Source organism: Panthera leo, chromosome C1 (assembly GCF_018350215.1).
Source record: "Panthera leo isolate Ple1 chromosome C1, P.leo_Ple1_pat1.1, whole genome shotgun sequence".
NCBI classification, from domain to species: Eukaryota; Metazoa; Chordata; class Mammalia; order Carnivora; family Felidae; genus Panthera; species Panthera leo.
The window spans coordinates 41,608,736-41,826,708 of NC_056686.1; the positions used below are offsets into that span (position 1 = coordinate 41,608,736).

The window sequence follows — 217,973 nt, forward strand, 5'->3', positions numbered from 1 at the left end:
AAGACAGCTTAGTCCAGTTTAATATTCTCTGAGCTGTATTCTGTGTAGAGACTGGTTGTGGGGACACAGAGATGAATCAAACACTGAACCTGGCTCACAGGGCTCAAAATCTCATAGGAGAGACATACAGGTAAACAGAGACTGACAGTGTAGTGATGAAGACTTACAAATTGAGAAGCACAAAGATTATTGGGAGCATCAGAGAGGTTTTGTGCCTTCTTTTAAACAAACTTTTATACAGTATCTACTTATACACAAATATAATATTCATTCATTCCTCTTTCCTCCATCCTTTCCTTCTTTTCATTCATTGCACATATATTTTATTTTTTTAAATGTTTATATATCTATTTTTTAGAGAGAGTGTGAGCAGGGGACGGGCAGAGACAGAGGAAGACAGAGGGAATCCCAAGCAGGCTCCGCACTGTCAGCACAGAGCCTGACATCATGACCTGAGCCCAAATCAAGAGTCAGATGCTTAACCAACTGAGCCACCAAGGCACCCCTGCACATATAATTTGTTGAGCATATACCTTAGACCATAGTGGGTGGCAGTGGAGTTGGAGAAGAGAAAAATTCAATAAAAGCAAGAAGTAGAATTTATCAGGCTCAACAACCAATTGTCCAGGACAGAAACAAGAGTTAAGGATCCCTCCTTTGCCATTGACAAAGCCAGGAAATGGGTATCTTTTTGGCCTGATTTCTCCCCAGTTTTATTGAGGTATAATTGACAAGTAAAAGAACTGAATTTTTTTTAAGTTTATTATTATTTTTTTAGTAATCTCTACACCAACCATGGGGCTTGAACTCAGGATACTGAGCTCAAGAGTTGCATGCCCTTCTAACTGAGCTGGCCAGGTGCCCCAAGGCCTTAATTTTTAAGAACAAATTTTAAAGGGCAAAGAAAATTTTGATTGGGGTGCTACAGCTTTAACTCATGTGGAGAAACTATTTTTAGAATACTGGCTTTCTATAGGATATGGCACAAAAATGAAAGCGGAAAGGTCTACCAGGTTACAAATAAAGAGGTATTTTAGAGTCACTGTATAGTTGTGGAAATCAAAACAAAATTGAGAGTGGGGTAACTAAAGCAATTGATGGCAGGTAAAAGATTAAAATTAGCAGAAGAGGGGAAAACAGATGACAGATATTTCAGGAGCAGAGAGCACACTGGGTAGGAAGAGTTGAATGACAGAATGAAATTATAGATGAAAGGATTTATAGTAGATTACTATGATCTGGGAGGTGGTAGTGATGATAAAGACAGTCTCTTTCAGCAACATAGAAGGGGAGAAAGTGTGAAGCAAGAGGAAACTGGTCCTGGGAACAAATGAATCATCTTCAAGCAGTAGCTACACCCTGGGTAGCATGATTATTCATAAACAAATGCAGATTTCCTGTGGTGGTAGTGAACCAAGCTTGGAAAGCAGTACTAATGTTGGGTTGCCAAACTAATCTAAATGAAAGGGCCCATTTCTCTAGATTGAAAATTTTTAGCAACAGTAACTTACTCTTACAGCATTTTCTGAATATTGTAGAAAGGACTATTAGGGGCATCAGAAGGGAGAATGAAGGAATTTCAGGGTATACTTCCAGCTTTCCCTTAGGTAGATGTATTTCACATGTAAAATGGTGGTAGTATAGTACTTAATTCAGAGTTGTTATGAGGATGAATCATAGTTTCCCTCGGAGCCCCAGTTTCTCTTTTTATAAAAAGGGGATAGTGATTTTTTTTTTTTTTTTTTTTTGTAATGTGACTCAGAAGTAGGTGGTGAAGGCACGCTCAGGATTGTACAATAACAGGAACAGCTTTCATTGATTGGAAGAGAGCTGTAAGGTCATATTTTCTCTAAGGTGGCTGCTCAATTATTATTTGAAAGTTCCCAGAGACCTTATATAATGTTCTCATTAAGATTTATTATTATTAGGACATAACCTAAGGTAAGGTGAGATTGCCTTATAATTTTTATATACAGAAAATATACTAGTTTTATGCTAACATCTGCTATGCAATAGAATGTTATAGCATCCAGTGTATTAAACTCTATTTTTCCACAGTAGAGTTATGTTATATAAATCCATTAGGGAAATTTTACCCAGACCAGGGATGATAAAGAACAATGCATCCATTTTTTTTTTTCTTTTCTGATGCACTCATCTTTTGATAGGAATATATTTACATACAGAGATTAAGAGAGAAAGAACACAGATGAGAACAATCTTGAATCTAAGAAAGACTGAAAGGGTGTTTTGGAACCAACAATAATTGGAACTAACATTTATTGAGTATCTTCTCTAGGCCAGTTCTTTCACATAAATTATCTCCAGTTTTCACAACAAGCAGCAAGGCAGGCATTAGAAAACCCAGGTTCGGAAATATTATGTAACTTGCCCAGGGTCATAAAGCTAACCATGACAGAGGTGGAATTGGTAGGATCAGGAACAGTCCACCACCAAAGTCCCTGTTCATTCTACTATAGCACTCTATGATAAAATAATGTACTGTTATTTGGGAAATTTGGGACCAGAGGTTTTGAAGAATTTCTTTCCCTACTTATTTCCCTTCTAACGGTCTTTTTGTTTCTATTGTTTTTGGTTCTGAGGCTTGCATTCTAGAGCTTGAATGGGATCGAATATGGGGTATATGTAAACAATGATTCCACAGTCCCCGCTCAGTAACAATTTCCTTCCTTCAGAGCCTTACCTGGGATTTGGCAGGGGTTGGGATGAAAGAGTAGAGGTAGAGGTGGGGGAGGGGGTTCGTTAGAAAAGATGGATGGTTTTTTCTTACCTTTAAGTTGTTTATGAATTTCAGGACAACCCGTTGACTATTCTCTTGCTCGGCATATTATTTTTTTCTAATTTTGGGGGCGGTTTGGGATTAAGGATTTAGTATCTGTAGGACATTTCTGTAACGATCAGCACAGTAAATCCAAAAAAAGTTAAGGTCAAAGACAATTCCTTCATCTGTTTTGCGAAAGGAGTGTGTGTGTGTGTGTATGTGTGTGTAAAAGGTTGGTTCTGGGTCGCTCTTGTTACACCCAGACACACTGAAGGGATTAGAAGAGATCCCTCTTGAATCATGAGAGATGAAAACGAGCATATTCCCTCACCTCCTGCTCTCAGGTGAACGTCCGAGCGACAGAAACGTTCACGTACCTTCTGGAGAGAAGGAAAAGGTGCAAAGGCGCTCAGGGCCTGAGGGCTGGGAGTGGGGCGGGGGCTCGCCACGGTCGGTGGGGATCGAGGGGCTTCTGCCTCTAAGGAGGAATCGTCGGGGGCGGGCCGGGGACCGAGGGCAGCGCAGCGAGCGCTAGGCCCCCGCCATCCCCAGGCCGCGCTCCCCCGCGTTCCCTGCGGCTCGTGCCCGGGCGGCCGCCGCAGTCCCGGCGCCGTAGCCGGGCGTGGGGTCCAGGGGGCGCTGTGGCCCAGCGGCGCCGGCGGCAGGAGCGGCCACGGCGACGCTGGAGGCTTCGCCGAGGATCCCCGCCTGCAGCACCTCGGTCGTCCCGCCGCAGCCTTGAGCCCCCGGCCCGGTTCAGCGGCGCTCCTCCGGGATCCGCGTGGCTGCGGCGGTCCCGGAGCCCGATGCGGCTCGGCGGGCGCTGGGCCTTAGCAGCAGCGGTGACCACAGCCCTTTCAGGAGCGGGAGGCTTCGCAGCGGCGCTTGGGGCCGCGCCGGTGCCCTCCGGAGGAGGCTGTCGGCTTAGGGACGACCCCCTCGGCCATGCTGAGGCGGCGGCGGCCACTGCTCGAGGTGAGTGTGGCGCGGCGCGGTCCCGGGCTCGCTGGCCTTCCGCCACGGGGAAGGGCCCTGGCAGCAGCCTTCGGGCCGGGCGGACGGGGCGTCCTGCCGCTGCGGCCCCCTCCCCCACCCCGCGGCTCTGGGCCCTCAACCCTTCTCCGCGTCCCCCGGGAGGCGCGTGGGGGTGAGTAGGCCCCGCGCCGCCGGGAAGCTCTCGCCTGGCCTCGGTTCCTGCGCGGCCCGGTGTGTGTGGAGCGGCACTGCTGGCGGGGGCACTGGCACCTTTCGGGTTGGCCCCGGACCCGGGCCGAGCGCAGCCTCTTACCCCGGGCCCGGCACGTACATCCAGGAGGGAGGCAGAGGACGCCTGTTTGCAAACAGCCTCCGCTTTTCCGCGCCCCGGTAGCGAGTCCCGCAGAGTCCCGGGGGGAGGGGTGGGAGGGCTGGTGAGAATTGGAGTGCGGAAAGTGCGGGGCCCTGAGAGCCCTTGGTACTCCCGAGTGTCATTCACGGATCTGACTGGGTTGAAAACAACCGTTTGCGCTTTATTTGAGCTGAAATTTCATCACCTGCAGGTAGCTCATCCCTGCCGCTTCTATTACATTTTGCCCCTGAGAGTGGTCTGCCTTAGAGAAAGCCCTATCCTAGCTTTGCGCTAAGTTTCCTACATAAATACAATTACAAAAATATCTTTTTGGTTTTTAAACAAGGGTCTGTTCCCCTTCTCCCCAATAAAAGAGTGTAAATATCTTAATACCTCAGTTCTAGGTTTAAAAATGTTACACCTAAATAGATCCATAGACTGGATGACAAGAGAATTTTAAAAAGTCGTGCTATCTTAGTAACAGATACTGATGGAAATGGAACATATTCTAAATTTTAGAAGTTAAGTAATTTGCTCGGTATTAATGTGAAAAAAAGGAAGTGATGATTACAGTTTGATAACTTAAGTCAGGTGTTTGGGGTGTTTATGGTTTATGATCGATCAATATGATTACAGGTTTTTCTTGTTTTCCTATTATGTATATGAAGGTTGTAGGATTAATAAGTACTTCTGAAACTTTCATAATCATGAATAAAATAAATATGCTTATTGTAGGAAATTCGGAAAGTACAGGATCGTACCGTGTCAACTCTCAATAAATATTTAATAGTGAGGGAAAAGTCACCCATTATCTTACAGTTAGTACATTTTGATGGTCATTTATAGTTTTAAATGGGCTTGTATTGGCGACTTTAAAATTATCGATTTATGATTAATTTAATTATTAATTATTCAAGTTATTACTATTTAGTTATTATTATTTCTACCAGGTTAGTTAACTGTTTGATTTTACTGTTTAACACCCAGTCATTTGTTTAAGACCTATAAAAATGTTTTACTAAATTACATTGCAGTCATAGTTGAATTCATCAATTTAAACAGAATAACATGGGTAACTGTCTAAAAGACCCCTGATTTACCTCCTGTGCAGCATGGGAAGCTCCTGAAGTCTAGGGAGGTTTGGTGTAGTAAACACTTTTGAGGACCTGTTCTGTTAGTTAGATGTGCTGGCCTTGGATTGTTTCTGTTAAGGTTTTGCTTAAATGTTTATAACTGTAAAAACTTGGCCTGATTAAAAAAAAAATTGCCGGGGGGGGGGTAGTTTAAGTTTCAAAAAGTCTAGTTCAGTTCTCAATGTGTTTCTAAAGATTATCAACATTACAATCAGCTGAGAGTGCTTATTAAAGTATGCAGATTCCTGGTCCCTTGAATCACAATTTCTAGGGATGATGGTAGTCCAGGGATATTTATTTTTATCAAGCTCCCCAATTCTTAGTCCTACTAAAGTTTGAGAATCACTGATATAATAAGTTAAAGCTTAACTAACCTTGCCAAGGCTAATGACAGTATCTGTTTTCTAGCAAAGCTATCAGTGTTAAGCAGCATTACAATCATTCCTCATAGCAACAGATAATGTTGTTACAATATTAGAAAGGAAAATGATATTTCAAGGGATAGTGATTCAATTAACATATATTGAGAGATTTTTCTGGTAGATGTGGTGTTATAGAAGGATACCTAGCCACTTACGTTGGCATTTAATCTCTCCTTGGACTTTGAAGACATTGTCTATAAGATGCAGATAGTTATTATACTTACCTTGCAAGGCTTTTAGAGTAAATTCATCTGAAAAAGTTTTGTAATTTGTAGAATATCTTTATAAAATTTTAGCTATTAATATTAAGTGCCAGGTCCTATCTTTGATGTTCTAAGAAACACAAAAATGACCATGGTCACTGCTAGCAACTAGCCAACTTTGGAAGCAGAACATGTTTAACTGTTACAAGGCAGGATCAAACAGGAGTTGTAATTGAGTATAACATGCTAGCTCTCTCTTTAAGGCTTCTAATGTTTAATCCAATATCTTGTCCTTTAAGAATATTAATATTCTTAATATTATATTCTTATTCTTATATTAATATATAAGAATATAATATTAAGAACTTTAATAATTTTTATATATGGTGATTGCCTTTTCTTTTAATTCCTGATTCAGTGTTTTATTCTGTAAGGAGAAAATTGTATATTTTGCCTGGTAACCAGTAGTTGTAGATTAACTCCCTTAGAAAGAATGAATGAAGATGATCCTATTTTTTTTCTTCTGTTACTAAGCTACTGGTGTTCATCCCATTCAGTAAACTTTTATTTGGCACCTGTTATGTGCTGGCCACAGAAGAGTTGCAAGGCACAAAGCTTGTTTAAGAGCTAATTGCCTGGATTTTAACTTAAAATCTTATGTTCCTAAAGGGATGGTGTGTGGGTCCCACGGGGAGAGGGGTGTATTATGCTTGTCAATTGCATGATGTGGTGCAGAGTATGGAGTCACATGTGGGCAGGAATCCTTACTGCAACTCTGAGTGGTGTGACATTTAGATCCTGAGTTTCTTCTTGTGTGGTAATAATTGGAGTAATAGTATCCATCACAGGGAGGTAGAACTGGTTCCATGAGATAAAAATAATAAAAAGCAATTAGCTCAGCGTCTGTCTCATAGAAGGTATCCAATAAATGTTCACATCCATTCCTCTTTTTGGGAAAAACAAAAACAAAAATTAGGCTTTGGAATTTCTATGTGAGTTAAAACATGGTAGCCTTAATTTTTTTAAAGAATGAGTCTACGTTTGGAATTCTTAAAAATTTTTGATAGAGGGGCGCCTGGGTGGCTCAGTCGTTAAGCGTCCGACTTCGGCTCAGGTCATGATCTCGCGGTCCGTGAGTTCGAGCCCCGCGTTGGGCTCTGTGCTGACAGCTCAGAGCCTGGAGCCTGTTTCAGATTCTGTGTCTCCCTCTGTCTCTGACCCTCCCCTGTTCATGCTCTCTCTCTCTCTGTCTCAAAAATAAATAAATGTTAAAAAAAAAAAAATTAAAAAAAATTTTTTTGACAGAAAACAATTTTGATCTTAATTATACATATTTCTCCTTTCATTTTTACTGAATAAATGAGCTATTCTCTTTGTATAGAGTACGCTTGTTACATTATCTGAGTTTTATTCATTTTCCATTATTTTCAGAGTTTTACATGATTTTTTATTTTACTTGTGTGTGTAGCTGCATTGCACTATATAGAGCAACATTCTTAGTATATAATCATCAACGAAAGATAAATGGTGACAGTTATTGAATAGAAATAGTTCATATACTTCGTTTTCAACAAATGATATCACTTAATTAAACTTACATTATTTAAAAACTGAATAATCTTCAAAACATAGGCTTTTCCTTATAAACTGTAGTAGATTAGATCTAGATTTTTATAACCTGTCAGATATGGGATCTAGTCTTTTCTAATAACCTGCAGGACCCTGGACACATTTCTTATATGCCTCAATTATTCTTCTATAAAATGAAGCTGATAATACCCATTTTACAGAATTATTGTGAGGATTAAATGATATAAGGTATAAATCAGAACTGTAATTTAGTTCTATGAATCTTGGCAAATCATTGTTACCCTGAAAGTGGAAAATATACTTCTTGTTTATTTCTGTTTGAAAGATCACTATTTATATAGTTTACAACCAGGAAATAAAGTCAGTATGATCAATTTGAATTATGAATAAGACTGCTAAATTAAGGAGAAACCAGGGTGTCAGTAGAGTTAGTATTTTATTTTATTTTTAAAATTTATTTATTTATTCTGAGAGAGCACATGGGTAGGGGTAGAGAGAGAGAGGGAGAGAGACTTCCAAGCAGGCTCTGCAGTGCAGAGCCTAGTGTGGGGCTCGAACTCACGTATCATAAGATCACCACCTGAGCGGAGATCAAGAGTCAGACGCTTCACCACTGAGCCACCCAGATGCGCATTTTATGCATTTTAATGGCATAGTTAGTGGAATGCTTTATGCTTTATAAATAAATGTTATTTAATAAAACAATTTGAAAATACTGTTTATAAAAGTATTTCCTATTTTACATATTAAGTGGTACCTAATTTTTTTTTCTTTTGAATTATTATAAATAGCTCATTTCCAGAGCTGAACTATTGGAAAAATGAGGACAGTATATAATGTTTTGTACTTATGAAATATTTTCTTGATAGCCTTTAATAAAATAAGGTAAAGATGAGGAAATCTCTGGACATGTTGATATCAAGAAAAAGTTGTTGAATTCATATTGGGCAAGGGAGAAGGAGAACTTAATTCATGTTGATGAGTATCTTGAGGCATTTGGATTTTATATTATAGAACTATTTGTAAAAATATTAAATTTTTTTCTGTAAATTATCTTTTAGTTGAAAATTCTTACACTCGTTTTTTAAGCTTAAAAAATGCTTTTGTGGTCCAAGGCTTTGGACTATAATAGTTTCTTTAATTGATAATTCTGTAGTGACTTACCTTTTTTCTGATTATTTATCATAATATATGCTTGAGGATATGTGACTTAATATTTATAATGGTAGTTATGTTGCATTTTTTTAAAATACAGAAGTAGTGAATTCATGCCCTAGGTTTTAAGGATTAATTAAATTTAAATGAAAATGTAGTGCCTTTTGAGGGAAGGAGTCTTAAGAAGTAAGACCTAAGGAAATGGTAAAATTAGTCTAGAATTTTTCACCAATTAGGAAAAGTTTGGGTATATTCAGTCCTGGGTTCTTCTGGCTGTTTGAAATAATATTAACTTTAGAGAAATAATACTAAGTTTAAGATACAAAGTGAAGAATATATATATTTCAATTAAATTTAAAATATTAGGCAAGACACTTTTTTTTAATAGCAGCCTTATTGACATATAATTGAAATACTATACAATCAACCCATTTAAAGTGTACAGTTCAATGCTGTTAGTATATTTGGCATTATGCAGATATCACCATTATGTAATTTTAGACGTTTTTATCACCTCAGAAAGAAATCACTCCCCATTTCCTCCCAATCTACCCAGCCCTTGGCAACCACTAATGTACTTTCTGCCCATATGGATTTATATTTCATATAAATGGAATCATAGGATATGTGACTGGTTTCTTTCCTTTAGCATAATGTTTTCAGGGTTTGTCCATGTAGCGTGTATCAGTACTTCATTTCTTTATGCTACTGAATAGTATTCCATTATATGGATATACCACATTTTATTTATCCAACTTCATCAGTTTGGGTTATTTTTTTCTTTTGGCTGTTATGAATAATATTGCTATGAACATTTCATGTGCAAATGTTTGTCTTTCTCTTGGGTATATACCTAGGGTTGTATTGCCAGAGTCAAAAGATAACTCTTTGTTCAAACCTTTTTGAGGAACCCCACCAATTTACATTCCCACCAGAAGTGTAGGAGGGTTCCAGTTTCTGCACATCCTCACCAACCCTTGTTATTATCTGTCTCTTTGATTAGAGCCATCCTAGTGGGTGTGGAGTGGTAAGTTAAGTCTCTATTTGAGGATTGTAACTTTCATTTACAGTCATTAGGTAAATTGTTCAAGTTTTTACTTGCAGATACATTGCCAGATTCTTTGAGGATAAGGAGTCTTTTTGGCTTGAGGATAAAAGCTGTGAACTTTCTAGTTTTCTGTTTAGTAAATACTGAACTTGATGGAACTGGTTAACCACTTTGGGTGGTAGTGGGGACAGTGGTATGGGGACTTCCAACTGAAAGGTTGTCTTCTAAGAATATTTCTTAACAAAAAGCAGTTGTAAATCTTATGTTTAGCTTTCCTTTCACTGCTAAAATGTTTCTAAAAAGATAGAGTCCAATAGCGTATTTACCCATTAACATTTCTAAGCACTCCGGTCTGATTTTTAGGATTGCCATTACCTCTCCATGATATATAATTCTATATAAATACAGTTTAGTTATTGTCCCCCTCCCTCTGAGATTTTATTTTTAAGTAATCTCTACATCCAACGTGGGGCTCGAACTTACAACCCCAAGTTCAAGAGTTGCATGCTCCATGGGCAGAGCCAGCCAGGCACCCCTATTCTTTATTCTTGTACGTAGTATGGTCCTCTATTGTCTGTTCACATGAAAGATATTAAAGCTTTTTTATGAGATTTTGTAGGACATAGTTCAAAGTCAGCAATAATGACTTGCTAACATTTTTAAAAATTTTTTCAAACTAGTTAGGAAATACTGCAGGGAGCTATTGTTTGAGCAAACAAAGTGCAAGTTTTGGACCTTCATTCTACATACAGTGGATTTCCCACAGTATTTTCCCACTTGATTAGGATCGCTTTTAGGTCCTTTAATGCTGACTTTTATGGTTAAGCATCTGACTTCAGCTCAGGTCATGATCTCATGGTTCATGGGTTCGAGCCCCACATTGAGCTCTGGGCTGACAGCTCAGAGCTTGGAGCCTGCTTTGGATTCTATCTCCCTCTCTCTCTGCCCCTCCCCCTCTTGTGCTCTGTCTTTCTCTTTCTCTCTCTCAAAAATAAATATTAACATAAAAAGATTACATATTATAATATAATTAATTAACATATAATATTATGATATTTTAAAAACAAAATATTAAATATAAAAATAAAAATAAACATTAAAATAACACCAGCATTCTTCACAGAGCTAGAACAAATAGTCCTAAAATTTGTATGGAACCAGAAAAGACCCTGAATAGCCAAAGCAATCTTGAAAAAGAAAACCAAAGGTGAAGGTATCACAATCCTGGACTTCAAGATGTATTACAAAGCTGTCACCATCAAGACAATATGGTACTGGCACAAAAATAGACACTTAGATCAATGGAACAGAATAGAGAACTCAGAAGTGGACCCATAAACATATGGCCAACTAATCTTTGACAAAACAGGAAAGAATATCCAATGAAATAAAGACAGTCTCTTCAGCAAATGGTGTTGGGAAAACTGGACAGCGACATACAGAAGAATGAACTTGGGCCGCTTCTTACACTGTACACAAAAATACACTCAAAATGGATAAAAGACCTAAATGTAAAACAGGAAGCCACCAAAATCTTAGAGGAGAAAGCAGGCAACAACCTCTTTGACCTCAGCCGCAGCAACTTCTTACTCAACACATCTCCAGAGACATTTTGCTCATAGGCAAAAATGAACTGCATCGAGATAAAAAGCTTCTGCACAGCAAAGGAAGCAATCAGCAAAACTAAAAGGCAACCAACGGAATGGGAGAAGATATTTGCAAATGACTTATCAGATAAAGGGTTAATATCCAAAATGTATAAAGAATTTATCAAACTCAACATCCAAAAAACAAATAATCCAGTGAAGAAATGGGCAGAAGACATGAATAGACACTGTTCCAAAGATGACGTCCAGATGGCTAAGAGACACATGAAAAAATGCTCAATATTACTCATCATTGGGGAAATACAAATCAAAACCACAATGAGATACCACCTCACACCTGTCAGAATGGCTAAATTAACAACTCAGGCAACAACAGATGTTGGCAAGGATGTGGAGAACAGGGAACTCTTGCACTGCTGGTGGGAATGCAAACTGGTGCAGACACTCTGGAAAATGGTATGGAGGTTCCTCAAAAAATTAAAAATAGAACTACCCTACAGCCCAGTAATTGCACTACTAGGTATTTATACAAAGGATACAGGTATGCTGTTTCAAAGGGGCACATGCACCCCAATGTTTATAGCAGCACTATCAACAATAGCCAAAGTGTGGAAAGAGCCCAAATGTCCATTGACAGATGAATGGATAAAGAAGACGTGGTATGTGTGTGTGTGTGTGTGTGTATATACACACACACACACACACGTATATATATATACACACACACAAAATGCAGTATTGCTTGGCAGTCAGAAAGAGTGAAATCTTGCCATTTGCAACAACATGGATGGAACTAGAGTGTATTATGCTAAGTGAAATTAGAGAAAGACAGATGTCTTATGACTTTACTTGTATGTGGAATTTAAGATACAAAACAGATGAGTATAGGGGAAGGGAAGCAAAAGTAATATAAAAACAGGGAGGGGGACAAACCATAAGAGACTCTTAAATACAGAGAACAAACTGAGGATTGCTGGAGGGGTTGTGGGTGGAGGGTTGGCTCAGTGGGCAAGGGACATTGAGGAAGACAGTTGTTGGGATGAGCACTGGGTATTATATGTAGGGGATGAATCACTGGATTCTACTCCTGAAATCATTATTGCACTGTATGCTAACTAACCAGGATGTAAATTAAAAAATAAAAATAAATGATAAATAAACATTAAAAGAATTTAATGCTGACTTTCAAGTTAGTGAGCTGAAAGGCCTCCACTGGTTTGTTTTACAGTCTTTTGTTTTGTAATGTTTATCTTAGAGAGACAGAGCACAAGCGGAGGAGGGACAGAGAGAGGGGGACACAATCCCAAGTAGGCTGCAGGCTCTGAGCTGTCAGCCTGATGCAGGGCTCCAACCCACGAACCGTGAGATCATGGTTGGACACTTAACAGACCGACTAAACCTCCCAGGCGCCCCATTTAGTTTTTTTGAATGTCATAATTTCTATATAAAACTACAAAAAGCAACAGATCTGGAGCCTTTTAGGTAGGATTAATGAAGAGGTATGCGTTTCTGTTTGTAATATGGTTCTTTTTTTTTTAAGGTGTTTTTCTTTTTCTTTTTCTTTTTTTTTTTTAAGATTTTAAGCAGCCTCTACAACCAACATGGTGTAATCTTTACACCCATTGTGGGGCTTGAACTCACAACCCTAAGATCAAGAGTTGCATGCTCCACTGATTGAGCCAGTCCACGTGCCCCTGTAGGATGGTTCTTTTCTAACCTTTCATGGTTACAGTTTGGTAGTTCATCTGCCAAACTTTTATGTTTTTGTTATTATATCTAAGCAGAGCACAGCCTATCTCAAAATTCTCCTCACTAAAATAAAGAGCAAGCAGTATCAAAATTTTGTGAAAACATTCTGTCAGGGCTTATGTAAATTTTAGTCTCCATTTTTCATTTTCAGTTGATCCAGAGAAATAACTCCTAAAAAGCAATTGAAGCCAAACACTGCCGGTTTGAGAAAAACCTTAAAATTTCAGAATACATCATCTAAATCTTTTAGTGATTCTGGTGATGTAATAACTGCCCATAGGTTTTTTGTTTTTGTTTTTAATTAGTAGCTGAAGTAAACTGTTTTTGAAATTATGAGATCAACTCTTGGAAGTTTTTGCTCAACGTCTAAACAACAAGGTTGAACTCCGGGAGGAAGATGCGATCGCAGCTACAGTGGAGCTCTGGGCTCCTGCTCCTGACTCACCACTGTTTGCTCTTGCCGAAGAACAAGTCTGTCAGGAAGCCACACTGCAACCATGTCTTTTAAAAACACTGAGAAGATACCTGTGGAATTGGAGGTGGTGATTCAATGAATTAGAATTACTCTAACCAGCCACAATTTGAAAAGTCTTTGGAGAAGGTATGTGCTGACTTGATCAGAGAGGCACAAAGGAAAAGAATCGTGAAAGGACCGGTTCAGATGCCCACTAAGACTCTGAGAATCACTATAAGAAATACTTCCTTGTGGTGAAGGTTCTAAGAAGTGGGATTGTTTGAAGATGAGGATCCACAGGTGACTCATTGGTTTGCTCAGTCCTTCTGAGATTTTTTTTACCCCCCCCCCCACCAAGTTTATGTATTTATTTTGAGAGAGAGCAAGGGAGGACCTGAGAGAGAGAGAGAGAGCGCACGAGAGAGAATTCCAAGCAGGTTCTGTGCTGTCAGCACAGAGCCTCAGGTGGGGTTTGTTCTCACCAACCATGAGACAGGTTGAGCCAAACCAAGAGCCAAAATCAAAAGTAGGAACTCAACTGACTGAGCCACCCAGGTGCCCAGTTCTGAGATTGTTAAACAAATTACTTTCATCAGTATTGAGCCAGGAGTCAATGTCGAAGTCACTATTACAGATGCTTAAATCAGCCTTTTTAATAAATTGATTATCAGTTGTTAGAAATAAAGGTTGAGATTTTTTTTTTTTGATTCTTTAACGTGGCACAGCCCTTCATGATTTGGTTCCAACTTCGTTGTTCCTCACTTGTTTCTGCATGCCCCACTATCCAGTCCTTTAAAGATTCCAGGTTTATGGAGTTTTTCTTAATTTCTTTTACCTTATATTACTTGTATAATATAAAAACTTTATAGACCACTGTGTGCCATCTTTCTGCTAGGTGTTTCATGTATGTCATTTCTAATTCTTAAAATGACCCTATAATATTCATAGTGTCATGCATGTTTTATAGCTGAGGGAACTGTGGCATGGGGATTTTTATTGACTTTCCTAAGCCCACATCCATGATTCAAACCATATATCTCTGACTACAGAGTCCACTCTTTTTCATCATGTGAACCTCTCCATGTATTCTGTATTTGTTTATCTTAAGATTTTTCATAGCGCTTTAGGAAGTATTTATTATTAGCAGAGCTCAACTCTAGTTGATGGACTTTGGTGGTATTTGCCTTTGAAGTATACTATTGGCATGTAGCATTTTGTGTAAGAAAAAGATGTGTATGTGCATATATTTTAGGAATTTCAGCTTTCATATATGTATTTTTGAAGTAGTTAAATGCCTGCTTTGCTGTTAGAAAAATATAATAACTGATCTCTGGGCCTCATTTCTCTGATCTGAAAATGAGTGGTGGGCTAGATGTTAATGCCCCTTCCACATTTAATATTCTATTCAAGTTTCTAAAGAACTGAATGAAAAGATGGCATACGGACAGCTCCAGGCAATGATGACAGTATCAGTAATGAAGAACCAGAATAGGGGACAATGAGGTATGGGTGGTGGTTAAGGAAAACAGGAGAATTAAGACTAAGGGATTGTAATTTCCATAAAAGTTTCCCCTGTACTAAGTAAAGAGAATATATTTCTAAATGAAAACATAGAAACTCTGGGAATTAGCTGGCTGAGTAGTTTGTAACTGATGCCTCCTCCTCCCTACCTGTTACCCCCATTCTTCTGTCCTTTCTTGTGATGGTGTATAATGTGTTTGAGAAAAATGCACCTAGAGCTGTGTTATATGAAAATAACCAGGTCATCAGTAGCACACTTGAAATAATTATAGCTTTCATATTGTTCATAAAGTGAGAATTCAGTAATTAAAATGTGAACCCATTATTGTAGATCTTCAGAGTTTGTTGATAAAGCAAAGGAGGGCATATTTTGCATTCAAAAAGGATGAAATACCTCTTAGTGACAAAACTTTTATATACCCTTTCTACCCTCAAGGTATTAGAGATGCTTATATTGACATATAGACGGGTGATGGTTTGACTAGGTGGAAAATTGTTAACCAGCATAGAAAATTGTCATTCGTTTCCTTGTTAGCTTCTGGAGACCTTAGATCAGTGAATTTTGAGTTTGGGACTAAATCATCCTAGGCCAGGAGCAAGGAAATGTCCTTTAGTTAGAGAAGTTTGTTTTTTTCAGCATACTATAGCCCTCAGATAGAGATTTATAAATACACTTTAGTATTTTTAAAAACTTAGAAGTAAAAGTAAAGAAACTGGTTTAACTTTCTTCAGCAGTATATTACCCAACTTATTGGCTGGGGACCTTTTTTTTGCACATAATACTTAGTAGTACATCTTTTACTGATCTAGGTTAACTTTTATCTGTTTTATAAAGCCTCACTCTCAAAATATCCATGACTATTTCAACCCTCAGGTGATAGGCCCTGATTACTTCCTGAAGGACCTCATTCTATTGTTCATGACTGATAATTATTACAAAAAAATCTTTTGTATTTGGCCAAATGTTGTTTTTCTTTAATATCTATCGTTTCATTGTTTTGCTTCCTAAAATTGTACAAAATAAATAATTATTCTCATCTTAATATCTGAAGATGCCTTGGCTAGCATAGAGATTAAAAGCCCAGGGTTTGGAGTCAGATTGCCTGAGTACAGATTTTAGTTCTACTGCTTTTACTGTGTGATCTTTTCTTGTCTGTAAAATGGGAATAGCCATAATACTTTAATGGGTTAAATGACATGATTCGTAAAAGAGCTGATTATGTAGTGTGTTGGCTTGGTTCCTTGGAAAGTAGATATTGAGATGGAGTTAGTGCAAGAGATTTTATGGGGAGTAGATAATAGAATGCCTGTGAAAGGAAAGGGAGCGCAAGCTGAATTGACCTACAAGAGTCTCAGTCTTTGATGCAGATCTTAAAAAAAAACAAACAAAAACACACCAACAAAAAAAAACCAACACAAAAAACTCAGCCAATCCAACGGGGAGCTCCAGAGCAAAAATCACCTGTTAGAGGAGTCCTGCATTGGGAAGAAATGGCCAGGTTCTAGTACACCTACCATGTTGTTACTGGCTAGGAGCTGCCCAGGAGGAGTATGGCCTCAACTGGAAAGCTGAGATGAATTCTGAACATGCTGCATCTGGAGGCTGTTAATTAACAGTACTCCTTGCATCTGATTGCAAGTCCTTCTTTCCTCCCTTCCTCCCTCCCTCCCTCCCTTCCTCCCTTCCTTCCTTCCTTCCTTCCTTCCTTCATTTCTTCCTTCCTTCCTTCCTTCCTTCCTTCCTTCCTTCATTTCTTCCTTCCTTCCTTCATTTCTTCCTTCCTCTGTTCCCCTCCTCCCTTACATGCAAGTTCTTTCTTCAAGGGAGATCCAAGTGATTGCCACAAGTCCATTTCTTGTGCTGCAGGATCTAGGTCTCCAAACATTTTCTGAGAGTAGTTCTTTCAGGGGTCCATGGACTTCTCCTTTTTTTAAGGATTTTATTTTTAAATAATCTCTATACCCAATGTGGTACTCAAGCTCACAACTCTGAGGTCAGGAGTTGCATGTTCCACCAACCGGAGCCAGCCAGGCACCCTGGACTTCTCTTCTTGATGGGGAAGTTCAAACAAGTAGGTTTGTGAGACAGGTTTCAGTCCCCATCTGTGTACCTGGTCTCAGGGCCACAGTGGTTCTCATGGTCTCTTCCACCATTCAGTCTAAATTCCTCTTGACATTAGCTATAATTTTTGTTGGTCTTGATGGTTTACCTAGACCCACCCGTCATTTTTGAGGGATCACAGTCACAATTGGGCAGGGGAGTATCAAGTGGTACCCATGTGGGTCATCTGAGTTCCACACATACTCCTTGTTGTTCCCATTATGTAACAGCATACCTGCTTCCTTCTGAGGATGAAGGTTAATTTATCCTGCCATGATAGTGATTCCTTTTCTTGCCTCTTGGTCCAGGGGCACAAAGAGTCGCAAATGCACTGGCTCCAGCTATAATTTATAGCTCAGTATGATCCTTGACATGTATCCTGGCAAAAGTATGCCCAGGATCTCTAACAAGATGGAAAGCACAAAGTCCGCTAGTAGATCACTAGAAATTTTGGTAAGTGGAGGCCATTTCTCCTTCTACCTTTTGGTTCTCAGACCCATGTGTTCTTTCTACTAGGAGCATAGCTCTGAATCAGTGCATATACTGCATCCTTGTCTCTGAGCTGGTATATCATCTGTGTCTTCAGTAGGCCATTTTAGTACTCTATAAGGCTGGATGATTTTGTATGGTGCTGTTATGTGATAAGACCACTAGAGCCCCTGGTTATGGGCCCATTGCCACAATTCCTTCACTGTGAATTCATTCCCTTGGTTGGACGCTATGTTATATGGGACTCCATGTCTGTGGATCAGGTACTCTGTAAGCCCTTCTCTAGTGGTGTGGCTGGGGGTCTGTGGACAGAAAAGAAGAACCCATACCTGGAATAAGTATCTATTGAATGCCTGTGGGGATCAACTGCTGGCCTTTCCAAGATGGAAGGAATACGATGTGGTGTGTGGTTGATGAGCTTGAGGCACAGTGCTATATTGGGGGCTCAGTGTTTGTCTCTGTTACTCATAGGTTGGATGTTCAGAGGGGCTGGTAGACTGATTGGGCCTTGGTAAATGGGAGTTCAGCCTTCCTTTGCTTCTTTCTGCCACACTGGTTCCTTTATTCATATCCCCATCATGCCATTTCCTGGGTGGCTAATGTCAACTCTCTGAGTCATTTTGTTTATTTGGTTATTCAGTGTCTCTTCTATATTGGATGCTTTCTGGGGGACATTAACACGTGAAAAGAATTTTCACACTTTATGCACTCCCATATGTGCATTCATTTGCCTCCACCCATAACTTCTTGTAATAATTGTATAGACTTTTTCCTTGAAGGGCTCTGACCAGTTAGCCAATCCATTTGCAATTGCCTATGAGTCTGTATATATTCTCAACTCTGGCTACTTTTTTTTTCATACACAAAGTTCATGACTAAGTACATCACTTGAAACTCTATCTTTAGGAAGATTTTCCCTTTCCACTCTCAAGGTCAGCCCTAAGTATGGCTATAATGAAGCTGTTTTTTTTTTTTTTTTTTTTTTTCCAGCTTGCATTCACATACTGAGCCATTTATAAGCTATTTATAAGCCAAACTTTGGCTTTTATCTCTTCCTTAAGTTGGTTTTATAGGATCACCCAAACAGCTATAGATGTGAACTGAGGAAAGGATGCTAGTACAATTTTGGTAGGTGTCAGGGAAGTTTTGTGCCCTTTGGTTCTATGGGGTTTGAATTTTTTTTTTTTTTTTTTTTTTAGGGATATTGAGAGTGTGAGTAGGGGAGAAGAGCAGAGGGAGAGAGAGAGAGAATCCTAAGCAGTCTCCATGCTCAGTGCAGAGCCTGACATGGGGCTCAGTCCCACAATCCTGGGATGGTGACCTGAGGTTAAATCAAGAATCAGGTGTTCAACAAACTGAGCCACTCAGGTGCCCCGGGTTTGATTTTTGATGTACCATTTCCATCTCATAATGGATTGCTTCTGAGCTCACTTGACTTTATAACTTGGAGAGTCTGTTGAATGCAGCTCCTTATGGGCAGTTCTGGATGTATAGTGTCCAGTGGTCAAGTGATCTCTTTCCAGAGCCCAGTAGCACACCAAGAGCTGTTTTTGTAATAGCATGACTCTCTTGCAGACCTTTAGGTTCCTGCATTGTGATTCTCCCACTAAGGCTTGCTATAAACTCTACTGCAACTTTTCCCAACATTTATACCTCCAACAGGATGGGGACTGCTTGCACTACAACCTCGACCTGATGCAGAGTTGTTTTCCCCACTCAAAGCTGGCAGTGAGCTTTTCATATCATTCAGTATGTGGATTACCATAATATTCCTATGTATAGAATGTGTTGCCTCTAGAATCTGAAGAAGCCTATTAAAAGTTATGGTTCCTTTTTTTGTAGTGGGAGATGCAAGATGCAGTAATTTGTTTCTTGCTTTGGAGGGGATGGGATGGCATGACCCTGACTGCTGAACTCCTAAAACTTCACTGAAGTGGTAGAACCTCAGATATTTGTAGTTTTTCTCCTGCCCTTTGGAGCACATGTATCTTACCATGTATTTCAGCCTGCTAGTCATCTCTTGTTCATCTTGCATGATCAGCATGATTAAATGGATCAATGTGCCATTCTGAGGCCAGTTCTCTTCAGAGTTTATTATGATAGAGTAAGAGAATTAATATAGCCCTGAGATAAAACTGAACTTATACTGTTGCTTATTCCACGTGAATGGGACTGTTTCTGATTGGGATAGAAAAGAACTCATTTGCCAAATCAGTAGCTGTATGCCATATACCTGAGGCTATATTTATCTGTTAGAGCAAACATACTATATCCAGTATGGGTGGCTGTGGTCATGGCTACTACTTGGTTGAGCTTGTGGTAGTCTCTAATCATTTTCTAGGATCCATCTGGTTCCTGCAGAGGCACTGAACAAACATATGAACAACATATGAAAGGGACCATGAATCTTGCATCTTTGAGATCCTAAGGGTGGCACTAGTCTCTGCCATCCGCTATACAATACTGTTTTTGATTTACTATTCTGGCCAAGGGTTGGGGAGACATTTAGATATTTTCAGGTTTCGTTTGGCCTTTTCCTCAATGGTAGTTCTTATTTCAGAGGCCAAGGACCCAGGGTGGACATTACCCCAACTTCCAAGGATGCCAATCTCATTGTTATATTCAGGACCTGGGAAAATGACCTATGGACCAAAGTGGACTTTGGCCAGAACTCCATTTTTTGCTAGTTCCTATATTTTTCCTGTAACAGAGCAATAATGATGTTCTAGGTGTCTAGATATCAACATCAACTCAGACTCTGTGACCAGTAGTTTTTTAAATGTCCGGATTTTTTCATTTTCCCACTATATAGTCACCTGAATAAATAGGCATAGGTTTCATTGGAGAAGGACTTGGGGGAATCATTTATTATCATATACATATATATATATATATACACACACACACACACACATATATATATATATATATATATATATATATATATATATATAATGTTCCTGTGTATTATATCTATATAATATTAGATATCTATATAATAGAGTATATCTATCTATATAATATAATCTATCTATATTATCATCTTTATGTATATAATATAGATAATATATATATAATCAATTATATATATGTATAACCTATATTTATATAGATATATATCTATATATATTTATAAATTATATTTATAAATTATGTATTTATAAATTATATCTATATATAGATATTAATGATTACATAGGATAATGATATATATAAATGATAAGTGATAAATATATACAATGTTCCTGTGTATTATATCTATATAATATTAGATATCTATATAATGTAGTATATCTATATAATATAGATAATATATCTATTTATCTATCTATCTATCTATCTATATATATATATATATAATGTTCCTGTGTATTATATCTATATAATACATATGTTGCAGGGTCCTTACTCCTAGGGAACCAGCCATCTCTTTAAGCTGGTCGGTCTGGATCTGAAAACTGGATCAAGTACAGGAATTAGGCAAGGGATAGTAGTATTTTAATGAGGCAACCACTCTCAGCCTTGTGTTTATATGATCTTGCTTTATTTTGTTGTATATTAAGCAGCACTGTTGACTGCCTATTTTGCTTTAATGACACTGTGTTCTGTTAACTATCTTCACAGCTCCCTGTGGGTCAAGGTTTATTGGCTGTTTTCCATCTTGCCAGTTATGATGATAACTGTGGTCCACTGCCTTCTGTTTTTGTTTGTTTTAGAGAGAGTACGCGCACACTCTTTCCAAGAGAGAGGGACATAGAGGTAGAGAGAGAGAATCTTAAGCAGGTTCCATGCTCAGCACAGAACCTGATGTGGGGGCTTGATCCCATGCCCTTGAGATCATGACCTGAACTAAAATCAAGTGTCGGATGCTCAACCTACTGAGCCACCCAGGCGCCCTCACTAGCTTCTGGTTTTAAGTGCCACCACCAGGTTGCTGTTGCTTTGGAGCCTCATTATCCCAATTGCCATCAATGAGCAAAACTGTGACGGTGTATACTTTAGAGGAGAACCACTACTTCTTTGTGATGCTGGTGTCTCTCTCACCAGTATATTCCTGATAGTCTTGGTGAATAGAGTGTCTCATGCACCCTCTTATGGAATGTAATCTTCTGGTAGGTCTTTTGGCCTCACATAATATATTCAGTCTAGCATACCCACTTTCCTGAGCCTTTTACTCCTGTGCTCCACCCTCTGCTGTGTTAATTCAGGCATTTCAGTTTCACTCAATGTGGACCATTTTTTCCAGGCTTTTAGGAGTCACTGTAGCAGTGAATTTATGCCAAACCCTAGATTCTTCCCCTATCCTGAGATGGTGTCCCCACCTCCAAACTTTACCTTATAAGTCTAATATTCTGGTCTCCTTGATTAAGTACCCTTAAAATCCAGCACTGTGTTCTCCTTGATCCTGCTGGTATATGTTGGCTAATTCTTTCAGTAACTTTGGGCTGTTGTCTCTTTTCTCCCTTATCAGGCTCAAGATATCATTGGCAGGGTTAACATTAGTTATTATCATGGAAACCAGGAGTGGAGGTGGGGGGTACCTCCTGAGAGGGAACCTTTGTTGCCTTGCAGGTAGGAGGCCTCAGAAGTGTGTTCCTGTGGAGTGGAAAGTACTAATGTCATCTTTGCAGATTCTGAGAGTTCAGAGGAGTCTGGAGAATCAAAATCTCTGGGGGCAACCATTTTTTAAATTAATTAATTAATTTTTACTTTTTAAAGTTTATTTATTTATTTTGAGAGAGAAAGAAACAGAGCACACCAGCAGGGGAGGGGTAGAGAGAGAAGGAGAGAGAAAATCCAAGCAGGCTTTGCACTGACAGTGCACGTGAGGCTCGAACCCATGAATCATGAGAAACCTGACCTGAAATCAAGAGTCAGCCGCTTAACTGACTGAGCCACCCAGGTACCTCTGGGGCAACCATTTTGGATGTCCCTCTCCCATCTATCATGCTTCCATGTTTTCCAAACCAGGACCCAGACCTTCGCATAACAAACCTGCCCCCGGCTAAGTTTAGTCATCTTTGAAGCATTGCATTAGCTATCCTGAATTTGTCTTTATCTTTTGGAACTCTCTTGTTGTAGATGATAAGGACCTCTTTTCAGCTACCAGGGAACCCTTTGGCTTTGACACTTAGTTTCTAATTGTTTATTAGTTTCTCTCTGTAGGGAGTAAGTGCAGTATAACAGCTAGCCACTTCCATTTGTGCTTACATGCATTGTTCTCACACATTTCAAAAATCAGAATCTTTATACCGGAATGTTCTTCTTTGGGAATAGTCTCCTAAGAAAGTTTTAGCATTTTTTCCTAAGAAAATTTTAGCATTGAGGCTACCAGCTTGTGCCAGGGACTGTCCATATTTCCATAATAAAAAAAAAGGAATCCAAAAAATAAATTAAGAATAAGCCAATGTTAGACGGTAATAACAATATTAAGTAGTACTGGACTCTTCTTATTTTTCATTAGGAGCTATGGGCCTCTTGTTTTTAGTTATATGCATATAATTAAAAAACATATCAAGCTTAATGGTGAAACACTAAACAATTCCCATTAACGTCAGAAATAAATTGTTCATTATCACCACTTATGGAAGAATTAATGATATGATTAGACAAGAAAAGAATAAAAGACCTCACTGGGGGAAAAAGAAAAGACAAGCAATTTGATGAAGGAGCCCCATTGATCTCCTTTGACTCAGCATTAGAGAAATAAAAGTCTCACTGGAAAGATTGTGGGAGCCCTGAACAGTCTGCTCAGGTGGGTGTTGTGTGTGTGCCTATGTGTTTACATACATGTGCATGCATAAAAGGAAACGAATCAGTTGAAACCTGGAAAATTTTTGATAGAGTTAGGTCGATGAGGTCCACAGGAATCGCTATTGAGAGTAAGTAAAGGAGAGATGCAAGGTGAATTCATGGGGTTGTATATCCATAGTGATCTTCTGGCCACTCACTTCAATCTGAGGACTTACTCTTCCATATGATGCTGTTGAGGCTCTGCTGCTAATACTACCACATTGGTCTAGAACCCTATGGATTCTTCCAACAGAAAAGCTTAACAGTTCAGGTTCAGTTCAGGGGTTAGTAGTCAGCATGTTCTAGAACACAGCAGGATGATTGAGATTATGAGTTACTGAAGGGACAGACATATAAATAAGATTAAGTTAAAAAATGTTTTTTAATGTTTATTTTTTGAGAGTGAGAGTGAGAGAGAGAGAGTGTGAGCAGGGGAGGGGCAGAGAGGGAGACACTGAATCCAAAGCAGGCTCCAGGCTCTGAGCTGTCAGCACAAAGCCCCATGCGGGGCTCGAACCCACCAACTGTGAGATCATGACCTGAGCCGAAAGTCTGGACACTCAACTGACTGAGCCACTCAGGCACCCCTAAATAAGATTAAGTTTAAATGTCTTCTAGGATGTGCGATCAATTATTGAAGGGTTAGAAGCATATTTTATATTACATTTCTTCTTTGAACCTCCTTCTGTTACTTTAGTTTTCTTTCTTACTCCCTCTTTTTTTTTTGAAGTCAAGATAATATCCACAGAAAAATTGGCTAGTTGAGTTCAAATATTAAGTGACTGTGCAGGTGCTTTCTTGAGACAGGCATCACACTTTAGTATGCTGCAGACATGGCTTATTGGTACTTCTCATTTTGTCATGCAGAATATTAAAAAGACATTTACTCAGGAATTAAAATTTGACAAAGTTAATTTTTATTGCTTTGTTGACCAATTGAAACTGGCATTTTTTAAAACTGAAGAGTGTGTGGCTGTGAAGAATATGACCACTAGTACAGTTTGGTGTTGTTGCCTTGATTCATGCAAAGGTGCAAGCATTTCTACATTCCTTTGCTTTTGCAGTGTGCAAATATGTATATCATGCAGATGTCAACACAATGAAAAAAACATACTAAGAAGTTATGTTTTAGTGTTATTAAAATAGTTTAAAAAATTGAGATATAATTAATACATTATACTATATTAATTTCATATGTACAACATAATGATTTCAATATATGTATAAAAATAATTCTGACCTCATACTTCCTAGACTTTTGAGGATCCCTAGGAGTCCGGGGCCACACTTTGAGAACTCATCCATTTTGTGCTTGGATGCTTTCAAGCAGCCTGAACTTTTAACCTTATAAAATTACCTACCTGGTTTTTAAACTTCCATAAATGCAACAACCTGGTTAGGTAAACTCCACTGAATGTTTAGCTGACTTAATCGTTAAAAAATGTTTTAATAGTATAGTGCACCTGTTCTTATTTTTAGTCTGAATATTTTACTGCTTACTCATACATACCCTGGTGACTTAAAAAAAATAGTTTTAAGGTTAACATTCCATACTTTTTTACTTTGAACAAATCTCTTTAAATTAAAAAAGCATAGCAGTTGATCTTTGACATTTAAATTCTGTGAGATTCTTGCAACAAAAATCTTTGTTTTGACTAGCTCCTTTGGGAAACAGTAAATAAATTTAGGGTTGGTGGAATATTTTCAGCAGACTCTTGAAAGCAATTAGAAGTTTAATAGCATTGTAGTATTATGTACATTTGTCTTATCATCCAGTAGTTTCTGTGTGAAATTTGGGGCTGCCTTTGGAGTGAGGTGGGACTGATTTCATTTAGTGTAGTCCATTATTAAAATTCCTTATAAGTGAAATTTGAAAATAGAAATAAGTTTGTGTTACAGATTAAATTCCTTAATAGCAAATTCTTGATGGATAATCAAGATTCTTTTAGTATATTAAAATTTTATTGTATTGATTTTTGCTGAAATAATTGGCATTGGCCAGCCTTAATCTGATCCCTTTCATAAACCCCTCCTGCTTATCTAGTGTTCTCCTCCTTAATTTGCTTTGTCCTTGGTATTCCCTCTGCTTGGAACTCTCTTCCCCTAGATATTTTTAGAGTTGTTTCCTGACATTTAGGTTTTGACATAAATGTCACCTTCTCAGTGGGATTTTCTCTGACTGCCCTCTCTAAAATTATAACCTTTCTTGGGGTTCCTGGGTGGCTCAGTCGGTTGGGCATCCAACCTTGGCTCAGGTCGTTATCTCATGGTTTCTGAGTTTGAGCCCCGCGTAGGGCTCTGTGCTGACAGTTGAGAGCCTGGAGCCTGCTTCGGATTCTGTGTCTTCCTCTTTCTCTGCCCCTCTCCTGCTCACACTCTGTGTAGCTCTCTCTCTCTCTCAAAAATGAATAAAAATTAAAAAAAATAAAATTATAACCTTTCTTTTCCTTTAAAAATTTTTCTCCTTGGCATTTATCATCTTGTATGTCACATATTTTACATGGTTTTGTTGTTTATTATCCATTTCTATCCATTAGAATGTAAGCTCCAAGAAGGCCAAGATTTTGCCTGTGTGCTTGCCAAGACTTAGACTTGTGCTGAGAACAAAACAGGTGCTCAGATATTGGTGAGATAAATATTTATATCCTATTATAAGTATGAATTCTGTAGAGGTTATTTATTTATTTTTAAAAAATTTTTATAATGTTTATTTATTTTTGAGAGACAGAGACAGAGTGTGAGCAGGCAAGGGGCAGAGAGAGAGAGAGACACAGAATCAGAAGCAGGCTCCGGGCTTTGAGCTGTCAGCACAGAGCCTGATGCTGGGCTCGAACTCACGAACCATGAGATCATGACCTGAGCTAAAGTCAGACACTTAACCAACTGAGCCACCCAGGCGCCCCGAGGTTTTTTATTATAATTATGTTTGTTATGAGATTTTACCCCAAATCTTGCTCTTATGAAGTCTTTCATCCTAGCTCCCTGTCTTCTTCTTCTCAATTTGTTCTTGGCCTTATAGTAAGCTCAAATATATATTCATTGAATGGATTTGTCAATCAGGAAAGCTCAGTTTTTTTTTCCTGCAGAAACATACTTTTGTTTTATGATATAACAATTGTATACATTGAAACAGCCTAGGATTAGTTTCGATTTTTATAGATAAAAGATTCATTTCCCCTTCTTTTTTCCCCAACTCCTACCTCTCTCCTTTTTAAATTTTTTTTTATTTTTTCAAAATGTTTATTTTTGAGATAGAGCATGGGCAGGGGAGCAGCAGAGAGAGAGGGAGACACAGGATCTGAGGCAGGCTTCAGGCTCTGAACTGTCAGCACAGAGCCCACAGGGAGGCTTGAACTCAGGAGCTGAGATCATGACCTGAGCAAAGTCAGACACTAAATGGACTGAGCCACCCAGGCGCCCCTACCTCTCTCTTAATACTCATTTCAAAGTATTCAAAATACTCTTTTCCATGGTGCCTTCTCAGCTTATTTTAAGCTGCAATGATTTTTGTTTCCTCTGAGTTTTTATAACAGTTATATTTGTACATCTGTCCATTTTAATATTCTGTAATTTTTTTAAAATTCTGACTTGTACTTTATATTGTTATTTAACTTTTCGAGAGTATATGTCTTTCTCATCATTTACTACATATCAGTAAGCTTTTTTTTTTTGGAGAGTGAGTGAGAGCAATCACAAGCAGGGTTGGGGCAGAGAGAGAGGGAGAGAGAGAATCCCAATCAGGCTCCCTGCTGTCAGTGCAGAGTGTCAGTTCAAGTGGGGCTCGAACTCATGGAACTGTGAGATCATGACCTGAGTGGACATCAGTTAGACGCTCAACCGACTGAACCACATAGCCTGCCCCCCCCCCAACCTTTTAAAGTTTGTTTATTTATTTTGAGAGACAGAGAGCAGGGGAGAGGCAGGGAGAGAGAAAGAATCGCAAGCGGGCTTAACACTGTCAGTGCAGAGCCTGACTTGGGGCTTGAACCCATGAACTGCAAGATCATGACCCCAGCAGAAACCAAGAGTTGGATGCTTAACTGACTGAGGCACCCAGGTGCCCCCTAATCAATAAGTTTTTGAGAAAGGATAGTTATATTTCTTAGTAGGGCCCTGTAAAGTATTTAATTCATTCATTTATTCATTTAGCAACAATTATTGACATTTCACTCTGGCAAGACTGTGCCTAAGTGCTGGTGATAGAAAAAGGAATAAGACATTCTTGCCATCAGGAAATTAAAGGACTTTTGGGAAAGGGGATCATGTGAATAAGTAAATGCACCAGATTTAGTGAGGATTATCAGTTCTACCAAGAGTTTACTGAAGAGATGATGCTTGTTTACTGAAGAACTTACTGAAGAGATTGATAATTAGCAGGAGTTTTCCATGAAGATAATAAGGAGAGGGATATCTTAAAGGAAAGTCTGGGCAAAAATATGTGGAAGTATGTGGAGCAACATGTCATATTTGGGGAACTGCAAATAGTGTGGCATGGTAGTTTTGTAGGTTGAAAAGGATGAGGCCAGCAGCTGAGGTAGAAACCTAGGTATGAGGCCAGATGAAGAAAAGCTTCATATACTATTTAAAGGAGCTACATTTTTTAAGTGGGGCCTGAGGAACCAGTGAAGAGTTTAAAATAGTAGACCAATTGGTCCATATTTGAGCTTTTAGAATAAGCTCAGTGTCAGTGTAACAGATGGATTGGAGGTGGGCCAGAATGGAGACAGGTATACCATTTGGGAAACCATTGAATAAATCTAAGCCAGAGATCACAGTATGAATTAGGGTTATAATATCTGGAGTAAAGAAGAAAGAATGGATGTGAGAAGTAATTAACAGAATTGTTGACATTGATTGGACATACTTTATGAAGAGAATGGTTCCTAGGTGTCTGGCCATGGATTATTGAATGTATGGTGAAAGCTTTATTTAGAGAGGGAATACAGAAAAGATAATAGGTTTTAAGAAGAAATAGTTAAAGTCATGAGAGTGGATGAGACCATCCAGTGAAAATGAGTGAAGAGAGAAGAGGTCTGAGAACATGTATGGATAAAAATCATATTTAAGAGACACACAGGGGGAAAGCCCACAAAAGAAGACAGAGAAGGCAAAGGCAGAGGAGGAAAATCAGTAGAAAGTATCAAGTTTTAAAGAAGAGAGGGAGGAGAGTTTTAAAAAGGAGTGATCAGCTGTGTTGGTTCCAGTGAGGATTTAAAGATCTATTGGGCTTGGCAGTTAGAGTCTGATGAACTTGATGAGTTTCAGTGGATTGAAAATGTGAGTATAGATCCATAGATTTTTTTTTTTTTTAAGAACTTGGCTGTGAAGGGAAGGCAAAAGGTAATAACTTAAAGAGAATGTAGAGTTGAAGGAGAAGGGTTAATATTAAAAGATTAAAAGATAGCTCATACTAAAAGATACCTGAAGGTATTTATAGGCCATGAGAGGGAGAAGTTGTAAAGACAGGATATAAGCACTCAGTGTATATTGGAATATAGACCGATTTCAAAATTAATTTAATGTGTGTGTTGGGAAATAATCTCCAGTTGAGCATACTAATTATAAATGTTTGGGATATATTCTTGTAACTTGTTAGAACAACAACCATACCTGAAATGGCAAGACCTTCAGCCAGGTGGAAATTAAGTCTGAGATGATTGCCCACTACCTGGGCAAGTTCTCCATCACCTACAAGCCTGTGAAGCACAGCAGGCCTGGCATTGGGGCCACTCACCACTCACTCCTCCTGCTTTATCCCTCTGAAGTAGTCTGTTCAGCCAATAAAGGCACAGACTTCTCTAAAAAACAAGCAAACAACAAACAAAAACCAATAACGACCAACCAACAGATAGAACATTTAAAGTCAATTTTATTTACCTATTTATTTATTTATTAAGAAAAAAAATTTTTAATGTTTATTTTTGAGAGACAGGGCGTGAGTGGGGGAGGGGCAGAGAGAGAGGGAGACACAGAATCCAAAGCAGGCTCCAGGCTCCATGCTGTCAGTACAGAGCCTGATGCGGGGCTGGAACCCATGAGCCGTGAGATCATGACCCAAGCCGAAGTTGGATTCAACTGACTGAGTCCCCAGATGCCCCTCAAAGTCAATTTTAGAAGTCATAGAGTACTCAGAGATCTTATAAACTAGTCCTTTCATTGGATAGATTAGTGTATTGAGACATATTTTGGTACTTTGGTCATTTAAGTTATTAATTTTATTTATCTAAAATTATTATTTTTTTAATGTTTATTTTTGAGTGAGGAGAGACAGAGTGTGAGCAGGAGAGGGAGAGAGAGAGCGGGAGACACAGAATCTCAAGCAGGCTCTAGGCTCCAAGCTGTCAGCACAGGGCCCAACACGGGACTTGAACCCAGAGGTGTGAGATCATGACTTGAGCCAAAGTCAGAGACTCCATGAACTGAGCCACCCAGGTGCCCCATATCTACAATTATTTAAATCAAGAAGGTTAGGGGTCCTGGGTGGCTCAGTTCGTTGGGTGTCTGACTTTGGCTTAGGTCATGATACCACAGTTTGTGGGTTTGAGCCCTGCATGGGGCCCTTTGCTGACAGCTTGGAGCCTGGAATGTGCTTTGGATTCTGTGTCTCCCTCTTTCTCTGCTCCTCCCCTGCTCACACTCTGTCTCTCTCCCTCTCTCAAAAATAAAATAAAAATATTAAAAAAACAAACAAACAGGGGTGCCTGGGTGGCTCAGTCGGTTGAGCATTCAACTTCGGCTCAGGTCATGACCTCACGGTTTGTGGGTTTGAGCCCCGCATCAGGCTCTGTGCTGACAGCTCAGAGCCTGGAGCCTGCTTTGGATTCTGTGTCTCCCTCGCTCTCTGCCCCTCCCCTGCTTGTACTCTGTCTCTCTCTCTCTCAAATAAACAAACATTAAAAAAAATTTTTAAAAACAAACAAGGTTATATACTTGAATTTCCTTTTTCAAGACCAATCTTTGTTACACATATGCTTGTTTACGTAAAATACATTCAATTTTTAAGACATTTTATTTATTTTTTAAAGTTTATTTATTTTGAGAGAGAGACTGTGTGTGAGAGTGGGGAAAGGGCAGAGAAAGAGAGAATCTCAAGCAGTCTCCAAATTTAACACGGAGCCTGACGTGGGGCTTGCGCCCACAAACTGTGAGATCATGACCTGAACCGAAACCAAGAGTTAGACGCTTAACTGACTGAGCCACCCAGACACCCCTTAAGACATTTTACTTACTTATGTAACTTTTAAAAATAGCATCAATAAAAGACTAGTCTGTATCAGTCAACATGAGAAGCCTAAATGTAATGGCTCAGGCAGCAAACTCATTTCTTAGATTCCACATTCACCTCAGGTACTGTCTTGATTTTTCTTATTTCCTCTCAGTTAAATGGTGTGTGTCGGGGTGCCTGGCTGGCTCAGTTGGGAGAGCATGCAGTTCTTGATCTTGGGGTCTTGAGTTTGAGCCCCATGTTGGGTATGGAGATGACATACATACATACACACACACACACACACACACACACACACACACCTACCTACACAAATTAACTTAAAAAAAATCAAATGCTGTATCTCTTAGCACCCACCTGTCATGCATTATATTGTATTGTTTGTCCCTCCCTGCATTGGGCTGGAAGTTTCTTATTTTCAGAGCTCTTAGCACAGCTCTTGAGCATATATAATAGGTGATTAGTAAATATATGTTTGAATAGATACATGCTTGAATGAATTCATAGACTGGTCAAAAAGATAGACTTTCCTTCTGTTCATGCATAAATTTACAAGTGCCCAAGGGAAGGAATTTCCTATATCTACAAGTGTAACATTCTTGCCCTGGATGAGTTTCAACAGTCTTTGAATTTATGAGCTTTATTTTCGGTATTTAGGTGTATTTCCCTTCCGTTACTTTGAAGTATCACAATTGTGCATTTTTTGAGTTGTTTGCCGTTAGCCCCTGACTTTATTTCATTGGATGTTTTGAAGATACAATTGATGTAAACCAGTGTCTTCCTTACCATTTATGAATTGTCTTTGATTGTGAAGATTGACCAGAAAATATGTTTGAGTTTTTGAATTGTGAACATACTTCCAGAATTCCCTTATTGTTAGGTGTGTTCCCTTTTCTGTTGTTATTCTTTCAATTTTGTCTTCAATACAAGCTTGTCAGAGCTTTTCCTTTTACAAGAATAATTTTTATAAGATATTTAAAGTAGGGGTGGAGTGGGGATGCAGACAGGACATCATGATGTTTTATAAATTCATGTAACTGTCAGGTAATCTGATGTATGGAATGTACCTTTACCCCTGGAATGTACCTTTTTAGCTGGCAACTTTAGGTTACTTCATGGTTCTATTTGTCTTTTTGGTGTTTCTTTAATGACAAGTGTGGATGCCTTCCTAGCATGGTATTCTTAGTATAGTTTGCTTAGGGTATGTTAGAGAAGGCATTACTTTGCCTAAATATTATTTGTAGTATTTCAAAAATAACATTAAGCAGGTCAACATGACATTTTTGTGACTTACTACTTAGAAAGCTTTAAGGAAAATAATTTTGAAGTCAGCCTTTTCAATTTTTTGTCTTGCACAAAAACAAATTCTTAACTGCCCAGGAAGATTATCACTGTTAATGATCCTTTAGATTTAAAGAGCTATTAATGTTTGGTATAAAATAATTGATAAAAAGCTTTACAAATCCAATGACATACTACTTTTTGTTGTTGAAGGAAACAAACCTTCATATCTGTTTCCCCAGTGTAGCACCTCACGCCACACCCATCCCAGGTTTATGTTTTTTTTCAGACTGTTTGATATTTTAATCGTCTCCTTGACCAGGTTTTTCATTTGGGGAGGTAATAATTATATACTACAGAGTGCTTTTTCTTTTGATTTTCATAGCGATCAAATCAGGGTTAGGGCAGATATTTTTCTTATCCCCAGTTTGGAGGAGGAAAAAAATAGGTAAAAAGAAGTTAGCAACTTTTGTATAGTCACACCATGCTAAAAGATGGTAAATTCCTGTGGAAAGCCTAATTTTGACAAAAATGTCAATGCTTAATGTAGGTTCTTCTTATGAAACCGCAAGCTTGGGAAATGTTCAGGAATGTCTGAAATTCTGTTGCTTAGCTCTATTGGGCAATTATAGAGTATTAGTCCCTGATTAACAAACCAAACAAGTAAAATATGCCATTTATTGAGCTGGAAGTCCTAATACAGAGTTTTGCTAAACACTATAAACTCCTTTGTTGAAAATAACTCCTGGAGCGCCTGGATGGTTTAGCAGGTTAAGCCTCTGTCCCTTGATTTTGTCTCTGGTCATGATCTTGTGGCTCATGGGATTGAGCCCTGTGTTGGGCTCTGTGCTGACAGTGTGGCGCCTGCTTGGGATTCTCTCTCTCTCTCTGAAAATAAATAAACTTAGAAAAAAAAAGCTGAAGAAACTAAGCAATTTTATTATAGTTGGCGTTTGACAAATATTTTGAAAAATATGATATCATTGAAAAATAATAGTTTTATTACCCTTAAAATGAATTTGTTTCCAGAAGTTTGGTTGCTAAATTTTCTATTTTATAATAAAGTTGAAGATTCATGGGCATCTGGGTGGCTCAGTTGGTTAAGCTGCTGACTTTGGCTCAGGTTATTATCTCACAGTTCTTTTTTTTTTTTTTTTTTTTTTTAATGTTTTATTATTTATTTTTGAGACAGAGAGAGACAGAGCATGAACGGGGGAGGGTCAGAGAGAGAGGGAGACACAGAATCTGAAGCAGGCTCCAGGCTCTGAGCTGTCAGCACAGAGCCCGACGTGGGGCTCGAACCCACAGACCATGAGATCATGACCTGAGCTGAAGTCGGACTCTCAACCGACTGAGCCACCCAGGCGCCCCATATTATCTCACAGTTCTTGAGTTCAGGTCCTGCGTCAGGCTCTGTGCTGACAGCTTAGAGCCTGGAGCCTGCTTCAGATTCTGTGTCTCCCTCTCTCTGTTCCTCCCCTGCTCATGCTTTGTCCTCTCTCTCTCTCAAAAATAAATAAACATTAAAAAAAAAGGAAATATTTAAAAGTTGAAGATTCATGACAATGGTTTTTATAAGGTAGATTGACAGACATGGTCAAGCATGCATATTAAGTTCAGGCAGATTAGAAATAATAGTTTTTTCTAGTTTTAATTCATTAAAAAATAGCTTTATTGGCGGCCGGAAAAAAAAAAATAAAAAAAAAATAGCTTTATTGAGATATAATGCGCATTTTATAAAATTCACCTGCTTAAAATGTATTGTGATTTTTAGTATATTCAGTACAGTATCGCCACTAATTGTATTATTATTATTTTAAATGTTTATTTATTTTTTGTGTGAGAGAGAGGGCAAGACAGGGAGGGGCAGAGAGAGGGAGAGAGAAATCCCAAGCAGGCTCTGTGCTGTCAGTGCAGAGCCCGATGTGGGCTTGAACTCAGGAACTGTGAGGTCATGACCTAAGTTGAAACCAAGAGTTGGACCCTTAACCGACTGAGCCACCAAGGCCCTACCACTATCTAATTTTAAAACATTTTCATCACCCCCCTAAAAAACACCCATTCCCATTACTAGACACTTCCTGCTTCCTTTCATCATCTTTCCTCAGCCCCTGGCAACCATTAATCTATCTTCTGTCTGTATGGAATTGTTTATTCTGGACATTTCATATAAATGACATCTGGCTTCTTTCACTTAGCAAAATATTTTCAAGGTTCATCCATATTGTAATATATATTAGTACTTCATTTCTTTTTATTACTAAATGATATACCATATTTTATTTATCCATTCTTTCGTTAGTGGACATTTGGGTTGTTTCCGCTTTTTAGTCACTGTAAATAATGCTGCTTTGAACATATGTGTACACATTTTTGTATAGACATAATCTCTTGAGTATTTACCTAGGAATGAAATTGCTGGGTCATATGATATCTCTATATTCACCTTTTTTTGAGGAACTGCCAACCTGTTTTTGCAAAACGGTGCACTATTTTACCTTCCCATCAGGAATGTGTGAGGATTCCAATTTTTTCACATCCTATCCATCACTTGATATTGCTTGTCTTTCTGATTCTAGCCATCATAGTGGTTGTGAAGTGATATCTTATCAGGGTGTTGATTTGCATTTCACTGATGCTAATGAGCATTTTTTCAGGTGCTTATTGACTTTTTGCATATTTACTTTGGTGAAATGCCTTTCAAATTCTTTGTCCATTTTTAAATTAGGTTATTTGTCTCTTTTTATTATTTTATTTTAATTCCAGTATAGTTAACATTTTTAAAATTATTATTTGCCTTTTTATTTGAGTTGCAGGAGTTTTTGGTTTTGGGTTTTTTTTGTTTGTTTGTGAGTTTTTTTTTTTAATTTTTAATGTTTATTTTTGAGAGAGACAAGAGTGTGAGCAGGGGAGGGGCAGAGAGAGAGGGAGACACAGAATCTGAAGCAGGCTCCAGGCTCCGAGCTGTCATCATGGAGCCTGATGTGGGGCTCAAACCCACCAACCACGAGATCATGACCTGAGCCGAAGTTGGACGCTCAACCGACTAAGCCACCCAGATGCCCCATAGTTGCGGGAGTTCTTGAATATATCCTATATGATTTTATACATTTTATAAGTCTCTTATCAGCTACCGTTTGCAAATATTTTCTCCCATTCTGTAGGTCTTTTCACTTTCATGAAGGTATCCTTTGAAACAGAAAAATTTTTAATTTTTTAAAGATTTTGTTTTTAAGTAATCTCTACACCCAGTGTGGGGCTTGAACTTAAAACCCAGAGATCAAGAGTCACATGCTTCACTGACTGAGCCAGCCAGGCGCCACTAAAAGTTTGAAATTTTGATGAAGATTAATCTAGTTTTTTTTCATCCCTTGTTTTTTTGATGTCTTAAGAAATTACTGCTTAATCTAAAGTCAAGAAGATTTGCTCTTGTGTTTTCTTTTAAAACTTTTAGCTCTTACATTTAGGTTTAGGGTTTGTTATAGGTGGCATTTATCAGGTTGTGGAAGTTCTCTTATATCCCTAGTTTGTTGGGTGTTTTTCTTTTTCTTTTTTTTTTTTTTTGTAAAAGGGTGTTGGATTTTGTCAGATGCTGTATTTGTCAGATGTGTCTATTGAGATTATGTAGTTTTTTTCCTTTCACTAATATATTACATTGATTTTCATGTGTTGAACCCACCTTGCAGGTATGGAATAAATCTCACTTATTCATACTATGTAATTCTTTTTATATGTTGCTGGATTTGGTTTGCTGGTATTTTGTTGAAGAGTTTTCATGTATGTTCATAAAGGATATTGGTCTGTAGTTTTCTTAGGATGTCTTTGATTTCGTATCCGGGTAATATTGGCCTCATAGAATGAATGGGGAAGTGTTCTTTTTTTTTTTTCATTTTTGTGAAAGATTGGCATTAATTTCCTCTTTGCATATTTGGTAGAAGCCACTGGTGAAACCACCTAGGTTTGGATAGGATGTTTAAAAATTAATGATTCTATCTCTTACTTATAGGTCTGTTCATAGTTGCTGTTTCTTTTTGAGTCAGTTTTGGTAGTTTATTTCTAAGAATTTGTCCATTTCATCTAGCTTGTCTAATTTGTTGGTATGCGGTTATTCATAGTATTGTCATTTTTTGTTTCCATTAATAATGTCCCCACTTACATTTCTGATTTTAGTAATTTGAATCTTCTCTCTTTTCTTGGTCAGTCTAGCTAAATAACAGTTTGTCAATTTTTATAATCTTTTCAAAGAACCACCTTCTGGTTTTGTTGTTTTCTCTAATTTGTTTTCATTCTAATCTTCATTATTTCTTTCTCCTTGCTTTGGGCTTAGCTTGCTCCTTTTTTTTTTTTTCCTAGTTTTTTTTTTTTTTTTTTTCTTTAAGTTTATTTTGAGAGGAAAAACACAAGTGGGGGAGGGGTGGAGAGAGGGAGAGAGAATCCCAAGCAGGCTCCAAGCTATCAGGGCAGAGCTTGAACCCTGGAATCATGAAATCATGACATGGGCTGAGATCAGGAATCAGGCACTTAACTAACCGAGGCACCCAGGGGCCCCTTTTTTCTAGTTTCTTACAGTGGAAAGTTAGATTATAATTTGAAATTTTGCTTTCAAAAAATGTGTAGGTGTTTAAAACTATAAGTTTCCTTTGAAGCATTGTCTTTACAATATCCTTAAAGTTTTGATACGTTGTGTTTGCTTCCTTTTTAAAAAAATATTTTAAGTAATCTCTATACCCAACGTGGGGTTCAAGTTTAACACCCCTGATGAAGAGTCACATGCCTCTACCAACTGAGCCCAGGTGCTGACATTCTTAATCGTCTCAAAGTATTTTCTAATTTTTCTTGTGATTTATTACTTGGTTATTTAGTATATTGTTTAATTTGTACATATTTTTGAATTTCTCAAATTTCCCTCTGTTAGTGGTTTCTAATTTCATTCCGCTGTAAGAGTTCAATCCTTTTAAATTATTTTATTGAGAGTTGTTTTATGGCTTAACATAAAACCTGAGAAGGATGTGAATCCTCCTGCTGTTGGATGGAATGTTTTGTAAATATCTGCTAGGTCTAGATGACTTTACAGTGTTGTTCATGTTTTTTTCTTGCTAATCTTCTCCTTAGTTTTATCCATTATTGAAATTGGAATATTGGGGCGCCTGGGTGGCTCAGTTGGTTAAGTGTCTGATTTTGGCTCAGGTCATGATCTCACAGTTCATGTGTTTGAACGCTGCATCAGGCTCTGTGCTGACAGCTCAGAGCCTGGAGCCTGCTTCGGATTCTGTGTCTCCCTCTCTTTCTTTGCCCCTTCCCTGCTCGTGCTCTGTCTCTCTCTCTCTCTCTCAAAAATAAACACTAAAAAAAAAGTGGAGTATTGAAGCCTATAAATATTATTGTTAAATTGTCTTTTTGTTCATTTCTGTCATTTTATGCTTTATGTATTTTGGCGCTCTGTTGTCACATACTTTAGCTTTTTATTTATTTATTTTTTTTTAATTTTATTTTTTAAGTAATCTCTACATCCAACATGGGGCTTGAACTCACAATCCTGAGATCAAGAGTTGCATGCTCCCTACATACATTAGCTTTAATTCTGAGGCATAGTATGGATTGGATTCTAGGGATGTGAACACTATTGATAACTAAATAAAACATTATCCTTATCTTATATTCTATGACCAATATATGGAATTTGTTTGATACAGTTTTGATGCTTAAGTGATTTTGAATAATAATAAATTATTATGTCTAGATAATATAAAGAAGCACTTGTCTCTGAGAAGACTTTTTTCACTGGGGCAGTGGTTCATTATAAAGGTTTATGTGCATGTGAGTCACGTGAACTATAGCTGTTTCAAGATGGCTAAGAGAAAGTATTTAAATAATGACTTTGCCAATATATTAATATTTATTGAGATTAAAAGGCAGTGATATTAAAATGTTCCTTGACATAGAATGATTTGGGTTAGTACCCATTATTATTAAACTATTAACAGTGTCTACCTTTTATACAGCCAACCTCTAAATCATATCTGACTTAGAAAGAAACAAATAGAAAAGTATCCATTATATTATATTCTATGGAGTTTTTAAAATGTTTTTTTAATGTTTGTTTTATTTTTGAGAGAGAGAGACAGAGCATGAGCAGGGGAGGGGCAGAAAGAGAGGGAGGCACAGAATCCGAAGCAAGCTCCAGGCTCTGTGGGGCTCGAACTCACAAGCTGTGAGATCATGACCTGACCTGAAGTCAATGCTTAACCGAGCCACCCAGGCTCCCCATCTACGGATATTATTTATTTTATTTATTTTATTTTTATTTATTTACATTTTTCTAATTTTTTTTAATGTTTATTTTTGAGAGAGAGAGAAAGAGAGTGAGAGAGAGAGAGAGAGCACGAGCGGGGAAGGAACACAGAGAGAGGGAGACCCAGAATTCGAAGCAGGCTCCAGGCTCTAGGCTCCAGGTTCTGAGTTGTTAGCACAGAGCCAGACACGGGGCTTGAACCCATGAACCATGAGATCATGACCTGAGCCAAAGTCAGACGCTTAACCAGCTGAGCTACCTAGGCACCCCTATTTTTTACATTTTTCTTAATTTTTATTATTTTTTTTGAGAGAGAAAGAGAGCGTGCAAGTGGGGGAGGGGCAGAGAGAGGGAGGGAGGGAGGGAGGGAGGGAGGGAGGGAGAAAGAAAGAAAGAATCTGAAGCAGGCTCCAGGCTCCAAGCTGTCAGCACAGAGCCCGATGTGGGGCTTGAACTCTTGAACTGTGAGGTAATGTCCTGAGCCTAAGTCAGACACTCAACCAACTGAACCACCCAGGCACCCCTATTATTTCTTTTTTTAAGATTTTATTTTATTCTTATTTATTTACTTTTTTAACATTTGTTTATTTTTGAGAGAGAGTGAGGGAGGGACAGAAAGAGGGGGACAGAAGATCTGAAGTGGGCTCTGCAGTGACAGCAGAGACCCCGTTTCGGGGCTCAAACTCACAAACTGTGAAATCATGACCTGAGCTAAAGTTGGATGCTTAACTGACTGAGCCATTCAGGTGCCCTTAAAGATTTTATTTTTAAGTAATCTCTACACCCAACATGGGTCTTGAACTCACAACCCTGAGATCAAGAGTTGCATGTTCCATAGACTGAGCCAGCCAGGTGCCCTGATATGATTTCTTTTTAATCCTCCTAGCAACCTTTTGCCGTCAACAGTGGTGCTCTCACTTTACAGATGAGCAGATTGAAACTCAGACATTTATTACTTTGACTAAAGTCACTGGTGTTTTTTTCTTTTTTTTTCATTTTCTATCATTTTTCTAGTCTTTCAACAAATAACATAAAGCTCTGGAGATGTAGACATGACCCAGACAGATGTGATCTTTGCTTTCAGGAAGTGAATTGTCTGGTGGAATCCGTTTACTGAGGTTTTGAGCCATATTTCATATGGTAGTGACATATATTTATAAAATATTTCTGTGTTATCTAATTTTATAATTTTTATTTTGCAGTCTTGTAATGTAGATGCATTAGATATTATCGAAGATATCTTCATCTGAAAACTGAGGAAACTTGAGACTTAGGGATATTAAGGTCCTACAGTTAGTAAATGGCTGGGCTAGTACTCAAACCCAGGTCATCTGACTAAGGATCCTGCAGTTCTTCCATTATACCACACTGTCTCATTGTTTCACACGAAACTACAAGCCTAGATCACCAAGAGTGATATTCTAGAAAGTAACCAGTCTAGTAACACTTTGCAAAACAGAGCTCTATTGGACAGAGTGTGTGGGAAGAGAAATCAGGAGACCCAAACAGCTGTTGTCTAGAGTGCTGAAGTGGACTGATTCTTAAATAATGCAGGGAGAAAAAATGCTTCGGAGAGATAACAAAAACAAGAGAAATATTGCACAGATGTGGTCAAGCAACACCTAAATGGGCTCAGGACACAATAACTTGCCTGGGGCATTTTTTTCCCCTAAAACAAAGACTTGAAACAGCGATTTAGTACGAAGAGACTCAAACAACACTGGACTGTGTACAGAGCTATCCACAGCTACAAATCAGAGTGTAATCTTTATATGAGGAAGGGATTGCTTCTTTTACATGGATTACCTCAGTTACTTTCATACAGGTACAGAGATAGTGATCTAGTCGGTAAAACCATTTGAATGCCTCTGTATAAGAGTACTGTTAGGCATTGTGGGAGTGATACCAGTGTCAAATATGACACCATCCTTGCCCAGAAGGTGCTTGTAACCTAGTAAGGAGATTTTGCATTCATTCAAACAATACTTGTTCATCTAGAGTCTGTTATGTGCCAGACCCTGTATCAGGTGCTTAGGAGACAAAAGTGGTAAGATAGAAATTGCCCCTTAGCCTTTAGCATACACTTCTCATTGCTTGTATTTCTTTACTTCCTTCCCCTAAGTGTAAGCAATTAGAAACCTTTGAAAGTGGAGAATAGGATCTGAAATTCTCTTACCAAAACAGCAGTCAGTACTGTTATTCTTATGATTTGGCCACAAATAAAACCCAGTAACCCATTTGTCAGAGGTTAGGTGTCATACTAAAAAATATTTGCATCATATTTACTGGTCAAATCATTCAGAAAAGTACAAACATCCCAACAGAAATGGACAAAGGATATCAACAAGAGATAACAGAGTAGGAAATAAAAAAGGAAAAATATATGTCAGTCTTACTAGTAATCAGAAAAATGATCATTAAATAATAAAATACTGTTTTTACCTCTCATTGGCAAAAGTAAAAGTTGATAATAACAAATTTAAGTAGTCACAATAAGAAAACTTTATTGAGTACTTTTTCTATGGCACACACAGCAGTCTTCACAACAATCCTGTGAGGTAGGTGCTATTATTGCTGTTTAAGAAAAAAATGTTTGTTTGTTTATTTATTTATTTATTTATTTAGAGAGAGCACATAGAGGAGGGGCAGAGAGAGAGGGAGAAACAGAATCCCAAGCAGGCTCTGCACTGATAGTGTGGGGCTTGATCTTATCACCTGCAAGGTCATGACCTGAGCCCAAATCAGGGTCTGATGCTTAACTGATGGAGCCATCCAGGCACCCCTATTATTACTGCTTTACTGATAACGAACTTGAGGCATAAGGATAGAGTAACTTGCCCAAGATCAGACATCTGGTACTTGTTGAGCCAAAATTTGAAATCGGGCAATTTGTTTCTAGGGCCTTCACTTTTTTTTTTTTTTTTAAATTTAGAGAGATTGCGTGTGCGTGAGTGGGGGAGAGGGGCAGAGGAAGAGAGAGAGAATCCCAAGCAGGCTCCACGCCCAGTGAGGAGCCCGACATGGGGCTCAATCTCACAGTCGTGAGATCATGACCTGAGCTGAAATCAAGAGTTGGACGCCCAACTGACTGAGCCATGCAGGCACCCCGTTAATGTGTATCTTAAAAAAAAAACAAAACATGTGTATGAGGAGGCATGTACACAGGTATTTGTGGCAGCATTCTTGGTAATTATGGAAAAATAGGGGAAAGTGTAAGTGCTTTTACTACTATAAATAGTTATATATAGTTAGAAATATAAGTATAAATAAATAAAATATGATATAAGTATATTTTAGAATTCTATTGTGCACAGTCAAAATAAACAAAGTAGTTGATCTGGAAAGATATTTAGGATGTATTATTGAATGAGAAAAGCAAGTTACAGAACTTTTCTTACCAGCATAGATTCTAGATGATGAAGAGTAAAACAAGCAAAAAGAAAAAAGAAAAATAAGAAATAGAGAAAACATGGGTGAATATTTTTATTATATTGGAATGAGGGAGGCTTTTCTTTTCTTTTTTTTTTTTTAAATGTTTATTTATTTTTGAGACAGAGAGAGACAGAGCATGAACGGGGGAGGGTCACAGAGAGAGGGGACACAGAATCTGAAGCAGGCTCCAGGCTCTGAGCTGTCAGCACAGAGCACGACCCGGGGCTCGAACTCACAGACCGTGAGATCATGACCTGAGCCGAAGTTGGAAGCTCAACCGACTGAGCCACCCAGGCGCCCCGAGGGAGGCTTTTCTAAGCATGATATGGATTGTAGAATCCATAAAGAAGATTGATGAATTTGACTACACAAAAATGGAAGATTTCCACATAGAAAAAAAGAACAAACATTAAGATTCTAAACATGACACATATAAAGCATTTATAGGCAAGTTGTAGAAAGGCCGATAAACATAAAAGATATAAATAGATGTTCAGCTTTTACTCATAATTAAAAATAGAAATTAGAAAATCACATCCCATTTCCTACTTGTGGGATTGGCAAAGATAATACTCAGTACTGATGAGAATATATAGAAAAAATTTTACATACTCTTGGAGGAAATATAAACAGCATGTTTGGTGTAAGTTTTGACAGTTTTTATTAAAATTTAAAATGTATAGTACCTTTGTCTCATGCCACTTTTAGGAATTTGTTGTATGTTAAAGTGTAAAGATACGTGTATAAAGATAATCATTATATTGTGTATAGATATAAAAATATGGAAACAATCTAGATGTCCCCTGATACTTTTGAGAATTAAATTAAAAAAATTTTTTTTTTCAACGTTTTTTATTTATTTTTGGGACAGAGAGAGACAGAGCATGAACGGGGGAGGGGCAGAGAGAGAGGGAGACACAGAATCTGAAGAAGGCTTCAGGCTCCGAGCCATCAGCCCAGAGACCGACGCGGGGCTCGAACTCACAGACCGCGAGATCGTGACCTGGCTGAAGTCGGACGCTTAACCGACTGCGCCACCCAGGCGCCCCGAGAATTAAATTTTAATATATTCATCTAATGAAATGCTCTTTAGCTGTTTAAAGAGACTATGGCAATTCTAGAGGTACATGCATGCCTCATTTCACACTGTTCTGTATAGTGTTAATTGATTATAATGCTGTGTTAAATAATGTGTATTAATATAACAGTCGACATATATTTAAAAAATCTGTTATAGTAACTTGTTGATCTGTATCTCTTCTGCTCTGAGTACTATTATCTGCAGTGGGAGCATTCATAAATTAAGACATACTGTAATCTAGTATTTATATATTATTAAACCAGAGTTTCTTTTTCTAGCAAAACAGTGAGAACAACTTTTGACTCATGGAAGCATTTCTACATTGCCTTTACTCCTGAATGGTAAAGAGAAGTGAAGGAGTAATGTAGTTTCCAAATATGTACATACTCAATAATTAAGAGTCTGGGATATGAAACCGGATTGCCTGAGTTCTAATCCTGGCTCTGCCACTCTGTGACTTTGTGCAAGTTACTAAACTTCTTTTTGCCTCTATTTCCTCATTATTCATTCAGTAAATATTTGAGTGCTTACCATATGCCAGACACTATTTGAATTCCAGTGGTATAACAAGGAGGATTAAGACAAAATCTGTGGCCTCTTGTAGTATATGTACATTGTGGAGGGTTTAATTCCATACCTACTATTTAGGTTTTTAAGGGGATTAAGGGTTTAATACCTATAAAACACTTGGCAGCAGTGTCTGGTACATAGTAAGTGGACAATAGATACTATTATTATTTTCCCCCTCTCCAAAAAATGGACACACAGGGTGTTGATTATTAACTGTTTTATGGAAGTTTTGTATTAAATTCAACAACATTAAAGGATGTATATAAGAATCTGTTTCACTATATTCTTACCTTTGTTCACATTCTGAGTGAACACCTCCTACACTCTCAGTCACTGAGCTCTAACTTGGCAGATTGTATTGTACACTATTGGCTGATGAACCTTACCATACCATGTTGCAAAAGCTCTTATCTAATGAGTGTTCTTCCACCTTATTTTGAGTGTGCTAGATGTTGAAAGTGCAAAGTTTATAGGGGTTCCTTTAAGGAATCTTGGTTGAAGTGGTAGAGAAATCAAGAGGGTAGAGATAATAACAGATTATTAAGATTGGTAAATTGAAGGTCATCATAAATATCAGTGAAGCCTGGGAGGATTGACCAGTGAGTGCATAGCGTTTAGTAGGAGAAATTACATGTTGTATTTGTATTTATTAGTGAATTTATAAAATTTCAGCGTGTATATAGAAGAATATTTAATACTTGCTAAGTGTTTGGTGAAGAAGATTGTCATGTAATCTGTCCTCATATCAGCTGATGGTTACAATGTTACAAAAATAATTATAGAGTTATAGGAGAGCTATGCATAAAACATATGCTGAGGGGTCAAAGGAGCTCTTCCTTGAGGAATGAACATTAATCTTAGACCTGAAAGTTGGTGAGTTTGTATTAGCCAGAAGGAGAGAGGCATAAGAAATGAGTGGGAAACAACAAACCAAGGTAGGGAAACAGCATGGATAAAGGACCACTGGTGGGAAACGATATGATACTCATGAGGAACAGTAGGTGTGGATGTAGAGAAGTAAATAGAAGGGAAAATGGCCAAAGAATGAGCTGAGGAGTTAGGCAGGGATTAAATTATTCAGGACCTTGTAAAGTCATAGTAAGGAGTTTCGGTATTATTTTAAGTGCAATGGAAAACAATGGAAGAGTTTCAAGATGAAGAATCATCTGGGGGGTGCCTTGGTGGCTCAGTCGGTTAAACGCTTGACTCTTTGTTTCAGCTTGAGTTGTGGATCTCATGATTCATGGATTCAAGCCCCATGTTGGGCTTCATGCTGATGGTATGGAGCCTGCTTGGGATTCTCTCTCTCTCTCTCTCTCTCTCTCTCTCTCTCTCTCTCTCTGCACCTCCCCTGCTCATGCTCTCTTTCTCTCAAAATAGATAAATAAATGATTATCTGATAGTAATACCTTTAAAAAAATCATTTGATTAAATCTTTTTTAGATGGAAGTGTAATTGATATATAACAAATTAGTTTCAGATGTACAACATGATAATTTGGTATTTGTACATATTGTGAAATGATCACAATTAGTTAACATCTATTACCATATATAGATAGTAAAATGTGTTTTTGTGATGAGAACTCTTAAGATCTACTTTCTTAACAACTTTCAGATGTACCATACAGTATTATTAACACTAATCACCATGCTGTACATACATTACATCCCCTTGACTTACTTATTTTATAACCAGAATTGTACCATTTGCCGCCCTTCACCCATTTCACCCATATCATCCCCCACCCCTTCCACTGGCAGCTGCCAGTCTGTTCTCGGTATCTACCAGCTTGGATTTTTCTTTTGTTTTTAAATTCCACATCTAAGTGAGATCATGTGGTATTTGTCTTTCTCTGTCTTAATTCACTTACTGTAATGTCCTCAGGGTCCATCCATGTTGTCACAAATGGCAAGATTTCATTCTTTTTTATTGTTGAATAGTATTCCATTGTAAATACGTACCATATCTTCTTTATTCAGCTATTGATGGACACTTTGGTGGTTTTCATGCTCTGATGAACATGGGTGCAGATATCTTTTTAAATTGGATTTTTCATTTTCTTCAGATAAATACCCAGAAGTGGAATTGCTGGGTCATATAGCAATTCCCATTTTTTTTAATGCTTATTTATTTATTTTGAGAGAGAGGGACAGAGAGAGAGAGAATCCCAAGCAGTCTCTGTGCCATCAGCCCAGAGACCATTGTGGGCCTCAGTCTCGTAAATCATGAGATCTTGACCTGAGCCGAAACCAAGAGTCGGATATCTAACTGACTGAGCCACCCAGGTGCCCCTACAATTCTATTTTTTTTATTGAAGTATAATTGACATACACTGTATCAGTTTTAGGTATACAACATGATTCAGTATTTGTTATTCTGGAAAAGGATCACTACAATCAATCTAGGTAACATCTGTCACCCTATTTAGTGACAGAATTTTTTTTCTTGTGATCATAACTTTTTTCTTATGCGATTTACTCTTTTAGCAATTTTAAAAATATGCAGTTACAATATTATTATTATTTTTTTAGTAGGCTCCACACACAGTGCAGAGCCCAACACAGGACTTGAACTCACAACCCTGAGATCAAGACCTGAGCTGAAATCCAGTCGGATGCTTAACTGAGCCACACAAGTGCCTCTGCAATTACAGTGTTACTAACTATAGTCATCATGATGTTTGTTTGTTTATTTTGTAACAGGAAGTTTGTATCTTTTGATTGTCTTCACCCATGTGCACACCTCCTATACCCCTGCCTATGGCAACCACCAGTCTGTCTGTGAGCTTTGTTTGTTTCAGATTCTACATATGAAGAAAATCTTACAGTATTTGTTATTGTTTGATTTAGTTAACTTTGCATAATGTCCTTAAGTTCCATTCATGTTGTTACAAATGACAAGATTCCATTTTTTTTATGGCTGAATAATACTCCGACACACACACACACCAATTTTCTTTATTCATCCATTGATGGTTACTTAGGTTGTTCCCGGTATTATTTAACTTAAAAAAAACTTTTTTTAATGTTTAATTTTTGAGAGAGAGAGAGAGAGAGAAAGAGAGAGTGAGTTAGTTGGGTGGGGGAGGGGGCAAAGAAAGAGGTTGAGAGAGAGAATCCCAAGCAGGCTCTGCATTGTCAGCACAGAGCCTGATGGGGGGCTCTATCCCATGAACTGCAAGATCATGACGTGAGCCAAAACCAGGAGTTGGATGTTTAACTATTTGAGCCATCCAGGTGCCCCTCCTGGTGCTTTTAATTTTTTGAAGAATCTCCATACTGTTTTCCATAGTGGCTGCACCAATTAACATTCCCACCAACAGTGCACTAGGAACCCTTTTCCTCCACATTCTTGCCGGCACTTATTATTTCTTTTTTTGTAATAGCCATTCTAACAAGTGTGAGATGATATATCAGTGTGGTTTTGATTTGCATTTCCCTGATGATTGGTGATGTTGAGCACCTTTTCATGTACCTGTTGGCCATCTGTTGTCTTCTTTGGAAAAATGACTGTTCAGATCTTTTGCCCGTTTATAATTGGATTGTTTGGTTTTTTGCCATTGAGTTGTATGAATTCTTTATATGTTTTGGATATTAATCCCTTACTGGATATATGATTTGCAAATATTTTCTCCCATTCAATAGGTTGCTTTTCATTTCATGGATGGTTTTCTTTGCTGTATGGAAGTTTTTTAATTTGATCTAGTCCCACTTGTTTGTTTTTGCTTTTGGAGTCAAATTCAACAAATCACCTCCAAGACCAGTGTCTTGGAGGTTACTGCCTCTGTTTTCTTGTAGGAGTTTTATGGTTTCAGGTGTTATGTTCAAGTCTTTAATCCATGGTGAGTTTATCTGGTGTCTGGTTTCATTCTTTTGCGTGTGACTGTCCAGCTTTCCCAGCACCTGTTACTGAAGAGACTGCCTTTTCTCCACTGTATATTCATGGTTCCTTTGTTATAATTTAATTGACCAAATATTCTCTATTTTATTGATCATTGCGTCTGTTTTCATGCAAGTGCCATACTGTTTTGATGACTATAGGTTTGTAATACAGTTTGAAATCTGGGAGTGTGGTGCCTCCAGCTTTGTTCTTCTTTCTCAAGAGTGCTTTGGCTGTTTGCGGTCTTTTGTGGTTCCATACAAATAAATTCTTTGTTCTAGGTCTGTGAAAAATGTCATTGGAATTTTGATGGAGATTGCATTGAATCTGTAGATTGCTTTGGGGAGTATGGACATTTTAGCAATATTAATTCTTCCAACTCTTGAACACCATATATCTTTCCATTTATTTGTGTTGTCTTCAGTTTCTTTCATTTGTGTCTTACAGTTTTCAGAGTACAGATCTTTTGCCTCCTTGGTTAAGTTTATTCTTGGGTATTTTTTTTTAAGTTTGTTTATTTTTGAGAGAGAGAGAGACAGACAGACAGACAGACAGACAGAGACAGAATCTGAAGTAGGCTCCAGGCTCCAAGCTGACTGCACAGAGCCCGATGTGGGGCTCGAACTCATGAACTATGAGATCATGACCTAAGCTGAAGTCAGATTCTCAACTGACTGAGCCACCCAGGTGCCCCTGTTCTTAGTTATTTTATTCTTTTTGATGCAGTTATAAATGGGATTGTTTAATTCCTCTTTCTGATAGATTTTTTTTAAGTTTATTTATTTGGAGAGAGAGCGAGTGTGCTCACACGCGCACGCCAGTGGGGAGGGGCAGAGAGAGAGAGAATCCCAAGCAGGCTCTGAACTAATAGTGCAGAGTCTGATGCAGGGCTCGAACCCATAAACCATGAGATCATGACCTGAGCTGAAACCAAGAGTAGGACAACCAACTGAACCATCCAGGTGCCCCAGGATTGTTATTAGTATATAGAAATGGAAACTGATTTCTGTATGTTTATTTTGTATTCTGTGATACAGAATTCAATTATTTACTGAGTTCAGTTATTCTAACAGTTTTTTGGTGGAGTCTTTATGGTTTTCTATATGTAGTATAATGTCATTTGCAAATAGTGACAGTTTTACTTCTTCTTTTCCAATTTGATACCTTTCATTTCTTGATTAATTTCTGTAGCTAGGACTACCAGTAAACACTGTGTTGAATAAAGCATTGAAAGTGAGCATCCTTGTCTTGTTCTTGATCTAAAAGCTTTTAGCTTTTTGTCTAAGATCAAGATAAGCATGATGTTAGCTGTGGGTTTGTCATATATGGCTTTTATTACGTGGAGGTATGTTCCTTCTATACCCACTGTGTTGAGTTTTTGTCATAAATGAGTTTTTGTCATAAATGTGTATCACATATTTTGCCTAATATAAGTAACTGTTACTCCAGTTTCTTTTGGTTTTCATTTGCCTGGTATATCTTTTTCCATCCCTTTACTTTTACTGTGTGTGTCTTTACATCTGAAGTGAGTCTCTTGTAGGCAATGTATAGATGGGTCTTCTTTTTTAATCCACCCTATGTCTTTTGATTGGAGCATTTAGTCGATTCACATTTAGAGTAATTATTGGTAGGTATGTATTTATTGCCATTTTGTTCATTGTTTTCTGGTTGTTTTTGTAGTTTTTCTTCGTTCCTTTCTTATTCTCTAGGTCTTCTCCCTTGTTGGTTTATGGTTTTCTTTAGTGTTATGTTGGTGTTCCTTTGTTTTTTTCTTTCCTGTTTTTTTTTTTTTTTTTTGTATCTCTTGCTGGGTTTTGTTATCTATATATAGATATATAAGATTCGTATATATCTACATAAATATACAGCAGTCTATTTTCAGCTGATAGTCACTAAAGTTTGAATGCATTCTAAAAGTACTACAGTTTTGGGGCGCCTGGGTGGCTCAGTCGGTTAAGCGTCCGACTTCGGCTCAGGTCACGATCTCGCGGTATGTGAGTTCGAGCCCCGCATTGGGCTCTGTGCTGACTGCTCAGAGCCTGGAGCCTGTTTCAGATTCTGTGTCTCCCTCTCTCTCTGACCCTCCCCCGTTCATGCTCTGTCTATCTCTGTCTCAAAAATAAATAAACGTTAAAAAAAATTAAAAAAAAAAATAAAAGCACTACAGTTTTACTCCTCTCTCATTTTGAGTTTTTGTTATCATATTTTGCATCTGTTTATTTTGCACATCCCTTAACTACTTATTATAGTTATAGTTGATTTTACTATTTTTATCTTTTAATCTTCATACTGGATTTTTATTTAAAAAAATTTTTAAAGTGAGATCTATGCCCCACTTGTAGTTTGAACTCAACACCTCAAGATCAAGAGTTGCATGCTTTACCAATTGAGCCAGGTAGGCACTCCCATACTAGCTTTTTAAGTGGCTGCTCAAGTTCCTTCACTTTTTATTTGCTTTCACCAGTGAGATTTCTTTCATAAGTTTTCTTATTTCTAGTTATGGCTTTTTCTTTTTGCTTAAAGAAGATAATTTCACATTTTTTGTACACTGATTTAGTGGTGATGATCTCCATCAGTGTTTGCTTGTCTGGGAAACTCTTTATCCCTCCTTCAATTCTGAATGATAATCTTGCTGGGTAGAATATTCTTGGTTGTAAGTTTGTTGGGAGGTTTGTGATTGATGATTCAGTCTCCTTACTAGTGATTTGTCTACTCTTTGTTTTTTTTTAAAAATTCATTAAAAAGTTTACATATTTATTTTGAGAGATAGAGATAGTGGGATTGGGAGTGGGGGAGGGGCAGAGAGAGAGAGGGAGAGGCAGAGAGAGAATCCCTAGCAGGCTTCATGCTGCCAGCCTAAAGTCCTATGTGGGGCTCAAACTCATGAAACCACAAGATCATGACCTGACCTAAACCAGGCGTCAGATGCTTAACCAACTGAGCCACCCAAGTGCCCCAATCTGCTCTATTTTTCATGATTCAGTCTTAGAAGGTTATATGTTTCTGGAAATTTATCTTGTTTTTCTAGGTTGTCCAATTTGTTGGTTGTCCAATATGATTGTTCATAGTCTCTTCTTTTTATTTTATTTTATATTATTTTATTTTATTTTAATTTTATTTCAATTCAGTTTATTTCATTTCATTATTATTTTTAATTTACATCCAAGTTAGTTAGCATATAGTGCAACAATGATTTCAGGAGTAGATTCCTTAATGCCCTTTACCCATCCCCCCTCCCACAACCCCTCCAGTAACCCTCTGTTTGTTCTCAGTATTTAAGAATCTCTTCTGTTTTCACTCCTTGTTTTTATATTATTTTTGCTTCCCTTCCCTTGTGTTCATCTGTTCTGTGTCTTAAAGTCCTCATATGAGTGAAGTCATCCGATATTTGTCTTTCTCTGACTAATTTCGCTTAGCATAATACCCTCAAGTTCCATCCATGTCGTTGCAAATGGCAAGATCTCATTCTTTTTGATTGCTGAGTAATACTTCATTGTGTATATATACCACATCTTCTTATCCATTCATCTTCATCCATCAATGGACATCTGGGCTCTTTCCATACATTGGCTATTGTTGATAGTGCTGCTATAAACATTGGGGTGCATGTGCCCCTTTGAAACAGTATACCTGTACCCTTTGGATAAATACCTAGTAGTCCAATTGCTGGGTCGTAGGGTAGTTCTATTTTTAATTTTTATGGAACTTCCATACTGTTTTCCAGTGGCTGTACCAGTTTGCATTCCCACCAGCAATGCAAAAGAGATCCTCTCTCTCCACATCCTCACCAACATCTGTTGTTGCCTGAGTTGTTAATGTTAGCCATTCTGAGAGGTTTGAGGTAGTACCTCATTGTGGTTTTGATTTGTATTTTCCTGATGATGAGTGATGTTTTCATGTGTGAATTGGCCATCTGGATGTCTTCTTTGGAGAAGTGTCTGTTCATGTCTTTTGCCCATTTCTTCACTAGGTTATTTGTTTTTTGAGTGTTGAGTTTGATAAGTTCTTTATAGGTTTTGGATACTAACCCTTTATTTGAGATGTTATTTGCAAATATCTTCTCCCATTCTGTCAGTTGCCTTTTAGTTTTGCTGATTGTTTCCTTCACTGTGCAGAAGCGTTTTATTTTGATGAGGTCCCAATAGTTCATTTTTGCTTTTGTTTCCCTTGCCTCTGGAGACATGTTGAGTAAGAAGTTGCTGCAGCCAAGATCAAAGAAGTTTTTGCCTGCTTTCTCCTGGAGGATTTTGATGGCTTCCTGTCTTACATTTAGGACTTTCATCCATTTTGAGTTTATTTTTGTGTATGGTGTAAGAAAGTGGTCCAGGTTCATTCTTCTGCATGTCGCTGTCCAGTTTTCCTAGCACCACTTGCTGAAGAGATTGCCTTTATTCCATTGGATATTCTTTCCTGCTTTGTCAAAGATTAGTTGGCCATACGTTTGTGGGTCTATTTCTGGTTTATCTATTCTGTTCTATTGATCTAAGTGTCTGTTCTTGTGCCAGTACCATACTGTTTTGATGATTATAGCTTTGTAGTACAGGTTGAAGTGTGGGATTGTGGTGCCTCCAGCTTTGGTTTTCTTTTTCAAGACTGCTTTGGCTGCTCAGGGTCTTTTCTGGTTCCATACGAATTTTAGGATTGTTTGTTGTAGCTCTGTGAAGAATGCTGGTGTTACTTTGATAGGGATTGCATTGACTATAGATTGCATAGGGTAGTATTGACATTTTAACAATATTTGTTCTTCCTGTCCAGGAGCATGGAATATTTTTCCATTTTTTTGTCTTCTTCAATTTCTTTCCTAAGCTTTCTGTAGTTTTCAGTGTATAGATTTGTCACCTCTTTGGTTAGATTTATTCCTAGGTATTTTATGGTTTTTGGTACAATTGTAAATGGGATTGATTCCTTGATTTCTCTTTCTGTTGCTTCATTATTGGTGTATAGGAATGCAATTGATTTCTGTACATTGATTTTATTTCCTGCAGCTTTGCTGATTTCATGGATGAGTTCTAGCAGTTTTTTGGTGGAGCCTTTTGGGTTTTCCATGTGGAATATCATGTCATCTGTGAAGAGTGAAAGTTTGACCTCCTCCTGGCTGATTTGGATGCCTTTTATTTCTTTGTGTTGTCTGATTGTTGAGGCTAAGACTTCCAATACTATTGAATAACTGGTGAGAGTGGACATCCCTGTCTTGTCCCTGACCTTGGGGGGAAAGCTCTCAGTTTTTCCCCATTGAGGATGATATTAGCGTTGGGTCTTTCATACATGGTTTTTCTGATCTCGAGGTACGATCCTTCTATCCCTACTTTTTAAAGAGTTTTTATGAAGAAATGATGCTGTATTTTGTCAAACACTTTCTCTGCATCTATTGTGAGGATCATATGGTTCTTGTCCTTTCTTTTATTGATGTGAAGAGTCACATTGATTGTTTTGCAGATACTGAACCAGCCCTGCATCCCAGGTACAAATCCCACTTGGTTGTGGTGAATATTTTTTAATGTATTGTTGGATCCAGTTGGCTAATATCTTGTTGAAGATTTTCACATCCATGTTCATCAGGGAAATTGGTCTATAGTTTTCCTTTTTAGTAGGGTTTTTGTCTGGTTTTGGAATCAAGGTAATTCTCGCTTCGGAGAAAGAGTTTGGGAAAGTTTTCCTTCCTTTTCTGTTTTTTGGAAGAGCTTCAAGAGAATAGGTGTTAACTTTTCCTTAAATGTTTTACAGTATTCCCCTGGAAAGCCATCTGGCCCTGGACTCTTGTTTTTTGGGAGATTTTTGATTACTAATTCGATTTCTTTACTGGTTATTGGTCTGTTCAAGTTTTGTTTCTCCCTGTTTCAGTTTTCGTAGTTTATATGTTTCTAGGAATTTGTCCATTTCTCCCAGATTGCCCATTTTATTGGCGTATAATTGCTCATAATATTCTCTTATTGTTTGTATTTCTGCTGTGTCTGTTGTGATCTCTCTTCTTTCATTCTTGTTTTATTTATTTGGGTTCTTTCCCTTTTTTTTGATCAAACTGGCTAGGGGTTTATCAATTTTGTTAATTCTTTCAACGAACTGCTTCTAGTTTCATTGCTCTGTTCTGTTGCTTTTTTGGTTTTGATAACATTGATTTTCGCTCTAATCTTTATTATTTCCTGTCTTCTGCTGGTTTTGGGTTTTATTTGCTGTTCTTTTTCCAGATCTTTAAGGTGTAAGGTTAGGTCGTATATCTGAGACCTTTCTTCCTTCTTTAGGAAGGCCTGAGTTGCTATATACTTTCTTCTTAGGACCGCCTTTGCTGCGTCCCAGAGATTTTGGCTGTGGTGTTATCATTTTCATTGGCTTCCATGTACTTTTTAATTTCCTCTTTAACTTCTTGGTTAGCCCATTCATTCTTTAGTAGGATGTTTTTTACTCTCCAAGTATTTGCTATATTTCCAAATTTTTTCTTGTGGTTGATTTCAAGTTTCATAGTGTTGTGGTCTGAAAATTCGCATGGTATGATCTTGATTTTTTTGTACTTCTTGAGGGCTGATTTGTGTGCCAGTATGTGATGTATTCTAGAGAACGTTCCATGTGCACTGGAGAAGAATGTATATTCTGCTGCTTTAGGCTGAAATGTTCTGAATATATCTGTTAAGTCCATCTGTTCCAATGTGTTATTCAAAGCCATTGTTTCCTTGTTGATTTTCTGTTTAGATGATATGTCTATTGTTGTAAGTGGGGTGTTGAAGTCCCTTATTGTTATGGTATTATTATCAATGAGTTTCTTTATGGTTGTGGTTAATTGATTTATATACTTTGGATTTGGGTGCTTACACATTTGGCACATAAATGTTTGCAATTGTTAGGTCTTCTTGGTGGGTAGACCCCTTAATTATGATATCATGCCCTTCTTCATCTCTTGTTACAGTCTTTATTTTAAAGTCTAGATTGTCTGATATAAGTATGGCTATTCTGGCTTTTTTTTTGTCGGCCATTGGCATGATAGATGGTTCTCCATCCCCTTACTTTGAATCTGAAGGTGTCTTTAGGTCTAAAGTGGGTCTCTTGTAAACAGCATATAGATGGATCTTGTTTTCTTATCCATTCTGTTATCCTATGTCTTTTGATTGGAGCATTTAGTCCATTGACGTTTAGAGTGAATACTGAAAGATACGAATTTATTGCCATCATGTTTCTTGGAGAGTTGGAGTGTCTGGTGGTGTTCTCTGGTCCTTTCTAGTCTTTGTTGCTTTTGGTATTTTTTTTCCTTTTTCTTTTCTTTTCTTGTCTTGTCTTTTTCTTTTTCTTTTTCTTTTTCCTCTTCTTTTCTTTTTCTCTTTTCTTTTCTTTTGTCTTTTCTCCCATCAGAGAGTCCCCATTAAAATGTCTTGCAGGGCTGGTTTAGTGGTCACAAACTCGTTTAATTTTTGTCTGGGAAACTTTTAATGTCTCCTTCTATATTGAATGTCAGCCTTGCTGGATAAGGAATTCTTGGCTGCATATTTTTCCAGTTCAGCACATTGAATATATCCTGGCACTCTTTTCTGGCCTGCCAAGTTTCTGTGGATAGGTCTGCTGCAAACATGATCTGTCTTCCCTTGTAGGTTAAGGATTTTTGTTCCCTTGCTGCTTTCATGATTCTTTCCTTGCCAGAGTATTTTGTGAATTTGATGATATGCCTTGTTGATGGGTGGTGTTTGATGAATCTAATGGGAGTCCTTTGTGCTTCCTGAATTTTGATGTTGGTGTCTTTCCCCAGATTAGGAAAGTGTTCTGCTATGATTTGGTCACATGAACCTTCTACCCCTTTTCTCTCTCTTCCTCTCTGGGACCCCTATGATTCTGATGTTGTTCCTTTTTAATGAGTCACTGATTTCTTTAATTCTTAAATCATGCTCTTTTGTCTGAGTCTTCCTCTTTTTGTCTACTTTGTTATTCTCTGTAAGTTTGTCCTCCTTATCGCTGATTCACTGCTCTGCTTCATCTATTCTAGCTGCTATAGCATCTATTTGAGATTGCAGCTCAGTTACAGCAATTTTTATTTCATCTTGACTAGCTTTTACTTCTTTTATGTCTGCAAAAAGGGATTCTAATCTATTTTTGACCCCAGTTATATTTTTATTATCGTGATTCTAAATTCTGGTCCAGACATCTTGCTTGTATTTGTGTTGGTAAAGTCCCTGGCTGTCGTTTCTTCCTGTTCTTTCTTTTGGGGTGAATTTGTTTCGCCATTTTGAAGGAAATAAAGGAATTAATGAGGTAAAAAATAAATTAAAATTAAACAAAAAATCAAAATTAAAAAATTGAAAACAACACACACACACAAACGCAAATCAAATAAATGATGTTAGATCCTAGGTGTGTTTTGGTGTGGGTGTTGAAAGGGGCTTGATAGATTACAGAAAAACGGGGGGGGGGGGGAAGGAAAATGTTTGCATATTTGAAAAAATGAATACAGTGAAATAGAATAAAATGAAATGATGGAAGTAAAATAGAATTTGAAAAATTTACAAAAAAATAAAAATATGGTAGGAAAAAATTAAAAATATTTTCAATAAAAATTGAAAGTATAAACTCTTCTCTTTCTGTATTCAAGAAAAAGACAAGAAATGAAAAAAAAAATTGAATAGATGGACCAGTGAACAGACTGAAATACGATGGAAATTATATCGTTTTCCCTAGAAGTCAAAGTATGAAGCACTTTATAGTCCATAAACTAGGCAGGGAAACTTGTGGTGTTCCTGAAGAGCGAGTTTGGCCCACTTTGGCAGGGCTTAGTTTAACAGCTCCATTCTCCACTGGATGGCGCTGCTTAGCTTACTGGGGTGGATTGTTGTGGCGCTTGTAGGTGTGTATACACATGGTTGAGATGGGTGAAAATGGTGTCCTCCAACTACTCAGTCTTTAGTATCGGAACTCTCTTCTGTCCGATCTGCAATCATGCACCCATTCTTTGTCTCCAGCTTCCATCCAATCCCTGCTTTTATACTGTCTGTGACCAAGCCCCAGGTGGCATCTGCCTCCTGAGTTTTATCTCAGATGGGGTTGTTTTTCTGACCCTTTACTTATGAGGGACTGTGGCTTTGACCCATTCTGCTTCTCTGTGACATGGTCTCACCGAGCAGTGGCCAGGTGCCGGCTGCACCTGGGAACGTTCATGGGACCATGCTGCTGCTGATGCCCAGAGACTGCGGATGCCCAGAAAAACTCATGTGATCGTGTAGCAGCAGCGTTTCAGTGCTTATGGTAAATCACAACACACATCTGGCACCAGGCTTCATCCTTAACGACCATGTTCCAGCACCAGCGAATGTGGTTGTTCTCTGGGGTCCACTGGGGCCTTTGCCTGTGGCTGGGGGGGGAGGCGGGGAACACAGCCTCTACCAAATTTCCTCCCAGCAGGGGAACTGCCTCTTCCTGTGTGTCCTGAGGACCCCTGGACTTTACTCTGCTCCTGGGGATTCGCCCTTCTCACCAGAGCATTGCCTGGTATCTAGCTGCAGAGTTTTAGACTCTGTACTCCCCCTGTTTATAGAGTCTTAATGGAATTTAAACCCCCTCCTTTCTTTCTCCCTTTTTAGTTCAGTCCCTGTGGCTGTTCCCACTTTCTCTCTAGCTGCTTTTGGGGGTGTGCTTTTCCCGTACTCTTCCCCCCCCCCCCCACAGTCTCCATCCTCTTTCCACAAGCAAACACAGCTCCCTGCCCTCCACGACCCCTCTCCCCCAGTTCACCTTTCTGCACTGTGTACCTGCTGAGTTCTGTAGTTTAGGTTGTGCAGATTGTTGTGTTAATCCTCAAATCAGTTTTCTAGGTGTGCAGGATAGTTTAGTGTTGATTTGGCTGTATTTCATGGATGCAAGACAAAAATTTCCATGCTGTTCTGCCATCTTGGCTCCTCCCCCCCTCTCTTTTTTTTTCCCTCTGCTCACTATAAAGGTTTTATTTTATTTTTTTTAATTTTTTGACTATTTTGTTTTTATTATTATTTTTTTTAATATGAAATTTATTGTCAAATTGGTTTCCATACAACACCCAGTGCTCATCCCAAAAGATGGGGATCCTCAATACCCATCACCCACCCTCCCCCCCTCACCCCATCAACCCTCAGTTTGTTCTCAGTTTTTTTTAAAAATTTTTTTTTAACGTTTATTTATTTTTGAGACAGAGAGAGACAGAGCATGAATGGGGGAGGGGCAGAGAGAGAGGGAGACACAGAATCGGAAGCAGGCTCCAGGCTCTGAGCCATCGGCCCAGAGCCCGACGCGGGGCTCGAACTCACGGACTATGAGATTGTGACCTGAGCTGAAGTCGGACGCTTAACCGACTGAGCCACACAGTCGCCCCATTCTCAGTTTTTAAGAGTCTCTTATGCTTTGGCTCTCTCCCACTCTAACCTCTTTTTTTTTTTCCTTCCTCTCCCCCATGGACTTCTGTTAAGTTTCTCAGGATCCACATAAGACTGAAAACATATGGTATCTGTCTTTCTCTGTATGGCTTATTTCACTTAGCATAACTCTCCAGTTCCATAAAGGCCATATTTCATTCTTTCTCATTGCCACGTAGTATTCCATTATGTATATAAACCACAATTTCCTTATCCATTTGTCAGTTGATGGACATTTAGGCTCTTTCCACAATTTGGCTATTGTTGAGAGTGCTACTATAAACATTGGAGTGCAACTGCTCCTATGCATCAATACTCCTGTATCCCTTGGGTAAATTCCTAGCAGTGTTACTGCTGGGTCATAGGGTAGGTCTATTTTTAATTTTTTGAGGAACCTCCACACTGTTTTCCAGAGTGGCTGCACCAGTTTGCATTCCCACCAACAGTTCAAGAGGGTTCCCGTTTCTCCACAACCTCTCCAGCATCTATAGTCTCCTGATTTGTTCATTTTGGCCACTCTGACTGGCGTGAGGTGATATCTGAGTGTGGTTTTGATTTGTATTTCCCTGATGAGGAGCGACGTTGAACATCTTTTCATGTGCCTGTTGGCCATCCAGATGTCTTCTTTAGAGAACTGTCTATTCATGTTTTCTGCCCATTTCTTCACTGGGTTATTTGTTTTTCGGGTGTGGAGTTTGGTGAGCTCTTTATAGATTTTGGATACTAGCCCTTTGTCTGAAATGTCATTTGCAAATATCTTTTCCCATTCCATTGGTTGCCTTTTAGTTTTGTTGATTATTTCCTTTGCTGTGCAGGAGCTTTTTTATCTTGATGAGATCCCAATAATTCATTTTTGCTTTTAATTCCCTTGCCTTTGGGGATGTGTCAAGTAAGAAATTACTGCGGCTGAGGTCAAAGAGGTTTTTTCCTGCTTTCTCCCCTAGGGTTTTGATGGTTTCCTGTCTCACATTCAGGTCCTTTATCCATTTTGTTTGTTTTTGTGAATGGTGTAAGAAAGTGGTCTCGTTTCATTCTTCTGCATGTTGCTGTCCAGTTCTCCCAGCACCATTTGTTAAAGAGACTGTCTTTTTTCCATTGGATATTCTTTCCTGCTTTGTCAAAGATTAGTTGTCCATACTTTGGTGGGTCTAGTTCTGAGGTTTCTATTCTATTCCATTGGTCTGTGTGTCTGTGTTTGTGCCAATACCATGCTGTCTTGATGATGACAGCTTTGTAGTAGAGGCTAAAGTCTGGGATTGTGATGCCTCCTGCTTTGGTCTTCTTCTTCAAAATTACTTTGGCTATTTGGGGCCTTTTGTGGTTCCATACAGATTTTAGGATTGCTTGTTCTAGCTTCGAGAAGAATGCTGGTGCAATTTTAATTGGGATTGCATTGAATGTGTAGATAGCTTTGGGTAGTATTGACATTTTGACAATATTTATTCTTCCAATCCATGAGCAGGGAATGTTTTTCCTTTTCTTTATATCGTCTTCAATTTCCTTCATAAGCTTTCTATAGTTTTCAGTATACAGATCTTTTACATCTTTGGTTAGATTTATCCCTAGGTATTTTATGCTTCTTGGTGCAATTGTGAATGGGATCAGTTTCTTTATTTGTCTTTCTGTTGCTTCACCATTAGTGTATAAGAATGCAACTGATTTTTGTACATTGATTTTGTATCTTGTGACTTTGCTGAATTCATGTATCAGTTCTAGCAGACTTTTGGTGGAGTCTATCGGATTTTCCATGTATAATATCATGTCATCTGGAAAAACTGAAAGCTTAACTTCATCTTTGCCAATTTTGATGCCTTTGATTTCCTTTTGTTGTCTGATTGCTGATGCTAGCACTTCCAACACTATGTTAAACAACAGCGGTGAGAGTGGACATCCCTGTTGTGTTCCTGATCTCAGGGAGAAAGCTCTCAGTTTTTCCCCGTTGAGGATGATATTAGCTGTGGGCTTCATAAATGGCTTTTATGATGTTTAAGTGTGTTCCTTCTATCCCGACTTTCTCGAGGGTTTTTTATTAAGAAAGGATGCTGAATTTTGTCAAGTGCTTTTTCTGCATCAATTGACAGGATCATATGGTTCTTATCTTTTCTTTTATTAATGTGAAGTATCACATTGATTGATTTGCGAATGTTGAACCAGCCCTGCATCCCAGGAATGAATCCCACCTGGTCATGGTGAATAATTCTTTTTATATGCTGTTGAATTCAATTTGCTAGTATCTTACTGAGAATTTTTGCATCCATACTCATCAGGGATATTGGCCTGTAGTTCTCTTTTTTTACTGGGTCTCTGTCTGGTTTAGGAATCAAAGTAATACTGGCTTCATAGAATGAGTCTGGAAGTTTTCCTTCCCTTTCTATTTTTTGGAATAGCTTGAGAAGGATAGGTATTATCTCTGCCTTGAACGTCTGGTAGAACTCCCCTGAGAAGCCATCTGGTCCTGGACTCTTATTTGTTGGGAAGTTTTTGATAACTGATTCAATTTCTTCACTGGTTATGGGTCTGTTCAAGCTTTCTATTTCCTCCTGATTGAGTTTTGGAAGTGTGTGGGTGTTTAGGAATTTGTCCATTTCTTCAGGTTGTTGGCATATAATTTTTCATAGTATCCCCTGATAATTGCTTGTATTTCTGAGGGATTGGTTGTAATCATTCCATTTTCATTCGTGATTTTATCTATTTGGGTCATCTCCCTTTTCTTTTTGAGAAGCCTAGCTAGAGATTTATCAGTTTTGTTTATTTTTTCAAGAAACCAACTCTTGGTGTCATTGATCTGCTGTACAGTTTTTTTAGATCCTATATTGTTATTTCTGCTCTACTCTTTATTATTTCTCTTCTTTTGCTGCGCTTTGGGTGTCTTTGCTGTTCTGCTTCTATTTCCTTTAGGTGTGCTGTTAGATTTTGTATTTGGGATTTTTCTTGTTTCTTGAGATAGGCCTGGATTGCAATGTATTTTCCTCTCCTCTCAGGACTGCCGTCGCTGCATCCCAAAGCGTTTGGATTGTTGTATTTTCATTTTCACTTGTTTCCATATATTTTTTAATTTCTTTTCTAATTGCCTGGTTGACCAATTCATTCTTTAGTAGAGTGTTCTTTAACCTCCATGCTTTTGGAGGTTTTCCAGACTTTTTCCTGTGTTTGATTTCAAGCTTCATAGCATTGTGATCTGAAAGTATGCATGGTATGATCTCAATTCTTGTATACTTATGAAGGGCTGTTTTGTGACCCAGGGTGTGATGTATCTTGGAGAAGGTTCCATGTGCACTCGAGAAGAAAGTATATTCTGTTGCTTTGGGATGCAGAGTTCTAAATATATCTGTCAAGTCTATCTGATCCTATGTATCATTCACGGCCCTTGTTTCTTTATTGATCCTGTGTCTAGATGATCTATCCATTGTTGTAAGTGGAGTATTAAAGTCCTCTGCAATTACCACATTCTTAATAAGATTGCTTATGTTTTTGAGTAATTGTTTTATATATTTGGGGACCCCCATATTCAGCGCATAGACATTTATAATTGTTAGCTCTTCCTGATGGATAGACCCTGTAATTATTATATAATGCCCTTCTTCATCTCTTGTTACAGCCTTTAATTTAAAGTCTAGTTTGTCTGATATAAGTATGGCTACTCCAGCTTTCTTTGACTTCCAGTAGCATGGTAGATAATTCTCCATCCCCTCACTTTCAATCTGAAGGTGTCCTCAGGTCTAAAATGAGTCTCTTGTAGACAGCAAATAGATGGGTCTTGTTTTTTTTATCCATTCTGATACCCTGTGTCTTTTGGTTGAAGCATTTAGTCCATTTACATTCAGTGTTATTATAGAAAGATATGGGTTTAGCGTCATTGTGATATCTGCAGGTTTCATGCTTGTAGTGATGTCTCTGGTACTTTGTCTCACAGGATCCCCCTTAGGATCTCTTGTAGGGCTGGTTCAGTGGTGATGAATTCCTTCAGTTTTTGTTTGTTTAGGAAGACCTTTATCTCTTCTTCTATTCTAAATAACAGACTTGCTGGATAAAGGATTCTTGGCTGCATATTTTTTCTGTTCATCACATTGAAGATTTCCTGCCATTCCTTCCTGGCCTGCCAAGTTTCAGTAGAGAGATCGGTCACGAGTCTTATTGGTCTCCCTTTATATGTTAGAGCATGTTTATCCCTAGCTGCTCTCAGAATTTTCTCTTTATCCTTGTGTTTTGCCAGTTTCATTATGATATGTTGTGCAGAAGATCGATTCAAGTTATGTTTGAAGGGAGTTCTCTGTGCCTCTTGGATTTCAGTGCCTTTTTCCTTCCCCAGATCAGGGAAGTTCTCAGCTATGATTTCTTCAAGTACACCTTCAGCACCTTTCTCTCTCTCTTCCTCCTCTGGAATCCCAATTATGCGTATGTTATTGCATTTTATCGCATCACTTAGTTCTCCAATTCTCCCCTCATACTCCTGGATTTTTTTATCTTTTCAGCTTCCTCTTTTTCCATAATTTTATCTTCTAATTCACCTATTCTCTCCTCTGCCTCTTCAGTCCGAGCTGTGTTCACCTCCATTTTATTTTGCAGCTCATTTATAGCATTTTTTTTAGCTCCTCCTGATTGTTTTAGTCCCTTGATCTCTGTAGCAATAGATTCTCTGCTGTCCTCTATACTTTTTTTCAAGCCCAGCGATTAATTTTATGACTATTACTCTAAATTTATTTTCTGTTATATTGTTTAAATCGTTTTTGATCAGTTCGTTAGCTGTCACTACTTCCTGGAGTTTCTTTTGAGGAGAATTCTTCCGTTTTGTCATTTTGGATAGTCCTTGGAGTGGCGCGGAACTGGAGGGCTCTTCCTCTGTACTGTCTGGAGTAACTTGCATTGGTGGGCGGGGCCCCAGTCAGACCTGATGTCAGCCCCCAGCCCACCGCTGGGGCCACAGTCAGACTGGTGTGTACCTTATCTTCCCCTCTCCCAGAGGCAGGACTCAGTGTGGAGTGGTGTGGCTCATGTCTGTGCTACTTGCATACTGCCAGCCTTGTGGTGCTGCTTCTATGGGATCTGGCGTATTAGCTGGGGTGGATCTGCAAGGTGCACAGGGGCAGGAGGGGCAGACTCAGCTCGCTTTGCCTTTGGTGGTCTGCTTCGGGAGGTCCCTGCGGCACCGTGAGGGAGGCAGACCCTCAGAGGGATGGATCCACAGAGCACAGCGTTGGGTATTTGTGCAGTGCAAGCAAGTTCTGTGACGGTAACTGGTTCCCTTCAGGATTTTGGCTGGGGGATGGGCGAGGGAGATGGTGCTGGCGAGAACTTTGTTCCCTGCCAAGCTGAGCTCTGTCCTCTGGGGCTCAACAACTCTCCCTCCTGTTGTCCTCTAGCCCTCTCGCTCTCGGAGTAGAGCTGTTGACTTATAACATTCCAGATGTCAAGTCCCACTGGCTGTCAGAACTCATGCAGTCTGGCAGCCCTCTGCTTTTGCAAGCCAGACTCGGGGGCTCTGCCTTGCACGGCGGGCTGCCCCTCCACTGCCCCGGCTCCCTCCTGCCAGTCCGTGTAGCACGCACCGCCTCTCTGCCCTTCCTACCCTCTTCCGTGGGCCTCTTGTCTATGCTTGGCTCCAGAGAATCCGTTCTGCTAGTGTTCTGGCAGTTTTCTGGGTTATTTAGGCAGATGTGGGTGGAATCTAAGTGATCAGCAGGACGTGGTGAGCCCAGCGTCCTCCTACGCTGCCGTCTTCCCTGCTCCTCCCCTCTCTCTTTTTTAACATTTCTTTATTTTTGAGAGATAGAGACAGTGTGATTGGGGGAGGGGCAGAGAGAGAGGGAGACACAGAATCTGAAACAGGCTCCAGGCTCTGAGCTGTCAGCACAGAGCTCAATGCAGGGCTTGAGCCCACCAGCTGTGAGATTTTGCTGGGTATAATATTCTTGGTTGTAAATTTGTTGGGAGGTTTTGATTGGTGATTCAGTCTCCTTACTAGTAATTAGTCTACTCTATTTTTTAAATTTTTAAATTTTAAAAATTTTTACATTTATTTATTTTTGAGAGACAGAGAGAGAGCACAAGTGGGGGTGGGCAGAGAGAGAAGGCGACACAGAATCTGACGCAGGCTCCAGGCTCTGAGCTGTCAGCACAGAGCCCAATGCGGGGCTTGAACTCATGAACCACGAGATCATGACCTGAGCTGAAGTCAGATGCTCAACCGACTGAGCCACCCAGGTGTTCCTAGTCTACTCTATTTTTAAAAAAATTTTTAGAAAGTTTACTTATTATGTGAGGTGAAGTCATACGCTTAACTGACTGAGCCACCTAGGTGCTCCTAGTGTTGATAGTTTCTTATAATCATTTTTATTTTTGTGGTTTTGATTGTACTGTTTTTTCTTTCATATTTGATTTTATTTATTTGAGTCCTCTTTTTTTTTTTTTTTTTTTTTTTTTTGGTTAGTCTAGCTTAAGGTTTGTTAATTTTCTTTATCTTTAAAGCACCAACTTTAATTTCATTGATCACTTTGAATTTTTTTAGTCTCCATTTATTTCTGTTCTGATCTTTTTTATTTCATTCATTCTACAAACTTTGGTCTTATTTTTCTTCTTTTTCTTCTTCCATGAATTGTAAAGTTCGATTGTTTATTGAAATTTTTGTTATTTCTTGAGCTAGGCCTGTATCCCTATGAACTTCCCTCTTAGTAATGCTTTTGCTGCCCCTGTAAACTATATTGTGTTTCATTTGTTTCAAAGTTTTAAAAATTTCTCTTTTCATTTCCTTGCTGACCCTTGTTTATTTCTTTTGAAAGATTACCTTAACTGCTGAGTAGAGAATGGATTGGGAGAGGAGGTAGCAAAAATAGTTTTAGGGGGCGCCTGGGTGGCTCAGTCGGTTAAGCGGCCGACTTTGGCTCAGGTCATGATCTTGTGGTCTGTGAGTTCGAGCCCCACGTCGGGCTCTGTGCTGACAGCTCAGAGCCTGGACCCTGTTTCCGATTCTGTCTCCCTCTCTCTGACCCTCCCCTGTTCATGCTCTGTCTCTCCCTGTCTCAAAAATAAATAAAACGTTAAAAAAAAATTAAAAAAAAATAGTTTTAGAAGATCATTGAAAAGATTAATTCAGTAATCCAGATGTGGGATAATAGGGACTCAGTAGTGATTATGGATAGAGTAAACGGATTTTCATCAATTTTAAGTGATGGTTGAATGTTGATTGTGAGCATGATGGAGAGGGAGGGATAGAGAATGACTGTATTGTGAACAACTGGGTAGATGATGATATAAGCAATGGAGAAGAAACAGCATTGATAAGTATCATAGTAGATATGCTTATTGAGTTTGAGATATCTATGAGACACAGAGACATGAATAGATACTTGTATATGTAGGTTTGGAACCCAGAAAAGAGGTTTGAAGTGGATAAAAGGAAAGTGGGACTTGTTACCAGATGGTGTTAAGACAATGGTAGTAGATAGAATCCCCTTAAAAGAGAATATAAATTGAGGGGCGTCTGGGTGGCTCACTCGGTTAAGTGTCCAACTCTTGATTTCAGCTCACGTCTTGAACTCGGGGTTGTGAGTTCAAGCCCCACATTGGGCTCTGTGCTCGGTGTGAAGCCTACTTAAAAAATATATATGTGTATGCATATTCTTGGTTTACATACATATATATGGTATATTATACATATATACAGTGTATTATGTATGTATGTATATTGAGAAAAAAAGAGGACTAAGTACAGAACTCTGAGGAATTTCAACATTTAGGATTGTGTAGAGGGAGAGGAGTCAGGAATGAAGTTGAGAGGGAGGAGTCAATGAAATAGGAAAAAATCAGAGTTTTCAATGGCAAATAAGTTACGGATTTTTATAAAGGATGGAGATGTGATTCACTATAATTAATTGAATGTTGATAACATGGGGAAAGAAGCCAGAAAAGAATGGGGTATGAGTGGGAGGGAAGAGACATTAAGAGTACATAGTTCTTTTGAGATTACATTCTTTTTGGATTTGAAGAATTCACCATTTGAACGTTGAGGTGGAGTGAAATATCCAGTGGAGAAGTAATGTATTTCAGATCGGTGAAGCTGTGGCCCTGAGATTTGAATGAGAGGTAAGGGTTAGAGAAATCTGAGTCATTCGTATGGAGATGGTAGATGAAGACTTCAGAAAAAAAGGGAGCCAAAGATAGAAATGGTAGAGACCTACAGTCTCTTTGGATTGTCATTAAATAATATCATGGTATTCATAATTAGAATAAATAATATGAGCATGGGCTTGTTTCATCCAACTTAGTTCTGAGCTTTGGCTGAGATAGTGCATGTTTTGTTCTTAAATTTGACGTTGTTAAAAGCAAGTTATAGTACTCTAAATGCTCACAAAGAGTTGTCAAAACAAGAGCATACATGGTATCTAGTTTTACCACAAGTATTAAGATAAAATTTTAAGAACCTACCAATTTGGCTAATTTTCCAGTAGTTGGTATTTTGCAAAATATATTACTTGTAGTGACAGTATTAGTAGTGAGTCATCCAGTGTTACATATATTCTTATTATTACTCTTGGTTCATACAAATGGTGATACACACTTTGTCAGTCTGCTACCTACAGTGATCCAAAAGATAAGACCTTCCTCCCAGTGAATTTGTCTTTTGTTTATTACCTACTTGTAGATTATAGAATATCTGAGTTAGTATCTGATTTTGGAAATTTTCGGTATGCAGTTAAGGTTGAAACTATGATTTTCATATTGTCTCAATTTATATCAAACTATTTGGTATATATTTGTTAATACTCTTGTTGCAAGTTAAAATTTGCTTAAGAAAAAAAGAGTTATAGAAATATATCAGGATATTTCACAGAATCTAAAGGTAGGTATTGCAGCTGTATCTCTCAGGAATAGTGTAGAAGGGTCTAATTAATTTAGCTTAGATCAGGAGTGCACACCTGGTTAGTAAACTAGTCAGGTTAATAAGTTTTCCTGGAACATGGTATTTAATCTTGTAATAAAAATTTACATGTCTGCATGGGGTGAGAGGCAGGCAAGTCTAGAATTCTGTTGGCCAAGATAATCGAAAAGATACGTACTGTCTAGAAAGTCAAGGTATGGGGCACCTTGGTAGCTGAGCCGTTTGAGTGTCCAACTCTTGATTTTGGCTCAAGTCAGGATCCCAGGGTCATGGGATCAAGCCCTGCTGTCAGACTTCACACTGAGCTGAAGCCTGCTTAAGATTGTCTCATCCTCCCTCTGTTCCTCTCCCCACTCATGTGCTTGCGCTCTCTTTCTCTCACACACACACACTCTCTCTCTAAAGTAAAATAAAATAAAACAAATAAATAGAAAGTCAAGGTATGGACTTGGGCTAATATAGAGTTAATTAACGGTTCCAGTCATGGAACAAAAATCTATGTGCTACTTTAGCAATGTTGTATATCTTAATAGTTTCTGCCCTATATCATGTATACACAAATTCATGTATATGGTCTTGAGTCTTATTACTGCAGACATGAAAATTGTTCATGTTCCTTGTTTTAGTGCCAATCTCAAATCAGTTGCTGTTTTAGGGTTTCAGTGCATATGTATATTTGGTACATCTGTTACCATCACATTTCCCAATATTTTTTAAACTGTGCTTTTTTGTTTAGTGTGTACCAGATGAAAACAACCACCTGGTTCTAATAGCTCTTGACTGAGAATTCAATGTTTGTGAAAGATGCCAGATTGATATCCTGGAAATTGAAGCCTTGTGTGAATGTGGAGTAGCAACAATGTCAGCTCCCCGAACCTGCCCTCTTAATGTACTTTGGTCTGATCTTCAAGAATAAAGCTCTTCTCAAAGATTATCTCATTTCTTTTTTCTTTCACTGTGAGGGTGTTGATATTCAATGGGCTTTTTAAGGATCAAATATACTTAGGCTCTTCAGAAAGTTTAACTGTGAGGCTACTTTTTTGTTCCTGTATTTCTTTTCATTGTTCACACTTGAGTTGATCACTTAAGATCAGTGGCCCTGATGGATTATAATTGTAGAAACAAACCAGCCTGCTGGTTGGTGTTATGGTTCAAATCATACTCTTCCTTTCTCTTATAATTCTTGCACACAGATAGCTTTTCGATGATGAATAATAGCTACCATTTATTGAGCACTTGTATATCAGATGTAAGATGAGATAAATAGGCATGTTATATGAAGTCATTCTTCATCATTAAAACTGTCCTGCAATGGATAGCTGTTAAGTGCTAGAGCATGAATTTGAACCTGGATTTGCCAGAGTTCTGCGTAAATGGTGTCTCACCAAACTCTATTGACTACTCATAAAAAATGTTTTTGAATTAAACATCCGAGGAGCAAGTCTATTATATTTTGGTAATGGTTGTCTTAAAATTCTAGTTCCCTGAAACCAAGAGTACACTGTATACAATGTATGTTAGCTAACTTGACAATAAATTATATTAAAAAAAATAACAAGGAATTAAATTCCAGTTCCAGTTTTGCTCGACATTCCATGGTTGTATTCATAGATACTCTTGAATTGCACTTTTTCTTTTAAAAAAAGGTAAAAGTCATCAGGGGTGCCTGGATGGCTCAGTTGGTTAAATGTCTGATTCCTGATTTTGGCTCAGGCCATCATCTCGCCATTTATGGGTTCAGGCCCCACTTTCTTGCTCTGCGGTGGCAGCACAGAGACTGCTTGGGATTCTCTGTCTCCTCTCTCTCTCTGCCCCTCCCCCACCCAAGCTCTCTCTCTAGACTCTCTCTCTCTCTCTCTCAAAATAAATAAATAAAATTAAAGTTAAAAAAAGGTAAGTCATCGAACTAATGGGAGCCGTCTGAAGAGTTGAGATCATGGGTAGAAAGCCTTGATAAAACATGGTTTAAAGTTTGAACTGTTCTTCAATATGCAAATTCATAATTTTATGTTAGCGTTAACAGGTTTTCAAATAAGTACATAAGAGCTTAGCAGTCTAAGCACAGCTCTGGGTTGCTTTGTGTGGAAAAATTTTCTAGGTGGAAGTGCTTTGAAAGTTAGTCCTTTAGTTATTTTATTTTGCATCTGAGTATTTAGTGAACACTTACTGTGTGCCAATTATTGTGCTATATATTATGAATACAGTGATAAATAAGACAGAAGCAGTCCCAATCCTGAGAAACAGGAGGCTGGAAGGGAGAGAGAAACAGTTTTTTAAAAATTTTTTTTTAATGTTTATTTATTTTTGAGACTGAGACAGAGCACGAATGGGGGACGGTCAGAGAGAGGGAGACACAGAATCCGAAACAGGCTCCAGGCTCTGAGCTGTCAGCACAGAGCCCAACGCAGGGCTTGAACTCCCGGACCGCGAGATCATGACCTGAGCCGATGTCGGCCGCTTAAACTGACTGAGCCACCCAGGCGCCCCAAAACAGTTTAAAAAAAATTCATAATTCAGTTGATAAGGTGCTATGATAGAGGAAGTAAAAGCTATACAAGAAAGAAGGGACATGGGGCACCTGGGTGGCTTAGTTTAAGTGTCCCACTTCAGCTCAGGTCATGATCTCACAGTTCATGGGTTCAAGCCCCGCATCCGTTACAGCTCAGAGCCTGGGGTCTGCTTTGGATTCTGTATTTCCCTCTCTCTCTCTGCCCTCCCTCTGCTCATGCTCTCTCAGTCTTTCTCAAAAATAATAATAAACATTAAAAAAGAAAGGACACCTATTTGAGGCTTGGATCAGAAGGTTTTTTTTTTTGAGAGAGAGAGAGAGAAAGTGCACGCATGTGTACACTCATGCAAGTTGGGGAGGGCTAGAAGAAGAGGGAGAGAGAGAATCTCAAGCAGGCTCCATGCCCAGCATGGAGCCAGATGTGGGGCTCGATCTTACCACTTCACCACCATGAGATCATGACCTGAGTTGAAATCAAGAGTCAGTTGCTCAGCTGACTGAGCCACCCAGTCACCCCCAGAAGGGTTTCATAGAAAATTTAATGTGTAGGGTAGGATAAGGAGGATAAGTAAGAATTAGTAAAGTAACAGTGGAAGGGGCAGAGTATTCTAGGCCTAAATGTATGAAGGTCTATTTTGTTATGTTTTGTTTTAATAACAGCTTTACTGAGATATAAATATTTGACATACCTATCACAAGATTCATTCTTTTAAAGTATACATTCAGTGGTTTTCAGTATATTCGCAGAGTTGTGTAACTATCACCACTGTCCAATTCCAGAACATTTTTATCACACTGAAAAGAATCCCTGTACCCATTAGAGGTAACTCTCTATTCTCTACTCTCCCTAGCTTCTGGCAACCACTAGTCTACTTCCTGTCTCTAAGAATTTGCCTGTTCTGGACATTGCATATAAATAGAGCCATATAGTATGCGGTCTTTTGTGACTGACTTCCTTTCACTTAGCATAATGTCTTCAAGGTTCATCTATATTGTAGCATGTATTAGTAGAAAGTCTGTTTGGAGGCATGGAGATGGGCAAGATTAAGAAGTAAAAGTTCAGTTGATTAGAATGACCAGTGCATAGAGTAAGAACCTGAGAATGAAGAGAAGTTGTCATACTAAAGAGGTAAGCAGAAACCAACTCAAACAGAACTATGTTTTAGAGATATGGACTTTAAGGGCAGTCGGAACCATTGAGTGGTGTTAAGTACAAAAATAATATAATCAGATTTGTGTTTTGCATTTGCATAGAGAACAGGCTAGATGGACACAAAACAGGGGGCAGGGAGAATAGTTAGGATTCTAAAAAAATCTGGGCAACAGAAAGATGTCAGTGATATGGAATATGCCAGTGGAAATGGAGAGAAGTGTATGGATTTGAAAGGTTTAAAAGGCAGTATTGGTAAAACTTTGTGTTAGATTGAATGTAGAGGTAGAAGGAGAGGAGAAGTAGTATCTAGAATGGCATTCAAGGCTTTGAGTTTGTCACCTGGGTGGATATGATTCATAGACTCATTAAGGAGCTGGCTACCTAGATAGGTTTCAGGGTGCTGATCTGTAAGGAGTTCTAAAATGGCACTGGAAAGTTGATGAGATGAAAAATGTGTTTACCAGAACACTTGGTAGAATGTTATATATCCTTTAGAGGAAAACTTTAATAAGCTTCTTTGGAAGAAGGTAAGATCCCCTCCCTCACCTAGCTTCTTGCTTGAATAATTAGGTATTTCCCAAACTATACTCTCAGAAGCTCAAAGGCTGTTTTATTTAGTGGTATATGCAAATTTAGAGTCAGCTAAATAGTTGAGTAGAGAAGAGGCTATCAATGGATCTTCTTTTTTCCCTGTCCTTTTTATGGTTCTTGCCCTTTCCCTTAGAATATTTATATAAGATTGGGTTGAAGAGTATCAAAGTACTAACTTATTACATGTGTCTATTGCTATGTAATAAATTACACCAAAACTCATGGGTTTGAGCCCCACATCTGCTGCAATGTCTCTCTCTCTTTCCCCTGCCTCTCTGCTTCTTCCCCACTATGCTTTCTCTCTCAAATAAATAAACTTAAAAATTAAAAAAATATATTAAAAAATAAAGTTACACCAAAACATAGTGGCTTAAAACAATAATTTAACAAAATCGTCAAGGAGAAAGCAGGCAAAAACCTCTTTGATCTTGGCTGCAGCAACTTCTTACTCAACATGTCTCCAGAGGCAAGGGAAACAAAAGCAAAAATGAACTATTGGGACCTCATCAAAATAAAAAGCTTCTGCACATCAAGGAAACAGTCAGCAAAACTAAAAGGCAACTGACCAAATGGGAGAAGATATTTGCAAATGACGTATCAGATAAAGGGTTAGTATCCAAAATCTGTAAAGAACTTATCAAACTCAACACCCAAAAAACAAATAATCCAGCGAAGAAATGGGCAAAAGACATGAACAGATACTTCTCCAAAGAAGATATCCAGATGGACAACCGACACATGAGAAAATGCTCAACATCACTCATCATCAGAGAAATACAAATCAAAACCACAATGAGATACCACCTCAAACCTATCAGAATGGCTAACATTAACAACTCAGGCAACAGCAGATGTTGGCAAGGATGCGGAGAAAGAGTATCTCTTTTGCACTGCTGGTGGGAATGCAAGCTGGTGCAGCCACTCTGGAACATAGTATGGAGTCTCCTCAAAATATTAAAAATAGAACTACCCTATAACCCAGCAATTGCACTACTAGGTATTTATCCACAGGATACAGGTATGCTGTTTTGAAGGGACACATGAACCCCAATGTTTATAACAGCACTTTCAACAATAGCCAAAGTATGGAAAGAGCCCAAATGTCCATCGGTGGATGAATGGATAAAGAAGATGTGGGATGTGTGTGTGTGTGTGTGTGTATATGGAGTATTATACATATATATATGGAGTATTATATATATATATACACACATATATATACATATATACATATATAATATATACACATATACACATATACATGTGTATATATAGTATATACATATGTAAATGGAATATTATACATATATATGTATATATAATATATAGTGTGTGTGTGTATATATATGTATATATAATGGAGTATTACTCGGCAATCAAAAAGAATGAAATCTTGCCATTTGCAACTATGTGGATGGATCTAGAGTGTACTTTGCTAAGTGAAATTAGAGAAAGACAAATATCATAATGACTTCACTCATATGTGGAATTTAAGATACAAAACACATAAACATAAGGGAAGGGAAGCAAAAATAATATAAAAACAGGGAAGAGGACAAAACATAAGAGACTCTTAAATATGGAGAACAAACAGAGGATCATTGGAGGGGTTGTGGGAGGGGGGATGGGCTAAATGGGTAAGGGGCATTAAGGAATCTACTCCTGAAATCACTATTGCACTTTATGGTAACTAATTTGGATGTAAATTAAAAAAATAAAAAAATAAAATACAATAAACAATAATTATTATCTCTTTTGCTTCTGGGGATTGGCTGGGATCAGCTGGGTGGTACTCAGGGTTTTCATGAAGTTGTAGTCAGACAGTGGCTGGGGCTTGCCTGAGGTGTTTGCTCCTCTTGAGGCTTGTTCATATATGTAAAGGTTCATGGGCAAAATCATCTACATGTGGCCTTTCCATGTGGTCTCTCTGGTATGATAGCTGGATTCCACGAGTGAGTATCCCAAAAAGACCAGGCAGAAACTGTGTTTTTGTGACCTAGCTTTGGAAGTTTTGCTCTGTTAGTTAAGGTAGTCATGAAGGTCTGCCCATGTTTAGAAGAAGGGAACATAGATTTCACCACTCCTGTAAGAAGATCATGTGGGATGGGAGATAATGTAGCAGCTGTCTTTGCAAATACAATCTGCCACACCTAATTTGAGAGTCTTGGATAGGGAACAAAGAAAATTACTTTGGAAAATTGAATGCAATTTTGTACATACTGAGTTCAACTCCTTGTCAGACTTACTGGTGGAAATGTTAAAAAGTTTGGTTACTAAGCAGATACTGAATTTGTTCTATGGTAAATAGTATTAATCAGAGCCAAGATAGGAAACACTATTTAAATGAGAACACTTTCTAGTTTATCCTTGTTTTCTTCTTCTATTTTAACCTGTGGCCAGGATTTTGGGAATGACAGTCTTTTCCCTATTTAATGGTGGTTTGACATAATGATTTTTTGACTTTAGGTTCATTCTAAAGCAATACACATTTAGTAGAAACCATACTTCAGATTTTGAATTTTGATTCCTTCCCAGGCTTGTAATATGTGGTATGATATTCTCTTGGGATGCTGGGCAGCAGCAGTGAGCCATGGCTCCCAGTCAGCCATGTGATCGCAAGGATAATGAGCCAGTACACTTACAACCATTCTGTACCTATTCAACCATTCTGTTTTTCACTTTCAGTACAGTATTCACTGAGTTACATGAGTTATTCAACACTTTTTTATAAAATAGGATTTGTGTTAGATGATTCTGCCCACCTGTAGGCTAATGTAAGTGTTCTGAGCATTTTTAAAGTAGGCTAGGCTAAACAGTGATGTTCAGTAGGTTAGGTGTATTAAATGTGTTTTTGACCTAATGATCTGTTCAACTTATGTTTAGTTTATTGGGACATAATCCCATTGTAAGTTGAGAAAGATCTGTATTACCTTCATACATCTCTTCTGTTATAAACATGTCCATACAAGGGCTTCCTATAAATCGCTTGCATTTTAAAAAATGTTTATTTATTTTGAGAGAATGTGAGCTGGGGAAGGAGGAGCAAGAGAGAGAGAGAGAATCCTAAGCAGGCTCTGCACTGTCAGCACAGAGCCTGATGTGGGGCTTGATCCCATGAACCGTGAGATCATGACCTGAGCCAAAATCAAGAGTCAGGCGCTTAACTGACTGAGCCACCCAGGCATCCCAATCGCTTGCATTTATTTATTTATTTGTTTGTTTATTTATTTATAAATGTTTATTCATTTTTTGAGAGAAAGAGAGAGCATGAGCAGGGGAGGGACAGAGAGAGAGAAAGGGAGACACAGAATCTGAACCAGGCTCCAGGTTCTGAGTTGTCAGCACAGAGCCTGATGTGGGGCTTGAACCCACCAACCATGAGATCATGACCTGAGCCGAAGTCTGATGCTTAACTGACTGAGCCACCCAGGCACCCCTGCATTTTTATATTTTAAACATCAGTTTTATTCCTGTCATTTTCCTTATAGGTTTATTTTTTTTAAACTTAGTTTTTAAATTTTCAGTGATTCTTCTTTCTCTCTTTTCCCATATATAATTAAAATTTAATCCCAGAAAAGTAATCGTCCAAAATCCTTGTTTTTTCCTATCCTGTTCCATTTTCAGTTTTCATAGTCAAAGGTAAAAATTTAAGTAGCATGGGTCTTAGTAATTGAAATTCATGTATCTTCAATTCTCTTTTCTATTATTAACAAATAATAAATAGGGGCACCTGGGTGGCTCAGTCAGTTGAGCCTGACTCTTGATTACAGGTTAGGTCATAATCTCACTGTACCTGAGATCCAGCCCCATGTCGGGCTCTGTGCTGACAACGTGGAACCTGCTTGGGATTCTCTCTCTCTCTCTCTCTCTCTCTCTCTCTCTGTCTCTGTCTCTGCCCCTCCCTTGCTCTCTCTCGCTCACTCTCTCTCAAAATAAATAAATAAATGTTTAAAAAAACAGAAATAATAAACATTCATTCCATGAAAAATTAGGGCTACAGAAGATTGAAAAAAATGTAAATCACCCGAACACTACCAAGAGTTTTTGTATTATATTTTAGTGTATATTTCTTAAGACTTTAAGGTTTTGGGACACCTGGCTGGCTCAGTCAGTAGAGCACATGACTACTCTTGATCTCAGGGTTGTGGGTTTGAGCCCTATGTTGGGTGTGGAGGTTACTTAAAAATAAAATCTTAAAAGAGACTTAAAAACTTTCCCGAAACATGGGGAATTTATAAAATTTGTACATTGGGGTGCCTGGGTGGCTCAGTCAGTTAAGTTGGTTAATTAAATAAATAAATAATTAATTAAAATAAATAAATAAATAAAATTTGTACCATTAAAATGGCTGCTTTCAATTGACATTTAGATTTTTTCCCCAATATTTAACTATTTTAAACACCAGTCTAACAGTTAACTTAGTTTATATCTTTTCTCTTTATCTAATTATTTCCTTGAGGTAAATCTCTGGAATGTAATTGTTATGTCAAAGGGCCTGTGTTTATATAGTAATGATCAAATTTCCCAGTTATTGCACCTGGCTTGCTCAGTTGGTGGAACATGCGACTCGTGATCTCCAGGTCATGAGTTCAGGCCCCATGTTGGGTGTGGAGCCTACTTAAAAAAAAAAAAAATTCCCAATTATTTAAATCCTTGTCACTTTTTTTTTCCTCTTCCAGTGGAGAATTTCTCTGTTTTTGTTTGTCTCTTGCATTTACTTACTGTCTCTTTTTCCCACAGTACACACATCCATAAATATTTATTAGGTAGGAAGAAGTCTTCATCATGAGATTGATTACTTAAATATGGACTTCATCAGTCTCAGTGAAGACAGTCCTTGTTCTCAATGGACTGACAGTTCATTGGGGGAGGTAGACGGGCATACTGACAATGTAAATTAATTTGGTAAGTGCTGCCATTAGTAGAGAGCATGCATGACACGAGCATAGGGTGACTCTTCCAAAACAGGCTACAGAGAATCAGGGAAGGCTTCCCAGGTTGAGTTGAGAGTGAGTTTGAGTTGAACCTTGTGGTAACGCAAATTAGCTAGGCAAAGAAGAGTGGCAAAAGTGTCTCAGTATGGGCATAGAGCATGCAGTGAGAGAGAAGTATGATAAAGCGTCTCACCAGAAATTGGGTATTTTTGTATGATTGGAGCTTAGGGAAGTAGTGGAGAACAGTTTGGAAAAGAAGCAGAGACCAAGTTCTGAAGGGATCTATATGCCATGCTAAAAAACCACACTTCATTCTTAGGGGAAGGAGTAAGGGGATTTATTCATTAGCTAGAAAAGCACAGTCAATCTGGGTAGTAGTTGTGACAAATGAAGACCCATCACTGACATCCAGATGTGTCTATTAAGTAGGTGACATAGGAAGGGGATAAGGTGAGAACTGATGAGGGCCTAAAATAAGGCAGTTGTAGAAATAGAAGGAGGTAGATGTAATTAAGAGCTTTTTATTTGGAATCCTTGCCATGGGAGGTGTGTTATATGCTATACTTAATTAAATCATCCTGGATATTTTGAATACCTGCTATATGACAAGCACTGTGCTGGGGTCTTGGGATAAAAGTATGAATAAAAGAGTTTCCTGCCTTGAGTGGCTTATTGTTATGTAGAGTGCAGCAGATTGCAAAGAGAGAAATTACCATGTAATGTAAAACATGTTGTAGGTGTAAGTACGTTATGAGAGCATAGAGAACTAAGCAATTATTAATTTCATATTAGGAGGTGACATTGAGCAGAATCTTGAAGTTCTGAAGTTTTTTTCCTGCATATCTTGAACTGTATTTAAGGCATTTTATATTGTATTTTATGTGGTATATCCATCCACTTACAAAACTTCTTTTGTTCCTTCCAAAAAGCAATTACATAATGCCAAAAGACAGTGAAAAGTCTTCTACCATAAAGTGTTCATTCTGGTAAAAAAGTACTAGATAACCGTTTCTTATCTGGAAAGCATAACTGGTTGCTTGTCTATTTATCTTTCCCTTTGTTTTTCTTAACTATTTCTTAGTTTGTTAGGACATTGGCAACTTTTAAGGCTACTTTTGAGAAAGAATACAATATTGTATTCCATTATATGTCAGTTCTCAAAGATAAGAATAAAGACTTGTGGCTAAATAGGAAGGATTGGCCCCCACCCCACCCCTTATTTTTTGTCTTCCTAAAACTGCACTGAAATGATAGGAAGAAACAACAGAAAAGGAAAACAACAGTGGATGGGAGCTTTCAGTGAATGAAAAAAGTAAAGAAAGGTCTTAGAACTGAAGAAGCAATAAATTGTAGATGTGATTGAGAAGCAAGTCTACACCCGCACAGAACCTTAGAGAAACTTATGGAAGTTCTAGGGATCTCTGAAGGCTTAGGTGAGGTGTGGTGCTGAAAACAGAAATTGGTTGGTAGTCTGTGCAAGAAGTGGTTAGTTATGCTGGTATTCTGTCCTAATTATGTAGCTAAGTAACGTTATCCTTGTCCTGCAGGAGACAAAAAGTTTATTTTCTGGAAGAATTGAATTATGAAAGCTTTGCATTAAGAAATCCCAGACATATCAAAAGGTAGGAATAGGTGCAGGGTTGAAAGTAGGTTGACTAAGGGAAATGTAATGTGAAGTCATAAATGTAAACTTGAGAACAGTCTCCATCTTGTGTGAGTTTCCTCTAGACACATTTAAGCTCCCTAGGGGAACACAGGGAGTTAGACAGTTGGATTTAACCAGACTTGAGGCTTTGCCAGCCGAGGCTAAAGGTCAAAAGAATAAAACTCTAGAAGAACAACCTGTGATGTTTGAGATAGCTACATAATATTATTTGGACTTGCCTCACACATGACAATAGATACAGACATACAGGATTTAACTTGGAGTCTATAGAGTTAATTTTATTTGTTTAAAAAAATCTTCAGTTAGGTAGATATTAGAGGAGAGGATCTTACTTTTGCCTCATTCATTTTGACTTTGGTACTTCTACTTGTATAATCCTTTCCTACTTCTGATGTGATTTAGTTCTTTGATAGATGTAAGCCTGGTTCTTAGCATCAACAGCACTTCTCATTTAGAATTTTAACAAATACATATTTTTTTTCAAGTTTTCAAGATAGGAAAATTTCTGTCCCTTCCTTCCTTCCTTCCTTCCTTCCTTCCTTCCTTCCTTCCTTCCCTCCCAAATTTATTTATTTATTTAGAGAGAGAGTGGGGGAGGGGCAGAGAGAGAGAGGGAGAGAGAAAATCCAAAGCATGCTCCCCATTGCCAGTGTAGAGCCTGACATGGAGCTTGAACTCACGAACTGTGAGATTCTGACCTGAGCTGAAATCAAGAGTTAGATGCTTAATCAACTGAGCCACCCAGATGACCCTCACCAGAGATTTTCATTCTCTCTCTCTATATATATATTTTTTTTAATGTTTATTTTTATTTTTGACAGAGAGAGAGAGAGAGAGAGAGAGAGAGAGAGAGAGAGCATGAGCAGGGGAGGGGCAGAGAGAGAGGGAGACACAGAATCCGAAGCAGCCTCCAGGCTCTGAGCTGTCAGCACAAAGCTGGACGCAGGGCTCGAACTCACAGACCGCGAGATCATGACCTGAGCTGAAGTTGGACACTCAACCAACTGAGCCACCCAGGCGCCCCCATTCTATATTTTTTATTGGTTTCTGGAAACTTGAGTTTTCTGCTTTTTAAAAATTCTCTTATTTTTTAATAAGTACATTATTTTTACATCAGATAATGGAATTGCATTTACAATAATGCCAGAAAAATTTCTTTTAGTGCATATTATCTTTAAAATTAAGCGATGTTCATTAGATCATCTCTAAGATGCTTTCCTGTTCTGAAATGCTATGATTATATGTTTGATATTTTATATGGGTAATATGAGATTCTTAATTTTATTTGGATTACAATTACCAATCTTGTTCAAGACTAAATTAGGCTCCTAAAGATTTTCAAATCTTCTCTAAACAGCTACAGAAGTATTTAAATTGGACTACTGTAACTTCATGGATATTGTCATATATTCAGAAGAAGGAAATAACATTTGAGGAAGCTTTGAAAGCTTTGTCTTTTGCATACCACTAGTAGTAAGGATAATGTTGGGCTAATAGATCCATTGCTTCTAAACAATGGAGGAAGACTAGAATCCTAAGAGACTCCATTTGGAGGAAAACAGTTGTTTTGCAATAAAAATCTCAACAGGAAGCCTCTGAATCTCAATTTAAGAAATCTGTATGTACAGAAAAAAAAAAAAGACATTCTAGTGAAGCAGCAGTTTTGCTAGCTTTGGATTCTCGGAGGGCTTATTGTAATACAAAATAATTGGTATTTTTATGAATTAACAGAGTTAAAACCATTGGGTAGAAAGTGCCTGCCTCTGAGGTTTTATTTTGTATTATCCACTGAAAATAAAAAAATATTCAAAAATTCTTAACTGTTTATGCAGCGTTTAACCTTTGGCCTTCTTAGACAGTAAAATGTGTCTGCTGCATTTCATAGTGGCCAGGTCTTTGAATCTGAAGATGTAATTTATTATTTAAGCCCCATAGCTTTCATTTGTCTGGCTGTGATAGGTTTATATGAAGAAAATTAGGGCTTATTGCTTTAGCAAATATAATGAGCAATGTGTTTTGTTTTTTTTTTTTTTCTTTAGGATCAAATAGGGCATACTGAATCAGCAGGACTAGCTGGTGGTGCAGCAAGCATCATGAGTAAGCACAGGGAAGTCTGTCCCTTATCACGTGTGTAAGGGGAAAAAGGTAAGAAAACCAATGTTCTATTTCTGTTAGAGATTGAACTTAAGAAAACAGCTAAATCTACAGAAAATAATGCTCATGTATATATGCTGCTTGCTTCATTTATAACATTGCCTCTTGTTAAATCAGGAGTATAGTTTTAAAAAAAGATTTGACTTAAATCCAGAGGAAGGGTATTTTAAAATTACTGTTGAATTATGTCAAAATTCTAATTTTTCTGCCAGTGCTTGGCTTTTTCCTTTTAGAGTCAGCTTCTACTTTGAGCATAAAAAGGTAATTTCAGCATGAAAAAGAACACGGATTTGAGCAATATTGTTGGTAGAAAAAAAAATAGTGATATATCTATCCAATTAATTTTATTTCTATTTCTTAGTCATCATGTAAGAGCAAAGCAATTAAAGCTAATTTTGGGGCAGGGAAGCAAATATAGATTTAATTACATTATTTTATTTTGTATTTTTAGACTAATTGTGAAGAGCAATAATTTCCAGCAGAAAATTGGAAGTATTCCACTAATTTTTGTAGAGCAGGAATCATTGATTTTTTTTTCCTGACTAGGAATCATGTTTGATTTCTTTTAGGTCATACAATTACTTAAGGGGCTGGAAATGGTAAGGAGGGTTGAGGATGTGTGGGTAAGATGAATTTCAGAAACTGATTATACCATTCACTAATGGCATGTTGCATACTCTGGCTGAGTTTAATTTTCCATGTAAGCTTTAAGAATAGAGGCATGAGTCTGACAGTGTGTGATAGCAGAGTGAGCTCCTTTTCAGTTGAGAGTGGAGTAGAGAGGCCCTTAGTTGTTAGTGCCTTCCTCATCAAAACTTCTGGGCCTACAGTTGGAAGGGTATTTCTTATACCCTAGCCACCTCATGTAGAGGCATAAGAAGGGGGTGCTGGTTTTTGCTTTTACTGGGCAAGATCTTATTCTTCAGGCATTACCTCTTTAGGAAGTTTTCAACCTACTGAAAAAATTATCAACAATAATAAAAAATAATCAGTGGTAATCAATTATTAGAATATTTGTCACAGTAGCCTACCCTACCTCCCAAATACATCCCTGCCTCAGTCTGATTTAGCTTCACCTCTTCTTTGGCTCCATAGCCCTCAGGGCATATATCAATTAGTACGATGTTTTATATTTTAAGTTTATTCATCCATCTCCTCTATGAAACATTAGGCACCTTTAGGTCAAGGACATTGTCTTATTTTTTTTTTAAGTTTTATTTATTTAGGTAATCTGCACATCCAACGTGGGTTTCAAACTCATGAGTCCAAGGTCAAGAGTCATATGTTCCTCCAACTGAGCCAGCCAGGTGCCCTAAGGACATTGTCTTATTTGTCATTATAATCTAATGACAAGGACAGTGCCTGATACTCCATAATGTTTGGTGCATAGATGTACTCATGTTCATTTTAATTAGTATATGGCATAAAGAGGAAGTACCAGTGAAGGAAACAAAAGGAGCAATCAGATTAGTGCTATAAAAGTGGAACCCCCTAAGGTTGATTCAAGAGAATGTCCAAAAGGACTATGGTCAATAGAATAAAAAAGAAGAGGTCCAGAAGCACAATGCCAAACAAAGAGGTCCTCAGGAAGAAAATGTACAAAATTAAGTAGTTCTATTTCTTTTCTTTTCTTTTTTTAAAAAAAGGTTTCTTGATGTTTATTTATTTATGAGAGAGACAGAGCATGGGCAGGGGGAGGGGCCGAGAGAGAGGGAAACACAGAATCCAAGGCAGGCTCCAGGCTCCGAGCTGTCAGCACAGAGCCCGACGTGGGGCTCGACCTCATGAACCATGAGATCACGACCTGAGCCGAAGTCAGATGCTTAACTGACTGAGCCAGTCATGTGCCCCTATTTCTTTCTTGAGATATACATGTATAATATTTAGTGACTTCTATTTTGAATAAGACATGGATGCTTTTATAAGAAGGCAGGTAAAGAATCCTGACGTAGGGGTGCCTGGCTGGCTCAGTTGGTGGAGCATGGGACTCTTGATCTCAGGGTTGTGAGTTCAAGCCCCACATTGGGAGTGGAGCCTCCTTAAAAAATAAAAAAAGAATCCTAACTTCAGATTTGTTATTTATTTTTTAAATGTTTATTTATTTTTAAGAGACAGAGACAGAATACAAGTGGGGGAGGGGCGGAGAGAGAGGGAGGGAGACACAGAAACTGAAGCAGGCTCCAGGCTCTGAGCTGTCAGCACAGAGCCCATTGCGGGGCTCGAACTCACAAACCGCGACATTGTGACCTGAGCCAAATTGGACGCTTAACTGACTGAGCCACCCAGGTGCTCCAGGGTTTAAATCCTCTGGGATACCCAGCTTATGCAGTGAGAAGACTGCCCCTCTCCCAAGCCCTCAGGAGACCACAGGGTTTTCTTTGGAAGATGAAACTAAAGATGCTCAAGACTTGAGGACACTAAACATAACTGACGAGGGATCGGGAACCATACATAGTGAAAGCAGGAGGGTTAAGAGAAATCCTTTATACTGAAAAGTGAGACCCTTCCCCCTCACTCCTTCCTTTACTTTTCTTTCAGAAGGTAATTGCCTAGTATTATATCTCTCTGTACCCCCTTGTAGGAAAGTATATGAGCCTTCTCTAAAGTCTAAAGAAAAGACCCCTCTATACTGACATTTAGAGGTCTCCCAGTGAAGTAACTATGTTCCCACCTGATCACCATGCAGTGGAAGCCTCCTGGTTGAGAAGCCAGACATGCAGAGCTTCCAGTTGGCTTTAGTACTTCATTTATTCAATAAATAGGCATTTGGGGAGAGCCTCCAAGGGGAAAGAGAACAAAACACAAAAGTACAAAAGAGGAACTTGGAGGAAAATAATACAGGAAATAGAAGAAAGTTTGAGGAAAAAAGCCCAACAAACTGTAGGTAATTAGTAATTGCACCAGAGAAGTTAAGAAAAGAGATAAGAAAAGAAGTTATATGCATGAAATAAGATGACGTAAAAATCATTAGAAAAAGAAAGTGCTCTGGAAATTAAAAATATGATAGACACTTCTGGTGTATTTAAAAAATTTTATAAACTATCTTAAGCTTATAGAAAAGTCACCTACAAAGAACTTTTTTTTTCTCTGAACCGTTTCAGAATAAGTTGCTAGTGCATGATCTTTGAAACTGTGTTTCTAGCAAAGAAGGACATTCTCCTACATAACCACAATATATTAATCAAAATCAGCAAATTAACATTGATCCATTACCACCAACTAATTCTTAGATCTTATTCAGGTATTGCCAGATGTACAAATAATGTCCTCTGTATCAAAAGGATCTAGTTTAGAGTCATGTGTTGCAGTCATGTCTCTGTAGTCTCCTTCTGTTTGGAACATTTCTGCAGTCTTTGACTTTTTTGACTTTGACACTTTTGAAGATTGCAGACCAGTTATTTTGTAGGATGTTCTTCAGTTTTGGTTTGTCTGATGTTTCCTTATGACTAAATTCAGGTTATGCAGTTTTGTGGGAATATCACAGAGTGGTGCTGTTTTTGTTTTTAAATTAACGCATTTTATTTTTTTAAGAGCAGTTTTAGGTTCTGGTGCCTGAGTGGCTCAGTTGTTAAGCATCTGACTTCAGCTCAGGTCATGATCTCACGGTTCGTGAGTTCAAGTCCTCCCACATCAGATGCGCTCGAGTTTTCGAGTGAGTCCCGCTTCTCTCTGTTTCTCTCTACCCCTGGGGGATTCTCTCTCTCTCTCTCTCTCTCTCTCTCTCTCTCTCTGTCTCTCACTTTCTCTGCCCTCTTCTCACTTGCACCCCCCCCTCAAAAAAAATGTAGCAGTTTTAGTTTCATAGCAAAATTGAGCAGAAATTAAAGGGAGTCCCCACCCCTATCTAGCCTCCCCCAGTATTGACATTGCTGTGTCCTTTTTCACTGCAGCCTATCAGAGAGCACAGATTTCCATTTGTCCCATTACTGATGATGCTTACTTTGATAGCTGTGTAAGGTGATGTCTGTCAGGCTTTGCCTCTGAAGTTACTCTTTTTTTCTTTGGTAATTAGTAAATATTTTTGTAGAGAGGAACTTTGAAGCAATGTAAATATCCCCTTCCTCATCACACTTGGGATTCATTTATTCATATTGCAAGGATTCATGGTTCTCTTTTTTATTCAGTGGGTTGTAATCCATTGCTATCATTATTTATTTTGATTCTCTGATTTAGCCTGTGGGAACTCCTTCAGGCTGGTTTCTGTGTCCTTTTGACATGTCTCCATTCTTGGAGTACATGTTTGCTTTCCAGCATGCAAGATATTCAAGGCTCTTTTTTTTTTTTTAATTGAAATATAATCACATACCATAAAATGCACTCTTTTAAAGAATATGTAGTCCAGGAGTTTTTATATATTTATAGAGTTATGTAGTCATCATCACTGTCTAGTTCCAAAACATTTTTATAATCCCAAAAAGAAATCTCGTATCCATTAGTAATCAGTTCCTGTTTCTCTCCAGTTCCCCCCAGCACCTGACAGTCACTAATTAATTTTCTATTTCTTTGGATTTGTCTATTCTGGACAATCCATACAAAAGGAATCATACAGTATATAGCTTTTTGTGTCTCCTTCTTTCAGTTACCTTAATATTTCCAAAATTCTTTCATGTTGTAGCATATAGCAGCAGTACACCATCTATTTTAATTGTCCTATAATATCCCATTTTGTTGATATACCATACCACACTTTATTTATCCATTTATAAGTTGATATATATTTGGGTTGTTTCCACCTTTTGGCTTTTATGAATGATGCTGTGAGTATTCATGAATGAGTTTTTGTGTGACTGTATTTCCATTTCTCTTGGGCATAAACCTAGGAGTGGACTAGCTATGCCATGAGGTGTAACTTTTTGAGGAACTGCCAAACTATTTCCCAAAGTTGTGACATCATTTTACTTTCTTTCTAGCAATGTGTGAGAATTCATATTTCCCTATATCCTCATCAGAGCTCTTGTATTTTTTCTACTCCAGCTCTGGAATCAGCCATTTCTCCATAGAACCCTGCTTCCTTTTAGTGGATAACAATACTTAGATACCAAATCTGGTGCTAGGTACATGCTCATTGCTACTTGGATTAGAGATGGAGATTTGCTGCTCTAAGATCCTCTCTGCAGAGAGCTAAAGCAAGTGCACACACACACACACACACACCATTTACATCTATATCTATTGCTATAAGTGTCTATGTTTATTGAGGTCTATGAGTTCATACTGATATCTCGAATTCCAAACCAACACTGCAGGGTTCTTTCTGGCCTTCACTTTGTGTGCATTTTAACTCCCTTCTCTAATAGTGAGAAACCTTGCCCTGGTTGCTCTTCATGTAGTCAGTTATTTGATCTGTCTCTGCATGTAACCAGTCTCCTATCACTGTCTCCTTCCCCTGACCCTTCTTATCCTGCTCAGGCTCTGACCTGCCACTCTGGATTGTGCTCTTACATCTCCTCCTTACCTCTCCTGCATGTGGTCTCTTCTTACTCACTTGGGCTCTGACTCCCCATCCCCTTCATGTAGATGCCTTCCTCGCCTCTCTTGGGTTCTGATACCCCACCTGGGCTGTCCTTCTGCATAGACAGCTTTCTTACACTGTTGGGTCTCTGACATCTTATGTTGGGCCACCCCAACACAAGGACATCTACTTTACTATACTTGGGTTCTGACTCCCCCTTACACAGATGCTCTCTTCATCCTGCTCCTATGTCTGTTGAATTTTTAATAACTTTTTCTCTTTCATTTTTATTTTTTTCCAGCTTTTTATTTTGTAGTAATTATAGATTCACATGAAATTGTAAGAATAGTATAGAGTCCCAGTGTACCCTTCATTTACCCGGTTTTTCTCATTGCTTACATATTATACATAATTATAGAAAACATAAACTAGGAAATTGACACTTGATTTTCCATTCATCAGTTGATAGGTATCTGGTTATTCCCACCTTTTGGCTGTTGTGAATAAAGCTGCTGTGAGCATATTCATGAATGTGTGTCCCTCTCATTTGTCCCATGTAGGTTTGTGTAACCACCATTGCAGTTGAAGATACAGCATGATTCTGTCACCACAGAGATCTCCCTTGTGCTACCCCTTTATAGTCACATGCACCCTCCTCTCCCCACTATCCCATTATTTCATGACTTTTAAAAATTAAAAACATTATTACAGGTCACAATAAAAGCTGAGTAACCATGGAGATAAACCATGTTACATTCATTTATAGAAAGATTTAATATCATTCTCAATCCTGAGTGAGGGGCAGGTTAGGAATTCTAATTTCTGAAAGGTGATTTTATTGGTGTGCTCTTCCATCCTGTTCCGTTGCTCAGTCTTGGAGCCACCTGGGATAGTTTTTTCCGCCAGCTCCCAGCTTTATTCAGAGAGCCCAGTCTGGCCCCTTACACTGTAGAAACTTCTTTAAGTTTGCAGCCAATAATTCCCATCTTCCCTGCTAACTTTTGATCCTAGGCCTGAAGGTTGCTGCCTAGTTTTGCGACCCCTTCAGTTCTCACTCATTGCTGTGGCTTGGTTTCTTTTTGGTTTATGGATTTGTGTATTTCCCTTTCTTGCTTTTGAATTTGGCTGTATAAACTATTTTAAGATAATCTATTTTTCTAGAATTTCTATATTCATAGTGGGAAGGAATACTTCCTACCACCAGCTCAGTATACTCTTTTTTTTCTTTTGAGAAATTTCAAGCCTAAAGAAAAGTGAAAAGATAATATAAAGACCCATATATCCTTCACCTAGATTCATCAATTTTTACCATTTTGCTTCTTTTTTTTTTTTTTTTTTTAAGTAGGCTTCATGCCCAGCACGGAGCCCAACATAGGGCTTGAGTCCACAACCCTGAGATCAAGAGTTGGATGCTCAGCCAGCTGAGCCACCCAGGCGCCTCTTGTTTCTTTTTTGAACACCTCTCCTCCTCTCTCCCTCCTTTCACTCTCTTCCTCTTTTTCCCCTCCTCCCCTACACTCATACACACATTCACATACTTTTCTTTTTCTGAATCATTTGAAAGTTAAATATAGATATTACAACACTTCTTCCCTAAATAATTCAGCAGACATCTCCTAAGAGTAAGGACATTCTCCTACAAAATCAAAATGTCGTTATCACAGCTAAGAAAATGGTTATTAATTTATCGTATCACCTGATACATAGTCCAAATTTCCTGGATTGTCTCCTACGTGGGATTTTTTGCTGTGTATGTGTATATGTATTTTCTTGATTTAGGATCCAGCCAGTGTTCGTGCATGGAATTTGGTTATTAAATCTCTTAAGTCTTTTTAAATTTGGAATGATGTTTTTGTAACATTGAACCTTTTGGAAAGTTCGGAACAGTTGTCTTATAGAATGCCTCACATTCTAGATTTGTCAAATCGTTTCTTCATGATTCAATTCAGGTTAAACATTTTTGGCAAGAATACTATGTTCTTAATGTTTTAAACTTCTCATTGCATCATATCAAGAGGTACATCATGGCAGCTTGTTTTAGTACATGTGCTGCCAAAGCGAGCACCATCATGGCAGCTTGTTAAACTCTTGGTAACCCTAAATTTGATCATTTGGTTTAGGTAGTGATTATCATATCTTCTTACTGTAAACATATTTTCTCCTTTGTGATTAATAATCTGTGGATTAATACTTTGAGGCACTGTGAATATTTTCTTTCCTAGTAACCATTTACCTAAGGGCTTTAGGATTTAGGATTTAGGATTTTAGGATTTTTGATGCTGGCCTGCAACAGTAATTATCATTGGAGTTTAGTACAGCTTCTTGATCAGCTGTTTGCACAGGAGTCCCCCTCCTTATCCATGGGGGATACATTCCAAGATCCCCTGTGGTACCTAAAACCATAGATACTACCAAAACCTATATATACTGTGTTTTCCTGTACATACATACCTATGATAAAGTTTAATTTATAAATTAGGTAAAGTGAGAGACTAACAGCAATAACTAATAATAAAATGAACAATTATAACAATATACTATAATAAAGGTTTGTGAAAGTGCTATAGTGCTTCCCATTACTTAAAAGTATATGTAGGACCTTTGTCAGACTGGCATTCCAAGGCTTGCATGATATGATGCCTGTCTGCTTCTCCAACTATGTCCTAATGTTAACTATATGAATAAATTCTTGCTCCAGTTTCCCTGATCCCTCAATAATTGCCTATCCTTAGGTCACTCCTTGTATGTCTCTGCCTGTTTTAAATTTTACTTCTGCATCTTGCCATCTGAAATATTCATTAAAATTGTATCCACCTTTCTAGGCCCAGCTCAAATCCATAAATAATGCCTTTTTTGACCATTCAAATGGTGATCCTGCCCATTTCTTGAACTTTTATAATACTTATTCTGTAACACTTATCTGTTAATTTGATCTGACAAAGTAATCAAGTAGTACTTTGGGTCTCTTATACTGTTATTATTAAAATCATTTATTATTATATTACTTTTCTTTTTTTGTATTGTTTACCATTAAGTTATAAGCTTCTCAATGTTAAGGATGATGTCTGAGACTTGAAATGATTACAATACCTTGCATACAGGAGATACACAATAAATATGTTGGATCCCATTATTTATTAATATTTTATATATAGTGACTATGAAATGCTGAGTATTGTAGGAATATGTTAAATGTGCTAGATTGTATGTTGTGAGAAATTTAATTCATGCTCTTATCATTGGATAGTTTAAATGTTCAGTCTTTATCAGAATAAAATGGCATAATATGAAAATTATTTTCAACTATAAATCATGAGACACAAAAGATAGGTAAGAAAAACTATGTAGCCTATTTGTCTACTTAAACTTATTTAACAGGAGCCAATCAATAAATAAAAGTTGACTGAATGAATAATCATGCGGAAATGATTGAATAAACCCATTTAATCCCCTGAGCTTTTTTTTTAATTGGTAAAATGAAAGAAATAATATTGATGCTTTTTTATGCCTCAGAGAGGAAACACTAGAAATCAAAGAAAATTCACCACTTTTTATATTTAACTTAAAATTTGTAATAACAGGATATTACATTCTTGATTTTCCCTCTTCTTCATGTTTTCCTTACTTAGAATTTTCAGGGGAATTGTAAAATTATCTCCCCTCCCATCTGCCTTTCTATATACCAATAAGAAGCCAAGTAAAATTTTCAGTTTGAAAAGAACATTTTGAGAAATTAAGGAGATAAGCATGGGGATTATGATAATAGAGGGGAAAATGGGCTAATATTTATTTAACAACTACTGTGTGCTCTTGACATTCTGTTAAGTGGGTGATACACCTAGTATATGTGCTCACAGGATGCTTTTTAATCAATTAACACCAAGAAAGACTAAGAAATTGTACTTGAAAAGAAGAGGTTTAAAAAGAGTAACCAAGGGGCACCTGATTGGCTCAGTTGGTAGAGCATCTGAGTCTTAATCTCTGGGTTATGAGTTCGAGCCCCATGTTGGGTACAGAGATTATTTTTTAAAAAACCTACTAGAGAGAATAACCAAGTCAGAATTATCATTAACATTTTAGAACTAATGTCCCTTATCCCCATGCTTGCTTGAACTTTATCATTTTCCATTTGGGAATAGGTTTTTTTTTTTTTAAGTTTTATTTATGGGGGTGCCTGGGTGGCTCATTTGGTTACATGTCCAACTCTTGCTTTTGGACCAAGAGTTCATAATTTCACGGTTCATGAGATTGAGCCCTGTGCTTGGGATTCTCTGTCTCTCTCTCCCACTCTGTCCCTGCCCCGCTCATGCACACATGTCTGTCTGTCTGTCTGTCTGTCTCTCTCTCTCTCTCTCTCAAAATAAGTAAACTTTAAAAAAATAAAATAATGGGCACCTGGGTGGCTCGGTTGGTTAAGTGTCTGACTTCAGCTCAGGTTATGATCTCACAGTTCATGGGTTTGAGCCCCATATCAGGCTCTGTGCTGACAGCTCAGAGCCTGAAGCCTGCTTTGGATTTTGTGTCTCCATCTCTTTGCTCCTCCCCTGCTCGCCCCCTGTCTCTCTCTCTCTCTCTCTCTCTCTCTCAAAAATAAACATTAAATAAAAAAAGAAGAAATAAAATAAAACTTTTCTTTTTAAATAGAAATGTAGTTTTATCTCAAAGAAGTGATTCCTCTCTCAACATCTGGAATTTATCTTTTGAAACATATCGTATTCAAATGCACCAAGTCTGTCTCCTGCAGTTACATTTTGATAATTGTTAGCTTACAGGTTTCTAGACTTTATTAGCTTAAAGATCTTAGAATACCTCTAGTGGGATGATAGGTTTTATACTTTAAATGGTCTGAATAGATTTATAAGAGATTTTATCCTTGTATACTTAAGATTACTTTTTATTCTGATAAAGACTGAGCATTTAAACTGTCCAATGGTAAGAGCATAAATGAAATTTCTTACCACATACAATCTAGCACATTTAACATATACCTACAATACTCAGCATTTCATAGTCACTATATATAAAATATTAATAAATAACTGGATCCAACATCTTAAGTATACAAGGATACTTGTTATATAAAAATTATAAATATTTTTATTAATCTATATTCTTTTCACTTTTTTCGCAATTATATGAGATATAATTGACATATAACATTGTATTAGTTTATGCTGTATAACATAATGATTTGATATATATATATATGTGTGTGTGTGTGTGTGTGTGTATATATATATATGTATATATATATATACACACACACACACACACACACATATATATATATATATGTATATATATATATATATATATATATATATATATATATATATATATGAAGTTGTGGTGTTTGTATTTTTATTTTTAAAATAAATACCTAATAGAGGAATTGCTGAATCATATGGCAGTTATATTTTTAATTTTTTGAGGAACCTCCATACTCTTTTTCATACAGTTTGCATTGCCATCAACAGTGCACAAGGGTCCCCTTTTCTCTGCATCCTTACCAACTCTTGTTATTTCTTGTCTCTTTGATATTAGCCATTCTAACAGGTGTGATTTGATTGTGGTTTTCATTTGTATTTCTCTGATGATTCATTGTGTTGAGCATCTTTTCATGTGTCTGTTGGCCATCTGTGTGTCTTCTTTGAAAAGTGTCTACTCATCTTGTGCCCACTTTTAATTGGGTTGTTTGGGTTTTTTGCCATCAGGTTGTTTGAGTTCTGAATATATTTTGGATATTAACCCCTTATTGGACATACAGTTTACAAATATTTTCTCCTATTCAGTAGGTTGCTTTTCATTTTGTTGATGGTTTCCACTACTGTGCAGAAGTTTTTTACTTTGATGTAGTTCCACCTGTTTATTTTTGCTTTTCTTGCCTTTGCTTTTGGAGTCAAATCCAAAATATCATCTCCAAGACCAATGTCAAGGAGCTTAACTGCCTGTGTTTTCTTGTAGGAAGTTTATGGTTTCAGCTCTTATGTTCAAGACTTTAATCCATGTTGAGTTGAATTGATCTTTTTTTTTAATGTTTATTTATTTTTGAGATAGGGCAGAGGCAGATACAGAACCCGAAGCAGGGTCTAGGCTCTGAGCTGTTAGCACAGAACCTGACACAGGGCTCGAACACATGAGCCGTGAGATTATGACCTGTGCCAAAGTCGGACGCTTAACTGACTGAGCCACCCAGGCGCTTGTTGAAATGATCTCTATATATGGTTTCATTCTTTTGCATGTGCCTGTCCAGCTTTCCCAGCACCATTTATTGAAGAGACTATCCTTTCTTCATTGTATATTCCTGGCTCTTTTGTCATAAATTAATTGACCATATATGTGTGGTTTTATTTCTGGGCTCTCTTTCCTGTTTCATTGATTTATGTGTCTGTTTTTATGCCAACACCATACTGTTTTGATTACTATAGCTTTGTAATATAATTTAAAATCAGGTATTATGAAGGCTCTAGCTTTGTTTTTTTTCCAAGATTGCTTCAGCTATTCAGGGTCTTTTGTGGATTCAAACAAATTGCTGGATGAGTGTGTTTGTGTGTGTGTGTGTGTGTGTGTGTGTGTGTATGTATGTATGTATATATGAGAAATGCCATTGGAATTTTGATAGAGATTGCATTGAATCTATAGTATGGACATCTTAACAATATTAATTTTTCCAATCCATGAGCCTCAGAATATCTTTCCATCTGTTTGTGTCTTCTGATTATTTCATCTGTGTCTTCAGAGTACAGATTTTTCACCTCCTTGGTTAAATTTATTCCTAGAAATTTTATTCTTTTTGATGTAATTGTAAATGATACTGTTTGCTTAATTTCTCTTTCTGATTATTTGGGGTTAGTGTATAGAAACCCAACTAAATTTGTGTGTTGACTTAAAAATTTTTTTTTAAAAATTTTAAGTAACTCTACATATGGGGCTTGAACTCATGACCCAGAGAATAAGAGTTGCATACTCTCCCTACCTACTGTGCCAGCCAGTAGGCACAGTGTTGACTTTTTAATCTTGCAAAGTTAATGAATTCATTTATTCTAACAGGTTTTTTTGTGTGGAGTGTTAGAGTGTTCTGTATAGAATATGATGTCAGCTTCAAGTACAGACAGTTTCGCTTCTTCTTTTCTGATTCAGATACTTTTTGTTTTGTTTTCTTCCTAATTGCTCTGGCTAGAAATTCCAGTATTATGTTGAATACAAGTGGTGAGAGTGAGCATCCCCCTTGTCTTGTTCTTGATCTTAAAGGAAAGGCTTTCTTTCAGGTTTTCATTGCTGAGTATGATGTCCACTCTGGGCTTGTCATAGATGGCTTTTATTAGGTGTGTTCTTACTCTGCCCACTTGATTGACTTGATTGAGGGTTTTTATCACAATTGGGTATTGAATTTTGCCAAATGTTTTTTCTGCATCTATTGAGATGATCATATGATTTACCCTTCATTTTGTAATGTGGTGTATTACATTGATTCACAGATATTGGACCATCCTTGTGTCCCAGAGTAAATTCCACTTGATCATGGCATATGGTCTTTTTAATGTATTATTGTATCTGGTTTGCTAATACTTTGTTTTAGAATTTTTGTATATATATTCATCAGGGATACTGTAATTTTCCTTTCTTTTTTTTTAATTAAAAAAAAATTTTTTTTTAACGTTTATTTATTTTTGAGACAGAGAGAGACAGAGCATGAACTGGGGAGGGGCAGAGAGAGAGGGAGACACAGAATCGGAAGCAGGTTCCAGGCTCTGAGCTGTCAGCACAGAGCCCGACGCGGGGCTCGAACTCACGGACCGTGAGATCATGACCTGAGCCGAAGTCAGACGCCCAACCGACCAAGCCACCCCGGCGCCCCCCTTTTTTTTTTTAATTTTTAAAAAATATTTATTTATTTTTGAGAGACAGAGTACAAGTGGGGAAGGGGCAGAGAGAGAAGGAGACACAGAATCCTAAGCAGGCTCCAGGCTCCAGGCTCCGAGCTGTCAGCACAGAGCCCGATATGGGGCTCGAACTCATGAACTGCGAGATCATGACCTGAGCCGAAGTCAGACGCTTAACTGACTGAGCCACCCAGGCACCCCTGTAATTTTCCTTTCTTGTAGTGTCCTTATCTGGTTTTGGTATCAGGGTAATGCTGGCTTTGTAAAATGAATTTAGAAGTGTTCCCCCCATCTTCTGTTGTTTGGAAGAGTTTGGGAAGCATTGGTATTAATCCTTTTTTTAATGTTTGGTAGAATTCATCAGTAAAGCCAACTGATCCTGGACTTTTCTTTGTTGGGTGATTTTTAATTACTGATTCAATCTCCTTATTAATAATTGGTCTTCAGATTTTCTGTTTCTTCATGATTCACTCTTGGTAGGTTATATTCATCTAGGACTTTATCTAGTTCCTTCAGGTTTTCCAATTTGTGGGTGTATAATTGTTCATAACAGTTTCATGATCATTTATATTTGTTATCAGTTGTAATGTCTATAAATTATATTTTAGTAATTGAAAGTATAATACAAATTTGATCTACTTTCTAGAAAGTTTAAACAAGTCTCTTAAGTGGTGTTTCCTCACCGATGGAGAATTACTTCCAAGCAGAAGCTTACAACCTGGACAAGGTATTAGATGAATTTGAACAAAACGAAGGTGAGAATTTACTTTGGTGAATCTGTTTGAATATATTTATGATATGGAGAATGGGGGATTTTAAGAGTATGTAACACTTAAAAAAAATAAAACTGGGTAAAGTGACTTAATGATAATAGTATTATATTTTAATACCCAGAGGAGGAACGAACATTTTTGAGCACTATGTGCCAGATACTATGCTAACGCATTTATATGGACTGTATTATTTAATCTTTAATATAATCCCATGAAAGTAGATTTTATCTATATTTTACAGATGAGAGGCACAGAGAGATTAAGCAACTTCCCCAAAGTTAGTTTGCTGATAAGTGGCAGGATAATAAGTATCCAGGCAGTATGATATTAGAGCCTAAACTCTCTTTATACAACCAATTTATGATCAAGAAAAGCTTTAGAATGTGTGATTGTATTTCTAAACTAAGAAAAATAACTTATTGCCTATTGATTGACCAAAAAAGTAAAGATACATTTTAAACTAATTTTAAAAGATTTATATTTTTAAGTTACTGCCAAAATGGTTAAATAAACTGTCAGCTTAAGATTCACTTCGTTTAGGGAAAACTTTTCTTTAAATTTCCCTCTGAGTATGACTTGAATGGATAAGCCATAATTAAATCTCTTTTACCTCACCTTCCTTCCTTGGTGTTCTCTGTTTCTAAGGGGAAATGGCATGTAACAAGTTTACAATTTGGTATATTTCCATCTGAACTCCATGATTTTAGTAATGATCTCCAAACCTTTACTATATCCAGTGATTCAGGTTGTTCTTTGATAGTAGTTGGGAAGAGAGATTAGTTTTAACTTTACTGCTTTGGGTCTATGATAGAGCAAACCTTAAAAAGAATATGGGATTATGGGGGTTAGGAAAGAAAAGGGAGAAGGAATGATACATGGAATAGCGTGCTCTTCTCATATTTTACTGTTGATGACCTGAAGCTACTCCATAGCCATAGGATTCATGTAAATGTAAAAATTAATAATTTGAGATTTTATTGGATCTAGATGGGTTTTATACATACCAAGGCAGAAGGTGTGTTTTCCTCTCTGTTTCAATCATTTATACAAATAATTTCTCAATCCTTTCTTTGGTTTGGCCCTCTGTGTATCACAGTTATTTGTCATAAGATATCTACACAGGTGCTACACCTAATCACATGAATAATATACTTCTAGAATACCATTGACTCTCATAAAACTGTTAGTTCATTACATGATTCTCTTTGTGACTAACGTAGATTCTAGTAGGGTATTTTGTATATAGTTGATTTTGAATACATTTTCATTGAATCAGTAAAAATTGTCTTTTAGTTCAAAAATACAGCATTTGCTTATAAAAAATAACTCCCTAGAAGGAGAAGAACTTCAGAAGCCACATTCTTGTTTGGAACTATGTTGTTTATTTGTTTTGAGCTATTTTTTTTTAATTTTAGAATTTTTTAAATTAAAAAAAATTGTAAAATTAAAAAACTTTTTTTACATTTTTTTCATGTTTGTTTATTTTTGAGAGAGAGAGAGAGAGAGACAGAGCACAAGCAGGGGAAGGACAGAGAGAAAGGGAGACACAGATCCAAAGCAGGCTCCGGCTCCAAGCTATCAGCACAGAGCCCGATGCGGGGCTTGAACTCATGAACTGTGAGACCTGTGCCAAAGTCAGATGCTTAACTGACTGAGACACCCAGGAGCCCCCAAAATTTAAAGTTGCATTAAAACTACAATGTGTAGCCTGGTGTCTTTCAAAGTATATTTTAAATAGAGTGATTTTTCATTTTGTGTTAATTTCCTTCTTTAAATGAAAAATATAGCACACATGGATGGTGATGACACTAGATAATTAACAGTATGCCCACGTGGTAGGTGGTCGAATAATGAAATTTTAATAACTGATCATTCTTGTTTGAATATTAAATATTCTTGTAAGAAGCAGTAATTCTTTTTTATTTCCATGAACTATCTTGGAAATAATGATTTCTTTTTTTAAAGGAAGCATATGTTACTAAATCTCAAGTCTCTGCTAGCCTACATTTGGTCAACTCAGGATTTAACACTCAGAGGATTCAGGACCATTCTCCACATATTCTGCCTTTCCAATCTGCCCTTTCTAGCTGCTTTTTACTATTTCCTTACACTAATTCTTTTTCAACCCAAACTGATTTTCTTCTTATTGCTCTCTCAGATTGTTGTGTTTGAGGCTATACTTGTTTCCCCTTATGAATGACCTCTTTTCCAAACTGACATGTAATACAGGAATAGTCTTAATAATATTTTTTTGTTCCTAGCTAAAAATTAGAAACTCCATGTTCTAGAAATATTCTCTTTTTAGATATCCTAGGAATATTTTATTTTCAGAGTATTTGCAAATGTAGTTGATTAACTGAGTCCTAGCTTTTCCAGTGTCACCAGCAAACTTATTGTAATTATTTTTTCAGATGAAACAGTTTCTCCTATTTTATTGGATACCAAGTGGAATAAGATTCTAGATTCCCCTTCTCACCGACTATCATTTAACCCTGCATTGGCCAGTGTGAATGAACCTGCAGTTTCTAATGAGTCACAGCCACAATTGAAAGTCTTCTCTCTGGCTCATTCAGCTTCTCTGACCACAGAGGGAGAGGACCATTGTGCAAATGGACAGGAGTATCCTCTGAATCCAGAGATTAACACAATGTGGATTGATGAAAATGCCGTTGCAGAAGATCAGTTAATTAAAAGGAACTGTAATCGAGATGATCAACGCAGTGCTGTCGAAGTGGGAGAAAAAAAATGTGGAAATCTAGCTTGTCTGCCAGATGAGAAGAATGTTCTTGTTGTAGCCGTCATGCATAATTGTGATAAGAGGACATTACAGAGCGATTTGCAGGATTGTAATAATTACAATAGTCAGTCCCTCATGGATGCTTTTAGCTGTTCACTGGATGACGAAAGCAGACAAACTGATCAATTTAGTTTTAGTATAAATGGGTCCACTGGAAAAGATATGAATTCAGAGAAACAAATGGATCTGTTGAATAGACCAAGTGCAGTGGGGGATTCTGTTAAACATATGTGTACTACTTCATCTGATAATCTAGCCAGTGTCTGTTCCCCCTCACAATTAAAGGATGATGAAAATGTAGGTAGAGATCCCTCCATGTCTGTGATTACAAGTTTAACAATTGATTCAGTAATCTCATCCCAGGGAACAGATGAAGAAGGTTCTGCTGCTAAAAAGCAAGAGAACTATATACCAGATGAGGTTCTCACTTGCAAAACCAGTTCTGCTAGGACAGATCTAGGGAGTCCAAACTCCTTTTCCCATCTGAGTGAGGGGATTTTGATGACAAAAGAGCCAGCAGAGGAGAGAACAACCGAAGAATCCATCAGACCTGGTTTACCTTTGCTTCCCAAAACAGACATGCCTAATGGGTCTGGAAGGGATGATAACTGTGAACAGTTTTCAGATTGCCTTGTGTCCAGTGAAGTTAGAGCTGATGAAAAGGAAGGTTGTGGACATGAAGAAATACTTGACACTACAGAACTTCTTAATATGACAGAGCATTTCTCTGATTCTCAGGAGATGACTAATTGGAAATTGACTAAGCTAAATGATATGAATGACAGCCAAATAAATAAAGAAAATGAGAAGTTTCTGCAGATGAATCAGCCTGAGGACATTTACAGTGATAATGGAGGAGAGTGTGATAGAATGGCTGAAGCAGGTCTAGATTTAAAAGGAACTTGCATGAATGAAAGTGAAGGATGCGATTTCTCCACTATGGATACACCAGCTGCAAATTCTGTATCTAATTGTGATTCCTATGGAATGCAGAGCCCAGTTGTTTGTTTTGTTCCAAAGACTTTACCCTCCAAAGAAGATTCAGTAACAGAAGAAAAGGAAATAGAAGAGAGCAAATCAGAATGCTACTCAAATATTTATGAACAGAGAGGAAATGAAGCCACAGAAGGGAGTGGTCTACTTTTAAACAGCACTGGTGACCTAATGAAGAAAAATTATTTACACAGTTTCTGTAGCCAAGTTCCATCAGTGCTTGGGCAATCTTCACCTAAGATAGTAGCAAACCTGCAGTCTATCAGTGTTCCTTTTGGTGGTGCAAGACCCAAGCAACCTTCTAATCTTAAACTTCAAATTCCAAAGCCATTGTCTGACCACTTACAAAATGACCTTCCTACAAATAGTGGAAATAATATTAAAAACAAAAATGATGTTCTTGGAAAAGCAAAATTAGGGGAAAATTCAGCAACCAATGTATGCAATTCCTCTTTGGGAAACATCACTATTGCTGATACAAATGGGGAACATTTAGAAAGCTACGAGTCTGGGATATCCAGTAGACCGTGCCTTGCATTAGCTCCAGAAAGCCCAGATAATGATCTCAGAGCTGATCAGTTTGGAATTTCTGCCAGGAAGCCATTTACTACTCTGGGTGAGGTGGCTCCTGTGTGGGTACCAGATTCTCAGGCTCCAAATTGCATGAAATGTGAAGCCAGGTTCACATTCACCAAAAGGAGGCATCATTGCAGAGCATGTGGGAAGGTAAGTTGTGTGTGTTTCAGGTCACAAATGTGGCATGCCTATTTTATTAAGCTCAATTAGAAATTAATAAAGACAATATAAGGTGAACATACTTCTGGTTGAGATGACATTATAAATAGCCTGGAACACCCAGTTCTAGTAAATTTCTAAATAAAAAATGACCTCATTGAATCTTAGTATTTATATAATTTTTTTGGTTGCCAAGATTTAAGCTGAATCACTTTTCGTGAACAGATGAGAATTGAGGAAGTGTTAACTTTGTGGTTTCTATATTGATAGATACTTGGTTAATGGAATAGTTTGAAATAAGGAAGTTATTTTTTTGGTTTAAGAAATACTTGTAGTTAACTTCATATTTTTTTAATTTGTGAAAAATTGAGTATTACACTTAAAATCCATCCTAGTTTTTGTTACAGGATTTTGGCCACTCTACTAGACATTCTGGAACTTTTTATACACATATACACATATTTTTGTCTTTTTCCCCCTTTAACTTTGATACAAAATAGAGTTGAGGGCTGCAGATCCTATGACAAGGTTGTAAGAATACTTGATATTCCTTAGGTCTCCCTAAGTTTCCTCGCTGTAACATATCAACTTACTGATTTGTCTTTTTAACAAGAGCTATGAACTAGGAGGAAGGGATTTTATATTTTTAAAAAGACTGCGAAGTTTGGTGTCAGGTATGGATTCCAATTTCAGCTTTGTTATTTTTTAACTATACTTTATTAAGCTTTAGTTTTATAAAAACTAAAGAAAAGATTAGTAATTTTCATTTGGCTTTATGAAGATTAAATGAGATTACAGATGTAATAGTAAGTGCTCAGTAATTAATCTCTACTTCCCTTCTTGCATGATTTATTGGTCTGTTTGTGTTAATTAGGATGCTTTCACCTTCAAGGAACGGGGTATCTGACTCTTTGTGATTTAGATAAAATAGCATTTCATGTAACAGGAAGCCTGAAGATAGAGACTCACTTATGTCTGGGCGTAGAGTGAGGATCTCTAAAGTTTCCTTGGTCTTCCACTCATGATCTCAAGAGAGTGGCATAGCTGTAAGCATCAAGTTCAACCTGGCAGCTTCTCAAGTACAGGGAAATTGGGGTCAAATGAGCCTATTCTTGCTGCAGTCTCATCAAGGAGGAAAGAATCCCTGGCAACTTTTTTCAGTTTATTGGTCAGGTCTAGACCACAGGTGCAATTTTATACCAATTATTGATAAAGGGGAACAGAATTGATTGGCTAAGATGAATCATGATTCATCCTCTGGGGCTGAGCCCAATGTTGCCTGAACACAAGTGGGATTCTGTTAATACGGAGAAGGAAGAGAATGTTTCCTGGCTGGGCAGTCAGAAAGGGTACAAAAGAACAAAATGATGAGGAGCAGAAAGAAGTTAAAGCTGTGATTGGGCTGCTGGTCTCTGATTATTAAAATTTGAAGAAAATAGTTTGTTTAATTCTTAAATATCTTGTAGTCTGAAATAAACTCAGTAGCCTGAACAATCAGTTTTCTATTAAGGAATTAGAGTTGTCATTTTTATGTAGCTCTGTGTGTCGCTTACTCTGTAGAATGCTTTCTGAAAATTTTGCTTTCTTGAGCAAATAATAATGTTCCAGACCAGCATATCCAGATGTAATGAGTAAATAGGTAACTCAGGTGTATTTAGAAAGGAAATGGTGGCAAAATGTTCACAAATTGAAAAATTAGATGGAAGTTTTGCTGAGTGGCATTTATGAATTTAGGAATTCACGTGGATTATGGATTCATATTCTGGTTTTTTTCCTTTTTATCTCCAGTTACATCAGAGATGTTCTAGGGATTGGTGAGAAATGTTTGTAAAAATCCTTGAACTTCTTGGAAGAAAAGGACTTATAAACAATTGTATACTTTTTCTAGCTACTAATGAGATTATACTGGGGAAATAGCTAGAAAAATACCCCAAACAATGTGATTTTGTAAAATATTGTTCGCTGCTGAAAAAAGAAATTTAGTTTGCATACCCGGTAATTTCTCTACTTAATACCTATAGCTTAATACTCTTTGCTCTTATGAGGATATATTAAGCATCTAATATATGAAAGGTTCTGGGCTAGATATTGGAGATGCAGAGATACAAAAATTGCAATATATGACTTCATTGACCTCAAGGAGTTTGTAATCAAGGGCGCTGATTTCAGTAAGTTGAGAGAGGACTATTTGGATTTCCCGGAGTTTAAAAAAATTCTAAAAGAAATTGTGAACCACTGATCTGAGTAGACAGACAAACAGACCATTCTACAACAAAGTATATACATTGTGTTAAAAGCCAATTATATATGCCTTATATTTGTTCTCATTAATCCTCATTATATCCGTGTAGAATGGGTTGTTAATTTTTCCCTATTTGATAAAGAAGCAGAGGCTCAGAATGGTCAAGGAATATGCCTAGGATCTCATAGCTTGAATATTGCAAGAGCCCTGGTACCCTTTCTTTCAGTCATATCACTTCCAGCATGTCTCTTCATTTATACTAGTGGTATGAAGGAAATAATCTAGGATCATTGAGGGATAAGAGCTGAATTTTTCTAAGAATGGCAGAGGGAGTCAGGAAAGTCATGTTACAAAATGACTATTTTGAGAGGGCGATGTAAAAAAGTAGGTATAATTTATGGGCAAGGTTCTAAAGTGTGTGAGATAAATGAGATCACATCAGAGTACAGGTGGAAAAGTACAGGTGGGAAAAGGGAAATAAATTCACAAAAGAATGGGACAAGATAAAAATACACATGATAGAAGGAGTTAATAGAACATTGTAGGAAATTATTTAGCATAGTTTAAAGCTTAAGTTCTTTTTTTTTAATTAAAAAAATTTTTTTTGAATGTTTATTTATATTTTGAGAGAGACAGAGACAGAATGTGAGCTAGGGAGGGCAGAGAGAGAGGGAGACACAGAATCCGAAGCAGGCTCCAGGCTCTGAGCTGTTAGCACAGAGCCCAATGCGGGGCTTGAACTCATGAACCACGAGATCATGACCTGAGCCCAAGTCGGACGCTTAACTGACTGAGCCACCTAGGTACCCCTATTTTTAAAAAAAATTTTAAATTCTTTTTTAAATGTTTATTCATTTTTGAGAGAGAGAAGGAGAGACAGAACACGAGCAGGGGAGGGGCAGAGAGAGAGAAGGAGACACAGAAACCAGAAGCAGGCTCCAGGCTTCGAGCTGTCAACACAGAGCCCCACGTGGGGCCCGAACTCACAAACTGTGAGATCATGATCTGAGCTGAAGTTCGGACACTTAAGTGACTGAGCCACCCAAGCACCCCTATATTCAATTCTTGATAAGCAGTAGAGTTGTTATAACATTCATCTTGGTTAAATGTAATTAAGTAAAATATAAAATAATTAAACTAGAATTTATGAAAGTGTTAAAATATTGCAGTTTATTTCTGTATTGCTGTAATGGAGATCTGGATTCCAGTCTTCATTATTAATTGGAAAAGTATGTCACACTCTAAGATGCTCAGCAAATGTGAGTTTTATGATTTCACACATTAATTTAGACAATTGCTCCATATAGCAGTATAATCCCTACTTCTCCTGTATGATAGATGATAAATTATAGAGTAGAAAGAATACAGAGAACTCTTTCCCCAAAAGGTGCCCTTTAAATTCAAATTATCACCATTATTATAAACTCATATTCATTTCCTGTGGAAATCACTGACTCCAGCAAATAGTGGTTATTCGTCCTCTGTCAAGCTCCATTTCCCATTAATGTTTTGACTTTGACTTCAAAGGCCTAAGAAAACATTGAGTTCTATAGTAAAGGAAAGGGGCGCCTGGGTGGCTAGGTCGGTTAAGCGTCCGACTTCAGCTCAGGTCATGATCTCACTGTCCGTGAGTTCGAGCCCCACGTCGGGCTCTGTGCTGACAGCTCAGAGCCTGGAACCTGTTTCAGATTCTGTGTTTCCCTCTCTCTCTGCCCCTCCCCTGTTCATGCTCTGTCTCTCTCTGTCTCAAAAATAAATAAACATTTAAAAAAAAAAGAGTAAAGGAAAGAGGAGTTTTTAAAGTGAAGAAGAATTTCTAAAAGAAAAAAAAGCTGTTTATCTTCTGTTTGGTCATTTTCAAGGCTTTGTCACACTTTATCATTTATCATCACTGATGTGTCCAATTATTATTTATTTGGTGCCAGCTGGTTAATGACTGCTCTATTTACTATTTAACAGAAGCAGGCGTAAAAATATTTTTTAAAAGTATAACTGTTTAACTGGCAATTATTACCTGGATATTTTGTATTTGTTTGAGATGATGTGAAAGAAGAAAATAGAGTAACATTAAAAAAAATTTTTTTTTGATGTTTATACATTTTTGAGAGAGAGAGACATGGAGTGTGAGCAGGGGAGGGGCAGAGAGGGAGGGAGGGAGACACAGAATCTGAAGCAGGCTCTAGGCTTTGACCTGTCAGCACAGAACCCAATGTGCGGCTGGAACTCATGAGCCCTGGGATCATGACCTGAGCCATGTCGAACGTTTAACTGACTGAGCCACCCAGGCGCCCCTAGAATAACATTTTGAATACTTCTACTTTATGCTAGGCTTATCTAGTTTAATATTACAATTCTCTGAGATGTAATTACAGGTGAGAAAAATGCACCTCAGAAAGGTTAAGTAATTTGCCTAAATCCTCAGAGTTTGACAATGAGAGTGCGTTGATTTTAAGACAAATCTGTCGGACTCCAAAGCCTGATGCTCTACCACACTGGATACAGCAGCAAAATTTATGTGTACTTGAATTGCTTACTAGAAATATAAGTCATTGTCTTTGAGTTAACTTAGTTTGGGGCAGGAGTAAAGGACTGGGAATTTAAGTATTTGAATTTATAAGGAAGACAAAAATTCTGAGTGATTGGTACTATCAGGTGATGGTAGAGTAGCAGGATTTTAGGATTTTACCTACCAGGTCTTGACCTACAAAATAGAAAAAGAACAATACGGGCACCAAGTCATTGGACGAGGAGGAGGGTGGCAGTATTATATACCATTCAAATTTACTCACAATTATTTTTTTCATTGTAATTGACTTTAAAAGTATAACTTGAGTAGACAGTTTTTTATTGCATTAGTGATTTGAATAGATGGAACAGAGAAGAGAACTGTAAGGTAGATAATGTGGAAAAGAGTACTGGAATGAGTATGAAAGAGCTGTGGGCTTCTGTTTCCTCTTCTGTAAAAGGAGGAGATTGCATAGACTTTATTTCTGTTTCCTTGCAGCTCTGAAAGAGCTTATATGAATTTCTGTGGTTAAAAAAAATAGAAAAGGAAATGGAAAGATTGTTCTAGCATTGATTTATCTCTGTAAAATTATTACTAAATACTGATTAGCTAAGGTCACTATGTGGGAAGAGTCCATCATTAAACATTTTGAAGCGTACTGTGCTGAAAGTGTGTTTTCTGGAAGTCATCTCTGTTAGACTGGAATGCTATTTGTCAAAGTGTCAGTTACGTGTGCTACAGTGAGCATTTTTTTTTTTTTTGCAATTACTGTTTCCTTTTTGATTCATTTCTCATACTAATTTCTTCAAGATCCCTTTAGGGACATGTGATCTTTATCACTTACAGTTTTAAAAAAAAAATAGCTTGATGACATGTCTAATGTCAAAGTGACATATTGAAAAATGATCTAGATTAATTTTTAATATAGTTCTAAAAAGCTTCCCCGTTTCAGACACTTGGGATTAGGGATTATGGATACTTAACATATATTGAGTATTTACAAATGTAATTATAAAGCATTTTATATAATTTTATATTTGTATATTATATAAATATTTTGTAAGTTTATATAATTTGTATAATACATATGTTTATGTATAAAATGGCAAATACAGTCAATATCTAGCTTTGCTTTTAATTTGAATATGTAATCAGTAATGTCAGGAGTAATTTTATTTTTTAAAGTTTATTTATTTTGAGAGACAGAGAGAGAGCATGTGAGTAGGGGAGGAGCAGAGAAAAGGAGAGAGAGGGAGAATCCCAAGCAGGCTTTGCACTGGCAGTGGGGCTCAAACCCATAAGCTGGAGATCACGACCTGAGCCGAAATCAAGAGTCAGATGCCAACTGAGCCACCCAGGCACCCTGTGGAGTAATTTTATCTATAAAGATATGTAACAGAATTATATAATATTTTGATATTTATGTCATTATACCATATTTTTAGTTTAAGTGAAAATATACTTTAAAGAATTAAAATATCATTTAAAATAACTATTCAAATTTAATACTGAATAAAACCATTTTTAAAAATAATTTTTTAGAAGTTAACAATTACACTCACCTGAAATATTAGGGAAGAGTTACAATGTTATGATTCTATCTGGGGTAAAAGAATATTATTCCAGAGTATGAAAAAATTTGATGTTGTTTATTTAAAAAATTTTTTTTTAATGTTTTTATTTATTTTTGAGACAGAGAGAGACGGAGCATGAGTAGGGGAGGGGCAGAGAGAGAGGGAGACATAGAATCTGAAGCAGGGTCCAGGCTCCGAGCTGTCAGCACAGAGCCCGACGTGGGGCTCGAAGTCACAGACTGTGAGATCATGATCTGAGCTGAAGTCCGACGCTCAACCGACTGAGCCACCCAGGCGCCCAGTGTTGCTTATTTTTTAATCATAGGAAAATCATTTTTCAGTATATAACCTAAGATGACAAGATACACAAAATCATGTCTGTTTATGCTGTCACTCTGTTATTTTATGCTCTGAATTTGGTCAAGGAATCTTGACAGAATTGAAGATTTTCAACTTTGTTTACTGTAAATAGAGGTTACAGAAATGTTAAATATTTGTAAATGAATGTTATATTGTAAAAGGCAGCTAAATAAGAGAATCTTTCCCTTGTCACCTTGTTATGTGCCAGTGTTAAAGTACATGTTGATCATTTCAAGCATGTAAGACTCTCTTTATAACAGTGTCTCTCTGTATAATGCCATGAAAAGAAGTCACAGAAACTGTCTTCAAGTAAGACCTTTTTAATTGAATGACTAGTGCCTGTTGCATGCAAGTTATGACAAACTTGCCTGATACCAAATTTGATTATATCCTATGTAATGTTTTAGCAGGATTCCAAGGGCATTTGTCAATATTGACTTCATCCAGGTGTTACAAGAGTTTTCATTCTGAGAGCTCTAGGATGTGCCGTGTGCTTTGTCATCTCTACAAGGGCAGAAATTTCTTTTATTTCATATTAGATTTACTTTACCTATTTTGGAACCCAGGCATCAATAATCCTATTCCTCAGTTCATGGCACACTTTTTAAAATGTTTTAATCCCAACGTAGTTAAAATACAGTGTATTTTAATATTACTTTAAAATAAAAAAAAAATAAAATAAAATAATATTGGGGTGCCTGGGTAGCTCAGTCAGTTGAGCATCTGACTTTTGATTTTGGCTCAGCTCATGGTCTCATGGTTTGTGAGATGGAGCCCCGTGTTGGACTCTGTGCTGATGGTATAGAGCCTGCTTGGGATTCTCTCTCTTTCCCTTTCTCTCTGCCCCTCCCCCCATCTCTCTCTCTCTTTCTCTCAGCATGAATAAATAAACCTTAAAAAAAAAAGTAATATTTATGATGACAATCTTCTGTCTACTTCTACATATCCCTAGTCCCTAGTTTGGCTTACTAGACATACCCACTTAAAAAAACAAATAGACAGGGGCACCTGGGTGGCTCAGTTAGTTGAGTGTCCAGCTCTTAATTTTGGCTCAGGTCATGATCTCGCGATTTGTGAGATCAAGCCCTGCACTGGGCTCTGTGCTAGCAATGCAGATCCTGTTGGGATTTTCTCTCTCCCTCTCTCTCTTCCCCTCCCCTGCTCTTTGCACTCTCCCTCTCTCAAAATGAATAAACTTAAAAAAAAACGACCAACAACAACAAAACCCAAATAGACTATTTTTTTAGAGCAGAAAAATTGAACAGAAAGTACAGAATTCTCACATACCTGTAGTTGACCCCATTATTAGCATCTTGCCACTAGTGTAGTACATTTGTTAAAATTGATGAACCAATGTCAATACATTGTTATTAACTAAAGTCCTATAAAAGAAATATATGCTGTGGTTTACTTTAGGTTTCACTCTTTGTGTTGTACAGTTCTGTGGGTTTTGATAAATGCATAATATGTGTCCTATTATAGTATCCTATAGAGTAATTATACTATCCTAAAAATCCCTTGTGCCCCACTTGTGCGTGCCTTCCTTCCTGCCATCGGAACTGCCAGCAATCACTGATCTGGGTTTTGTTTTTTTTTTAATTTTATTTTTTAATGTTTATTTATTTTTGAGAGAGACAGAGACAGAGTGCGAGCAGGGGAGGGGCAGAGAGAGAGAGGGAGACACAGAGTCTGAAGCAGGCTCAAGGCTCTAAGCTGTCAGCATAGAGCCTGACACGGGGCTTGAACCCACGAATCTCAAGATCATGGCCTGAGCCAAAATTGGAATCTTAACTGACTGAGCCACCCAGGCATCCCTCATTGATCTTTTTACTGTTCCTGTTGCCTTTTCCAGAATGTCTTATAATTGGGATCATACAGTCATGTAACCTTTTCAGACTGGCTTCTTTCACTTAGTAATATGCATTTACATTTCCTCCATGTCTTTTTATTTTATTTTTATTTTTTTTCCAATATATGAAATTATTGTCAAATTGGTTTCCATACAACAGCCAGTGCTCATCCCAAAAGGTGCCCTCCTCAATACCCATCACCCACCCTCCCCTCCCTCCCACCCCCCATCAACCCTCAGCTTGTTCTCAGTTTTTAACAGTCTCTTATGCTTTTCCTCCATGTCTTTTTTAAAAAATCGAGGTATAATTGACGTACAACATGGTGTTAGTTTCAGGTGTATAAGATAATGATTCAATATTTGCATGTATTGTGAAATGATCACCACTGTAAGTCGTTAATATCTGTTCCCATACATAGTTACAATTTTTTGGATGAGAAATTTTTTTAAAGTTTATTTATTTATTTTGAGAGAGAGAACCTGTGTGCATGAACAAGGGAGGGGCAGAGAGAGAGGGAGAGAGAGAGAATCCCAAGCTGGCTCTGCACTGTCAGCATGGAGCCAGATGTTGGGCTCAAACCCATGAACGATGAGATCATGACCTGAGCCAAAATCAAGAGCCAGACACTTAGTGGACTGAGCCACCCAGGTACCCCTAAACATTTTTTTAAAATATAATTTATTGTCAAGGTGGCTAACATACAGTATATAGAGTGTGCTCTTCATTTTGGGGTAGAGTCCTGTGGTTTATCGCTTACATACAACACCCAGTGCTCATCCCAGCAGGTGCCCTCCTCAGTGCCCATTACCCATTCATTTTCCCTTCTCCCGCACCAGCAGTTTGTTCTCTGTATTTAATAGTCTCTTATGGTTTGCCTCCCTCTTTCTCTGTAACTATTTTTTTCCCCTTCCTTTCACACATGGTCTTCTGTTAAGTTTCTCAAGTTCTACATATGAGTGAAAACATACGATATCTTTCTCTGACTGACTTATTTTGCTTAGCCTAATACCCTCCAGTTCCATCCACGTTGTTGCAAATCGCAAGATTTCATTCTTTTTTATTGCTGAGTAGTATTCCATTGCATATATATACCACATCTTCTTTATCCATTCATCAATTGACATTTGGAGAGAGTGTTAACCAGGGAGGGTGCAGAGGGAGAGAGAGAGAATCTTAAGCAGGTTCCATGCTCAGTGCAGATCTTGACAATCCTGTTGATCCCAAACCCTGGGATCATGACCTGAGCTGAAATCAAGAGTTAGACATTTAACTGACAGCACCCCCAGGTACCCCAGAAATATTTTATTTATTTATTTTTAGATTTTTAAAAAATGTTTATTTTTGAGAGAGAGAAAGACACAGTGCAAACGGGGACAGGCAGAGAGAGAGACACACACACACACAGAATCTGAAGCAGACTCCAGGCTCTGAGCTGTTGGCACAGAGCCCAACACAGGGCTTGAACTCATGAACCATGAGATCATGACCTGAGCCAAAGTTGGACGCTTAACCAACTAAGCCAGCTAGGCACCCCACCCCAGAAATATTTTAAATTATTCACGTGTTTCTCTTATTTAAGGACAATTCAACCCAAAACAAGTTTATTTTCCTGATTTCATATTTACTTACCTATTGATGGAAACCAACACATAGAACAGTAAGAAATGGCTACTTTAAAAATAGAATATTCCTTGGTAATTCAGTTTTCCTCATACTCTGCCTAAAAACTTGTCTTATTATTCACATTGTGATTTGAACCATTCCAGCATGGTAAAACAGGAAAAACTTTTGGATTAAACTTGGTTTCTAACGAAGTTAGGGCAATATTTTCCATTCACATTCTCCAAAATTGTGTTGGCTGAAAGTCTACCTCACCCATGTCATAGCATTTGTCACACAGTACTGTCTCTGTCATTCTCATTGGACTATAAGGATCGTGTTATTGATTCTGATTTATCTTTTATTCCCAGCATTTAGGCCCCACAGTACCTGTCACTTACAAATTGTTCAACAAACGTCTGTTAATGAATGAATAAGTGAGTGCCAGATCATTAATTTACTTAAATATTGTGTGCTTGTTATTTGTCTGTTACTATGCTGGGTGCTGAATTTACACTAATGACATTATGATTCCTACCCTTATGTAAAGATTAGTGGGAATAACCAAAAGCAAACAAATGTGTAATTACAAATTGTGATAAGGACTATGAAGGAAATGAACAAGGAGGGATAATATAAAAGATGGAGGGGGAAGGGGATCTGGGAAGTCCTCTGAAAAATGACAGTTTATTTTTTATTCTTTATGTTTATTCATTTTTGAGAGAGAGACAGAGGGTGAGCAGGGGACGGGCAGAGAGGGAGACACAGAATCCGAAGTAGGCTCCAGACTCTGAGCTGTCAGCACAGAGCCCAGTGCAGGGCTCATACTCGTGAACTGTGAGACCATGACCTGAGCCGATGTCAGACACTTAACCAACTGAGCCACCCAGGAGCCCCAAGAAATGACCGTTTAGATGACACATGACAGTTGAGGAGTCAGCCATTCAAAGTACAGAGAGAAAAGAATGCTTCAGGAAGAGAGAACAGCATGGGCCAAGGTAGGAAGGCACCTATACAAGAAATTGAAAGGAATCCAGTATGGTTAAAATATAGTAAGGGAAGAGTCCCATAAAAAGAGTGTGGAGAGTAAGTCAGGGAATAGCTCATGTAGCGTTCTGCAGGTCATATGAAGAATACAGTGAGAAGCCATGGGAATGGATAAGCTTACCTAGGGAAGAGTTTACAGAGGGAAGAAAAGGGGCCCAGGGTGAGCCATTGAGGTCAAGCAGAGGAGGAAGACCTAATACAAGTGACAGAGAATGCATGGCCAGAGAGTTAGGCAGAAAACCAAGAAAATGTGGTGTCTTGAAACTCAAAAGAAGAATAGTTTGGCAGAGGAGGGGGTTATCACCTATATAAAGTGCTGATGGGAGGTAAATAAGATATGGACAGGAAAGGGACCAATGGACTTGTCTGCATCAGACTCTGATAAAAGCAGACTTGGTAGAGCTGTGGATACAGAAGCCAGAATGGGTTGAAAATGGGGAATGGGTTGAATATGGAATGAGAAGTAAGGAAGTGGAGATGGTTTTTTCAAGAAGTTTTGCTGTGAGGGAGAACAGAAAAAAAAAATTGGAACACTTACTAGATGAAGATGGTGGTTATAGATGAATTTTTTTAAAGGATAGGAAATATTTACTGTTGTATTTAATGTAATGAATGATTCTATAGACAGGTTGTTTTAGAAGAAAAGGGATCAGAGGAAGAGAAAAATCCTTGAGAAGGCCAAATGGATAAGATTTATGACATATTTAGGGTTTGGTCTTCAACAGGAGAGAGGAAGAGAAGATGGGGACAGATGAAGATAGGTTTATGGATTTATTGGTGAGAGCATGAAAAAAATTTATATCTGCTTGGCTCATACTTCATATAGAAAATATAAACATTGGGGCACCCGAGTGGCTCAGTAGGTTAATCATCTGACTTTTGGTTTCAACTTAGGTCATGATCTCGTGGTTCATGGGTTCAAGCCCCACATCAGGCTCTGTACTGACAGTGCAAAACTTGCTTGGGATTCTCTCTCTCTCTCTCTCCCTCTCTCTCTGTGTCTCTCCCCTGCTCAGGCTGTCTCTGTCTCTCTCAAAAATAAATAAACTTAAAAAACAAGAAAATATAAACACAGAGAGAGACGAAATAGGGATAGATGATGAGGGTTTGAGAGGGGAGAGGTAGTTACCTTGGAGTGGGAAAGTAAAACCTAGTTAGAGAATTGAAATTTTGATAGCCTTGTGAAACTAGGTATCAAATTTTCAGTCATTTTATGCTAGTATAGTCCTGACTTCATGGGATAAGGTCAGTATTTGGAGACATTGTGAACTTGTTGCATTATCTTTGCAATACAAGCAATTATTGGAGAAGCAACAAAAGTTCTATAGGGCTAGTCTTGCCATCTGTCTATCCATTTCCATTTTATTTGTTCTTTCATTGAAGCATTTAGCAAGCATATACTTAATGCTTAGTGTACTATTTTTAACCAAAGAGATGAAAGAAAAAAGCAGAATGGCTGGGCTACTCTATTTAAACATACCACTCATGTTTCCATAGATCACAGAACTTAAATATGTGAAATAAATAACAATTACAAAGCTGCAAATGCTTTGTGGTGGGAAGCAGATAGATGATGATGATGGTGGTGGTAGTGGTGGTGAGGATAATGAGATGGCTAATATTTATTGAGTGTTTACTGTGTGCCAGGCACTTTTCTAAATGCTACTTACAGTATCTTATTTAATATGTATAACACCCTAGGGGCACCTAGGTGTCTCAATTGGTTAAGTGTCTGACTCTTGATTTTGGCTCAGGTCATGATCTTCCGGTTCATGGGTTCAAGCCCCACATCTGGCTCTGCACTGACAGCATGAAGCCTGCTTGGGGCTCTCTCTCTCCCTCTCTCTCTGCCCCTCCCTACCTCAAAGTAAATAAATAAACTTAAAACACACACACACACCCTACGAAGTAGCTAGTGTTATAATCCACATTTTATAAGTGATGAAATTGCCCTACAAAAATTGAGTAACTTGTTGGGAATCACACAGCCAGTAAGTGGAGTTAGGATTCAAACTTAGGCTCTTTGACTTACAGAGCCCACACTCCAAAGCAGTATGCAGTGGTTTTAGAGGGTCTGGGGGGCGGAGGAGGAGGGAGAACCGAATAAGGGAGTCATAAAGTTGAGGTCCTTAAGTTAGTAAGGGCCGCTTTAGGAGCATGTGGACTTATGACGGCAAAGCTCCTAGGCAGCCAGATAAGAGGGAAACAGAAGGTAGATAAACGTTTGTTTAGTACATACTCTGTAATTTGTGTATCATTTTCCTAGTAAACCCATGTGAAAAGTGTGTTTTTACTACTTTCCGGTTGAAGAAACTGAGATAGTAGAACTACGAACCAATCAGTGCTTTCTTAGCTATATAACACATGGTCTTTTCCTTTAAATATAGTTGAAAGGATAAAAATGAAATAATTCAATAGGTTTTATGGTGGTTTTTTATATTGTTTCCTCAACATTTCTTAGAGGAATGTCTGTATTTATACCATGTTTTCAAAGCAAATATATTTATTTCAAAAAGAAAGTTGGAAAATATCTGGTACTTCTTATATTAGATGGCAATTTCTTATTTTAAATAAAATTATATGTTAAATACTCACAATTTACTTTTAAATAACTTGAGTTACAGTCAGTTTGTTTAACATTTGAGAATTTTGGTAGTGAATATAGAACAACCTTCATAGAACCCTGAGTAACAAGCACATTAAGATAACCTGTTGGTTTGGGGGTGCCTGGATGGCTCAGTTGGTTGAACATCTGACTCTTGATTTTGGCTCAGGTCATAATTTCATGGTTCCTGGGATCGAGCCCAATTTCGGGCTACGTGCTGACAGCGTGAAGCCTGCTTGTTGCTTGGGATTCTCTCTCTGTCCCTCCCCCCTCTTGCACTTACTGCTCTCTCACCCTCAAAAATATTTTTTAATCTTTTTTTAAAAAAGATAATATGTTGGTTTATAACTTCAGAGATCAATTTTCTCAAGGTTTATTTTGTCATCTGGTGTTAAAACATGACAACTGGTTGTGCTCCTTGGGAAGCAGAGAAGTAGTAATTTCTCACACTGAGAAAGTTTGTTGAAATATGTGAAGAGCATTTTAAAGAGCAAAAGGATCAATATTTCTCAACACCTAGATTTAGAATAACTCACAGCCATTAACTAGCTTCCTCATGCTCTCAGGCAAGGTACTTTGATCATCCGTAGGATGAAGGTGATAATACATACTAACGATCTGTTGGGAGTGCCAGGGTGGCTCAGTTGGTTAAGCGTCTGGCTCTTGGTTTCGGCTCAAGTTATGATCTCACAGTTCATGGGATCGAGCCCTGCATTGGGCTCTGTGCTGACAGTGCAGAGCCTGCTTGGGATTCTCTCCTTTTCTCTGTCCCTCCACTGCTGTGTGCTCTCTCTCTCTCTCTCTCTCAAAATAAGTAAATAAACTTAAAAAAATCTGTTGAATGAATTATCAGTTTTAAAAGTAATAAATAATGTTACCTAACACTGTATGTAGTAGATTATCATTAAATTGTAACTTCTTATTTTAATTATGTCTTTATGGAAAATTGGCTGTAGTGTTTGGTTTTTTTTAAGTAGGCTCCATGCCCAGCGTGGAGCCTATTGTGGGGTTTGAACTCATGACCCTGAAATCAAGGCCTGAGCTGAAATGAAGAGTCAGTTGCTTAATCAACTGAGCCACCCACGTGCCCTGGCTGTAGTTTCTTTATGAAGTATTTTTTTGTTGTTGAGTTGTAGAGTTCTCTATATATTCTGGGCATCGATCCTTTATCACATATCTGATTTGGAAATATTTTCTTTATAAGTTCTTTTTACTCTGTTGGTAGTGCCTTTGATGCAACAAAGTTTTAAATTTTGATGTTCAACCTGTTTGTTGTTGTTGTTGTTGTTGCTGCTGCTGTCTGTGCCTTTTGTGTCATATCCAAAAAATCATTGCCAAACCAAATGTCATGATCTTTCCCCCTATACTTTCTTCTAAGAGTTTTATAATTTTAGCCCTTGCATGTAGGTTTTTGATCCACTTTGAGTTAATTTTTGTATATGGTGTAAGGATCCAGTTTCATTCTTTTGAATGTAGATATCCAGTTTCTTCAGCACCATTTGTTCAAAACACTATCCTTTGCCCATTGAACTGTCTTGGCACCCAAGTCAAAATCATTTGACTGTATATATATGTGAGATTGTATTTCTGGGCTCACTGTTTTATTCCATTGTTCTTGATGTCTGTGTTTATACTAATATCACACTGTTTTGGTTACTGTAGCTTTATAGTAAATTTTGAAACCATGAAGTGAGAATCTTCCAACTTTGTTCTTCTTTGTTAAGATCATTTGACTATTTTGGAGATTCCATATGATACACTATATGTTAACTAACTTGGATTTAAATTTAAAAAAATATTCCATATGAATTTAAGGATGGATTTTTCTATTTCTGTGAAGATTGTTACGACAGAGATAACATTGAATCTGTAGATAATTTTAGGTAGTAGGGACATCTTAACAATAATGTTTTCCAATTCATGAATTGTCTTTCAGTGTATTTATATCTTTTTTAAAAATTTTTATTTATTTTTGAGACAGAGAGACAGAGCATGAGTGAGGGAGGGACAGAGAAAGAGGGAGACACAGAATTTGAAGCAGGCTCCAGGCTCTGAGCTGTCAGCACAGAGCCCGATGCAGGGCTTTGGAACTCATCAACGGCGAGATCATGACCTGAACCGAAGTCAGACGTTCAACCGACTGAGCCATCCAGGCGCCCTGTATCTTCTTTGAATTTTTTTTCAGCATTCTTTTGTTATTTTCAGTGCATAAGGCTCTTACCTCCTTGGTTAGGTTCATTTCTAAGTATTTTATTTTTACTTATTTTTAATTTTTTTTTAACATTCAGTTTTGAGAGACAGAGAGTGTGAATGGGGGAGGGGCAGAGAGAGAGGGGAGACACAGAATCCCAAGCAGGCTCCAGGCTCTGAGCTGTCAGCACAGAGCCGGACACAGGGCTTGAACTCATGGACCATGAGATTGTTACCTGAGCCGAAGTTGGATGCTTAACCGACTGAGCCACCCAGGTGCCCCAATTTCTAAATATTTTATTCTTTTTTTAAATTTTTTTTTTTTTTCTTCAACGTTTTTTTATTTATTTTTGGGACAGAGAGAGACAGAGCATGAACGGGGGAGGGGCAGAGAGAGAGGGAGACACAGAATCGGAAACAGGCTCCAGGCTCCGAGCCATCAGCCCAGAGCCTGACGCGGGGCTCGAACTCACGGACCGCGAGATCGTGACCTGGCTGAAGTCGGACGCTTAACCGACTGCGCCACCCAGGCGCCCCTAAATATTTTATTCTTGATGCTATTGTAAATGAAATCATTTTCTTAATTTCATTTTCAACTTGTTCATTATTAGTGTATAGAAATACAAATGATTTTTGTGGGTTGACTTTACATCCTGCAAGTTTGCTGAATGTATTAGTTTTTACAATTTTGTGTGTGGAATCTTTAGTGTTTTTTACATATATGATCGTGCCATCTGTGAACAGAGGTAATTTTCTTCATTTCCAATCTGAATGCCTGTTTGTTTACCTTTTCTAATTGCTCTGGCTAAACTCCAAATACTAAGCTTGAATATAAGTGTCAAAATTGTACATCCTTGTATTTTTCCTATCTTAGAGGAAAAGCTTTTAGTCTTTCACCGTTGCATATGATATTAGCTGTGAGTTTTTTAAATGTGGCCTTTTATGTTGAGGTAGTTTCCTTCTATTCTTAGTGTGTTGCATGTTTTTATCACATAAAGATGTTAGATTTTGTTAGTGCTTTTTCTGTATCATTGATCATGTGGATTTCTTTCCATTCTATTAATGTGGTATATTACATGATTTTTCCATGTTGAACGATCCTTGCATCCTTGATCATAATCCTTTTAATGTACTGTTAAATTTGGTTTGCCAGTAGTTTATTGAGTATTTTTTGCATCAATGTTCATAAAGGATATTGGTCTATAATTTTTTTTGTATTGCCTTGTTTGGCTTTGGTATTAGGGTAATGCTGGCTTCATAAAATGAGTTAGGGAGTGTTCCTTCCTTTTCAGCTTTTTGGAAGAGTTTGAGAAGGATTGGTGTTGTTTAAATGTTTGGTAACATTTACCAATCAAGGCCGTTTTATTTGGAGCGTTTCTTTGTTGAAAGGTTTTTGATTACTGATTCAGTCTCCTTACTAGTTATAGATATATTTGGATTTGCTATTTCTCCCTGATTCAGTTATGGCAGGTTTTATATTTGTAGGAATTTGTCCATTCATCTAGGTTGGTGGCAGTTTTTGTTTTTTGTTTTTGTTTTTTAATTAATTTCTGCACCCAATGTGATGCTCGAACTCATGATCCCAAGATCAAGAGTTGCATGCTCTACCAACTGAGCCAGTCAGATACCCTGGCCACAATTTTCTTTAAGCCAGAAGATAATTATTTGAAAAAGGTAGAGTAGGATATTCAGTCTTAAATCAGTGCTTCCTTTGACAGAACAAATCAGAAGTTGGTTGTTGGTTACAGAATGTCAGCTAACAAAAGTGTCTTCTGTTAAAACCATCACATTTTCATTATATAAATAGGCAAAGGAGAGGCTTAAGTGGATGAGTAATCACTAGAGAAATATTTAAATTTATTAGCTATTAAAAAGGTAGGAATTTTATACCTATGTAGTGAAAAATAGAAAATGTTGATAATACTCATTGCAATTTGATGTTAAGTTGAAATCAGCATTTTTAGACATTTAAAATACCATATATATCAATTCTTAGAGCCAATAATTCCTTCTTTGGAAGATAATTCCTAAAGAACAAGAGCTATAAAACAAAAAGATGTTCATTTTAGTGTTACTTTATTTTTTACTTGTTTATTTAAAAAAAATTTTTTTTTTAACGTTTATTTATTTTTGAGACAGAGAGAGACAGCATGAACGGGGGAGGGGCAGAGAGAGAGGGAGACACAGAACCGGAAGCAGGCTCCAGGCTCTGGGCCATCAGCCCAGGGCCCGACGCGGGGCTCGAACTCACGGACGGTGAGATCGTGACCTGTGCTGAAGTCGGACGCTTAACCGACTGAGCCACCCAGGCGCCCCTTGTTTATTTTTTAAATTTATTTTTTATTTTTTAGAGAGAGACACCAGGGGAGAGGAGCTGGGGGGGGGGGGGAGAGAGAGAGAGAGAGAGAGAGAGAGAGAGAGAATGAATACATCTTAAGCAGGCTCCAGTGTCAGCATGGAGCCCAGTGTGGGACTCAGTCCCATGAATGTGAGATCATGACCTGGGCCAAAATCAAGTGTCGGATGCTCAAATGACTGAGCCACTCAGGCACCCCTAGTGTTACTTTAAATAGCAAGCACATTAGAAATAATTTCTGTCCAAAGCTGGATAATGATAAGTTAAATATGATATATACATTTGACTCAGCCATTATATATAATTATGATAATGGGGCACCTGAGTGGCTCAGTCAATTAAGTGTGCAACTCTTGATTTCACCTCAGCTCATGATACTACAGTTATGGGTTTGAGCCCATGTCAGGCTCTGTGCTGAGTGTGGAGCCTGCTTGGGACTCTTTCTCTCTCTCTCTCTCTCTCTCAAAAAAAGATATTAAAAATATAATATGATAAAGCAGTATGGCAAATGCCTATGATGATCTATGAATAAAATAAAATGCAAACTCATAGTTTTGCTTTGTTTATAATTACAAAAGTTATTCTTAGGCATAAAAACATGTGTACATAAAGGGAACATGTAAAATTGAAAACATAATTTTAATTGGTGGAATTCTGGGTAATTCTCTTTTTCCTTTTTAATTCCTACAGGGGTTCTTAATATTGGTTCAATTAAAAATAATTCAGGGTCTATGAAATAGTCTTCCCAGGAGAAGTCATATTCAAATCTGATCAATTTCTAGATCTAGCAATCAATTTATAGGAAATACAGAGACAAATGCATTAAACATCACCATCTAAGAAGGCAGTCAGTGAAATCCATATTGTGGGAAAGTATAGGACAAATGACTCAGTTTTTTCAATAAGGTATTTTTGAAGGAGAACCTATATAATAAAAGAGACTTGAGACATTCACTAATCATAGTATAAAGACCTCTTTGATTTCTGCTTCAAGCATAACATTAAAAAGCTAAACAAAATTAAAAGTTATACAATAATAATACAGCACTGGATATAAGAGAAGAAAGATCTAAAGTCAATCGTCTAGACTTCCACCTTAGTAAACTAGAATACAATGCGAGATGTTCATAATGGCAGAGGCTAGTAATGTGTGGGGACAGGGGTATATGGAATGCCCTATAACTTCTGCTTAATTTTGTTGTGAACCTAAAACTACTCTAAAAAATAGTCTATTAAAAATTTGTCTACTAAAAATGTTAACATTATTCAGATATTTGTTATTAAGAAATTATTAATATTTTAAGATGTGATAATGGTACTGTTCTGTTAAAATAGTCCCTGTGTTTCAGAGATTTATACTGAAATATTTGAAGATGAAATGATATTTGGGGTGCCTAGCTGGCTCAGTTGGTAGAGCATGGGACTCTTGATCTCAGGATTGTGAATTCAAGCCCCAGGTTGAGTGTGGAGCCTACATAAAGGTATTAAAAAAAAAAGTGAAATGGGATCTGAGATTTATTTTTAAATGATTAAATAAGGGAGAAGTAGGTGAGGATTAACTTTAATAATTGTTTCACCTGAGCACTGGCAATTAAGGGTTTGTTATGCTGTTATGTCTACTTTTATATGATTGAAAATTTCTGTACTAAAAAGTTTTAAAAATGCAGAATGGCCAGAATATGGTTTAAAAAGAAGGGATATGTTTTGGGGTGCCTGGGTGGTCCAGTGGTTAACTGTCTGACTTTGGCTCAGGTGATGATCTCACAGTTCATGGGTTTTAGCCCCTCTTTGGGCTCTGTGCTGACAGTTCAGAGCCTGGAGCCTGCTTTGGATTCTGTGTCTCCTCCTCTCTCTCTGCCCGTCCCCTGCTTGTACTCTGTTTCTCTTTGTCTCTCAAAAAATGAATAAAACATTAAAAAGAAAAAGGGGGAATATGGTTTAATTGCTTGCCTTTTACAGGTTAGCACTTATAAACCTATACGTAAAACTTAACACACAATGTGTGTTATTTAAAAGATAGCAGGATAGGGGCGCCTGGGTGGCTCAGTCGGTTGGGCGGCCGACTTCGGCTCAGGTCATGATCTCACGGTCTGTGAGTTCGAGCCCCGTGTCGGGCTCTGTGCTGACAGCTCAGAGCTTGGAGCCTGTTTCAGATTCTGTGTCTCCCTCTCTCTGCCCCTCCCCTGTTCATGCTCTGTCTCTCTCTGTCTCAAAAATAAATAAACGTTAAAAAAATTTTTTAAAGATAACAGGATATATAAAAAATTTATAGTATATATATATATATATCCTATATATATATATTAAAGTATATATATATATCCTATATATAGTGTATATATATATATATACTATATATATACTATATATATATACTATATATACTATATATATATACTATATATATACTATATATATATATATATATACTATATATATATACTATATATATACTATATATATATATATACTATATATATATACTATATATATACTATATATAGTATATATATATATAGTATATATATATATATATATATATATATACTATATATATATATACTTAAAGCTTATTTATTTACTTTGAGAGAGACCAAGACAGCATGAGTAGGGGAGGGGCAGAGAGAGAAGGAGAGAGGGAGAATCCCAAGTAGGCTCCCAGCTGCCAGCGCAGAGTCCAACACGGGCTTGAACTCACAAAACTGTGAAATCATGACCAGAGCCAAAACCAAGAGTTTTGACCGAGCCACTCAGGCACCCCTAATTTATAATATGTTAAAAGAAATGAGTCTGGTGGCTCCAAACACATTTAAGATTTTATGTTGCATTTATTTTCTTATAATTCTGGTGTTGTATCTGTTTGTATAGCCTTGGTTAGAAATAAAGTTGCAAGGTTAAATTAGAGACCTTTTGTAGCCTTTCCTGTGATATACTCTTAAAATGCCTAATAATTATTTTTGTTTTCAGTTAATAATAGTTAAGTTGGAACAGGTGTTTGGATAGAGGCAGAGTTGTAATCTGAACTGCTGTAGCTCTTACTGCACTGGTTTTGGTATTTGCTAATAAGCAAGGATATAGTACTCTTCTGTACTTGAGAATTTTTACAAGCTCTTCTGTACTTGAGAATTGGTCTTTATGAATAGGTGGATATTGGTCAGTCACAGGCACTTTCCTGTTTTTTGTTTTTGCAAGGCAGTTATTTTTGTCATAAATATAGTGCTTTTTGAAGACCTGGCATATCACATTTTTCACTTTGTAATTTGGGGACGAAATAAGTGAACACTGATGATTTGAATTTTTAAGAATTGTAAAGGACCTTTATTCACACTGTAAGGGGGTATAAATAGGCACAAATGGTACTTGAGGATAAAGCTTATTCATAAATTTGCAGTAAGGTTTGTCTGTGGAAAGCCATGAGTGGGAAGTTTGAAAAGAAAAGGAAAGGGAAATAAGAAAGGCACCATCATTCACTCAGTCCCTATTATGTACTTCATTTTACAGGTATTATCTCATTTTATCTTCATAAAAGCCTTATAAGGAGAATATTAACATTTCATTTTTACATAATGAGGAAAAAGTGAGGCTCACAGAGTTCAAATTATTCTCAAAGTCGTTTGGCTAGTGAATGAATGATAAAGCTGAGATTGGAATCCAAAAGTGCCATATTAAAGAAAATTACATGTAAACACACAAATGGTTAGAGAAAAACAAATACCATATGATCTGTCTTATATGTAGACCCTAAAAATAAAAGAAAACCAAAAACCCCCAAACCCTAAGCTCATAGTTAGAACAGATGAGTGGTTGTCTGAGGCAGGGAAAGAGTGAGGGTAAGTGGAGGGTAAAATGGCAAAATGGCTGAAGAGAGTCAGAAGGTACTGACTCCAGGTATAAAATAAGTAAGTCGTGGGGATGTAATACACAGCATGTCAACTATAGTTAATAATACTGTATTGCATATTTGAAATTTGCTAAGAGAGTAAATCTTAAAAGTTGTCATAACAAGAAAAATTCTGTAACTAGACTTTATTGTGATCATTTTGCAATATATAAATACTGAGTCATTCTGTTGTACAGCTGAAACTTACATAATTAGTTTCAGTTTTACCTCAGTTAAAAAAAATTCGTTAAACGCTACATTGCAAAGAATAAACCTTAATATATATAAACAACAAAATAAAGGAACTGACCTCAGTTGATGTCACTGTCATTAATAAACAGCTTAAAATGTGTTTGTCATTGTTGAAGATGTAAATTTGAGTTGTGTATGATATTGCCCTTCCCAGATAAGGCCACATTAATGTTTCTTTCTCATATACTCATTTGTGCAATGATTTTTTTATAATCAAGGAAGCAATAAACATTTGGCAAGTACCTATTTTATTTCAGGTACTGTGATACCAGTATTGAAATACTTTAGTCCTTTACTCCATGAAGTTTACATCCTAGTTCAGGAAAATGGAGCATAAGTTGAATAAATGCAGTAGATTGCAGTAGATTGTGTTAGTTGTGATAATAAAAGTATATGGCATGATACTTTGGTAGTAAAGTTTGTATGTGCAAATATGTAATTCTGTATTTCTAGAACTGACTTTTTGACTCTGAGCCTCTAGCTCAGAGAACTGGAGAAGGTACTTAGATGACGCTTGGAATGTGGCGTGGGATATTTTTGTTACAGTGATTGGGGTTGCTGCTGGTGTTTAATAATCTGGGACGTCCTGTGTTAAACGTCCTGTGTTAATCAGAATGGTGCTGTGAAGAATTGGCCACGCTAAATGCCAAGGATGCCCTTGTTGAGAAACACTGACTAACCTGACTCATGGCAAACAACTTCATCTTGGTCTTTTCAGGCAAATTGAGTGTTACCCGGTAATTTTAAATCCAGGATTATTAACCTATTCTCAGTTGGTTCAAATCTCTTAGATTCTGCCTATCTTTTCTAGGGCACTAATTCTAATGACCTGTGAAGCTTGTTACAGGATAGTCTTTGTCTTTTTGAGAACAAGAGCCAGCATTCCCAGGTCAATCTTCTATTTTATGTTGTGGTATACTGTCTGTGTCAGTCATAGGCACTGTCAGGTGGTGGTTTTGTGGTGTATGTTACATTTGATCCCATGTAGTTCTCTGGCATGGGTGATCCCACAGAAATGCCTCTCTTTGCCTGACTCCTATTTTCTTGCCATTCTAGGTAGTTTCTTGGCAAATCATCCACTTTTCTAACTAACTTCTGTGCCTTTCTTGAATTCCCTTGGAAACAAAAGATCCCCCCTCCACACTATATTGTTGGCATATTGGGAAGGATGGGTAAGATTCCTCTGTTTAACTGCATAATGCTGCCCCCTAGCTTGCTTTTAAAAAAAAGATATCTTTGTTTTTTGTTTTTTTGGAGTTTTTTTTCAATTCTCACTTGAGATTTTTTTATCCGGAGCAAGTCATTTACTTTGGAAAGTCCCCAACTATGTTAGTTTGCTAGGACTGTCATAACAGAGTACCACTAACTGGTGGTTTAAACAATAAAAATTTATTGTGTCACAATTCCAGAGGCTAGAAGTCTGAGATTGAGGTGGTGACAGGGTTGGTTCCTTCTGAAGGTTGTAATGGAAGATCTATTCCATGTCTTTCTCCTTGGCTTGTAGATGGCCATCTTATGTAAACATGGTATTCTCCCACATGCTATGTCCAAATTTTCCCTTTTATTAGGTTACCAGTCATATTGGATTAGGAGCTCTCACCTTAATGACCTCATTTTAATTTGATTACCTCCATAAAGACCCTATTTCCAAATGAGTCATATTCTGAAGTATTAAGGATTAAGACTTAAATATATGTATTTGAGGGAGACACAGTTCAACCTGGAACACCAACTAATACTCCTTTTAATTCTATTTTCTTTTTAGAATACAGAAAAGGCTCTACTCAAAATATCCCAGTCCAACACGTAAAAAAATTATATAAAAGTGAAAAGAGAGGGGGGAAAAAGCCCTATTTCAATCCAATTCTTATCCTCCAACTTGACTATTTTACTTTACTTTTCCATGTGAGTAACTACATATAGAACTCTCTGATTCTTTTTCCAGGCTAACAGCATTCCATTTAATGGTCATACTGCAGTTTAATTATTCCTCTACTGATGAACATTTGGGTTGTTGATAACTTTTGACTATTATGACAGTACAGAGCTAATTCTTGTATACATCTCATTGCACATTTGGATTTTCTTTTTGTAGGATAATCTTTCAAATTGAATGTGCTAAGTCAAAGGGAATGAACAGTTAAAATTTTAAGATACCGCTAAATTAATCTACCAATTTATACTACCACCAGGAGGATTTGAGAGAAAGTTCCTCTTTTCTGTTTACCCTCACCACCATTGGATACCAGTTTTTAAAAATTATTTGTACAATAGAAAAAGAAAATCTCATTCTTTTAATTTTTATTTTGTTACAATTGATACTTACTATATCTTTACTTATTAGACTTTTACATAAAATTTACCTAAAATTTACCTGTGTGAGTTCTTTGCTTACTTTCTTTAGAGGTTTTTGTATTTTTCTTTTTAGTTCATTGAAGGTTTTTATATGTTATGGATCTTAGCCCTTTGTTCATTATGTGTAACAAATATTTTATCTAGTCTGTTATTTTATTCTTTTTGATGTCACTGTACATGGAGGGTTTTTGTAATTTCCTTTTCTGATTGTTCATTTTTAGTGTATAGAAAGAAATGCTAACTGATATTTGTGTGTTGACTTTGTATCTTGCAGATTCACTGAATTCATTTCTAAGTTTTAATTTTTTTTAATGGTTTTTATGTGTGGAATATTTAGGGTTTTCTGTATATAACTTAATATCATCTGCAAACAAAGATAATTTTACTTCAGTTTAGATGCCTTTTATTTCTTTTTCTTGCCTGATATTGTGGCTAGAAACTCAGTATCTATGTTAGGTAGAAGAGGTGAAAACAGGCATCATTGCCTTTTCTAATCTTTGAGAAAAAGCTTTCAGTCTTTCATCATTGTATGATGTTTGCTATGGATTTTTTTGTTTTTTTTGTTTTGTTTTGTTTTTAATTTTTTTTCAATATATGAAATTTATTGTCAAGTTGGTTTCCATACAACACCCAGTGCTCATCCCAAAAGGTGCCCTCCTCAATACCCATCACCCACCCTCCCCTCCCCCCCCCCCCCCCCCAACCCCCATCAACCCTCAGTTTGTTCTCAGTTTTTAAGAGTCTCTTATGTTTTGGCTCTCTCCCACTCTAACCTCTTTTTTTTTTTCCTACCCCTCCCCCATGGGTTTCTGTTAAGTTTCTCAGGATCCACATAAGAGTGAAACCATATGGTATCTGTCTTTCTCTGTATGGCTTATTTCACTTAGCAGCACACTCTCCAGTTCTATCCACGTTGCTACAAAGGGCCATATTTCGTTCTTTCTCATTGCCCTGTAGTCCTCCATTGTGTATATAAACCACAATTTCTTTATCCATTCATCAGTTGATGGACATTTAGGCTCTTTCCATCATTTGGCTATTGTTGAGAGTGCTGCTATAAACATTGGGGTACAAGTGCCCCTGTGCATCAGTACTCCTGTATCCCTTGGGTAAATTCCTAGCAGTGCTATTGCTGGGTCATAGGGTAGGTCTATTTTTAATTTTCTGAGGAACCTCCACACTGTTTTCCAGAGCGGCTGCACCAATTTGCATTCCCACCAACAGTGCAAGAGGGTTCCCGTTTCTCCACATCCTCGCCAGCATCTATAGTCTCCTGATTTGTTCATTTTGGCCACTCTGACTGGCGTGAGGTGATATCTGAGTGTGGTTTTGATTTGTATTTCCCTGATGAGGAGCGACATTGAGCATCTTTTCATGTGCCTGTTGGCCATCTGGGTGTCTTCTTTAGAGAAGTGTCTATTCATGTTTTCTGCCCATTTCTTCACTGGATTATTTGTTTTTCGGGTGTGGAGTTTGGTGAGCTCTTTATAGATTTTCGATACTAGCCCTTTGTCCGAAATGTCATTTGCAAATATTTTTTCCCATTCCGTTGGTTGCCTTTTAGTTTTGTTGGTTGTTTCCTTTGCTGTGCAGAAGCTTTTTATCTTCATAAGGTCCCAGTAATTCATTTTTGCTTTTAATTCCCTTGCCTTTGGGGATGTGTCGAGTAAGAGATTGCTACGCCTGAGGTCAGAGAGGTCTTTTCCTGCTTTCTCCTCTAGGGTTTTGATGGTTTCCTGTCTCACATTCAGGTCCTTTATCCATTTTGAGTTTATTTTTGTGAATGGTGTGAGAAAGTGGTCTAGTTTCAACCTTCTGCATGTTGCTGTCCGGTTCTCCCAGCACCATTTGTTAAAGAGACTGTCTTTTTTCCATTGGATGTTCTTTCCTGCTTTGTCAAAGATGAGTTGGCCATACGTTTGTGGGTCTAGTTCTGGGGTTTCTATTCTATTCCATTGGTCTATGTGTCTGTTTTTGTGCCAATACCATGCTGTCTTGATGATGACAGCTTTGTAGTAGAGGCTAAAGTCTGGGATTGTGATGCCTCCTGCTTTGGTCTTCTTCTTCAAAATTACTTTGGCTATTCGGGGCCTTTTGTGGTTCCATATGAATTTTAGGATTGCTTGTTCTAGTTTCGAGAAGAATGCTGGTGCAATTTTGATTGGGATTGCATTGAATGTGTAGATAGCTTTGGGTAGTATTGACATTTTGACAATATTTATTCTTCCAATCCATTAGCAAGGAATGTCTTTCCATTTCTTTATGTCTTCTTCAATTACCTTCATAAGCTTTCTATAGTTTTCAGCATACAGATCTTTTACATCTTTGGTTAGATTTATTGCTATGGATTTTTTTGTATATGGCTTTTATTATGTTGTGGTAGTTTCCTTCTATTTCTAGTTTTTTGACTGTTTTTATTATGTTTTATGTTGATTATGTTTTTATTATGAAAGCGTGTTGAATTTTGTCAGATGCTTTTTCTGCTTTGGGATGATTATGTGGGTTTATTTCTTTCATTCTGCTAATGTGTATTAGACTGAGTTCTGTATGTTGAATAATTCCAAATCCATTATTTTTTCCCTACACTGTAGCTATATCTTCCCCTTTGATTAAAACATTTAAGTGGTTTCCCACTGCTCTAATTAAAAAACCAAAATTAAGCATCCAACTTTGACTCAGGTCATGATCTCACAGTCTGTGAGTTCGAGCCCCGCGTCAGGCTCTGTGCTGAGAGCTCGGAGCCTGGAGCCTGCTTTGGATTCTGTGTCTCCCTCTCTCTGACCCTCCCCCGTTCATGCTCTGTCTTTCTCTGTCTCCAAAATAAGTAAATATTTAAAAAAAATTTAAAAAACCCAAATTATTAATACAACCTGTACAAACTTTGCTTGGTCTGCCTTCTTTTTTTTTAATTGAAGTATAACTAATATACAGTGTTATTTTTATTTGTATAATGTATTTTTATCTGTATAATTCTGTACATTACTCTTAATGACTGTATTCTCTCTATACTCTACTTTTCATCTCTGTGACTTATTTATTTTATAACTGGAAGTTTGTATCTCTTAATCCCCTTTACCTATTTCACCCATCCCCCTACTCACCTCCCCTCTGGCAGCCACCAGTTCTCTGTATGTAAGAGTCTGGGTTTTTTTGTTTCTTTGTTCATTTGTTTCATTTCTTAGATTCCACACATGAGTGGAAACATATATTTGTCTTGTCTGGCCTCAGCTTATTCTATGCCTCCCTTAATCTAAGGGCCTTTAGCCATATTAACTATTTTTAGTTCCTTGATGGAGCCATGCTTTCTTCCCCTAATGGGACCTACTTTCTGTTTCCTCTGCTTATTGTCTCTTTTGTGCATAGGAAACTTTTACCTCATATTTTATCTATGTCATTTCCTAAATAAAACCTTTCTTGACCCTGTCAATCTAGGTAAGGCCTAGATTACATCTTATTTTACTATGTACTTCTTTTGAAGCAAGTAATTTTCTATTCACTTGTGTAATTATTTAATTTTAGATAATAACCTCTGTAGACTATGAATTTCATGAAGGCAGGGGCCATATCTATTTTGTTCACTGCTACACCTAATAGGGTAGTCTGCTGCTCAGCACATAGTTAGGGCTCAAATATTTGTAGCATAAATGAGTGAATGATGGTTTCTTGGATTTACCTCTTGATTAGAAAGGTTATTGAAAGTTTTCAAGAAGATTGACATAATTAGATTTACTGTTTTAGAAAGTTCTGTCATTTACTGTTTGTTGAAAGATGAATTGGAAAGACACATCTGAAGATTAGGAGGACAGATAATTGATTGTGATCATCTTCTAGGCCTCAGATAGTAGGGGCCTGAATAAAGGCAGCAGCAGTAATGATGGAGAGGGAGAGATTAAGAGGGAGAACCAACAGGATTTAGCAATTGATGAGATATAGTCATGGTGAGGAAAAAGGAAAAGTCAGGTCTCAAAATGAAATACCATATATGAATTAGTATGAAGCAGTATTACATAGTAGTTAAGAACAGAGCCTTTGAAGACTTAGTATGTAACTTACTAGCTGTACAGCTGAATGATTTTGCTTAACATTTGTTTATTCAACTCTGTTGATTGTAAGTGACTGAATTCATAGAGGTTAAATGAAATAGTATATGTAAAGTGCTTGTATTCATACAGTTTGCTGTGGACTTGAACAAGTCATTTAACCATCCAAACTCAAGTTTCTTCTGATAGAAATAATCTATTTCCTGTACTCTGTTTGTTGCAGAGTTACTTTGAGAATGGAAAGCCTCTGAAAACTGTAAATTGTTAATCATGGTAGCTAGATATATTAATCATACCTAGTAAGAGAGGCGATGATCTCTGTCACTTTGTCTTTAGTCTGACCTCATCTCTTGATTCATCTTTGTAAGATGGATACTTCTTGACTATAAAAACTGGATTAGTAGAATTTACTGGGAACAGCTTTCTGCCCATATGAAGCTCTCTGTGATAAATGACTGATGACTTCTCAAGAAAATAAATCTTAACAGGGAGCTGAGGAGATTCTTGTTGTCTAATGTGGAAGGGACAAGAAAGTAAAATTGTCAAGAACCAACCCTGGAAGGTGGAAATAAGGTGCTGGAAATTGGCCTCATGAATTTTTGATTGTCTGCGGGCTGTGCTTATTTTTTTTTAAGTCTATTTATTTATTTTGGAGAGGGAGTTCATGTACCCACAAGCAGGGAGGAGGCAGAGAGAGAAAGAGAGAAAATCCCAAGCAATCTCCATGTTGCCAGTGCAGAGCTCGACATGGGAGCTGTGAATCGTGAGATGGTAATCAGAGCTGAAATCAAGAGCTCGGCACTCAACTGACTGAGCCAACCAGGCATCCCAAGGGCTGTGCCTATTTTTATGATTGAGTTGTATATTTTGAGCTTTCCTAGCTTTCCTAGCAAACCAGTAAAAAGAGCTGGTATTATTATTATTCCATCTATAAGATGAATAAAAATCAGAAGTTCAAACTTGGAATTCCCAATGTTTGTTTATTTCACCCTGCTATATTGCCTTTCCAAACAAAGATAGCAGATGTAGTTAGTTATCTTTAAATGCCCATGTTATGTGATATTGTGTATAGGAATTTTGCCTAAGGGCAAGTCATTTTTTTTTTCTCCTGCTGTGTATTTGTTGTGTGATCTTGGGTAAGGTTTTTATTTTCAGCCAGACTTTTACTTTCCTTATTGCTGACAGACGTGTCATCTCACTCTTGCTTTTGAATTGAATCTTGGGGCCCAGCTTCCTCAACTGCATTTTTCTTTGAAGTTTTTAGTGTTGTAGTAATATGGTTTCCTGTCAGTGTTGGTGAATATTGGTTTGCTCTCTTTGTACTGTTACCCTAAATAAATTTAGTATGTTCTTATTCCTACAGGTTTTCTGTGCTTCCTGCTGTAGCCTGAAATGTAAACTGTTATACATGGATAGAAAGGAAGCTAGAGTATGTGTAATCTGCCATTCAGTGCTAATGAATGGTAAGTATTAAAACAGGTTGAATTCACAGTTACCAAGACAGAACAAGAGAATTCCTATGAAAAGACTACTGTTTTTTCCTGCCTTTCTCTATAAGTTGTTCACCTTCTCAAAAGTCACAACTTTAACTAAAAATATGGAACAAATTTCCATGTTTTGAGAATATTGTAGCATTTCAGAATCCCTGTGCCTAACTTAATAAACAAATGTTAAAGTCAGGTAAGTTTTGCAGGAAGAATGGAGGTTCTGGTGGAAATCTGGTGCTGTGTGGCTTTAATGCTCCTGTGGAATGACTGGAGTGGGATGGGGGTGGGAAGCAATTGACCACTCAGATGATGAAATATTAAAATTGGACTGAGGTTTTCATTTCAAGGGAAGCTGTCTATTTCTAGGAAATACCTTAATAACTTAAAGTGTATTCTTATTAACAACTTGGTTGTCACTCATCTTGTTAAAAATAAATTATTTAGCGTTTCAGATCAAGTAGAGGAGTTCATTTTTCTGTCAGAAATCTCCTTAATACTATTTAGATTTGTTATAAGAATATTGGTTTTGAATTTAGTTATATGGTAAAAGAACATGGCCCGGAGAAGGTAAATATAGCTTGTCCAGTGTTCATCTTTTGTGGGACTGGAAATGAATCCAAGGGCATTTTAGTTTAGAATTACAAAAAAAAAAAAAAAGTATTTTTGTAAAGAGATACAAGAAAATTAATCAGGCTATAGTATTTTCTCTGTATGTCTTTGTACAGTTGCCAGAAGAATTACGAATAAAATTTTGAACTTGGACAAAAGTTGATGCCTGTGCCAGGGTAGCGTGCCTCCTGGAGGCGGGAATCTATCTGCTCAAGACCCCTCCTGCTCTGTCTGTCTGCGTTGCTCATAGTGATGTTTTCCTGTTGCTGGCTTATTAACTACTGCATGTCAGTTAATCTGATCTGTTCTGATCTCCTGTGATCCACCCAATTTCCTCCCATTTCTGAATTCTTACAATTTTGATCAAAATATTAATTCATTCTCTCTACTCTTAAGGGTCAATTTTTAGATGGTAGTTACTTCACTCAGTTGTTCAATTGATGATTTTTATTCCTGCTTTCATTTTCAGACATATATCCACAGAAAAGAGCATGCTGCTTAATTATAGTACCCAGTACCTCTTTTATTTGATGAGGTCTTTCAACTTGATAGCTTCTTTTTTTTTTTTTTTTAACTTGGCATATCCAAAGATGAAGGAAATGGCAGAGGATTCATATGGAATACTTATTTTTATTAAGCCAAGGATGCCCTTACCAGGGAATCCTAAAGTAATCTACTTTTTCTGGTTTTTCCAGCAGTCTTTCCTCTCGCATGGCTTAGCGAAGTCTTTTTCTGAATATTTAATTTGATGCTTTTCAGTGTTCCCTATCCCTTTTTCCCTTTCTCCTTTTCTCTTCCTCCCCTCTTTCTGCCAATGCTTTCAAAGGAACTTAGCTATTGTTTTTAGCCTTGTCCTGAAGTTTGGAGGCAATAAGTATTCATGATCTTATGGATCATTCTTTGATATTGAATGAGAGTTTTAAAAAAGATGCTTTAAAAAATTGGGTGTTTTCCATTCCTGAGCATGTGGTATTACCTGAACCTAGAAGATAAAATTTGGTATCTTTCATTTCTGTAGCTCCTTTCATCTTATTTACTTTAAAGACAATAGTTGATATGTCAATATTTAGTAAAATTATAGAGTATACAGAATCTTAACACACTTGTAATCATTCATATTGGTTGATGGCACTTGTATGATATTGGCACATTTTCATGTTCAGATGGGTCCTATGCTTTTGAGACACACCAAAGATGTAAATTGGTTGTTTTCGCTGGATACTTTTACACGAGGTAATGATTACACAATAGCAGAATTCACAAAAATGTTGAGATGTGTTCTCTTCAGCGTTAGCTTTTAGAATTTTTCAAGTGAAATTTTTACCTCAACTAAGAAGAGCCTAAAAGTCTGTAAATGAAACAAAAATATCATACAATGGAATTATGCTATTTTAGGCCCAATTTTGATTTTTGAAGAACTTTATAAAATGTGTTGAATGTTAAACCCGCCCCCCCACCCCCAAATATCTAAATTTCCATCCCAGCTGCAAATCCTTAGTAAGTTTGATGTTTCACTCCCTCTTAAGGGAATGTATGGTCTCCTTTAAAGAAGCCAGGGGCCTAGTCTTTAATCTCAGACTGATCTGCTATTAGTCTGTACCAGAACTATCACATAATTCTTATTTGTTGCTTCCAAGTAGTTTACTTAACTAAATGGTCTCCTTTATTGAATAAAATAACCTATCTCCTTAATACTTTCACTAGTTGGAAGAGAGAGTAGTACTATGAGTGTTAATGAGGAAGAGCTACATTATTTATCCAATATTGAGGAGGTCTTGATGTCCATATTTTGCAATCCATTCACATTGATTGTCTGTATTTGCTTTAGCTCAAGCCTGGGAGAACATGATGAGTGCCTCAAGCCAGAGCCCTAACCCTAACAATCCTGCTGAATACTGTTCTACTATCCCTCCCTTGCAGCAAGCTCAGGCCTCAGGAGCCCTGAGCTCTCCACCTCCCACTGTGATGGTACCTGTGGGAGTTTTAAAGCACCCTGGAGCAGAAGGTAGGGAATCATGTGCTCTTCTCTCTCCTTTTCCTCACCAAGTTCCTCTGAAAAGGTGCTGATGTGATTTTACAGCACAAGTCTTTAAAACACTGTAGATAAGTCCCTTTGGGTGGTTATTAAAGTGGAAGGAACAAGGTGAGAAATGTGTCAAGACTATTTCTGGGCAAGTAAAGAATAATACTGTGTTACCTGATATTTTGGAGGCACCTCCAAAAATATGCCAATACTCTCTCCAACTTAAGAATGGAGTGATTACACTGCTTCTACTTGAAAAGAGATACAGAATTTGAAGTTGGCCTGTAAAATCCTAGCTTCAGGCCTACCTTAATGTTCTTTGTAGGAGTTTATGAAAATGGAGAGTTCTTTCTTTGGAGCAGCCCGTTTTAGTGTTGCATTTTGAAAGCCCATTGCCATTTTCTCTTTTCATTTTTAATCTATCCAAATAAGAATATGAACATATTGTTAGGTACATAGACTTTTATAAAATCCAGAACTTTCTGATTATATCATATGATAGAAAATTATGGGCTCAACTTATTTTAGTTTATTTATATCTTTATGATTATGATATTGTCAGGTGAAAGATACTTTGTAAGTTCAGGAAATTATCAGTAGTAAAACTAACAGTTATGTATTTCCTTAAAATGGTCTTGTCAGGAAGTTTCCCTTGATAATTAAAATCAATCTTCTTTCATTAATTTTATGTTTTTTTGTCTAGTAATATTCCCTTTCCCTTGCTAAATAGCCCTCCTCCCCTTTTGAAGATCAGAGACTTCTACTGACGTTATCATGTTCTTCCCCATTTTCCCCTCTTCAGATCATCCCTTAGTCATACTCCTTGTATTTTTATGAGTTCAGGCTTTCTTTCTTAAAATCTTTACTCTCTTTACTTCATTTGTCATTTTTGTTGTTCTTCCCTAGTCTCTCTTTGTTTTGGCTGTTTGGAATTGATTTCTGGAATTGGATTTAAAGAGATCATTTCATCGGACTTAGTTTTCCAGCTTTTCCCCTATCGCAGACCACTTTTGCACTGCCAGATCAGTCTTTTTTCATCTTCCGTTACTCTTTAGCCAGAGATCTGGTCAGTTTGCTTCCCAATTCTCTTACATATCTGTGCTAACTCTTCCTTTATTAGTAAATAATTCTTCAACATTCTTCAGGGCATCTTTTGCCCTTTAAAAATACCATATCACTTTTCCAGATATTTAATTCCCATGGAAACCTCATACTTTTAGGAGATGTGGACATCTATTGCTAGATATTTTTTCCCTGTGATTAATTTATTTCCTAGGCACTTAAAACACCTTTCTTAGTTTCTCTGTCAGTGATATGGAACAGAATAAGTGACATAATTATAAGTGTACTTACAAACTCTTAATATTTTAAAGCAAAGTATTTTAAATCTTTATGTTTAAGTTATAGAAATAAAGAATATATTTAAACTCGTATTTTATTAATTTATAACCACTTTTATACACAGTTACAGTTCTTATATTTATAATTATAAGATGCTAAATAGTGACTTCTTTGTACTTCTGGAAATGGTGACCTTCTCTTCTTTCATGTTAGAAACGCTACCAATATCACAGTGATGCCTGTTTTATTTTTCTGGCTCCTCAAGTGGCTCAGCCCAGAGAGCAGAGGCGAGTTTGGTTTGCTGATGGGATCTTGCCTAATGGAGAAGTTGCTGATGCAGCCAAATTAACAGTGAATGGAACTTCCTCTGCAGGAACCTTGGCTGTCTCACATGACCCAGTTAAACCAGTAACTACCAGTCCTCTACCGGCAGAGGTAAGAAAACAAAACGGCATCTAAAAGTGAGTACTTAGTTTACTCAGCATTGTGCTGCTTCTGTCTTGCTATTTTCTAAGTTGAGTGACCTTTCTGTGGAAGCCTATAGGTTTCAGGTACAGCTTAGGATGTATGTGTGTGGTTCGGGAGTAAAGTAAATGTGGCAAAATCAGTTCTTGTTTGCTATGTATTTGGAAGGTTTTTTTCAGGGAAAGATTCTCATGAAGGTTGTTCTCAGTGAGCTCAGGCTACTGCTGTAGTTAGAGCTAATGCAGAGGGAATCCTGCTCCCTTTGTACATTGATTTTCGAACAATGTTTCACAGGTTCTGTGGTGACCTTTTGGGAGTACCATGATGAGGAAGGGCCAGGCCATATAAAGGTGGCCGAGGAGTCCCTCTATTCCTTTCTTTTCAACCAAGCATCTCTACTTTCTTCTGTTCTACTTTTTGGTTCCCATGTAAGATTTTTAACGATTTTATTTTTAAGTAATCTCTACAACCAATGTGGGGCTTGAACTCACAACCCCAGGATCAAGAGTTGCATGCTTTACCAACTGAGACAGCCAAGAGCCCCTGATAGGTTTTTAGAAGATAAATTCTGTTTGAATGCAAGAGGAAGCTCTAGTGAATGACTGTTACAAGGAAACAAGATTCAGCTCATTTTGCAAAATTAAACCAAGTTAGTTATTTTATTTTTGTCTCTTACATTATTCAACACTCTTTTTTAATACTTATCTGATAAAAAAATACTTACCTGATAAACTAGAAGAATTTCATTTTAAGATTAATAATTCTTTTATTTTACCAGATAAGTATTGAGATAATAGTTATCTTTAGGGCCAGACTAGAATATATTTTTCTCATCTTTATGGCCTAGTAGAGTGTGTGGCACTTAATAGGTACTCCGTGAATGAAATAAATTCCTTTTCACAGGTGGTATGTAAGTAGAGGCCAAATGACCACTTTCTATGATATTAAAAGGTGGTTTTATGCATCATTTCCTGTACTAGACTTTAAAATCAGGTAATAATGGTTTGCCAATAAAATTTTCCAAATTTCCTCTTACATGATGTATTGAGAACATTGCAAAATTTTTAACAAAAACCCACTAAAAACTGATAGCATCCTAAATTATAGATAGCATAGATAAAAATATAATAAGACATGGACATTTAAAACAATTTTTTTAATGTTTTATTTATTTTTGAGAGAGACAGAGCATGAGCTGGGGAGGGGCATAGAGCGAGAAGGAGACATAGTCAAAGCAGGCTCCAGGCTCCAAGCTGTCAGCTCAGAGTCCAATGCAGGGCTCAAACCCATGAACTGAGAGATCATGACCTGAGCTGAAGTTAGATGCTTAACTGACTGAGCCACCCAGATGCCCCAACATGGACATATTTTTAAAAAAATAGTTTTAATCTTTATTCAGGTATAAAATCTAGATAGTAAAGTATTTAGGGAGCATTAATCTTTAGGAGACAACTTGATGAACTTATAGACACACACACACACTTGTGCAACCACTACCCAGGTGAAAATACCTGGGTATTTTCCAGGACCCTTTCCATCACTTTGGATGGTTCCCTCATGCCCTTTTTCTGTCAATACCTGCCTAATTTTCCCCATGGTAGCCCCATTATTTTGACTTGTGTCACCATGGATTAGTTTTGACTGTTCTTAAATTTCATGTAAATGGAAACATATAGTGTATATCGTTTTGTACGTAGCTTCTAACTTTTTTGTGTTTAGCTGCTCAAACTAATGACTATGAGATTTATTCATGTTGTGTGCACCAAAAGTTAATATCTTTTTATTGCTGGATAGTGTTCCATTGTATGGATATACCACAGTTTATCTGTTTTCCTGTTAATGGACATTTGGATTATTTCTAGTCTTTGGCTTTTGTTTCTTTTTGCTTAAGTTGTATAGAATATGGAGAATATTATTTTAATAGATTTTGAGTATGTTCTGTTAAATTGTTAAGTGGATTTAACTCTATCCGAAATGTCTTTTTGTAACATTATACTTTATTAAATAGTGTAGTAAATATGATCTTCATATTAATGAAGAGAAAAATGAACTTGAAGTTTTATTTAATTGTATAGTAAATGAAAACAATGACTTATTTTAATCTCTGTATTTTATCTGTTAATTTTTTTTTATTGTGGTAAAATATTCATAATGTAAAATCTGCCATTTTAAGTGTACAAACCAGTGGCATTAAGTCCATTCACATTGCTGTACAACTATCACCACTTTTCTCAAAGCTATTTTTAAAAATCAATGAAAATGAGACTTTAAGTGGACCCAAATGCACTCACTGAAGGTTCAGAAATTATGAGATAATATTGAAATTGTGTTTCTGTTGCCACTGTGGTTTTAAAAAATATTTTCTTTTATGGCAGAGAAGACCTGGGTAAAGAAAGCTTTAACCCAGGCTATAAGGCCTCTTTTCTTATTCTGATTTCATGATGCCAGAAAGAGAAACTATACAGTTGGAAATATTTTCATAGTATAAACCCAGTCCTTTGGGAAATAAACCACAGGTTAATGAGAAATTTGTGCTATTTTTCAAAAAGTATGGATTGCAAATTTTCACTTAAATTCCCATTTATATCCCATTTATATTCTGCTAAAGTGTTGTCTGTAATGCTCACTTTGCTGATTTGCTTTCCTAGACGGATATTTCTCTATTCTCTGGGAGTATAACTCAGGTTGGAAGTCCTGTTGGCAGTGCAATGAACCTAATTCCTGAAGATGGGCTTCCTCCCATTCTCATCTCCACTGGTGTAAAAGGAGGTATGTGGACTTACATGTTTAAACAAGGATCGTGGGGTGGCTCAGTCGGTTAAGTGTCTTGACTCTTGATTTCGGGTCAGGTCATGATCTCACAGTTTGTGAGATCAAGCTGCACTTTGGGCTCCATGCTGTGCTTGCTCATGCTGTCTCTCTCTCAAAATAAATAAACTAAACAATAACAACAAAACAAAAAAAAGGAAACATTTAAACAGTCATAGTAATGGCAAGTATGCCAGATGTTATCTTCTAAGAGAGAATTTGAGTTTTAACCACCTTTTTCTTTTCCAACAAAGAAAACAGCTACTCAGTGGCATGAAAATAATTGTTGCTGTTACTGATAGTTTTAGAGTAAATTTTGTGTTTTTATAGGGTCATTTCATTCGTTAGAAGTATATATTATACAAATGTACTTCATTGGCACTTTTTTCTCTATATTTTAAAGCACATAATACTCTTAAGAGTTGCTTATGGTTGTAGGATTGGCCCACCTGATAAAGTCAGGACATTAATGTAACTTTTTGTCTTGCAGTATAATATGCATTCAGAAATGTACATAAAGTAAGCAGAGACCGCTGAACTTAAGTAGCAATTTTATTGTTAAAAAAACATTTTTAGTGTTCTGGTAAGAAATAAAATTTCTATCCAGTCAAAGGAATGCCTATCTTTATGTGAAAGTTTGTTGTTGATAGATCCAGATCAGCATTTAGTTAGTACATTTTTAGGAGATGATTTATCAATAATCTTTCCACACTTTTGTTCTAGTCTTTTACCTGGTCTCCTTGCCTTCATTCTTTCTCTCCTTTATTTTATCTTCCATGTTGTTGCCAATTATCTTTTTAAACATAGATATTATCATATATTGCTCTGGCTTAGAAGCATTCAATGGATTCCCAATGCCTTCAGTATAAATTACTTATTTTAGCATACAGTGTTCCTTTTAACTTTTATCTCAACTTTCCTTTCTAACTTTGTTTCTAGCCAATACCCCAGCATATTACATGCATACTCCAGATTATTTACTCTTTCTGAATATTTACTTTCTACACTTCCATATTTTTTCATATGCTGTGGAATAGTCGGGAGAGAATGGACTGGACTGCAAAACTGAACAAACCTGAATTCTAATCCTAGTACCCTTATTTGCTAGCTGTGATCCAGTGGGTAGGCCATTTATCCTCTCTGAATCTTTTTCCTAGTCTTAAAAAAAATTATGTAACTACACCTACTTAAAAGTTGTTGTGAATATTAAATCAGATTTCATACTAGAAGTTATATAGCAAGAACAGTGCCAGGTGCAAAGTACTCATGTAATTAATATTTTCCTTATCTTCCTTTTCTCTGCCTAGCATACCCTTGTATAATGGAGACTCCTTGAAGAACTCCTCAATTTTTCAGAATCCAGATTAATGAAAAACCCTTCTCTGAATTCTTACCTATGCTACCTCTGTAGTAGCATTTTTAATTCATCTCCATTTGAATTCTTATAGACCTTTACTGTACTAACACTTTTCTTATTGTAATTTAGATATTTTATAGGTCTGATTCTTTCACTTAGACCATGCATTCCTTCAGTCTTAATTTACGTTTCTGTCTTCTCCTACTATGGTGCTGGGCCTAGAGTGGGCTCTCAGCAACGTTGGCTGAAGGTATTATGCCATGTCCCAAATAGTTTAACAATGAATTTTCATATAAAGTTAAGCATCTTTTGATTATATGGTGCCTTTGCTACTTTACTACAACCCTCTAAAAATAGTCTTTTGTTAGTAAAATTATGACTTAAGTTTCAAATTTTGGTTATTTTGGTAAGTCTTAGATTTATAAGTTAAATTGGCCTACTCTATTGTTAAATAAGAGTACAAGGTTCCATTTTCATTAAGTCTAATTATCAAAACCTCTCCTACTAAGAAACAACTAGTTATTACTGTCTCTTCACCAGAATTTTGCAATTTTGTATTCCAGTAGAATAACTTCGTACAAATATCTTCTTCTTTTTAAAAGTCACTTAGGGGTGCCTGGGTGGCTCAGTCAGTTAAGCGTCCGACTTCGGCTCAGGTCATGATCTCGCGGTTCGTGGGTTCGAGCCCTGCATCGGGCTCTGTGCTGACAGCTCAGAGCCTGGAGCCTGTTTGGGATTCTGTGTCTCCCTCTCTCTCTGCCCCTCACCCACTCGCACTCTGTCTCTCTCTGTCTCAAAAATAAATAAACATTAAAAAAAAAATAAAAGTCACTTAGTATTTCTCTTTTCAATAAATATTTTCATTGGCAGAGTAGACATTTCCCCTTACATCCAAAAAATAGTTTTTTCGTTTCTTTTCGTCAGTAGGAAATGGTATCTGTTCTCCCTGTCTATAATGATGCATTTTTTAAAATTTACTTCTGAATTAGTTAGCATATAGGGCAACAATGATTTCAGGAGTAGATTCCTTAATGCCCCTTACCCATTTAGCCCATCCCCCCTCCCACAACCCCTCCAGTAACCCTCTGTTTGTTCTCTATATTTAAGAGTCTCTTATGTTTTGTCCCCCTTCCTGTTTTTATATTATTTTTGCTTCCATTCCCTTATGTTCATCTGTTCTGTTTCTTAAAGTCCTCATATGAGTGAAGTCATATGATATTTGTCTTTCTCTAATTTCGCTTGGCATAATACCCTCTAGTTCCATCCACACAGCTGCAAATGGCAAGATTTCATTCTTTTTGATTTTCAAGTAATACTCCATTGTGTGTGTGTGTGTGTGTGTGTGTGTGTGTGTGTGTGTATACACACACCACATCTTCTTTATCCATTCATCCACCGATAGACATTTAGGCTCTTTCCATACTTTGGCTATTGTTGATAGTGCTGCTATAAACATTGGGGTGCATGTCCCCGTTTGAAACAGCATACCTGTATCCCTTGGATAAATACTTAGTGCAATTGCTGGGTCATAGGGTAGTTCTATTTTTAGTTTTTTAAGGAACCTCCATACTGTTTTTCCAGAGTGGCTGCACCAGCTTGCATTCCCACCAGCAGTGCAAAAGAGATACTCTTTCTCTGCATCCTTGCCAACATCTGTTGTTGCCTGAGTTGTTAATGTTAGCCATTCTGATAGGTGTGAGGTGGTATCTCATTGTGGTTTTGATTTGTGTTTCTCTGATGATGAGTGATGTTGAGCATTTTCTCATGTGTCGGTTGTCCATCTGGATATCTTCTTTGGAGAAGTATCTGTTCATGTCTTTTGCCCATTTCTTCACTGGATTATTTGTTTTTTGGGTGTTGAGTTTGATAAGTTCTTTATAGATTTTGGATTATAACCCTTTATCTGATATGTCATTTGCAAATATCTTCTCCCATTCGGTCAGTTGCCTTTTAGTTTTGCTGATTATTTCCTTCACTGTGCAGAAGCTTTTATTTTGATGAGGTCCCAATAGTTCATTTTTGCTTTTGTTTCCCTTACCTCTGGAGACATGTTGAGTAAGAAGTTGCTGCAGCCAAGATCAGAGAGGTTTTTTTCCTGCTTTCTCCTGGAGGATTTTGATGGCTTCCTGTCTTACATTTAGGTCTTTCATTCATTTTGAGTTTATTTTTGTGTATGGTGTAAGAAAGCGGTCCAGGTTCGTTTTTCTGCATGTCGCTGTCCAGTTTTCCCAGCACCACTTGCTGAAGAGACTACCTTTATTCCATTAGATGTTCTTTCCTGCTTTGTCAAAGATTAGTTGGCCATACGTTTTGTGGGTCCATATTCTGGGTTCTCTATTCTGTTCCATTGATCTCAGTGTCTGTTTTTGTGGCAGTACCACACTGTCTTGATGATTACAGCTTTGTAATATAGCTTGAAGTCCGGGATTGTGATGCTTCCTGCTTTGGATTTCTTTTTCAAGATTGCTTTGGCTACTTGGGGTCTTTTCTGTTTCCATGCAAATTTTAGGATTGTTTTTTCTAGCTCTGTGAAGAATGCTGGTGTTGTTTTGATAGTGATTGTGTTGAATATGTAGATTGCTTTGGGTAGTATTGACATTTTGACAATATTTTTTCTTCCTGTCCATGAGCATGGAATATTTTTCCATTTTTAATGTCTTGTTCAATTTCTTTCCTAAGCTTTCTATAGTTTTCAGTGTACAGATTTGTCACCTCTTTGTTTAGATTTATTCCTAGGTATTTTATGGGTTTTGGTGCAATTGTAAATGGTATCGATTCCTTGATTTCTATTTCTGTTGCTTCCTTGTTCATGTATAGGAATGCAACCGATTTCTGTGCATTGATTTTATTTCCTGCAACTTTGCTGATTTCATGGATCAGTTCTGGCAGTTTTTTGGTGGAGTCTTTTGGGTTTTCCATAGGGTATCATGGAAGTATCATGTCATAGGGTATCATGTCATCTGCGAAGAGTGAAAGTTTGAGTATAATGATGCATTTTATATGACTAATCAAACAACATGCAACTTACAGGTTTTCAATTCCTTTTCTGTATCTTTACATTCTACAATAGTTATTATCCATGATTTTGACTTCAAGCTGGGAAGGCTACTGTCATTCAAAATGGCGTGGCTGAATATCACGCACTGTGCTTTCAGGGATTAAATGGGAAAGGTTCTGTGCAAGGTCTCAAGTATTAACTTGTCCTTGTTTGGAATATGTTGTGTGATTTACTGGTGATTTTGGTGATTGATATATGTACTGAACTCTTGACTTAGAGGAAGTATGTCATGAAACCAGTCACTTTATGATACTTTTATTATCTGGGTACATTTTTAAAGTTTAATTTTTTTAATGTCTATTCATTTATTTTGAGAGGGGGGAAGGGACAGAAAGAGAGGGAGAGAGAGAATCCCAAGCAGGCTACATGCTCAGTGAAGAACATGATGTGGGGCTCAATCTCACTACAGCAAGATCACCACCTGAGCTGATAGAAAGAGTCAGTCACTTAACCAACTGAGCCACCCAGGTGCTCCTAAAGTTTAATTTTTTAATGGTAAAAAATTTCAACAGTACTAAAGGATATAGAATAAAAAGGATTCTCCTCTACCTCAACCCCTCAACATCTTTTCATCCAGAGGTAACTATTTTACCGTCTATTACCACTTTAGTGTATATCATGGTTTATTTCATTTTATCTTATTTTTTATTTAAATTTTAGTTAACATACAATACAATACTGGTTTCAGGAGTAGAACTCAGTGATTCATCACTTACATACACTCAGTGCTCCTCACAACAAGTGCCTTCCTTAATACCCATCACCCATCTAGCTCATCTCCTACACACCTCTGTCCGTCATGGATTATTTTAAATGTTGGCCTTAGAACATGTAGTATGTAAAATTCTTCTTATGATAGTTGGAGAATTTTTTTAAATTAAAGGGCTGTCTTTAGACTATGGCATAAACCATTTTGTGGAGAAGCCTATACATAGGATAACCATGTTCTCATCCAAACTGGACTGGGTTACTTTTGAGAATGAAAGGGACACTATTAGCATGACACTAAGATAGCAGGTATAAACCTATGTTCACCCTAACTACAAATCAAATGTTTAATTCTTTCCTGTGGATAATCAGCCCATTTCTCCATCAGATTTCTTTCTTGGTTTGTCCCTTTAACTAATCCTTTACATGTTTTGTTTGTTTGTTTTTTTTTCCTTACAGACTATGCTGTGGAAGAGAAACCATCACAGATTTCAGTAATGCAGCAATTAGAGGATGGTGGCCCTGACCCACTTGTATTTGTTTTAAATGCAAATTTGTTGTCAATGGTTAAAATTGTAAATTGTAAGTTAGAATTTTTTTTAATTAAAATGAGATACTTTACTGACTCATAGATAATAAGTAAAGCTTTCAAATTCAGTACACACAAGTATTTTTATATGGATGGATCCACAGCTTACTGAAAACTGGGTACGGAAGAAGTTGGTTTGTATAATATATCCCAGAGGACAACTATGGGACTAACTGAAACTCTTGAGATGAGATAGATGAATTCTCCATGGAGGAAAGCCAAACAAAAGTTGAACTGATCTAAGTTCTTCCTGAGATGGATGTGCTACGTCACAACTCCCCACCAGAGTAGAGGAGGTGGATAAATTATCCAGGAGGGTCAAACAATTTACATGCTAGATTTAAATCTCATACACCTTAGTTGTGTGCAAAGCCTTATTTGAGAGAAATGTTAGTTAGCTAACACATAGTAAAACTTCAGTACCTTGTAAGTTAAGATTCAGAAACCTCTCAGTTCTTGGGGCTAGTTTCTTGGGCATCAGAATGAGTTAGAGGACAATTAGAATCTTGATTCTAAGACGGTGTTGGAAAATAGAGAATGCATTTATCCTGGATGAATGTTAATAGGCAGAGTTTTGGAGAAAGGAGGGAAGCACTGGGGAACTATCCTCTCATTCTCACTGTATACTTATTTTAAGTTGACCTCAGACACCAGAAACACCTATATGCTACTTCCTTTGAGGTTCTATATTAATAAAATACAGGTTTCTGGTTTACTTGTTAATTGTACCCTTGTATGTTTGGCCAGTTGTTAATGCTTGCCTCCTTTCCTTCTAGAATCATATTTTAAAATAACTTGCTTGAAATTTCAGTTGACCATATCTAGTTCATAATTTATACTTAGAAAATAGCTAACCCAGAATTCCTGAAGTGTACACCATCTTAATATAGTTGGATTGGATGCTTCCTGTTTAGATACATGAAGTAACATTCCCTAAAGTGAGAAAAAGGAATCTATTAATTTTGATATACATTGTGATATCTATAATTATATTTGAATCCTATTTCAATTCCTTTGGGGATCCTATTGTGTTGGAGTATAAATAATAAAGGTGTCAAAGAATGAACATTAACTACATATGGCTTGTGCTATTGGTTCTCCACAAAGTCTTAAGGTAAAGAAGTGGAAGTAAGTAGTCCAGAAGAGCCATCCTCTCACCACTTTCACCACTTTTTACAGAATGAAACCAAGTAAAATCATGTCTCTGTTTATCTAGAATTTTCTCCCAAAAAGGACTGGCTGGTTTAGTCAGTAAGCATGCAATGCTTGATCTCGGGGTTATAAAGTTCAAGCCGCACTTTGGGTGTAGAGATTACTTAAAAATAAAATCTTAAAAAAAAAAAGAAAAAGCTATAATCTTTCAGTCACAGATTAAGTTTAAAAAGTATATGTAAAAGTATATATTTTTTAGGCCACAAGCTGAATCCAAAGCTATAATCTTGGCTTTTATTGTTGTTGTTTCTAGTTTTACATAAGTAATTATTTCCCTTGGTAGAGTGACTTTTTTAAAATACAGGTTGGGGGGGGGGAATATATTCTTTAATCATTATAGCCTAGGATACCTAGTTTTGTTTTATTTATTTTATTTTTAATGAAATGTTTTTCTTTAGTAATTACACCTTCCAGTAATAGGAGTTAAAAGTTTTAATTGCATTTTCTTTTGCTTTTTTCTTTTACTTCCCTTCCAGTTGTTTTTCTAAGTATTTGCTTAAAGCCAGAGGCATTGGTATGTTTTATTTTCTACAGTTGTTTTTTGGCTCAATGCATTTATAGTGCACAATTGAATTATATAGTTTCAGTATGACCTATATTGTTCTTTGCTGTATTATAGCACAGGTTTCTCTGCATTTTTAAAGGAAAATATTAAGAAGAATGTCTTTATTTTTATATATTTATTCCATTTATAGATGTGAACAGGAAGTGCTGGTGTTTCACAACCAAGGGAATGCATGCAGTGGGTCAGTCTGAGATAGTCATTCTTCTACAGTGTCTACCGGATGAGAAGTGTTTGCCGAAGGATATCTTCAATCATTTTGTGCAGCTTTATCGGGATGCTCTGGCAGGTGGGGACGCTTTATGACTTAGTCTGCACCCTTTATAAGATGATAAAAATTTTTGGAGTCAGATGCAAAATAACAATCATAATTTTGGAAGCCTGGCATTGGACTTTGGTATCAGTAGCAAGTTAGAACTTGCCAAGGTTTAAGGAAATATAAATTTTAGTGCTTTACTTGGTGTAGTCATTATTATTTTACAGAATCAAAGTTGTATGAGAATCCATTGACCATGATGTAAGAATATTTTCCTTTGAGTGGTTTAGGGGTCATGATATTGGTACCTGGTAGAAGGAAGCATAATCATAACTTACTACTTGTTTTTTCACTTAACAGTACCTATATAATCATAACGTAAATACTCTTTATTTAATTTTCAAGTTTCAAAAGCCACTAGCATGGACAACTTTATTATGGTTTCAAAATAAATTATAAATATTGTTAGCCCTAATAATGTAAAAGTATGTGCATAGCTATTGGAAAAGACTAAGAATACTAATAGAAAGATATTATAAGTTGAGAGAGAAGAAATATGTTTATGTATACATTTGGCATTACAAAGTTAACCTCTCCTGAATTAACAGAGGCAGTAAGAAGTGTTGTAGTTGAGCTATAACCTCATTATCATAACCGGAAATAAGAAAACAATATCTGTAGTTGGTAAATAGAGTATAAGAACTACAATAAATGAATAGAAGAGATTGTCTCTGAGGAACAAGCCTTGGAAAGGGGAGTGAGGTTGACCAGGTGTTAAAATTATTTTCATGTATTACTTGATAATGTTTTATAAATATATTAAAACCATAAATTATTCATGCTTTCTGAATGCAGTAATTCCCCTTGTGGGATTCTATGCCCCCCAAAAAATACCTAAAATGTAAAATACACTTTGTAAAGGAAGGTGTTTATTGCAACATTACTTAAATTTAACACAAAAATTTAGAGGTAATCTAAATGCCCAGCTATAGGTGAAAGGTTTAACTGTGTTATACTGATGAGATGTATGCATCTTTTTTAGAGCATTTTTTAGCCATTAAACGTAGTATTTATGAACAGAATGTAGCAACATGAAAAATGCTCTTGAAGTAGGTACAAAAGCAGGATATAAATGGCATCTTTAGTGTGATTATAGCTTATGCATAAAAGATTATACCTTGATGTCTTAGTCTCTGTGATCATTCAGGTGTAATATTAAATGAGGACAAGGCAATACATTGGCAACTGACCACATACCTATGAAGTATCAGTCCTAAAATGTATGGGATTAATATGAAGTCAGGTGGAGCTGTCAGGCCATGTAATACTTGGGACCTAAATTTATTTCCAGAAATGAATTGAAACAGTCACTTTTCTCCTCAGTTTGGATGTATTCACATGTAAAAACTATAAACAGAGAAATGACATTGGGGGCCCAAGCAGTTGGGGGGTTTGAGAGGGAATTAGGGACAAAGGCATGGGAGGTTCATGAAGGTCTTGTTCAGAAGTCCATCCTTTATTCTTCAGACAATGAGGAACAATTGGAAAAAAATGAGGGACAGAAGCAGATTTGCATTTTAGAAAGATGACTTTAGAGGCAATACGAAAATGGATCAAAGTCTATGTGTCTCGTGGCAGGTAAACTGAGCTAAGAAGCAGTGAATAAGCAAAAAATTATCATGGTTAAACACTAGACTACAACTCAACAATAAAAAAAATAAACTGCTGATACATACAACATGGATGAATATCACAGACATTATGCTGAACAAAAAAGTCAGGTACAAAAAAGTACATATTACGTGATTCCATTCACATGGTTCTCTGGAACAGGCAAAATGAGTCTGTGGTGATAGAAATTAGATCAACGTTTCCTGGGGTGAGTTGGGGGTGAGTTGCCCCTGACTACAGAGGGGCCCTAGGAACTTTCTGGGATTATATAAATACTTATATACTATATAGTGTTAGGTATAGTAGTTTCATGAATGTTTACATTTGTCAAAACTCATTGAACTATGTACTTAAAATTGTTGGGTTTTATTGCATGAAATTGTGTATACCCCAATAAGATTGACTTAAAAAGTTTTTTGTTGAGATATAATTGACTGTAACATTAGTTTCAGATGTAAAATATAATGATTCAATATTTGTATTTATTGTGAAATGATCACCATGGTAAGTCTAGTTAACATCCATTTTCATACAGTTACAATTTTTTTCTTACCAATGAAAACTTTTCAGATCTACCCTCTTAGCAGCTTTCAAATATACAATGCAATATAATATTATTATAGTTCCCATGCTCTACATACATCCTCAGTACTAATTCATAACTGGAATTTTGTACCTTTTGACCACTTTCACTGGTTTTACCCACCCTCTCAACCCCCATCCTTCACCCACCCATCTGTTCTCTAAATCTATGAGTACTACGGGGTTTTTGTTTGTTTGCTTGTTTTAGATTCCACGTATAAGTGAGATCATATGTTATTTATTTATCTTTGTCTGGCTTAGTTTACTTGAAATAATGCTATCAGGGTCTATCCATGTTGTTGCAAATAACAGGATTTTCTTTTTTATGGTTGAATAATATTCCATTTTATATATGTGCACCACATTTTCTTTATTCATTCATCTGTTGATGGACACTTACGTTGTTTTCATGTCTTGGCTATTGTAAATATTGCTGTAATGAATATAGGGTGCAGATATCTTTTTGAGTTAGTATTTTTATTCTTTTCAGATAACTATCCGTGAGTGGAATTGGCTGGATCATTTGGTAGTTCTATTTTTTATTTTTGAGGAGCCTCTATACTGTTTTCCTCAGTGGCTACACCAATTTACATTCCCACCAGTGGTGCATGAGGGTCCCTTTTCTCCACATCCTCACCAACACTTTGTTGTTTTTTAAAAAGCTATTGTTAGAATCCAGCAAGAAATTAAGAAATTATCAGGGTTTAATAAAGTAATTTAGTAATAGCAGTGGGAATAAAGAGTATCGGAAAGATAAAAGACAGTGATGTGTCATTTCAGTAGGATTTGGTAATTAACTGTATGTGGGGGATAAGAGGGGACAAGTCAGTGGCTTCACATTTCTGGCTTGGACATCTGAGTGGACTGTGTTCTTATTCATCGAGATAATAGAAGAAGAGCAGATCTGGCAGAGGAGTGGGAGATTGGTTCTTTGTTCAGTGTGTGGAGTTTGAAATATTGACAACAGTGGCGATATGTAAATAGACGATGAATATGTGGATACAGATGGACCTCAGGAAGTAGATCTGGGCTAAAATACAGATTTGAGAGACTCGGTATTTATGTGATTATTGAAACTATGGTAGTGAATGGGACAGGCCAGTGTGAAGAGACTAGAGCTGAGAATGGAGCTCTGAGGAATACCAACAAGGAAAGGCTGTGGTCATTGCATGAGTCATTAAAGTACATGTTTACCATAAGTGGTTACTCATTTTCCAGAAGTATCCTTCTATATCAGTAGAGACCATTTTGAACTATCATATTAAAATGCAAAATTTCTACAACAAAACTTACTTTGAACTGACAGTAAGATAATAGTGAAAGTCTAAGGTGAGATTATAACACATGTAAGCTGTTTTAAATATTATCTGTAATATAGGATGAGGGCATGCACATATATATCTAAGTAAATGACATTTCAAAGGCATAAACAAGTAATCTTTAAGGGTCTATCCTCAAATAGAAATCATTTTGCAGCTCATAAAAACTAGGAGGTATCTTTGATCATCTGGTACAAACTCTTCATTTTTTAGATAGGGAAAATGAGACGTTTTTAGATGAGGAAAATGAGAGGTGTTAATGGCTTGTCTAAATCACAGACTTAGTTGGTGGCAGAACTAGGACTAAGGCTCCCAGACTACTGTTCTTTACGTCAGTTGCCTCTATGTGTACATAGCAGTTTTAAAAAACAGGTATGCATCTGAGTTATACCAGTTTTAAGAATCCTGTATTTTAGAAATCAAAGTAGTAACTTGATATATAATTTCACTATATTTTTCTTTAATAAGTGGAAACATCTTTTAATTAGTGGAAACATCTTTAATAAGTACAAACATCTTTTACACCTAAATGTAACACATTGCATGGAATTGGCAAATTCTGTCTTAAATTTCCTGAATGTGAAAGCCTTGAATACTCTATCACTTGCATGGTGGTTACTCTGCCATAAATCACTCAAAAAGCCTTAGAAGCCTGGGATGCCTGGGTGGCTCAGTCGGTTAAGTGTCTGATTTTTGATTTCGGCTCAGGTCATGAACTCATGGTTTGTGGGTTCAAGTTCTGCATTGGGCTCTGCACTGACAGCATAAATCCTGCTTGGGGATTCTGTCTCTCTCCTTACTCTCTGCCCCTTTCCTGCGTGCTCACTCTCTCACGTGCACTCAAAATTAAGATAAATAAACTTAAGAGAAAAAAAAAAAGCTCAGGGGCTCCTGGGTGGCTTAGTCAGTTAAGTGTCCAACTGAATCTCACAGTTCATGGATTTGAGCCCCACGTCAGGCTCTGTGCTGACATCTCGGAGCCTGGAGCCTGCTTCAGATTCTGTGTCTCCCTCTCTCTCTGCCCCTTCCCCACTTGCACTTTCTCTCCCTCTCTCTCTCTCCCTCTCTCAAAAGTAAACATTAAAAAAAGTATAAAAAAAAAGTCTTAGAAGCCCTTGAATGAACTTTCTTTACAATTTCCTATGTATTTTTAATCTATATATATTTGATAATAATGTGTATATATGTGTTTCTTATTTAACATATAATTTTTTTGTCATGCATAGTTGCTTATGCTTTCCAAAGTGAGAGGGAAAATTACATTTTGTGAGTAATAACATTCTGAGACTTTAAGCATGCCTTCTGGTTATTATAATGCCATGGGAGATTCTAGATTATATATTGTTTCTTGCCATCTCCCCACCCTTCTTCTATCTTTTGTACTTGATTTTTGCAGATAGACATTCAGAACATGTATTTGAATGAAATGAGAATTGTATCTACCAGATTATTATTTCTAGAGTTAATGTTTGGTTGTTTCCCTCTCTTACTCAAAACTTTTAATGAGCCTTATATTGCCTTCAGAATAAAATAAGTTTATTTATTTTGGGATAGAGGGAGCTTCTGTGGGGAAGGGGTAGAGAGAGAGGAAGAGAGAAAGAAAACCAAGCAGGCTCTGCACTGTCAACGCAGAGCCCAGTGTAGGGCTTGAACTCATGAACTGTGAGATCATGACCTGAGCTGAAATCAAGAGTTGGAGGCTTAACCAACTGAGCCACCCAGGTGCCCCTCAGTTGTCTTAAGCCTTACTCAGAGATGACTTTTTTTCATGAACTCTTCCCTAATAATCCTCCCAGATAGAAGTAATCTCTTCTTCTGAACTTTTTTACTTACCTTTAAAAAATTATTTGGTGTATATAAAAGCATTTAAATATATTTTAAAAATAATTTTGGAAGTTATAAAGCAAAATAACAAAATAAACACCCATAAACAAAATACCCAATTTAGGAAATAATGACCAACCCCTTGAAGCATTGATCAGTGACCAATCTTGATTACATCTTCCCTCTAAACTTTCCTAACCTTTAGGTAACCACTGTCATCAGTCTTGTGTTAGTAGTTTTCATGCTTTTCTCTGTAATTTTATCACAAGATTATAATACATTGTTTTGCATGTTTTTAAACTTTATACAAATGGTATCACACTGTATATATTTTATGTGGGTTGCTTTTTTCATTCCACCATATGTTTCTGGCATATGTTCATAGCTCTAGTGTTCTAGTTCATTTCATTTGCAGCTACTGTTTTATACCTCTTATATAAATTTACCACAATTTATTCTCCTGATGGATAATTTGCTGTTCTCACCAGTTTATTATTATTCAGACATGTTCTCCAAAATTTTTGTACATGTACACTTAGTAGAATTGCTGGTTTGTAGGGTATGGATATCTTCAGCTTTATTAGATGATGTTAAACTGTTGCCCAGAGTAGTTTACCAATTATGCCTACCTGTCCCCATCCCTAGTATATAAGAGTTGCCAACATTTGATATCATCAGAGTTTTAATTTTTGCTCATCTGGTGAGTATAAAATAGTATTCATTATGGTTTGCATTTCACTAATTTTTTTTCTAGATTATCTGGGCTGTTTTTATTTTTAAAAATTTATTTTTTTAATTAATTTATTATTTATTTTTATTTATATCCAAGATAGTTAGCATAGTGCAATAATGATTTCAGGAGTAGAACCCAGTGATTCATCCCCTACATATAACACCCAGTGCTCAATCACAAGTGCTCATCTTCCTTAATGCCCCTGCCCATTTAGCCCATGTTCCCACCTGCAATCCCTCCAGCAACCCTCAGTTTGTTCTCTATATTTAAGAGTTTCTAATGTTTTGTCCCCCTCCCTGTTTTTATATTATTTTTGCTTCCCTTCCCTTATGTTCATCTGTTCTGTGTCTAAAAGTCCTCATATGAGTGAAGTCATTATGATATTTGTCTTTCTCTGACTAATTTCGCTTAGCATAGTACACTCTAGTTCCATCCACGTTGTTGCTGATGGCAAGATTGCATTCTTCTTGATTGCTAAGTAATACTCTGTTGTATGCCACATCTTCTTTATCCATTCATCAGCCAATGGGCATTTGGGCTCTTTCTATACTTTGGCTACTGTCAATAGCGCTGCTATAAACATTAGGATGCATGTGCCCCTTTGAACAGCACATCTGTATCCTTTGGATAAATACTTAGTGGTGCAATTGCTGGGCCATAGGGTAGTTCTATTTTTAATCTTTTGAGGAACCTCCATAGTGTTTTCCAGAGTGGCTGCACCAGTTTGCATTCCCACCAGCAGTGCAAAAGGGTTCCTCTTTCTCCACATCCTCACCAACATCTGTTGTTGCCTGAGTTGTTAATGTTAGCCATTCTGATAGGTGTGAGGTGGTATCTCATTGTGGTTTTGATTTGCATTTCCCTGATGATGAGTAATGTTGATCATTTGTTCATGTGTCAGTTGGCCATCTGGATGTCTTCGGAAAAGTGTCTATTCATGTCTTTTGCCCATTTCTTCACTGGATTATTTGTTTTTTGGGTGTTGAGTTTGATAAGTTCTTTATAGATTTTGGATTCTTACCCTTTATCTGACATGTCATTTGCAAATATCTTCACCCATTCCATTGGTTTACCATTTAGTTTTGCTGATTGTTTCCTTTGCTGTGCAGAAGCTTTTTATCTTGATGAGGTCCCAATAGTTCATTTTTTGCTTTTGTTTCCCTTGCCTCTGGAGACGTGTTGAGTAAGAAGTTGCTGCGGCCGAGGTCAAAGAGATTTTTGCCTGCTTTCTCCTCTATGATTTTGATGGCTTCCTGTTTTACATTTAGTTCTTTCATCCATTTTGAGTTTATTTTTGTGTATGGTGTAAGAAAGTGGTCCAGGTTCATTCTTCTGCGTGTCAGTGTCCAATTTTCCCAGCACTGTTTGCTGAAGAGGCTGTTTTTATTCCATTGGATATTATTTCCCGCTTTGTCAAAGATTAGTTGGCCATACGTTTGTGGGTCCATATTCTGGGTTCTCTATTCTGTTCCATTAATCTGAGTGTCTGTTTTTGTGCCAGTACCATACTGTCTTGATGATTACAGCTTTGTAATACATCTTAAAGTCCAGGATTGTGATGCCTCCAGCTTTGGTTTTCTTTTTCAGGATTGCTTTGGCTATTCAGGGTCTTTTTTGGTTCCACACAAATTTTAGGATTGTTTGTTGTAGCTCTGTGAAGAATGCTGGTGTTATTTTGATAAGGATTGCTTTGAATATGTAGATTGCTTTCGGTAGTATTAACATTTCAACAATATTTGTTCTTCCAATCCATGAGCATGGAATGTTTTTGCATTTTTTTTATGTCTTGTTCAATTTCTTTCCTAAGCTTTCTATAGTTTTCAGTGTATAGATTTTTCACCTCTTTGGTTAGATTTTTAATTTCCACACAGACTTGGAAATTGCAAAGATAGGCAAAATGAAGTATATATGTCATTCTGAACTAAGGAGAAAGGAGTAGTAGGGATCTGGAACTTCAAAGGAAAGGAATGCAATTCACAGGGAGATGAAAAAGAGTAAATGTTTCAAACGTTTGCTCCGCCACTCAGAAACAATGGGACATAAAGAACTTCCATCGAACAAGCCTTGGTAGGTTCCTCCCTATCATCCAATACCTAGTTCAGAGTATCAAGTTATCTATGGTGATAGCTCTCTTCCCAGACCAGGTCCTTTATTTAATTTTTTTTAAGTTCATTTTTATTTATTTTGAGAGAGCTAGAGAGCAAGCAGAGGAGGGACAGAGAGAGAGGGAGACAGAATCCCAAGCAGGCTCTGTACCATCAGCACTGAGCCCGAGGCAGGGCAGGAACCCACAAACAGATCATGACCTGAGTGGAAATCAAGAGTCAGATGCTTAGCTGACTGAGCGACCCAGGTGCCCGTATTTAATTTTTTTGTAGGCAGTTGTGGGGAGGTAAAGAGCTATTCCTGAACCTGCTGGGTTTTAATTGCTTGTTAACTTAAGATAATCTTCATGCCAAAGGCCCATCTTAGGGCAGCCTGTCCTCGGCTCCTATAGAGGTAAGGCTCTAAGTTTTATTGTTTTGGGTTTTTTGTTTGTTTTTTTTTTGTTTATGGGCATCCAGTTGTTCAACACCATTTGTTAAAAAGACTATTTTCGGGGGCGCCTGGTTGGTTCAGTCGGTTAAGCGACTGATTTCAGCTCAGGTCGTGATCTCACGGTTCATGGGTTTAAGCCACGGCGTCAGGCTCTGTGCTGACAATGAGGAGCCTGCTTGCAGTCCTCTCTCTTGCCTCCACCCCCTGCTTGTGCTCTCTCTCTCAAAATACATATAAACTTAAAAATACCATCATTTTGACAATTACCTTGATACTGTTTTTGAATATTAGTTTATATTCTGTATATGGGTCTCTTTCTCTATTCTATTGATCTGTATGTGTACATGTATGTGGATTTAGTTTTATTTTTACTGCTGAGTACTGAAAGTGTACTTTTCATCTGAAAACACATTTCTTTAATTTGGAAAACTCTAGGTTATTATCTCTGAATATTACTTCTGTTTCATTCCCAACATTGTCTTCTTCCTTTTTGATGTTGGAGCCTCTGAACTCAGTCTTCAATATCTCTGAACTGTTGTTTTGGGTAATTTTCCTTTGCTTTTTGTGCTGGATCCTGGGGCACATTCTGTTTTCAAAAAACTTATTAAGAATATATTAATATGAATTAATATTTACACTGACATACTAAGGTTTACACTGCTATTTTTTTTCAATGTTTGTTTATTTTTGAGAGAGGAGAGAGACTGTGAGTAGGAAAGGGGCAGAGAGAGAGAGGGAGACACAGAATCCGAAGCAGGCTCCAGGCTCCGAGCTGTCAGCACAGAGCCCGATGCGGGGCTCGAACCCACAAACTGTGAGATCATGACCTGGGCCAAAGTTGGATGCCCAACCGACTGAGCCACCCAGGTGCCCCGTACACTGCTATTAATTTTTAGCATTTAGATTTAACTTTGGAACAAAGCAAGAAGACAATTAAAATTATAAACACAGAATGTAAATATTAACCTTGTAAGTTAAGTCATTTTCACCTTTGAAAATTGCTTTTTGTTCCCTTTCAGTCATTTGCAATTTTATGTTTGCAGATATGTTTATCGTCTCTCAGCTGTTCCTTGGGTATCCTAAATCTAATCCTTGAGAATTGAGAGGATTTTTATATAGTATAGTCATGGGTGTGAAGGCACAATTGAAGCTGCCTTAAACCTTCCAGTGGCTTCCCACTACAATTAGAATAAACTCCAAATGCCTTTGGCCTGCAAGATTTTATATGATCTAGTTCCTAAAGATTTCTTTGACCTTGTGTCTTACTACTCCTTAGTTTGCTTAGCTACATTGATCACCTTTGTGACCTTTGAACCCATCAAACTCAGTCTAATACCTTGGCTTTTGCACTTACTGTTTCCAGACCTGGAATGTTGTTCTTTACAGTTCTTTACTGGTTGGTGCCTTCTCTTCATTTGGGTCTGTTCTCAAATGTTTCTGCCTCAAAGGATTTTTCCCTGAACCTCTTGGCTAAAGAAATATTCTCTTCCCTCCCTTCATCATCTTTTACATTACTTGCCTTGTTGTATTTTCTTCAAAATGTTTATCACTGGTTTTACTAACTGATGTTGTTTGTCTTCCTCCTTTCGAAAATAAGCTCTATGAGGACAAGATTTACCTGTCTTGCTCAATTCTGCGTACCAGTCTTTAGAACAGTCTGGCACATTGGATAAGCTTAATTAAAACCAAACAAACAAACAAAACCTGTGGATTGAAGGAATCAATAAATTGACATGATGTCACTTATATGATCAATCCCTAAAGATTTCTTTGACCTTTCTCTTCCTATTCCTTAGTTTGCTTTAGCTACGTTGGTGCTTTTTTTGTCATTTGATGGAAAAGTACCTGGAGGAAAGGAGACTTCAGAGAACACTTCTGTTAATAAAAATGCTGTGCTTATTATTTCTCACTTCTTGTTCCCTTTGGGACTTGGAGACTAGAGTAAAATACTTTTGAGGTCAACCAAAGAGTGTTTCTGAGGCCCAGTGTTTCTGGTCCTTGAGAAAGAAATACCATGGGTCACTCAAGCAGATTACTTGGGAAATTTCATATCTTTAAAAACAAATTTTTTTTTTTTGTTTTCTCTTTGCCACTCTCTTTGCCATTTCTCCTTGCCACCTATTCTGTTTCTAAAATCTTCCTTACTTTGTATCTTTAAATCGTGGTCACCTGAGTTAACCCAGATAAACTTTTGGTTAATTTAAATTTCTTACATAGGTTTATCAAAAGGCAAAGTAAACTTTAAAGTACTATATTATTAATTTGAATGTTATTAATAAATTTCATTCATCTATGAATTTTATTTTTAATAATTGTGTAATGTCACTAATAAAATTATAGGCCTCAAATACAATGGAGTTTGATCTTTTATTTTTTAATGTGGAAGTTTATCTCAATCTAAGAATATATATGCATACTTACTATTAAGTTAGAAAAGATGTGTTTAGATATTTTTAAACCACCGTCTCTTGCCAATTTTCTATCCCCACAAGTATTTAGAAGAAAAATTATAGGTGAATTAGAGGAGGGGGGGAAAAGATTTTTAAATAGTCTGTCAAAGAATATAAATAATTGATAAAACATTTATAAAAACATGATTGGTGTCCTATAAATGTTTGTGGAATGACTGGAAGTCTTTTGTGCATATTAGAAAATATTTTATTATATGTATCTCTTTTTTGGACCAGTTCTAGCAGTACATGTTATATGGTAAATGCTTGATTGATCAGTGTCCAGTAATTGTTTCAGATTTTAGTGGCTTGCTGTTATTTCTCATGGCCATAAAAATTATACTGCTTATAATCTTTAGTATTTCTAAAGCAAGTCACTTTTTTATCTGTAATATAAGAAAAACAAAAATAAAAAACGTTTCCTAACAAGTGTGTTTCCAGAGAAGGAAGAACTTCATTGGTGTTTTCATCATCAGTAATATTTTTGCGTTGTTTTTCCAGTTAAAGAATGTTGTATCATGGTTCAGATTTTTAGTCTCTTTTTGCAATTACTTGTGAATCGTTTTGGTTAATTAATTTTGTATCTTTCTATGAGCAGAGGAGCCATGGTATTGCTGCTTTGCAAGTAATTTTTCAGCCAATGAGAAGTAATATGGAATTATTTATGAAGAGGTGATTTAAGACTAATATCTTGTATTTATTGAGCACTTACTACATGCTAGGCCGTATATTCATTGCTTTCTGTGCACTGTTTGATTTCTTCTCAACTAGAACTCTGTGAGATTCTTCTTGTTCTTGTCCCAGTTTTACATATGAGGAAACTGAGAGGCACTGAGGGCATAAGTAACTTGCCAAAGATCAAATACATGATAAATGGCTGAACTCAGGTTTGAATTCAGCTATATCTCTAAATCCCATGTTTTATAAAAGCAATAAACTGCCTCTTGAACTTTTTGAAGTTACATAGTAAATCTCACAGATGCTCTAAACTGAGGAAATGACCTTTAATGAAGTACTCATGCTTAATTTTGGTTTACTGTATTACAAACAACACCAAGGGACTATTTAAATTCTTTTGATGTTTAGTTATGTTAATATTCATGAATATTAATATTTCTTAAAATAAGGGAGGCATTTGTTCGGAATTTTTTTCTCTGATTTTATCTTTTTATTAAAAGTTTTTTTAAATGTTTATTTTTGAGAGAGAGAGAAACAATTGCAGGTGGGGAAGGGGCAGAGAGGGAGACACAGAATCCAAGCAGGCTACAGGCTCCGAGCTGTCAGCACAGAGCCTGACACAGGCTTGAACACACAAACTGTGAGATCATGACCTGAGCTGAAGCTGGACGCTCAACCGACTGAGTCACTCAGGCGCTCCTCTCTGATTTTATTTTTAATATTAATATTCTCACACAAAAATCACCGAAAATAGGGGTAGGGTTGGGAAGAGAGTGCAGTGAGACGGGGCAGGACTGTAAAGCCCCCACCCCTCCACAGCCCCACTGTGGGAGAAAAAACCATCTACAAAACAAAATAAAGCCCCAGAGAAACTCATCCCAGGGTGTCCCTGCCCCAGTGAGGCCCTGGCCGTTGGCTGGTTCCTGATTAAAAAGAAAAGGGAGGGGAGAGGGGTGTGAGGGGAAGGCCCTTGTTTTTAAAATTGGTGGGGGCTGGGAAGGATGGGGTTCCTTTTCCTCATAGTTCTTTCTTTAAGACTCCATTTGAGTTAGTTGTGAGGATTGATAAATATGCTTTGAAACAAAAGGAAGCTGTTGTTGCATAGATATTTAAGTTGTTTTTGAATTGAATTTAAGGATAGTTCTTTGCAAGCACTTTGAAAAACAAAGTTTAAATTACAGATTAAGATGGAAAATTGGAAATTACTATATACTTTTAAAGACAGTTATGATATTGCAAGTCACTTCACTTCCACTCCTAAGCTTCAGTTTCTTCATGTGTAAAATGAAAATCCCAAAGTTCAGGGAAATGATACCTGCTCTGTTAACCTAGTGGCACTGATCTGATGATTATCTGGTTAAGGCCATGTAAAATTGCCTTGTAAACTATTGGTACAAAACCTTTGACATCCTTGCCAGGTCATTTAAACACAGAAGCATGAATTGGTATCTATTTTATTTATATGGATTCTTCAGTGGTCTTGGGGTGTATAGAATTAATTCAGTGGATTCATTGTATTGAATGTTCCCATAGAGAAGTACCTGTGTAAACAAACATATAACAGGCTTTATGAGTTCAAGAGCCCCGGATTAAGTTTTCAGTGAAAGCTTATCTTTGTCGAATTCTCATACCCAGTGTTTTATTTTTGTCGGTATTAACACCTGTGAAATGCTACTTGTTTTTAGATGAGATGGTAAATGAGAGTCTAAATTAAATCACTCATTAGGATTGATAGAGATTTACGTTAAAAAAAATTTTTTTAAAGAAAGTAGATGCTTAAAGGATAACAAATATTTTATAATATAAAGGAGCATAGTGACGAATCTGAATTTGATTGGGATATGGGATGAGGAGGAGTAGGTTGTTAGGTCGTAGAAGCAAAAAGGGAATAAATATCTGTGGAAAAATAACCAGTAATAGATTCCAGTCTCTAATAAAGAAATGCTGGGGCGCCTGGGTGGCTCAGGCGGTTAAGCGTCCGACCTCTGCTCAGGTCATGATCTCACAGTTCATGAGTTCAAGCCCCACGTCGGGCTCTGTGCTAACAGCTTAGAGCCTGCTTCAAATTCTATGTCTCCCTCTCTCTCTGCTCCTCCCCCACTCATGCTGTGTCTCTCTCTCCTTCAAAAATAAATAAAAACATTAAAAAAAAAAAAAAAAAGAAATGCCAAAGGAATAATGAATGAATGCCTTGTGGGCCAAGCCAACATAGTTGTCACCTTTGAGTTGTATGCACTAGGGCAGTCTTACGAAACAAACATTATACTCTCATTAGAACTTTAGAGGAATGCTATTGTGTACTCTCCATTGTGGGCAGAAAAAAAAAACTTCCATCTCTTTTATCTCCCATTCTTCCCCTACTCCAAGTTAAAAGATGAAAATTTATACAAACCTTATTCTAAAATTTTTGATAAAGCAAAGAAAATTCTGTAATGTTTGGCTAATCATTATATGTATATGTGCATTATAACAATAATAGTTATAATTTTTTGAGAACACAGTACCATGTACTGTTAGGCATTTTACATATATTCCATCATTTATTCTTCACAACAGGTCTGAAATTTATAATCCCCCATTTTACACAGACGTTGAAGCTCACAGAAGTCAAATAACTTGCCCCCAAATCACATAATAGTAATTGAACTAGTATTCAAACCCATATTTCTGTGACTCCACAATCTGTGAATTTTTTTTTTTTTTCCAGAGTACATACTCCTTCCTTGATACGGGGATTTTTTTGTTTTTATAGATCTGGCCCAGCAGCTCAAACGTGCAGCCAGATTTGGTTAATCCTCGGGCAAGAGTACTGCCCCTAAATATATTTGGCAGATGATAATGTGCAGGTGAACATGGCTCTCAGCCACAAGGCTTCTGTGAGTTTTGTGGGGAGGTGTTCCCTTCACCTGCGGACCCTGCTGTCAACATAGCTTCCTACTTCACTCAAGGATTCTGTGACCCATCACTGAACTGTTGCATGAGTAGACAGTAGTTTTCAAGGAAAGGAAGCATTAAGTTTTCTGGTGAGGATCTCTGTATTTGCTGTTATTTCTTTCAGAGATATCAGAGGGAGCTTGTACATATCTAGGGAACATGTCTACTATTCCATTATGGAACAGCTCCTGTTGGGAAGCTTTTTTGCTTTTTTGTAATTCTAAACTGAGGAGAATGTCTCCTTAATGAAAGCTGATTTGTCACTGTTTCATTAAAAAATGTTTGAATTAGAAGGTGCTTAGTAGACAAAAAAACTAATATGAATTTAAATAAGCCCTAAGTTACGTTTCATATTTGTCTCACCCAGAAGTACAAAGCATGAATCTTACCTTCTCCATAGATTTTCTTCCTTTAATGTCTCATACAAAACTGTACTTATTATCTTAATTCATTGTGTTCATGAATGGACTTTATTCACCCAATGAGATTGTAAGCTCTGTGAGAGCAGGTACCTAGTCTTAACATTTTTTTCATGACTTTTGAGGCAATAATTCTTATCCTGAGACCTCTAAAGGTCTCATATATACAGTTCATACAGTAAAGCTGTACAATCTAAGGAAGACATTAATATTTTTTACTTTTAGCTAGACAGACTTCTACAGTGTGATAATATAAGCTATTTTATGCTCACCAGAGGCCCTTATAAAATTGGAAAACAAATTTTCATTTAATAAATATCATTTATTTTAAAAACTTTGTAAACATGGGTCTTTCATGTTTAGTGAAAGTTTGGGAATTAGTGTTTGGTAGTGTGTGGCCCAGTGTTAAGTAATAATGATTATAAAAAATATAATCGATTTATTGATGAGGAGTAATTAATGAGCTTTTTTGTTTTAGGAAATGTTGTGGGCAACTTGGGACATTCCTTCTTCAGTCAGAGTTTCCTTGGCAGCAAAGAACATGGTGGATTCTTATATGTGACATCTACCTACCAGTCACTGCAAGACCTGGTACTCCCAACCCCACCTTACTTGTTTGGGATTCTCATCCAGAAATGGGAAACTCCTTGGGCTAAAGTGTTTCCCATCCGACTAATGTTGAGACTTGGAGCTGAATATCGGCGTAAGTAGTAAAATAGCTTCTTTTACACCATATGACCAAGACATGATGACTAAATAAAGACCTGAAATATTCAGATTCCCCCCCTGCCTGCAACCCCCCTCCCCCAGTGATATAGTTCAGCAGAAATCTTTTGACACAGCTAAGCTAAATTTGGCCATTGTGTTTACTTATTTTGACTCTAATGTGAAGGACTAAAAATCTCTACTGAGGAAATTAGTGATTATTTATTACCTTGTAGACTTACTGGTTTTATATAGTTCATTGATAAATATATGCTCATCTTCAGAAAAAATGAATTGGAATTTAACAAGTGACTTTTTAGAGTATCTATAGTGAACATTTTTTGGTAATTTTATTGGAAAATAGTATGACAAATTGTATTTTGCATAACGTAACACATACTGGAAACTAATGGTATAGAGATCACTTTAGGTAAAGTGAGCAGTAGAAGAGCTTTTTTGCTCATGGTGGTAGCAGTACAACTAAGTTGGGAGTTTTAAGACATTAAGGCCTAAATGCAAGCTTTTTTTTAAACCTTACACCTTCACCTAATCAAACTTGCAAGGTCTAGGAATCAGACCATTTGAGTAAGATTCTTAACTCTGTGAATTACCAGCTCTGTAACTTTGGGCAAGTGACTCGAGCTGTAAGTATGTAAGGTTGTTAAGAGGATCAAAAACGATAATGAAAACTTATTTTGTAAACTATAAAACAGTATATTTTATGTTTTCAGCAAGTCAACTTCATTCTTTCCCTTGCTCATTCAATAAGAATTTAATAAAGGCCTACCATTTATAACAAATCCTGTGAATTCAGAAATAGCTAAGATATGTTACAGGCTCTTAGAAACCTTTGTAAGAAAGACATACAGAAATCATGATTATAGTAGTATATTGTGTTAAAACACATGCTCAAAGTTAACAAAGTTCTTTTGGAGCTTGAAGATGGACTCTAACTTCACCAAGAATGAAGGAGTTGGATAAGAAATATTTCTTAGAACAAAGTGTTTCTGGACTGAATTGTGAAAGAGGCATTTGAATTATCCAGATGAAGTAGGGAAAGGAGTGGGTTGTATCCAGAGGAAAGAACTTGTATATCTTCCTGTCTTATATAGGTAGTTCACTCCATAAAGTTCAAGGAATAAGTAAGCGAGTTAATAGGCCACCTCATGTTTGGCTTTTCTAAGGAGGATCCTGGTTGGGAGAAGTATAAGAATAAATACAGAGGAATTAGAAGAGGTTTGTTTCCTGGATCATATTAATCCAGTTTGAAGAAGAGTGCTTCCTAAGATGTTATAGTTCTTTTTGGAGAAAGCTGCATCAAAAAGCTTATCTGGTCATCAGAATATTTACTTTGGTATTTATTGTAGAAGGCTCAGAATTTGTCTGTGATGCTACCATGCTAAATACTTTTGAGCCCTAAATTTCATATGCTTTATTACAGTTACATTTTGAAAACTTTATGAACTTTGATACCTCTTTTGCCAAAATTTTAAGCTGTCAAGTTTAGTCTGATTATTTTTCATTTCCATAGTTTATCCATGCCCACTGTTCAGTGTCAGATTTCGGAAGCCATTGTTTGGAGAGACGGGACATACCATCATGAATCTTCTTGCAGTAAGTTGGGAATTTTTATCTACTTTTTTCTTACTGGGATTTGTACAGGAGAAGGAAGAGAAGGATTTCATTTTTTGTTAACAGCCATACCTCTGCTGCTTCAGGCAGGTGAAGATTTATGCTGTAGGAAACGAAAAACATACATATATTCTTTGGAAAATATATGGAGCTTTTGAGTGAAACAGTACAGGATTTCAGCCCTTGATTGTATATACACTTACTATCTAAGTGACCTTGCAGGATTATTGTGAGGACTAGAGGTAATGTACAATTAAAGCACCTAGCATTCTATTTTGTTTTTATTTTAAGCTTGCCATCATAGAGGTGTCCTCTTTGTCTGTGTAGCTTATTGTTTAGCCCAAGATTGGTCAGAGATTGTGTTCAAATATCTCAAGCCAGTAAGTCATTCATTCTTTTATGATAAATCTATGTATGGACTGGGATTCATACTTTGTTTCCTTTCTGCTAGGATCTCCCATATTCCTTTGCACATGCACAGGCTCTGCTGTATGTGTGCATCGACTAAGGACAATTCTGGGTATTTGGAGAGTTTATGAAGCTCTCTATGGCTATCTCACCTCCCAGAACTCCTCATTAAATCTTTGGCTAATGTGCCTGCTCATTACTTACCTCAAACCTCAGGCTAACTGAGCTGCTGGCCCTCCCTTTTCACTAACCATTGAAATTACCACTGTAGCTGACACCACTCCAAATCAAGTAAGATCCTTCAAGTAGCAGAGCTTATTTCATAGACTACCTTAAACTACCTAAGAAGGCTAGGGCACAGGCCCAAGCAAGAAGATCACAGACTCAGCTCTACTGTTCTTGCTTGAAGTTCGGTAGTTTTCATGAAGAAACACATCTCAGTGTGTTACATGCTTTTGTTCTAATTCCAGAGCATTGTAATGATTGTGTTTTAAAAAACCATTTACCCAGGGGCACCTTGATGGCTCAGTCAGTTAAGCATCCAACTCTTGATTTTGGCTCAGGTCATGATCTCCTCACTGACAGTGCAGAACCTACTTGGGATTCTCTCTCCTCTCTCTGCTTATTCCCCACTCATTCTCTCTTTCTCAAAATAAATAAGTAAACTTAAAAAAAAAAAAAAACCATTTACCCAGCTTTTTACTTGCTTTTTGGGACTGGATTTATTTCCTCACTCTGTCTTGCCGTTGTAGTTGTAGTTTCAGTTATCTTTTAAAGAGATTTAAATAATAAGAAAAGCTCTTGTAGCTTTACTTATGTAGTTGCCATTTCCAGTGATCTTCATTTCTTTGTATAAATCTGTATTTCCATCTGGTGTCATTTCCCTTCTGCCTGAAAGATTTCCTGTAACATTTCTTGTAGTGTGGGTCTGCTGGTGAGGAATTCAGCATTTATATTTCTAACATCTTTATTTTACCTTCATATTTGAAAGATATTTTTGCTGGATGTAGAATTCTAGGTTGATAGTTGTATTCTTTGAGTGCCTTAAAGATGAATAATACTCGCTCTACTGTTTCTTCTGGTTTGCATTCTTTCAGACGAGGACTTTATTTTCCCTCTTTGTTCCTCTGTATATAATGCTTTTTCCTTCTCTGGTTGCTCTAAGGTGTTTCTTTTTATCACTGGTTTTGAGCACTTTGATTATGTACCTTGATATAGTGTTGTTGTTTTTTTTTTTCCCCATGTTTCTTATACTTGGAGTTCGTTGAGCTTCTTATTTTTGTGAGTTTATAATTTTCATCAAAGAACATTTTCTTTCCTCTCCCTCTTCTCCTTCAAGGACTCTGTGTTATAGACATATTAGGCTCTTGAAATTATTTCACAGCTCACTAATACTCCTTTTTTTCCCTCTGTGTTTCATTTTGGACAGTTATTATTGTTCAACAATCTTATTTTGCATTGTTAAAACTGTCAAGTACATCTTTTTTGGGGGGTTATGTCAAACATTGTCATTTTCATCTCTAGAAATTTGACTTAGGTCTTTTTCTATATCCTCCTTGTACTTAATTTTTTGAATATCTGGAATATATAGTAACTACTATAGTGTCCTTGTTGGTAATTCTAACATCTCTATCAGTTCTGGCTCAGTTTCCATTGATTAATTCTCCCTCTTTTTTTTTTTTTTTTTTTTTTTAAGTTTATTTATTTATTTTAGAGAGAGAGTGAGAGAGCGTGAGCACATGTGCAAGTGGAGGAGGGGCGGAGAGACATGGAGAAAGAGAATCCCAAGCAGGTTCTGTGCTGTCAGCACAGAGCCCATCGCAGGGCTCCATCTCACAAAGTGTGAGATCACGACCTGAGCTGAGATCATGACCTGAGCCAAGATCAAGAGTTGGATGCTTAACCAGCTGAGCCACCCAGGCACCCTCTCCCTCTTATTTTGAGTTGTATTTTCCTGCTTTTGCATGCTTGGTATTTAAAAAAAATTTTTTTTTTAATGTTTATTTTGAGAGAGAGAGACAGCAAGCGTGAGCAGGGGAAGGGCAAAGAGAGGGGGAGACACAGAATCTGAAGTGGGCTCTGAGCTGATTCAGAGCCTGATGTGGGTCTCAAGCTCACAAACCATGAGATCATGATCTGAGCCAAAGTTGGATGCTTAACCAACTGAGCCATCTAGGTGCCCCTTAAACATTTTTTAATGTTTATTTATTTTTTATTTTTTATTTTATTTTTTTTCCAATATATGAAATTTATTGTCAAATTGGTTTCCATACAACACCCAGTGCTCATCCCAAAAGGTGCCCTCCTCAATACCCATCACCCACCCTCCCCTCCCTCACACCCCCCATCAACCCTCAGTTTGTTCTCAGTTTTTAATAGTCTCTTATGCTTTGGCTCTCTCCCACTCTAACCTCTTTTTTTTTTTTTTTCTTCCCCTCCCCCATGGGTTTATGTTAAGTTTCTCAGGATCCACATAAGAGTGAAACCATATGGTATCTGTCTTTCTCTGTATGGCTTATTTCACTTAGCATCACACTCTCCAGTTCCATCCACATTGCTACAAAAGGCCATATTTCATTCTTTCTCATTGCCACGTAGTATTCCATTGTGTATATAAACCACACTTTCTTTATCCATTCATCAGTCGATGGACATTTAGGCTTTCCATCATTTGGCTATTGTTGAGAGTGCTGCTATAAACATTGGGGTACAAGTACCCCTATGCATCAGTACTCCTGTATCCCTTGGATAAATTCCTAGCAGTGCTATTGCTGGGTCATAGGGTAGGTCTATTTTTAATTTTCTGAGGAACCTCCACACTGTTTTCCAGAGCGGCTGCACCAATTTGCATTCCCACCAACAGTGCAAGAGGGTTCCCGTTTCTCCACATCCTCTCCAGCATCTATAGTCTCCTGATTTGTTCATTTTGGCCACTCTGACTGGCGTGAGGTGATATCTGAATGTGGTTTTGATTTGTATTTCCTTGATGAGGAGCGACGTTGAACATCTTTTCATGTGCCTGTTGGCCATCCGGATGTCTTCTTTAGAGAAGTGTCTATTCATGTTTTCTGCCCATTTCTTCACTGGATTATTTGTTTTTCGGGTGTGGAGTTTGGTGAGCTCTTTATAGATTTTGGATACTAGCCCTTTGTCCGATATGTCATTTGCAAATATTTTTTCCCATTCCGTTGGTTGCCTTTTAGTTTTGTTGGTTGTTTCCTTTGCTGTGCAGAAGCTTTTTATCTTCATAAGGTCCCAGTAATTCATTTTTGCTTTTAATTCCCTTGCCTTTGGGGATGTGTCGAGTAAGAGATTGCTACGCCTGAGGTCAGAGAGGTCTTTTCCTGCTTTCTCCTCTAGGGTTTTGATGGTTTCCTGTCTCACATTCAGGTCCTTTATCCATTTTGAGTTTATTTTTGTGAATGGTGTGAGAAAGTGGTCTAGTTTCAACCTTCTGCATGTTGCTGTCCAGTTCTCCCAGCACCATTTGTTAAAGAGACTGTCTTTTTTCCATTGGATGTTCTTTCCTGCTTTGTCAAAGATGAGTTGGCCATACATTTGTGGGTCTGTTTCTGGGGTTTCTATTCTATTCCATTGGTCTATGTGTCTGTTTTTGTGCCAATACCATGCTGTCTTGATGATGACAGCTTTGTAGTAGAGGTTAAGTCTGGGATTGTGATGCCTCCTGCTTTGGTCTTCTTCAAAATTACTTTGGCTATTCGGGGCCTTTTGTGGTTCCATATGAATTTTAGGATTGCTTGTTCTAGTTTCGAGAAGAATGCTGGTGCAATTTTGATTGGGATTGCATTGAATGTGTAGATAGCTTTGGGTAGTATTGACATTTTGACAGTATTTATTCTTCCAACCCATGAGCAGGGAATTATTTGTTTATTTTTGAGAGAGAAAATGAGCAGGGAGGGGCAGAGAGAAAGGGAGACAGGGAATCCCAAGCAGGACCCACACCATCAGCACAGAGCCCAATGTGGGACTGGAACTCACAAACAGTATGAGCATGACCCAAGCCAAAACCAAGAATTGGACACTTAACTGACTGAGCCACCCAGGTGCCCCGATATTTTTAAATTTTTTATTGGAAGCCAAATATTATGATTTTACCTTGATGCATGGTGAGTATTTTTGTATTCCTGTAAACTTGAGTTCTGTTACAAGTAAGGCAGTTAATTTACCTAGAAATAGTTTGATTCTTGCAAGTCTTGATTTTTAAGATTTGTAAAGTGGAACCAAAGTCTTGTTTACTGTAGTGCTGATTATTCCTCAGCACTAAGGCAAGACCCTTCAGAGTACTTGTAATGACTTTGGGCCCTATTTGGAATTAGGCCAAACTTCACAGATTAAAGGCACATTTCTTTACCAGACTGTTGTTACTTCAGACACCAGGGTCAAGTCCCAGGCTACGCATACTTCTGACTAACTGGATACAAATGTTAGCATTCCCACTACTCTCTCAGTTTTGATAATTCACTAGAATTATTCACAGAACTCAGCAAAGTATATATACTATACTATATAGTATAGATTACAGTTTTATTGTAGTAAAGGAAATACAAATCAGGGCCAGTGGAGAGAAGAGTCACAGAGTACAAAGTCTGGGAGGGCCCCACCCAAGAAGCTTCTGTGCCCTCTGGGACATGTCACCCTGCTGGTATGTTGATATATAACAATATGCACAGAATAAACACTGGAGCTTTGTCCTGAGTTTTTATTGGAGTTTCCTTATTAGGCATGATGATTGAGTCATTGGTCATGTGATTGAACTCAGTCTTGAGCCCCCTGATATCATGTGCCTCAAAGCCCCATCCTCTTATCACATGGCTGATCTTTGTAGGATGGCTAGCTCCCACCTTGGGTCATCTTGTTAGGATAAACTATCTAGGGACCTATTATGATTCACTAAATTAACATAGACTATCAGGGATCCACCACTGAATAACAGACACTCCTATCACTCGAAATTCCAAGGGTTTAGAGGCTACCTCTCAGGAACCAGGAGCAAAGTCCAGTGAAATTGTTTATTATACAGTAATACTCTACCTAATGCTCATGGAATATGAGGTTTTCCTCTGTGGTTTTTAGGAGTAGGCACTATTCCCAGACCTGTGTACCAGACAGTGTTCCTGATAATCATTTCAAATAGTTTTTTCACCGGCCTCAACAAGTTTCCTCAGACACATTTGCTAATCAGAACTTTTCTGAATTCTGGAGTGAGACCCTCTGCAAATCTTTGGAGTTCTTTGCAGTTTTTTCCTCTCTGATGCTCTGTCCTGTGAAGTATAGCTACAGTGGTTTTCCTGGAGTCTTAGTTTTGTTTCCTCAACTCAGGAAATCTGTCAGTCTCTGCCTGGGTTCTCCCTTCCTGCACCTGAGCTTGTAAACTCTCTAGAGGCATAACCTGTACAATCACAGAGCTCATCTTGTTTGCTTCCTGCCTTTTAAGGATCACTGTCCTTTGTTGTCTGAGGTTCAGTGTCTTGAAAATCATTGTTTCATATGTTCTGTGTAGTTTTGGGTTGTTTCAGGCAGGAAGGTAAATTCAGTCCCCTTTTCTCTATTTTGTCCTGAAATGGAAATTTTATTTTTTTAATTTATTTTTTATTTTCTTAAGTAATCTCTATCCCCAGTGTTGGGCTTGAACTCATGACCAGAGATCAAGAGTCACATGCTCTACCAACTGAGCCAGCTAGGCACTCCCAGAAGTGAAAATTTTAAAATTATATTTTAATCTATAAGATCGCCCTCTCCCGCTTTATCTTCCTTTCCCTCCCTCCCTCTCTCTCTCTCTCTCTCTCTCTCTCTCTCTCTGTCTCTCTGTCTCTCTGTCTCTTTCTCCCTCTCCATTTCCCTCCTTCTACTTCAGTCCCCATCACTTTGTCACTCCTGGTAACTTTAGTTTTTAGTCACATTTTTGACGAGATAATTTTTTTTTTAAGTTTACTTATTGGGAGGGAGGGAGAGAGAGAGAGAGAGAATGAGCAGGGGAGGGGCAGAGAGAGAGAGAGGGAAAATCCCAAGCAGGCTCCTCACTGTTAGCGCAAAGCCTGATGCTGTGCTTGATCGCATGAGCTGTAGGATCATGACTCAAGTCGGACACTTAATTGAGCCACCCAGGCACCCTGACAAGATTACTTACTTACTTACTTACTTACTTATTTATTTATTTATTTATTTATTTATTTTTACCGATTGTAATCTGCTTTGGAAAGAAAAGGAGATATTTATCCTGTAATCCAGTAACAGAAGCCTATGGTTTTTATTGCCTGTATCAGTTCATTTATACAAACTTCTGGTGGAATATCTCCCGAAGCACCTTATTCTCCATCTCCACTGTCAGAGAGGAAAATTTTTCTCTATCTTTCAAAGATTCTTCTAGCTGGTCTAAAAATTAAATTGACACAAGACAGATTAACAGGAGAAAATTAAATCTAACTTTGTACATATGAAAACCTCACATATATGAGGGGTTCATAGACAGAAAGGTAAAATTCCTCCTGAGCTGAAGAATGGGATAGGGGCCTGGGGCTACCAAAGGGAGGAGAGCAATTTACAGGGCAGTAAGAAGAGCAGCTGCTTGGCAATTAGATGTATGCCCTACCATACAGATGGGTCACTCAGATAAAATTTATCTCTAATAATAACTTTAATTCTGAGAAAGACCCCCAATTTAGATTCTTCTAGGTAGTTAAGACAGGGCAAAAGTTCTCTTGACCCTGCAGGGTCTTAATTGCCTTCAGCTCAAAAGAGTCCACATACCAAAATAACACATATGGAAGAGACTTGTTTTGAACCCTTTTACCACCTTCTCTGTCTCTAGTTTAACAGAATTTACCAATCTATTGATCCCAACACTTTTCTACTACCTCTCACTCCCTCTATTTTTCTCCTTTCCTAAGATTCCCTGGTTTCATCATTAAAATCACTTTTATTTTAAATGATTCCAGGTCCTTTCTGTATCTTACCCTCTGTTTTATTAGCCCAGCAAAATGTAAACCCTGGTTAAATCTACCTCTTAATTAAAAAAAAACTTTTTTAAATTTATACACAGTAAAGTTCACCTTTTATGGAGTATACTTCTAAGAGTTTTGACAAATGTAGAGTTATGTTACTACCACTGTTGCAATTGGGATACAGAAGAGTTCTATCATTCCAGAAAATTTGCTGGTGTACCCCTAATGTCTGGTAACCATTGATCCTCTTTCCCTACAGTTTTAGCTTTTTTAGATTATCATATAATTGGAATTATGCAGTACGTAGCCGTTTCAGTCTGGCTTCTTTCACTCATCATCATGCATTTCCGGTTCATCTTTGTTGTTACGTATATTGTTAAGGAAATAAAAATCTTTTTCCTGTACTCATCTTTGGTTCTTTGGCTGAGGCCCTAAAAATTAGACTGGCCAAACAGTGAATAACAGAGGCATATTTTGGGGTGGCTTATTCTGGTAAACTTCAGCATCAGTAGTTCGTTCGTCTTTATTGCTATATAGTATTCAGTTGCATTATGAACCACAGTTTGTCTGTTTACCTGTAGATGGATCTGTGGGTTGTTTCTAGTTTTTGGTGACTATGAATAAAGCTGCTGTAAACATTCATGTATGAAGTTTTGTGTGAACCTTAGTTTTGCCATATTGTACATTTAATGTTATAAAGAACTGTGAAATTGTTTTCCAACATGCCTGTAGCAGTTTACATTCACAAGTAATATACAAGAATTCTTTTTTTGCCCAGTATTTATTTCTTTTTTGTTTTCAATTTTTACAATTCCAGTAGGAGTTTAGTGGTTTTAACCTTTGTGATTTTAACTTCTATGCTTCTTAAGATGAGTGATTCAGAGCATTTTTCATGTGCTAATTTGCCCTCTTTATATCTTCTTTAGTGAATACTCAGATTTTGCCCATTTAAAAATATGGTTGTTGTTTTCTTGTTGAGTTTTGAGAGTTTTTCATGTATTCTAAATGTAAGTCCTTTGGTAGATTTGTATCATTTGTTATATTTTCTCCTAGTCTATGGTCTCTCTTTTTATTCTGTTAACAGTGTCTTTCACAGAACAAAAATATTTCATTTTGTTGAAGTATAATTTATTAATTTTCTATGGAGCATGCTTTTTATATGATATCTAAGAACTTATTGACTAGAATGACATCACAAATATTTTCTCCCATGTTTCTTTGTAGAAGGCTTATGGTTTTATTTTTATGCCTTATATTTAGTTCTGTGGTTCATTTTTAGTTAAATTTTATGATTGTGAGACATTGTTAGAAACCCTTTGTTCATATGTCCAATTGTTTTAGTACCATTTGTTAAAAAGACTATCCTTTCTTCATTTACTCGCCTTTACACCCTTATCAAAAGTCAGTCGACATACCTGTGTGGATCTACTTCTTCCTTCATTCGTAACTTTATCCAGGCCTGCATGTGGATGAAGACAAAAAGAGTCACCTATTTACTGGTCTTACTTAAATTTTTTTTTTAATATTTATTTATTTTTGAGAGACAGAAACAAAATGTGAGCAGGAGAGGGGCAGAGAGAGAGAGAGAGAGGGAGACACAGAATTGGAAGCAGGCTCCAGGCTCTGAGCTGTCAGCAAAGAGCCCAACACGGGGCTCGAACCCACGAACCGGAAGATCATGATCTGAGGCGAAGTCAGATGCTCAACCAACTCAGCACCCAGGCACCCCCAGTCTCACTTTAGATTCATGACCAATACCATTAGGAAACTCTTAGACCTACCTGACAATCTTTCCTGGTCCATAACACATTCCTATTCTCATGTTTTCTCAAATTTCCAGTGTCTCCTCTCCTTTTCTCACTTTTTGCTGATGTCCCAGCCCCAGTTTCCCTGAGTAAATAGAAGCAATCAGAAGACAATTTTCACACAGTTACATCCAACTTACCCGTATCTATACATTTTCATTTCTTAGTTTCTTTGGACACCTTTCTTTCTTGGTTCTTCTCCTGCAGCCTTCTGACTTGCTACCTTCCCTTTCCCACTGTGTTCTGCCTCTCAGTAAATGGCAGTCTTGTAGTTGCCCAGTCCATATAATTCATAATCATCTTTGATTTTGCTTTTTTTTCCACATTCCATATTCAATCCGTGACAAATATTCTCAGTTTCCCCTTCAAAATGTACCCAGAAACTGATAACTTCTCACCACTTTTTGAATTGGTAACACTTTGGTCTAAATTATCACTGTCTCTTGCCTGAATTATTTTTGTTACATTTATCTCATCTCCTTCCTTCTATTCTTGTTCCCTTACCATCTATTTACGGAGAAGCCGGAGAGATCTGTTAAAATAGGTCAAAAATCTCACAGTAAAGGCACAGGTGTTTGTGGTGGCCTCCAAGACCATATGAAATCTAGCTGTATGCTGTCACTTTGACATCAGCTCCTTGCACTCTTCATCACTTTGCTTCGGCCACACTGGATGTGGTGTGTGTATATGTATGTTTTACCCTACAAATATTCATTGGGTGCCTAGGCTGTTCCAGGCATTTGGGATATAACAAGAAGAAGACAAGTGAGAGTCCATACCTTCTTGGAGCTTACTTTAGAGGGAGGAGGCAGGTAACATCCAGAAAATGTTAAGTGGTGTTAAAGCAGAATAAGTATTCAAATATTTGTTTAATATAATACGTAGAGGGTATATGCAACTGGTCTTCTTCCTTATAAGAGTTTATAGTCTAATTGGAGAGCTAGAATATACACATGAGGGTTTTCATTATACATTTCCTTATTATTTAAATAAATGAGTTCTTTTAATTTTCACATTCTTTCCTTTTGTTCTGATTTTACTACTATCAGTCAGATCTTACCATTGATGAATTCTTTATTCCATTTCAATCTGCTTTTTCCCAGGACTTCAGAAATTACCAGTATACATTGCCAGTAGTTCAAGGTCTGGTGGTTGATATGGAAGTTCGGAAAACCAGTATCAAAATTCCCAGCAACAGATACAATGAGGTAAGATTTACCATGAAGGAATGTTTTTCATTGTTAAATACATAATTGAAGATGAAAAATATTGTTATTATATGTAAATTTCATTTTTTAGTTAATTGACAGTGAAATCAGCTCATAATACTGTATGACTTAGATCAAGGATGAGGAATTTCATGACAGAAAATCAAGATGTTATATATGTGATTTACTTAGTCATTAGATGTATCATTGATTGTGCTTTTGATAATCAGTGACAGATTTACATTTTGATTAAGGTATAAAATTAACTTTATATCTGTAATATTAGTGGTGGGATCTTTTCATTTTCCCCTCTTATTGTAAGTATACCTTGTTTTGGACTATACTTAACGTCTAACCATTAACTCCCAAAATGAATTTTAATTAAGGTTTCAAAAGCAAATGAATGTTTTCGTCTTGAATTAAGCTGTGTTTTGTAACTAAAATGAAATTTTGCATGCTACACATACATTAACAGAATTATGTAAACTATTCATTGCCTATTTGCCATGTGAAGCCTTTCTTAAATTTAAATTTCTTAAAATCCGTTCTAAAATGTCCAATAGTATTATCATTGTGGTTTAAAAGAAAAATCTTAAAAAAAAAAAAAAAGAAAAGAAAAATCTTATTTTGAAACTTAGTTTGTTATAATAATGGTTAAAATTTGTTGTTTTATTAGACAGGATGGAAACTTCCCAATTACTCCTTCCACTATTTCCTGGTATAAAGTAATTTCCTCCTTCCCTCTCTTTTTTTTCCATTTTTTTCCTTCTTTCTTTTTTTCCCCTTCGTTCAGCCTTTTATCCACTTATTCATTTGTACATTCGATAAACATTTTGTACTTTCTCTTAGAATCACGTAAATGTCTTACTGGATTTATTAATTTAGGGCTTACCATTATGAGAACAACCTATGTGACGATTTTACCTATGGCATTTAGTGCAATGACTTTTTTCTGGACACTAGAAAATAGTAGCTAGAATGTGTGCTTTATTTATTTATTTTTTTTACCTGTGATACAATTAGCAGATTTTATTTGTGAGATAGTCCTATCTTGGAATATCAAACACTATTAGACTAGGTTAGGTAGAGTCACATCTTTAAAATGAACTATTTTTATATATTTGTGCCCTAAATACTCTTAAAAGAGATGCTTTGAAAAAACATTTATTTCTCAAATTTGAATGTTTATTATTTCACATTCATTAAATATATTCTGTGGTGTGAGATACAAAGATGAATAAGAACATTATGCTTGCCTTGTGGCAAGAAGTTGTGGCATATTGTCCAGAAGTAAGATGATCAGATGTCATCCTCAACATCCTTGGTGTTTCCAAGATGGTGTTTTGTATTTGTTTATAAAGGTACATCTGTAAAAAGCTGTGAGGCCTCCATAGTTTTTTCAGTAACACCTAGACATTTATGACAACTGCCATTAATATTATCTGTCTTTATCTGTCCCCTAGGTTTATGGTTGTGCAGGTTCAGATATCTTTTTTCAAAAACAGTAACTGTATTTCTTATTCTTTATTACAGTTTGTTTTCAATAAAGTTTACCAGCTATAAATCACTTATTTTTCTTATCTGATTTGGCAGACTGATTTCCTTCTAATTCAGTTTTTATTTCAAGTCATATTTTATGTTTGTTTATTTCAAGTCTCACTTTTTTTCTCTCACAATTCTTCGACATTTGAGTTATGTTGTGGCTAATAATTCTGCTTCACTTTGTAGTTGAAAAGGTCATTTCTTTTATTCATGGCATTATTCCATTTTTCCTCTTACTTATTATTCTTTGTTGATACCCATAGTCTTCCTTATTCTCTCAATTATATTCTCTTTTGCCCTAAAGCCTTTGCACAAGCTATTTCCTTATTGATGCATACCTTCCCTATTCATTACTTATCTAACTCGTACTCATTTTTCAGGAATCAGCTTAGATGACATTTTGTCAGATAAGCAACTGGGGTAATTCTCCCTGTTATTAAACATCTCTAGATTCTACACATTGTTTGTGTAATGCTCATTACATCTGTAATTGAACCTTCTTCACTGTTTTCTCTACCAGACTTTTATTTCCATGAGGAACTATGTCTGTCTTGTTTACCACTGTATCATTAGCAGACTGCCTAGTAAAGAATAATTGTACAAAAAATATCTATTGAATGAAGACATGAAACAGAACTAATATAGATAAAACAATACAAAAATAGGTACTGAAACTTACTGCAATTTTACTAAAGGTTTAGAGAAAGGAGAGCTCTGGTAAATGCAGCAGTCAGGAATGTTCCTTTACTTCCAGTTGATCCTGAATCCTTAACAGCCAGAACAGCATGTTCTATGGAAGACATGTTTATAAATGTTCATGTAAATAAGTGTAAATGAATGAAAGATTTGAACTGGACAATGAATGCTATTTAGGCACTAGAAAGAGAAGGGTGGAAAATAACAAGTGAAAAGGGTGATAGATGCCTGCAGAAAATAAGGCTGGAAATCCCCCCAGAATGGACATGTCTTGAAAGGAGGATAGAAGACAATAGCCTGCCCAGTAAAGAAGAGGCTAAAGTAGACTAGGAGAGATCACTTCTCGGTCTTCTGTCTAAGATCAAGTGTAAAGTAGACTAGGAGATAAAGTTGTGCCAAGACACTGCTGGGTTTTCAAAAGTCTTCAGAAACCAGGCAAAGGAATCTAGATTTTAATATGGCAATCTGTAAGTAGATTTTATAGATTCTGAAGCAGAGAAGTGACTTAAAGTGAGGTTTAGAAAACTGAGCTTTGGCAGCTATATGTAAAAATGTAGAGAGAGGGGGCCACTAAGGAAAGACTTTAAGCTTAAAAAGCTAGAAGATAGTACTTCTGACATCATGGAAAATGGAATCAATGAAGTGGTCTTTGTATGTAAATTCTCTAATCTCCTTCATCAAGGCCATTCAAGCTCTCTGTTGGTTTAGGTAACTACTCATGTTCTAATGATGAGATTTTTTCTAATTACTGTGTTAACTAACATTTATTGTTAGTTATATTAAGTTTAACATTATAACATTTAGTGAAGGTATATTATTTAGCAGGCACTATGTATTTCTACACTATTTCTGTAAAATTAGTATGTTCAAAGATGTTTTAATAGATGAGGATATTAAGACAAAGAACTAGGAAGTGGTAGCACCATAATCAAACCCAGGCAGTCTGATTCCACTGTCCTCACCTCTAGCCATTATACTAAACTGATTTTTATAGACATCAATTTAACAATTATCAATAGGATTTTAGGGCTGATTTTAGGGTCTTTATAGAGGCAATCAAATTTAATGAGGCCATTAGAATGAGCCCTAATCCAGTATAACTGATGTCCTCATAAGAAGGGGAAGTTTGGACACAGACATTCATAAAGATGATGTAGAGAGACAAGGAGAAGATGAGCACCTACAAGTCAAGGTAGAACAAATCCTCCCTTTACAGTAAAGCCCTCAAATGGAACCAGTTCTGCCAACACCTTGATTTTGGACTTCCAACCTCCAGGACTGTGGGACAATATATTTCTGTTGTTTAAGCCACCCAGTTTATGGTACGTTGTTACAGCAGCTTTGTGACACTAACACATTGGTTTGCTTTAAATAGCTAGATGTCACAATGAAGTAAGTAAAACAAGAAAGAAAAAGGGCAGTGGGGCAGAGAAGATGAGCTCTGTGATTGCTCTACTTTACTGTATGGTGTTTCCAGGCCATAGTGCAGGTAGGGGAAACCAAAACTGAACCTAGAGGTTTCCCTGAGTTGAAGAGACAGAGTTGAGAATGGGGGAAGGTCATGATGATTAGAATTTGCAAACAAATTACTGGAAATAAAAGAAATCTGGAAATATGCTGGTGGTTCCCACTGTGTCTTCAGCTGACTAGTATATCAGTGTGTGTACGTGAGAAAAGCACTGGAAAGGTACGGGTAAAACACTTCTCACAGGGCCAGACATAATTTGTATTCTTTTTTTTTAAATTTTTTTTTAACGTTTATTTATTTCTGAGACAGAGAGAGAGACAGAGCATGAGCAGGGGAGGGGCAGAGAGAGAGGGAGACACAGAATCTGAAATAGGCTCTAGGCTCTGAGCTGTCTGCACAGAGCCTGACGCGGGGCTCGAACTCACGGACCGCAAGATCATGACCTGAGCTGAAGTCAGATGCTTAACCAGCTGAGCCACCCAGGTGCCCCCATAATTTGTATTCTTACCAGCTAGAGTGAACTAGAGGCACATTGTCTCTACTGCTCCAGGTTATTCATAAATTCAGGCTGCTCTGATCCTACCTGTCAAGCTTAAAAGAAAGCCTTAACAGGATCAGGGCATGAACATGTTAAGGACATACATGGAAAATAAAAAGAACCAAGTCAGACTTCAAGAAATGAAAATGACAATGAAATGAAAAATATACTGGATGAAATTAAGGGCAGACTAGACACTGCTGAAGAAGAAATTAAAATTAGTAAACTTAAAAACACAGCAATAGAAACTATCCACAATGAAACACAAAGAGGAAAGACTGAAAAATTAAATGAACAGCACATGATTGAGCCGTGGGATGTTCGTCAGCCTGCCTCTGTAATTGAAGTCACGAAAGGAGAGGGGAGGTGAGTAAATAAATATTTGAAGACTCAGTGATCAAAAATTTTATAAACTTAATGAGAAGTATAAATTTACATGTTCACGAAGCTAAATGAGTTCCGGTTGCAGAAAACATGATGAAAACTACATTAAGGAACATTATAATCATCTTAAATTGCTTAACACTAAAGCTAAAGAGAAGAATCTTAAAAGCAACTAGAGGGGGAAAAATGCACATTTTATACTGAGGAAAAAAATATAAGAATAACAGCAGACTTCTTATCAAAAGAATTCAAGGCACAAATCAGTGCAGTGGATCTTTAAATTACTGGAAAAAAACCATCAACTTATATTTTATAAGTAGTAAAAATATGTTTCGAAAGCAAAATGCTTTTTCAGAAATGGAAGAGCTAAAAGAGGCTATTACCAATAGACCTATTGTACAAGAAGTGTTAAAGGAAGTCCTTCATGGAGAATACCAAATAATGGAAATCAGAATCTTCACAAAGGAGTGTAGAGCAACAGAAATGGTAAATATGCAGGTAAATATAAAATCTCTTTACAAGATCATTGTTTAAAACAAAAATAGAAAAACATATTGTGAAGTTTATAACATATATGGAAACAGAATGTATGACAAAAATACCACAAAAGCCGGGAAGGGGGAATGAAAGTATACAGATGTAAGGTTCTTATATGATAAAAGATAGGGTATAGTATTACTTAAAAGTAGATTTATAAGTTAAAGATGTGTTGTATAAACTCAAAAGCAACCACTAGAAAAGCTAAAATAAAGAGGTATAGCTAATAAGACAACAAAGAAGATGAGCTATAATCATATAAAGACTGAGAAAGAAGAAAAAAAGAACAACAGGAGATGGGACAAATACAAAAAAAAAAAAAAAAAGAAGATGTTAGATTTAAATCTAACCATATCAGGGGTGCCTGGGTGACTGTCAGCTAAGTGTCTGACTCTTGATCTCAGCTCAGGTCATGATCTCGTGGTTCATGAGATGGAACCCTGTGTCAGGCTCTGTGCTGAAGTGTGGGGCCTCCCTGGGATTCTCTCTCTCCATCTCTTTCCCTCTCTTTCTCTCTCTCTCTGCCCCTCCCCTGCTCATGCTCGCTCTCTCCCGCTCTCAAAATAAATAAACTTTAAAAATTGTATAAATCTAACCATATCAATAATCACTTTGAGTAGAAATGGTCAATTAAAAAGGCAGAGATTGTCAGGTTGGTTAAATAAGCAAGAGTCAGCTATATGCTGTGAATAAGAAAACCACTTGAAATATAATGACACAAATAGTTTAAATGTAAAAGGATAAAAAATTATATACCATGATAATATTAATCAAAAGAAAGTTTGAATGGATAGGGTAATATCAAAGTGTATTTCAGAATAAAAAATATTACCAGGGATAAAGAGGCATATTTCATAATTATTAAGGGATCAGTTCATCAGAAGGATATATAACAGTCCTAGATATTTATGCATTAATAACAGAGTTTCAAAATGTACGAAACAAGAATTGATAATACTGCAAGGGTAAATGGGCAAATCCATGACCATATTTGGAGATTTCAGTAGCCCTGTTTTAATAACTGATAGACAGAAAATCATCAAGAATATAGAACACTTGAACACATTGTCAACCAATCTGACTTGAGTGTTTTAGAACACTCCACCCAAGAGCAGCATAGTGCACATTCTTTTCCAGCAAACACAGAACATTACAAGGTAGACCATATTCTGTGTTGTAAAGGAAGTTCTGGTAAGTTTTAATTGATCCAAATTATACAAAGTATGGTCTCTTACTATAATAGTATTAACTTAGAAATCAGTATCAGAAGGATATCTAGAAAATTCCCAAATATTTGGGAAAATATACACACTTTTCAATAATCCATGGGTCAAAGAAGTAACCTAAAGGAAAATTAGAAAATATTTTGAGCTGACTGAAAATGAAAATATGGTATATCAAAATTTGTGGGATGCAGCTAACACAGTGGTTAGAAAGAAAGTGATAGCATTAAACTTTTATATTGGGGGGCGGGAAAGACATTTTGAATCAATGACCTAATCTTCTACCTTAGGGAATTAGAAAAGGAAAAATAAAATACAAAGTAAACAGAAGAAAGAAAGTAATAAAGACAACACCAGCAATTCATAAAGTAGGAAACAACAACAAAAAACAAAACAAGAAAAGTGAAACTACAAGCTAGTTCTTGAAATTGGTTACATTGACAGACTTATAGTCAGACTGATGAGGTAAATAGCCAAAAGCACAAAATGCCATTAATGAGATGTGAGAGAGGTGGTTATCACTACAGGTCCTGTAGACAATAAATGACAAGGATATATTATGAACATATTTGTGCCAGTAAATGTTCAACGTGGGCAAAATGGACAAATTCCTTGAGCATCAAACTTTCATGTCACTCTTAAGAAGAAATAGATAACCTGAATAGCCCTGTATCTACTGGAGGAATCGAATTTATTGTCACAGACCTTCCCACAAAGAAAAGCACAGGTCCAGATGGCTTCACTTATGACTTTTTCTAAACAACGAAGGAAGAAATAACACTAGTTCTGTACAAAAACTCTCAGAAAATAGTTGAGGAGGGAAACTCATTCTGTGAGGCAAGCACTACACTAGTAACAAAACCTGGGGGGTGGGGGGGGGGAGGATTACAAGAAATGAAAATTACAAACCAGTATCCTCCTTCGTGAAGATAGTTGCATAAATATGTAACACATTGCAGAGGAGGAGCTAAGATGGTGGAAAAGTAAGAGGGCCTTAGTCTTGCCTCCTCCCATGAACCAGCTAGATAAAAATATTAAATCATTCTGAACACTCAAGAAATCTGAGGACTGAGAGAATAAACTACACATCTAGAGGTAGAAAAATAGCCACGTCATTAAAGGTTGGAGCTACAGGGAGTTGATTCGGGGGAGAAAATAATTGCAGGTGCCCCAGAGGGGAGGAAGCCCTGGTCATGGAAAGAAGAGTGAGAGAGAGAGGGAAAGAGTGAAAGCAGTACACAGGGGATTGCAAAAGAAGAACTATTCGCCAAAACCATTGCGAAAGGGAGAGAGGCTAATTACCACAAGCTTTCATAAGCAGCGGAGCTCAAAGTCTGGTTTTAGGAATCCATGTCATCGCCAGGGTAGTGCCTGGTGGGCTTAGTGGTGCTCCTGTGGGGAAGGCTGCCCGGGAGTTGGCAGTGTGGTTTGAAGATCCCCTGGGTTGCAGGGCAAGAAGCAGTTCCCCTTCTTGGAGTGTGGTGGCATGGCCTCTCTGGAGACAAAAGAGCTGGCAAGCACCAATGTACTTCCCTGTTCATTAGCATAGGAACAGAGACACCTGCTGAGGCAGCAGACCTTGCTGCCAGCTCTTGCAGTGCTTTACCATACATTCTGAACTGCTGCGTGGTTGTGCTACTGCTTTTCCGGGACAAACCAGCACCGGCCACAGCACCGCAAAACCCTCCCCCAGAGGATCAGTGTGGGTCTGCACCAAGTGGGTTCCTAAAATTTGGAGTTTTGAAACACACACCTGAGATAAAACACAGGAGTACTGTGCTGCCTGGAAGGCAGACAGCTCAAACAAAGGGTGAAAGCAGGAATCTAATGGAAGCCAGAGACCCAAGAGGGGAGATTGTTTGCTCTTTTGTGAGGGCTTCATGAAGAGTGGTGGGCATAATCTCCCTATTCCAAGGATAAGAGAGCAGGGTGATGCCATTTCCTCCTGCCCATCAGCAGTGACCAACTTCAGTAAGCAGCACAGTGCTCCTCCCTCCACCCAAGTGGAGGCTGGAACCACTTACACCAAGCCCTGACCCCCCTGACCTCTGCAGGTGCATCTCCACTAGGGCAAGTCTGCCTGAGAATCAGCACAGCAGGCCCAACCCCCAGAAGACCCAGAAGACCCCATAAATCCCTCACACACCAAGTTAACTGATCATAGAATGCTGCAAAGCTTCAGTTCTAGGGGAAATATGATTTACCTTCTTTTAACAAGCAGACCAAAACACATCTAGTTAAAGTTTGCCACACAGTGGACAAGGTTGAAACACTCCCCATGGCAGGCAGGAAGAAACTCTGCAGAGGACTGATCTGAGGGAAGGAGCAGCCAAAACACAGCAGCAGAGTGCTCACTCTGAAACACCTCCTGAAGTACCAGGCCCAAGACAGTATAGAACCTCTTCTTAATATAGCCATTACTCTCAGAAGCAAGAATATAACAGGCTCTCCTGACAATCACACAAAAAAAGTGACCTAGACAAAATGACAAGATGGAAGAATTCACCCCAAAAGAAAGAATAGGAAGCAGAATGTCCAGGGATTTAATCAAAACAAATGTAAATAAGATACCTGAACTAGAATTTAAAACAACAGTCCTAAGGATATTAGCTGGGCTTGAGAAAAGCATAGAAAACACTAGAGAATTCCTTAGCGCAGAGATAAAAGAGCTAAAAACTAGTGAGGTCAAAGTAAAAAATGTTGTAACTGAGATGCAAAACCAACTGGATGCAATGACAATGAGGATGGACAAAGCACAGGAGTGAATCAGTGGTATAGAAGATAAAATTATGCAAAATAATGAAGCTGAAAAGAAGCAGGGGCGGGTAGGGGAGGGAAGTATTAGGTCATGAGTGTAGACTTAGGGAACTCAGCAACTCCTTAAAGTGTAATAACATTCGTATCATAGGAGTCCCAGAGAAGAAGAGGGAAAAAGATGGCAGAAGGTTTATTTGAGCAAATTATAGCTGAAAATGTACCCAATCTGGTGAAGGAAACAGACCTCAAAATCCAAGAGGTGCAGAAAACTCCCATAAAATTCAACAAAACCCAGCCCACACCAAGACATATTGTAGTAAGATTCACAAAATACACAGACAAGGAAAGAAACCTGAAAGCAGCAAGGGAAAAAAAGTCCTTAACCTACAAGAGAAGACAGATCAGGTTCACAGTAGCCCTGTCCGCAGAAACTTGGCAGGCCAGAAGGGAATGGCATGATATGTTCAACATTCTGAATGGGAAAAATATGCAGCCAAGAATACTTTATCCAGCAAGCTGTTATTCAGAATAGAAGAAGAGATAAAGAGTTTCCCAAACAAAAACTAAAGGGGTTCATGACCACTGAACCAACCCTGCAAGAAAAATTAATGGGGGCTCTTTGAATGGGAAAGAAAGACCAAAAGCAACAACAAAAAAAAGGAACAGAGAACATCACTAGAAACACCAACTTTACAGGTAACACAGTGGCACTGAATTCATGTCTATCAGTAATCAACCTGAATGTAAAAGGAATAAATGCTGTAATCAAAAGACATAGGGTATCAGAATGGATAAAAAAAAAAAAACACAAGACCCATCTATAAGCTGCCTACAAGAGACTCATTTTAGAGCTAAAGACACCTGCAGATTGAAAGTGAGGGAATGGAGAACCATCTATCATGCTAACGGACATCAAAAGAAAGCTGGAGTAGCCATACTTATACCAGACAAACTAGATCTTAATTTATTTTATTTTTATTTTTTATGAATATAATTTATTGTCAAATTGGCTTACATACAACACCCATTGCTCATCTCAACAAATGCCTTCCTCAATGCCCATCACCCATTTCCCCCCTCTCCCCGCCCCCCCCCCATCTACCCTGTTTCTTCTCTGTATTTAAGAGTCTTTTGTGGTTTGCCTCCCTCCCTCTCTTTTTGTAACTATATTTTTTCCCCATCCCCTCCCCCATGGCCTTCTGTTAAGTATCTCAGGATCCACATATGAGTGAAAACATATGATATCTGTCCTTCTCTGGCTGACTTATTTCACTCAGCATAGTACCTTCCAGTTCCATCCACGTTGCTGCAAATGGCATGATTTCATTCTTTCTCATTGCCAAGTAGTATTCCATTGTATATATAAATCACATCTTCTTTATCCATTCATCAGTTGATGGACATTTAGGCTCTTTCCATGATTTGGCTAGTGTTGAGAGCGCTGCTATAAACATTGGGGTACACATGCCCTTATGCATCAGCACTCCTGTGTCCCTTGGGTAAGTTCCTAGTAGTGCTATTGTTGGGTCATAAGGTAGTTCTATTTTTAATTTTTTGAGGAACCTCCACACTGGTTTCCAGAGCGGCTGCACCAGTTTGCATTCCCACCAACAGTGCAAGAGGGTTCCCATTTCTCCACATCCTTGCCAGCATCTGTAGTTTTCTGATTTGTTTATTTTAGCAACTCTGACCGGTGTGAGGTGGTATCTCAGTGTGGCTTTGAATTGTATTTCCCTGATGATGAGTGACGTTGAGCATCTTTTCATGTGTCTATTAGCCATCTTGATGTCTTCTTTAGAAAAGGGTCTATTCATGTCTTCTGCCAATTTCTTCACTGGACTGGGCATTTTGGTTATTGACTTTGGTAAGTTCTTTATAGATTTTTGGATACTAGCACTTTATCTGATATGTCATTTGCAAATATCTTTTCCCATTACATCGCTTGCCTTTTAGTTTTGTTGATTGTTTTCCTTTGTGGTGCAGAAGATGTTTATCTTGATGAGGTCCTAATAGTTCATTTTTGCTTTTAACTCCCTTGCCCTTTGGAGATGTGTTGAGTAAGAAGTTGCTGCGGCTGAGGTCAAAGAGGTTGTTGCCTGCTTTCTCCTCTAGGGTTTTGATGATTTCCTGTCTCACATCTAGGTCTTTCATCCATTTGAGTTTATTTCTGTGTATGGTGTAAGAAAGTGGTCTAGTTTCGTTCTTCTGCATGTTGCTGTCCAGTTCTCCCAGTACCATTTGCTAAAGAGACTGTCTTTTTTCCATTGGATGCTCTTTCCTACTTTGTCAAAGATTAATTGGCCATACATTTGTGGGTCCAGTTCTGGGTTCTCTGACAAACTAGATTTTAAACCAAAGACTGTAACAAGAGATGAAGAAGGGCACTATATCATAATTAAGGGGTCTATCCATCAAGAAGATTTAACAGTTATAAATATTTGTGCCCCCAGTGTGAAGCACCCAAATATATAAATCAATTAATAACAAACATAAACTCATTGATAATAATTAGACAATAATAAGTAGGGGACTTTAACACCCTTCTTAGAGCAATGTTCAGAACATCTAAGCAGAAAATTACCAAGGAAACAGTGACTTTGAATGACACACTGAACCGAATGGACTTTACAGATATATTCAGAACATTTCATCCCAAAGCATATACACATTTTTTTCTTTTTAAATTTTTTTTCATGTTTATTTATTTTGAGAGAGAAAGAGAAGAGAGGGAGGGAGGGAGGGAGGGAGGGAGAGAGGGAGAGAAAGAATCCCAAGCAGGCTCCTCACTGTCATTGGGGAGCTTGACATTGGGGCTCAATCTTATGATGAACTGTAAGATTATGACCTGAGGAGAAATCAAGAGTCAGAAGCTCAACTGACTGAGCCACCCAGGCACCCCTATACATTTTTTTTCTAGTGCATATGGAACATTCTATAGAATAGATCACATACTGTGTCACAAATCAGCCCTTAACAAGAACGAAGAGATTGAGTTCATACCATGCATGTTTTCAGACCACAATGCTATGAAACTTAGTCAACCACAAGAAAAAATTTGGCCAGACCGCAAATACATGGAGGTTAAAGAACATCATACTGAAGAATGAAGGGTTAACCAGGAAATTAAAGAAGAATTTAAAAATTACATGGAAGCAGAGTTCCTTGGTGGCTCAGCTGGGTAAGCATCAGACTTCAGCTTAGGTTATGATCTCAGTTTGTGGGTTCAAGCCGCACATCAGACTGTGTGTTAATAGCTCAGAGCCTGGGGCCTGGTTCGGATTCTGTGTCTCCCTGTCTCTGCCCCTCCCCTGCTTATGCTCTGTCTTTCTCTCTCTCTCTTAAAAATAAATAAACATAAAATTTTTTTAATTACATGGAAGCAAATGAAAGTGAAAACACAACAGTCTAACACCTTTGGAATGCAGCAAAGGCAGTCCTAAGGGGGAAGTGTCTTACCTTAAGAAGTAAGAAAAGCCTCTAACCTAACACCTAAAGGAACAGCAAATAAAGCCTAAAGCAAGAAGAAGGGAAATAATAAAGATTAGAACAGAAATAAATGATAACAGAAACAAACAAACAAACAAACAAAAAGCCAGTAGAACCAATGAATGAACTAAGAGCTGGTTCTTTAAAAGAATTATGAAAATTGATAAACCCCTGGCCAGACTTATCAAAAAGAAAAGAGAAAGGACCCAGATAAATAAAATCACAAATGAAAGAGGAGAGCACAACCACCACAACAGAAATAAAACAGTCATAAGAGAATATTGTGAAAAATTATATGCCAACAAACTGGGAAATCTGGAAAAAATGGATAAATTCCTAGAAATATACAAACTACCAAAACTGAAACAGGTAGAAATAGAAAATTTGTGGGGCGCCTGGATGGCGCAGTCGGTTAAGCGTCCGACTTCAGCCAGGTCACGATCTCGCGGTCCGTGAGTTTGAGCCCCGCGTCAGGCTCTGGGCTGATGGCTCGGAGCCTGGAGCCTGTTTCCGATTCTGTGTCTCCCTCTCTCTCTGCCCCTCCCCCGTTCATGCTCTCTCTCTGTCCCAAAAAAAAAAAAAACAAAACAAAAAAAAAAAAAAAACGTTGAAAAAAGAAAATTTGAACAGACCCATAACTAGCAAAGGGATTCAATCAGTAACAAAAAAATCTCCCAACAAACAAAAGTCCAGGGCCAGATGACTTCCAGGGGACTTCTACCAAACATTTAATAAGAGTTAATACCTATTCTTCTGAAACTGTTCCAAAAAATAGAAATGGAAGGAAAACTTGCAAACTCATTGTGTGAGCCAGGATTACCTTGGTCCCCAAACCACACAAAGGCCCCACTAAAAAGGAGAATTACAGGCCAATATCTGTGATGAACATGGATGCAAAAATTCTCAACAAGATACTAGCAAATTGAATCCATTGGTACATTAAAAGAATTACTGAGAATAAACCTGGACCATGTTATTACACAATACACAAAAATAAACTCAAAATGTATGAAAGACCTAAATGTAAGACAGGAAGCCATCAAAATCCTAGAGGAGAATGCAGGCAAAAATGTCTTTGACCTTGGCCGCAGCAACTTCTTACTCAACACGTCTCCGGAGGCAAGGGAAACAAAAGCAAAAGTGAACTCTGGGACCTCATCAAAATAAAAAGCTTCTGCACAGTGAAGGAAACAACCAGCAAAAGTAAAAGGCAACTGACAGAATGGGAGAAGATATTTGCAAATGACATATCAGATAAAGGGTTAGTATCCAAAATCTATAAAGAACGTATCAAACTCAACACCCAAAAAACAAATAATCCAATGAAGAAATGGGCAAAAGACATGAATAGACACTTCTCCAAGGAAGATATCCAAATGGCCAACCGACACGTGAAAAAATGCTCAACATCACTTATCATCAGGGAAATACAAATCAAAACCACAATGAGATACCACCTCACACCTATCAGAATGGCTAACATTAACAACTCAGACAACAACAGATGTTGGTGAGGATGTGGAGAAAGAGGATCTCTTTTGCATTGTTGGTGGGAATGCAAGCTGGTGCAGCCACTCTGGAAACAGTATGGAGGTTCCTCAAAAAAACTCAAAACAGAGGGTGTGATACAGGTTTCAAAGGGACACATGCACCCCCATGTTTATAGCAGCACTGTCAACAATAGCCAAAGTATGGAAAGAGCCCAAATGTCCCTCGATGGATGAATGGATAAAGAAGATGTGGTATATATATACAGTGGAGTATTACTCAGCAATCAAAAAGAATGAAATCTTGCTATTTACAACTACATGGATGGAACTGGAGGGTATTAGGCTAAGTGAAATTAGTCAGAGAAAGACAAACATCATATGATTTCACTCATATGAGGACTTTAAGGGACAAAACAGATGAACATAAGGGAAGGGAAACAAAAATAATATAAAAACAGGAAGGGGGACAAAACAGAAGAGACTCATAAATATGGAGAACAAACTGAGGGTTACCGGGGGGGGGGGGGGTTTTGGGAGGGGGGTTGGGCCAAATGGGTAAGGGGCACTAAGGAATCTACTCCTGAAATCATTGTTGCACTATATGCTAACTAATTTGGATGTAAATTTAAAAAAATAAAAAATAAAATTTAAATAAATAAATAAATAAATAAATAAATAAATAAATAAAAGAATTATTGACCAAAATCAAGTGGGATTTATTCTTGGGCTGCAGGGGTAATTCAGTATTCACAAATCAATCAGTGTGATATACCACAGAAGCATTTGACAAAGCACAATATCCATTCTTGATGAAAACCCTCAACAAAATAGGTATAGATGGAGCATACCTCAACATCATATAGGCAATATAAGAAAGGCCAATAGCTAATATCCTCAGTGGGGAAAACCTGAGAGCTTTTCCTCTACGGCCAGGAACAAGACAGGGATGTCCCACTCTCACCATTGTTACTTAACATAGTACTGAAAGTCCTAGCCTTAGCAATCAGACACCAAAAAGAAATAAAAGACATCTAAATTGGCAAGGAAGAAGTCAAACTTTCATTATTTGCGGATGACATAATACTCTGTAGAAAACCCAAAAGACTCCACCAAAAAATTGCTAGAGCTGATACATGAAATCAGTCAAGTCACAAGATACAAAATCAACATACAAAAATTTGTTGCGTTTCTATACACCAATAATGAAGCAGCAGAAAGAGAAATCAAGGAATTGATCCCATTTACAACTGCACCAAAAACTGTAAGATAGCTAGGAATAAACCTAACCAAAGAGGCTGTACTCTGTACTCTGAAAACTATAGAACACTTATGAAAGAAACTGAAGAGGACAAAAAGAAATGCAAACACCTTTCATGCTAATGGATTGGAAGAACAAATATTGTTAAAATGTCTATACTACCCAACACAGTCTACATATTTAATGTAGTCCCTATTAAAATACCACCAGCATTGTTCTTTCTTAAAAAAATTTTTTTTTAATGTTTATTTAGTTTAGTTTTTTTTTTTTTTTTTTTTTTTCGAAAGAAAGCACAAGTAGAGAAGGGGCAGAAAGAGCAGAAGACACAGAATCCAAAGCAGGCTCCAGGCTCTGAACTGTCAGCACAGAGCCCGATGCTGGGCTCAAACTCATGAACCATGAGATCATGACCTGAGCTAAAGTTGGACACTTAACCAATTGAGCCACCCAGGCGCCCCTCCCCAGCATTATTCACAGAGGTAGATGGAACAATCCTAAAATGTGCATAGAACCACAAAAGGCCCTGAATAGCCAAAGCAGTCCTGAAAAAGAAAAGCAAAGCTGGAGGCATCACAATTCCAAACTTCAAGCTATATTATACAGCTGTAGTGATCAAGACAGTATGGTACTGGTACAAAAACAGACACATAGATCAATGGAACAGAATAGAAAACCCAGAAATGGACCCACAACTGTATGGTCAACTCATCTTTGAGGTGAAAGCAGGAGAGCAAGAGAGTATATCCATTGGAAAAAGTCTCTTCAACAGATGGTTTTGGGAAAACTGGATAGCAAGATGCATAAGAATGAAACTGGACCACTTTCTTACACCATATACAAAAATAAATAAAAATGGATGAAAGACCTAAAGGTGAGACAGGAAACCATCAAAATGCTAGAGGAAAACAGAGACAGCAACTTCTTTGGCCTCCTCCAGAGCAATTTCATACCAGACACGTTGCTAGAGGCAAGGAAAACAAAAGCAAAAGTGAACTATTGGGGATTCATCAAGATAAAAAGCTTCTGTTCTGCTAAAGAACACTCAACAAAACTAAAAGGCAGCCTATGAAATGGGAGAAGATATTTGCAAATGACACAGTTGATAAAGGGTTAGTATCCAAAGTCTATAAAGAACTTAACAAACTGAACACCCAAAAAGCAAATAATCCAGTTAAGAAATGGACAGAGGACATGAAAAGACATTTTTCCAAAGAAGACATCCAGAAGACTAATAGACACGTGAAAAGATGCTCAACATCACTCATCATCAGGGAAATAGAAATCAAAACCATGATGAGATTCCACCTCACACTTTTCAGAATGGCTCAAGTTAACAACACAGGAGACAACAGGTGAGGAGGAGTAGAGGGGAACCCTCTTGCACTGTTGATGGGAATGCAAACAGGTGCAGCTACTCTGGAAAATAGCATGAAAGTTTTCTAAAAAAATTAAAAATAGAACTACCTTACGACCCAGCAATTACACTACTAGGCATTTACCCAAAGGATACAAAAATACTGATTCTAAGGGACAGATGCACCCTGATGTTTATAGCAGCATTATCAACAAGCAGTAACAAAGTATGGAAAGAGTACAAATTTCCATCATCTGATGAATGGATAAAGAAGAGTGGTTTACATGTATATACAGTGGAATATTACTCAGCCATCAAAAAGAATGAAATCTTGTCATTTGCAATGATGTGGATGGAGCTAGAGTGTATTATGCTAAGTGAAATAAGTCAGAACTACAAATACCGTATGATTTCACTCATGTGAAATTTAAGAAACAAAACAAATGATGGGGCACTTGGGTGGCTCAGTCGATTAAGTGTCCGACTTTGGCTCAGGTCATGATCTCATGGTTTGTGAGTTTGAGCCCCACGTCGGGCTCTCCTGACAGCTCAGAGCCTGGAGCCTGCTTCAGATTCTGTCCGCCCCTCTCTCCGCCCCTCGCATGCTCATGCTCTGTCTCTCTCTGTTTCTCAATAACAAATAAATGTTAAAAAATTTTAAAGAAAACAGATGAACATATGGGAAGGAAAAAAAGAGAGGGAAGCAAACAATGAGACTCTTAACAACAGAGAACAAACTGAAAGTTGATGGAGGGAGATGGGTGGAGGATGGGCTAAGTGGGTGCTGAGTATTAAGGAGGGCACTTGTTATGATGAGAACTATGTGTTGTATGTAAGTGATGAATCACTGAGTTCTCCTGGGACCAATATTACAGTATATGTTAACTAACTGAAATTTAAATAAAAATTTGAAAAAAAAATGCAACACACTTTTAGTAAATCCAATCCAGTGATACATAAGCAAAAAGTCATAATAAGGTACATCATGACTAAGTGGGATTTATTCCAGGAATGCCAAGTTGGTTTAACACTTAAAAATCAATCTGTAACTCACCATATTAGGATGAAAAAAAGAAAATCACATGATGGAGAAAAAGTATTACTTCCATTCAAGATGTGTCTGTGTGTATATCTTGGCAGTCTGAGATTAGAAGAGACTTACACTACCTAATAAATACCTCTACAAAAAAACATACAATTAATGTATTAAATGGTGACAGAATGAATGCTTCCACTTTAAGAGCAAGGTGGGAGGCCTGGATGGCTCAGTCTGTTAAGCTTCTGACTTTGACTCAGGTCAGATCTCATGATTCATGAGCTCGAACCCCACATTGGGCTTTATGCTGTCAGCACAGAGCCTGCTTCAGATCCTCTGTTTTCCTCTCTCTGCCCCTCCCCTGCTTGCTCTCTCTCTCAAATAAACATTAAAAAGTATATATATATATTTTTAAAAAGAGCAAGGAGAGGATGTCTACTCTTCTTTCTGTTCAACATTTCAGTAGAGCTTCTAGCAAATGTAGTAAGGCAAGAAAGCAGAATAAGATGAATACAGACTGAAAAAAAGAAAATTGTCTTTATTAACAGATAACATGATTGCCTACTAGGTAGGAAATCCTAAGGAACTTACAAAATGGCTCCTAGGTCTAATAAGTGAGTTTAACAAGACATTTGTGTAAAAATCAATCATATTTCTGTATACTAATAACACTCAGAAATTAAATTTAAAAACAATACACTAGGGACACCTGGGTGGCTCAGTTGGTTAAGCATCTGACTCCAGCTCAAGTCATGACCTTGCAATTTGTGGGTTTGAGCTCTGCATCTGACTCTGTGCTGACAACTCAGAACCTGGAACCTGCTTGGGATTCTGTCTCCCTCGCTCTCTGCCCCTCCCTCACTCACCCTGTCTCTCTCTCTCTCTCTCTCTCTCTCAAAAATAATAAGCATAAAAAATTATTAAAACAAATACAATAGCATAAAAATATGACACACTTAGGGATAAATTTGACAGATCTGCAATACCTATGCGCTGAAAGCTATAAAACATTGCTAAGAAAAATTAAAGATCCAAATAAATGAAGAGATAATATTTTTATGGATTGAAAGATTCAATATTGTTAAGATGTCAGTTCTCCCCATATTAATCCATAGCTTCAACACATAGTCCCAATCAAAATGCTAGAAGGGCTTTTTTTGTAGAAATTGAGGTGCTGATTCTAAAATTTATATGGAGATAAAAGGAACCTAGAACAGCCAAAACAACTTTGAAAAAAAGAACATAATACAAGGACTTACACTACCTGATGTTAAGGCTTATTTTAAAGGTAGAATAATCTATATGCATATATAGATCAATGGGACAGAATAGAGAGTGATTTCAAGTGCTGTTTTTATGGGGGTATACACATGTAAAAATTCATCACATTATACACTTTAAATATGTATGTTTTGTCAATTTTAAATATAACTGTAAAAAATAAAGCAGTCTTTTTTTTTTTTTGTAATCATGTAGTGGATGTTCAACCTATTATCAGGTCACTGGAGGAATAGAGCCAAAGAATTATCCTAATGTCAAAGTCTCAAGCAAAACAAAATAAAGTTTATTAATTCTTTACTCAGAACCAAAGAATAGAGAAATTTATGTTGGTTGTGCTGTAATGCAAGAGTCCATGAAATCACATGTCTGTACAATTCCCCATGCAGTATAATTAGGCTGAATGGCCTCTTGAGAATCCTTCCCACTCTAAGATACTAAAATAGGAGTTTTGGTTTAATTCAAGGCTACACATATTCTTCAGAGAAATGTGAACTTACAAAAGCATAATTTCAAAGGTTCATTGTAGCACTAGCAAGAACAGATGGCCCTAAAATCTGTTTGAGGGATGTTTTATTTTCTGGCCTTCAAAGAATACATTTCTTTTCTCTTAGGGAAGGAGGAGCTGATAGTCCTCTTTTCAAAAGAAGAAAGGGTGTTGCAAATCCAACAATACATTTAAAAAATTATTCACCATGGTCAAGTGGGATTTATTCCTGGGATTCAAGGGTGTTCAGTATTCACAAATCAATAAATATGATGCATAACATCAAGAAAAGAAAGGATAAAAATCACATGATTACTTCAATAGATGCAGAAAAAGCATTTGACAAAGTACAACATCCACTCATGTTAAAAACCTTCAACAGAGTGGGTTTAGATGGAACGGACCTCAACATAATAAAGGCCATATACGAAAAACCCACAGTTAACATCATGCTCAATGGCAAAAAAACTGAGAGCTTTTCCCCTCAGATCAGGAACAAGACAAGGATGTCCACTCTCACCACGTTTATTCAATGTGGTGCTGGAAGTCCTAGCCATAGCATTCAGACAAGAGACGGAAATAAAAGGCATCCAGATTAGTAAGGAAGGAAAACTTTCACTATTTGCAGATGACATGATACTACATATAGAAAACCCTAAAGACTCCAGCAAAAAAACCTCCTAGAACTGATAAATGAATTTAGTAAGGCCACAGGATATAAAATCAATATATAGAAATCTGTTGCATTTCTGTGCACTAATAATGAAGTAGCAGAAAGAGAAGTTAAGGGGAACCAAAGAATGAAAGGAGTTGGTGAAAAGTGCTCTAGAAAATAGTGCAGGGAAGGGAGGTAGTGTTCCATTGACTATTGGTATAGCTATTTACAGTGTTAAACGTAGAAGACAGTATTTAACCAAAAATTAAAAGGATTCCCAAGAAGGGAAGTGTACCTCCACCGACTGCAACAGGAGGTCACTGCTGACCTCTCTGTGCTCAGACTAAGACCCTCTTCCATGTCTCTGCGTGCCTGTTGATAGGCGTGAACAAGGGCTGCAGGACACTCTGCTTCTAGCCAAACCCCTAGCTTTCCCTGTCTCTCCACACTCACAACTTTGCTGCCACTTTTGGCCCTGAGGTGACCACCAGCTCTAATCTCACATTCAAACACCACAAGAAGTCTCGGACTTCTTGTGAGATGAGGGCATCCCTCATCTCCCACAGTTTAATATCTGTCTGACCCTATCTCTCATCTGGGAAAACCCAAGGGCTCGGTCTTTGTAAATTTTATTTCTCTGTTTCCATGATGATGTATCCAGTCCTCTGGCCTTAAATACTATCTCTATACTGATATCTTGCAAATGTTTTCCTCCAGTCTGAATCCCTCCTCTGTTTTGTACGCTTGAGTATCTTGCTGCCCACTTCACATCTCTACCTGCGTAAGCATCTCAAGCTTAGCAAGTATAACTCTGATCTCCTGATCTTCCCTCAAAACTTGCTCTTCTTGCAGCTTCCCTGAGTTGATGGTGCTACCATCCTTCCATTTAACCAGGCCCAAAACTTTTGATCCTCTTTCTTTCATATCTCATGTCTAATCTGCCTGGAAATTCTGCCACCTCTGCCTTCCAGATGTGTCTAGAACCCAACTACTCTCAATCTTTAGACTAGTCTTGGTCTAAGTTATCATCTCTGTTCTGGTTTTGAGTGGTAGACTTCTAAGTGGTCTTCCTGTTAATACCCTTTCCCCCATCACTCTATTCTCAGTACAACAGTCCTATTGATCCAGTTAAAACCAAGTTAGATCACATCAGTCCTCTCCTCAAAACCTTCCAAAGATCTTTTATCTTAGAATAAAACTGCAGTCCTCTATACCATTTGTACTTCTTAACCCATTGCCTCTCTAACTTCATTTCTTTCACCTCTTTTTTCTGTCATTCAGCTTCAGCCACACTGTCCTTAATGTTCCTTGAAACTGCCAGGCCTGCTATCATCCTACCACCCCAGGGCCATTGCACCAGCTATTTTAAATGCCTGTAAAGTTCTTCCTTAGATATTCCCATGGTGTTTCCCTCACTTTTCAATAAGACCTCCCCTGACCATGCTATTTGAAAATGGCACCTGCCTGTTCTCCTGGTCCTGCATCCATGTTTTATTTTTCTGTATAGCACTTTATCCGTGTGTAACATTTCATATATTTTACTTACTTAGTTGTTTTTGTTTCTTCCTCCTCTACACACAAAAATGTAAGCTCTGTGAGGGAAGGAATTTGTTCCCTACTGAACAAACCAGGTACCTACTGAACAAACTTACATGGTGCCTGGTACAGGCTACATGCTCAATAAATATTTGCTGAATGAATGAGTGAAGATTCAAAGGTTCATATTTGATGACATGTAGACCCATAGGACTTCAACATGGGTGCTAGCTTCTGGACATAAGTGAACTCCAGCTGATGGAAATGATAGTCATTTATATTGTTCCAGAATATCTTCAGGAAAGGATATTCCTCTACTATTCCATCATTACTCAACTCAGTGTTCTTTTCAGTTCTATTTTCAACTCAGTTCTATTTTTGTTCCTTTACTCACACTTTCTCTTTATCCAAAGTGTTCTTCCTTTGCACCTGATTTCAAAGCCAATTCAAATATTATACCATTTAGGGAAGCTTCCTAGAATTCTCTATCCCTCAGACAGTATCACTCTTTCTTTCTTCTGTTTTCTTGGCTTTCTGTACTCATGTAACTTGTATAGCAGAGAGTATGAAACCCTTTCTACTCTGAATCTTGAGCCCTCTGAAGGCAGAGAGTATGCCTTTCATTTTTCATTGTATCTCTGGTGCAGTGCTTTCCTAAATTTTCCATGCCTTTTCAGTGTCTTTCTATCTAAAGTTATTTTAAATTGCTTGATATTATAGAATTAAATTGTTAAAACCTTATTTTATTAGATACCCCATCTATATGACACTGCAATTGTATGTGAACCAAAAAAATTTTTTTAAATCATGCCAACACCATTTACTCTCAATATAACTTCAGGAGTAAGACAAACTCCAAATCCATCCGTATTTAATATGATTTACTAGTTTGTATATTCAGCAGATATTTATTGAGCATCTACCGTAGGCAGGCCTTCTGCCAAGCCAGACAAATTATATAGAAATTGTAGCTGCTCGTCAGGGCCTGCACAGACTTCTCCTGTACATACAATTCGTCTCCACTTTAAATCAAAAGATTAAATAACTGTCATTTTTTAACATGTGATCGCAGAGAGGAAATTAAAGGACATGGCATGTTGATTCAGAGATGGATTCAGTGTTATAACTCCTCACCCATTCCTTCAACACAGTCATTCCTAGAACTGTATTCTTTTAACTGGCTCTTAGAATTTTTGTGGATGGTTAGAATCTGGGGTGGGAAACACAGGAAGATTAAAGCTTCTGTACTGCTTTACTTGGTATGTTAAAATGGTCTTTTGAGATAAGACCCCGATAGCATTTAGCTCATTTCCTGGCTCATGGTTGACACTGCATAGATGTTAGCTATTTTGCACATACTATTGTCACAGCAATTGTTTCCCTCCCTTTTATCAGTATGTCATTTCACTAGCTGTGAGCTCTTAGGAAGGGTCTGAATCCTATTATCTCATCAGAGGTACTTGGTTGAATTACCTGCTACAATTTTATAAGCAGAGTGCAGGAGACAAGCATACAAATTTTATTTACAAACACTTCATCAGTACTTATTATGTTCTTGGTGCTGTTCTAAGCACTTTATAAATATTAATTTACTTAATCTTCCTAACTGCATAAAGTAGTTACTTTTATTATCCTCTTTACAGAGGAGGAAACTGAGACACAGGGAAATCAAGTAACTTGCCCCAGGGCACACGGGGGGTTAGTAGCAAAGCCAAGAAATGCAGGGAGTCTGGTTAATAGCAGTCTTTGCTATTAACCATAAGACAAAGCTGAATGTTGATAATGCAATATATAAGAAATACAGGGTGCTGTGGCAGTTCAAAGAAGGAAGTGGTCATATTGGTGTCTGGAATGAAAGAAGGCTGAATGTAGGAATTGGTATTTTTACTAGGCCTTGTTTTGGGGGATACTTTTTCAGATGCTTGGATATGGGGGATAAAAAGGAAGGCTAAATAATATCATATGCAAGAGCTCAGAGATGGGAAATGGTAGCACATCAGGAAGTAGTCCTGCATATAAGGATATGGTAGGAAGGGAAGCAAGGCAGGAAAGCTGGTTTGGAGTGAGAGGACACAATAGAAAAGATTGATATCATCAGAACTGTGTTTTGGTGAATTTGGAAACATTGTGTGGAATGAATCAGAATTGAAAAAGACTGCAGAAAAACCAGGTGTAAGGTTATTATTATGTCCAGAATAGAGGTAGTTAGATCTTGAATTCTGGTGAAGATAAGGATAGATATAGGAGATACTACAGAATTTGAATTGATAGAACAGAGAAATAGCACAACTAGAAGGTTGAGTGTTGATAACTTTATATGACAAATGTTAAGTTTATTTTATGGTCAGCAAAGTCCTTTAAATACTTAGGAAACTCTTCTCTTGGTGTAAATGCACATGATTTTAAGAAAGTGAAAGTATTCCTTTATAAAGAAATGAAGTTTGTCTATCTCATTGGGCTTGAAATTGACATCTAAGGAAATGATTTCTTAGAGGGTAGCTAATTTATTTAGAATGTCTGAATTGAGAATATTTCTTAATCTGCTTAGTATAGACAAAGTTAGAAACCACTTTAGCCTTATGATTTGGAAGAAATAATAGATAAAAACATTCTTTAAAATTGCTGTATATGGGGGTGCCTGGCTGGCTCAGTTGGTATAGCATGTGACTCTTTATCTCAGGGTCGTGAGTTCGAGCCCTACGTTGGGGATAAAGTTTACTTAAAAAAAAATTGCTATATGTAATTATATCAGTTTCTTTCATGTGATACAAATATAAATTGTAAGTAAGAGCCTAAATTAGTCTATGAGTTGACTTTGCTAAGTAGGAATCTTCCTGCTGACTTTTACCCTGTTTGCAAAAGACTTAAATGTAATCTTTAGAAAACCCTGACAGAAGTGGTTTGAATTATTGAGACTGATAAATATCAGTGTGAGAGGAATATATTCAGTTACTATTGGATGCCTCTGGTGATATAATAATATATTAAAACACTAAATTTTGCAAGAGTTATAAACATAACAAAGTAAAGTCATGAGATGATGATATCTTAGAATTGTATTGGTATAGATCTAGGAATAAATTTAACCAAGGAGCTAAAAGACTTATACTTTGAAAAGTATAAAACATTTCTGACAGAAATTGAAGAAAACCTAAATTAATGGGAAGACATCTCATGTTCATGGATTAGAAGACATAATATTGTTAAGATGTCAGTATTATTCAAAGTGGTTCTACAGATCCCATGCCAGCCCTATCAAAATACCCATGGCTTTTTTTTTCCCCAGAAAAGAAAAAGCCAGTACTCAAATTCTTTTGGACTTGCAAGGGGCTCCAAAGCCAAAATAATCTTGCGTAAGAACAAAATTGTAGTAGTTACCCTTCCAATTTCAAAATCTGCAGGGCTGTAATAATCAAAATAATGTAGACTTAAGAACCTAGAAATAAATCTGTACATTTATGGCCAGTTGATTTTGACAAAGGTGCCAAGACCATTTAATGGTGAAAGAATAGCCTTTAGCAAATAGTTCTAGGACAACTGGATTTCCACATATAAAAGAATGAACGTGTACCTCTACTTCACACTGTGTACAAAATTTAACTCAAAGTGGATCAGTGACCTAAATATAAGAGCTAAAACCATGGAACTCTTTGATAAAAACATGAGGGTAATTTTTCATGACATTGGATTTAGCAATAAATAATATACCAATAGTACACACAACAAAAAAAATAGATTGGACTTAATAAAAATTAAAATCTTTTGTGTATTGAAGGACATTAACATGAAAGTGAAAACCTACACATGGGAGAAAATATTTGCAAATCATGTATCTGACAAGGGTCTGATATGTAGAGAATATATGAAGAAGTCTTTTAACTCAGCAACAAAAGACAATCCCATTAAAAAAGGCAAAGGGCAACTTTTTTTCCTAGATATGTTTCCTGAGGCAAGAGAAGCAAAAAGCAAAAATAAACTATCGAGACTACATCAAAATAAAAAGCTTCTGTACAACAAAGGAAACAACAAAACTAAAAGGCAGCCTACAAAATTGGAGAAGATATTTGCAAATGACATATCTGATAAAGAGTTAGAATCCAAAATATACAAAGAACTTGTAAAACTCAACACCCAAGAAACAATCCAATTAAAAATGGGCTGAAGACATGAACAGACATTTCTCCAAATAACACGTATAGATGGCCAACAGACGCATGTAAAGCTCTTCATCGCTTACCATCAGGGAAATGCAAATCAAAACTACAGTGAAGGATTACCTCATACCTGTTACCTCATACCTCATACCTGTTAGAATAACAGCCACTGTGGAAAACAGTGTGGAGGTTCCTAAAAAGTTAAAAATAGAACTACCCTATGGTCCAGCAATTGCACTACTGGGTATTTACCCAAATAAAAAAAACATGAATTCAAAGGGATACATGCACCCTATGTTTATAGCAGCATTATTTACAATAGCCAAATTATGGAAAGAGTCCAAATGTCTATCGACTGATGAATGGATAAAGAAGAGTGGTATATATATACTACAATGGAATATTTCTCATCCATAAAAACGAATGAAATCTTGTCATTTGCAAGGACATGGATGGAGCTAGAGAATATAATGCTAAGCAAAATAAGTCAGAGAAAGACAAATGCAGTGTGATTTCACTCATGTGGAATTTAAGAAACAAAACAAATGAGCAAGGGGGAAAAAAAGAAACAAATCAAGAAACAGACCCTTAACTATGGGGCGCCTGGGTGGCTCAGTCGGTTAAGTGTCCGACTTTGGCTCAGGTCATGATCTCGCAGTTTATGAGTTTGAGCCCCGCGTCGGGCTCTGTGCTGACAGCTCAGAGCCTGGAGCCTGCTTCGGATTCTGTGTCTCCCTCTCTCTTTGCCCCTCCCCTGCTCATGCTCTGTCTCCATCTGTCTCAAAAATAAATAAAACATTAAAAAAAAAAGAAAGAAAGAAAGAAACAGACCCTTAACTATGGAGAACAAACTGATGGTTTACCAGAGGGGAGGAGGATGGACGCATGGGTTACATAGGTGGTGGGGATTAAGGAGAACACTTGTTGTGATGAGCACTGGGTGATGTACGGAATTGTTGAATCACTAAATTGTACACCTGAAACTAATAAAACACTGTATATCTTTTAAAAATGGGCATAGGACTTGAATAGACATTTCTCCAAAGAAGATATTCAGATGGCCAACAAGCAAATAAAAAGATGCTTAACATCATTAGTCATTAGGGAAATGCAAATCAAAACCACAGTGAGGCACTTCTTCACACCTACTAGGATGGCTATAAAACAACAACAGAAAATAACAAGCACCAGCAAGGATGTAGAGAAATTGGGACCCTTTTGTGTTGCTGGTGGAAAATGGTTCATCCACTATGAAAAAGTTTGGCAGCTCCTCAGAAAGTTAGACATAGAATTACTGTATAACCCCACAATTCCAAAGAATTGAAAACAGTTACACAAGTATATGTACACATACATTTATATTAGTACTGTTTACAGTAGCCATAAGGTGGTTATAGCCCAAATGTCCCTGGTTGGATGGATAAACAAATTGTGGTGTGTGTGTATACATACACAATGGAATGTTATTTGGCCATAAAATGAAGTGAAGTACGATACATGCTACACCATGGATGAGCTTCTAAAACATTATGTTAAAGTGAAAGAAGCCAGGGGCGCCTGGGTGGCTCAGTCGGTTAAGCGTCCGACCTCAGCTCAGGTCACGATCTCACATTCCATGAGTTCGAACCCCGCGTCAGGTTCTATGCCGACAGCTCAGAGCCTGGAGCTTGCTTCAGATTCTGTGTCTCCATCTCTCTGCCCCTTCCCTGCTTGCTCTCTTTCTCAAAAATAAGTAAATGTTAAAAAAAATTTAAAAAGTGAAAGAAGCCAGACATGATGGTCACATATTATATGGACCCGTTTGTGTAAAATGTCCAGAATAAATGCACAGAGAATGCAGGTTGGTGGTTAGGATTGGGAGAAACAGGTTAGAGGAACGTTTTTACTTTGGAGTGATTGAAATGTTTTGGAACTAGATGAAGGTTACTGTTGCACACCACTGTGAATATATTAAATGGCCCTGAATTGTTCAACTTTGAAATGGTTAATTTTATGTATGTGAATTTCATCTCACATTATTTTGTTTTGAGTGTAATGATACAAGAATATAAAAAGGTATCAGAACACTCATCTGGTATTTTTCACACTTAGTACTGCAGTTTGTAATATAAGAGGAAGAGGGGAGTAAAACAAAAGTTTTGGACTAGATTTTTGAAAGATTAAAGCCATTAAAGGATTGGACTGCAAAGGCGGACAAATGGCATGGCATGAAGGAAAAATGGGAACTAAAAAACAAATTATCGCTATCCTATTTCAACCAGAAGCCAGAGTTTAGCACCAAGATAATGTTAAGTTCAGATTTGTTCACTATATACAAAATGGTGGCCTGTGAGTTTTTTCAGGTTAGGTGCAGAATTACTATCTTAAATCTTGTGATCAGAACAAAGTATTTGTTAAAAAGACTGTCCTTTTTCCAATGGATTTTCTTTCTTGCTTTATTGAAGATTAGTTGACCATAGAGTTGTGGAGCCATTTCTGGGTTTTCTATTCTGTTCCATTGATCTATGTGTCTTTTTTTGTACCAGTATCATACTGGATTGATTACCACAGCTTTGTAATATAGCTTGAAGTTTGGAATCATGATGCCTCCAGCTTTGCTTTTCTTTTTCAGGATGACTTTGGCTATTCGGGATCTTTCTTGGTTCTATAGAAATTTTAGGATTGTTTGTTCTAGCTCTGTGAAAAATGATGATGTTATTTTGATAGGAATATCATTAATTATGTAGGTTGTTTTGGGTAGCATAGACATTTAAACAATATTTGTTCTTCCTATCCATGAACATGGAATGTGTTTCCATTTCTTTGTGTCCTCTTCGGTTTCTTTCATTAGTGTTCTATGGTTTTCAGAGTACAGATCTTTTGCCTCTTTGGATAAGTTTAGTCCTAGGTATCTTATGGTTTTTGGTACAGTTGTAAATGGGATCAATTCCTTGATTTCTCTTTCTGCTGCTTCATTATTGATGTATAGAAATACAACAGATTTTTGTATGTTGATTTTGTATCCTGCGACTTGACTGATTTCCTGTATCAGCTCTAGCAATTTTTTTGGTGGAGTCTTTGGGTTTTCTTCATAGAAAATCATATCATCTGCAAATAATGAAAGTTTGACTTCTTTGCCGATTTGGATGCCTTTTATTTCTTTTTGTCTAATTGCTGAGGCTAGGACTTCCGTTACTATGTTAAATAGTGAACATCCCAGTCTTGTTCCTGACCATAGAGGGAAAGCTCTCAGTTTTTCCCCAGGGAGGATTACATTAGCTGTGGAAAAAAAGAGTCTCTTCAACAAACGGCATTGGAAAAACTGGACAGCAATGTGCAGAATGAAACTGGACCACTTACTTACACCATACAGAAAAATAATTCAAAATAGATGAAAGACCTGAAGGTGAGACAGGAAACCATCAAAATGCTAGAGGAGAATACAGGCAGCAATCTCTTTGACATTGGCTAGAGCAGTTTCTTACTAGACACTTTGCTGGAGGCAAGGAAAACAAAAGAAAAATGAACTATTGGGACCTCATCAAGATAAAAAGTTTCTGCATAGTGAAGGAAACAGTCAATAAAGCTAAAAGGCAACCTTTGGAATGGGAGAAGATATTTGCAAATGACATAGTTGGTAAAGGGTTGGTGTCCAAAGTCTATAAAGAACTTAACAAACTCAACACCCAAAAAACAAATAATCCAGTTAAGAAATAGACAGAGGACATGAAAAGACATTTTTCCAAAGAAGACATCCAGAAGACTAATAGACACATGAAAAGATGCTCGACATCACTCATCATCAGGGAAATAGAAATCAAAACCATGATGAGATTCTACCTCACACTTTTCAGAATGGCTAACAGGAGACAACAGGTGTTGGTGAGGATGAGAAGAAAGGGGAACCTCTTGCACTGTTGGTGGGAATGCAGACTGGCACAGCCATGTTGGTGGGAATGCAAACTGGTGCAGCCACTCTGGAAAACAGTATGGAAGTTTCTCAAAAAAATTAAAAATAGAACTACCCTATGACCCAGCAATTACACTACTAGGTATTTACCCAGAGGATACAAAAATACTGATTTGAAGGGACACATAGCCACATTATGGAAAGAGCCCAAACATCCATCAACTGATGAATGGATAAAGAAGGTGTGAGAGTGTGTGTGTGTGTGTGTGTGTGTGTGTGTGTGTGTGTGTGTGATGGAATATTATTCAGCCATCAAGAAAAGAATGAAATGTGCCATTTGCAATAATGTGGGATGGAGCTGGAAAATATTATACTAAGCAAAATAAGTCAGAGAAAGACAAATACCATATGATTTCACATATATGTGAAATTTAAAAAACAAAACAGATGAACAGAGGGGGGAAAAGAAAGAGGCAAACCATAAAACAGACTCTTAACAATAGAGAACAAACTGAGGATTGATGGAGGGAGGTGGGAAGAGGATGGACTAGATGGGTGATGGGCATTAAGGATGGCAGTTGTGATGAGCACTGGATGTTATCTGTAGTGATAAATCACTAAATTCTCCCGAAACTAATATTACACTATATATTAACAAACTGGAATTTAAACAAAAACTTGAAAAAAAAAAAGAACAAAGCAACATATTAGTGATTTCTTAGAAGATTTCAAACAAGTTAGTAAAACTAAGAAACAATGGAGTATATTTCTAGAGGAAAACCCTCACTCCTTTGTGCAAATATGAAAAAATAAGGCAGATGCACTTACATATGGGACATTCTTTTGACTTAGAATTTCAGTGAATATGTCCTCAGAGAATCTAGTGGGTAGGAGGAATTACTGTAATTAACTAAACTAATGTTACTTGAGTTCAGTACAGCAACAAAAGGACCAAAAAAAAAAAAATGAATGCAAATATGTCTTGTGCTTATTTAGGTTATAATATAAATCACCTATAAAGTGTAAAGAGAATTTTTGTATATGTTGATTTCTTTTTTTTTTTCAATGTTTATTTTTGAGAGAGACAGAGCACGAGGAGTGGGGAGGGGGAGAGAGAGAGGGAGACACAGAATCCAAAGCAGGCTCCTGTCCCTGAGCTATCAGCACAGAGCCTGATGTGGGGCTCAAATCCATGAACCATGAGATCATGACCTAAGCCAAAATCGGATGCTTAACTGACTGAGCCACCCAAGTGCCCCTATATGTTGATTTTTTTTATTTTTTATTTTTTATTAAAAAAATTTTTTTTTAACGTTTATTTATTTTTGAGACAGAGAGAGAGACAGAGTATGAACGGGGGAGGGTCAGAGAGAGAGGGAGACACAGAATCTGAAACAGGCTCCAGGCTCTGAGCTGTCAGCACAGAACCGGACACGGGGCTCGAACTCACTGGCCGCGAGATCATGACCTGAGCGAAGTCAGACGCTCAGCCGAGCCACTCAGGCACCCTGATTTTTTTTTATTAATGGTGACTGATGTTCACTTTGTTTTCATTATTTAGTAGCCTCTTTGCCACTTTAATAGATAATAATACTGTTTTTTTTGCCTTTGAGAAGGTAAAAGAGTTGTGCTGTGTGAGACCCCCAAAAGTGCCCATTTTTGGCAGAATAAGAAAGTTAATCTTCTTGCATTTGATTACAGATGATGAAAGCCATGAACAAGTCCAATGAACATGTCCTGGCAGGAGGTGCCTGCTTCAATGAGAAGGCAGACTCTCATCTGGTGTGTGTACAGAATGATGATGGAAACTATCAGACCCAGGCTATCAGTATTCACAATCAGCCCAGAAAGGGTGAGTATTTGAGGTGATTGACATGGTAAGAATATAAAGTTGTACTGGACATGGGAAGTTGGATATCTCAGCCCCATAACTCTAACTTTCTAGCGAGGTGAATTTTTAAATTCACTTTGATGAATTTAACCTCTCCATCCTTATTTTCCAAGATTATGTTGACTCCCCAAATAGCCAGACTCAAAGTTGCACATGGAATCTCTATTATTGAGGAGAACATGTTGAAAATTCTGTATCGGGATATTGTCATGGCCAGAACTGGTATTTGAAAGTAGGAAGAGTAGGCCCCTTAGTGAGAATATACTTAGGTAGGTTTGAAACTTGTTGGATGACCATATCTAAAGAATGTTAATTAATAGGTTGACTGAACTCTGAAAGAAGGCTTCTTGGTTCAGTGGCACTCGTAATGTGGGCTCATCACTTAGGAGATTGTTAGAAATGAAGGATCTGTACCCAAGATCTGCTAAATTACAATTTGCATTTTAATAAGGTCCCTGTGTTAAATGCACATTGAAATATAAGAAGCACTGTTTAAGGTGGCATTTCTTAAGATGTCTTATCAGGTTCTAGGGTGTTAAAAAGTACTCACATAAATGAAAGTCTTGCTTATTAGTACATTTAACTGATATTCCTGGGTTACAAGTTTAAACAGATTTCTTCACTATAGGACTTTTCAGAGCCTTTAACAAGGTGATATGAATTGCGTTTTTCCGAAAGGAAGATAGTGCCTGGCCCTTTGCAAATTTAGTTGACCATGAATCTGGTTTTTCCCTCAGAATATCTTCCATAACTAACTTTCTTTAGTATGCCTTATGAAACACTTCTCTAGTTGACAGTGACATAGGTCACTGTCCAATATATTTTATAAATCAATTGTTTAGTAAAAGCATAAAAGGTCTTTGTCACATGTATATTCAACATATATCCAAAATAAGGTAGGTGATAAATCCACAATGCTCTCTGTTAGATCACACCTGGAATATTTGAAATAAGTTCTGGATATCATTAATGTAATTGATGATATCCATTGATAAAACTGCAGGTTCTTCTAAGGATGGTTCAAGACCTGTGAAAAATCTGGAAACTAGGTCAAAAGAAGACCTTTTGAATATAGTATGAATATGTAATCTGGAAAAGTATAGATTGGCAGAGGGTGAAAAATAGCTGTCTCTATTTTTAAGGTTTTCCAGTGTGTGGAAATAACATCCAGCTTATTCTCTATAGCTACAAAAGGCCAGAACCAGCACTACTGGGTCAGAGTTAAAAGGATCTAGGTCTGGACTCAGTTTGAGAGCACATTCTGTAAGGCCAAGAGTTATCCAGAAGTAGAAGGGGCTGCCTAGTGCCATTGTGGGCTCCTTGTCGCTAGAAATCTTTGACAAAGCCTGGATGTTTACCTGTTAGAGATATTGCAGGGCCAAGGGGCAGAAAGGTGGATTAGCTTAGTCCAATTTAAGATGTGGAGGAACATAGAGGCTCCTGGCTGGCTCAGTTGGTGGAGCTATGCAGCTCTTGATCTTGGGGTTCTAAGTTCGAGCCCCACGTTGGGTGTGGAGATTACTATAAAAAAAAATAAAATCTTGGGGTATCTGGGTGGCACAGTTAAGCGTCCAACTCTTGATTTCAACTCAGGTCATGATCCCAGTATCATGGAATCAGGCCCCACATTGAGCTCTGCCTGCTTAGGGTTCTGTCTCTCCTTCCCTCCCTCCTTCCCTCTCCCCTGCTTGTATATGCATACTCTCTCCAAGTAAATAAATACGTAAATAATTTTTTAAAAATCTTAAAAAATGATATGGAGGAGCATAGTGAAATTTTCTTAAAGCTAAATGTAATTAAATATTCTTTTTTTCATGAAGAGGTAATGGTAATGTGTTGGTCTTTTCAATAGGTATTTATTTATTATATTTTTTAAAAAGAAATCCACTCATAAATAAAATGGTTGCCAACCATATCTCTATCTTCAAAATATATTTTATCTGAAAAATAAAGGTATTAGATCAGCCATCACTTTTCTGTGAATGGCTAGGTGATATATTAGGTATTGCAAGCCTGTGGTCTTTGTCCCCAATTACTCAACTCTGATACACTTCAAAAACTGCCATAGACAATATGTAAGTGAGTAGAAATGGCTGTGTTCCAATAAAATTTTATTTTCAAAAACAGGCTGCAGGCCAAACAGGCTGTAGTTTGCCGAGCCCTAGACTGGACCACTAAGATTCCTTTGCTTGTAAGATTCTTTAATTCTTGATTGGAGGGAGAGGAAAACGAAATGGGGAGTGTATCTTAAAACTTCATTCCCAAAGCATCAGAATTATTGGTTACTTGTATATTGTGGTGTATAGAGTCGTTGTTTTTTGTTTTCTGTATGATGATGGTTGGGGTTACCAACTACCAAATATTTCAGTATTGTTCTGAGTCTTTTGATCTCAGGGCCTATCTTTACTAAACTATTTATATTACTATTTTAGTGACTGGTGCCAGTTTCTTTGTGTTCAGTGGTGCTCTGAAATCTTCTTCCGGATATCTTGCCAAGTCCAGTATTGTGGAAGGTAAAGAATAAGTTATTTATTGCCTGTGTTTAGTTCAGGCCTAATTATACAACTTAAAAAGCAAGGGATGTTGGGGTACCTGGCTGGCTCAGTTGGTAGAGGATGCGACTCTTGATCTCCAGTCGTAAGTTCAAGCCCCATGTTGGGCATAGAGCTTACATAAAAAATAACAATAATAATAAAAGTTTAAAAAAAAATAAAAAACAAGGGATGTTAAGTGAAACCATCACACTTTTACGGTAGACTTCTTACTCCTATTATGTATCCAATAGCATCTTACTCTTCAGCTAATTAATACTGTCATATAGGTACTTAGGTCTCTAAAGAAGGAAGTAAGTGGTACAGATCTCATGGGACAGTGACAGAAAAATTAAGAGATGGCCTTTCAGAGCTCTGGGAGAGGGTACCCAAGGGGACATAGTCTGAGTTCAAATATATCACTGGGCTCATATCTGTAAACATGTAGATGAAGTTCAGTCTGGCTTAACTCACAGGAATGTGCATTCATTATTTGGGGTGCAGAATGGTATGTGCTTGCTGCTGGTTTCCTATAATTAGATTAGACATGACACATATCCTGAAAAAAGCTTATTAAATGAGAGTTGATGAAAGGCTGATGAGCATACTGTGTATTTTCTTTATCAGTTGATTCTTCCTATATTTTGATCTGGTTACTCTTGTTGCATAACAAATTAACCCAGATCTTAATGGCTTGAAACAGTTATTTTACCATGCTCACCGATTGCTCTGGGTCAGAAATCTTGACAGGGTAATGCAGGGACGGCTTGACTACATGTCCAGGGCCTTGGTTGGGATGACTTGATGGCTGGGAGCTAGAACTGTCTGAAGGTTTACTTATTCCCATGTCTAGGGCCGTGGGATGATTTAAAGACTAGGAATGGTGACTGGAGTACTCACACTTTGACTTTTAGCATGCCATGGCAGCCTTGGGGGTAGCTGGACTTCTAACTCCAGCCACACGTCTAGCAAAGGGCAGAAGCCATGTTGCTTCTTATGACCCAGTCTTGGAAATCACACCGTATCACTTCTGCCATACTCTAGTGTTGGAAATAGTCATAAACCTTCCCAGATTCAAGGGGAGAAGAATTAGACTCCATTTCTTAATGGGGAATTGGGAAGCATTGTGAGAAAACACGTGAGGTCGGAGATATCGTGGTCACTTTTGGAAAGGACAGTCTGCCACATATGACATGTTTTCATTCCCGAAGTAGCCTAACTCCAGCCCCTAAGAGCAGTCCTTCCTGGGGGTGGAGTCCAGTGTGTTAACTGAAATACATAGACCATCTTACATATGTTAATAGATACTGGCTTTGACTTCCTTTACTGGTAAGCTTAATGAAAAAGCAAGTGGAGAGCAAAGTACATTACTATTTTACAACTAAATTTCACAACTTTGACCAGCAAGTAGAAGCATGCTGTTAAAAAGTTAAGAAATCTAGGAGTTAAATAATCATTTGGTCTTAAGTGACTAATTAATACCTATGTGATCAAGTATTGACTACATTCAAAATGTGTCTTGACAAGATGATTAAAAAACACCTTTTAAATGTTGTGGAAATGATCATTTGAATGGACACAGATCCTTACAAATGCGATGTGTTTAAAAGTTACGTCTATATCTTTGGATTAGGAAATTTTTAGTTCTTGTATTTTACTCTGTCAGTTGAGCAATTAGCTGCTAGGAAATTTTTATGAAGCTTTTTAGAAATTATCTTAGTTGACAAAATTTTGTGTCAGTGAAGCAGGGCAGTTGCTCCACATGTGACAACTTTCACACTGAATTTCGGTGTCTGCTTTTGACTTGGGTAGGTAGCAGCCCCCAAATAGTTACCATGTGTTGGCTACATGGTGGCCCATGTGAAGCACATGTGGTAGGTTTGCCCTGTTGCTAGCCAGTACATGGATTTATCGCTTCTCGCACCACTGTTGTTTATTCAGTGATTTATTTAACAAACATTTCCTGGGCATTTACTGTATGCCAGGAAATCATAGTGAGGTGAGAGAGACAGAGGTGCAAACACAGAAATATGGTTAGAGCATGATAAATGCAAGAGTGAGAACAGGAACAAAATGTTCTGTCAGTCCAAAAGAGGGATGTGACCATGTGTAAATCTCCCCTTGAGCAGTCTCAGGAGAACTCAGCTGTGTCCGAAGTGAAATCGGCAGGCAAGTGTTTTAGGCAGAAGCGATCTTGGCATTTGCTTCTCATAGCACTTTGAAAAGTAAGAAGTTCAGCTCAAAGAACAAAACCTCTTTCTTTCTGTCAGCTTTAGAGAGCAGAGCAAAGTTTTACAGATAATCCTAGAGGGATTTGCTAGCTGCCAGGCACTGTGATTCATCTGCCCCTCTCCCTGGCTTTGCGTTGTTTCCATCTGTATTATCTTGGTGCTGATTCTCAGATGGCGTTATGGTCCAGATCACAGCAGAGAACATGGATGCTTTGAGGCAGGCACTGCGAGAGATGAAGGACTTCACCATCACCTGTGGCAAGGCAGATGCCGAGGACCCCCAGGAGCACATCTACATCCAGTGGGTGGATGATGACAAGAACGTCAACAAAGGGTAAATGTTTCTTCCCTTTCCCCCTTGGAGCATTTAGTTATGGTCTGGGCTCTGGGCTTTGTCTACACTGGTATTTATAACTTTACTGAACGCCCAAAGAGAAAGGACTGTTGTGTATATATAAGATAAAATTTTAAATTTCTAGTTTCTTGGCTTAGTTTCTGAAGGAGTTTCTCTGCCTGTTTTTGAAGAGGGGAGGAGGGAAGGAATTGATGAAACAAAACAGGCCTCTAAAGTTATTGAGATAATAGTAATACCGAAGCCCTTTCTGGTTTTATAAAGAAAGCCCTTTTGCCAACATTGTTTCATTTGCTATAATAACTAGCCTTGTTTTCCCCATATTATAGATGAGTAAACAAGCACCAAAAGGCTAAATGACTCCACAAAGCAAGGAAGTGGTGGGGCTGGGACCTAAAACCACCTCCTGGGGCTTCCAGTCCTGCGCTCTTTCCCATTACAGGCCCGCTCTACTCTGAGGGCTCAAGCCAACACTTTGGAGTCACTTTTGACACTTCTTTTTCTCTCACACCCTGTACCTAACTCAGCAGTAAATCCTGGCATTGTTATATTTTATAGTATATATTTGATATATACTGTTATATTTTGCTTCAGCATGTGTCCAGAATCATACTACTTCTCACTACCTCTACTGCCACCATCCTGGTTCAGGCCACCATCATTTGGTCTGGATTGTTGTAGGAGCCTCTGAAGTGGCTTGCTTGTTTCTACTCTTGACCTCCTCCTGCCCCCTAACCTAATCTGTTTCCAGTACAGCAGCCAGAGTAATGTCACTTCTCTGCTCAGAACCCACCATTAGCTTCCGGTATCATTCTGCATAAAAGCCAAAGTGTCTAAGGCCTCACACAATCTGTCCACCCTTTTACTTCACGGAAGCAACACCTGCCTTCTTGCCTGAACATGTCAACTCTACTTCTGCCCTCTGGCGTTTGCTCTTACTATTCTTTCACCTTGTACTCTGGCCTTGGATACAAGATAGCCAAATGAGTCACCCCCTCGCTACCTTCAAGTTTTTTCTAAAATGTGTTTTCTCAGTAAGGCCTTCCCTTGGCCAACCTATCTAAATTATAACCCTCCCATACATATTTCTTCTCTCCCACCCCCGGTACTTCCTATCCCCCTTCCTTGCATTATATTTCTCAAGAGAACTTATAATTCTCTAACATAAAATATACTTTTACTTATTATATTGCTCCTGGACTATAAACTTCATAACGGCAGGGATTTTTATCTGGTTTATTTATAGCTATATCACCAGAACCTAAAACACTGTGAGGCATCTAGTAGGTGCTTAAAAAAAAATGACTATATTATACATCATTGTATTAAGCTTTCTTTTATCCATTCATCCATCCCTTTTTCATTCCTTCCTTCAGGTAATAATTCTATGTGTAGATCTCTAGAAATACAAAAATGAATTCCACACACTCCCTGCTGATAAGTGGTTCAGTCTTATTTTGAAGATAGTTACAAATAAGTGCATCAAAGTATGGAAGATGCTCATAGAAAACTCTGTAGGAACACAGTGAAGATAAGAAAGAAAAGAGGAAGCTTGGTAGAGGTGGTAGGGTATTCAAGAAGACCTGCATAGAGAAATGGCCGCTGATTGATCTGAATCTGGTGAGATGAGTAGGTATTTGCCACATAGCTGTGGCAGAGTGGGCATTCCAGTCTGAGGGAATAGCAGGAGCAAAGGCAGATTGAGGGCATAGACAACATGGCACACCCGATTTTTAAAGAATCTTTTAAAGCTTTTGTTATTAAACAAAAATCGGTGAGTTTATTTGCCTATTTTACAAATAGTCCTCTATCTTCCCATACTTCATTGGAAATCTTAATTTCGAAATCAATTTGTGTTTAGTTGGAAATGAACATGGTTATCAGGACGAAAAAATTGATTACCTGAAAATCTGATGCCATAGGTATCAGTAACTGATAACAAGTAGTTTGTCCCTTCCTACAAGTGCCAGTGGCAGCATCTTAGAAAACAGGACCAGAACTAGTTAGGGAGGACTGTCAAATTCAGGGGTTTAGTTTGTAGTGTATAAATTGAGTATTTTCCAGCTTGTCCCTCAGTGTCAGGGTATCCTCTCTAAAAGAGTACTAATCAACTAAGAGTGGCCCTTTTTGACATCATGTCATGAGTTAGAAATTAAATTCAGTGTTGTTTAAATAATTTTAATTCAAGTGAATGAAGTAAATCCCTGATATTGAAGTTTAAGTTCAACTTGATCTTTTTACATGGAGATTAGAAAACACACAGATTTGAATCTTGTTAGGAAGAGTTTGGAGTCTTTGTGACAATTATTTTGAATCCTCATCAGAATGAGTGTCAATCTCCACCTGTTTATACTTGCTATATTTTGGAGAGGAAATGACTATAAAAAATGACCTTTCTGTTTAGGAATCTAGGAGTGATAATTTAGCACTAAAGGGAATTTGTTGTGATAATAGTATAAATACTTGTTCATGAGCTCACAACAGCACTGTCATAATTAACATACTGGTCAAGTAATTCTTTCAATCAGTAGACATTTATTAAACTCCCATGTTCCAAGCAGTATGTCAGAACTGGAAATACAGCACACAGAGGTGAGTGTATCATGTTCCCTCATCTGAAGTCCATCTGTGAGGCAGATCTGCAAACATGTGTGAGTGTGATTGTTGTCTGGAGCCGCGTGTGTGACAGAGCAGAGGGGAGAGCAAGACTGGGTGGCCGTGCACTCACTGCAGGAAGGAATGCTGGGAGAAGAGGGCAGGTTTGAGTAAACGATTTTTTTACATTGAAAGAACCAGCTCCTGGAATCATGGCTCCTTTTTTATATGTGTTCTTCGAATTATTTCATTGCACAGGACCTTCCCACGAGAGCTCTATTCATGTACATCTTTGTGCAGTGTCTTTCTTGCTGTGATGTGTTGCTCAGATATGTTCAGCAAAGCACCCAGTGTAATTAGTAGCAAGACTTGATAAGAGAAGTGATTCTTCTAACTACAGGAGCTGCTTCCATCTCTTTCCTTTGCCTCTATTGTAGTGTTATAAGTCCTATAGATGGGAAGTCCATGGAGTCTATAACAAGTGTGAAGATATTCCATGGATCGGAGTATAAAGCAAATGGAAAAGTCATCAGATGGACAGAGGTAAGGAAATGAAACTTGGCATTCTTTTTTTTTTTTTTTTTTTTTTTTAAGGCTTGCCTGAAAAACTTATTTATTTTTGAGAGAGAGAGAGAGAAAGAGAGAGAATGTGTACACGCACACCAGCAGGGGTAGGGCAGAGGGAGGTAGGGAGAGAGAGAGAGAGAGAGAGAGAGAGGGAGAGAGAGAGAGAGAGAGAGAGAGAGAGAGAGAATCCCAAACAAGCTCCACACTCAGTGCAGAGCCTGAAGTGGGTCACAGCTGTGAGATCATGACCTGAACTGAAATCAAGAGTCAGACGTTTAACCGACTGAGCCACCCAGGTGCCATGAAACTTGGCATTCTTGATTCTCTTTGAGCACAACTTTTTGTTAGGCTCAGACATACATTGTGGGCTGATTCTGGAGGATAAGGAAAGAAAAGCTCTCTGTTTACCTTCTATACTCCAATTCCCTCTGGTCTGTCTCTGCTCACCAGGAAGAAATGCCACCAAGTACAGCCTGTAGCAATCTGTTGTCTCTTTTTTCTTATGAATGAGCTTTTAGAGATTTGTTTGCATTAGAATTCAAGAAGGATGCATCTCTGAATGGCATATACCATCTTTGCTTTATTCTTTAGAATATTGGGCTAGTTATGCGGTACTCACAGTTAAAAGTATCTTAGATAACATGCTCTTTAAAAATAGGCTTATGTCACCAATAAGAAAACTAAAGCTCAGATACTCAGCAACTTGTCCAAGATAACAAAACAAATAAGTAATGGCAAAGTCCTGTTTCAAACCCAGATCCAGCCAGCTCCTAAGCTCTTTTGCACTATGTGTTGCCTTACTTGAAATCTGTATGAGAGGCTAACCTGGGAATGAGAGGAGCCGGGCAGGGACCCTGTATGTGTGTAATATCAGACAAATCGGGAAGTTTATTCTCTGAGAATAAACAGGGAGGTCATAGATCTCTGAATTTCTTTTGAATCTCAGTTGTACTCTATAAAAATAACACATTAAATTCTAAGAACTCTAGAATTCCTTGCAGCTTTAAAAGTCTTAATTTTTTAAAAATGTTTATTTTTGAGATAGAGAGCACAAGTGGGGGAGAGGCAGAGAGAGAAGGGGACAGAGGATCCAAATTGCACTCTGTGCTGACAGCAGAGTGCCTGATATGGGGCTCACACTCACAAATCGTGAGATCATGACCTGAGCTGAAGTCAGACACTTAATCAACTGAGCCACCCAGGCGCCCAAAAGTCTTAATTTTTAAAAAAAATTCTGACTTCTAGCTTTTCCATTTTACACACAAGGTAACTCAAGCCAAGAGAAGTTCAATGCCTTACCAAAGTTCATTCACATAGCTGGTTTATGAGAGCAGGAGACTAGAAACTGTTCTCTGTTTCTCGACCTGTTGTTCCAAGTAACTTATCCTTCATACCACCAGGCTCAGTGTTTTCATATGCAGTTCAGTGGTCTTAGGAGCTTATTTTGTAATGATTATCCCTTTGACACATTTCAAGTAGTGCAGTCTGGACCACGTGGAGCTCCTTATCACTATTTGACCTATTTTCCCTCCCTTTTGCTTGCCTGTAACCCAGTAAGCCAGCAGTGTGACCCATCTCATTTGCATAATGTGAGAAAACAGGCTCCAAGAGACCTGGCAGAGCAGGGACCAGAGGTCTTCTGATGCCCAGTGCAGAGCTCTGCTTGTCATTTCACGGTGCTACTCTCACTAGTGCGTGAGCTTCAGGCATGTCCCCTTTGTAGTATTCTTTGTATAAGCCACTTACTGAGCAGTAAGCTAGGGGGCAGTATGTATAAGCATGGTGTTTTTGCATATCTGTATCTTCTCTATTATGCTTTTATATAATTTACGATAACCAGAGAAGATGGGGCTTTCATTTTTTAAAAAAAATTTTAATGTTTATTTTTGAGAGAGAGAGATTGAATGAGCGGGTAAAGGGCAGAGAGAGGGAGACAGAGGATCTGAAGTGGGTTTTTTTGCTGACCACAGAGAGCCCAGTGCAGGGCTCGAACTCATGAACCATGAGATCATGACCTGAGCCAGAGTCAGATGCTCAATTGGCTGAGCCACCCAGGTGCCCCAAGACAGGTGCCTTCTATTTTACAAAGGCATAATTGGACATTAAGAAGTCAAAGGACTTGCTCACAACCCTCCTCTATGTGACTAGGACTTGGGTCTCTTAGTTCCAATCTTGCTGTGCTTCTGATTCTGCACTGGCACCTCTGCACCTCTGCTCAGCTTGGTGCAAGGACACTAACTCAGTTTCCGCCTCAGCAGTGGCATGGCCATGTGGCAGAACTCTGTAATGAGAGGCAGCAGACTCAGATTCTTGGCTTGGCCTTGCCTCTTTCTCTCAGGACTTTTGTGCACTTGAGCAAGTCACTTCTCTGAGTGATCTGTAACATGAAGGGGTTGGGTCACATAATCTGTAAGAGCTGTCCTCTTAGATTCCAAGATCATTTCCTAAGGAGACTGTGCATGTATAAGGATTGCCATTTAGAAGTGCACAGTGCTAAATGTAAGCCTTTTCTGGTTTTGAGTAGAACATATGATTATGACCATGGCTGAAACCAGGGAGATAGATAGGTCTTCCTGCACAGCAGGGGGTCGGGGTACTCATACACAGTGAGCTCATGCACATCTCCTGGGCGCAAGGCTAAAGTCTCTTTTGTTTGGGGGAACAGGTGTTTTTCCTAGAAAACGATGACCAGCACAGTTGCCTGAGTGATCCTGCAGATCATAGCCGATTGACTGAGCACGTTGCCAAGGCTTTTTGCCTTGCTCTCTGTCCGCACTTGAAGCTTCTGAAGGAAGATGGAATGACTAAACTAGGCCTACGTGTGACACTTGACTCAGATCAGGTAAGAAGAGTCTTAGGTAGCCTTGGAAGGTGGGCTTGAGCAGTGTCTGTATTTTCTGACATGTGACTTTTCCTGCATCAACCCAGAGACCTTAATTCTCTGGGCCTTCCTACCTTGCCCGTTAGTCATGTACCTAGATGTGCTGCTTAGTGAGACTCTCTCTGAACCATTTGAATCTTGGCTTCCTCACCTGAATGTCTCCCAAGGACTTACTTGTGAGTGTGGGATAAGGAGGGGAAGTGTGTGTGAGGACTTGCCACCCCTGTATGAATGGCACCAGTGCTCCTCTTTGAGACTCGCCAGTTCCACTCTTCAGGAATTGCTCTGCAACCTTTAGACAGCAAGTTCCAAGCTGTCCCATATCCTGTTTTGTTTTGTTTTGTAAGTTTGAGAGAGAGAGGGAGAGTGCACACACATGCGCAAGTGGAGAGGGGCAGAGAATCCCAAGCAGGCTCCGCACTGCCAGCACAGAGCCTGACGCAGGGCTTGAACTCGTGCAACTTTCAGATCATGACCTGAGCTGAAGTCAGACGCTTAACCAACTGAGCCACCCACACGCTCCTATCCTGTTGTTCGTAATCCAGCTGCAGCAGGCTTCTGCTGCTAGGCCTCTGCACCTCTCACTCCTTAAGGTTTTTCTGTTAACATTTCTGTGCCAGTTAGTGGGTGAGGACTTGATGTGTTTCCCCAGTAGTTTTCCTGTCAGCTCGGGTCTCCTGTGGCCAGGCTTTCCTTCCTGTCTTACTTCATGTTTCTGTATGCTGTCTGTATAACAGTCCACACCTGCCCTACACCCCCCCTGCCCGGTCCCTTGTTCCAGTGTCTCTCTCCTGTGGCCTTGAACTCTAATCTCCATTTTGGATTGTTGTGACATGTCCCACTGCTCATGCTTTAAGGCAGTGTTGTGTCCCTATCAGGGAAAATGTGAAAAGTTGTGTCTGGTTCCACTTCCTGACTAGTCCTCAATCAACATACGTATTTTCTACTCAAGGTCTTGCCTAGTGTGGTACTAATACGCCTATCAGGGTAATACAAATGAGGTATCATGGTCTTTTCTCAAATGATACTGATAACCTTGTTAGAGAATTACCTTACATGCAACAATTAAAGAACAGGCATTTTTTTCTGCCTTTTGAGGGCGGGGGTCCTGTTACATTTATCTTTGAATTGCTGTGTATGTAGGTGCTCAGAAAATGGTCTGCGGGTGAACAGATGGACGAGAGAACAAATGTTCAGTTCCTGTTGTTGGGGAGTTAGTTGTACCTTATATATTTTTAATTTTAATTTCCACAACCAAAGGTTTAGGTATTTCTGATATTCCATACCTCTCTATGCTGCCCCCCACCCTCTACCCTTTCCTGGAAAACTAAGGCCTTAACAGGTTAGGTGTCTTGCCCAAGTCTCACAGCTACCAAGCAGCAAGGTCAAGGTCAGGATGAATAAACGACAGTATAATAAATAACAATTTAGGGAAGAGAAGGAGAACCTTGTGTTAACTGCTGTATGTCTAGTCCATGGCCAAAAAGGACATCTTTTCCAGCTCAGCCTCCTTGGCCCTCGAGCCCTCTCAAGAGGCCTTCTCTGTCCAGTAACCTGTCATCCCCTTCTTTCTGCGCTCTAGGTTGGCTATCAAGCAGGGAGCAATGGCCAGCCCCTTCCCTCACAGTACATGAATGATCTGGACAGCGCTTTGGTGCCGGTGATCCATGGAGGGGCCTGCCAGCTCAGTGAGGGCCCCATCGTCATGGAACTCATCTTTTATATTCTGGAAAACATCGCATAGACAGAGGACTTCATTGTTTGTCTGTTGAGACCTGTTACAACAGCAGTCATACCCAAATCATTTGCACTTTAGAACTGGAAGATTAAGCTTTTGTTAACACTATTAAATGGGGGGTGGGGTGGGAGTGGGGGTTGGGGCCAGGGTGGGAAAGGGTGGTCGGGGGGACAGATGTTCCATAATTCTGAGTCTTCTATGCATTGTCCACCAAGAAGATCTGGGCAGCTTCTGTTACTGCACAAGTTATGCTATCCTTGCCGCTAATCCCCTTCCGTTACTGTTTAGACAAAAATTCTGCTCCTGTTTTAAGATTTACTTACGGTCTTGTGCTCAGAAATGCGCAAATGGGTATAACCATCACCAAGGATGGGGCTGGGAGGGCAGAGGGGAAATAAAAAATGAAGCATTGGTCTTGCACTTTTTGTACAGAATTGATATAAAAAGGAGAATTCCACTGGTTTTGTCCCGCTTACATCACAGTGACTTCAAGTAGAATTTACACTTAGATTTCTATTTGTTTTTTACCAGATTATTCACTGAAGTGAATCAGAGACCCAGCGGATTATCTCTTCTATCCAAGGAAAAGCGACTCAGTGTAAATGAGGTCGCTTGGATAGCAGAGCCAAGTTCAGGATTACTCAAGATCTGCCCGAGTGAATGGCAGGTACTGAATTGAGTCTTTCTGTGAAAATAGAATATATTCAAGACATTTTTAGTTAAACACTAGAGGGTTTTTTTAAAAAAAATTATTGAGAAATAATTTAAACTTCCAGGAAAGTTGCAAGTATAAGAAAACCTATGTACACTTTACCTAGATTCACCTATTGTTCACATATTAACATTTTGTCACATTTGCTTTAAGATATCTGAGAGTAAGTTGCATATATCATAGTCCTTTACCCCTAAATAATGTTCATTTCCTAAAAATAAGGACATCTTCCTGCATAACTGCAATTTCAGCCAATTTAACATTAATAGGACACTTGAACCTAGCATCTCTCCAGTCATGCCCTTTATAGCCTTTTCTCTTGCAGTAAAGCTTCCAGCCTAGGATCAGACTTGGCAAGTAGCTTTTCTGACTCACCTTTGTGACATTGATATTTTTGGTGAGTATAGGATCCCCCACCCCATTTACAAGTTTTTTTAATGTTTATTTATTTTTGAAAAAGAGGGAGAGACAGAGCTTGAGAGGGGAAAGGCCAGAAAGAGAGGGAGACACAGAATCTGAAGCAGCCTCCAGGCTCCAAGCTGTCAGCACACAGCCTGATGCAGGGCTCGAACTCATGAACCGCTAGATCAAGACCTGAGCTGAAGTCGGATGCTGAACCGACTGAGCCACCCAGGTGCCCCCTCCCCCCATTTTTTAATAGAGAATGCCTTGTTTATGTTTGGTGCTTTCTCATAATTAGAATCAGTTTATGCATTCTTGGCCAGAATCCTTAGAGTTGCTGTGTCCTTTTTTAAGGCCTCACACCTAGGGTCATGTGGGATCTGTTCTGCTCATTGATGATGGTAAATTTTGATCACCTGGTCAGAGTGCGGTCCAATTTCTCCACTGTGTTTTTCCTCTTGGAATGAATAACCAATATGTGTAGAGACATTTTCAGATCATATAAATATTTTATCAGAAATCTCCCTTAGATTTAGCATCCACTGATGCTTCTTGTCTGATTGATCTTTTACTGTGATGGCTACAGAATGGTGTGTAATTTAGTTCTAGCACTCTACCTTTAGCAGTTACACTTGGTCATCTATAAGCAAAAGCCCTTCTTTCTTTTCTATCTATTCATTTAATTTTCATTATGGACTCATGGATCACTTTTTGAGTGACTTTCATTCATTATTTTCATGCTCATATGGTCTCAGCTTTGTCCAGAGAACCCCTTCAGGCTAGCTCCAACATCCTTGTTCTATGCTCCCACCATTTTTTTTTTTTTTTTAACATTTCCTTTTCTGGCCTAAGAAGATGCTTGCTCCCAGCTCATCTTGAGCTTACCCTGCCTCAGCTTTGGAATCAGCCATGGTTTCTTTTAGTGGGAGTGGTATTAGAATCCAAGATTTGGTTTACCCTTGATATATGTGATGCACTCTGATCATTTTTTTTCATTTAAATTTCTCGTAGTCACAGATCGAATGGATTTTGCAACTCAGTTTGAAAAATACCGGTCTAGGGCAACTCCTTTGTTACTGCCATCTTCTTGAAGCCCTAG

General features: G+C 37.5%; 1 protein-coding gene, 1 long non-coding RNA gene and 1 pseudogene across 4 annotated transcripts; 2 read left to right on the top strand and 1 right to left on the bottom strand.

Annotated features, from left to right (window-relative positions):
• Nucleotides 1–3,484: 3,484 nt before the first annotated feature.
• On the top strand, nt 3,485–216,966 carry ZFYVE9 (zinc finger FYVE-type containing 9). Of its 2 annotated transcripts, none has more exons than XM_042951599.1 (19): nt 3,485–3,757; nt 79,260–79,365; nt 93,356–93,464; nt 95,894–97,998; nt 128,227–128,326; nt 130,788–130,964; nt 132,589–132,758; nt 135,437–135,557; nt 141,179–141,301; nt 143,216–143,371; nt 158,965–159,189; nt 160,723–160,805; nt 171,102–171,206; nt 202,676–202,826; nt 205,298–205,378; nt 207,799–207,961; nt 211,012–211,117; nt 213,807–213,983; nt 215,605–216,966. In XM_042951599.1, exons 3-19 carry the CDS (start codon nt 93,395–93,397, stop codon nt 215,764–215,766), a joined length of 4,275 nt encoding a protein of 1,424 aa, XP_042807533.1. In that variant the 5' UTR covers nt 3,485–3,757; nt 79,260–79,365; nt 93,356–93,394; the 3' UTR covers nt 215,767–216,966. The 2 variants fall into 2 exon arrangements, with proteins under 2 accessions (XP_042807533.1, XP_042807534.1); XM_042951600.1 differs by having other exon boundaries at nt 132,697–132,758.
• Nucleotides 13,514–14,112, top strand: LOC122227239 (annotated as a pseudogene).
• Nucleotides 166,234–173,502, bottom strand: LOC122227240. Of its 2 annotated transcripts, none has more exons than XR_006205932.1 (4): nt 173,428–173,502; nt 169,975–170,083; nt 169,609–169,652; nt 166,234–166,807 (listed from the first exon to the last, which is right to left on the bottom strand). It is a non-coding gene; the product is annotated as an uncharacterized LOC122227240 (long non-coding RNA). The 2 variants fall into 2 exon arrangements; XR_006205933.1 differs by lacking the exon at nt 173,428–173,502 and adding an exon at nt 171,059–171,144.
• Nucleotides 216,967–217,973: the final 1,007 nt, after the last annotated feature.

Coding starts and splice junctions, on each gene's coding strand:
- ZFYVE9 (XM_042951599.1), top strand. CDS start 93,395: ATGGAGAATTACTTCCAAGCAGAAGCTTACAACCTGGACAAGGTATTA. Junction 93,465..95,893: donor TGAATTTGAACAAAACGAAG/GTGAGAATTTAC, acceptor TTATTTTTTCAG/ATGAAACAGTTTCTCCTATT. Junction 202,827..205,297: donor TCACAATCAGCCCAGAAAGG/GTGAGTATTTGA, acceptor TTACTATTTTAG/TGACTGGTGCCAGTTTCTTT.